General features: G+C 34.7%; 7 protein-coding genes and 1 long non-coding RNA gene across 10 annotated transcripts; 2 read left to right on the top strand and 6 right to left on the bottom strand.

Annotated features, from left to right (window-relative positions):
- Window positions 1-281: 281 nt before the first annotated feature.
- On the bottom strand, window positions 282-3,972 carry LOC119067945 (protein abnormal spindle-like). The gene is made up of 4 exons (XM_037171263.1): window positions 1,048-3,972; window positions 804-985; window positions 626-745; window positions 282-569 (listed from the first exon to the last, which is right to left on the bottom strand). Exons 1-4 carry the CDS (start codon window positions 3,866-3,868, stop codon window positions 306-308), a joined length of 3,387 nt encoding a protein of 1,128 aa, XP_037027158.1. The 5' UTR covers window positions 3,869-3,972; the 3' UTR covers window positions 282-305.
- A 1,882-nt stretch (window positions 3,973-5,854) lies between these two features.
- LOC119067944 (protein abnormal spindle) lies at window positions 5,855-14,205 on the bottom strand. Its single transcript, XM_037171261.1, has 8 exons — window positions 13,869-14,205; window positions 13,287-13,466; window positions 11,612-13,223; window positions 10,504-11,544; window positions 6,739-10,440; window positions 6,488-6,669; window positions 6,307-6,426; window positions 5,855-6,234 (listed from the first exon to the last, which is right to left on the bottom strand). Exons 1-8 carry the CDS (start codon window positions 13,881-13,883, stop codon window positions 5,971-5,973), a joined length of 7,116 nt encoding a protein of 2,371 aa, XP_037027156.1. The 5' UTR covers window positions 13,884-14,205; the 3' UTR covers window positions 5,855-5,970.
- Window positions 14,206-16,050: 1,845 nt separating this feature from the next.
- LOC119067942 (U3 small nucleolar RNA-associated protein 18 homolog) lies at window positions 16,051-17,615 on the top strand. Its single transcript, XM_037171259.1, has one exon. The coding sequence runs from the start codon at window positions 16,148-16,150 to the stop codon at window positions 17,576-17,578; it is 1,431 nt and encodes a 476-aa protein (XP_037027154.1). The 5' UTR covers window positions 16,051-16,147; the 3' UTR covers window positions 17,579-17,615.
- Window positions 17,616-17,640: 25 nt separating this feature from the next.
- Window positions 17,641-18,909, bottom strand: LOC119067943 (phosphoglycerate mutase 2). The gene is made up of 4 exons (XM_037171260.1): window positions 18,688-18,909; window positions 18,542-18,603; window positions 18,275-18,485; window positions 17,641-18,215 (listed from the first exon to the last, which is right to left on the bottom strand). Exons 1-4 carry the CDS (start codon window positions 18,788-18,790, stop codon window positions 17,824-17,826), a joined length of 768 nt encoding a protein of 255 aa, XP_037027155.1. The 5' UTR covers window positions 18,791-18,909; the 3' UTR covers window positions 17,641-17,823.
- Window positions 18,910-20,435: 1,526 nt separating this feature from the next.
- Window positions 20,436-38,336, bottom strand: LOC119067963. The gene is made up of 3 exons (XR_005086068.1): window positions 38,322-38,336; window positions 27,833-27,836; window positions 20,436-20,505 (listed from the first exon to the last, which is right to left on the bottom strand). It is a non-coding gene; the product is annotated as an uncharacterized LOC119067963 (long non-coding RNA).
- LOC119067962 (leishmanolysin-like peptidase) lies at window positions 20,633-140,773 on the top strand. Of its 2 annotated transcripts, XM_037171292.1 has the most exons (11): window positions 20,633-20,880; window positions 29,224-29,738; window positions 106,650-106,750; window positions 116,061-116,091; window positions 116,168-116,250; window positions 116,362-117,085; window positions 117,151-117,338; window positions 117,501-117,533; window positions 131,776-132,068; window positions 133,141-133,307; window positions 140,161-140,773. In XM_037171292.1, exons 2-11 carry the CDS (start codon window positions 29,586-29,588, stop codon window positions 140,434-140,436), a joined length of 2,049 nt encoding a protein of 682 aa, XP_037027187.1. In that variant the 5' UTR covers window positions 20,633-20,880; window positions 29,224-29,585; the 3' UTR covers window positions 140,437-140,773. The 2 variants fall into 2 exon arrangements, with proteins under 2 accessions (XP_037027187.1, XP_037027188.1); XM_037171293.1 differs by lacking the exon at window positions 117,501-117,533 and having other exon boundaries at window positions 20,746-20,880.
- Window positions 140,774-155,542: 14,769 nt separating this feature from the next.
- LOC119067965 lies at window positions 155,543-159,098 on the bottom strand. Of its 2 annotated transcripts, XM_037171298.1 has the most exons (3): window positions 158,888-159,098; window positions 155,952-156,351; window positions 155,543-155,839 (listed from the first exon to the last, which is right to left on the bottom strand). In XM_037171298.1, the coding sequence occupies exons 1-3, from the start codon at window positions 158,996-158,998 to the stop codon at window positions 155,751-155,753; spliced, it is 600 nt and encodes a 199-aa protein (XP_037027193.1). In that variant the 5' UTR covers window positions 158,999-159,098; the 3' UTR covers window positions 155,543-155,750. The 2 variants fall into 2 exon arrangements, with proteins under 2 accessions (XP_037027193.1, XP_037027192.1); XM_037171297.1 differs by having other exon boundaries at window positions 155,543-156,351.
- Window positions 159,099-191,898: 32,800 nt separating this feature from the next.
- On the bottom strand, window positions 191,899-230,371 carry LOC119067940 (protein hedgehog). Its single transcript, XM_037171256.1, has 3 exons — window positions 229,762-230,371; window positions 205,559-205,820; window positions 191,899-193,239 (listed from the first exon to the last, which is right to left on the bottom strand). Exons 1-3 carry the CDS (start codon window positions 230,047-230,049, stop codon window positions 192,584-192,586), a joined length of 1,206 nt encoding a protein of 401 aa, XP_037027151.1. The 5' UTR covers window positions 230,050-230,371; the 3' UTR covers window positions 191,899-192,583.
- Between the last annotated feature and the right edge of the window lie 2,679 nt (window positions 230,372-233,050).

Here is a 233,050-nt window from a genome sequence, read left to right as displayed (position 1 = left end):
TATATTAATTGTTTTTAACTCCTTTTATGAATTTCATATCTCCAACTGTGAATTTTTTATCTCCAAAAATATTTCCCTTTTTGATTTTTTTATCTCCCGGTTTAATATAATCCCATCGAAATTCTACCAGCAAAAGCTTGTCTTGTACATACCCATAAATCCAGAACATTCAAGGAGCGTAATTATTCAGAAACATATTCTTTAGACCAACTCGTAACTTGAGAATAGTATCATTTAACAAATCGTTGCTAATCAGCTTTGAATCATCCAAACAAAGTACAAAATTTAAGGAATATTTATTCGACTTAAAATTCCCGCACAACAGTATTGTAAGCGAAAATTGATGAAGAGAAAATGTAAGGTCTTCGCGATCCAACCGATAACATACCAAAATCCGACTTTTCACTTGGCAACTCATTCAGTGGCTGTACTTTAAGAGCAACCAAATTACGATGTGACACTGACTTTTCCATTTTGTGCCTTGTCATATTGTCCTTTCTAACAATTCGTCGCTTCATTTCGTCGAACATAAAAACCGCTTGAGAAGTTTTCATGAAAATTTGAATTTGCTGAAAATTTAATTTGAATGAGCCAGTGGTGATCGTCGTTGATGAATTGGTGATACCTCATTGAACCGTGGGGTCAGACTGAATATGTACATTACAGTGCACAGGGTGTTGAAAATTTCGCTGTCCTTATCACACCAACGTAACAGCACTTGAGCAATCGTATTCAAGTTTTTAAACTGAAAATGATCTGAAGAGTGATGATGCAATTGATGTGGAAGGCAACTTTTGTCGTACTTGGAATGAATGTTTTTTAGTTACGTTGCATCTGGCCATATTCAAAATGATCGAACTACACTGCTCTATCAGCAATTTGTCTGATTCTGATCGGCCAGCTTGCAACATTTTTGCATAGCAAAAATTCGATATGAACAACGAATGTTTGGCGAGAGCATTTGGTACAGTTCGTGATGTTTGAGCTATGTGCGAAATGGAAATGTGTTTAGCGTTGGAAGTTTTGAATTTCACAGAAAAGACTCACCGACAGCACGGAGTACATTAAGTAATCCCGCTGAATTGTTTTTCTTCTTTAATATAGCTACCTGCTCTCGCAAAACATTTTCCAGAATTTTCTCTTCCCTAACATGTTTGCTAATTCGTCCGACTTTTCGTCGGATTTTTCGTAAAATTAATGATCGTTCGGTTTTTCGATTTCGGACAGACCAACCTCGCCAGATTGCTTGTATCTTAGTTGCACACATATTTCGCTTCCTTTCAGTTACCCGTTGATGTGCTTTCTGAATTCGCTGGAACTCATTTTGTTCCGTAAGCATTAGTTTGTGACCTCTGAATTTTTGTTGGATAAAAATTACGTCCCGTCGAGCCTGTAAAAACTTCTGTCGTTCCGCATGCATAGCTTTTGTAGCACGCCATCGCTGTGCTATGATTAATGCCGCTCTCTTCATTTGCAAGTAATCTAAACGTTGACACTGACCAAGTTTTTTAGCACGAAAACGTCTCTGCAACAGTATACAACAGTCCCGTAGCGTTATATAGGATTTTCGGTCCAATTTCATGGATCGCTTTGCTTGGAATTTACGCTGAATGATAATAGCTGCTTGCTTTAACTTCAAATACTTGAGTCGGGTACTGTTTGCACGAAATTTCGCTTGAACGAGAATTGTGGCGTTCCTCAGACACTTATATTCCAGGAGTTCCATTCTCATTTTTATTGTTGCTCGGAAGTGTGCTTGAATAACGGAAACCGATTTCTTGTAACGATAAAATTGCTCTCGGTCAGCGACCATTGACCTATTTGCTCGATAACGTCTTTGAACGGAAATAATTGCCTTCTCTAGCGTCACATAGTTCAAGCGCTCCTTTTTCATCAATACATTGGCTCGCGAACGCCTCTGCAAACATGTAGTGACCTCTCTTAGCCGAAGATATTTGTGGCGTTCGAGTACCATTTTCTTTGTTGCTCTAAAACGAGATTGAATGACCAAAACCGCTGTCTTGTTTCGTTGAAATTGTTCTCGAACGGTGATCATTTCTCTCTTTGCCCGGTATCGTCTTTGTACCGACATAACTGCTCGTCGTAGTCTTAGATAATCCAAATGTTGTTTCTTCATCACCGTATTGGCTCGAACACGCCTCTGAATAAAGATAGTAACATTGATTAGATGCAGGTAATTCTGACGATCCTTTCGCATTTCCTTTGTTGCTCTAAAGCGAGTTTGAATGACCAAAATCGCTTTCTTATGTCGTTGAAATTGATCCCGCACAACAACCATTAATTTCTTCGCCCGATACCATCTTTGTACCGATACAATTTCTTGCCGTAGTTTAACATAATTCGAACGTTGCTTTATCATGAGTGCATTGGCCCTAAAACACCTTTGAATAAAGATAGTGGCCTTGCTTAGACGCAGGTATTTCTGACGTTCTTTTCGCATTTCAATTGTTGCTCGAAAACGAGATTGAATTACCAAAGCGGCTCGAATGCGTCTTTGTAATAGGTGACGATCAGCAACTAATGTTCTCTTTGCCCGGTATCGTCTTTGTACCAATATAATTGCTTGGCGTAATTTTACATAGTCGGAACGCTGTTTCTTCGTCAATGCATTGGCCCGGTAACGTTTCTGCAAAAATATTGTCACATTCCTTCGATGGAGGTATTTTTGGCGTTCTAATCTCATTTCTCTTGTTGCTCGAAAACGAGGTTGAATGACCAAAACCGCTTTCTTGTATCGTTGGAATTGGTCTCGAACAGCAATCATTGCTCGCTTAGCTCGATACCGTCTTTGTACCGATACAATTGATATCCGCAGTTTCACATAATCCGAACGTTGCTTCAACATGAGCACATTTGCCCTGAACCGCCTCTGAATAAAGAGAGTGGACTTCCTTAGGCACAGGTATTCCTGAAGTTCCTTTCGAAATTTGATTGTTGCTCGAAAACGAGATTGAATTACCAAAGCCGCTCGAGTGTGTCTTTGTAATTGGTGATGATCAGCATCTACTGTTTTCTTTGCTCGGTATCGTCGTTGTACCGATATAATTGCTTGCCGCAGTTTCACGTAATCCGAACGTGGTTGTCTCATCAAGGCATTGGCCCGATAACGTCTTTGCAAAAATATTGTCACGTTCCTTAGATGGAGGTATTTTTGGCGTTCTAATCTCATTCCCATTGTTGCTCGAAAACGAGGTTGAATGACTAAAACAGCTTTTACGTATCGTTGGAATTGGTCTCGAGCAGCGATCATTGCTCGCTTTGCTCGATACCGTCTTTGTACCGATATAATTGATTTCCGCAGTTCCACATAAGCGGAACGTTGCTGTCTCATCAAGGCATTGGCCCGATAACGTCTTTGCAAAAATATTGTCACGTTCCTTAGATGGAGGTATTTTTGGCGGTCGAGTCTCATTGACATTGTTGCTCTAAAGCGAGCTTGAATAGAGATGGTGGCAATTTTTAAACTCAGAAAGTTTTGGCGAGCAATTTTGCTTTGTTGGTTCCGCCGAATTTTTTTTTGTGAAAATAGAGTGGCATTCCGCAGAGCTACATATTTCCTACGTTCAATACGCATGGTCACAGAGTTTTTGTATCGTTTCTGCATCAAAATTGTGAATTTCTTCAAGTCAAGAAATTTCTTTCGTTCTATTCTCATTTTTCTCGTTGCCCGGAAGCGTCGTTGAATTTTTACAGCAGCATTTCGAAGTTTCACAAAAGATGTTCGTGAAGCCTTCATCAACTTATACGACCGGTAGTACTGCTGAATTGATCTGATTGACTTTTCGTTAACTTTACCTCTGTACTTTTGCATTAGATCGAATTCATTTTCGATATCGGTCGAGTACATTTTAGTTGGATCTACTTGCTTAATGAGGCAGCAATTTGACGTGTATTTAAATTCGACTCAACAAAATTAAAATTAATTTTCAAATTTGAATTTTATGCGTCCAAATATTGTAAAAATGAAAGTCAAATTGGATTCATGGCGGGCAACTTAGTATGTTTTAATTTGTATATTTTGATGCTGAAACTAATTCCGGAAAAATATTTTTAAATTCGGTAAAAATGGGGATTACTTACCACTTACTTACTTAGGCGGAAACCTACTATCTGTTTTGGCCAGCAATCTTCTCCAATCGGACCTATTCCGCGCCAACGTTCTCCAGTCACTCACTCTTACTACTTTCAGATCAGACTCGATTGCATATTTCCATCTCGCAGTTTTCAGTGGTATTGTATCGGTATTGTCAATTGCCGTTTACATTGATACCTCCAAAAATTGATTGAAGAATTCTTCTTTCAAAAACCAAAAGTGTCTGTTCATCACTTTGTGTCATTCACCAAGCTGGCCATATGCTGGTCTAATCAGCGATCTGTACAATTCACACTTAAGGTTGCGGTTGAGTGTTTTGGACGGAGGAGTTTTTGAAGACTGTAGTAACTCATGTTACCAAGCGTTACCCTTCTACGTATTTCCTTTCCGATGCTATTATCACTGTTGACCGGCGACCCAAGGTAAATAAAGCTGTCGACAGTCTCGAAGTGTTTTCCATTCACCTCCAGCGTTGGTCTGCCATCAGACGATGAAGTTGTCATGTACTTGGTTTTTCTCTCACTGACCCTTAAGCCGCACTTCTCTTTAACGATGTCAACGTTCCGTCCAATTAAGTCTAACTCGTCAGCATATCCCACTAACTGTCTCAAGTTTCTAAAGAAGTACCGCTGGTTTCCACGTCGCTATCTCGTATCACCTTCTCGATAACAGTGTTGAAGAATAAAGCTGCCAGTCCATCGTCTTGCCTATTAGGTATTTCAGCATTTTCTATAGGGTCTTATAGTATAGCCACTTCGATGCAAACTTATCATCAACGCAGTTATTACGTGGTAAACACATGGTAAAACCCTATAAACATGCATAACCAGATTTGTTTGTATGAGTGAGTGAACCATCTGAAAATCAGTTGAAGAAAATTTCGTCTGAAATTTGATTGCCAGTTTCTGTACTACTACTCGTCACTTAAAAATGGCATGTTTCATAGCGCTGCATTAAAATTCGTATGTCACACGAAGAAAGCGTGACTCCCATCTGTATGATAGAAATGCAAAGCTCATTCTGATACCATCAGCCTCCAAATATTTTCTATGTTAATGCTAGGAGCAGTGCTATGCATGTTTGGTACCACGACAATGTTTAGATTTCTGGTTAAACTGTTGTGCGTGCTATTCGCCCTTGATTCCGATCAGTCTTACAATGTGTTAACCGCTTTTAAGGTCGAACGGTTTTCAGGTATTCTTCAAATGTGCTATTTGCCCTATTTCATCAACTATTTGCCCTGAGAGGCAAAAATGAAAATTCGGTAGAGTCGACGAAATATTGTACTCGGGTGAAAAATTCAACAAATTCAAACATCCTAAATAAGGGCGAATAGCAGATTTCCCCCTTTAAGCGCGGTTAATCACTCTTGTAACGAAATCGGTTGAAAATTGTAAAAAAAAATTCTCAGCCGCTTTATCAAAACAACAAAAAATTTCACCTTTCTCCGGGATTCGAATGCGTCGTGGCATAAACGTGATAGTAAGCCCATGAGACCCATATAGCGAAAATACGATCATTAATGTAAAGACTTATTCTGCTTCGGTGTGAACAGCACTCGTCATTGTAAATGCGTCGATTCCTTCATTAACAAATTGAATAGATTTTCGTTCGTTGCGCAGTACCAACAAAAAAGTACGGTGCAGCTAGAGCATTCTGTTGAATCAGTTTGTGTCACTGCTATTGGTTTGATGACGACAATTCTGCTTGTGCTTGTGGTGCATATTGTTTGATTAAAAATCGGAAATTACAAATCGGTCGACCAAAATTTTATTTTTATTTTCGTCATAAAGTCTTGAAACAAAAGCAAAACTAACAAAAAAGAAAAACTAAATTATAAATCAAAAAAATTAAATTTAAATGTTCGTAATGTCCAACTTCTTTAAAATTGTATCAAAAGCGAACGCTGAACTTTCAAAGATGTATGGCTTTGTCGAATTCATACCAAAGTCTGGCTTCAGCATGGGCAATTGGCTACGTTGTCGTGCGTTGAGTCGAGACGGTGTCGAAGACAATTGCGTCTTATTTTGTCGCATGTTATCCTTTCGCTTTACAAGTCGTTTGATCTGATGCAGAGTAAATAGTTCAGCATCGTATGATGTCATGAACTTGCGAATTTCCTGTGGAGCAATTTTTGAAATTTGAAAATATTTGTTGTCACTACACAGCAGAGTGATCAATGTGGAACTAACCTTCGTCAATTCCGCGCTTTGACAAAATACGTAGACTAGGGAACACAAGGTGTTGAAAATATCACAGTCCTTGTCACACCATCGCAGCAACATTTGAGCGATGGTAGTAAGACCGCGCAGCTGGATAAACAAGAGGTTGATAATAAGCTTTTGTTTTGATATCAATTAGTCAAGCACTTACTTGAAACACATTAGCTTTGGTGAGCTCGTACCGCGCCAAATTTAAAATGATGAAACTGCACTGCTCTATGATCAATTTGTCTAATTCAGAACGAATCGCTTGCGACATGATTCCATAACAAAAGGTCACAACGAAATACGAATCACCAACGAGGAGATGTGGTACCATGCGCGATATCTTTGCTGCAAAGGGAATGAAGACAAAGGGTTAAATCCTTGACATGTTTGAATGAAGCTAAACAGAGGACTCACCTAGATGCAACAGTACATTTAGTATCTCGACCGTATTGCCTCTGCCACCTTTCTTCTTCAGCACATCAATATTATTGAACACCACGTGCTTGATTCTCTTATCCGCTCTGACATCTTTCGAGATTTTTTGAACTTTTTCACGGATCTTCTTCAAAGCCACCGCATTAGTCATCTTTCTCTTACGCACGTTCCAACCTCGCCAGAAAGCTTGAATTTTGACCGCACACTTGGACTGTCGCACAAACAACTTGAATTCGGGTGTCAACTTCTTCTGCAACTCTCGGCGTGCCAAAAATCCGCGTATGTTCGCCTGAAGACCAACTACGGTCGATCGTGTTTTGTGCCAAGCATTTCGATCCACAATCATCCGCTGTCGAGCTCGGTATTTTTGCTGTATCACAATTGTGGCTGCGCGCAACTCTGTGAAATGCTTACGGTCCATTTTCATAGCCATTTTGGCTCGGAAACGTTGTTGAATGCATACCACCAAACATCTGATCAGTTTGTACTGATTCGATAGAACTTTCATGCGCATTGTGGCTCGGAACCATCGCTGGATCACTATGGTACTGCGTTTCAGTGTGTTAAATTCGGTACGCTGCGTTCTCATCAGCACATTAGCTCGGTACTGTGTCTGTACTCGAACAACAGCCGATCGCAGTTGTTTGTAGGCGACACGATTCTCATTCATGACTAAATATCCTCGGTATCTAGTCTGAATGATGATTGCCGCATTTCGCATATGCTGATAGTGAGCTCGTTGTTCACGCATCAATTTGAACGCAACAAATCGTTGCTGAATAACCAATGCAGCACTTCGAATTCGCAGATACTGAGCACGTTGCATTCTTCCAGCCAAAATTGCTCTGAAATGATGTTGTAGGACGAGGCAGCTGGTTTTCTGTCGCAGAAACAATTTACGTTGCATCTGCATGGCTTTGTTAGCGCGGTATTTTTGCTGAATGAACACTGTGGCTTGGATGAGCCGTAAATATTCGGATCGTTGATTTTTCGCTAAAATGTTCGATCGAAAACGACGTTGGATGAAGACCGTGGATTTCTTTAGCTGTTCGAATGCAGCTCGCTCCGATCGCATCTGAAGCGTGGCACGGTACTGTCTTTGGACGAGTAACACCTTTGCTTTGTAGATGAGGAAAGAGCAACGTTGCTGTAACATCATGAGATTAGCTCTGAATTGTCGTTGACAATAGACGACGCTGTTCCTTAAGATCGAATACTTGCAACGTTCCGCTTTCATTAGTTGCGTAGCGCGGTAATAGTTTTGAATTGTTAGAGCGGCTAATCGTTTTTCTTGATAGATTTCGCGTTGTCGTCTCATCAGAATATTCGCTCTGTGGATGGTTTGTATTGTTGTGACGGCATTTCGAAGTTTCACATAATGGGCGTTTTCCGTTCTCATCAACTTGTTAGCTCTGTACATTCGTTGCACGAATATTGTCGATTCTTTCAACTCCAAAAAGTCCTTCCGAACAATTTGCGTCAGTCGATATGATCGAACGTATTGCTGAATTTTGATGGTTGCGCAACGAATTGTGAAAAATCTTTCACGTTCCATTTTCGCTAGTTTGTATTCTCTGAACCGTGTCTGGATCAACTTGACCGATCTGACGATCGTTCGATATTCCGTAATTTGTTTCTTGCTTTCAATTTTGGCTCTGTATCGACGTTGAATGACAATAGCTGCATTTCTTGTACGTTGAAATTCAATCTGCTGTTGACGCATTACACACTTAGCTCGGTATAGACGTTGAACGTATAAAGTGGCCCATTGCAACAATTTGTAGTTCGACCGGTCTTCTTGTGCTTGCAATTTCGCTCGATATCGCAACTGGACGTTGATGACACTCTGGCGATACGACAAATACTGCTGCCGGTCATGTCGCAACAGTTTCACTGATCTAATCCATCGTTGGATGGTTATTGCACTGGACTTCTGTTCGAGATACTCGATCCGTTGGCGTTTCATTTGCATTTGTGCTCTGTACCGGTCCTGGATGACAGTAGCGCTCCATTTGAGATGCTTGAAATGGGCCAAGTCAGTTTCCATCGCTTTTTTTGCTCGATACATACGTTGAACGAAAACGGTCATCTTAATTAAATGCAAGTAGTGCTGTCGCTCCGATCGCATTTCCAATTTAGCACGGAACATGGTCTGGATGCGTATGACGGTTTCTTTAAGTTGTAAATAGGCTTTCCGTTCAGATTTCATTAGCTGGTTGGCACGGAAGCGACTTTGGACGCGGATTACGTGATTCTTTAGGTGTTGATATTCAGCCTGTTGAATGTTTGCGATTTTGTTAGCTCTGAAACGTTGTTGAACAAATCGACAAGCCCAAAGCAACTGCTGATATCTGGACTGGTCTTCTCGCATCATTTGCAATGATCGATATCGCGTTTGGATGGAAATAGCCGCTTTCTTCAGTGCGACAAAGTTCGTTCGTTGTTTCAGCATTTCTCTATTAGCAATTACTCGTCGTTGAATAGAAACTGTCGCCTTGCGTATCTCAACATAATCAGCACGTTGTTTCCGCATCAAAAGTGTCGCTCTCCATCTTAGTTGGATCTGTTGTGCGGCCAATTTGGTTCGTAAATATTCATCTCGTTGCTGGCGCATTTCCACAATTGAACGATAGCGAGTCTGTATGACGATGACTGCTTTCCGTTTGATTTGAAACATTTTCGATTCTTCCAACATCTTCAATCGGGCTCGATAGCGTTGCTGAACGACAATCGCTGATCGTTTCATCGTCTGGTATTCATTTACTGCTTTCAACATTTCCAGGCGAGCTCGATAGCGGATCTGTAAGGTTTGTGCAGCTTGCTTAAATGTCAAATATTCCGTGCGGACTCGTCTTGCTTCAACCGTTGCTCGGAAATATTTTTGAATGCACAGAGCGGCCTGCTTCTTTGATTGAAATCCGCTTCGCATCTGTTTGCTCTGTAAATTGGCTCTGAACTTTCTTTGGATGGTAACAATCACACTGCGAACTCGTTGATACTCAGTTCGGTCCTGCTTCATCAGCAGGAACGAACGAAACCGTTGTTGAATGACAATTGCTGATGATCGCATCTTCAAATAGTTACGTCTTTCCAATCTCATTAGGCAAGTTGCTCGGTAACGGGTTTGCAGGATCATCGCACATCGATTCTGTAGCGCAGCTTCCTTCCGCAGCGATATAATTACCGGCACTAGAGATTCGATTTTCTTGGCCAGTCGCACTCTTCGATACCATTGCTGGATTATGATAATAGAATTTCGTTGATGCAAATAGTGGTTCCGTTGTCGATTATACAGACAGGTGCGCTGGTACCAGTGCTCGATGTATTTGGCTGCAGTCGATTGGCGTTTGAAGTGTTTTTGGGCTAGGTAACGACGTATGTGTGACTGCAAAATGATCGCTGCACTGGTTCTCTTTGCGTGCCACATTTTCGTCCATTTCCTGGACAAATGGCCTCGATACGCGGCCTGTATACGAGTGGCTGCAGATATTTTCGCTTTCAGCAATTTTGCTCGGATACGTTGCTTAATGACCACCCTCAGCCATGATCGACGCCACCATAACTGGATCGAAATTGCTGCTTCAATGAATTTAGGTGCACGGAATTTGTAAATAATTTGCCATAAAAGTGACAACGTCTTCTCGCGATGACCGTCAGCAATGTCTGCGGCTACGATGCCACCTGAAACCATTTTTGTTTCAAATTTAATTCAATTTCTCGCAGAAAATTACCGTTAAATCTTACCGGAAATGGTGAAATCAGCACTCCTCAGTGCATTCAATGCCAAATCAACGTTGTACACTTTCTGCAATCTCGAAATAGCCGGCACGCGCAATTGATTGACCATATCATCTCTGAGCAGAATGATTTCCATCACTTTGGTCAAACGGATGCCATCACGCAGGTCCACAGCCAGATTTCGGAATGCGTAATCAAATTCCTCGATGTACGTCTGTTTATGGCTCAGCACAATACCGATCCGCTTCAGATCTCGCTGAATATCACCCATGTTGCCCAGTATCAACGACGAGAATCTGCAAAGGATTTCCTTCGTTTCCTTGAACGGCGAACTCTTCACGAACAAGCAGGGATTGTACGTAATGATTTTGTTCTGTTTGGCATTGTCCAAGTATATGAGCAGCATGAACAGCTTCTTCAGCGTAAATTTCTTCAATGGGTCCGTTTTCTGCGACGAATATTTGCTAACTTTTTGCTCCAAATGTTTATTCCGGAACAATCGATTCACGATGAAACGGCTGAGCGACATGATGTCGAAATTGTGGCTCATGTTGATGATTTCCCCGTAGATGACCTCAAGACTAATTCTAAGCCACAATGGATTGAAGTTCAACAGCAACTGAAGAATTTCGCGCTGCAAAACAATGTCCAAATGCAATTCAAGTCCATCACGCATCTTCAACTGCCCACGTTCGATCAAGACACACAGCTTCTGTAGCATTGCAGTCATTTTATCGCTCATGTACAGAGTGGTTGCCGTTTTTCGCAAACTTTCCATACGGTGTTTTGTTAGGTAGTGCGACGACACCTGCTCTTTCGTCTCTGCCGTATTCACATCCTTGCCACGGACGTCATTGAACAATTTTCCAAAATCGACTTGTTGCTGTTTATCACTGTCAATTTCCCATGGTATAGCGACCAGAGCGTTCAACCACTTCTTAAAATTGATTTCATGCTTTTCGATGCACTCCTCGTCCAGGTACATCGACACACAAAGAAATGGATCGTTGGTTGTGGTTGCAGCAAACACGTCGGGATTTATGACCGCTGCAAAAGAGAAATAATTAAAATTGAAGGAGCTGCCGCCCGCTCTCATATTGCAATGTAAACTTACACTTAAAATGGGTTTCCGCGTCGAAAAAGACCACTCTTTCCTCCTCCGGTTTCTGTCTAATTAAATTCAACTTCGGAATGGCATAGGGAAACTTTTTCGGCTTAACACCACCCCAATTCGATGTACGCCGACTGATCGACTGACTGCTTGAACAAATGCTACTGTTCGAAGTGGAATCCAATTTGGATCTTTTCGGTGGAGACCACTTTGGCGCTGGTTTGCGCTTGTGATGCTCATTATCGACGGTTCGTTTCATAGCATAATTATCGACTGGTTGTGGCACTGCAAATTCGCGTCGGCTCACATCGCCCATCATGCCATGTGACTTGTCTAGGTCGAAGCGACTCGATTGGGCCAGAAAATCTTGTTCCTTAAAGCTCATCACACTACAGCCGAAGACACTGCTCGCACTCGATTGGTTTCGCTTTGCGTTCGCCTGGAAACCATTCTCAACGTTCTGGTAAAAGTATCGGTTGTTTTCAATTGCATGCACCTCCAAGTCGTCCGTTAAATTTGGCATGGAGCCCAGATTGTCTCTAAGCAATTTTTGTTTGTTAGAAATGTCGTCAAGATTTCGCATGGACTGAAACTTTTTGTGCAACGTATCCATGCCGTGTTGACTGCTCCGATCCATTACCGAATTATCATTGGTCGGCACGGCTGGCAATTTCGTTGGTAATTGAAATGTATTTTGCATTGAAATCGACTCGTCCGCTTCTTCTTTTATGTTGGACAGACTCGATGCTGGCACAATTGTGTGAGTTACGTTGAATATTGGCGCGGTCGATGTGGGTAGTGTTCCATTTTCGACGCATATCGACTGTGTCATATCAAATAACTTCCGTCGAGGATCTGCCTCAGCGAGTAATTGTTTCGGCTCCAACGAATTTGTTATCCTATCGACTGTGGAGGCAATGTTCGGTTCAAATGACGTAATTTCCATGGTGTCTGACGGATTTCGTACTGCATAAGTCGAGTTGTATGTTGGTTTTGTAACAGGCGTTGGCAACGAGGCCATATATTCGATGTCATCAACATCGGCAGGTTTGTCGCTCTTTCGATTGACCGGAGTGAATTGAATATCATCAAATAAGGTTGTCGCAGAAAACGTTGGTGAACGTGGCGGACTTCTGTTCTCCTTTCCATGATTCGGCTGCAATTTATTGTGATGACCAAAAACATTCAGTTCGCTTAATGGCAATTGACCAGCTGCATGCAGTGGTGTTGCTTTTGACCCTGTCACTGCCGTAGAATCCTTCACCGACACCTTGGCCTTGTGTTTATTCGACTGTATTGCTTGTCTCAAAAGACCGTGCGGAGGTGACGGTGATTTGATTTTCAGTTTTCCGGTAACAATCTTGGCCGTTTTCGTTGAGGCAGACGGTTTCGTTGGCTTAGCGTTCGTTGTGCTCGAATCAATTGACTTAAAGATCAGTGCCACATCCTTCTTAAAGTGTCTGTCATCGACTATGGTAATCGTATCCTTCGTTTTGACTTCAACCTTTGGTGTCCAAACGATTTCCATGGTGGTGCAGCCATTTGCTGGAACTCTGCTCGTGGTCCATTCAAAGGTTACACCAAACGACGTATCGATTGACGACTTCAAAGTTATCTGAACAACAAACCAGATTGTTTTATTGAATTCACATACAATTTACTATAGTTGTCCCCTTACCTCCAAGTCATCGTCGCACGGGTTTGTTATATTTAAAAACCGCCTTGCAGTCTTTGTCACGGGAATATCTTCAAATGTAACAACAGATTTGGCGGAAAATGGTGCTAGAACAACAGCGGTTGGTTCTCTAGCTGCATTCTTACGCCGTGCATTTTTAACGCGAGTGGGTGTGACGACAACCTGCAAAACGTAAAATTTAATTATCGAATTTTGTCCGAAAAAAACCGAAATTTCTCCGGTTATTTGAGTAAAAATTTTGCTCTGCTTAGATCGGAATCATTTATTCCGTTGTGTTGGAATGTCACCATTTCAGCTGTACTGAAATCCTTCACACAATACACTAACGGACGACCAACAAAATTGCATCACGGACATTTTTGATTGCATCTAACAAAATCGTGTTTCCCACTTGTAAAAAAAAATGTTTTACAAATTCAGACCACCTCAGTGGCTCAGTGAGCACCCAATTGTTTTTCGAAGAAGTTCCGATAATCAAAAAAAGGGTTTGTGTAACTGTTAAAGTCAAACCGTTGTGTCAGAAAACAATGGGACAATTTTCGCTTGCTTTACGCAATTGCTTACCTCAAATGCACTCATTTTTGATTGTGCGACCACATAAAACAACAAACAGAAATTATAAACGCGTCAAATAAAGTGAATTAACAAATTAATGTTCAATGAAACAAATATAATTTTTACGATTTTCAAAACAACAGACGTTTGACGATGCGCATTCAACGACGTTATTTTAATCACTGTATTGAAACTGTATTTTGTATACGCTAGATGGCAAAGACGTCGGCTATTAATTTTTTTTTTTTAATACTTTTAAAGCAATCAATCCTTTTTTCTCTTTTAAATCATTGTCTTATGTCTTACTAATTCTGAATAGATCAGTTCAACATAGTTATTATCAATCAACGCGTAATATACTTGAGATTTTATAATTTTGTTATTATTTTAGACGTCACAAAAAGGCAGTTAAAGTTCGAAGGAGTTCAATAATTCACTGTAATTGGTCGCTTTTACTAAAGATGGCGCACCGAAATTATTTTCTTCGAAATTTAATCCGAAAAATTGTATGCACCGTCCGTACTGTCCCAATCAATAAATTGTGCATACGAATTTGCTCAGACCGATATGAACAATGCGTAACACCAGTTTCTCAAAAACAACTGATTTTATAAAACTTTATGTTTCTTAGCCGGGCGCGAATAATTTTACGATTTACGTTGTGAAAAAAGTCAGGTCATCACGACCTAATAGATTGACATAATTACTACATTGAAAATTTCAGGTCAAAATTTATCAAAATTTTCAGGAAAATCCCTTTTAGGTAAGTTCAGGTTGAGCTGACCTGGTCCGAGCGTTATTTAGGATCGTTATATATACCCAAATCCGAGACGGAACTCACTGGCCAAAATAATGGCAATTCAATTACTAATTCCTTCAATTACCGGACTCATTTCAAATGTAAAGAAAATGAACAAAAACCATCGAAATTGCAGCAGTTTCTTGTAGTTGCCGGAGCATCCGGTAAATAATAGTAATTGAAGGAAATACTAGAAATTGATGGAATTACAAGGAATTGATTGGAAATAAGAGAAATTGATAGAAGTTGAAAGTAAATTTAAGGAGTAACGGATAAGTAAGATGGACGAAAGAACCAGCACTGTGTTTTCTTTTGATTGTAATTTCAAATACCCAAACCGATGGTCAGATTCTGTTTTGGCGTTGCAAAAATGCTGAACGAGCCAAATCGACAAGATCGCGATTCGCGAAACGTGCAGCGAGAGCGTAGGGTAATCTGGCGCACAGCACTAAGACACCACACTTTTCAAGTACGTAAAAGATGAACTCGCACAAAATTTCCTGTTACCAAAATTTCGTAAAAGGGAGCATTAAGTTGATGACAGGGCTAACAAATATTCGTAGCATTAAATGTCAGTTTTTTGTTTCATGTTTGAAATTCCCAGATGATGCAGTGAGTGAAAGAACAAGATTTTTTTGCATTGGCTGCTTCTTTTGATGATCATACTCATCTGTATTTCCTCTCAATTACTTTCAATTTCTAACAATTTCTCTTATTTTCAGTTAATTCCTTGTAATTCCTTGTAATTGAGTCGTTTCTCCCTCGCCCAAATCATGTCTTGTTGACGTAAACAACGAAACTTTCCATAATAAACATCCACCGGATTTTTTTTACTCTGAGATCTTTTTTCGAAGGGGTTTTTAAATTTTGGTTTTCTTATATCAGGCGATCGGAGCTTCTAATGTTTAGAAAATTAAATTGATCTAGAGACTGGAGTTTACCATTTGGGTCCACACTGACGTAAGTTTTCTGAATAGAAAACAAACGTTAGAGCTCTGACCTCCGAGAACTTACTCCGTTTACGTGACAGTTCTCACAAGCAATAGAAAAGGCACGGAGCTATCATTGCTAGAGAGTCAACTGTTAAGCCTGATTTATTCATAGAGCAAAAATTAAAATTTGACAGAAAATATATGGACGCTGTGTCTTTGATTTGGTGTGACCGGAAAAATTGACAGTATGACCATACATTTTCTGTCAAATTTTTATTTTCACTCGAAGCTTTACGGTTTAAATGGTTTACAGCTAAAACGGAGTAAGATAAAATCTGTGCCATCGGCGCTTTAATTGTTAAGGATGTTAAGGATGTTAAGTGACAATAGATTTTGACAATAGAAGTCGCCACCAAAAATTATTATTTTTGCTGGGAGTATGTAGCTGTCACAGCAGCATGCCTACTGTCATTTTCGATACAGTGTGTGTGTATTAACCAACGTGCGCCATTTGGTCAGTTCTTTTTTTTTAATTTGAATCAATATTAAATGCAAAAATGAGTAGTGACGATGATGACCGCGAATTGTTACAAATCCAGCAACCCGATGCTGCCCTGAACAATGAGAAAGAGGACAGTGCCAACGAACACATTGTGTCTGAAAGAGGAAAGGAACTCGCATACAAAGTTTTCGGTAATAAAGAACAACTTCTGTCGAACCTATCCAAAGCTGTAAATGAAACTGGCTCAAAGAAACGAAAGAAACGACAACCGCTGTGGCATGACTCGGATGATGAGCACTTGGAAGCTGATGATGTTATTGATTACGGCAAGAAAGGCGCTCCAACGGTCAGAAAAATTGGCAAGTACAAGGCTCACTTGGAGAACACATTTCAGAACGTTCTTGGGGCACCGAAATGGGCCGACTTAGATAGGAAAAAAGAAAGTGATTCGGATGACGACGATGCAGTCATTAGCCGTACAGTTGGTCTAATCAAACCGCACACATCAGATAAACTGCCGTCAACAGTTCTACAATTTAAGAGATTAAAAGATGTGAACAGAGCTACGTATGCAGAGGGACCTGGAATAACGTCGACCGTCTTTCATCCAACATCAACTGCGGCTATTGTGACTGGATACTCTGGTGTTGCGACAATTTATGCCATTGACGGGAAGAAGAATGAGAAACTGCACAGCATTACATTTGAGAACTTTCCCATCAAACAGTGTAGCCTTACGAATTCCGGCAATCAGGCGATAATCGGTGGCAGCAAAAAGTACTTTTACACATTCGATCTTCTCACCGGTTCGGCACAACGAGTCTTTCTACCGAAAAACATTACCAAAATGACACAATTTCAATTGTCTCCGTGTGGAACCTATCTGGCAGTCGTCGGCCGTTTCGGTGAGGTGCACATTTTGAGTGCCACCACAAAGGAGAAACTCTTCACACTGAAACAAGAGCATCCATGCGTGGCGCTGGCATTTTCAACCGATTCAACCAAACTGTTCTCACACAGTTCGGATGCTGAAGTAACCGTATTCGATATGAAAAGTCGCCTTGTCGAGCATCGATTTTGGGACGATGGATGCATTAACGGTTCCACCATAGCAATAAGCCCAAGCGGAGAACTACTGGCTACCGGTAGTAGGCAAGGAGTGGTGAACGTGTACGATTTGCGGCATAGTCTAACAACCAAGACACCGACACCACTGAAAGCTGTTATGAATCTGACCACAGCCATTTCATCGATCAAATTCAACTCGACATCGGAAATATTGGCAATGTCGTCGAATTGTATTGCTGATGCTGTCAGAATGGTACATTTTCCGTCTGGTACTGTGTTCAATAACTTCCCGGGCGTTTTATCCAAATTGGACAAACCAACCGTTTTGTCATTTTCACCGCAAAGTGGATATTTTGCGATCGGCTGTATGGCTAAGCAGGTGTCCTTGTACCGGTTGAAGCATTACAATAACTATTAGGGTCTGAGAATTGTGACGGTTCACTGTACAAATGAAACAAAACAGCAAAAAAAAAGAAGGAATCGAATGAACTTATCGCTTCGGATTTTATTTTAATTTTGGTTCTCTATTAACATTTTTGTCGGACCTTACGAACGAAATAAATAATTTTGCAACCGCTATATGCTCGGTTGGATAAAATATGTGTTTTTGGATTCACTTTTTTCCCTCTCTCATCAAACTACTCACGATAAAAACGTTCCCGCTTACTTAGCTTTGCCTTGGGCAGCCACACTTTCGATAGCCTTTCGAACGGTTTCTTCGTCGCCCAAAAATTGCATCGACACGACTGGTTTGAAATTCTCATCCAATTCATAGACGAATGGAATACCAGTTGGCAAGTTCAACAACATGATAGCATCGTCAGACAAATTGTCCAAATGCTTGACAATACCGCGCAGACTGTTACCATGGGCGGCAATGATGATTTTCTTGCCTTCTTTCATTTGTGGTATGATGGTGTTGTTCCAGTACGGTAAGGTTCGCGCGATGGTCAATTTCAACGATTCGAACATTGGAAATTCCTCAGGTTTTGGATCGTTGGCATACCGTGTATCCTTAACGATGGTGTTGTAGTAGGCATGATCCGGTTCCATTGCTACGAACCAGTCAACGGTTAATCGAAATTTGATTTTGTCAAAAGAATTTGGATGTTACCTGGTGGTGGCGTGTCGTAACTACGACGCCAGATTTGTACTTGTTCTTCGCCGTACTTGGCAGCAGTTTCCGATTTGTTCAATCCAGTCAGACCACCATAATGACGTTCATTCAATCGCCAAGTTTTCTCAATTGGAATACCAGTTTGACCGGATTCGGTCAAAATGGAATTCAATGTGACCTGGGCACGGGTCAGAACCGATGTATGGGCCTGACAAAAATGAAAATGTTAAACCCTTTGAACCCGAGTTCATTTGACCGACATACCACATCGAACTTAAGACCAGCATCTTTGACCGCTTTACCAGCAGCTAAAGCCTCCTCTTTGCCTGTAAATGGACAAATCACATTAATTGATCGTAAGACAAGTGAAAAACAATCGTCAAATAGGCGAAAAAAGAATATGAACGAACCTTTTTCGCTCAAATTTGCGTCGAACCAGCCGCAGAATAGATTTTTCTGATTCCATTCCGACTCGCCATGACGGACCATCACAATTTTATATTTTCCGGCCATTTTCAGTGCTCGCTTAATTTTTGTAAATGGTCTAAAACTGAGTGAAATAGTATTGGATTTCTCGTTGCGATGTCAGTCCGTCTTTTGATAATATGACCTTCTTACGTCATAATTTCACTGAAAGGTCATTGGTGGACAGTGTTTCTAAACTGTTGAGAAAAAGTGCTAGATTGTCGATTGTATGTCCAGGGCACGTTTTTCGAATGGTTAAGATTGTGATGTTGGATTGCAGTGGAAGTGTGAAACTAGGTCTAATGTCCAATGAAAGTATACTCTATAGGTATGGTCTAATGTCAAAATTTGTATGGAGCGGAGGAAATAGCGATTTCATATATGAAATCGCTATGTCCTCCGATTTGTATGATACCTGGTTTGTACATTCATTGAAAATTACTTCACTGGTATAGTAATGTACTATTATATTACTATACTAAGGCTGAAAAGTCCAGTTTTCGTATGAATTTTGACAAGAATCACACAAAAACGTGACAATTCAATTTTATACCGAACTTTGTGATGGATTTTACATACTGTGAATATCTAAACCAACTGTCTGATGTTCCCCACTGGGAGCCGATTCTCTAAACATTCGTAACTTTAAGAATTCGTTACTTGACAGTTCTTGTGAGATTTTATAGAAGCAACTGTCAAGTTACGAATATTATGGACTACGAAAATACGAGAATCGTCGCCCTGATCCCTAACAAGCCACTGTCGACCCTATTGAACTTAAAATCATGTAAAACATTTTTACATAAATTCTGAGTGCCTGCGTTGAAGATAAGTCGGCCAATCAGCCATGTGGCGAACTCAATTTCAAGACTGTACTTTTTGGGGATGTCAGATACAGATACTGTATGTGCTAAACTTTTTGTAAACGCAGCGTTAAATCGTCCTTTTCTCAACATAGCATAAGTTGCTATGTATTGCCTCGAGTAAAGCAGTAAAATAAGTTGACGAGTTTATCTAATGTAAGAGACGTTTGTTAAGGTCTGAGGCATGTGACATGTTTTATCTGATCCACAGATCAGTTACATTTATCATACTCGCGCCATGATTGGATATCGATATATGAGAGGCAATCTCGGCAAGCCTCGATTGTCCGTCTCATCTTATATTAATTGGCTTTCGCTCAAAGTTTATAAGGGCTTATATACTTTGATTTTTGCGTTCCGCAAAAAAATGGAATAGGAAAATGAATTTGTTTGCAAAACCTGTATTTGTTTTGCATCTATTCCATACTTTCACTTTGATAGGAAACTTTCAGTAAGAACATTTCGATGAACATCAATTTGTTGAAACATAACTACGCAATCTAAAATCATCAGAGAAATGATAAGTTGGTACGCCTGTGGCAAGATAAAAGGAACATGCGAATGACAGTTGATTTCTATGTGAGAGAATAGGTTTGTTCCAAGTTTCAATGTCATTTTGAAATGTCAAATTTCATCCAAAGAAGGCAACTTAACCTCAACTTTCAGATTGACGAACATTTTAAAGACGTTTTGGCTATGTGGATGAAATCGTCGTCGTTCGTGTTGTCAAAGTTTGCGTTTACAGTTATTTGAATAAAAAGCTATGGAGCCAATTTTGTATGTAATTCTCTCACATTCTATCCCATAGTAGCCAATTGCCATTCATATGTTCCCATAGGAGCCATCTGTCATTCATATGTTCCTTTTATCTCGCCACAGGCGTACCAACTTATCATTTCTCTGAAATTCATATAATTAATAATTATACCCGAGCGGAAAGGTGACGCCTCCCTTCAGAAAGATTTTGGTATATGAACAGTGACCGACTGCATCTAGGTACTTTTATAAGAGAATATCTTACAACACTGCAACTGTCAAATATTTTATTTTGTTTTGTAAATTGTACTTTCAATCGGACTTGGAAGAGTGTGTTTTGTTACCGAGTTCCCCAAAAGAGTGTAATGTAAATGCCATTATAAATAATTATAAATGAAAATAAATTAAAATGCCGCGAAAATTCTACGAGATCGATTGCACTTGGCTTATTGGACATGGAAATGATATAAATAATTTGGTGACTGTGGACGATACAACCGATAATGCATTGCCGAAAAGGTGAGTCAATATTTTAATCGGAATGTTTTTGTGTTCAGTGAACTCTTGTTGAAATAACAAACAAAAAACATGTTTGGCTAGATTTGTGTAACCGAGTTTTACATTGAATAAATTATACATTCTGTAGAGCTATGCGTGATTTTGCCTGTATCATGTTGAAAGTTAATGGGTTTTCGGTTAAAGGTGTAATTATGTCGTATAGTTATGCGACAGGTTGGACTAAAATTTCTACAAATAAAAGAAACTCTAAATTAATTCAAATTTATAAGATCTCTTCCTGGTGTAATCATTTCGGATGCTGAGACCAAAACCAATCGTATTTGTAATCTGGTAGAAAAAAAAAACAACCAATTTCACATTAGCAAACCAAATGCAGTCGGAAATTCGTTTTTTATTAATCGATTTACCGTTACGTATCTCTTGCATTTCTTTGTACAGAGATAAGCAGAAAATACGCAGACGGTGTCACATCTTCATTCATTGAACTTTGTTCCAATAAATGATTTGGTCTCAGCATCTAAACGAATCATTCAATAGCATTGTACGTAAAAGTCGATCGGCTGTAGGCCATTAGGCTAGAATAAATCAATAACCGAACAATTATGAAAACAGTTGTCATTTTATCCCGAAAGTGCATCGTCTGTCGTGCATTTGCGGGTAACTTTTTAATCTATGCTCGTTGCATATCCAATGAAAATTTGTATAGTAAAATCGCAAAGAATATTGATTCGACCGTTCGGTTATTTTGTGCATGCAATGGGAGACAAGGACTAGGTGATGTACTTTGAATACTTGAAGAATTACTTTGAACATCGAACTTACTAATTCCAATTCTGATAAAGGTGAGGAAAGTGCCTAAGTCTTTTCGGCTATACTAAAATGCTACTCTTTCGGCCTTGCTAAAAATGCTACCGTCGTAAACTAGCAGCATAACATAAACTGTCGATCAATCACCGGTCCAATAAACCAATAACATTCATTGAAACTCACCTCTAACTAACCGCTTAGTAACGTAAATCATCGATTAAGTGTGCGAATGTTCGACGAATCTTCTCAAGCAAATAATTTAATCCCACCCGTCTTACAGTATTAACATAGACGATATAACCGGCACGGACCGAGCGGTATTGTTCATCAGAAATGCCCAGACTGCGACCGATCAAGACGACGATTGTCAATTGAAAATAAATGCTGGCCCGAGAAACGCATTGACACAGATCACAATTGTCTGTGACTGCGATGTAATTGAATTATTTACGGGATCCTATGAAGAATACAATCAAACGTATCGAGGCGAACTATTGGACGAATTTGACGGGATTAAAAGTTACTTGTTTGAGATCAAATTAAAAAAGGACACAAATTGCGTTTGCCTGAAGGTAATTTCTATTGGACCGTGAACCCTCAATGGGTATAATGTCGCTAAATTGAATTTGCGCTATGTTTTAGTTTATAACGCTGGTCGACCAACTGTGGATATATGGCGTCCATATGTACGTAACGGAAAAACCGATCAATATCTTTCAACCGTCGGTTAACATTGGCAATGTGTCCGAATATTTATCCGATTCGAATCGCGATTTATCCGAGAGTGCAAGTAAATGCAAAGAATTCATACAAATGCACATGAGTGCGAACAAATCGTCCGGTCCACCGAATATGGCAGCATTGATGTCCTTCATCAACGGAAAGGTGGAAGATAAATTTTCCGGCATCGAAGCCGTACAATCGGAGGAACCTTTCGTGCCGAAGAAAGTCGAAAATGGAGAGAAAAGTGAACAGAAGAAAAGTGCCAATCCCAGTTCGTTGCCATTAGGTTTTGAGAGTAGCATTGACCTCGTGAAAACCTATTTCGACGGTAAATTTCGCGACATTGAAGTGAAATTAATGAATAGAATTGACGAAAGATTCACGGAATTGCTGCAGAAACAAGACGAAAAATTGAATCAGATATTAGCATTGTTACAGAAATAGTTACGCTTAGACATTATGTATCACTAAAAACTTGTTGTTTATGTTAAATCAATATACAAAAATTTATTTACCCGAAAAACTCGCGTCTATTTAGTCGTTTCTTTTACACTGCGCGTATAATGCACTACCCGGTTCTGGTTTTGAAGAATTTGATCTCTTTATCTAAGCCGCATTTTGAAAACTTTGAGATTGGTCTGATAAGTGAAACACATTTGTTCTACGTATATCATTTCTAAATGCCTCTACGTCATTCATTAATTCGAAAACTACCCTGCTGAAGTAACAAACTGATAACTAGGGAATGCAGACCGGTACCGAATTCAGAAATTACGGTTTCGGTTTTTAGCCCCGTACGAAGTACGAAGGGGCTTATAGGATTACGATGCCGTGTGTAATTGATGGAATTCGAAGCAGACGGTAAGGGCAAAGTGTTTGCCTATGTTCATAGATGACGAATCCGCAATAAAAATTTGGGCCGTCTGTCCGTCTGTCCGTCACGTCGATATCTTGAGTAAATCAAATCTGATTTCAAAAATTTTTTTTTCCCTGAAAGATAGTCAAAATAGTGAGGCTAAGTTCGAAGATGGGCATATTCGGGTCGGCCCTTCGTGAGTTAGGGCCACCTAAGTGATTTAAGGTCTTTTGGTGATATTTATGGCAAAATAAACGATGGAAATGTAAATGACACGGCAAATGATAGGTATTGTCAATACCAATCCAGAAAAAAAAAGATTTTTAAAATCGGGTGAGTGGACCGTGAGTTAGGGCCTTAGAAGTGAAAAGCTACTAGGGCCCTATGTGTATTTTACATATAACTCGAGTAAATTTCATTCGTTTTTCGTAATTTTTGTTTCATTTGGAAGGTAATCGAACACCGAATAGAATGTTGTTGAAAAAAAAATTAAATTTGGGTCCTTGGACTAAGGCCGCTACTAGGGCCCTATGTGTATTTTACATATAACTCGAGCAAATTTCATCCGTTTTTCGTAATTTTTGTTTCATTTGGAAGGTAATCAAAGGCCGAATAGAATGTTGTTGAAAAAAAATTAAATTTGGGTCCTCGGACAAAGGCCGCTACTAGGGCCCTATGTGTATTTTACATACAACTCGAGTAAATTTCATTCGTTTTTCGTAATTTTTGTGTCATTTGGAAGGTAATCGAACGCCGAATAGAAAGTTGTTGAAAAAAAAATTAAATTTGGGTCCTTGGACTAAGGCCACTACTAGGGCCCTATGTGTATTTTACATAGAACTCGAGTAAATTTCATTCGTTTTTCGTAATTTTTGTGTCATTTGGAAGGTAATCAAAGGCCGAATAGAATGTTGTTGAAAAAAATTAAATTTGGGTCCTCGGACTAAGGCCGCTACTAGGGCCCTATGTGTACTTTACATACAACTCGAGTAAATTTCATCCGTTTTTCGTAATTTTTGTTTCATTTGAAAGATAATCGAACACCGAATAGAATGTTGTTGAAAAAAAAATTAAATTTGGGTCCTTGGACTAAGGCCGTTACTAGGGCCCTATGTGTATTTTACATATAACTCGAGCAAATTTCATCCGTTTTTCGTAATTTTTGTTTCATTTGGAAGGTAATCAAAGGCCGAATAGAATGTAGTTGAAAAAAAAAAAAAATTTGGATCCTCGGACTGAGGCCGATACTAGGCCTATGTGTATTTATACTCAATAAATTAAAATTTTAGGGCTATTTGAAAGTTTTGTTTTATTTGAAAGGAACGTCGTACGGGGCTTCGTAATTGCGCTATGCGCAATTTCTAAGATGTACACATTACATAATAATTTTTACTTTAACTACTTTAACCGGCGCATAGGCTTACGGTCAAAGTAGGGTGACAGACGCACTAGGGTCACGTACGCAATAGATATACGGGTTTGTACGGGGCTCAGTCGCAGCAAACGCTCCGACTGTTCTGATGGCTCGTTTCTTATTCACAAACCGCGGTTAATCGGATGGATTTCAAAATCACTGAACTTAGGAGTTTTTTGCGTTGAAATGTATTCTCTGATGGTTTAGGCCAGTGTTATTGTGCCCAGAGATGTCTGAGGAATAATTTCAGCTAACTCTTCGATTTTCATTTTAAATTTGTCCTGGTAAGCACCGTTTTATTTATGGAATCGAAGTCATAGCAAAGGTAGAAAAATTTCACTAACATTCCCGAGAACGATGCTATTAAGGGCCAAGGCATCACAGCAGAACTAGACTATACAGTTGTACAAATTAAGCGAAATTGGTGTGAAGTCGGCAACTTTCAAAAAGTTTACTGTTGTCATTTACCGATTCAGTCTCTTATTTCGACATTTCGAAAATCTTGATTCCTGCTCGACCACTAATTGATCACTTTAATGAACAGAGAATCATCGAGTTGTATCCTGCTGCAACTACAGCTAGATCATCTCATCTCACAACATTTCTAATTGTAGCAAAACATACTAATTCCAGAGGTGGCGTTATCTAATATGCAGGACAAACACCAAAACAGACAAACAGAACATAATTACTCTTCCCTTTCCCATGAATCGCGTGAAGCGAAAGTGGAGATAAAATGCTGTTTCGACCTCCGGATACAGTGGCGGTCAGAGGTTAGCGTGGTCTAACCATCTTTAGTCGTTTCCACTGGTCCGTTACACGTGATGGCAGTAAATTTTCTGACACTGACACTAACAAAACTAATCACTAGTCACTGATCCAAAAAGAAGAAAACCTGACGCAACGAAAAACCAAAATAGAAAAACGAAAACCGAAAGACGAACGAGAAAAGAAAAATTTCATTTGTCAACGTACTGATCCTGTTAATCAGAAAAGCGTTTTACCAATCTATCATAGTGATCACAGTGATATTGCGAAATCTTCGAATCTTCGGATCTTCAATCGGCTAGCCATGCCATCCGGATTTTTGACTCGTATGGTAACCATCGAATCCTTGCTTCATTACGAGTTCGACGAGGTATATCTCGCCTCTCTCGGAATTGTCGTTTTCGTGGTTTGAAAAATCGGTGTTTTTCAGGTCAGGTGGAAATGTTGTCATCCTGATTATATCGGGTAATAAGGGGTCGATTTCATTTACATTTTAGGGGATTAAAGTGCTAAACTTGTCCGATCACATAAGCTTTCAAATACGTCGGGCTGTTGACTGTACTGGCTTCAGTGACTGTATTAAGCAAAATTTTCTCTCACTAAGAACGCCTGCGCGCATCAGCAAACCTGACGGTTTAGGGTTCCATAGGAAGGCTGGGGCTCGGTTCTTCCTAAAAATATAAAAACTTGCGCTGGAGGGTCTATTGGGAATAAGAGATAGGGCAATTTCTAAAATGTCGCTTCAAAAATATAGATACGTTCAATTTGTCCTCCATACAAATTTTTCGAAGATTTCGCAATACCACTCAAATAGATTCATTGAAGATGAAGAAATATAATTGACTAAAAAACCACAGTTTTTTCAAGCCCAACCAGCGGTTAACCTATTCGACTCAAATCGGTTTGCATTCTCTACCCCTAACAGTATTTTTTGAACAACTTGCTTCGGTAGCTTTGGCAAGTTTAGTTGTACACCTCGCCTTCGGCTCAGACTGTACACTTACCAAACAGACAGTTACAGAAGGTTGTTGCTCATTATAATGAATAACGTTCGCAGCATCCAATGTAATCTACTATTTTTCACCAAAATGTACTATTGTCTGAGATGGTAAATACATCGCTTTTGGGAGGGTAAGTCTTGTTTTAGGTAAACGGAAAGAAGAACATATTAAGCAGTACTATCAGTAATATGAAAATTGAAGGTGAAAACTCAAAACTCTTCCAAACACTGTACAAACGAGTCTTGGTAATATTTTTCTGTATTTTAAAAAGTGAATGTGTATGATGAATGTGTACCAATTTCTTGAATGATGATGAAAATGCTAGCTTGGCGATTTTAGCTTAATTCTATTCAAACCAATCGACCCATAATGGACTATGGAGGACTCGTGTTGGTTTCTAAGATTGTCTTACTGGAATTAAAATTCTTTACCAAGTTTGAGTAAGGCTAATATAGAAAGGTTGAGAGTAGATATTTTTCACTAAGTACAATATTATGCACCAAAATGTTTGTGTTTACGAAAAATGGCTGGCTGATATGAGGTAGGATTCATTCGAATGAATATCCGAAGTTTTTTTTTTAAAACTATTCTTTAGGACTTAGAGTTCAACTTAATCTATTTGTCACAGAAAATATTTTCAACTCAAACTTATCGGCAGCTTATGCATTCCATTCAGTATAGAAAGCTTATTGAACGCGTAGAAATTAATTGAAATGTTTCAGAACTTAATTTAATTAAATTAAGCCATCGCCGTCATACGAAATCCACGAAATCCCATAAAACGTAATTGTCGGAATAAATATTTTTCCGAAATACTTTTTGCGATAATTTTGAATAAATTGCATAATTTAGTCAGAAAATTATTCGAATGTATTTCACTCACATGATCAATTCAATGCAAACATTTGTCTTGGAACAATAACACGGAATTCGTTAAAAATGCATCATACTCTTCACAATGATGCTAATGTATGAAATTTATGCAGAGTAAATTCATAAAAATGCAGCAATTTGAATAATTTTTAACAGATTTACTGGTTCCGAAATTATACAAGGAATTTGGAGCTATGTTTTCGAATAACAAATTTAAACCGTTTTCGGCGAATGGCAAAATATTATAAATCGGCCGCTAACAGGTTGAAGCTCTACAAATTTTTAGCGTTCGCTATATTACCTTTGATTTTCGTTGAACATCATCTCGAAATGGCAGTTACGGGTTAATGCTTAGTTTCCTCTTACCAAAAAAGTACTCCGTGTGAGACAAAATTGATTTTTTGCAATTTTTCCTTTGTTTATTTGACAGCTCGCTCTCTCACGGCTCTCTCACGGAGTACTTTTTGTTGAGTGGAATGGACACCTAAGCCTACGAATTTGTCATAATACTTAACTCTAATTGGGTCTCGATTTCATCGTTCAATTCATCCTCTTTAATAAATACAGTGAGCGTCATTCAATTTTGTGTCGTCGCTTGCAGATGACTAGTATTTCTTCATTTTTATTTTTTTGAATTTTTAGGTATAACAGTCCACAATAAAATTGTCCAAGGGTCCTTTAACCTTTAAAGTAGAATCAAATTTTACGACTCACATTTAAGTCTTCATGCTTGGAGCTAGAGTAATAGAAGCAGAAGAAGTGTGATCAGAGAGAGAGCGTCAACAAAACGACATCTTCTCACCGAATTTGAGTGAAGAAAGTCAGGTTATTCACGCCGCACGGATGAAAACATTGTTCTGGTCTGTGGTGCCTGATTATAGTACGTTGCTTAGACGGTTGCTAGGAATCTCGCGCCGCGTCATTCACAATAATTCACATTTTGACACATTTTGTATAAGGAAAATGTCACTTTGTGAGTATTTGTGAATGACGCGGCGCGAGATTCCTCAACACCTGCTTAGACACAAAAATGAGTGATAGTGTAGTTGATATTGATAGGGACCATTTTTGTGAGAACGTTTGCAACCAAAAAATCATTTGGCTCCATCCCCAGAATATTCTTTAGACATTTTATAAAAGCCTTGGACCAAGAAAAGGATGAAAAATTTATGGTTAGGCAGGTAGACAAACGTGTTTATGGTTGTAGACCTTGTAGAGTAGACGTTCTGTTAAAAGTGGACCTAATCAACCACTGCAACCACTCCATAAAAAAAATGACACAAGTGGAAGTGGTATTTATGTAATTACTCGATGGATGATTAGTCGGCACTTCAGCATACTTCAGACATGATTTTCTAAGATACCACCTTTGTTTATGTTAAACCGCAGACAAGACCGCAGAACATTTTTTCTATTTACAAATTCAACGAAATGTTTTACTACTTTACGACTTGTGCGTACAATGTAGTGATGGATTCATCACAAATTCCAGAAATTCGATATTAAAACAGATCTTATTTGAAATTCATAAGTTTCGTGTAGGGTTCTGTTGATTTATTCGATAATGTTTTAAACATATAGTCCGAATAAAATTGAACCGGCCGCAGCAGCAGTTTTATTCAAATTGTTGATAACAGGTGTAAATGAACTCAACAGTAATTTCGAGTAGTCAAGTAGTCAGGATGGTTTCATCAGATCAAAATTCATAAATATTTTTACTATTAAGCATACGGAGACGTGAAGGCACGATCGATCAATCGATAATCTGACCTCATTATTATTTCATTTCGATTTGTAAACACTGTAATAAACAAAACATCGAAATTGTTTACGAATCTCTTCAAAAAAAAAACATCAATTTTAACACATCATTAACAGTCAACTTTTCTTTTCTTTTCAAGAATTTGACTAGCGGATCAATTAAAATTCGAATACCGTATAATGGAACTCAGCTAACGAAAGACGAAACAATAACAAAATTCTACACCAACAATAAGCACTAGACTAACAAAAACATCGTGGGGTATATAAACACATACTATTCAGCTCATGCGCTCAACTGTTGAGAATGCAATTGAACTCTCTTTCAATAAAACGTGCCAAACAAATCAGCTGGTTTGTCGAGATTGTCAGTATGCAGACGGTGTTGGTTGCGTTTAGTTTGTTAAAGTTTTAATTCGACATAGTACATTCAGTCGAGATATCGTCGCCGGCGAATAATGACCGAGTGTTTGAATACAAAACCAGAGTGATATTTTGAAAAATGGCGTACGGATGTAAACAAAGAGAACAATCGTTTGTGTTTGTTTTAAATTATTTAATATCGATACTGATTGTGCTGAGTGTGACTTGTTTTATTGAAGGATATAGTCATAGTGATCATCATTGCAACCATCAACATCCGAAGGCTGATGAGGTACGTTCATATTTTTTATTTTCAAATATACGATAAAAACATTCAATGTGGAAACAATAGAGGTTTCTTCTAATAGACGACTTATCATAACAGAAAAAAAATTGGGTCGTCGCCTCTCTCTTCTCTGTTTATCATTTTTTTAAATAACACGACTAGAATAAAATGCAACATGATTTTCGTATAATATAACTTATAAATGCAGTCATGCAGTTATAACTTAACGTTAAATGAATTTTTATACGAACGAAAATTTTTATTTGAATTTTATGAAAATGGATGAGTGTTACCGAATAATTTAACGAAAAAAAAAATTTGGTGGGCTAGGTAGATACCTACCTACATATATGGGCACAAATGCAGTAACAGTGTTATGTATAATAAATGATGTGGTCAGTGTGTTTTTCAATGCTTACATACCCATTAAAATACTCAATTATCTCTACTTTCTTTTTTAAATTTTTTTTTTCTCCTTTAATATCAATTTTGCTTTCGTTCATTTCATAATGTTTTTCTTATTACAATTTAAGACCAATTGAACTCGACCAAAATTTAAATATATGAACATGAGGATTGGGTGATTTCGTTGATGAATGAGTTGACTTTACATTTATGTTCCTACTTGAACTTTTTTTTTTCTTCTCTTCTCGTCTTTCTTAACCGTAAAATATGACTCTGTGACTGAGTAATAGTCGCGGCTGTAATATGTTATATGATTTTGAATGGGAAAATTTGTTTTTTGATGGAATGATAATGGTTTTGTTGTATGTAAATTTTGTCACTGGCCGCAGACTGTTAATCATTTCAATGAAGAAAAAAAAGTCCGCGGTTAAATTATTTAAATAAATTTAGACATTCGTAAATATCGTAATTATCAAATAGAAAATATATTTGTGATGTACTCATAATCACATAATATTGGAAGTGACAAGTGTAGGGAATTGTAAAACATCGTTGGTTAGGTCTGGAGAAAAAAAAACATGTTTCATTTCAAAAAAACATGAAAGCACACTGTGTGTGTATGTTGTAGAAATAGTAAGAAATTTTTATTAATTAATGCCGTTAATGTGCTCTAAAACATTTCAATTAAATAACGTCGATATGTGTGCAGCATAGATGTTGTTTCTAGTTTCATCTGGATGCCTACACTCTTCACAACTAACACAAAGCCACTTTCGATAATCGAAAATAAAAATGAAATTTATCGTTTTTTTCTTCTTTGATAATTAAATTAATGTGGAACAAATAATACAACTTTGAAACGTTGTGCCGGTTCTTTTCGTTATAAATTTAATAAAAATTCCTTCGTTTATTTTGCACAGATTTCTGTGGAACTTTGCGGAATAGGATGTTTTACATTTGCTGTGGCTTCGTTTAATTTCAATTAATTGTTGTAAACTCGATAAGACGTGTTTTTTTTCGTGATTTTTTATTGGATTTAGTTTCTTTTGCCACAATATGTGGTATGTCAGGTGACTTCCGGTGATGTAACGTTTTAAAAGGAAAATGGATTTCCTTTTTCCATTCTAATGGGCCCTGGAAATAAATACCCGATTTTCTATTAGCCCTTCACAAATTTTCGTAGCTCCATGGTGTGAAGTAGAGTACTGCAAAAACAACTGCCACGATACTCAGCTATGGTAAAAAAAAGTCCCACGAACCATAATTAAATATTTGAACTTCTAAAAAATCCTACGCTCATTGTACTTATCCCAAAGTTTTTAGGTAAGTACTATTTGTGCCAGCAGTTTTAAATCTGATAACTCGAGAACAAGTCGTGTTTACACAACGTAGGCAAGAAAATAGCTATTTTCTCCCCGCCATTGAAACTTCGGGTGCCTTTGTTGTGGAAAACGTTGCGTTTACTTCGGGTGACAACACCCTCTATCGAAATCACAAATATTTTGTAAAAGAGTTTAGCTAATGTCATGGAATATAATGTATACTTACTGGCCAAGGTGTCCTCGACTCAGCAGCACCGGCTGCACTGGCTTCGAGAGCTACGTAGCCACTCCTAAAAATTTAATTCAAAAATGTTAAAAAAGTGGTTTCAGGTGAATTACCTGCCGGGACATGGCAAGTATACTGGTAGTGCTCAACCTCCCCTGCCACCTCATACCACATGCTAAACATAATCATTTGTCTTTCAGGAAATATAAGTCAAAAACCAATTAGTCAAATTTTCGATGTTAGGCAATCTTAGCAGTGGCACCTTTTGGACCATCGGTTTCTTCAGTTTCTTTTTGTAGAGTTTTCAAAGCTCTACGTTCCGGTAGAACATTGATCTCAAAAATACTCTCAACTTTCCGAGTTATAACCATCGGAAACGTAAAGTCCTCCGGGGAAACTTCTTCCCGGGCTCCATTGGATCCATCAACCACATGCCTGGACACATTTTTCGATGATCTACGTTTTCCGCACCCAGGCTATCGCGGACCTTAAAATTTGCGAAATTCGATACGCCCTAATCCTCATATGCGATTAAAATCCCCATAATGCTACTTAAAATCAATCCACTTCTCTTACATTGTGCGAATAGCAAAGAATCTCTCTATAATACTTTGGCTATTCGCAATTTTCCGGCTCGTCACTTTATAATACTTTGGCACAATGTGCGAATACCCAAAGTATTGTAAAGTGGTACAATGCGAATAGCATTTGATTTTCGATTTTTTTTATTATTTCGCCACAGATCAAAATTCAGATTATAGATTCATTTAAAATGCAAGTATTTTGTGACCTCAAAAATCTCACTTTTAAGTGACTGCATCTCTATTGTTGTTCTCTTCGAAAAAAAATGCTAATTGCAACAATCTTATACTTATACGATACATCGCGATGATGAGAACGGATCTCGCATTTCAATGTCAACAATTATTTTCCCTAATATTCTGTACAAAGGATGTCTAATTAGAACGCATTTAAACGATAAAGAATGGTACAGTATTGATACGATGAAGTACAGAAGAGACGCGAGTGCTTGCACGAGTGTTGGTATTCCTACAAGTTACAATATTTACGGATAAAATGCTTGCAAATTCACTACTATATCTCTCTGTAAAATTGTTTTGAGGATAAAACTTAGTTTGAACGTTTTATTAACAATAACTTATTTGTTGAACAAAATAACACAAATTTCAGCCAGAGTGAAGAGTTACAGCAATTCACTCAAAACGTATTTTGCTCCCAGGCAAAGTCTTTCACGTTTCATGAATGTGATCTTGGATGTATGTGAAGAAAACATAGCAATATCAGCAGCAATACATGCTACGTCATGCTGTTTATATTGAGAAAACGGCAAAAATTCAGAACTGACGATATACGATGTATACCACAATGCATTTAGCATGTGAAGCAGCCAAAACGCGTGCACGCCTTTTCAACTGAACCTATGCTGTTACAAACTTTAAAATTAACAAACAAAACTTTTCGTTAGGAAACAAAGGTTAGTTTGGGAGAAACATTAAAAATTACAATGTTTTGAATAACAGGTTCCTTTCCGACCTATAACGACGAGAGGGTAACAGAAATTCGGTTCATTCGCTTTGTAAAAAATATTTTTTTTTTTAAACATTAACAAGGAAAATAGCTTAGCATAAAGTTTTTAAAATTCCTTTGTTGTGGTATTAAAAGGTTTCCCGGTTTAAGGAAATATAACGTTTCTGCAATTCAACTTCGTTTTCTCGATTTTATCCAACGAAGGATTTTCATTCTGTGTCACATTACTGCCAAGCAAAAGCTTTAGTATAACATTTTGTATGCATGTCGTACAATATACAGCGATGTACTAAATTCTCTGGAAATGATTTGAAGTAAAAAGGTAGCCAAACAAAAACACAAATCTGTGAAAGAGCGATTTAACACAAATCTTTTGTTCGTTTCAAATGTTTATCGATACATCGTATCGATACGATATAACTCTAAACTCTTATAGATATATCAGTTCGTTCATCTTCATTATCAAATTATGTAGACTCTTAAGCCGATCAGAAAGTCGATGATGCTTGTAAATATTGTTGACGAGTATATTTATGGGAGTGCTAAAAGTCTGAAGGCTTTTGTAATTTAATTAACCTATATAGATAAATTGTCTAATTATGATAATTGAACGAGCACCTTTCCTTGACATTTAAATAAAAATCCAATAAACGAATCAATCGAAATATACATAAAAGACATCGATACGATTTTATTAGTGCGATTCACAGCTCCACATAATCATTTCATTTCTTTAATTGCAATTTTGTGATTCTTTTCAAATCAGAAGGTATGAACTTTAAACCGTTCTACCAATGACAACCTTCTATCAAAACGGTTTCTATCGACCGATATCTGAAACTCGTCTAAAGAACTAAACCGAACTGTATGGTGACTGTGTACAGAAATGTTTATTTTATTAAATTTTGTTCTTTATTCTACACAAACGTAATGTGGAAATTGTATCAGTTTTGATCCGTTCCTCTAAAGTAATCAGATTTTATTGTTTGAAATGGACTGTTCGCCCTCTGGGGGGCAAGTATAGTGGATGTGTTCTTGTTGATGCTATTCGCCTCCGATATAAGCTTGACTTTTCTAAGAACAAATGTAATTGTAAACCGGGGCTATTTTGAGAAATTGAATTCTTCAATGTGTTGCAAACGTAGAAACGTGGAGGCAGGACAATATCTATAAAGTAGTTTATGTGCTGATTACAGTAATTTGGTCTAACAAATGAAGAGCTAGATTGTTCTACCGTCACAACTATAACAAAACAGATACTAAGTACCCGCTAGAATAAGTGATTCGAAGTGACGTTTATTTTCGTTTTTTTTTTCGTTCATAGCCATAAACGTCAATCGTCATAAGCATTCTATCTAGTTTTGAAACGCTAGGTAAAGACGCTCACAAAGGCTGGACACAAAATCTGAACAGTGGATTTATTCATACAAACTTTTGTGTACACAAAACGTCGTCTTCTAAGTTAATTGAGGAGATAATCGAAAATTTTTGCTGCCCCTAACTTCGTGGTCAACTCAAATGTTTATCACAACTCTGATTTAGGTTGAAGACTTGTGATCTCGCTGAGATATCAATTCAAGACTTCATTTGTCCAAATTTAGACAAACAATTCGTTCTCCAATCGAATTATCAATTGGTTTGAGAATCGACTCCTCGTGGTGCGTTGAATGAATTCTTTAGCACCAAAAAAGCTTCGGAACTGTTCTTACCAGTTGCTCCGCTAGTTTCTATCCGATTTCATTTATCAATTTCTTCGCAAAAAGGAAACGATCATTCAATGCAAAGTACTTGACCTCTTCGTGATGTCACTCGCTCAGTCTCTCTTAACCAAGCCAAACTCTACGGAGGTTCGAGACTATAATTTACAGAGTACAATCGTCCGTTGCCCCTTTTGGTTTATTTCCATCGATCGAAACAGTCGATTATTTAGACTAGTTGAATCAAATTTCCAACAATACTGTGACAGTTCCCCACTACACCAGGAGTTTATTGTTTGTGAATTTTTCTGAAAATTTAAGTACTCCGGTTTTGTCTTTTCAAAGTTCGCTGATCTGTAGGAAATTTATTGCTCCCATGCTCACATATAATTGGCAATAAAATTTTTTTAGATGCGTTTCACGTTTAATGAAAAACTATAGTGGATATTTACGTGATAAACGATCAGACTGTTACATTGTGATGTAAAAATATAAAAGATTTTATTTTTATGTTATCGCTGAATTCTTTGAAGGAGCAAAAAAAATGAAATCAGATTTTTTTTCAACTGATGAGCCGATAGGCAGTATAATATCTTTTCTATCCATCCAACCAGCCATCATCAAAAATCAAAACAATACCATTTTTAATAAAATTGTCCTTTCAATTTCTTGGATACGAATAACTCGTCGATAAACTTTTTGTTTTTATGAAACGGACATGTTGTATGTACGCTCGACTGAGTGGGTGGAAATATGTGCGGGAATAAAATCTAGAATTTATTTATTTTCGCTCTGTCTGAAAGATAAATTCGTAAATTGTTAGAAAGAATTTGACTTCATCATTTATGGAGATATTGAATTTTTAAGGTCTGTCCTCAGGATGGCTCCGAATTGCCATATCCCCATATAGGCATTCATTTTTCATTATTTATATGGTTTATGATTTAAAGGTTAAGATTTCATTTACTACTTTAAGAGTCAACGTCTATCTAAACTCAATTGTAAACCATTTAACCATTTTTCATAATGCATTTTACACACATTATTTATCCCTGCTGGATGTGTTGCTTCTTTTACGTAAAACGGATTTTATTCTCCAATTTTAATGGTAGTTTGCATAAAACGCTCTGTGTTTCAAAAAAGGGTTAGTTTTGTTGCTAATGATCGTCTGGGTGCTGGATGAGTAATATTCTTCTTCATTTAAATTCACGTCAACTAAAATTGTTTATCTCAAGTTAATTAATTTTTTTTGTTCACCCATTGTTGTACATGATGTATCGCTCTTATTTTCATAATTGTTGAATAAATGAGCAACAGTTTATATCTGACGGCTATATAGTGTTGATAGTACATATATGATGTGACTTTTATCGCATTTATCAACAGTATCGAATGGATTCGGTAGTATGGTAATGTTAGTTAAAGCTTTATAACGTACAGAACACATCTGATGAAATTCACAATTTCTGTTGACGACAAATTTGTATTTAAAATGAAATGTTATGAATCATTTTGATCAACCCATTAACTTATGAATTTAGATGTGATTTCCATTTAGTCTCTATATGGGACTTGATTGGTAGAGTGCGAACGGATCGATAAAAATGTAAAAATTAAAGGAAATCGTTTAGTGTACAGCACAAATGAGTTATGCAACTTACGGGCGATGTGTATTGGACCCTACAAAATGACACACAAAAATGCGGTTTTATCATAGTATGTAGTGTACATGCCACGGCTGGGTCGTTATAGTTATTTTCGAATCTGTGATGGACGGTAGATTTTAGGCAATTTCGCGAGTTGTAGCTCGAAAGTAGTGAGGTCGACAGATGAAAGTTCCTAAAATCTACCGTCCATCACAGATGCGTATACAACTTTTCATGCCAGAGCACAGCACTGAACCAAACACTAGAACAGATTTTTTTAACGGAAATTTGGTCTCTCTAATATGATCTGCCACAAAATAATTAAAATTTTCGGTATTTTTATCGTTACAATCGTAGCAACTGTCTATTACAGTAGATATGAGGAAAGTCTTCAAATGTGCGAAATTCTGAGTGTTAAGATGTAAATTTGGAATGTATAGTGATTTTGAATGTGCAATTTGAAATGAAAAATTGGTGCTAGGGTGGGAGACGAACCCAGAATCTTCACCATTCCATAGTAGGGTTGCATACGCATACGATTAGAAAATCTGTTCTACTGCTTGATTCAGATGCTATGGCCAGAGGGCTAAATTTAATTACGGGAAAATTACGAAATTTATGCACAGGGTATGAAATAGTTAGTTCCTAACGCATGCAATAGTATTTTACATGACTAGGGATAAAAAGGAGAAAAGTATAGTTTTCGTGTGAATTTTGTTAATCCGAGGCGAAGCCGTGGTCAATAAACACACGAAAACGAGACTTTTCGTTTTTATCACGAGCTATGTAATGGATTTTACATGTTGAGCGCGTCGAAAGTAGTGCGTTGAAACATGAAAAGTACGGTTTTCGATGCATGTAAAATAGTTAGTTATTTATGCATCTCGAGATCATAATGTTCGAAAACTGCTATTTTCAGATCGCTCTGTTGCATAAATCGTATGTAGATATATTATCGCACTAGATGTCAGAGTGTTAATCCGAGGCGAAGCCGAGGTATGTAAGACATCGTTTGTGATTCGTGTTGCATACAACGCTTTATGCAATGAAAATCGAATAAATATCGAAGATAAGCTTAGTGTGACTTCAGTAACACTGGTGCGATAAAACCCCTTGTAAATCCTTTATCGCACTAGTGCGATAAAATACGTTCATACGACCGCGGCATTGCACACTGGCGGAATTAGTTGCAACTTTCATCATTGAATTGTGTAAAAGCTTTTTAGTGAATAGGAGGTTTCCAGCACGAAATCGCGATATTTTAACACTAGTTAGGAAAAACCTGGGGGAGTTAAAAAGTATACTTTTTGTATGTTCCAAGACGAAGCTGAGGATGATAATTTGACGGAATTCTGAACATCTTCTATCCCGCGTTATGTACACAGATTCACACAGAAATGTTGAGTGTATGATGATGTGCTTTCATCGATTTAGATGCTACAACTTCCATTATCCTTGAAACTGTTTTCATTTCACCGATTCTACCTCTTTCTTCTGAACTGAACAATATTGATTTGTAAGTCGGTTTTACGGTTATTCCTATTGTTCCCTTAAAACTCTAATAGTAGTCAAACATTTTTTATGCAAACAAATGTAGTTTGTACGTTCAGAGATGTGTACGAAATTCATTATAGCAAAATTATTGAGTGTCGTTTAGCAGAACATTCAATTTATGTTGACTGTTTGTGACAATTTTTCTTTTATTTTCAGTTCGTTCAATTTTTTAAATCCGAAGCATAATAGACATGTCATGTTTTAAATGAATTAACGATTTTTTTTTTATTTAATTGGAATGGTAAATGTTTATCGAAAATGCGCACGTACAAAATGCGGTTATATCGCTTGATAAATGTAAAACATTTCGATAAAATCAAAAATTTAAAAGCGAAAATGTGAAGATGTGAAAATGTTGATTATATTGAAATGATTCACAATTAATTTGTACGCGCGAGTTTGATTTAATTGGAACAAACGAAACTAATGACGAACTTGCGAAAATAACGGTCATGTTCGTTGAGAAAAATAAAAAATGTCGCGAATTTGAGGAATTTGTTGTTAAAGTCAGACAATTTGTTCGTTTGTTTCGATTTCTTATTCAAAAATTCCTATCTCGCATTTTGATTTTGTCAATCACAATAATGCTCACGACATAAATCGAAGCGCTATGTCGACACACAACATTTTTTTCTCTCTCCTCCAAATCTCTTCTTTATGCACAAAAAAAATGTGTGTACTGCAAATGGAACGAAAGCATTCCGTACAAATGGCTGTAATGGCTTAAAATTACTTTTATTTCATTTGACAAGGACTTACTACAAACGTCATGATGATTCATCTGCACTCTGACTCCTTTCAATTTTTCATCTCTATTCGAGTGTTAAAAGTGCAAAAAGGTCACATTGATAAAGAAGTTTGAAAAGATTTTTTTATTTGCACTTTCGTAGAATTACGCTATTCTCCGGTGGACGCATGTGATATTTCAATGAGCTTTTACAGCATCATAGCAACCGCTTCGGTTTACTTTTTATCAGTAGTTTCCAGTTCTTTCAAATCATTTCAATTATGCATGGTAAACTCCCATATCTGCCAACAATAAAATCATCAAAATGAATTTGAAATTCTCTCCAATGTACTTGATACTGGTATGCATACTATCTCTGAAGTACTTGGTCGTAATTGTATTAAATTTAAACGAATTAATGATCCCGTTAATGTCATTCTACCGTACCTTTGACATTGACATGACACCGCAATATTTAAAATTGGCTGGAAAGAAAATGTGTACGTTCGTGCCCTTAACACACGACAAATTTTAGTGGTCGTTAAGATGTCAGATACCGTGAATTTAAATACAAAAAACTTTAATAAATTTCAGTTTTTTTATTAACGTGGCTGAAGCTCATATTTTACCTGCTTTTTAACGCGAATAATTCGGCTGGGAAAAGTTCTACTCGGGTGTGACCGTATAACTAGTTACTAATTAGATTTGTGGCGTTTAATAATAATGCGATATACCAAAATTCAACGGTATCTTTTCTATCTGTACAACAATAAAAAGAGAAATTTCGTCGATCGATCACTTTTGAAATAACGTGAAACGACAATGCCAATAATGTCTTTAATATACAAAATAGCAATTTCATCTTTGTTCTCGGTCTAACATTTTTTTAGCATTCTGATGTCAAAGACGCGTGCACGAAAATTTATTCTCCCATTAATTTGAAGTCAAACTTACAAAAGTTTGCTCGTATAATTTTGCTAATCATCATGAACAAAGAAGTAGTTTTTTTCCTCCAAGACATTCAATTGCTCATTATAATTTGTATGATGATTTAAAGACAGCATAGGTATTTAGACTCATTTAGACAGTGAAAACATTGATGCCTTTGTAGGTCTGCAATGGTTACAAAATTGTTAAATAACCGGGATTATTACGTTGGAACAAACAACAAAAATACCATCCGCCCGGTTTCTTTTTTGTTATTTATTTGCCATCTAATTTCTTATGAAAACAAAGCATCGCAAAATATACAGACCAGACGAAAAAAACCGAGTTCCTAATGTGACAGTGACACTTGCCTACGGAACTTTCCTTTTTTCTTGCAAATTAGCAACTTTTCCGTTCACAAAGAATAATTTTGATTCAGAGAATAGCATAAAAGGGGCTCGTTATATTAACAATAACTCAATTTCGTTTTCATTTCCTTTGTAATACAATCGGATATTTCGGCTACTTAATAGCGAACTGTGTTTTAATTTCAACTTAACTCTCAGGCATAGAAATTAGGCGTGAGCTCACAAACAAGATTCTCGGGGTTTTTTTTGGCTGAAAATATTTGTTTTCGGATTTTTAGTCTTCGCCGAACCAGCGCTTATTATTGGGAATTTTCATTATGGAAAACTTCCGAAAAACTCCGGAAAAAAATTTCCGCATTTTTTTTGGAATTCTGTAAGAGTTCTTCGAAATTTTTCCGAAATAAAATTCGCAATAATAAGGCCTGCACTGCCTTCAACAAACCACGGGAAAATGTGTGTGCCTGAAGTCAATTTTCTCGGGAAATTTCGTCTGACTTTAATTCGTTCTAAAACTAATTTTCTCTCTCTCTCTCTCTCTGTGAGCACTGCCGTTTTAAATTAAACCGCCTCAAGGTATTTCCTTTGTGAAATTATTAAAAAATCGAAATTTTTCTGAGAAATTTTAACTTTGAACGGCAGAATAATAGTGCAAGATGCACTTTGATTTAATGTTTATCTCCTCGATTTTTTGCATAAAAAATAAAATTCACACACCACTCATCACATTGTCAAGAAGTGGGAATAGAACCTGTAGAACACACACTGTGTGTCACACAGCATGTTTTTATTGCACCCATTTCGTTCAAATTTAACGAGAAGGGTAAACACTTGCATTTTTGTTATTAATTGACCACTGGTAATGTTTGCATTGTTTGCATAGCGATAAACACATTATGTAAACGCACAACATCCAGCTACACTATTTAATAGTTATTCGTTTAACGAGGGAAGAAAAATTGGAAATTCCATTTCGGTGGGATGTTTCTGGCCAGTGCGTAACGACGGCCATAAGTCACACGAGAAAATTCGATTTCCATATTTTTTCTGAGGTAAATACAACGTTTTCACAACAAATTCTTCTGAAGTTTCACCGACGGGGAGAAAATTGCAATTTTCTCGCCTGCGTTGTGAAATTTATCGCGTAGGGTGGGTGAGTATGTATAATTTGAGTAAACAAAATTTTGTCCTTGTTATAATAACAATTGCAAGCAAATTCATATACCTAGTTACCCAGTTTGTATACAACTGCGATAAAATACCTCTCATCGCTTCGTACTATCCGAGTCCACATTCCATATAAAGTACGATGAGTGGCAGAAATAGTTTTAAAGTAGAAATCATGTCTACAGATGCAACTGAAAAGATAACTTTTCAGTGAAATACGATTCTCGTGGTAATTCGAAGACTGCAAGGGATTCAATAAAACTTCCTCTATAATGTGGGACATAAAAATGTCTTCATAAATATTAAACCGTTTCGATCTGAGAGGCGATTAGTTGCATATGCTCTGCATGTTACAGTGCACTTCAAAAATACCGTATCTCATCAGGCCATGGCAACATTCAGTGACATCAGTTCAATTTTGCATGGCCACATTCAGCGAATCATTGAAACGAAAACGAAAGTAAACTTTCATATCATTTCATCACCAAACATGTAATAATATGCGGGAGTGTGCTATATGGTATCACAAAACTGGTTTTTACCCAACGAAGTACATGTGGAAGAACATATGAAGTATGACAACTTCATATAATGCTTACACAAGTGTTTGGTTCCGACATAAGGACATCGAAATGATTCGGTTAACAAAAGGTGTTGACTTAACCACACGCTCCACAAAAAGTGTTGACTGAGCCAAGTAATAAGTGTGTATAACACTATGCCCAAAATTTTCGAAGAATTAAACCTATGTGCCATTGAACAAACATACTGCTGCTAAATTCATATCGAATGGTTTCTGCTGCGGCACTGTTTCGATCTAAGGTCATTTTAAAGTTGCGTAGTACACAATCAATTCTTGTTAAAACAATGTGAACAGAATATAACATTTCTACCGATTTCTATCGAGTAGTTAAACGGAGGAAATAAGAAGCTATCAAAGCTATGTTTTTCCATTATTCTGTTCTCTCTAGTGTTCAATTTTCTGATTGAACATTGTATTCGGATTTGTGTTGCTGAAATTCTCTTAATTTAATTGAATTCTAGTTACATGTATTGAAGAGCGAAGAACGAAATTTCATAGAAAGTTTGATGGAATGTCTTCACATTATTAAAATCGGTTTATTTGACTTTCGAAGAACGTCTTCATCCAAGGTGTGATGTTCAGAACGATTACTTAAATATACGTGAGTTCATTAAAATGAAACATCTTTTCGTTCGGTTTAACTTGAAAACTTGTGTTAACAACCCGAGGATATACCCTTTTAAAGGTAGGGATGGTGCATTTTCCAAGCGTTAATTTAGCTGTATGTGAAAAACAATAAAATGAATTTCAAAACCTGGATGCACTTCGTTATTGATAAACGAAGTGCTGCAATTTCTCTCAATCAAATTTTCAATTCAAATTCAAATTTCGATACGAGTGTTGCACAAAAAATATCGTTTTCGTTCTTTCCAATCAACAATAGGGTATCGTGAACATGAAACGTACATTTAAGTTTAACTTTAACTTTAACAAAATAACTTGGAAAATTGAAGCAATCAAATGTATTTTCAAATTTATTTGATAGTTATTTCAGAAGCGATTCTTTTTCTAGCTTCGTTCGTTCTATACCAACTTGGATTGTTTATTGATCTTGGAAAAGTTGCGGGATAAAATTGCATATCGAGAAATCCGTTCGTTGATTGAATGTTCTTTTATTGAAGTAGTGAAGCACTGATTTAGTACTCGTTCAAAGAATGTGATAATAACCATCCGCGTTTTCTTGTGCGATGGTAATACCTCTGTGTAGAAAGAGTGTTCTTCTTCGTAGACTACTCAAAGATCAAAGGAAGATTATTTTTTGTTGTCTAAAATTTATTTTTTTAAGTTTATTTCATGAACACCCAGCTTTCTGTACTTTTCATTTTTCACGTGCCAACAGTCTTAAATAGAAAATATTTTGAGTTAATTCCAGACTCCCAGCTCAAATGGTTAAATGTGTTGGGCTCTTCTCCTTAATACCTCGTTGCAGTCTTATTAATGATGGCAGAAATATAATTAATTACTAAAGAAAATGTTGACGACACAAGTACGCTGTACGCATTTCGTTCTTGTTTCAACATTTTATTCAATTAAGCGAACATAATTGTAATTAATTCAATAACCTTGGCTGCCGTTTCGCAGGACCTATTTGGAAATCAGAAGGTTGCATTTACGTCTTGTGAACAAATACCTTACGCTGAGCCGAAGAGCTATATGGTCGGTTTTCATTTATATAAATTTTCAATGAACTGAAATATTGAGTGAAAGAAAAACATAAAGGAAAACGATTCTTTACCATCGTCTGGCTATAAAACTAAACGCACAGAATATGCCGGAATCACTTCTCTTTTGTGGATCATATTTGTTCGCCGAAAAATTGTTTAAGTAAACACTCTGAAGCATAAAAGTTTACCTTTCCAAATTCTTTACACGATATGGCATATATGAAGTCATTTGAACAATGTAGAAGAAGGGAACCACGTTGAATGCTTACTTGACAAATTGACATTATTTTTCATTCCAAGTTTATTGGGCAACTTTTATATTATTTTTTTCCTTTTTTTTGTGTGTTACCTCGATTCTGTTATGAATTTATATTTTTGGATGGCTTCCGTTCCATTAGATGTATTATCGTAATAAGCTTTGTGGGAATATCTTGTAAGCTTCTTCACAAATATATACCAAATAGGTTTACATGGCTACACCAGCGCTATATATTTTCTAATCAAAACTCAACCAAATGAATCCCCCGAGTTAACACAACAACAACAACGAAAAAGAATCGCTGGCAAACTGTATTTTATGCATTGTTCCATGCTTAGATGGTATTGATACATATTTCATGTGTTATTTACTTACTTGCTTACTTACCATTCCGTATAAATTGTTCTCACATATAACCACCACACCATGCAAGACCCCACGCATGTATGCCTCAAATTGGGGTTAGTTTAACCAGAATCTTCTGGTGATTTGGGTACTTATTGCCTTTGATGTTTTCTACGTTTCCAACTAAGAACACGTAATTTAATGAAATTTCTGTCAATAAACTGTGTAACATAAACTGTCTAACTTTTCAAATGACAGAAGTCTTCGCAGAACCGCTTTCTTCTTTGGAGAATGATTTGAGCCTTTTTTATCATGAAATTTCAATAGACAGAAATTCAAATAATTTTAATTCCACTGAATACGCATTTATGTACAAATGGATATGTACCAGCATCAGCACGAGCAACGAGCACATATTTTACACAACAAATGTTTTCCCCCAAAAAAAATTTATTTTGGCGCCAAACGATCCCAGTTAAATGTTTTTTTCCCGCTGCTGTGCGAAACATATATGTTCATTTCCAAGAGTTATGTTATAGGAATGAGATTTCTATGTTCAACGTACCGGAAGAACATTTTTATTAAATTGCACATCATCTGATAAGACGTCAGATAGAAATGAAACATATTTTACATGTTTAAACTTGAAGAAAAGAAGGGGAAAGAAAAACCCGGCTCAAAAGCAAAGTTTTACAAGCTTTGCCTAACAACCATATACGATTATACACTTGTACTACTTAAAAAGGTGGAATGTCTGTTGATGAAATCTTTTTATTTATTCTCACCGCAAAAGTAATAACCGAAAGTTTATTCAAATATTTCGAAAGCCGAAAATTCCGAAAATTTCCGGCAGTGGTTCTTGGTTTCTTCTTTTTTTTTTTCTAAACTCAAGCGATTGAATGAATGACGACAGAACCCAAATGAACGAACGACAAAGATGCGACAAACTTTCGGCTCGAAAAGTTTGTCATGTAAAGTGTGGTTAGAGATTTTGTGAATGAAAAGGGATGGACATGGAGTAACAAAGTTGAAAAATGAATGTATCCGTTTCCTGACAAAAGCGTTACGACATCAATATTGTACACAATGGGTATGGACTGTGGACGTTTTCAGGGAAATTAATTAGTCTTTTGGTTAGTTATGTCTTCGATAGCATTAGTGTTAATGTTGTAGAGTATCAATCAATTTAGCAGCTGTCAGTACACGTGTATCCATATACTAATCAATCGTTTTATTATGGGTCACAAATATGAAAATTTAATTCTTGATGTTGAAAACGATTTTCTGAATGAAAATCTTTCCGAAACACGACTGCGTTAAAGTTAAAGTTGAAAGTCAAATGGAAGGCAAAATGTTGAACTATAATTTCGTGTTACAAAAGTCTTTTACAGATACGGTCGACCGAGAACAAAACTTTTTTTTTTATCATCTTACCGACTTTCGGTCCACAGCAATTTTCTGATTAAATTGTTTTATGCTTTTCGAAATATAAATTTGAAAATTTATGGCAACTGAATTGTAAAGCACTGAATGAATTATTGTTCTATACCTGTTCAAATTAAATATAAAAAAAAAACATTTTGCTGTAGGATAACCGTATTGTTGTACGAAAAACTTTTATCGAAGTGACACAATAAGGTAAATTACAATAATTTTTTATGGCCTAATGCATTAAACTGAGAACAAGACTTTTTGTTCCTTAATAGCCCATCCGTACTGATTTATATCAACGATAAACCGAGACACAAGAACCCTATATCACAGCCCATTCAGTTTTGATTGTATGTGGGAAAATGTAATGGTTAATTTGTGGAAATCTGACGTCAACCGACGATATAAGTTAAATAGATCACGAAAACACAATCAAAATGCTTTGTAAACGGCGAATGTTACATCGTTAATTGCACACATCTGATATCAATTGAACATTCAGTCTAAAACAAAATAACGAAAAAAGTTACTAACAATCTTATTAACACTTCGCAGTGTTTCTTAATTGGACAATATTTTATCTATTTTATGTTCGTGGAAATTAATGTTACCAATTCAAATAAAATATCGTCATCGTACAAAGCATAAATATTAATAATAAAAAACGATTTATAGACCGCAATTATTAGAACAAGAAGAAAGATAAAATACAGGCCATGCATACTGTGTGATGATTTAAATGCTTCGAAATTTTTGCTGAAAATTATTTAGAATTTAAATAATAATACACAAAAAAGCTACAAAAAATAATAGCTGCTAGCATTGCGCAGTTTGGCCTGACAACAGTAATTCATTTTTGTATGCGGTTTGGATGATCAATTATTCAGTAATATCATTACTTTCATTTTAATAAATAAATTCGGATTCGCAGAAAGGAATTTTGCGAACATTTGGTAAAAAAAGATATTTTCATAAAAAAAAATCAAGTCAACATCACAATTGTTACACAATTATAGTAATGGTGGTCGCTTTTTTCATACAATAGTTATTTTCATCATAAGTGGGATACGAATTCACACACATACTGTGATTGAGTGTGTTCTCTCCATATGATGAACACAATTTTATACGCTTTATGATACGAAAAAAAAAAAACAAAAAACAAAAAGAGCAAAAGAAAGTGAGAGAGTTAGCTCCGACTTCGTATGCATCAATTCAAAACAGGTCGCATGCGAGTAAAACATCATCTATATCCCTAGACCTGTTTACAAGGTCTGCTCAGAGAGAACTAAAAAACTATGGTTTCCGATAACTTTCGGTGCGTGATTTCGTCTGTTTTCGTATCAGGAAGCGTGTAAAATATTAATAAAAGCACGATTACATTAATTATGAACTCTTTTTCAAAAAAAAACAATTGAAAATAGGAAAATAATGCGGATGAGCTCTATAATGTGGATGTGCTCTATAATGTGGATGAGCTTTATCGAACCAACTTGTTTTTTATTCCGTTTATTATCAGTCCCGCTTTACTGTGTTGAATACAATTGAATGATTTAATCGCTACATTGACGAATGATTTTCAATTCGATAAATTAATTTTATTTTAAAACAATTTCATGTTGGGATGGCATTTAGTTGCGGGGGCTTATAACATTAACTCGGAACGAAATAATTAAAATACGAGGTACAGATCAATTTCACCAAGCGTCAGGTGACAGGCATGAATTAAGTTAGTTTGGAAGTTTTTCTGCGTATTTGTAGCTTTCATAAATGCAGAAAATAACGAACGAGGTAAACACAATTGCAACGAGAAACAATATTTGAAATTTAAAACGGAAACTTTCGGGATTCTGAAAACAAAAACGAAACAAAAATAGACCAGAAAGCCAATGACTGTTTTTTTTTAATATTACCATTAACATTACTTACTCATTAGACCAGCGTTACAATAGTACCACTCTTTTAGTTCCAGTTTCTTCGTAAAAGGAAAAAGTGGAACTATCTTCACGCCACATATATGCAATAGTTACAATAGTTTCACTTTTTTAGTTCCACTTTCCTTATACAAGTGGAACTATTGTAACGTTGCATATATGCAGCGTTACAATAGTTCCACTTTTTCCCTTTTACGGAAAAAAGTGGAACTAAAAGAGTGGTACTATTGTAACGCTGGTCTCATTTGACGATTCCCGATTTATTCCGTTGAAATTGTTGTTATTATGCAATTAATTGTTAAAGGTATAGATGAAAGTCTGAACCGTCAACTTCCTAGAACTTATATTAAGTCTTGATTTCCACTTACGAAAAAAGCACTCCGTTTTCTCCGAGACAAAACGGAGTTGCTGACTGGCGTCGAATTCATCGTGTCACCTTTGTCATTTTAAATTCAAAATTAAATTAAAAAAAATAACTTGTTTATACCGTCATTTCTAATTTACGTACGCACCCCCCTGTCCATAAACATATTTCTACAAATTTACTTTTAAATTTATTATTTTGGCATAGCGACGCGTCATTAGCTAGAATATTAGAATAAAATGTTTGGCATTACTTTGTCCGCTTTGCTTCAATAAAATATTCAAAATAAAAACATCACAAAAAGGTAAGAAGCCAATACTATCATGTCAAGAGATTTTACTTTGATGTTTCTTTTCTATTTACTACAATCTCCTTAGATAGATTAGATATGAAAGAAAAGTTGAAAGGTAATTTACCAAGTTTCTTATATTATATTTCTTAGAAAATTCCAGTAACTAATACACTTGGTAGCACATCAAGGGGAATGATTTTCGATTTTTTTTCCTTCATAAATTGTTGCGTTCATTGCAGACAAGTGGATCGATGTATTTCGCTACAATACGAGAGTTTAGGTTGTACATACCCAAGATACTTCAAAAGCCAGCGGTACCTGATAACCATCCCTGAACCGACAAATATATTTTAACTTTCCTAAAGACTCTACTTGAGGTCGAACGATATTATTACACAAGGGAAGATTGATAAAAAGCAATTTTTGTTTACGTGTTACGACGGCATGCTTCATTTCCATTGCCTAATCACGTAAAGCATTGTACTTACGAGGTATACTATTAATAGGGAAAGTGCAATTTTCACTTATAATTATTACAGGTGGACATAAAACTCATGATTTGTAAGTTGATTCGCCTGTACAATACTTTTTGAAGAGGTTACTTACCATTTCCAAGTTTTACGCGTCGATTTATAATTATAATTAAAAATCGTAATTTCCCTAACAGGGAAAAGTAATTTGTGAACAATCCCTTTGTGTAATCTTTTCAAGTAACGGAAAAACATTACCTGTAGACAGACATTACATGTGTCTGCCGTTGACTTATTCGTCAGGTATATCAAAACTGACTGGAAAAATATTGTACGTAACTTTTGAATGGTCGCGTTCATACATTATGAATCTTATGCGATACAAATTTACACAACAACAAAGAAACATTAAAAAACGAATTTACTTTTCCCAAAAAAAAAGCATTCCACCACGGAAAATGATTGACGGAAAACCACGTAAAAAAGGGAAATGAACATCTTTTGTTTCTTTATGCCTTCAACACAATTTGACGGATTTTACGTATAATGCCTGTACTTACTTAAATCTACTTCCTAACACTTTTTTATTTGAAAATTCTTTACCCTTAAATTTAAATATTCCCAAAACAGAAAGCCGAACGTACTAACTTTTTGTTGTCTATTTTGTTTGCATCATCTTTTTAAGTAGGCACTTTGTACTTGTATTGAAATATTTCGAGCAAATTAAATTGAAGGAAAAAATATATAAAAAAAAGAAAGGAAAAAAAATAATAAAATGTTTTGTGAATTCGCTTGACTTTTGTATTTATCTAAAGTTTTATTGCATGGAAAAATAGGATTGACTTTAGTTAAGATAGAATGGAAAAGATGTGTTTTATATTACGAACGAGGCCAATGTGAAATATACTTTTTTACCTACTTAAAGTTTATTCAATTTTGCTTCGTTATACGTGTATAACGAATATATACAAATCTGATTCGCGTACGAATTTCCTTCTAAATACGTTTTGTTTATCGTCTCAAAGGTAAGCTAATTTTTTACTGAAATGAACACACAATACAATAATCTCGATGAAAGTAACAATCCTCCAATCCTAAACATAAAACAAATGTTTACGGCAAAGGGAAATTAATAACGTTTAATATTTCATGCACAAATTACACAACAAACATTGTTACGGTCGTACTGTTTATGGTCACTTTCATGAATTCCTTTGACGTAATTCCCTTTTTTTCTAACGTGCAAAATGTTACGAAGCACGATAAAAAATTAATTAAAAATTTTGTGGCTAGTCGCGACAATTGTTTTAAAACCTAACATTTTGTTGGAAAACTTTATTCGTAAAGTATGCCCACGAAATGAAAATTTTCATATCGAAAGTTGTATATTTATGTTGAACTGGTGTTTCGGATAAAAAGTAATTTTTCCCATCTTCCCCTATTATATAATGTGATTCGTAATTGCCAAGTTAACACAAACCCTTTTCGTGTGTAGAAGTATAAGCTGCTACTGCATGTAAACGGGATAATATTGTCAATGGGAATTTCCAAAAAAAAAAAAACTAAAAAGTATTGTTCTATGATTCACTTGTGGTAAATGAGCTGCAAAAAACTCAGGGCTGCCTCTTAGTGCAGGAATTCAGAAGTTTTTCCATTAACATTTTATAAACACTCAGAAAGCTTTTGTTATAGTTAATTTCAAAAAGATATTCAATGTACGATCGGTATACTCTATAATTATGCCGGTCGGAGTTTCAATGGAATGTCTGGTGTAAGGTGTCACTTGGTGGCATCGGTCAAAGCTTTACGTTTCAAAGAGTTCGTTAGGTGCAGCGAAAAAAAAAACTTTCAAACAGTTAGAATAGTTGTTTTGCTTCCATTAATAAAGATTCAAAAATTTTGGGCGTCTTTGGCGAGCTTTTGAAATGTTAGAATTTTAAGGAGCTTTTTAGGAGTAGTGGCACCCCCGATGAACTATATTCTTACTATATGAACTATAGTTTACCAATACAGATTTGATATTTTAAATTATGCCCGTCATCGGATAACGTAGATTGTGACGATGTCGTTTGAGAGCAATATGAGCATAAACAATTTATCAAAGAAGTTTTGGTTTCTTAACACAGTTTCGTAGAAAATATTTCTCTACACTCACTCAGGTTGCCATGTAACCGTGTACGTGCTAACTCAAGTGTAACAAAAATTTGTGAAATTGCATGACCTTTTTTTTGCTGATATGGCACACTTAAAAGAACCTGACATCAAGGTATCAACTTCGTAGTAAAACTCTGGAATTACAGAACAACATAATTTTTGAGTTCCGAGAACTGTGCTAAATTGACTCATATTTTCCTGTTTGCAGGCAAATAATGATTTCCTATTCAAATATCAGCTAATGTTAATCAATCTATGTTCTGCTATTTTCAAACTTTTATTTCTCTGACCGTCTATTTACACAACTCTCTACGCGGAATGATTTACCCTGATTATTGACATGCATATTTTAATCCTCTGGCCAAATGACAAAACGGATAGTTTTAATCAATGACGAATGTCCATAAAACGAATAAACAATCAAACGATGTTTCCCTTTAAACATCGACCGAATCACTTTATTACTGCACAGATAAATAATAAAAAAAGAATACCACCGCTGTCCTCGCGTGTAAATAAAATATATTTGGACTCTGTATACCATGGCTAAAAGGGGTTGTTATATATTAATTTTATGAAGATTGGGTGTCCAATTATTTCCGGGAAAAGCTGTATAAAATGTTTCACACCGTAAAGTATTCTTTTTCCCCATGAAACGTACAAACTTCATCTTGTATCTCAGTCATATATCTAAACAAAAAGCCAATTACATTTAATTCATTACATCACAAAATGTTCACATTATCGTGGCTCCTAATCTTAAACACATTTTTTATATGAGTTATTAAGCCTGGATGCAGAGAGACGTAGGTTTTTTCTTCTTTGCTTGTTTCATTTGATGACACCAACAACACAAACCCATTCACATTTAATATTTTCTGCTAATCATAATCGCATTACCATTTTCATAAAAAGTTGCATGAATAAAATAATTCTGTGCAATATGTATAATCGTGTTGGATTTTGTGTGCACACACTCGCAGACCCATCACGTTGCATTTTATGACTCACCTTTTAGTCGTGGTATAAATTTCTATAAGTGTTGTATCGGTTCTCCGTGCAATCCGTACAATGATTTCATGATAATTTTATCCGGTCTTGAAATGTTTTCATTTTCTCGACTCATACGACGTAGTCGGGCCTAATAGATTTTACCACGCTCTGTTTATTGCACTTATATTTGTGTGATGATTAATCAATTATTATGTTAGCATGTTTAGCAATTGTTCCGTATAGAAATTGGTTCAATTGTTAACGAACTCGGTAGTAATGAAATAATCGACCATCCGGGTGAGTGGTTGATTCAAACGATTTTTTATCCATATAATACGTTTGATAAATGAGGAATGGGTTAGGGTTGCTTCCTTGAATAAACGGTAAAAGAAGCTCAAATGTTAACTATTTCAGGCATCCAATGCGTGATACATAGAACATGTCATAGTATGGGTCATACAATTACTTTGGCTCTTTCAGTTTATCTAATTTGTTGTACAAATACGATTAGGTTGGCGTGCAAAATACAATATGAAAGTTACCGACTAGATATATCTAACAACCAGAAAAAGCAAACTGATTTTTTCCTCTTGTAATTGCTTAGGCTGATGCCGTTTTTATGTGTACTATTATAAACCGTTTGTGAATAAAAAAAAAATTGTTCGTATATGCAAAGAGGAAGGTGATAATGGCATTGAGTATGAGTAATAAATTAAAAAGTAATTATTCGAAGAAAGTATGCGATTATGAGATGAGAAACTATCAGATGATGAAAAAATGTATTGGCTTTTTTCTACCGATTTTATTTATGAATGTTATGAGCTATGAAATGGTGTCGTTTTCACATGACTTTGGCAGTAGAAATTATGTTCCATGATCTTTACGCAGATGTGTACGTTTCCGAAAATTCACTGCGATGCACTGAAAGTAGAAACCAGTGGGAGCATGATCATACGATATTTAACAGATCCATCCTCATATTTTGTCATAGTAATTTCATTGAAAGCATTAGTCTAACAAACTAATCTACTCCGTGTGGGTAATTACTTTCATATTATCAATCTATTATTTGCTTAATGCAGTTTGTTCGTATAAATAAACGGCAAAGGTAGTTTGAATTTCGTTCTGAAGACTCGACATAACTATTATTCAAAGACCTTCAAATGCAAATACTTCTTCTAAATACTAGTTCTCTCATTGGGTATCATTAACAAGATTTCCTCTCACTGTTTCATATACAACCAGCGATGTAATTTACTGATCAAGACGATCAACCGAGGTGCAAGTTCTACTGCCAGTTCTATTTACCTGAACCGTTTTTTATTTCGAGAAAAGAGCGAACATATTAGAATTCAGATGCATAAACTAAAGTTCCAATTTTCCGGTGCAATCAATTGTTGCTTGGTTGCATCATGTTTGTTGCATTCAGAACCTTCAGAATAACATAAAACTTCCTGTTAAACAACGAAGTATAAAAAGTAAATTACCTCGTAAAAGTGTAACAATTTATAGTTGATAATACAAGGTTCATTGAATTTAAACGAGTAACTGTTAAAAAATTCATGACAAAAATTGCAGTTTTTGTGCACTCTCAAATTATTTCTGTAACTTTCAATAGGTATAACAGTAAAATAACGTCGTAAAGGTGAATTATAAATGCGATAACATCTTGTTCTGTAGAAGTTGGATGAATACAGCCCGTTGCTGGCAAAATGTTATTGGGCGTTATGGGTAAATGGTAAGGAGTAAATAGAAACCTAACCTGTGCAAAAATGTTCATAATGCTAGAAAACTTAATTTGTGAAGCATTTGTAGTACCAAGTTTATTTTCCTCGTAAAAATTGAGAAGTCAGACGACGAGTACAGCAAACAACCGGTCTTCAAAATCAAACAATTATTAATCCGTTCCACAATCTCTTCACACAAAAAAAAAATGTTTCACCTTCTTATGACCCAATCTACTCCAACCACACCAAAACTATTTCATGTGCCTAATCACTTTTGCACTCGAATGACCCATATCTATTAATCAAAGAAGTGAAATTTTTGAGATGATGTTAGCCTTTTCAACCGACACATTGCTTCAGGCACTAGGGCAAAACTATAGGGAGACCATTGTAGCGATGCAAACTTCTAAACTATAAAAAAAATCGATCACCTCAAAACTGTATTTATAGCAACGACTGTGATGCTCATAAGACGCACAGTGAAATATAATGATTACTGTTTTTCATTCGCTTCGTTAGAAACACCAATGTGACTATTATATAAGGGAAAACTTGCGTACATAACAAATTTTCTCTTAATTGTTTGGTTGTGACACACTTCATATGTAATAAGTATTAACGAGATCATTAAGTTCTGTTTGTTATCAAAATACTTGTAGCGTAGATATGTGTAATCACACACGATATTTACCATATATAACTGACAAAAGCTTTAAAGTTTTGAGTAAATCGAAGCTGTTGAGGACGTTTAATGAAATTTAATTCGAATAATAGGTTCTCGTTCTGTTAAATTTGTTTTCAATTGTCGTTGCTCATAATTAAGATGACAAATGGGATTTAGGTCACGAATAATGAGTGTTGTAACTCCTTGCTTGAAAATATGTTACTTCTATTCGATTTATTCGATTCCAAAGCTTACAGGTAAGCAAAGCAATTAGAAAAAGAGATTCAATTAAAATTAATAGACTCTGAGAGCATGTCAATACGAAAAACCTATTTGAATTGTTATCCTGTCAGGCAGGCAAGACCTGCCATGAAAAATTTTATTTTTCAAAGAGCTATGAGGACCATTTGTCATTTCATGAAAATTCAATGCATCAAGATGTGTCTCAATAGGAAACGTCATATAGTTTGAACCATGGTTTATAGCGGTTTATAGCATTATGGATTTGTGAATATCAAAACGTAACTCATCCTCCGTTGCCTCACACAATAACCCATGCATTTGTCATTCAAGATTTATTTAATGCGATGGTCCTTCTACAGGATGCTCAATCTGTCGTACATTATATTACCTTCATTTAGAAAATATTTTTAAATCTCCGTAATATAAGATGATATTCCTTTGTCACAAAGCGGTGCCTCTTGCTGGATAGAGTATTATTCGCATACAAGTGATCAAAGCTCCTATAATATCGTAAATATGAATTATTGTACAAAGCTGTGAAAGTACATGCTACAGCTATATAATTCACGTAAATGGTTTCCGACGTTGGTATGTATGACTTGACTCCTTTTACAAAAAAAAAAAATTATGCGATTCCTTTTGTGTAACCTGAAAAACATTTCTGAAAGAATGGCAGTACCATGAGCAGTACAGTAATAGCGTTGATTGAAATTGCAAAGTCTCATGTGGGTTGATGGGCTATTATCGTCATTTCATTGAAATGTGATATATAATACAGGTTTCCCATTCAAATCTGTCAAAAGGTAAACCTTGACCATTTTCATGTTGCCACTTCAGACAATAACAAATATTTCTAACGCTTGCCACTTAGTAAATTACTTTCGATGGATTAATGTATATCGTCTATGACTCTTCTCCAATCTTCTTTTTAGTACTCTTTCACTCAGGTCTTCCACCCACCCGGTTGGTGATTAAGCAATGACATTTTCTCAGACTAATAATTGTTCAATTACGAAAGTGTACATCGGAAAACTGTTAACATTTTGTTTTTTAATCTTAATTATATCATAACAACTCATCGTCGTTACATCTTAACGTTATATGACTTTTGTTTTGATTGTAACAAGCATACTTACGATTCACGTTAACTAACATGAATTTGAACTTTTCCTTACTCAAATTCAGGGAACCACTTCATTAGACTCTACATACACGTATGGATGACTTGTCATATTTGTTTTCTCATCATTTTATCAAGTTCAAGGCTGTAACCGCCAATCCTATTATACGCTTGAAATAATAATAAAAAATTGCTTCTAGTATCTTCTACCTGTACAGGTATGCTTATAACACACCGAATATTATGTGCGATTCAAAATCTCTCAATATTAAACGTTTTGCTCAACCATCCAAGACTAATAATAACGTCAACATCCAAATAATTTGTAATTGTAATTAAATCTCTTTTGAATTCAATTTTAAATTTCATTAGGTTGCTAATTTATTCTATACGATTCCATCAGGAATCAGCATTTTTAGGTAGTGTAAAATTGGATAGCATATTTGTGTGTCTAGTCTTTGTATACAGGCGCATATCAGATCTTCGAAGGTTCTTTTTTTTCGGTCGGTATTTTTCTCGACGATAAATATAAAAATAAGATTTGTATCTAAATGCTCGTGAGTGCATAATGTTCACAGCTACTTTACGGATCGTTGACACACCTAGTATATATAATATATGCCAAAAGGTTTTTATACTAAAATAATATAAATTTCGAGCTGTGAGAGGTAATATCATACAACAATGCGAATGACGCCATTCAGGGGATGAACATTTTCAATTTCAATTCCATTTCACTCACATTCTGTTAGGAGAGCTTTTTATCTTAAGCGCACAACGTTTCTTTGGAAAGCAGACTAGCGATTTTTCATGTACACCTATAACAGCTGCTATTGTTACGGCAAATGTTGATGTAATAACGTCACGGTGAAAAGTGGAAGACATTTCTAACGAACTGATAAAAGAAATCATTTTACACGAATTTTATTTTAACTTTGATAAGGTTAAAACTCTCTATTTACTAGATAGTAGGTTAGTGTATGGTACATAAATTCAAGCAAATAAACGAACATAATAAACAATATTACTCGCATTCCCAGAAAATCACCGAATACCTTTATCCGAACACCTTATTATTTTACGTTCTACGGGTTATTTTTGGGACATTACGACACATCAGTTACTTATTATGAGCAAAGGTAAACAAATTAAATACCTTAAAAGCCCCATAAAATTGCGTATATAAATTTAAGTATCCGTTTCTAACATGACCATTTAGAATTCACATTTTGTATACAAATTAACATTTCGTTACAAACTCATTATTATGGATGTATACCATTTTATATGACTGCTATAATGTGAATACACACAAGTGTTTAATGTAACTATTAAAAAAAAACAACAACAGAATGTCAAATATAAGAATGATTCTCTTCTTCTCGCTGCATTTTATTCATTGCATTCAAATTTGCATTCGATATATATTTATCCTTGGCTCTTTTGTTTTTATCTTTTTTTATTAGAAATCTGCAAACTGTCGAAGATTATTGAATTGAACAATTTACTTCATTAATTATCGGGTGTGGCAATTTAATATTACCAGTAATTTAAAACCATTGTTCTATGAATGAGGTTTTATATTCAAATAATCACGCAGTTACACACTCGACAGTCATTATGTACACATATGTGATATTTGATAACATTTATTTCTATTTGACTAAGAGCGGGAAAGAAAGTACGGGAAGGGTAAAGTTTTACTATCATACTACGGTCATTACGTCAAGGATAATTGGGAAATTGGAGCTTTTTATAGCTTAATTGATATAAGAAAGTCAATAATATGGGTACGTACAGTACACCTTTATGTATCACATACACCTTTTGTTGTGAATGAATAAAGAAAACTCTAGACTTGTAGCGATGTTATCATATTATCTTTATTACCACTTTAGACATGTAGCGGATATTATGTATTTTGGTACAAAGAGTGGGAAAACAGTGTTGCTATTGGATATGATACGAAACTGTCGACTAATGCGTACAGTTTAATTCAATAAAAATGATTTCGACAAGTGTCTTTCATGTTCTTCAATTTAAGCAAATTCTAAAACATTCAATCGTCATTCGTTAGCTTCTTTAGCTTTGCCGAGAATATTTCGTTCATGAGCGTACACCGAAATTATTCGCAAAATGTTTGTTCTACAGCTAATATTGACTGAAAATTCTTTGATTATAAATGAAGTTACGCAAATGAAATGCAAATTTTGACGGCAGATACTACATGACGACTTTCTCAATAAATCGTTTCACAATTTATGAAAACAAGTTGAAGTCAAATAATGTGGTTTGTTTGCTTGTGTATGCACTTCATAGTGATTACACATACAATTTGATATTTACTTGGTTGTAAAGATTACAAACGATGGAATTCTATTAATAGTGCGCGCGTATCCCGTTTCTTTACCTTGTAGTTATCTTAATACTTTAGATCGCAAATCTGAATTCAGTTGTCAGAATTATTCAGTAGCGGTAGCTACTTTATCGGAATGGTGAGGGTATCTGTTGTTCGCTTTTCTGAAGTCACTGTTCTGGCACCTTTGAAGTAGAACCTTTCAGGGCTCTTTTGGAATCCAAAATTTGGATTGTTAAAGTCAAGCTAAAGTTACGCTGATCATGTTGAATAGTATTTTTCATGCTACATGCGTCGAAAGCCGTACTTTTCATGTTTCAAGCACTTCTTTCGACGCCATCAGCATGTAAAATCCATTACATAACGCGGGATAAAAATTGAAAAGTCTCGTTTTCGTGTGTTTATTGACCTCGGCTTCGCCTCAGATGAACAAACGTCACACGAAAACTCTACTTTTCATCTTTATTTTTTTATTTTTATCGTTTACCGACCAACTAACAGGCCGAGGCCCAATGACAAGTCAGTCCATATCCCTACTCATGTTAAATACTATTAATTAAGATGAAATAAATGAAGGCCTATTTCATTCCTAAAAATTCCTAAATTGAATTTGTAAAATGATGAAAAGCAGATATTTCGTGTGTCTTTTATTGATCCGTGGCGAGGCCTAGGCTTTTCATTTTTGATTTTTGTTCCGAGTTATGCCATGGATTGTACATGTTTTTGAGCTTCAGAGGTTCTGAGTCTTCAGTTTTGGTACACACCAAATACTATGTTGCCATCTCGTTTCATTCGAGAGAAACGCTTGTGATTATTCTTAATATCATTGTGGTTATCCTTAATGACGATAGAAATTTACTAAATGTGAAACCAGATTCGCGAAAATCGTGAGGTCCAAATTAAGTATTCGTGACGTGAGTTTATGTGTTCATGCCTTGGTCTGGCAGATTTATGTACCTAAATATAGTCCATTTTTCTTCCGTTTTTGGTAGTGTGTCTAAGCTGAACGCTCGAAGCCCCTTAAAGTAAATTTACTTTTCATCCCCCAGGGTCACGTCTTCATCTTTCTCTGCTTTGTCTGTCCAAAGTAACACCGCTATGCAAAGTAACGAGATTTTCTTTTCCATTGTTTCGATTGTACACCTAAAATAGTTTCAATTTCTGACGTCCACCTAATTCGATTTATTTAAATTTTTTCCATCATTATCTGAATTTGGCTATCGTTACACGGAATTTATACCCATCACGATGTATATAGCGTTGAGCTCGGCTTTGTTGGAATATAATTTTATAATATTAGACGGTTGACTATAATTCGCAGTGTTACATCATGTTATTGTTCATTAAATTGTACTTCACCATCAACACTCAAGTAACAATAATATTTATTAGCGCACCGTATTAAATTATTTACTTTTGTACAATTTATACACGGCATATTCTACTAATGAAAGTGAATTTTGTATTTATTTATGTATAAAACCTTTTAACGAAACCGGTTTAAATGCACAAAGTACGTCGATCGACATAATAAACTTCCACGTGATATTCGTATTGTGATCTTGATAGAGAGAGAGATACATTAAATCTTAAACAAGCAAATAAGGAAATTGAAATCGGAGCATTTCTTATACAGTTTACGACTACTCTTTTTTTGTGTGTGTCTTTCCTCCCAAATGGAAATCATGCTGTAATTCACAGTCATATTTTTGTCTTTCGAATAGCGAAAATGATTGGATACACCATTGGTTTCTCTTTCAACAATAAAAGCACTGGCACTTTAAAATTAACTGTAAGCGGGCTCAGGACGGTATTAATTGCTATAAATTAATCTCCCCCTAATTTCGGTAGCAACAACAGGAAAAATATTAACTCTCAACAAGAACACACAAACGTTAGTAACCACCAGTAACCAGTGTTCGTAAACGGAATTTTCAATAAATAGAATAGGCGAAAAAGGCTACATCTTGTCAGAGTAATAATTTCGCGACTATATTCGTTATATGGCTGGAACCGCTATTCCATTCATTTTCTTTTTTGTTTAACTTTTTCATTTTTCTTTTCTTTATTCTTTTTCTCTTTTATGAAGAAAATCATCAATCACAGACCCTCCTAAATGTATTTACACAATAATATTGTTTTAAATGTTTGCCAAACATATTTCTTTTGATTTGAAGGTTTGATTTGAGATATGAATACAATAACATTCAGTTATAATAGGGTATCGTAATCATAAAATGTGTACGCATCGCACAAAGTGGTTGAAAAATTTTCAGCTGATACCAGGAATTACCTCCTGGGAAATTAATATTATCTCTGTGTGTGTGTTGTTCTCCCGTATGTACTACGTTTTACAACAAAATATACGCAAAATATTGTCGAAATGGAAAATTTACCAATTCAAGATTAAATTCCAACACCTTTTTTTGTGTGTTTGTCGTAGACAGGTTGACGCTATTACATCCTGCTCGACTAGCTGTCCTCAGCGTGCTATATACATATTTCGTTCAGCGTTGAGCGTCAAGCAATGTAGGGTTACTTTAACATCAATGCCATATTTCGCTGGCTGGATTATTGCATTAATATTTAGCATAAATGAAAATTAATGTTTTCGTTCGTTCTATACGGCTTTTTGCTCAAATGAAATATTATACATCAACATGATTATGAATTATATAAATCCATTAAAATGATAAAATGAAGTACTCGACTGATATATATAATATTACCTTCAGTGCTATACGCTGCATCGCTAAATTATCAATTTTTGTCGGCTTTAAATACCGGCAAATAAAAAAAATTTCAATCTATTTTATCCAGTACAACATTCACACAAAATCAGTTCATTGAGATGGTGGCTAACAGGAGGTTACACGAAAGAGATTTTGATGTTTGTTGAAGATTAGGAAAAGCTCGTGATTTCCTTTAAATTTTGCTTTTAATAGTACCACGCTCATGCGTATGACCATGAAACCCGTCTAAACAGTAATAATTGCTTTGTGTTTGATTCCCACCGTTGATTGAACTCACTTGATTCACACTTGTTAAGCGGTGTTTTTGTGAATGCTCAGGTCTAGGGTTTATTTTTGGGAATTTAAATTCTGATAAACTGAACTCAAAATAAGATTTCATATTACGTGTGGTTTAAGAGTTTTTCTTGTTCCACACGACCCACAGCGCTTTCAAAGCTAAAATACAATACGTATGTCCTGCTGCCCTCTCATTCAATTTAGTCGAAGCTATCAAATTCATTTGAGACAATACATACACATTTTTCAGTTGAATAATTACTGTACCAACTACAGTCTAGTCGATAAGGGCAAACGTTTACCAAAATCAATTGCTCAAACAGCACTTTAAATTCTTCTAAACTTTTTCTAACAAGAAGAGACCTCAAACAGCACTTTAAATTCTTCTAAACTTTTTCTAACAAGAAGAGACAAAAAATTTATGTCTCTTCTTGTTACAATACTTTTAGAAGTGTTTTAAGTGCTGTTTGAGCAACTGATTTTGGTAAACGTTTGCCCTTATCGACTAGACTACTTATTGTATTAGCTTTGAAAGCACTGTGGGTTGTGTAGAACAAGAAACTCTTAAACCACACCGAATATGAAATCTTATTTTGAGTTCAGTTTAATTCTGAGTTTTTCTGAATTTTTCGAATTAAACATCCCTGACCAGGGCAGGTAAAACAGAAAATCTGGACACAAATTTGGTTGACATTCACCGTCAAAAATGTTTAGAGAGAAACTTTTCTATTTTCGACGCAAAAATTTAAAAAAAAAGATTAATTTCAACGCCAGAAAAATATATTTTTAACAAGAAAAGTTCTACATTCATAAAAATGAATTGATTGCAAAATACTTAACTTCAGAGCTTATGCCGAATGCTAATGCATTTTTGTGATAAGCACTTCCTGATTCGGGCAAAGCCGGGGTACTTACAAGTCATTAAATATTTGTTAATTATCTCTTGTTCGTTAATTCATTCATTCAACATTCACGGCTTAAAAATTAAATTTTACCTATTTTTTGTGTAACGGATTAATCAATTATATTTTTGCTCGAAATAGAAACGAGCTAGTGGGTTGAAATCAATCCATTTAGCAATATATAATGTAATCCCTCATCAAGACTAAATCTTAAACACATCTTGATATTTGCGAGCTTTTATACAGCGAGTGTCCAGTTTCAGTTATTTTTCTGTCGACTAAATTCAGCTGAAAAAATCAGCTGATACGTTTTATTATACAACGGCACGTGCTTACATTATTTTATCGCTAACTCTCGCGTGCGTATGACTAGACTATACGACCCTATAGCAAGAAGGTGTAGGAAAACGTACATCGGTGCATGCAAACCTCGTCATAAAATCGAATTATCACGAATTGTTTTCCTTCTTAATATAAATGAGCAAAATGAGATTAGACAATCGACACAGTAGACGGAAAGAATGCGAAATTCCATTCTGCAATCCACCAATTGCCGGTAATCACGTAAATTTCACAACAAAAACGAATTTAACAAAATTACGGTTACGAGTGAGTTGTAAAGACAATATTTTCCTAAGAACACAAGACTTATTAAAATTTCATCAAATCGCTTTCACTCGATAACGACTTGATTTGATGATGCAAACTTATTAATACATATAATGCCGACAATCATGGGATGATACTATTCCAGTCGGACTAAATGGAAAGGAGAAAAAGGTTAAATCGTTCGTTGGGCAAAACTAGCGTCGTGTGTGTAAGTATATTATCTACAAGTCCTATAATGCACACAAAAGACGAACCTTTCGTTCTGAAAAAGGCAAAATTTGTAAACTGCTTCAATAACTCTTTCCATTTCGAAAACGTTTGCATCTATAACCATTCCTGTGGTAATTCGGTTTTATAAAAGACTGATGTATATAAACCAAGTTTTAAAATTCACATATTCCCCAACGGAATGTATTAAACTAGTCGACTAAGTCGAGAAAGTAAAAAAAAAATGGGATCCTTGTACACATGCACAATGTACATGTACACAAGGATCCTACATTGTGCACGTACATGCTGCATAGTCACAAACATAATAATAACAACCATATAACCGATGTATAACACATCCTATTATTTTGCAAAGCTTTAATGGAAATTTTCTTTCAAATAAACAAACTGTTGTTTGCCTTAATAACACAAACACCAACCAGTCGAAGAAATTCCGAGAAGACCATTGTTGTTCCTTTGCTCTATGAATAAGGTTTTACTACTAGTACAAAGCGAGTTAACAAGGTTTAATGCAATACAATTATTATCATATCGAATTGAGTATGATTATACATGTAAAACTGCAATATCATATCAAAGAAAGGACATCAGCACTATTCTCTGCACTGAGTGTGCACTTTGCTTGGCACTTGGTGAACTATTTATTTTAAATAGCTAAGTAAGACAGCGACGTCAGCCCCATGCGAACCTAACTTTTGGGAAATTCTGACATTCTTTTTCGGAGTTTCTCGGAATTTGTTTAAAAAATTTTCGAAATTAATAATTGAGTGATAATGCAACCAATGCTTGCGTAAGTATATAAACACTGAAGGTAACGTAAATCCGCAAGAACACACGGACCGGGTGAATATAGTTTATATAATGTTGGACTAGAGTCAAATTTACCTTATTAGGTTGCAACACATGCCAACACTCAATACTCGGTGCTCAATACTGCTCAATACTCGGTGCACAACCTCGAACTTTGAACTACGTTTCAGGTATTCAAATTACTTAAGTTATGCTCTTTAAGGTCAGACGAAGGATAATTTTCTTTTGTAGATTTACCGTCTCTAGCCATAAGCGAAAATGTTCCTTTATTCCTCACTCAGAATTCTCACACGTTAAACCTAATACTTTTCGTACATAAGATTATTTGTCTTATGTAGGTTCGTGAACTTATTGGTCAAATTGTTTCAGCTAAAACCGCTAGAGCCCTTAATTAATTGACAATTCAAGGTTTCAAAGAAAAATGAAAAATTTACATAGTAGGAATGCGTTAATCATTTAACAATAAATATGTATTTGAGTGTTGCCGAGCGGAAAGCCTTCTACCTTTAATTTGCGTACTGATTAATTATACGGTAAATTTAAATAAAGCAGGTCGCAATAATCATTACGATCTTATCAAAGAAAGTCGTTTTCGTATGGCACTTATTTTATAAACAATAATGTCGCTATTTGTCGTATATTATACAGCTTCCATCGTACCAGTGCATGCCTTAGTTTTCGTCTAAAGTTTTAATTTATTGAAATGGAAACAACTCTTTTATAGTCATTACAATTATTAGCTTCCTCGTGCGCATTTTACACATATAATCATAACAACTTGATTCGACGAGTCGGCTTTTTATCCATGACAGTAATAAATCTCGAAAACTTACAACACACTAGCGCTAATTCACCAAGTTTATTTGTCTACAATTCCTTGACAATTATAATAATTGATGAAATGTTTGTCTATGAATGAATAGTCTGACGCATATGTATGATACATTAGAGCGCATAAGAAACTTTTTGAATCCGCAATTCAATTGCTACGTAACACATAAATTAACGAGAGAATTTAATTAAGTTTCTCTTAAAAAAAAGATTGGTTTTTATTGAAATGCCGCAATATAAATTACATGTGAGAAATTGATTAGAGAAAGAAAAAAAGCAGTGAACAACCGAACACATCTCAACGTGATAGACGTTTAGTAATTTGATTTTCTTTTCCGTAAAAATTCTTCGCATCTCAATTGTTAAACTCAATCGGCAATTTACAACAAACGAGAAACAATCATCGAAGCGAAGAAAAACAACATAACATTGACGATGAATCGAGTTATTAGTTTTTCTGAAAAAGAAAAAAAAAATCTCAGATGCAAAATGCAACTCTACTTTTCTCGTATAAGAAATTTGATGTCGTTGTATCTAATATTCATGCAACCAAAAAGCTAAAGTTACTATATGCAACAATGAACGTAATATCAAAATTTCCTTTATTCGTAAAATATGGCATGGAACATGGGTATAATACATATTCATAAATATTTTAATGTGGCACAGAATTACTCATTACACTCATTACTAAAAATCAATATACCCTGCAACAAACATGCTTTCAGTATTGTTCGCAAATTTCTCTCCATCACATTTTCAATAAAAATTTCGAGTTCCAAATGAGCCACATCTTTTCGCTGAATTCTAACTAACTTTGTAATCAGTTTAAAATCTGAACAATGTGAAAACAGTAGGTAAAATTGGCTGGGTTGTACATGGTTGAAGCAATATAGGTTGCCTATAGGTGTACTGGATTAATGCTTACTCTTGACACGTTTCGTAATAAGAAAATGAGTGAAAACCGCGATTTCGGTATACATTTATGAAGTCAAATATGCATGAACTAACATGTAAATGATACTCATTATTATGTTAAATTTCATGGTAGGCAAATTCATGATAAAACATAAAGAGTGCAAATACACCGAAAAAAAAATAATAATTTACATGTTACCATCCATTCGACGCAAGTATGTTATCCAACATGTATGATCTTTTGGTAAAATAATTTCGGTTATTATAATTCTTCTTTTTTAAATAAATTATATTTTAACCAAATTGTACAACATTTTGTGGGTAGATTACATTGATATATGCAAATAATTCAACATATATATAAACATCATGTACCACTTGATATACACGAGCAGTTTTTAATTTAACTTGTGTTAATTACTAAGCATCAAAAACACATATTATACAGACATCGTCTTTTGAGGTCACAATTATGATCGGTGATGGTTACAACTCATTTTTATGCTTCACAGTTTTCACACATTAAACAGTTTTTAAACGTCGCACTTTCATTTTCAATTTTCACGTCGTCGTCAAACGTGTCTGGTTCGTTTCATTGGAGACTAATAGAAAAATGATAGTTTTTAGAAAAGTTTTTTTTTTTTCTTGACAAATTGGATACCACTAAAAACCAGGAACGTCACAGACATAATCAGTAAATATTATTAATTAATTTGTTCCACATACTTTTATCATCAGGGTACGCAGACCGCTTCAACATTCAATCTCTCATCAATGGAGCAATCTGCGTAACCTCTCTATGTATAACAACTTATTTTGTTAATGCATTTCTGGCACCGTATTCGTCCAAACGATCAAAACAAGAACGAATTCCTTCATTTGTAGAGTAGGTGGAAGATAAATTTTGACTGAAACGAAATACAGAGTCAGAGTATTGTTTCAAGCCTGAGTTATCTAACATCTATATCGTACAGTTAATCACATAATTTTTAAATAGATTAAAAAGGTCAATGTACGACACTCTCGTATAATATTCTTTAAGATTTTTCTAAATGTCAAGACTAATAATCTTGAAGCCAACGATCAACATTTACCTGTAGACTAACAATCAATCAATGGAATCGATAAACATACACTCCAATTATCTCGTTACAATTGTTACAGCCGACGTTAAAAGTCCTCAGCACCCACTCATCCGACTCAGAGGATAAAGGAAGACTTATTTTTGTCACTATTGTATCTATTGTTTGAAAGAGAATGTGTTGCTTTCATATCAGCATTATGTTGATGGAATCCCTATTTCTCTGAAATAATTTGTCTTCGCACAAACGGCAGCTATAGCAACATGAACTCCTATTCAAAAATGTTTTTGTCAATTTTTCGTGTGAAGAGCTAGGCTAAAAGTTAGGATATGGAATCGGTATTGCAAATCTTATAATAAATGCTTTAAAGAGGAATTTTCCGAGATTTAAAGAAATATCAGGTAATTCAGTTCCTGCAACTTCTTCAAGTCAACATTGTGGACTTTCGTTTTCGGGCTAGGTGCTTGAAATGAATAACTCAAAGTGAAAGTGAATCGAAATTGCATTTAATTTTAAAATGGAAAACAACCTTACGTAATATCTGATGGGACAACAAGAGACATTGGATTGCTAGTTGAGTGCTCAAGCCAATCGTCACCAGATCGTATGACTTCTTCATCATCAAATCATATTTTTGTAGAACATTACTCTAGCCAGTCATACGAACATCAGGTCTATCTTGTTTTTCTCCTTTTTCCCGCACCAAATCGATACGAACAAGCGAAAGTTTGACGTGAAGGAATGTAAAACATTGTAGGATCCACTCTTATCAAAATACTGACCGTCAGAACGTCTTTATCATTGGTATTTATCATTGGCTGAAAATGTAACGTTTACCGGTAAATTTTATAAAAGTTTTTACCGGCTACCATCTCACCCAATCTGAACTTAAAGCTTTAACCGAACGAATACTGCTAGTATCATCTATTTTTAGAACAAAAGAAGAAGAATTTTGATACGTCGCGGCGTATCGATTGGGTTAGATGCCATTTGAAATAAAAACTGAAATAATTCTAATACTAATCATTAAGTTTGACCGAAAATTCTTGCTTCATCCTTACTGTTGCACCATCGTATTGCTCAGTCTATTACTGTCTGCAACAGATGTATACGTCATCCATTATGCATGTGAACAATCTTCACGAGAATGCAGAATGAATTTTTCATAACACCACCCCTTCATTGTCTAGACGTATCTTCGAGAGTAAATTAGTCTTCATGTGTGCTAAACTTTATAGTGTTTATGATATTTTGTATAAATAAGAAATTGTGGTTATAAATGGTTAAAAGTAGCGAAGATATTATGGTTAGTGATTAAAACCCACACAGGAAAGATTTAAGTTTATAAAATTTCCTTTAGAATTTTTTTCAGTTGATCGACTTCAGACCGCACCGGAATGAAATACTATGATAGAGTTTATGTGTATTTATTAGAACTTCAGGTGAATACATTGTCAGTTACAAGCAACAATAGTTATGTAAATATTAAGGCACAGTCACAGGAATGGAATTTCATCATCAATTTGATTCAGCTAACCAGTCAGGAGCGGTTCATTTTCGAAACGTCAAATAAGAGACCTAATACACTGTATGAAAATGAACTCATATGAACGCTGACATAAATTGAAAAATTTTATTCGCGAAGGGCTACTAGATTATTCAGGTCCGTAGGCAAATCAGCGCTCCTGCCTGGTTAACTTTACTCTGTCGTGCTCGAAAGTATTTTGTTTTTTAAGTCCTGCGGGTAGGTTCGATACAGAATGGTCACCTGATCACGAAAATACCAAATAAAAATGTTTGAAGTATGAAGCTCCCATGCGCAACTCTGAAAACCGACTTTTTGGTCCCAAAGCCATAGTGAGATCAGTTCTGGCGACTGTGAGGAAAAAAATTTGTTAAGTGTATATGATAATTATACTCGTAGAGACTGCGGCTGAGACTGCCACACAGTTGTTATTTTCGTGATCAGGGGACCATTCTGCATCAAACCTACCCGCAGGCCTTAAAAAACAAAATACTTTCGTCAAAACGCTAGACCCTAATACGCACGTATTGCATATTCCTAGAACCTAGCACATTATAACAACACTACGCTGAGAAACCTACGTTGTTGGGCCGTTCCGTATTATATTTTATATGACATTTTTTTACCAGAATCTTTTTCGCAAAATAAAAGCCGCAATAACGACCATAAATGTGTTACCCTTCAATAAAACACAGATTTGCATGTAGCAGTTTGAAACCTGCTGACATAGAGCTGGTCAAACTGCCACAAACAAATCTATTTCTTATTGAAGCAAGCATCCATTGCTCTTAAGTGCTTCGATCAAGTAGTCAGAATTTCAATATCATCAGTAATTTGTGAAGCTGAGAAGAAATGAACTTCACATCGAAAAATCAATATTTTTCTACTTTAGAAAAGCGTCATCCGTAAATATAAGAGTAGAAAGGTTTAATGTACAGTCAATTTCATGTTTATTGCAGGTATGAGTTACTTCCCATATACATATATATTTATCATCGATGTGGACACCCACAGTTGCGTATACTTTTCATAAAAGTATTATACCTCTAATTGTTCGGGTAACCGCAGCATACTAACAACAATTAATGATTTCCATTGTCCATTTTACCACCATTATCCGCAGAACGAATGCATTCGAATGAAAAGCATTCTGCTACAACAAAAGCGAAACAGTAACATGAAATTAAAAAAAAAGCTGATGCTGCAGAAATATTAGTAGAATGCAGAAAAAAAAATAATCCCCCCGTCCGAATGACCGACTTTATGTTTCATTCATATTTTGTGTACGCAGAAAATGAAATATTCATCATAAACAACTCTTACCGAATTCTCCATTATGTACAAATTAAAATATTTATTCATGTACTCTAAAAACAATGCTCAAGCATCAAATGGATTTTAATAATTTATATTTTTGCTTTCAGGTAAGCATTCCCAGCAGTTTTTCATTCACTCCACAGAACTGCATGCAATGGCATTATCCAAAAGTTATGTAAGCTCTCTATGTTGTGTATTACCTAAACCATTTTTTTTCTCATTAGTTTTAGTTAGCAAAATGCTTTTTTTTTCTGGTAAAAAAAAAATCGAAATCAAAATTAGATCTTGTAATAATATTGGTTATTCATTGGTTGTATGTTGTGTTTATCTGTAGCCTTTCAGCGGTTATTTTTTCTTCTATTATTTCTAATTCGACATGATCAATGATTGTGATTCAACCCGCGCCAAATAAAATGTTACACCGCAATATAATATCGAACACACCTCATTTTGAAATACAAGAACAAGATTCAGTATACAATCAAAGTTAATTCAGGAAAATATTGAACGTAATGTCGAAATTTAATTCCATATGTTGAACAGAACTTATTATCAAAATGCGATGTACGATTTCGATTTCCGTGTAATGGCAATGGAACCCGGATTTCAATTTCAGTTACCATATTCAATCTGAAAGAGTAGAATATTCATTTATCAGATCTAGGTACATGAAAATCAATTTCAAAAGTCGAAAATGGTTTAGTAATAAGACGGGAATATATATCGATTTGCATATATATTGCACACCGTCAACAATAAACAATTTTCTCACTGTAAATATTTGTCGCAAGCAAGAAAATTAAGAAAAGATTTCATGTGAATTAAGTTATTATTACGGTACAATTGTGCTCGTGGATGTGAACATTCATGACAAAACTTTATTTTCCGAGTTATTATCGAAATGCATGCGTTCCGAATCGATCAATCAATTTGTTGGCTTATGTCAACGGAATGCTAACAAAACCTTGCATAAATGTTAAGATGAGCATAACATTATTAAATTTACACGCACTAAAAATTACCGTCATCAATCAATTACCCGAAAAATTACAATCGGAGGAAAGCAAACACAGGCACAATTACTGTAATGTGATTTATGTGTGGATTGCTTATCAAATGAAAAGCCAGTTTTTTCTTTTCTGGGCTTCTGATGCGATCCTGCGATTAGCGTTTAAAATCTAGTATTCATCTGTTAACCCGAATGCCTAGTCCTATTAATAAGACTATTTTTGTGAAAATTTTCTTCCCATATTTTACTATGTTTTTCCATAATTTTCTACATAATTTTTTCATGTCTAGTTTGATTAGATTCATTGATATATGTTTGCAAAAATTTGCAAGAAAAATTTTCAAAATCTGTGTGAACTTTAGACAGGTCTGGGCTGGTACTGATGACGCTTAATGTGAACCTAACATGCTGGTCGTAACATACATTGTCTATGCTTTCCGTTGATACCTCATTTGCAGTGCTGGTGATTGCCGACATAACAGAATTTTATGTTAGTACAACCGCTACTCGTAAAACTCGCCAGCAATCACCAGCACTGCAAATGAGGTATTTATGGAAAGCTTAGATAATGTACGTTACAACTAGCATGTTAGGTTCACAATAACTGTCATCAGTACCAACCCAGACCCGTCTAAAGTTCACACAGATTTTGAAAATATTTCTTGCAAATTTTTGAAAACATATATCAATGAATCTAATCAAACTAGGCATGGCCCGAAATTACTTAAGCTTAGCTTTCCAACGAGCCCACTCTCACCCGAAACAATCATTTATAACGGCCAAAAAATTCGGATAAAAAAACACTATTTTTCAAACTTCGGAGATCTTCCACCAGCAACCAGGTGTGCCTCGAGACTGTGTGAGAACTAAGAAGTTTCTAGCTTTAATAAATTTTGACAGGTCCGTCATTCTGAAAAAAAAATGTTGTGGAAACTGTTGGTATAGAAACAAACACAGAACCCAGTCATTTCCGGTACTTCAGCTTCCATCGAATTAAACACTTAGGCTTACATACTGAAACATCTTTGTCGTCTGAAGAAGCTCATAATCGAGGTATACGCTGAAGAAATATGTTGCTAAAAATACTCCAGATTTTCTGATCAATACGGATTTCTTTTACATTCTTCAATAAATATTACAACATACAGCATTCGATATAAAACATAGCTAACGCCGACCCGTACGAAACACCTATTCGTATCAAAAGCCTTTAATGTGAAACTCTTCATTTCTCTTACTTCATTTTCTTCTCTGCTGAAAAACTATTCTCCCTTTAAAATCACTTACATTATCCACTCTTTGCCTTGTTATCATATACAACTAAATTGCCGGAGGCAATATAGACAGCCCCGTACGAAGACAAATTTCATAAATTCCTATTTAAACAGCTATATACCGCTATATTTAACTATATTTCACTATAAATAAACATTTCACAGATAAATATATGCTATTATATAGCTCTATATGCCTGTATATAGCTGTATATAGGTATATATAGATGTCCGTATATGGAATCCCTGAAACCCCACACACATAACAAATTATTTCCATGTTAACAGAAACTCTCTAAGTATCATTTTTCCCAAGATATTTCTATTTTACTAAAATCCAATATGGCCGCCGGCAGCCATTTTGTTAGGAGACCGGAAATAGTACCGACGCTTTACATTCGTTAATACCTTTCAAACAAAAAAAAATTCATGAAATTCGGTCAAAATTTACTCGAGATATTGTCAAAATACACCACGTTCACTGTACTTCCGAGTAGCCAGATAAGAACTCACTCCAAGAGACCTAGCTCACGCTCCGGAGAACATAATTTCATTAAATTTTTTTCCCTGATTGGTACGGTCAATACCTATCTAAAAAAGCTAAAACAGACGAAATATGTTCAAATGTGGCCGACCTACAACACCAAGGGGTCTAACTCACGAGTCGGTCATCCGATTTCCATAAACTTTTTTTTTGTCGATCGGTATTGTAAATACCTTTTATTTGACGTATCACTTACAAGTTTAACGTTTAAATGTCCGGAGATATCTTCGAAAAACCGTAAAGCACTTATTGGGCCACAGCTCGGGAGGGGTCGATCCAAAATCACTCATCTTCGAACTTAGCCTGTCTTTTGACATTACCAAACGGGAAAAAAAAGAATTTTCAAAATCGGATGCGTTTTACTCAAGTTATCGTGCAGACAGACGGACAGACGGACAGACGGACATTTTTTTTTTCGCGGATTTGGCATCTCTAGACAACCACAATAGGTTTCCCCTTACTCAGGGAGTCCAATTCGACGTGTTACAAACGTATGCGTAAACCCATAAGACCCCAGTACTTCGTACGGGTCTAAAAAGAAAAATCTGATTGTTGTTGACAGTTTACGTAGACGGAATGAAAAAAAGATTACTTGAACTTCAAGCACATACTGTTAGTGAATAAATATGAATATGTATAGCTCAACCTCTGTGTAACACCAATATTGTACAATGTACACACAGAGGGAAAAAAAACTTTTCCTTTTTTTTCTTACCGTAAATTATTATCAAATTCATGAAACAATATGTAATACTCATCACTTCGGATTGCAAATGATCGTATCGTGACTAATGGGATGTATTTCTTGTTTCATTTATTTTTTTCATCCGATTAACCAATCTTTCAACTTCTTTTTTACAATCGAATTTCGACGAACTTATTCCCAAGTTGTTGGGTGCTTTTTTTCCCCACTTCTTCTTCTTCTCTCCTCTCGGATCCGTTAAATGAGCTTACATTGTTGTTTGCTGATGGATTAAATATGACTTAGATTCAATTAGGATAAGAATAATATATAGTGAATAAATTGTGGCCTTGAACACAAAATTTTAAACGGAGATAAAATTGAGTTCGCATGAGAGATGTTTTGCAGAGGTATGGATTTTGTTGGTGATAAGCTGAAAATTACTTTTAATTTATGAGTCTTTGTCTGGCTAGTTGTCGTCGAACACATAAAGCTCCTGATTATAATCCAAATTTGAACATTTTATTCATTTTTCATTCTAAAATTAATTTTGCAATATTAACCGGTTTAATATTAAGTACCCTCAATACTCTCAGGACACCAACTATCCAATCAATACCTACACAGAATTAGTGCGTCGTCTCACGACTTTTATACTTAGGTATGATCATAATGGTAATAGAAAATGTAGTATGAAATTGACTGTGTACTCACTAGCCCAAAAACGCATTACAAACCACTTTCCTTAACATTTTTATTTTATAAAAAAATTTCTGAATAGATAAGACAGCTTCATATAATGATCCAACGCCCACTCTCCAATAATGTTGTGTCTTTCGATTAGCTGTTATGCACTAAATCCTAAATTATTTTCTGCATAATTTAACAGACTCATGTTTGTCAATGTCAATGCTTAATTCTCTTTTCTTACTTAATGATGTGGAGAGTTTCAATTTCCCAACAATAATTCCATACGAAGATATACACGCTGATCGTCTATCTAAATTACAACAAGAAGATTGTTATTTTGCTGATTTTAATTCAGTCAGATTTTGTGTAATGGCTGCGTGATAACAGTGAACATAATTAGCAAATTTATTTACAAAGGCACAGTGGTCGTTCCAGAAAATCTTGTGACTGTGGCGTTCGATTGCATTCGAAGAAATAAGGATATGCTGTTAAACAAAGAAGCTGTGAAATCCATCACAACTATTAGACTGAGAGCTTGTCTGTTCCTATATTTTAACATTACCCGACACGAAAGGCGCTAGAGGGGCTTTAACGAGGGTATATTGGTGTCAGATTCAAATGTTAGCGATGATGAATATTTTCGTTGGCAGTTCTTGTACCTGCCAAGTTCAAATTTCATAAATTTGAATTGTCAGGCACGCCAACTTTTCCAACGATTTTTTTTTCAATTGCATTTGTAATTTCAATTGCTCTAATACTTTCAATCTGACACCAATTTGAATTTTCTGCTGTGTGTGGCGGTTGACATATACACTAGGGTTATCGGAAGACTGACATGCACTCAGGCCTTCAGTCTATTGTTTTGTATAGTATGTGTATGATTGGAGTAAATGTCCGTTTTTACCGGCGGGAAGTTCAAAAAACGTATTCAGAAATGAGCACTGATTCATTCCGTCCTCTACCATTACATCCAATTAAACGTGTTATCATCACAAACATGGACGTAAAAGTTTCAATTTATAAAGAATTTCACAGAAAATGTCAAAATTCTGTTTCAAATGAAAACGAAAAAATCGTACTCGTGAAACGTTCAACAGAACGGCTTTCTTTTCTCGGAATCTTGATTCGACATCGTAACCCCAATACATAAAATCGAGAAGAAGAAAAAACAACACCGGACATTTGTACATATTAGATTCACTCGTCGTAACACCATGTTGATCGTATAACATAAAACTCAAACTCAATAAACATAAATAAATTCAAAAACCGAAAATTTGTCCACAAAAATTCGTTCTCCATACCACACGTATTGTATTGATATGTATAACACCATACATGTAACGTACGTATGATATAGAACCTGTCGAAAAATAAACAACTCCATTGAACGAAACTACTCAACCGTATTCTCCGATCGACATTAAAATTTAATTCATGAAATTGGCAAATATAATTTCACTTTCATTTACACACCTGCAGTAGGTAGTACTCAACAAAATATAAATAAAACATATCTCGTCAGTTATATCACTTTTTTGTTGTTTTTTTTTTCTCTTTTATTTATTTTGTTTTCGTTGTTTTTTACCTGATCCATGTTAATTTAACGTTACGTAAAAGTTATACTTAAATCGGATAAAAAAAAGGTATTACCTATTTGTGATGAGAATATTAAAATGTATTGCGAATCTTTGATAGATGATGTATTTTGAGTTCGGTATCACGATACGTGTTGAAATTATAGAGAAAAAAGAAATTATTCGTGGTCTGATTATTAATAATACATTTTGCGATAACCTTTTGATTTTCGGGATAAAATTTATGCAACGTTTCGGTTGTAACAAAGTTTCGGCTGGAAAAGTTTGTCAAATATGCTCCCCTACATGAATATCTTAATCGTGTAGCTTATACCTACTCAAACATGCACTTTAATCCTGTGTAAATTGCACTTATGAAGAGATAATCGAGATTTCGGTCACTCGTTCCGTTGTTGTTATCCCAGTTTCGAATTCATTTTAAGGAAGTTACTTAGTACACAACAAAGTAAAATGTTTCGACTTGTCACCACTATAATATCGTTAAACACATCGACCGTTCATTTAAAGCATTGATAAAGTTTCACTAAAACTTAACAGCTATGCTGGGGTTTCATGTGTTGCTAGCGAACCGGAACCCTTCTTCCCATCTACGTTTTATGTGCAAAGTTTCGAGACCATTTGGTATGTGTTACAGCTACATTTCATCAGTACCACTTTTTGAAGCGTGCTCGCACATTAATAACCGTTGTATCATAAAGCGTCATTTACTAGTCGAGTGTTTGACTGGCTAGACATTTCACCTACACTAACCACCCCCTTCCCATTAATCCGGCACAGAGTTGAAAATTTCATGCGAAATAAATACTCATCCCATTTGCACAGGGAATGAAACAGTCGAATTCGTATTTGGAAGGTCCGTAACACTAACACTCAATCGGTGTAATCCGATTTGTTTTATTCTCACCATGTGCATGTTGGTAACGGGTCGAAGGAAAGAAATTATTTTCCTTTGAATGGATTTTCGATGTAAGTCCACTCCAGCTGTTACTCGGAATCTTTTGGATTCAATGTTTGAAAGATATTTCACGTTTATTTGTTGCATGTAAATTAGCCGACATGTTAATCCTTTTAACATAGATAACTCTAATGGTTGAAACTGAGGTGTAATCTTTCCTTCGTCAAAGTTTAGGTTGCTATGGGATCAATATAAAAGTAAATCGCAAGTACGGAGATTCACAGAATCAATATTTATCAGATCCTCTTCAAATATTAAGACAAACACAAACTTAACATCTTCTGGGACTCACGACTGTAAAGTTTGTTTCTTTGTTGGAAACAATGCAAATCTTAGATACTTGGACCACAAGTAACATGTCTTATAACTTTGCACCCAAGACGATAAGAAATTGCTTCATTTTATCGACTTTTCATTGCTTTAATGTTGAAGTCTCTTTAAGCTCTCGCTAATTTCTTTTTAAAGCGAAAATTATGAGAACCTTCGATTATAAAGGGACTACCGCAAAATGTGTATGATCTACTCCGAAATGTCAACAAACATTAATTGCAAAACCATTTATGTTCAACGAAAGAAAAACATCAACAGTGACGAGAAAATTTCCTCGTTACCACGATTATAATTGAAATGTATGAAACCAGTCTGAAGCTCTAACATTACCATCGTTCTTTATTGCATATTAACAGTGTAATATGACATCGATAAAAGGAAATATTTCATATGGTTGAGTGGTAGGAAGGAGCTAATCCTCTAACTTTGAATTTAAGTGAAACCATAAAAGAGGCTCATATAAAATTGATAAATAAGACAGATATGCTTTCACGATGATGGTATCCCATACATTGTTTCTTTGGCTAAAAGTTATAACCATACCCGCTATGATATCATAAACATAAAAATATGATATTGGCAAATGTATTTTTAGTTTCAATATATATGAATACGAAGTGTATGTGCGGAGAGAAAGTGTAAGGGTTTCTTTTGAGACACTATATAAATAGGGTAACCCTCTTTATCGCTGAATATGTTCCGATAAAAATGAATCAACGTATTCTGCCACTTTGTTTTCACCATTCTGATTTTGCACAGTTCTCTCTTCTTCGTTTTGTGGAAAACGTTAAATAAATAACCTTTCCGTTTATCGGATGCAGATAGATTCTTTCCACTCACGTCATAACACTTCATATTACATGTAGCGCAGCCTAAGCCGACCGAAACGATTTTTATAGTTATTCGGAGTATGTGCTGCGAGGCAATTAGAAATCAGAATGTTATGAAATGGGAGGTGGCAGGGTGTGCTAAGCGTATAACTGGTAATTTTGGTCATTTATTTGTAATAGACACGCGTTTATTCAAATAAAAGTCCTGAATGTCATAAGTAGTTGGAATGTTGAAACATGACAATATCGACAATATCGAAAAACATTTGATCAAAAAAGTCGAAGGTGTATCGATAGTTTACTGAACAAACTGTTTGTGGCAAGGAAGGGTATTTACAGCAGTATCGAATTTCTTAATTGAATATTCAAAGTCAATTGTACATCACACAATTCATTGATCAAGGAAAGACTCATAAGAACCATTGTTGTCGAAAAGTATTATCGTAGTTTGCTACAATGACTCTTAACATTAGGACGTCGAATGCCAATTTGATTCATATTTGATTTCAATTCTAATGCTTTTATCAGAACAAGTTAAGTTTGATTTCGTTGGATTCTTTATTGATGGTTTCTGGTATCTCTAGTAAAGGAGTACATGTCAAACAATTGGCTGTACAGTTAAATTTTTGCGTGTTTTTCTTAGAGCTTCACCCTTTCTTATTTCAATACTTTTCTGAATAAACGCTTTGCGTCGCTTCTTCCTCTTTTACAATGTTTTGTGTGCCTAAACAATCACTGCATGTATTTCTGTACCAGTTCGCTTCTTTCGGTAAAAATGATTTATTCGACCAAAGATAATTTATTATTTGAAAATATTATAACTCACTCAACATTCATCTACGTGCTTGCAAATGAAATACGTATTTTCATAAGCAACAGAAGATAGAACTTTTTTTTTAAGAAAAGAAAATTTCTCTTGTTTTGATGAATGTTTCATTATTTCTGATGCAAAAAGATTCCTTTCGACCATGCACCATTTGAAAACCATTTACACAAATGAAACTGCGAAAAAGTGGAAAATCATTTGTTAAATAAACACGAACATTCATCATGATTATAGTGAGTGGAGGAACGTAATCCAGAAATTAAAGTTTTTAAATTGAAAGTGCAGTTTAGTAATCATCACGCTTTTGAACGGACACAAGGTCCGGAGATAGTAGCGGTTATTGCTTAAGGCAAACCGGGCAAACCACTCGATTTGAAACTCATTTGCAACTAAAGAAAAGATCGATTTTTTACTGGCTGCGCCACTGGGAGCAGTCTTTCGCTTGTCAATAAAGAACAGTTAACCAGTGAAAAAAAAAATCGCAACTCCCTTTTTTAACGTGCAGTTCTTTGCAACAATGTTTTTCTGTGCAACGCTTTAACAAAAAATCATTTGTGCATCCGACAACTGAAATACGACCTATTTTGCCATGATTTTTCATTAAAAATGTCAGTTTTTCCCGAACGTGCGGGAAAAAACTTCATTTCTTTACGATTTATAGTGCGGGAAAAGAATTATATGCATTTTTCTATGACTATACGATTGAATTAATTTAATATGGTGAATGTGAAGTGTGTATGTTTTCAAGTAAATTGATGTGTTTTGTCTATTTCAGTTGTCCGATGCACAAAACGTTGTTCGTACCTCGACAGGAAATGGATTTTTTCAGCACACGTCCTAATTTTCAATTTTCAAATCGTCATTTCCTGGCTTGGTACGAAAAATACTATTGCCACTCTTTTCGTAGCTCGTTTGTTCTTCTAAAAATCAACACAATTTTATTGTCAAAGTTTATTGTCATTCCAACCGCTTTTAATTTCATTCCAACCGTATTGAACTTCATTGGAATTTTGAGAAAAAAATTAAAATTTACCGATAAAGAAATACGAAACTACCGATATCGATGTTCCTGAGTGTCGATAAAAGCTTTCTACCGATAAATGGGTAGGTCACTGATTTCATAGATGTAGATTAAAAAAACTATGAGTTAGAAGCAAAATTTAGCATGTCTAGCTTTTGTCAAATTTGACGGATCGAAGCCTACAAGCCTACTGAAACTGGACAGTGTAACACACAAGTTTTGGCACTGTGACAGCTGTCACTCGAAGCACTTTTTCTGGAAGTGCATTGGTTTGCTCAAAGATTGTAATGAAGTGGTTAACTGTTCACTATTTGAAGTCATCTGTTGGTTAGTTCGGGTAACTGCTTGAAAAACATTAGATTTCGTTTCTTTCCTGTGTAACTCTTTCGAGTGGTTTGCCCCTCGGGTTATTGGCTGATTTTGATTGTAAATGAGACCACAAAATTCCGAGTAAGGAACTGTGGTTTTCCTTATTTCCTTTTGGCAATGTTCGATGTCGTTCCAAGCCCAATGAATCATAAATTATTTCGAAAATATTGTGTGTTCTCTTGCTACCTCTGCGCACACCTGGTTACGGTTGTGTTTGATTTGTCATTTCCAAACAATAAATTGAATATGAGTCGCAATTTGATATTAAAAACAACTTTTCAATCAATAACGTTCATCAACATGACTATTCCATTTTGTGCATTAAATGGTTGTGAACCCTATTTTGTATGTGTTTATTTTGAGAAATCAATCTCATTTGCATAATACTGTCTGACAACAATTTTTTTTTCTTCTTTTCATTCGTTGAATCGCAATAATATCAAAATACGTTCATTAAACTCAGCTATAGAGTCTGGCCTTCGTGTTGTCGTTGAAATTATGCTTTGTACATTAATTTTCACAAACAAAAAATCGAAACAAAATGAAAACGAATTGAAAAATATTTTGAATTCAAATCGTTTGCATTTCAAAGTTGGTGTTTTACGTATACATGCAAATTGTGTGTCAATATCGAACATGGTATCGAGATGTTTGCATATGGTTTTGTCAATAAAGTTTTTCTTTCCTCGATATAAACGGAAAACTTGAAAGTTTATTTTGAATTAATTTTTTTCCGGAACTATTGGCATATTATACTGTATTTTCTAGTTTTGCAGAGTGAGTTGGGCTAGGATGCTAGGAATTATGATAAAATTTTGTGACAAATTATTGTTAAATAAAACGGCAATTATTTTTTTAAGCTTAAGAGTCAATTCGCCAAAACTTCAACCAAGTTGTATGAAACACGAAAACAAGCCATCAGCGATTTTCGGCGGGTACACAGTAATCGATTCAGGTGATCCTCCTGAGTCATTTGCAACAAAAAAAAAATCCTCGAAATAATTATGTTTTCACGCCAGAAATCATGAAAAAATGTACTGCGTGAGGGTGACCAAAATAGTTTTTGTTGCATATCACCAAGAATACGTAACGCATTTATCTGAAATTATGGTCATTGGTAGAGGTGTTGACGCCGCATAAGCTGGCCTTTAAAACATTTCGAAATTTTTCGTGTATGTGGTGCAGTAGCTATTTTAGGGGAAAAAAATTCCAACTTTTGCAGAGTGTTTTCAAAAAGTTACAACGATAGACTTCGAAGATATGGGTGTCGTTGGGTAGGTAGTGACCTCTACTATCCATGACACCATGAACCTACCGCGGCACGACTTTCGTTGAGCTTCAATTTTGATTGAAGTGTACTAACACAAAAATTCTCTAGAATTCTAATTTTCTTCGCGTCTATTTCAATTTTTCTGACGTATTTGACAATTTTAAATCAGGGCTGCAGTTACTGGCACCTTACGCTTCGGGAAATTTCGTTTAGGGCCTATAAAATTTGAAACAAAACCAACTGATTCAATTGTGCCATATGTTCCTCGGGTATCTCCAGACTTCCTAGTATGGCCAGTGCGGCACTGTATCAAGTGTTTACTAGCATATTAGAATCATATTTTGTACTTTAGCCACTTACCGGAAGGATTTGGAAATATGTCGAATTTTTCGTATTCGTACATTTGTGAAAATTTTCCAAATCCTTCCGGTAAGTGGCTAAAGTACAAAATATGATTCTAATATGCTAGTAAACACTTGATACAGTGCCGCACTGGCCATACTAGGAAGTCTGGAGATACCCGAGGAACATATGGCACAATTGAATCAGTTGGTTTTGTTTCAAATTTTATAGGCCCTAAACGAAATTTCCCGAAGCGTAAGGTGCCAGTAACTGTAGCCCTGATTTAAAATTGTCACATACGTCAGAAAAATTGAAATAGACGCGAAGAAAATTAGAATTCTAGAGAATTTTTGTGTTAGTACACTTCAATCAAAATTGAAGCTCAACGAAAGTCGTGCCGCGGTAGGTTCATGGTGTCATGGATAGTAGAGGTCACTACCTACCCAACGACACCCATATCTTCGAAGTCTATCGTTGTAACTTTTTGAAAACACTCTGCAAAAGTTGGAATTTTTTCCCCTAAAATAGCTACTGCACCACATACACGAAAAATTTCGAAATGTTTTAAAGGCCAGCTTATGCGGCGTCAACACCTCTACCAATGACCATAATTTCAGATAAATGCGTTACGTATTCTTGGTGATATGCAACAAAAACTATTTTGGTCACCCTCGCGCAGTACATTTTTTCATGATTTCTGGCGTGAAAACATAATTATTTCGAGGATTTTGTTTTGTTGCAAATGACTCAGGAGGATCACCTGAATCGATTACTGTGTACCCGCCGAAAATCGCTGATGGCTTGTTTTTAAGTTGTTCGAAGTTTTGGCGAATTGACTCTTAAGATTTGATTCTCTCTTTGTACAATTCCTTTTTTTCCAAATATGAAAAAGTTCCTCTTTTGTGGTTTATGTTTCTGAAGAAGAGGTTTAATATTAGGATGAGTTTGGCGTTGCTTTGGACAGTCGACTGAATCTACTAGATTCGGTTTGTATACATGGTACATCTGGAACAAAGTGTCACATACTATTTCACTTCCCGTGAATTTTAAAGGTCGCTATGTAGGCTTCAGGGATTCCACGAAGTAAAAAAGTGGAAAAGTGAGTTTTTAGGAATCTTTGACCCTGTTTTACGCGAGGTGAGACGTTATTCCAAATTTACGTTGAAGATAAATCGGTAGCTAGAATTGACTGCTTAACAGTGCTTTAACAGTACCAAAATAAGTAGTTGTAGTACGTAAAAATTTCTGTCCAACATTAGTAGAAAAATTATTTGCTTTACGGGAGAAGTTAGGTCGATGGATTTTTGTTTCAACGTTTAAGTAAACAGTTAAAAAATTTAAATTCAATTTTTACGTGTCAAGAACTTTTTAAGGATCATACCTCTCGGATTGGTTTTTTCTGTAATTTTTTTTTTTTTTTCAATTCAATTCAATGAAGTTAGCACGCTTTCAAAGCACTTTGGGATGCTGACTGCAAACTACAGCCTTCAATTACTACAGGTCGATATATACTGAAGACTTAGGTTCTTTAGGTTAAATAGAAGTATTGCGCAAATGGCTTGGGGTGGAACATAATATACGTTATAAGTCAGGAGCTTGGAAGATATAAGTCAGAAAATATTCAGAAATATTTTTTAAACTCTTGATTTGGTGCCTGAACTCCTAATTTAATATTCATTTGAGTTTTGTCAAACTTTATTCAGTCTGACAAGACCTAAAAGATTGTATGGATTTTTAGTCAACCTGTAACTTGGCCTGACGGGTTTGAGGTCAGATTCTTTTTACTAGAACAACCTATGCAGACTTAAAATTTCAGGTCGAACTACATTTTAGCCGATCTACCTATTCTGAGCTTCTTTTTTGCGAATTTGAGTAAAAGCCACCCAAAACAAAAAAAAGTCCAAACCATTGTTAAAAATAGGCTATTGATAAACAATTTTCCAAGGGTGCAAATTCTTAGTGGACGTATATGTTCATCTCATATCTCTACTAAAGTGTACAAACAAACATTTTAATAGATTGGGGGCCGATGCAAAGTTTCTGTGTACTCAAGAGTGTATTGTTATTGTAAGGTACTAAACAATAGAAAAAAGGATGGTTTCAAGCGCCGCAGGCGAAATTTTATAATTTGAATGTGATTTCCAATCTATTTCCATTGATTTTAAAAAAAGTGAGTGGAAGGTCAAAAAATAGTTGAAAAAAGTGAGAAATCGAGCGAATAGTTCATCACTTTTTCATATGTTGAAAATAGTTGGAAAAAGTGAGAAAAGTGAGTGCGTGGAATCCAGGTAGTTATAGTTATGATGCAATGAGAATGAGTACGATGTTTTTTTGTCATTAATGGAAAAAGGAGAGCCTATTTTTGGAATTAAAATCTGAAAAATTCCATAAAAGTTTTGGAAAAGCCAATATTTGATTTCAGGAAATTGTGTAATTTTTAAGAACGTAATTCCAACAACACGCTAAGCATAATATTCATCAACATGGGTGAAGTCAGTAACCCATTCCGATAAGCAAAACAAAACAAAAAGAAATTAAATTCATATTTTCGGTAGGTACATTTACTACAAAAAATATAAATTACTCTCGAATAACTACGAATTTCAAATGACAAAAATAATTTAAAACTAATTAACTATGTAAAAAGTGATATTTCTAGGACGATAATATCCATCCAATTCAGAAATAAAACACGTTTCCCATTTAAACCCCATAACTTTTTTCCGGCGACCGCAAAACCTAGCGGAAACCTTATCTTCATTGTATTGATAAAACGAAAAATTAGAATTTCCTAAATAGATTTAACTGGGTCAAATGAAAATCACGATATTTCTCCTAATTGACTCCCGGTGTCTGTGAAACTGATAACGAGTTTCCGTTTTTTGTTTTTATTTAAAATAATTTTTGATATCAAATCTTAGATGTTGGTATTTTAGAAATTTATATTTGGTCAAATGACGCTGATTCGAAAAAGATTCTGCGTTAAAATAATGTTGTTTCAGGTTTTTTATTTCCATCAATGAGACCTAAAAACACAAAAAAAGTATAAAAAGTTTTACTTTCGATGTTTATGTTATCCACGGGGAGAAATTATATTTAAAAGATTCAAAGGCACTGGTCGTCTAGCAAGCGAAATATATACAATTTAACGACTTTAACGAAATTCGTCCTTTTTCAATCGCTAATTATGGTAACTAAACTATCGTAACTAACCTACGAGCCCCGGTTTAGATGCTAGCCGCCTTTCTTTTTTCTTTCTTCATTCGAGGGTTCGTCACTAACCTCTTTACCCTATATTGTCAGTTAAATCATTTTTGATACACTTTTTCATTAAATCTAAAATTACAAAAATTACGATAACTGAAAGCTGCAGATATCCTGAAAAAAGAAAAACGCTTTGATTGCTTCGTTTTTAATTTGATCTCCATCAAAATACAGTCGTAAATACCTTATTGTGTGATGTCAAATCAATATAAATGGAATTAAATGAAGTTAATATACCTTTACACAGTCGTATGGTTTTTCCAAGAAAGATGAAATATTTTTTTATGCTTCGTAAGCACTAATTTTGTGCTGTAAAATACATCTCCAAAGTGCCAATATAAAAAAAATATATTTTGGAATTAGGACTGTAATCCAATTTCAAATATTAAACTAAATTATACTGTCATCCCCTACTTGTTATGTGGAAATCCGAATAAAAGTTCGAATAAAAAGAAAACAATAAAGAAAAGTTGTCTCTCTGTTTCGTAAATTAATCGTAAATATTATTAACTTCGAATAAATATCCATGCCTGAATCGTGTTCAATTGGGCTGCGTATCTTTATGACAGTAAAGTGAAAACATTTACATATCCAAATTTTGTTGTTGTTGTTCCATCCGTTGTCTATTACAAAGAATAAAACAAAATTTTTATTTTCTTGTTGCAATAAAATCTTTATCGCAAACCGACGAAGCAGTGATAAAAATTACAATATATTAGGTCCCACCTTTTGGGCGGGTCAGTCCCTTGACTGACACTTTTCTAAATGTATTTTTGACGTATTCATAAAAACTTGTCACATTTAATACATAATATATTTACTATATTAATGACTCCACGCAAATGACAGTAAAATTTGACAATTTTTTCTTCTTGGAAACCATCGGTAAGGTGGAATTATTTTTGACCACTTTTTGAGCTCTCAATTTTCTTAAAAATTTTCAATTTTCAAGATTTTCAATCAACCTCAAATCATAAATAAAATATGACTCGTGTAGATTACCACTCGTATGAGCTGTCTATTATTCTGTTTGATTGTCTTTTTGTTACATCAGAGAAGATGCGAAGCTTGTTTTGTGAATGTGGAACGAGGACTTTTTCACAAAATAAAAAAATGCGACAGATGTTCTTCTCTTACACTTTTGCTTAAAAAAAGGAAGTTCCCCGGTACTTAATATACCTTCACATGGTGACATGGTAATAAATGAACTTAATTAGTTTTTGGTTCATCGTTAAAAATAACTCAGTTTCCAATATTTTCGGTAAATTAGTACCACTCTATAATGGTAAAGGGATTAAAAATATTTGTAAAAGGAGAAATTTATTGGTAGACCGAGAAAAAATAATCCCTCGATTTCCCATCCACAAAACCTTCAATCGTGAATAAAATGTCACGACTCGTGTGAATTACGGCCCTCGCTTCGCTCTGGCCGCAAACTTCACACTCGTAAAATTTTTACAATATTCTCTTTGATTCATTTAATTCCATGTATTTAAAAAAATCTTCAAAAATTAGTTGAGATAATTCATCTTATATTACCTGCAAAAATTTAACTTTTTTATTAAAATTTCTTACACTTTTTAATCAAAGTGTGCTAATTTGATAACAGACATTTTGCTGGCGTAAGATGTGGTTGTAAAGGGAGTAAAAAACTACCTACTTGATAAATGACAAACAACTTGATAGTCAACTATCAAATTTGATAGTCAACTTGACTAACAACTTGATAGTTGACTATCAAGTTGTTAGTCATTTATCAAATTTGTTAGTCAACTATGAAGTTGTTAGTCAACTATCAAATTTGATAGTCAACTATCAAGTTGTTAGTCAACTATCAAGTTGTTAGTCAACTATCAAGTTGTTAGTCAACTATCAAGTTGTTAGTCAACTATCAAATTTGTTAGTCAACTATCAAATTTGTTAGTCAACTATCAAATTTGTTAGTCAACTATCAAGTTGTTAGTCAACTATCAAGTTGTTAGTCAACTATCAAGTTGTTAGTCAACTATCAAGTTGTTAGTCAACTATCAAGTTGTTAGTCAACTATCAAGTTGTTAGTCATTTATCAAATTTGTCAGTCAACTATCAAATTTGATAGTCAACTATCAAGTTGTTAGTCAACTATCAAATTTGATAGTCAACTATCAAGTTGTTAGTCAACTATCAAATTTGATAGCAAGAGATGTTTACACGTTAGAAGATGGGCATCGAATGATTAAATTATTCTTCCTACTAGTTTCATGCACGTCGAAAACAAACTTATATGATTTACCCACACTTCCAAACAAAATCAAATTTCATCAAAGTAATTTTTTTTAATTGAAGCTATGATCAACAGTATAAAATCCCGTTTTTCTCGGATAGCTTCCAGATCCTTAGTCCTACATGGCCCATCCTCGAACTTAGCCTCGGGATTTTAATTCCACGTATTTAAAAAAAAGAATCATCCAAATTGGTTCAGAATTACTCAAGTTATCGTGCCCTCAACGATTTTTTGTTACCCACATTTAACGTTTTTCATTGCATTTCATACATTTTCAATCACAGTGAACCTTTTTGTTACCCACATTTTTCGGTATTTTCTGGTGTAAGACCCTCACTTTCAGTCAAGGGAATTATATACATCATCATATGTGTCATTATTTCGTATCATATGCGTCGTTTTGCATTACGTATCGAACTCTGTTGTAGTTTAGTCGATTGTTTATCGTCATACATTGACCTCAAGAAATCACGAATTTGTGATAAAAGAATTATTTTATTGAGTTTCGTTCAGTTTTGATTGTCTTTAATGTGTCTGTTACGTTTTTTTTTATTTGTGTGTGCACATGTACCTGTTTATTCAGCGATAATATACCGATAATATAAAGGAATAATCTAAAAATTATACACAAATTCACAAAGAGCTCTTCCAGGAACCAATTTCGATACAATTTTCCTTTATCCATGGTGTGTAGCAGTTGTGTAGATAGCTATAAGTATTCTTTGAACTTGATAAGCAACTCGAACCAACACGTACGTCTTTGGATTTCTTTGACTTAATTGGTTTCCTTTTTTACCAATTTTTTTTGTCGTCTTTCAATAATTTGAATAATTCTCCCTAATGTTTAAATCGATAATTTTTTTGTGTCTCTGATCGCTTTCTTTCTAGCTAATCCAAAATCCTACACATTTTCTAATTTTGAATAGAATTTCAAGAGAGAAGAGATACATTGCTCTAAAAATATCAAATGATCTTATCGATTACACCCTTTACTTTCACCGGAGGCAATGATAACGAAAAGTTGCTAAAATTACACTTTATAAACTGTAAACTGTCTTCGGGACTATTTTTAGACTACCTTAACCTTATGTAGATTTTAATTGTTAGAAATGTGAGATGATTATTGAATAAATATTCGTTCGAAATGATAACATTATATACTTTTCGGGGATGTGTTTTGAAAATAAAGTTTGATTCTCGGTATCAATTCAGTACAAATTCTGTTTAGGATTTTTCTTCACTTGCATTGAAGTAACGTTTCTAAGCCCATCCAAGATTCATAATCTGTGTAGTTCTGTTTACAAATATCTGAGTCTAACTTAAGGCGGAAAAAATATTCAACGCCAGAAGAAATCCTAAATGGAGCTAACCTATAGGAGTGGTTTGGAATTCATGTTAAGACGAATCTACACATGGCTAAATTGTTGCCTACATTTCGGGGCAAAATTATTATTATTTTAATGATAATTTTGGACTCACATCCTCTTTCGAAAAAGTACGACTATCCTTTGGTGTTAAACTGTGTTAGTTTTCAGCAAAAGTTTAAATGTTTGTGGTGATATAACCTTAATCCGATAAAACTCAAAATATGTATCAATATCCGTGAAATATTGAGTTTTCTGAGGTGACATCACCACAATCGTTCAAATTTTTACTGAAAGCTAACACGTTTTAACACCAAACGATGGTCGTACTTTTTCCAAAAAGAATGCTAGTCCAATATTATCATCAAAATAATAATAATTTTGCACCGAAATGTAGGCAACAATTTAGCCAAGTGTAGATTCCTCTTAAGAGCATGTGGTCCAACAAACATGTTATGGTTACTCACACAAATGCCCTACTGATGTATCTACAAGTTGTGACATACAGCATAACCTGCCTTGTATCGGGAGGCGGAAGATGTGTCGTATATGTATGTATGCTGTCGATGAGGGTTCACTAAGTATACCGCATACATGGGTGAGAATTTTTTAATAGAAACCGATTTACCTCAGTTGATATGTGAGAATAGACATGTTTTGGCGGTGTATCATTGACAGCACACAGCACGAGGTTCATTCGGCATACTGTTGCGTGATCCGAAGTAGATTTGGAAGTCTAACTAAGTATAAGGTCGTGAATTGCATTATTATGTGTAAGAATGATGGACGCATGTTGAGCGAAAGCGAAAGCACAATGGAGGTCACAGGTTGGTTTGACTGTGTAACGAGAGAACTATAAATTTCGTTTGAGTATGTTATACAAAATCTATTACTTCAATATTTTTATGGTATGCTACGTAAGAAACACTCATCGCCCATTGTTGTTGTGGCGTTAGCCAATGACGAGCCGTTTCGATAAGGTTAATTTTGTGTTATTGTTTTGATGTGGAAATCCTGCAATGTTGAAACTGAACTCATTCTAATGAAGAGTGATATCGCCAAAACTTGAATTTTTGGTGAAAATGAATACCATGGTTCGGCGATCCGGGCAAGCTTTAGCTCGTTTGAATCGTCTTTCAATTCTGAGAAATAGGGATCTTTTACTTTTTCTGTTAGTTTCCCATTTTCGGAGTGAACTCGTGAAAGTAATAGCATGTCAATGGGTCGTGAAAACAGTTTTTCGGTGATAGCTCGAGATAGAAATCTTTCTAAAATGTGAAATGTTGTAGGAATATAGGCCTCTGGCAGACCTTCAAAACGAGTATAATCATCGGTAAGGATAGCCACCCGTTCTGGACTTATGACTCAAAAAATGGTGAATGTTTGGACAGTGCTGCTGGCTTGCAACAGAACTTTTCCGCTGAACTGACTATAGGGTGTTGTAGCTGGACTTACCCTCTTTCGTTCCACGTATAATACACCCCAGAAAAATTGTGTTGCAAGCCACAAAGTTAGTCGAAGTAAAATGTCGCTCCAGTAGACCCATATTTTTCAGTGTTTTCAACTTGTTTTTGGTCTTCAAACAGACTGGAGCGATGGGAATGAAATAAACTAAATCAAAATTACATGTTCAGCTCGAAATTGTCCTGAACCGAGTGATCATTGGCCTTGAAAATGTTGCTTTCCTCCTACTTCGTAGTAGGTGGAAAACCTCATTTCTTTGACTTCACAAAATGAACAGAAACTCAATTGTTTGCACCGAATATGGGCTTATTGTAAAGCAGAGATGCGCATCGTTCATTTACAGTCAATAAATGGTCACCCAAGATGTAATTTGTACTTCACAAGAGGTCACGACCGTTCCCAGCTATGGAAAATGTGTCAAAAATCCAGTCACTCTTAAGCACCATAAAGATTTAGAATGTAACTGCTGATTTCAATTTTACAAACAGTAATGTTCAATTGAGAAGTTTCTTCTCGTCCGTTTAAGTGTAATGCGTGATTGGTAACATTGGATATTACCAGAGATCGTATCAAATCCGGGCAAAAAAAAAACAATCGATTTCTTTTCAGCATACAGTGCAATCTCACATTAGGAGTCAATTTCCATTTCAAATCAATTCATCAGAAACATTTAATTAAAAAAAATGGAGATAATGCAACATGTTCAAGGTTAATAAAGTAAAAAGTAAATCCAATCGAATTTTTACACCCGAAATTGTATTTCATTAACAATCAATGGGAAATAATCAATACACAACCGAAAGCAATGATGCAAATGATCTGATTTAGTTTGTAATTCCAGTTTTAAGGCCACCGCAACGCAATTCGATTCGATTCGATTAGTTTGTTGGGTACATGCAGTTCTTTGTTGGTATTGATTTATGGTAATAACTGTTGAAAAACCCTTTGACCCATGAAAAAGCAAATACCTTGAAAATTTAAGTCTAGCTTCGGCAGTAGACGATTAACATCAAGTTTAAATTGTGTGCCGGATCCACAATTAGGTAGCTGTATTTATTGATGTGATTGTGATGATTCATTATACTCACAAAGGGGGTGATCTGTTTCTTTATCCCCAGCTCGTTACATTCACTTGTTGACTTACTTTTGGAATCATAAGCATTTTTTTATCGCACGAAAGGAAAAGTTCTTCCAACTTACACCTACGTCATTCTAACGATGTTAAATATTCGTTATTGTGTTCTGACGAAAATAATAAAAAAAAATGAAATGAAACAATTCGGCAATGAAATACGAAATTTTTCCTGTGGGAACTACTTTTCTCCGCTCCCTTATTGTCTATGTATAAATACAGCTGTATAAATTTACATTTTTGGTTTTAAGAAGAAAAAAAAAACTTCGTTCCATCAACTTTTTTCTTCTTCTCCATGTAATCGTTCGCAGTTTGCATACGCATACTTCATTGTTGACAACAATTTTCTATCACGTACACAGAGCTTGATGCGAAATATTGTTAACATATTCCTAACAGAAACCAGCCCCAATTCAAATAACTTTGTAAAAATTCTCTTTAACTGTTATGTATTTCAAATGGAAAATAAATTAAAAATTACGATGGAACTCCTATCAAGGAAAAAGAAACATAGAGCCAAGCGTTTGACGTGCTTGTTCCGATTCCAAGATTGAAAATAATAACATCCAAAGACATTTTCATTACACTTTGTTTGAATTTGAATGTGAAGTAGTTACACAGCTGCATAAGTGGTGAATGCATTGAATATTTAGTTAGCTTTTATCTCAGCTTGTATTCTGAAAAATCTCAGGGAAATAAAAAATGGAATAATAAATTTCTCCTCAACATAACTGCAAAGGTTGATGGAAACATATCCATAGGGAGCGTTTCTCTTCTGCTTTCGTGATGTTTATGTTCCATAAATATAGTTATACGTTCTGTATGCTGCGCTGCATGTTGGCTAGCATATTTCAACTAAGTTCAAAGTACATTTAATAGTCAAATATTCATTCACTTTAAAATATTCAACATTTCGGTTCGTCCGAAATTGCTGCACCAATTAAGGTATAAATTTAACAATATTACATTAAATTTTATCGTTAGGTGTACCATCAATGTTGATTATCAATGATAATTTATCATTTGTGAACAATAGTTTCCGTTGTGGTAAAGCATTTCCACAAATCATTCCAAAATTAACAAAATTGTCCATCATTCTTTAGTGAATTCTGAAGGTGATGAGTTGTCAGAAACGTATCAAATACTTTACAGCCCTAGGGTTCCAATAATATTTTTCCTAACTATGGTAAAATATCGCAACTTCATCGCTTGCTTCTAAGAGTAATTATACCTAGAGAGGAAATTTCGAACAAAATTACGTAAAATATGTGGTCCCAACATGAAATACGAAATGTTTATTGGTATATGTGTTTGCCCTCTTAATTAAGAGGGCAAATTGAAATATCAAAAACGAAAAACGTCAACGCATGCATGTATTGTTGTAAAACTATACGAAATGTGTATCTTATACGAACTGATGTTGGGACCACATTTCGTCGTACAAATTTCCTCTCTAGGTGTAATTACTCTAATAAGGCTTACTTCTCATGTTGTTTAGGAAAAACGTTGTTTCCAACGTCGATTCCGGCACTCGCTTCCGGCTTTCATTCGCTAAAAAAGCATTTTAGCATGCGTTAGGAAAATAACTATTACTAGGTATAAAGAGATATAAAGTCGAGTTTTCGTGTGAATTTTGTTGATCTGAGGCGTATCCGAGGTCAATAAACACTAAACACACAAAAACGAGACTTCTCATTTTTTTGTTGATACGAGGCGAAGCTGAGACCCATAAATACACGAAAACTTGATGTTAAGGCAGCATTCAAGAAAGGTCATGAAATTCGATGAAAAGATCGATTGGCGTTGTAGCATATATTTGTGAATGACACATTTTCGTGCGCACAACTAAATCTTTGTGATTTGGCATTTGATGTAACGATAACGCAAAATATCGATATCTAGGTCATCATTATCGTTGAACGATATTTGCACATCCTTGAGCAACCCCTAAATCGATTCGGATCGAGTCTCGGCCCCAAAGTATTTCAAGAAATTGTTTTTTTTTAATACATTGAAACCCCAGTAGCCATCAACTTAATCTGGTACATTTTTCTATCTATGCGAAGACACCACGTGCGTTACTTATTAGGACATTACTATATGAGAAAATTATACTTTTACCCATCGTGATACGAGACATCAAATTATTTCCCGAGTGTAGTATAGTGCTTTCCCTTCACTTTACCTTCCTAGTAAGGTAAACATGGAACTATTTGATGCTTCCGAATTTCTCTATCTGTGTCAAATTAAATTTGAACAATTAAATAATTCGTAGAAGCATATAATTTCTGTCCTTTGATTTGCTTAATTTTCATTCAATAATTGCCATTGTGTTCTTGACGTACATACATACCATGCTGATTATAATTTCACTACAAAATTAAGTGAAATGCTCTTCTCAACGTATACCAATGCAAAAATCGTTGATTTTCTCTGAATTTTTTGTTACGTATCCTTTGACAACAGACTCTATGTATCTTTGCAAAAATTGAAGTATCGTTCAATCAACCGAAAGTATCAGATTACATTGGGTTCGAACACATGCCTCAACTTGTCTAAATTTTCAGACAATTTAAGTCTCGATCAAAAGTTTGATAGCATTGACAAAATGACTAGTAGATCACACTGATGATAGGGACATTCGAACCGATTCTGTTAAACTGCTCGCATTGATGTTAAGTACTTCGTGTCCTTTTCTGAAAAATATTTTCACAATCAGACGGGAGAAAATATGAAAATAAAATGGGATGAGTTGGTGGACCCCTAGTCTGTGATATAGAAAGAGTTCATTGTGTAAGAGAAACCGTTTCAAGTACTGATTAAATTAGTAAAAATGGTCTAGCACTTGAAAAAGAAACCCAAATTTACTTTTCGAAACTTTCATTATTCGTTATCGGTAAGGTTTAACGTTACAGAGAAGGAATCGATTACAATACGTCTAAATTTCTCAAACGCTCTGACGATACCTCTACAACAGCGATGCTTGCAATTTCTTTGAAAAGAATCGAACATTTGAATTGATTCAATAGAACGCGTATTACATCCATTGAAAACGTCGTTCAAGTTCAAGGCGATAGTAATCTGAACTTGGACGACATTCCTCTCGTTATACCGTTGTCGAAATAAAACCACAAATAAAATAGTTGTACGTATGAAGGATAACAAAAACTGTTAAACTTTCTTCGATAAAATAATTGATGTAAGAGGAAAATCCGTCGAAGCATTTTGATAACAAAGTTGTAAATAAATTCAAAACAAAATAGTGTTTTAGGGGCGTGTAATATAGCCGGGCTCGTAAATTCATTGATTTCTATAATGGATTCGTATTTACATAAAATAAAATGAAATGTGGTATTAAGTCTGAAAGCTTCAAGTTTGCGTGGGTTGCGCAACAGGCCTATAAGAGATACCTAAACTTACATACAATTTTGACGCTTTGGTTCAATGCGTCGATCGGCATACGCATACGAGCTATCAGACGATTACCATTTAAGAGGCATCGGTGCTTTGCTGAAAAGCATACATTAGGGCGATTTTTAAATACTGGATTTTAGTTTACTTTTGATGATATCTTTCCATCAGAATCCTTTTTGGAAAATGAACAACCGCAATTCCGACCACGAATGTGGTAGCTTTCAACAGAAAATACATTTGGTTTCCTTTTTATTCGAATTCGGCTAATAATTATCCAGGGAAAGGTCCGCACATTAAGAGTTCATTGCCGGAAATCGAATTTTCATGAGTGTTCGTGTTTTAGTATTCTAAAATTTGGTTAGCTCGGGTTTCAATATCTTCGCTCTTAGTTTTATAACATTTTTTGTTGATAAGTCCCGGGTCGGGTTGCCTTCAGATCTATTTCTACCGGTAGATCAATTCAATTTGCAAACATAAACCTAAACAAATTGTCACCCTTATCAATCACTTACTCGATTTTCCAAAAAAAAAAGGTTTTCATCGAAAAATTAAAGGATTTTTTATTTAAACAAAAAATGTTCCGCTCTTATTGAAGGTTCTTTTTTTCATAAATTTCGACATTATTATTGTTCACGTAATACAACGAGGAAGTAAAAAATAATTTAAAAATGTACAAGGCCTTTAAAATGATAGGAAAAAAAATTGAGTTCCAGTATGCACGGATTGTAATATGGGCTAAAAACATGGAAACCCTTTTCAATTGATAAAATTAACAGCCATAATAAAACATTAAAAATGAAATTTACGATTAACCATTACCCTGTACCAACAAGGTACACAAGAAATAAAAAGAAATTAAATTTCGTGTTATTGTCCCACCCATCTAACCATAGTCCGTATAAATAAAGTCCGTCGGGGAACAAAAGCTCTAAATTATTTTATTTATTGACATCAAAAGGTGTCAGGGAGTGTTCCTTTTTTTGGTTAGGCTTTGACGGTGAAACCACATCAATAAATTTTATAATATTTTTCTTGTTGAAAAGAGCTCATAACTCAAGAGTTATGTTTAGAGTGAGGATTTGATGTTGGGAGCATGAATTCAACTAAAATATTTGCGTTGGTGTCTTATAAATCTGATGTACGAGAATATCTATTTATTGACGGAAAGAAAGCATTTATTAGATTTGTGTTTTTAGGGCTTTAAACAAAAACGGTGAAGTAAATATATCATGAACGAAAGGTAGAACGGCCGAACATACGATTTTTTTTTGTTTAGAAGAAAGCTTTCCCTTTTTGAAGATTGGAGTTTTATATTTAGAAAATTGAAAATTGATATTGCGTAGAAATATGATTTTTTTATGATGTTTATTCGATATTCATGGAACTGGAGCATTGATAAAATTGATGCTATTCCGAAAATTGTGCTATTAGTGGAATTGGTTTCGTGAATTTCTAATGTTAGCATTGAAAGCGGAATTATCTGATTGGAAACCAATTCAATTAGGTTCTCCTTGATTCAAAACTATATGCGGTGCGTTGGTTGTGCCAACTAAAATTTTTATTTAAACGACAAGTTAAATCAAATAATTATTAAGTACGACACTCACCTTAATACTGTGCTGCAGGTTAATTGAATTTGTGCCTGAGTTTATGGTGTCGCTTGCTATCAGTTGTATAATTTGTGCTGCTCTCGTGCCATAGCACATATTTAGGGAATGTAACCGGGAAATTAAAAACCGGGAAAAACCGGCTAACCGGATTATAATTTCCCGGGAAATTTTTTCGTCATTTACCTGTTCACCGACCTTCGAAAATTGAATGATTTTTTCATTTTTTCTTTGCATAATACCTTGAATGGAATTATTCTTCTAGTTGCATTAGGCTGAAAACAGCAATTTCAGTTGCGTTGCTGAGGTGGAAAACTATTGTAATCGAATTTTCACCACAGGATTAACAAAATAAAATGCAGCATTGTTTTCGATCTGAGCAACGCAAAATTGATCATTTGTTCTTAGCCTTAAGTTTGCAACTCCGAAATCGCTGTTAAAATTTACAGAATTCGAAGTGGAGAAGATCGTGTAACTACATCTTCCACTAAACCAAATGAAACGATGTCCGTCAAAAATTCAAGAAGACAGTACAATAGAAATTTCGAAAGTAGCTCACGCTATCGATTTCCAATATTTCTGTTGAACTGTGTAGATATAGAATTCTTTTTCATCCTGAAAAGTCGCAAATAAAGAAACGGTAAACTCGTTTCTGCAGGGCTTCGCGAGTACAATAAGCCACTAAGTTGTTTAGTCATTGATCTCTCCACTTGTAGCATAAAAGCATTTGCCATTGGTGCGAGTTACAAAATCGCAACTCATCAAAAAACAAATGTCTAAACGATTACATAATGTCCCGGGAAATGTTTTCTCTTTTACCGTTTTCCCGTTTCCCGATTTTTCAAAATCGACATATTATTTCAAAATTGTTTTCGTCATTTTTGTATGTGAACCCTCTTCATAGAGTACGTGTCAATAATGCAGCACTAATTTAATTAATGCTTAATTTGTGCTGCCGATTGATACCAATCTTCCTACTGTCGAATGCAAATGCTTTTTTAAAGTTTCTAATGCCCTAATAAGAAGTGCTTAGTCACAACAGGCCAAAATCTAACGGCTAGAAGCTAGAACAGTTAAAAACAGTTTTTTCTAATCATTTTCCCGTACCCCCCAATTTTTTTAAAGTTTTGTTTCTAACACATCTAGTGTCTAAAAAAGCGTTTATCTACTGTAAGTTGAAAAAATTCATAATTTTCAGCATGAAGCTAGTTAGCAAAGACATTCAATTTACACACTAAAATTTCCGTGCGCATAAGTTTATATATTTAGTTATATGCTTTATGCAGGCCTTTTAAAATAAAAACAAAATGAAAATACGACCCACCCTAATGCATATAACCAATATAGCAACTTATGTGCACGCAATTGATAGAATTCTACTACGATCATGTGTAGCAAGATTTTGTGATGATGTGTTTTGCTTGAAAATTATGAATATTTCAACTAACAGTATATAAAATCTGGTTGCTAACACGTTAGTAAATGGGGTTTTGCGCACACGATGTGTTGCAGAACTCGCTCCGCTCGTATCGGCAAACTCAACGTTTTTCACAATAACGGCTGCAAAAGCTTTACTTTTCGTAGCTCAGTGTTGAGAAAATTAGTATTTCGGTGTCGTCCAGATTCAAAAACATTAATTTGTTTTCAAAATGTCCGAGATTCTGTCCGTGTTTGTCATTATGCAATTAAAGTAGCAATCAAACGCAAAGAAAATGTTCACGTAAGTGTAACTACTGGAATCCTTAGGATTTGCTGCTTTCATTTGATAATAGCAGCTATTAACCCTCCGACCCATCAGCTTGAAAACATCCAATGCTTGTCAGAATTCTAAAATTACTTCTTATCTCGTTAGTTAAACAATTGTCGTCGTTGTATTATCTGTTTCAAAAACACTCATCTGCATTGTTTGCAATACGCACGTAAGTAAATAAGAGAAAAATAAAACAAAAGAATTGAAGCACAAATTCAAATCTCCGCTTGTTATATCTAATAGTATGACTATTCTACACTGTATTGTTGTACGTTACATTAGATTATGTTAATGCTATTACGATATAAGGTAAGATAATTGACAGATTAAAGTAGATTTTTTTGAAAGGGATGTATTTCGAGCTGCTTTTAAGAGCTAACATATTACAGTGAAAATCATAAATTTACATTTATAGCAAAGAGCTTTACGTTTTACGCACTTTTATGATGCTAACGAATTTACATAATTTCTTTAAATTTAAATTATCTAACAGCCAGCGGATGTAGGAATGAAAATTTTGCGTAAAAAAAAACCTGATGATAATCTTGGTGTTAATGTTCATTGAATGGATCCGATGGATACCTTCTGCTAAATGTTTTTGACCCTAAATCCGCAAGACAGCCAGTCAATTTTATTCAAAGGAAATTAGATTTTTCTTTCAACAGACGTACCATCTCTAAAGTTAGATGGCATTGGCCAGAAGCTGTTGATAGCGAACTGTCCAACGCAATTTTTTTTTCTCAAATTCATTTATTTCTAACATGTAAATCAAAGATAATTGATTGCGTCGATAGATCTCAGCATAGAACTCTCGATAGTGTCTCTGAGACTACGGAAGTTGTTGGTGAATCTTTCACTCCAATTCTTGCAAGATAGATGTAACAGATCATGCCCCGTTTGTTTTCTGAAGTTGGCTTCGTAAATATTTCGACTTACTGATCGGATAGATTGTGGTTTTACGTCCTGCCGTGTTTTACCATTAGAATCATTTTGCTGTTACAATTAAGTTCCAAACAATTTTTTTTTAAATTTTTTATCGATGGAGAACCTAATTATAAGACACTTTGTCTCGTATCATATGCCAAAAAAAGTTAACACTTTTTTTATAAATCATTTTGAAAGTCACTAAAAACACGAAAATTCGAATAGAAATACAGTATGTCATCAAAAATTTTTGTATTTCGATTCGAATTTTCGTGTTTTCAGTGACTTTCAAAATGATTTATAAAAAAGTTTTAATTTTTTTTGGCATACAGTGAACGACATCTCAAATGTCTCACTGTCATTTTTTTCAGAGAATGTCATTGTGAATTTGCAATGACACAATAAAATTCTCAGAAAAATTTGACAGTGAGACATTTGAGATGTCGTTCACTGTATGATACGAGACTAAGTGTCTTATAATTAGGTTCTCCATCGATAAAAAATATACAATTTTTTTGTTTGGAACTCAATTGTGGTTCTTTTTTAATCGTTTGAGAATTTCTTTATGTAACACAACTTTCGTACTTTTTCGTTTTGTGGTAGCGAGGATTTATACGAAAGTGCACGTACTCGGTGGACAAAAGATGTTTTAGGTTTGAAGCGGTTTTCGACACAATTGTAGTTTTTCCAAATACTGTTCTCAATTTACGTTCATACATTTTTAACGATTTCTCTTGAATAATTGAGTGGTTGGATCCCGGTGGACATCTCCATCGCCATTATCGGTGTCGCAATATAGTTGTTTATACAATTCAGTGAGGCGAATTCGATACTGACGCCATCTGTGTGAAAAAATGGGTAAAAAGCTTTATTTCATCAAAATATGAGTGTGAAATAGTCATTTTTCTGACGCATGCTTAAATGCTTTTTTCAGTACTACGACTCGAGTAAGAAACCTCTTATTCGCTAAAACAGCCTTTTAGCATAAGTTTTTCCTAAACGACGTAAAAAATAGCCGGCACGTGTCCCAATGTTGATTTTTTCAGCACTAGACCCAAGTTTTCCATACGAGCGGAGCGAATCCCAATGTTGATTTTTTCAGCACTCGCTCCGCTCGTATGGAAAACTTGGGTCTAGTGCTGAAAAAATCAACACTACAATACTAGCAACACAACATAGTATTGTATACATAAAATTAGTGCAAAAAGCGTTCGCAACCAAAATACAACAACCATCAACCAGTCATGTATTCATACATTCATATACAAGTGAGCGAAGCGCATGTAAATCGAGATTTACAATCGACATCAAGTGCGGTTTTTTTTAGTATTTTTGTAGTGAATGCTGTTGAAGTAGCATTATGCAGAGCTTTATATTGAGAATCAGTTGCAGATATATATTGGATGAGCCAGCTTTTTTTTAATTAGTTGTCGGACTATGGATATTTTTAATTAATGCTAGCTAACCATGTATCAAATATTAAATTCATTTATTATATCGTATGTCGGACGGTGTACGTTTTTTTTTGTTTTATATTAATTACTTCAAATTCGCAGAATTCATCAGTTAAAATTCTGTTGAATGTACGTTGAATTAACATTACATACATTCACGGTAACGACGAAGTTTTACCAAGGATTTTAGGTATGACACTTCAGTAATTGTGATGTAACACGATGCAATCGCATGTAATTTAATTAAAATTAAATTAATCTGAAATTCCGACAAATTTCAAATTTCGCGTACGTGTCAAAGACCATTCAAGACTTCTTGAACGAACCATTAAATAATTAATTTTATTTACTGTAGCATCATTCAAAAACTTTACGCCTTGTGTTGAAAGATAAATAATAAAATTTTCAATTCTCATCACAACGTTGCGTCAACCGCAGTTTCCCCTTTGTTAGGAGTTTCCTTATCTACAATTAAAATTTAAATATCAAAGCGGAAAATTAATTGCTATTTAGGAAGAGCGAATGTAAAGATAATATTTTTTAACTTCTGCATGCCCAAAATTGGCCATGATAATAATGGAAATTTTCTTATACCATCAGAAAAATTGATTTCCGCGTCCTGTCATCGTTTTAACAATCACATGATCATAATTCACTCGTATAGCATTCGAGAGACAGAATAAACTTTTATTTGGCATTGAAAACAAAATCTGAATTTCATACCAGAGTTCATCGCCATGATTTGATTCGGATAAAACCGCTAAGCTCACTCCCATATTATATAATATTCCACAAGCAAAGCGTTTCTATTAGCTTACTATAGGTCGACGAAACGTAATCTTATTAACGCATTATAATAGACTTCCGCTAATGGAATGGAGAGAGCTCAAATGAAACATTCGAGAAACTAACATCATACACTCAACCATCGTAAAAGATAAATTCATCCTTGTCATGTGCTAGAAAAAAGAAAGATCGAATTCGGCAAATGCGTGCAAAAATGAATTATTAAAACCGTATGAGAATGCCATATCTTACACTTTGTGAATAAAATTCTATACAACAAAGGGGAACTGCTGTTTCCTGACCAAAAGAGTTTCAGCGTATTTTTCAGGATGGATTGTGTGGTCAGTGAACGACCCTCGAATCGGAAAAATATGATATATTTGCACAACAAAAAGCTTTCGTGTTAATGGACGATATATCTAGTGCCATTCGGTTAACACATAAAGTGTGTGTCCAACTTTATAACTATTATAAGTGTTATCGTTATTTATCGAGTGGATGAATATTTGTAATTTAAAAATATAATAATTCCGGGTCGTATCCGAACATTTAAATAACATATTGTGTGACACACAAACAACCTTCGATAAATATATTTATTCAACCAACCTTTTCGCAATCCAGGGATTGTTATTTATTGACTGTTTAATTTCATTCGAATGTATGGTCATGACCAATATTCGAATATCAAGAAAAAGATTTTGTTAGAACGTTTTGCACGTTTCACATTCACCATGGTGAATCGATCTCTATATTGTTCATTATTTAAATATACTTTTCACCGAAAATGTAACAAATAAATATTGATGCAACCCTTGTCCCACCCCGTGTAACAGCCGGTAATTTATCATTAATATTCGGTTTGTTCAGATTAAAAATGAATTATGATAGAAAGACCAGTAAGGTCATATAATGAAAGACCTTTTATATGATAGTTAATCCCGGCAAAAACTCTTTCAGAGCAAAGTTGGACGCAGTCTACAGTCTATATGTGTGATAACTTCTAAAACAAGTGATATCGCTAGAGGTGACGCTGTCAGCGTCGTTACGCAAAATTGAATTTCACAGCCAATTAATTGAAATTAGCTGATCTAGTTTTCCAAACCATTCGCCAATTTTTTTTTCAGAAAAAATTTTAACCAACAGAATTTTGACTGAAAAATTTTCAACAAAAAATTCTGCGTCGCATGTGGCAGATTAAATGTTCTCGTAGGTTTGTCCGTGAGCATCTGCCACTTTGCGACGCAGAATTTTTTGTTGAAAAATTTTCAGTCAAAATTCTGTTGGTTAAAATTTTTTCTGAAAAAAAAAAAATTGGCGAATGGTTTGGAAAACTAGATCAGCTAATTTCAATTAATTGGCTGTGAAATTCAATTTTGCGTAACGACGCTGACAGCGTCACCTCTAGCGATATCACTTGTTTTAGAAGTTATCACACATATAGACTGTAGACTGCGTCCAACTTTGCTCTGAAAGAGTTTTTGCCGGGATATCAGTCGTTTTAGAAGTTAAGTCGGAAGTTGACGAAAATTAGAGGTGTGTGCCGGTTTTAAAATAGTCGGCGGCGGTGCGCCGACTGGTAAGGGATCGGCGGCGGCTAAATTATTTCAGAACGGCACATTGACTTAGTGTCAAACTTCGAAAGAACTCAGCTGATAACATTGTGATGCTGAGTTGCATAAAGTTGCTTTAGTAACACGCTAATACGTACCAATGATGAAATGGTCCATAATTGTGAACAAAAATAGTGTTGATAATCAAGGCTCCACATTTTGTCTCTTTTTATACACTTTAGGATATGCAAAAATTTCAAAAGTCTTTTTGTTACGCTAATTTTGCACATCTTTGATTTGAAATGTTTCAAGTATGTGCATGTTGTCAAAATTCGCAATAGTAAAGTCTACCTCTACACAGTAATCTTTGCATAAAATGCGTAATGTGCAGTGCCGCATCTAGTATACTCATACTCAGTGCTCCGGACCATTCTTACCTAGCGCACTTACGATCTATATCCATAGGATACCAATATTAGTTGTAAGACGCCGCTCAATGAAACCATATTTTACTTTGAAGTAAAAAAGTTGGTGCAATATTACGTCTTCTTGTGAAGATGTGACACTGTTAATTTTTTAAGTTATGGACTATGTATGCAAATGATTTTATTCTGCCGCTATTTTGAGCATAAAAATGTTTATACTAATTATGCAAAAATAAAAGATATCAATAAATATCGTTTCATCTATAAATTTATTCATTACTTCATATGAAACCTTGAAATATGTTTATGAACATTGTAAGAGTAACATTTGAAGTCGTATTCCAAATTTTTATTAAAATCGTTGTAAATGTTGCACACATTACAAATGCAAATAATATGAAAACCTAAATTCTATATAACTTAACGTGTAGAAACGCTTTCATAGAAGAGAACCTGAAAATTTGACGAAATTCGAAAATTTGACGAAATTTTAAAATTTAACGAAAATCGAAAATTTGAAGAAAATCGAAACTTTGACGAAAATCGAAAATTTGACGAAAATCGAAAATTTGATGAAAATCGAAAATTTGACGTAAATCGAAAATTTGACGAAAATTGAAAATTTGACAAAAATTGAAAATTTGACGAAATTTGAAAATTTGACGAAATTTGAAAATTTAACGAAAATCGAAAATTTGAAGAAAATCGAAAATTTGACGAAAATCGAAAATTTGACGAAAATCGAAAATTTGACGAAAATCGAAAATTTGACGAAATTTGACGAAATTCGAAAATTTGACGAAATTTGACGAAATTCGAAAATTTGACGAAAATCGAAAATTTGACGAAATTCAAAAATTTGACGAAATTCGAAAATTTGACGAAATTTGACGAAATTCGAAAATTTGACGAAAATCGAAAATTTGACGAAATTTGAAAATTTGACGAAATTTGACGAAATTTGAAAATTTGACGAAATTTAACGAAAATCGAAAATTTGACGAAATTCGAAAATTTGACGAAGAAAGTAATTCTCTATCTGCCACCATTCAAGAAATATCTCCAAAACCCCAATTGACCCACCCATTTCCAACTTTCGACATTTTTCGCAAATGCCCTTCTTTTCTACTCGTAAAACTCTGAGACTTTGCCGAAGAAAGTAACTCTCTATCTGCCACCATTCAAGAAATACCTCTAAAAACATAATTGACCCACCCATTTCCAACTTTCGACATTTTTCACATATGCCAATGTGTTCTACTCGTAAAACTCTGAGACTTTGCCGAAGAAAGTAAATCTCTATCTCTCATAAGCCAAAAAATATTAGTCCTTTCATCCTACGCTCGAGTAGCTCAAAATTTGGTCACTCTGACCACTCTAGCTCAACCAAATCTGCACCAATTTTTCTAATTATTTTTTTGTTCGATTCGTGTGGCGAATACCTTTCATTTGATGGGTCACACGCCCCTGCAGGTTTCAATACAGCTGAGCTACAGCTGAAAACGCGTTCCCGACCCTCGAAAACCACACTCAGAAACCACTTCGAGGCCAATAAAACAAAATTCTGGTTTTTCCTGGGGTAGTGGCGTAGCACATTTTCATTTTTATGCCCACCCTGAGGTTCCTGCAAAATTTCATGGAGATTGGCTGACTAGTTTCCGAGATCGACCGTCGATAGATAGACAGATAGACAGATAGGCAGATAGACAGATAGGCAGATAGGCAGATAGACAGATAGACAGATAGACAGATAGAAACATACAGAGTAAGTTGAAAGATTTTGATTGTTTGGAAAACGTTAATTTGGTGCATTTTCTATCAAAATGACCAACTTCAAAACGATGTATCTCCGGCAATTTAAAAGTTACATAGTCGAGTGATAGCTCGTTTTGCTCGTATTTGAAGCGCGAATAAGATAGAATAGGATTTGTGGTGATACAGGCCAAAGGAAAGAAACTTAAATTCTCGCCTATATATAGTTGCCGCGTCTCAAAAAATTTTCTTCGTTCTTTTTTTGGAAGTTAGACTGCGTCAAGTCCTCCGCTATCGCTCCGGACATGATTACGTATGTGACTTGGACGGTTAATTTTAGGCAATATTTTCTATTGTAGGACGAGTGGAGCGAGAGCATTATACGGTAAATTTTCATGTATTTTAATGTAGTGCTGCGATTTTTATTAGCGTGACATATTCGCCTCAAGACTAAAACTTATAGCATGGTTCTGATTCCACTGGACATGATAAATTAAATACAATTAATTTGTGCAAGAACTTTAGATTATTAGCGTTTGCCTGTAGATGATGTCTTAAACATAAACACCATTAAAGAGAGCAGCAACCTGATCGCTTATTTTTGTCGTCGTTATCGACAACGGATGACTATACATTTCTAAGAACTTAAGAAATATTCCTAAAATACAACTTATGATGAATAAAATATTATTTTCCAGGTGACAATGTTTTCAGAAATCTATTAAGGAACTTTTAGACTTAGATAATAGATATGTCACGTTGAAGAATTTATGCCCACCACCTTCGATTCTTTTTTTTGTCCTTGTCCTAAGTGGTAAACATCGTATATGTGTCGTCGTTTATTATTGTCAGAAAAAACGCCTTACCGTTGGTTGCTTAAATATTTATTCGCTCGCATGTCTTTCCAAATATTTCGAATGTGAATAAAAATGTTGCGATCGCAATGTGATGAATTCGTTTATTTTTGTGATACATTGAATGAAGAATTTAACGAAGCGCATTTCAACCGAACATTGAACTTAAGGCTCAGATCAGGTTCGGGTTGATCTGTTTGAATTTATTTTCACCCGCACCCGATTTCAACTCAAACTTGATCCCTGATATAAGAACTTGACCTGAGCCTGAAATTTTCAGGACAGGTTTGGGTACAGGTTCAAGTCAGGGTCAGATTCGGGTCGAACCAATTCAGGTTCTCGTTTTTTTTTTATTATTCCATAAATGCAATGTTGAAGACGATAAATCATTCAAAACTTGTTAAACTGATCAAACAAACACCTTCGATAAGAATTTTAATTTTTCGAACCACTCGATTTCCTAATAAAAATCTTACCTTTTCTTGGTTGAATTTAGGGCTTTTGGATTTTTGATTGCGAGTCATGCAAAATCGAACGCATACACTTTCTCCACGGATGTCTGACACCCTAATATTCAAATCATGATGGAGTGACAAAACGTTTCGTTCATAAGCTATAACTTCTTGAACATTTTTTCCCTACTTAATCGCTCATTACGTGGAAGTTATCAGAGTTCAACTACCGCTTAAATGCCACATAAATTCGATATTTTCACCTACATTGAATTAAAAGTAATTTTACTCTACAGGTTAGTCTCCGAATATCAATGAACAACGTGTTCTCTTCCATTATAAAATATCACTTTAATAAACATACAGTGCGCTCTATGCACGTACAACACATATTTAACTTACGAGTATTTTGATGTAGGTATTATCCGATATAATAAAATCACGTTTCGATACGGGGTACATTCGAACCGAACGATGCGTAAGGATTGAATCATGATTTCGGAATAAGTCGTTATAAATTAATGGAAGTCAAACCAACAGGCAGGCAAAATTGGAAAGAGTTTTTGAATTTAGAAAAAAAAAATATCAGAAAGCCAGAGACGGTCTACAATATGCTGTGGATAATTTTGAGCTAATGGAATTTAGGATTATTATATAGTGGGCCTACGGGTCTACTTTGCTCAGTCAAGCCTTATTTTTGAATTATCGCATTAATTTACAAACGCTGATGATATTACACTTAGATTAACAATTCGCGAACAATAAACACAATCGGCATGTTTTGCTTTGTGTACCGTCGTTCTGTCTACTTCAAACATTTTTGCTAGCGTCACCGAAGAGAAATGACCCAGCCACACGAAATGACAAACTCTATTGTGTAATATATGGCGTTCTATGTACCGGTGTGTTTTCTGTGTGTATATACGAACTTAAATTCCCATGAATTACCAGCCGACAATTTAATTTTACTTTCGCTGAAATCTTGAATTATGTTTCGTGCGCTTTATTTTTTGCCATATCTTTGGGTTCAACTCTTATCTCAGAACGAAATGTGGTACCCATCTAAAACAAAACTTTTCACCGAAAAGTCTAAACACAACTCATTAACGTTTTCGCTTCATTTTCATGATAATTTATGTTTTTCCTCCACTAAAAGATTATATTCTCTTGATTTGAAACGTTAGTCAAGGGGAACGTAAAATCCATTCCGAAAAACAATAAGGCAAAAGTTGTTATTAAATAAGTTTGATAATTTATTGTTTTCTTACTTCTTTTTTCGTAGGTTATACATGGCGTTCACTTGGGCCCTGCACACATAATTAGAAGACGAAGTATCACTAATCCTTTAAGGATCTTACTCTACTACGATGAGTCGGTTTACAGGTAAATTTTTTTTCCCTATGATTTTCTCTTCAAATTTTTCCAAATTGTTTTCAAAAAGGGTGCTGATTAATATACGTGCTGCTGTAAATGTTAGACATTTTCAAGGATATTTTTCTTTTCAACGAATATTAAAGGTTTATCGATTATCTCTATTACATTTCGAATTTTTTCTTTGAAATTAAACTGATTTTGTTAAGCTCTCGTTTGGGACGAGTATTCCTCATAAAATTGCCTAAAATCATTGATTTTGCCAGTGGTATGTCTGCCATTTTTTCCTCTCCCTCAAATCATCTTTTTCTTTCCTTAGCTTGGGTTATTATCATCTTGTATTTATGAGAAAAGAGTCTAAGGCGTAAAACACTTCAATTAATTAGATATTTATTGACCTATAGAATCTGTCTAGTCGCATTATGGTTTCAATAAATTTGAACAGATGTTAGATGTTTTGCTAGCAACGGCAATTTAATTATAGATGAACGGAATCCAGATTACAATAATTTCGATAAAAGCCAAACATTTTCCCGTTTCTCTCGAGATTTCTTGCCATTTCACCTTACGCCAGTGAATATCCGTCGATCTGCTTTTTTATGTCTTTTTATTTATGGTCAATGAAATCGAACAATTAAATAGATATCAAAGGCGACTTAGCGTCACTTATAGGTTCATCAGATGTCAAAGTGACATCAGATTTCAGTTCCACGTTCATTGACTTTTTTCCATCATCATGAGATATTCACCTTCGTCCTCCACCTTCGTTTTATTCGTACGTATTGCTCACAATCACAAGTAAAATCTTTCACACTTCGAAGAAGTCATCAATTTTACCGAGCGAAAATGATTTGATTAAATTAAACAAATTTGGAACACCTAGGCATTTCATCCAATTTCCAATTATTTCGTTTTCGAACAATAGGCAAAGCATAGAGATAAACATAAATATGAATTTGTACGTTTCGAAATCAGCAAATATTCTGCCACAGACCATTCATATTATATTATACTGAACACAGAGTGCTTTCAATGTTGAAAGGTGGAAGTATTTAAAACCGTTTTCTACATTGAAATGAAGATTTATGATTTTTATGAAAAATGGATGAATGGAAAAAGAGTTGAAAGTGGTACACTTTACCATAAAATGTTGTTGAGTAAATCAATATTATGATTAATGGTTAATTTGCTAGAACGACAACCGCAAGTGGGTATTTAGAGGACGGTTGGCACTATTCTTTGGTCTGGCGAAAATTATGTGCAGTGGTTAGGAGAGCCTATTTATATCAAATAGGTTCAGTTAATGTCTGCGTCGCTAGATTTCCGTGATTTATGAAGGCAAAAAGGATATTTTTATGATGAAATAGTCTTAGAAATTCACTACTTACCACACTGTGTCAATAAAGAGTGAGTGGGTAAATTGACAATATTTTTATCTCCTTCTGGTGCGGGTAGTATATTTTGCCTATCCAAAATCTAGAAGTTATCTCATTCAACGTATAGGTATCGAAATTCAAGGCTATATTGCAGCCTGCATAACAGGGACGTTAATTATGTCAAATGCATATGCAATGGATGGGATTTTCTTTGTTCTTTAAATGTAGAACCAAATTTGTCAATTAAATTCCTGTTAGAGAAGAATTTTTAATTCCCTACCTGAGTTCTGCAGGGATTATTAATTATGATTGGAGAAAAAGAAGTTTAAGGATTACGACTTCCCATATACGCAAAGAGCTGACCTAAATATTATTCCCTTTTCTCCAAAGGTACCACAAGGCCTGTTAATGAGAATTTTTATTCGAAAAATTCCGAATAATTCTGGAAAAAAAAATTTTAAAAAATATTTCAAAAATTTTCCATAATTTTCAGAGAACTAAGATTCCCAAAACCGGCCCTGCAATACAAACAATCTGTGGGAGAATAGTTTAGAAAATTAGAAATTTATCCATAAATAAGAGCCTGTCTTTTTGTAAGGAAAATGTAACAATAACATTGAATGGCATTGCGGTCATCGTCATTATTTTAATAGAAAAGGGAAAACAACACCTACCATTAATTTATCTATGGAATTAATTTTTGTTTGTTTGTTTTGACTTCATGATTACGATTAGTCATGTAAAATGATTAAAACCAACGAAACGAATTCACTTTTCAAAATAAATTGTTAAAACATGAAAAAACGATTAGAACATTATGTCTGTTATTTTCCGAATGACTGTAAAGATAACAGTTGAACATATCGTTCACATCGATGATAAATTGATTATGCTTTGCCAATCAGAACGAATACATTTCCTTTTAAAGTAACAACAGCGTATAGCACGACTCTGGATAGTTTGTCATTAATATATAGGCGAAACCAGCAATAAAGGTCACAGTTCAATTACGCATTCGCTTTCTTTCGCTTTCTCAAATCTTATTGCAATGAGATGAGGCTATCAAAATAACGAATTGCTGTAATCTATCTCCATATATTTTCGGCGCGCATTTATGAAATTGATTCATAAAATTTTGATTTATATTAGGGTGTGCTTCATAGATGAATATCCGAAATTTGTTTATAATACATGAGGAATTACACCTATACCTTAGGAATTTATTATGATTAAAATGGAACAATGTCGATTATTTGTTGGGAATTTGTGTGTGTGTGTGTGTGTGTTACTCGGCTTTTAACAGGATACCACGATAATAAATGTCGTATTAAATTCAAATTTATTTCAAAAATTATTATTCATTCCTCTCTACCGAATGGAAAGCAGATCAGAAATTTACTTATTTTTACTTGAATTCATTGCGGCTGTGTATTGATATTCCATGTTTCATACATACATACACATTCAGACATTGTAATGAAGAGAAAATTAATGAACAGCATTTTCCTAGATTCCATTCGTTTCTTTGATCTTTTCCGTTTATGCCAGAAGCTTTTTTAAGCACATGATTACTCTTTACTGTTTTAATGTACTAAAAAATGTTTCCTTTTTACCATATCGCTTATTTACTTCATGCAGAGGGATGATAGGGAGGCTGGGAAACCGACGGTTATAAACTGTATGAATTCGTGCGAGTTCACCACACCATACAGATTTGTAGTTGTGTGTTGCTGGGTCGACCTGTTGGGTTCAGGTCGGTTCGTGACCTAATTGGAACCTGAACCCAGCCTAAAACCTTAAAAGCTTAGTCATGTCGACCTGTTAAGATCGGGTTTCAGGTTTGATTTATGGTCTAAGAAAATTTTAACTTAAATGAGGCAACCTAATTTTATGATGATGAGAAATGGTATTTTTGAACTGCATATTAATGCAACAAGTCGAAGGACATATTTAAGTTTCTCACAGATCGAAACAGTGGTCAAACGTACCTCGAATTCAACAAAACTTTGATTCAGGTCGACCCAAACCTGAACCATATTCGATGAATTATTTTTCTATGGAAAAGATATCCAATAAAATGGCAGTTCCCGTGACCTCCACAAGCTTTGGGGTAGTCTTTAATTTTCATTTTTGCGACAGATAAGCAGCTATGATGCATTTGCACAACATTTCTATTTTATACTCCGAACATAGTATAACATAATGACCACCCTGATCACCACAGGAAGTTCCGGAAAAACAACAATTTTCTGGTATAATCTTTACATAGTCTTTGCATTTGGTTTGTGTTAATATTGCGGAAAATGTATGGTGTTCCAGTTAAAGTTAGTGGTAGTTTTAATCGGTTCTGTTGAAGTGTTGAGTCAATTAGCTACGAAAATTCTTTTACATCTTTTACTACATTCTCTGTACAAAACTAAATAGTTCTGCGTCGATCTTGGAAAGAAAACCCCGAGTATAACATTGTAATTAGCTAATTTTGTAACAAGTACCGAAATGGCTGGTTCCCCAATTATGCTCGTGCGCTCTCAAAATTATTTACGCCAGCAATGATACTTCACATGAAAACATCTATTTTTCACATAAATAGCAATACAAAATAGTTATTTATGACATCTAGTGCGAAGTACTTTATTAGGCTCTAGATGTGTCATAATACACATCGTGAGCCTAATAAAATACTAAAAGTACAACGTTTTATGCAACAAAGGCATCTACAGATCGCAGATTTTAATGATTTTATCATGCTGCGTTGCATTAGGATTTTTTGTCGTTGCTTTTCTAAAATTCAGCTTGCATTTGGTCAATACTAGCATCTCTAAGAATAATAGATCACTGGACACTTCAACATTCTTGTAACAATACTGATACAGTCGACAACTTTGAAACAACTGGACGCATTTTGTTTCGGCTGTTTTTCAGCTGATCATTCACAGAAACATAAATGAAATGCGTGTACTTTTTTAATATAAACGGACCAAATTGTTATAACCGTTTAAAGACATATTTTATTGTGTGAGCGGCTAAAAAGCAGCTCTGTAACGAAATGCGTCAATTATTTCAAAGTTGCAGACTGAATAAGAATCGGACAAATGGTAACGAATATACCTCGAAGAAAAGAATTTTTTTCTCTGATAAAATTTGTCAATTTCGTCTACGAGGCATATCATATGTAATGATCTGGCATTACGAGCTGACCCTTAATTTTAACATGACATTTGTTTAGCTAAATGTAAATATTTCCGACATGTCACGTCACGCGCTGCCATATAGGTCATTTTTTGTGTAAATTTTCTTCTGGCGCACTAAGTATGTGAATTCCCAAGCCAAATGACTAACAGCTGCAGCAAATGTACGAAACCATTACTTAGTTTATCTGTCATGGGTGAATGTTGATGATGTAAAAAGAAAAATTGTTATTACGCGTGCCTCGAAAATGAATTTTTTTATGTGTCTGAAAGACGAAACAAAAACTTTCGGCAAAATTCAATTCAATTTCTTTTCGAATTGTTATTTAATGTTAGAACAATTAACCAGGAAACCATTTTTTTTTACTTCTCTATATTCTGAAAGACAGCAATTTGACAAACAGAAAAATGTAGTTTTGGTTTGTGTGAAATCAGTCGACCTGCAATGTATCTGCACTCATTAAATAACATCCGAGAATAGTGGAAATGATTACTAGTCGTATTAGGGTGAATATATATTTCCACTAACTTTTGCTATTCTCTAAGCAATATTTTTCTAAGTACTTATACACAACTTATAGAATTGGCTATTCGTACGTGAATAAGAGTTAATTCTTGCCAGTATATTCATTAAGCCGAAAATTTGGTTTCGGTTTACAGAAATGAAAATCATCACACATCACTATCACTTAAGTTCAGTAAAGTTTATGAAACTTTACTTTTCAAAGCACAAATTTCGTTTAATTAAGTATCACGAGGTTTACATGTGATTCAAGCTAGGTTATATAAGAGGTTATAGAGTAAGACGTGATTTAATTTCTACTATAATAGAGCAGACGTGTAACTTTTAACTTTTTTGCACACAGCAAACTCATTTTCATACAGAGTCATTAAAACCGTTAATTATCGTATATCGTGTCTCCACAGAATCACGTCAGCAGTTTCAGACCACCTCTACCCTAGTATAGAATCCAATTTTTTACACTAGTTTTACACTAGAGTCGTATTCGTATTTAGTACAGACGTAGTCTCCCGTTTAGAAAGTATCAACTTTTCAACGAAACAAAATCATTTACAAATTTTTGTTCGTGTTGAAAGGGAAGCAAATTAATTTTTTATATAATCGACAAAGGGAAAGAGCTTTAGTATAAAATTGCTGTTAGTGTCTACATGATTCACATGTTGTATGAGCGATCGTCGGAGCACCAATACTAATAAAAAAATATTGTTTACTGAAAGGAGCTATGCACTGTTGGGTTTTATGAATATTGGTCATGTTCGGAAGCATTCATTCATCATTAAGACATTCAGCAACTAATTGTACATATACTTAAGGTCAAAGTTCAAACATACAATCCAATAATAAAATTCAAATATTATTCATCTAATTATTCAAAAAATATTGAACAGATAGGGTAAAATCAGTGAAATTGCAAATATTTGTATGGCTTGGTGGCATCGGCTTTCCGTCTTTTTATACGAATTAATTTTTATCGTTTCACATTTGATGATTTCGCATTCAGGAAATATCAATTAATTTGATTATTCCCTTGACTGAAAGTCAAATGTTTGTCACACAATGATCACTACTATCATTGAAAATGCATGAATGTATGACCAAAAACCTTAAATACAGAAAATGTTTGTCACACATTGATGATTCGTTGATAACACGATAACTTGAGTAATTTTCAACAGATTTTCAAAAACTTTTTTTTAATCGACGGGGAATTGAATTGATGAGGTTAAGTTCGAAGATGGACTATAACAGACGGGTGATCTTAGAGATATTCCCAAAAGAATTTTTGTCTCGTCCCTTGATTCCACGATAACTCGAGTAGTTTTCGACGGATTTCCAAAAACGTTTTTTTGTTTGACGGGGAATTGAATTCCTCAGGTTAAGTTCGAAGATGGACTATAACAGACGGGTGATCTTAGAGATATTCTTAAGAGAATTTTTGTCTGGTCGCTTGATTCCACGATAACTCGAGTAGTTTTCGACGGATTTCCAAAAACTTTTTTTTTATCGACGGGGAATTGAATTGCTGAGGCTAAGTTCAAAGTTGGGCTATGACGGTCGGGGGATCTTAGATATATTCCCAAAAGAATTTTTGTCTCGTTCCTTAATAACACGATAACTTGACGTAATCCTCAACGGATTTCCAAAAACCTTTTTTTTTAATCGACAGGGAATAAAATTACGAAGGCTACGTTCGAAGATGGGTCGTAACGGGCTGGTGATCTTAGAGATATTCCCAAAAGAATTTTTGTCTCGTTCCTAGATAACACGATAGCTTGACGTAATCCTCAACGGATTTCCAAAAACCTTTTTTTATTCGACGGGGAATTCCAATCCCGAGGATAAGTTCAAAGTTGGGCTATGACGGTCGGGGGATCTCAGAGATATTCCTAAAAGAATTTTTGTATCGTCCCGTGATATTATCGTGTTATTAGTTGAGTAATTCTTAATGGACCACAAAAGACATTTTTGGGTTAAGCTCGTTAATGGAATATACTGGAGTACTATTCTAGGTTTTATTCCAAAATTGATGATAAGAAAAAAATTAAAGTTTGGACGAGTGTGAACTTTGCGGCCAGAGCGAAGCGAGGGCCGTAATCACACGAGTTTCATTTTTATTCAATATGTAAGCAAGAAATTCGCCTCTTTCCAGGGTCTGCTAGAAGACAATAAAACTTAAGAGACATCGGTGCTTAGCTAAAATTGTAGCCTACATTTGTGTATCTCGTGCTGCCTTTTTGATGGTATCTTTTCATCAGAATCCTTTTTTCAAAACACACGACCGCAATAACGGCCACGAATGTATTAGCTTTCAACAGAAAGTAGATTTGGTTGTAGTTACTTGACCAGTTCTGAAAAAAGTGACCAGTGTACCGAAATTTTCATAAACTGCTCAGTTTTCTGGTTTTCTCAGGGTCAAACTCGATCAAACTTGATCAAACTGCTACAACCAAATCTATTTTATGTTGAAAGCTAACACATTCGTGGTCGGTTTTGCGGTCGTACATACTTGAAAAATGATTCTGGTGGAAATATATCATCAAAAGACATTATTTAAAAATCACCCAAATGTATACTTTTAAGCAAATCATCGATGCCTCTTAAGTACTGAAAATACGTATGAGCCAGTATATGATCAAGTGTTGGAATTTCTCATATACGTGTTTTGTATCGAAAGTAGGGTACGCATACCCTGGTATACTTTTATATACTTTAAGAGTGATTTTTTTTTGCTCGGATTACAAAAATCTTCTTGAGAAAAGTAGTCAGTCAGTCAAGGGATCTGACCCATCCAAAAGATGGGGCCTAGTTTTACTGGCATCAAGAAGATACAATGAAATATGAATCTTGAAATTCGACCAGGGACTACTTATAGGAAATCAATTTCCAATATTATCCAAAAGGGTATGCTTTAAAAAATTGGAACTTAAAAGCGTCCGAACGACCTCCGCTATCAACCTTTTTGTAACGGGCGGAAACTGATTTGCTCTACAGTTTTCCCGCTTCGAAAGTTTTGGTTGTCCTCCAACATAACTCGGCGGTTCGCTCGTGGTAAATTTTCAAGATCTGTAAAATCGTCTATCAGCGGACACCTGAGTTTCTATGGTGAACGAATAAAACTTGCTGGAGACGATATAGCGTAAAAAACTACGGAACAAATCCGTTATTGGCAAAGAAAAAAATTTGATGGCGGAGATCGCCGTTTGAAAATGCAGACCTCCGCCAATTGCAATAGTTTTGTATGACCAGTTACCTCAGTTCAAATTGAGTCTAATGACTGAAACTGCGATTTTTTCTTGAAACTAGAGTTTTCAATCTTAAAAATTGTAATGCAACAGAACGTTATTCAAGAAAATTCAAGAAAATGTAAAAAAAAAATTCTTAAAATAGTCCCTGAATGAAATGCAAGTTTGGACAAGGCTGTAAATATTCAATTCACCAAGCAATACAATTTAGAAGAGTATTGGTTAAGAAACGGCGATACAGCAAGAAAAAATCAAGACTGTAAACTTTGGAGAGGTCATGCAGATACAGATACAAAAATTCACCTCATGTGTCAATTCGAGTTGCCGTGAGGATGTGGTGAATCTTTTCCCCAAAGTTTACCATTTTGTTCTAAAGGCTATTCGGAAGACCTATGCACTTTCGAATGGAAGAAGCCTATTGATAGGTTTCTCCATAATAATAAAGATGATATTGGTTGCAAAAATCGTAACGACTACTGAGGCACTGCAGTGTTTGTGTTTATATGTTTAAAACTTAAAACAAAGACAGACGTATCGTAATGTAGTCCTTAAATCTCTCACGTATGTTGTTTAAAGTATCGGCTTATGATTCATACAAAATCTTGTACCTCATTCGCTGCATTTGACCACATTTAGAGCAGGTCATTATTTCTTGCGTTGCCATCGATAACAAAATGAAAGGGTAATGAATCAGATGAATTCATATCAATATCATCCACAATCGGAGATTTCATAACGACGGTTTTTATGCGCTTTGTAGGGCAGTTTATACGCAGGTTACTGTCAATGGTCAATCCTCTCCTTTAGGTTAGACTGTGTTGAAATAAGTAGCATCAAAGAGTTACTTATAAACAAATGTTTTAATTACAATACGGTACTCTTAAGAAGCAAACAATGCATTCGTCATGTACATTTTCCTGTACTGTTGATCGATTATATTCAGAATTTACTGATTTATTGCCATTTTAATATTGAAAATGTTTTCCATTTCAGATTGGACGAAGATAAATTTGCATTAATTAATGTAAGTGTATAAAATCGGAAAGATTCCTAAAAGCTTTAGCAAAAACAATACAAAAACTCGTATTTTTTTCGTATAGAATACAATTTTGCCGGAAGCCGTTCACTTTTGGGAGCAAGCTTTAATGGTTAGAGAAACAAAAGAAATTATTAGATTAAATAGGTCAGTATATATATATGACGACAAAATAATGAAATATGAATGAAATGTTTGTGTATAATTTGAATAACAATGGCCGTCCAATTTTCATTTTTTTTTTATTGTTATTTTCAGAAAATGTGAAAGTAGTCAAGTGTTTGTTAAAAACTCATTAACCCACTGTATAGACTCTTGTAAAGCAGTTACAATGTGCGGTGAAGTGCAAGTACCTGAAAAACACTTGGACGTTTGTAGAACATGCAATGCCACCGGGCAAGATTGCAAAAATGACGTCAATTCTGTGATGGGTGATGGCATCGAAAATGCTGATTTCATTTTTTACGTATCAGCACGGCAAACGGATCGGTGTGACAAGGGTTTAACGGTTGCCTATGCAGCTCATTGTCAACAGGAATCTGCTTTGGATCGACCGATAGCAGGACATGCGAATCTGTGTCCAAGCAGCATCAGCGTTAAACCGCAAGAATTGCAAACTCTATTATCAACGGTGAAACATGAAATCTTACATGCACTCGGATTTTCCGTCAGCTTGTACGCATTCTTTCGCGATGAAAATGGCAATCCGCGGACGCCACGTAAACCAGACACGGGAAAACCGTATTTGGACGAAAAATTGCAAATCCATAAATGGAGCAATGAGACCATACGAAAAGTGGTTCGACGTCGTTGGGCGGTTCGGGGTGGTTACATAAATCGGACCGTTGATATGATGGTAACGCCGAGGGTTGTAGAAGAAGCAAGACGACATTTTAAGTGTGCCGAATTAGAAGGAGCAGAACTTGAAGATCAAGGTGGTGAAGGGACTGCATTGACACATTGGGAAAAAAGGATTTTAGAGGTGAAGCGATTTTCTTTCTTTTTTATTACTCCATGAGAACGAATTTTTCTTATTTATTTATTTAGAATGAAGCAATGACCGGCACGCATACCCAATCGCCTGTATTCTCTCGTATTACACTGGCACTGATGGAAGACTCCGGTTGGTATAAAGCAAACTATAATATGGCATCACCGTTGAGCTGGGGTAAAGGACTCGGCTGTTCATTCGCAATGCAAAGCTGCAAGGATTGGATATATGCGCTAAGTTCGAAGTAAGTGCACGTTTAACATACTGTATTTCCGGTACACTTTAACATGTTACGGTTCAAGGGATTTACGTTTTGGTTTGAGTCATTTTTGTTTCTTTTTACTAAATTTTTTAGTTCCTATTCAGAACCATAAATCGTATGTTCATTTTACAAAATTTTTTGCAGTGATGTTACGGAAAGTGATATTGATTCATCGGGGTAGGTATTGAGTGTGTTAAATGTGTGTTGGTGTGTGTGTCTGTGGGGTAGTTTATGTATCAAAAATGTAAATGTGTCTATAAGTACGATCTACCGTAGTGGGGCTACTCTAACTGTCGTCTAATTGTCGTTGATATTGTAAATTTAGATGGAAAATACGTTACATGTAATTGAGCATGCAATTGTAGAAAAGATAGTAACGAATTACATGTTGTGTGAACCTACGACCTGTCAACAATTTTTTATCACGAATTCTTAACCGAATTGAATTTTGAAATTAAATTACGTCTTTCCAAACGTTGAAGCATTAGCCAATGCATCTGCTAGAATTTTCATTAATTGTTTGATTGAATAATAGGATTTAGATGTTCATTAAAGATGTAAGCGGCAAACGTGTTGTCACATGAAGATTCAATCTGGTACTTCGAAGTCTTGTACTTCATTAGTTCAGCTAAACGTTTTGCTGTATAAAAGTATCCTACGTAGAGACCATTCGCTCTTGACGTCAGATGATTAGCCGTTTATAAAAGCCTAATAATGTAAAATGTTAATCTTAAAACATCTAACACTATAATTTCGTTACAAGGTAATAAGCCCTTTAACGGCAATAGAAGCGCAACGGTGAAACTTTCAAAATCCAGCATCAAATGGAAGTAAAGTGCAATCAACCTACAAAAACACAAATGTTTTTCCCATCATACTCTTTAAAAATGCTGCTACATTGAGGTGTGCTGTTGCTCTTTCGGCTACGAATATAATCCGAACCAAAGCAGCAGAAATTTACGTTTGGCTAGTAAACAAGACTCATAATAAGTCCCATCTTTCATCGCACTAACTAACGTATACATGATATTAATGTATGTACACTGTGTCTCGAGTCACGTATGTTTGGGTCGTCGGGTGTAGGTAGACGGAAAAAAGGATGTTGTTGCTGCTGTGTGTGGTTTTTTTTTGTCGCCATGCCACCATGCAGAAAGTCCGCATAAACATAAAATGCTTATATGGTAGATTGGTTTCGTGTGTATTAAATACAATGTGTCTATAAATATTATACCCTCAATGGTAGGTTGATATTTTGTCCACAAGATACTGGTGACTTAACTCAATCACATCCTTCTTCTTGCCACTGTTTTTATTCAATTTTTACTTTCACACTCTTTTCCAAATATATATACCATGGTAACCGTAATGCCCGTTCACGGATTATTGATCCTTCAATCAATCAATTATTCACGTTGTCGAAACACTGTAGTAAATGTTGGCATGTTCATTGCTTGAATGCAAAAAAAAGGAAAAGAGAGTAGGAAAGAAGAAAAACAACGGAAAATGGTTGATTACTAACAGAGGGATGTTGAAGTTTGACGATAGTTTATTAGAGTAGGTAGAATGCATTGAGTGGCTTTCGCAGAGTCACCGTTTTCTACTTATATTAACTTAATTGAATGCTCCATTTATCAATTACTTTTGATAGACTCATTGTTACTTTAGATAATACATCGTAAGTTCGAGGGCCATTTATTGTAGGATCCACTTTGACTGTGAGGAGCCACATTCGAATTGCATAACTTATGACGTGCAATTAAAAAAGTTTATCAAAAACTAGGCTACCATGACTTCTACAATAAGCAGAATTAAAGAGTATGTATTTCTGAGGAAGAAGGTCTTAGTGGCATGCCCAAATTAAGAGTGTTGGAGATGAGGGGTCTTGTGAAAAGCCGGAGACATGGGTTGTTAATGTAGCTAAAGGAGAAATAGTGAAAACATTTGGAGTATAAGAGACACGATGTCGAGTGAAAGGATAGTGATCATCAAGTATTATCTCTGTTAAATCTATTTCAATAGACAATTTGTGATCTGAGACTATTCGTTTTGCCATTTGTGATTTTTATTTTCCTTCGGGCTTACAATGTACAATCATCCTACGTGTTTTTCTCGTCTATCTATTTTAGGTTTATACTGCTTTGTACCAGTTAAACATAAAATAATTCCTGATACTCTTCAATTTAATTGCAAGACGACGTTCTGTCTACGTACCACTGAAAGAAAAATCTATGCTGAACAATTGAATTAAATTTAAGCTCGAAATCAGACGCACTCCTCTGGTTTTTATCGTTATTCATTTACCCGTTTAATGATATTGTCAATGGAATTATAAAATGAGACGTAATCCTGTTGAAGGTTCAACAAAAACCTTTGAACATATCTTTTTATACATTCAGTTTAAATGCCCAACTACCAACACCCATTTAGGATACAGCACTTGAACGCTTACGACCGACGCGGCAAAATTCGTATTTTTCACAAACGTTCGTATGTATATTGCGAATCAATTGAATTCTGTAGCGAAAACCTGAGAATAAATGGAATGGAATTCAATTTGAAGCCGTACCTAACCTACTCGAACATTAAGTCTTAGAAAAATATTGTTTCACCTTCACCGTGAATGTTTCGCATAGAAAGTTTTCTTTATTTGTATCGGTTAATATTATTGGAGTACCTTTTTTTTCGCCGTAGACGCATATATAATGTAATAACTAACTGTGTATGGAATGTACATAAAGAAAATTCTGTTTCATCAAAATAAAAGTTTAGCTAAGGCGATTCATAGGGTTGTGATGATAAACATCAATTTTATTTGCTTCTTTTTTTTTCTTCTCCGAGTTTGAGGGTAAGATAAAAACAACAAAATGTGTAACAAAATAACTAAGAAAATATTTGGTTAACTTAGGTTCCATATACATGTGTATTAATAACACCCCGATAACATGAAGAAAAACAGCACATAATCGAAGCTCTATCACACTTAACATGGATTCTGTAAATAATGGAAAATAAAAAGCTTAGCATTCCTTTGATGAAATTCGCAACAAATACAGTTATTGATATATACAATAAAAACAAATAAAACGAAGAAGAAGAAGAAGAAAAAATCTCTTTTCCATAATACTTATTTATCGCATACGATTGGTACAATCTACCTTTGAGGCTTTTAATTCAGCAAAGTGTGTTTCATCTTCTTTGAACTTTTCATTCGTTATAACATGGTACATCATTGGAACAGTTCAGGTGGGTGTATTTACGTTCAGGGTATACTCTTATTTTGAACCTGAACCTAATTTAGTATATTCGGCCTGACCTTATATGACCAAGAAACATATCAGGTTCAATTCAGCTTTGCTGAAAAGAAGCATGAACATGACCTGCTTCGAGACCTAATCGACCTAATGCAAATCAAGTTCATAAAAGACGTCTCTTTTCTTTGTAATTTTTGCATTGGGTTTTCATCAACATTTTACTTTCCACTTTCATTTTCAATGTCAAAAGAGTCCGTTCAATATTGATTGAAAGCTAGTAGGAATCTGGTGGGACATCAAAAATAACTTTGCCAGCCACCCTTACCAGCATAACTGAATTGCACGAACTGTGGGCTTATTTTACTTACATTATGTCAGAAAGAACTGCAAAGTGAAATGTGGACTTCATTCACCTTTCTAGATTTAATCAGTTAGGGTGATCATATCTGATCAATGCACACAGATCATAGGATCCTTTGTGCTACCCTGTCATCATTATAATCTTGAAGCCCACTTTAGGACCTCATCTCTCTCTCAATCTATTGCCTTACGCTCTACATGAACCACTCAAGGCGAGCAAACTGATCCCTATGATTAGTTACCAAAATGATAATCTAATCTTTCGGGCAGAAATCAAAGAGTGACTGGCGTCAACATCGCTTCATTACACTGTAATTGCCAGAGAACCACTGTGTCGACAGCTGTGTCTCACCTCTTAGGCCTTACAATAATGATATCGAGTAAGGCAACATTGTCGCCCGAATGGTGTTAAGTAATCTCGCGCCGCGTCATTCACAATAATTCAAAAAGTGACATCTTCCTTATACAAAATGTGTCAAAATGTGAATAATTGTGAATGACGCGGCGCGAGATTCCTAGCTACCGCCCGAATCACAGTAATTGTCATTGAGATTGACAAGGCCTGTGATTTACATTCCGCTCGATATTTCATAAAACTAACCCGTTCGAACGTAAGGTTTATCTGCAGTGGGTCCGGGAAAAACTGGCATCTCTCAGCGGCATAACACCACCAATCCATCCGTCGACGTTGTCCACTCTATAGCATATAAGCTTAAGCTCTATGAATAGTCTGGATCATTTTACTCATACAAAGGATCTAGCCACATCAGTGAGTAAACTTTCAGACCATAAACCAGCCGAGGGGTAAATCTGGCAAAGCAACTAAGAGTCCTGGTAATGACACACCATTAAGAAGAGTACCAAGAGTACCTTCCTAATGTCACCTCGCAAAGAAATTCCGCTTAGAGCCCAAAAATTCACTAAAACATGTTCTCAAAATATTCGTTGTGAACTTCTGGTGGTTCCAACTGTCACCTTACATTCACCTTACAGAATTGATACTACAGAACTACTGCTAATGGCATAGGATAGATCTAATGTGCGTGTCGGCAACTGAACAATTAGACATTACCTTACCTGGTTGGGAGATTTTTTATTTTAGTGTGACATTTCCTACTCGAGACGAAGTTGAGACATGCACTCACATAAATCAATACAACAAAGTCTAAGCCATTACGGGTCGTTGATAAATTATGTAAAGCAAGAGGGGGAGGGAATCTAAGACTTATGTGACAGTACGTATAGAGATATTTTTAGGTCTCATACATTTTATGTGACAAAAGAGGTTGGGTCGCGAGATTTTAGGTATTAGCGCAACGCCCCCTTACTTAGTAGATTTTTCTCCCATGTGACACTAGCGTTATGGTGAAGGAAAACAAATTTGCGGAGCTTGCAGCGAGCAAAGTAAAGACACATCTTTTTTGTACATTTTACTTTGACTAGCTGGAATTTCAGACAGACGTTATTCTGAAGTATCGATTAGGTATATAAGAAATGAATAGAATCGCTTCATAATATATATTATGAAGTAAGATAAGATTGACACCATCTCCACTCCAATTATAATTTCAATTAGTGAAATATAATGTACATAATACATCGGGTATAATGCTATTGGATTCTTGAATAGCAGCATATAACAACAGGATGCACCATCTTTTCGTTATTTGCATTATTTTCATTAATTAAGTCGCATGATATCTGCAATGTTCGTACACTCAAACTAAATTATTCACAAATTGAAGATGTCATACCACATGAATAATATCCTTGGAGGAATCTACAGGTTAATGATTTGGTTTTATATTCTGGAACAGTTTCTCTGGGTGACTAATATTAAACATAAAATGAAAATTAAACGACCATTTAATTGAAGTGTAGGTACCGTGAAAATGGAAGTCACTACACGTAATCATTTGCTTCAAGAGTTCTATTTCAAGGATTTCATGTATTTATGATCCATCGGCATTGCCGCAGATTCTCGTCTTTTTAATTCTTACCGGCCATTCAACACTTACTCACGATAATGATCAGATGACAACGGAACAAATTTTCATTTCTACAAGTTTTACAAAGACTTTAAATTCTTTCCATTACGATCCCAGAAAGAATCCTTTTTTTCATTCAAATAAATTATTTGGTGATTTTACATGTCAAAATTAAAGAGTTAGTAAAGACAGAGTGTGATATGGGTACAAAACATTTGCTTAAAACTGTGATATATATCCATTGCAAGACATTTGAACATTTCTAACTTTACACTTCAATAAAAACTCTAGAAAAAAGAAAGTTTTTGATTGATTTACGGCCAAATATTTTTTGTTTCTAAATGGCAGAGTTAACATTCTCGATGTCTGAGATGTAAACAAGTAGTTGTTGCGTGTGAAAAATGGACGATTCAAATAGTATGAGCATCACACTTACTTTAAAAAAATCGAGTGTTCTTCCCAATTTGTCTGTACCTGAGTTTAAGCAATTTTCTGAAGCTCGCATTGCAAAAAGTCGTCAGAAACTTCAGGTGTGATAATGGATAATAAACAAGGTGCATCTTTCGTTCTTAAAAGTGTTTGTACTCGTAAAATAGGAATACAGCGAATTCAATTAAAATAGCAGTTATGAGGAAGACATGAAGCTTTTTGTGTGTAAATTCTGTATTCTCTACAGTTGAGATGAATATTTTTGTCGATTTTTTTACGGGATAATGAAAACAAATGTTTTTCAATCAACTGAATTAATTGCATGCAGCGTAAGTATTATGTGAGGGGATTCTCTGTTAGGTTAACAGTTAACATGTAAACACACATTGTCCATGTATTTGGCTCGAAAATACGAATTGAATAGCGTCGTTTGATTGAAATCAAAGACCCTGCAATCGAACATCCACCCGAAAGGAATCTCTTCTGCACACAATACGAAATTGTTTACCTTTTCGAATATGAGCTTCAGGGAAATGAAACTGTTGGTGAAAATGAAATATACGATAAATGGACTCAGTTCCTCGACATCGTATGAAAATACGTATCCAAACATACAATTGTGCATTACCATAAGGTGTGATACCTTTTCCACGCCATCAGTTAAATTTAAAATATTCCACCGCAGTAAATTCATTCCGAAAATTGCTAACAACGCTCTCCTATGATAATCAAATATATTTCAAAATTGGTTTTTTGTGTAAATTTTCATTTTTATTTTGAAAATATGAATTTTTCATGTTACAGATGCGTCTGTTTCGATCCCTATTGTGTGTGTTTGTGTACGAGAGACTGGTTTCATTTTTGCATTTCTGTTTGTTACTTTTTTTTTTCTTCTTCTTTATTTTCAACACCAAGTGTGAAGCTCATTTCGTTACGGTAGGTAAATTAAATTTTGAGAGAAAACAGCATTGTCGTCTAAAATTACTATCAAGTTGTATAAGTTAATATAACTTTACGAACATATTTAATCCCCCCATGAAGTTGAACGACAGTCCGACCGTGGTTTCTATTTCATTTTATGATACTTTTCGCAGACCGAAATTTAAGTTTTTCTGGCTGCATTTAAATAGCAAAAAATTTGCCTCCTCACCATCTATTTATTTTGTAAATGGACATGGACACTTGGCTTTGTGGGGAGTAACACTTTTAGATGGGTCTCGAAAAGAACGTGAAAAGCTCGGTGAAAAGCCAAATTAAATTAATTTTTTATTATGTCAAACAATATTTCATCGTGACGTACGTCTAAAGTTAAACTTTCCGTGCATTCGAATAAGTAGTCGAAAACTTTTTAGTAACGGCCATTCATCAAAAATAATTGCGAGACACAAATAAATTGAATAAAAAAACATTCAGAGCTACCAGTCAACTAATAAAAAATATTGAAAATTAACAAACTCATATCAGTTTAATGAAAATGGAAAATTCATTTACATATATCCGTTGGTTGGTGCTACCTAAACCGTAAATTTCAATGAAACAAGACTTACCCCATATAAAATTAAATCGTAATTATGTCGTTGTATAATGGAACAACTGCGTTCTTTATTAATAGAATACTTAAATTTGATGTTGGTTGTTGGGGACTGAGTGTAAAATTTGTAGCTCAAATTACGAAATCAGCTGAACGTCGATAAATTTCCATTTACGTAAGTGAGGATAAAACGTTGAACCGTTTACGTTTGAATTTTTTTTATCCGAGGCGAAGCTGAACGGTCAATAAAACCATATGGAAACACTGCCTTTACACACTGAAAGATTGTCAAAAGCAGTGCTTCAATAAGGAGACGTAAGTGTGAGCTTTACGGAACGAGCCGAAGGCGTGTGAAGTAATCACAAAAACCAAAACAATAACTTGCGAGTAATTACGTAGGTCGTTTTACATGTTTGTGCACTGTTAGTGCATTTTCGTTGTCACAAACAGTGACTTGTGGCTTTGATGAATTTATTTTCATGTTAGACTACTAACCTTTCACAGTTTCGCGTACAGCTCAAGTTCTTCACAATAAATCGTAAGAATTACATCAAAGAATTCATACAAGGGACAATCTCGAGATTCTTCTTTCAATAAAAAAATTGGCTTTCCTAACAAAGTCAACATTATCCCCGGATTTTTTCTCTCTCAAGTGATTCGAGCTTGTAATGATATTCTTCCAAAAACATTTATGTGCCGCCTTTATTTCCTATTCCCAAAATTGAAGCGTATATAGGATAGTCGATTTATTCAAGATAACATTTATGGCGACGCATCGGTGTCTTTTTTTCCTCCTTCGTTCTTTCGTGTTTTTCTCGATTTCTTTGTTTGGTCTCGACTTTCATTTATTGGTACCCTCGTAGTAAAATATAAAGTTATGCGAAACCTCTGTTAACATGACAGTATATAATTACGGATGAATGAGCGGCACAGAACATCTTGTCATTTAGGATACTTCAAACTTACAATTTATATTTTGTCTTTGCGAATCCGACCAAAAACTTTTGTGTGTATGGATGAGTATGTGTGTCTTGTTACAATAAATTTTAAGTATGATATAGATAAAACAGTTTGTTTTCCTTCATTATACCTATATATATAGGTTATAGTGAATGGTGCTTTACGTTCAATGGCTTTCATAAGCTTTTGTTTGATTTTGGTCGGCGGTTTTTAAGCTTCTATGCAATTTGTTATGATTACAGAATGAAAAGACTGGATATTGATTAACAAGAATGTTACATAGGAGAATATGTGATAGGTGTAAAGCGACGAACTGTTGATGAAAAACTATTCATTTACAATGCCCGAATCAAACTATGAACTGTACTCACATGCCCGCTGAAACGTAAACGCTGACTGTAGGCTTGAATGGCTAAGCCTTCAAGGACGTCAAAACGCCAAAAATAAAAATTTATTGATTATAGATTAGTAACTTTTTGTTGCATACCACCCAATATGGATAGTTGACCTATTTGTTAGTTTACACCATATTAACGGCCCATTACCCTTAAACATTGACATAATGGTTAATGACCTGTCTTGGACAGAACATTTATGAATGAAACAAAGCAACTCTTTGCACGTTTTCAGAAGCAACCTCATCATACATGTAAACATTGTCTTTATTTGACAACATACGGTACAAAGATGAAACATCCTTTTGATAATCACAAAAATATAAAACCGAAAATTCCATCAAGTGGAAAAATAGACTGCCATTCCAATTTTCCATAAACCGTGCACTTATTTAAGTTACTAAGTGTTGTAGGTGGAGTAGGTATGCCAACTTTTCGTTCACGCAAAATGCTGTGAATCCTTAAATTATATGGCAAAGCATGAAATATCTTTCACTAATGTGGAAAAGGAAAGTATTCGATGGTGGGTGGTTGTATATTTGTTTAGATTATATTATGAAGGTCTTGCGATTTCTTCTTCTTCATTTTTTGAAGAATTCGGTTTCGATAATCAAATTTATGCTCATGAAATTGTGTTCAACCCAGAAATTAAACGGAACGGAATAAATAAAATCTTCGAAATTCTGTTTGTGTACTTTGGTAGCGGTTACTTTTACGATGCAAAATTCAATTCTAAAATTTGTTCAACCTATTTAATTGGCAAATATTTTCAAGTGGCTAGGTATTATTGAGATTTCCCAATGAGGATGAAGTCAGTCCGACGATTGAAAGTGTAGGAATTTCATACTATTAATAGCTAGAAATTCTTGACTAGTGTTTGAAGCTGCTTTTGATGGTATAATTGTATTAAGTTTTAAGTGAATTAAATTCATAATTGACTAAAAATACAATTAATAATTCACCTCAACAACTCATGAAGGAGTCAAAGGCAAGATCAATATATCACTTGTTTCCATTTCACATTTTTGCTATCACACGATCCAATGAATAGTATTTTCATACAACCTTGAACTTATATCGATTTTGCCACTCCCCAACCTGGCGCCTCCGTTGAGGCCCATTAGCGTATGGACAGGACATTAACAATAGTGTATCCCAATAACCAAGCCACACAACTAATTTCCATACTTCGGATTTATGTATGTACGACCACATTTTGCAAATGTTCACACAATCGACACTGATTGTAGAACGACCAATCAAATTTACTATTGGCGTCAAAATTCCAAATATTTTAACAATGACCATTGTCAACAAAATTAATTTAAAATGGCTGACAAACTACCATTTACGTTGACCAACAAAATGAACTTAAAATCGTCGACCAACAAATGTTTGAACATTGACCAACAAAATGTTCGTATTGAAAGTGTCCATCCAACCAAACTATCAATGACACATCGAACAGTAGCGTACCACAGCTAAAACTGTGCTAAATGAAGTAAAATACTCTATTTACTTCGTACTGAGCATTTCGATAATTCAGTATTGAATGGATTCAGGATTCAATATTGTTTGACATGTCTGCAGCTGGGATCGTATCTGACGTTCGGACGTTTGGATCTATGAGCCAAGTCATAGCAGCTGCAACCAAGCAGTAGAGCAGATTTTCCAATAGTGTGGTGCATTTGCAACCCTACTGTGTTGTCATTATGAAATATGAGAGTTGCTGGTGTACTATATTTTGGACACACAAAGTGAACTAAAAATTTTGGGTCACTTTAGACAGAGAGTTACACTTGAGAGATGGCATGGTGGCGCTGTCATTTTTAAACATGTCTGGGTGTCCATGTAATTTTTGGGTGCCGATTAGCATCAGCGCCACGATGCCACCTCTCGAGTGTCACTCTATGACTTTAGATGTTGTTTATTTCGTGGCAGATCATATTAGAGACGCTAATGCTCAAAACAAACGAGGCATTGAAAACGTGTTTTTCATGACGAAATTTTCGAAACTGTCAAATGAAGTTAGAACTTTTTCTATTCAAAATTGTGACTGCTGATCTGTCAATGAAAACTAGGACCAAAACACGTTGTCAATGCCTCGTTTGTTTTCAGAATTAATATCCATTAAAAAAAAATCTGTTCTAGTGCTCGGTTCAGTGCAATGGACAATTGCAAATAACAGGAAATTTCTCTAATGTAAGGCAAATACTATCATCTGATTGGCTCAAACTCAATACGACAAATGGCGTTGTTCGATTGGATTGCTTATTCTCTTTTGCTCTCTGCATTTTCCTTATACTCTTTCCAAATTTGATTTTTTTTCAGTCGGTCTGCGTATAAATTTGGCTGTCAAAGAAACAATAATTTCAACTGACTCAACAGCTTGTTTAATTTTTACTTCGAAAATGCTATAGCGGCGCAATTCTAACGCCCATTAGCTGTCGTTTTTTATTAGATACTTCCTATTACATTTTCGTAGCTATAAATTTCGTTGCAGACGTTTGAAAGAAAAAGTGGCGGAACTGCAGATACCATTAATCGTAGTTGAGATTCTGTGGAACTTTCCTAAACATAACCCGAAAAAAAATTCAATCTGCTTGTTCGAAAGAACATTTTGTACGTTTGAAAATGAAATACCGATTTTGGTGTTGCTAAGCGTAATTTATGTACAATCGTTTCAGCCCTTCGAAAATGTACATAAAATACAGATATATCATTTGTTAAACAATTTTAAGTGCAATTTTATGTTTAAAAAGAAACATTTTTTTCGAAAGAGATTGAGAGAGAGAGAGAAGAAGTCCTAGTTTAAATATTCCAAACTGGTACAATTTGCGAATCGAATTTATCCAACATAACAGAGTCAAGTTATCCCTTTTCACATTCCGTATTCCATTTCGCAATAAATAATCATATTTGTTTCTACGGTCATGCAAACATGTGCTTCACCATGAATTCTAAATTATGCTAAATTTCGTACGAGTTTTATGTTTTGCATATCAATCAATTTATGTTTAATTCGGTTACGAATCCTCTATAATGTATGAGACGGCCACGTACATTCAAACATAATTTATCCTATTTCCATGAAATATTGTCTGTTAAATACACGGTTATTGGTGTGGTTACCACATCATTGCGGTATCAAAACGAGAGTGAGTGAGGTGTTATTGGTATTGAGTAATCTGATTAATATAATCTCGTCAAACACTTTCCTATGTATATACCTGTCGACATTATTCAACCATGATTGCATCAATTCACCTTTTCTTAAATTCCACTCAAGCTAACAAACAAACACAAAAAAAGTTTTTATTTACCTTTGTCATAACGGAAGGATTATTTTAGTAATCTTACCAAGGCATTTCCTTAATAGTTTAATGCTGTTGTTAAGGACGTTTCGTAATTTGGCATTAATAATTTGGTTAGCTTTACGTCCCAAAACGTTGTTGACGAAATTCAATAAATTTTTAAAATATTTAACTCGAGATTTACACACTACATACATCCAGTATTGTGTTCTGCCTTATGGCACAGTGATACTGAATTTCGACGAGAAACTATATTCTTCGTCGGTCATTCTCACTTTAAAGTGAAACTGATGAAAATGTCTGCGGAGAAATATATTCTTTCACCGAATGTTACGGACAAAATAGTTGTTTTCAGAAAATAAAGTTATTTTCTGACAACGGTGGTACGAATAGAACAAATTCAATCCCGCTGTAAGATAAATTATCATTTTAGTGGGAAAACTTTCTTTTGGCTGCTTCGATGCTTCCATCCATAACTTTGAATATTATAGTCAATGCAACATAAATTGCAATTCTAATTTCGTTTCATCTGTTAATCCAGCTGGTCAAAGGGAGAAATTCGACTGGCAGAAGAGTGAGTTTTACTCAGATATAAAGTTAAGATTTTTCCAAATGTTTTTTTGGAAGGGTTGACTTAATATCTTAAAATACACTTGAATTCATAATGTAAGTTTGGAGAAAGAACAAGAAATGAGTGATAGTATTTGCTCCTACCAGCTGGCTTAAAATTAGAATTATTTAGACTGTTTTTGAAAATGAGTAGATTTACGAATATTTCGATCATTCATAACGAAATGGTCTCCAAAGATGTAATAGTTATTTGCTTACCGATGGGACAAAATATGGAATTAGAACAAGAGCGAATTTCGCTCGAGTTGGAATTTCCTATTTCTCCCAGGGGTAAACACGACGTTTTTCATGCGTACATGTTGTGCTTTGGGGTTTTTCTCTACGAAACGAAACTATCGAATCGTCATGCTATTTTTGAAAACATAAACAAAGTGACAGTTGGAATGAGAAATGTTCTATTTTCTCCACACTGGAAAGAAAGTGCTGCACTAGAAATGTCATTTGACCAGTCGTCATGAAAACGCCATTTTCTCATGGCCTATTGAGGGAAAAAAAAGGGAAAACACAAAATTAAGCAACCGTACGCTGGGCGTTCATTAAAAAAAAATCGAAAATGTGTCACGCGGGTATTGATTTGAGTATTGAAATTCTCTATGCTACGCTACACGCATCATACGTTTATATACGTATCGTGCGGTCTATTTTGGCTTCAGCGTTTTCGCTAGGTAAATCCACAGTAATCTCAATAACGAACAAGCGTCTGTAACGGCACTTCTATTGCGAAACGTTTAGGTTCCACCACATTTGCGTTTCCGACATTCTGTTATACATTCATGCCCATTTTTAAGTGCTTAATTGCGGTATGTCAATAAAATTCAACACATCTATTCATCCGTATAAATATTTGTTAATTGAAGGATTTGTATATTGAAGTCAAGTGAATTATGCAAATTGATTGATAAAACAGGAATTAATCCGGTTCGTTTAGAATCTAAGTTCTCTAGCGGTTAAAATGTATGCGTGCATAAACAGCACTATTGCTCCGCTTGGGATCTAGATAATGTTGTGGTTCATGAAATAAAAAATTTCCATTTTCAAAAATATTTTTTCCATATTTTCGTAACGGATCGAATTCTTGGTATAAGTAAAAGCTAATTACGAGTAAATGACATATGGCACAATTTCGTCTTGTTATTTACCACTTGAGCAATTACAGTATGTGACATTTTTCTTACCAATTTTTCTTTGTAAATTTTCGTCAAAGCTAGGGATCAATAGTATCACGTGTAGATAATGAATGGATTGCTGTTTCAATACTTGTTGCTACAGACGGCGAACGTTCTTCCCGGTAATTTAATCTCTGCACAAAGGTTACTTTGTATGCATCAGTGCGGAATCATTCACCATTGATTTTCCGGTCTATTAACGTATTGACTTCAAAGTACATCATGTAATATCTCTGTGTATAGTACAATTAGTAAAATGTATACCTTGGATTAGAAATAATTATTTGCCATGGTCTTGTATACACTTGTTTTGATGTGGTATTATCGACTAGCATTTACATATTTACGAACGGGAAATTTAGCCTGATGTATAATTTCTGGTGTTAAAATTTCAGAGGCAGATCGATTCATCCATTTTGTTCGAAAGTCAAACGAGACCCATTACAAACGGAATGTACGGACGATAGAAATTCGGTTGCTCTATGCAATTTAATTCGGCATGACAAACCGTTGCCAAAGGAATACCAAAACTTCGACAGTATTTTGCATGTGCCCAGCGGTGAAGAGGAGTATTATGGCGGTTCCGTATCGTTAGCTGACCACTGTCCGTATATACAGGAGTTTACCTGGCGCAGCAAAAATGTGGTTGTACGTGGATCTCAATGTCAATTTGAAGATAACAATCCGAGTAAGTTATAGATAAACGTGTGCGGTGTGTGTGGTTGGGCAGATATTAGCTGTAATTTTGATGGAAATACTTGTGGTTAAGCAAATTTATTATTTGTTGTGCCAAGTTTTTTTTGAGTTTTTTTTAGAGGTTTTAAGGTCATCGATGCTCCACACCCCCCCTGAACAAAAATAAAGTTTTACCGAAAATGCACCCAAAAATTGATTGCTGTTCTAAATAGAGGGACCCTAGAGGAGTTCAAAACGATGGTCCGTTAAGCTGGACCAGATGCTTCCCCAGCCCATACAATTTTTTCCTTAGTTGTATGGGTGTGGGGAAGCATCTTTACTTGAAAACGCACGCATAGAAACGCATGGCATTTTTGATTGCGTTGCGCGACTTAGAAACAATTCTTTGTCAATTAAGATGTTCTAGAGAATTGTTTAGTGCCCGATAATGAAACGAAATCGACATTCCTCCGAAGGATCTGAACAAATTTTTTTTAACGTGAGTAGGGCTATTGTACATGGTGGAGTGCCGGCAGACAGATGAACTTTTTTTTTCGCTGAATCGGCATCTCGGGGCAACCATAATAAGTTCCACTTACTCAGGGAGTCGAAGACGACCTGTTACAAATGCAGGCGTAAACGTATGTATAAGACCCCTGCACTTCGTACGGGTTTAAAAATCGTGGTGCATTTCTTTCATGAAAATTATGACAGAGATGTGCAACGACTAGTATGACATCAGCAAGGAAATGGACCGATGCTTTTATGATAGGACGTTTTAATAACAGCTTAAATATGGAATTTTTTCCTCTTCAAATAGAAATATTTAATTAAAATTCTTAGAAAAAAATCTGTCGCTTACTTTCCTTACGTATTTGTATTTTGAACGTCATTGGAATCAAAATAAGTGGCCCAAACTTCCAGTTCAGTCAGTTCACTTTTTCATTAGCAACAATTTCCTCTTAATTATTTTTACCTTCGTTATTATCAAACCTTTTTTTCTAATTACAAGTGCATATCTAGTGATTCTCAAAAACATTCAATGAAACGAAAGGTCAAATTTTCTTTTTTTTTCAAATTCACAGAGCCAGAGAAAAATTTTGCACTAGAATCATATGGTGCTAATTCAAAATGTTTCGATCACACGGAAAGTATGTGGGAGGAAAGGTCATGCCGACAAACTAGAGAATGGCAGCATTGGGGATCTGGTTGCTACAAATACAAATGCGAAAATCGTCGACTACATATCCTTGTAAGTTTATTTCAATTAATTGGGTCGAATATTTAACCTACAATAAGTAATCGAAATTCTTGTGCAGAATTAGCAACAGCTGCTTATACTTGTGTTTATCTACCAGTTGGTGCACAAACCACGATATTTACATATTTTTGCTAATCTATCGAACAATAATGGGTATTTTAAAATGTCTTCTCGACTGTCCGGAACCCGCACCAACTGGTAGATCAACAGCTAATTCTGCACAAGAAATTCACTTACTGAGTGTACTAACCACATTATTGAATTTCAATTATTTACAGCGATAGTTTGTCTCCTTATCAATGACATAATAGTGGGATAACCCACTATTATGTCATTGCTCCTTATTGTTCACTTTGAATAGATTTCACCTTTTTTGTTAATTGAACGCAAAAGAATTGAACTAGCCGTTGTATTTATATAAGAAAATGACCTAAATCCTATTATTCCGTTGAATGATTGCGTAGGTAACACAATTTTGTTCTGATATTTCATTGAGAGTTTTTGGACGGTGTTCCTTTCATCTTATGGTTCTTAATTTAACGGCTTTGAGTTCAATTTTTCATTTAATTTGTCGATTTTGTGTTAATAATTTCATCTTCGACATTTTGCAAAAGAAAATCGCAAAACATATTTTTACAGACAAGGCGTAACGAGCCAATTAATTCTTTTCTTAGTATCAATGAACTATCTATCGAAAAAAGCTTCAGTTTTTGCTGAATTATGTTTTTTTCTTCCACGTTGAATTGGATGACTTTCCCACGAGTATTGACAATTTGATAAAAAATGAAACGATTCGAAGAGAAATATGATCTTAAAATGAACCGCCTACATCTCCATCCGTCTTAATGTAAAAATTGTTCAAGTGGAATTCACCGTACACGAATATAATACAGAAGAAGAAATAAAGGCAGTGCAATAAGCTATGCATAAATGCTTGTTAGTAAAATATAAAAACGAATCTCGACAATCGAATTTTTACAAAAAAAAAAATCTTACTTTTATCAACATTCCGACAATTTTATTCACCTGGAAGTTAAACTTGTCAGAAAAGTTAAGCTGTACTTCCTTAAAGTTTTCGTTTACCACAAACATCTACCACCAGCATAATATTGTGACCTGGTCTCAGATTACACATTTGCATAAAAAACTGATTTAACTGTTGGTATAAATCTTTCTGGTATAACAGTGAATTATCGTTAACACACACAGATGAGATACAACCAAGCATTATTCGAATTATGTCAATTGAATTCATTCTCAAATTTAAATGAATAACATCTTGAGACTTGTACTTAGTCACAGGCTAGCTGAATAAGGACCGAAGCCGAACGTTTACCCCGCAGATACTCGCAGTTGAGAATGTAAAAAATGAAGATCCTGCATATGGATCCATAACATTCTACTCCACACTATCCCCTGGCGCTCCTTCTAAAACATCTAAAAAAAACATTTTCCGATTCTATAACCATACTCAACAATACACAGTCGGAACTTCACCGCTTTCCGACACATTAACCAATTACTACACACACACGAAAATATGATTTCCCCGGTGACTTCCGGGTGCCACCGTAGCAAGAGTGTTTAAAACGGTCTGTGTGTATGCAAAACAATAATGGAATTTTGTGTATTCGTCAATTTTACCTTACACTTTACCGTACCATTTCACAATGATACAATAAAATTGAATGAAATTTAAATGAGGTACTAACACACCTGCAAAACCAGCCACCGATTTACACGTTTGTGCGTTCGTTTAAATATATTTCAATTTCGGTTCTGTCTCGAGCTCGTGAAATATCTCTATTGGGCTTGTCAATTTTGTGTCTCGGTTAATTTCGAATTGCTCATTTTCGTATTTCCTATAAGCTTGTTCCGTTAATTATAAGGAAATGAGTTCAAACCCGACGACAGTTTGGAAAATTGTCGAAATTATGATTCAAGTAATTTTGATTTATTCATTTATTGAAAATTATACCCGAGACATTGCTCCAATAAATTGTTCCATCCGATTCGATTTTTCTCGGTACAACCTTTAAACCGATTTTTTTTTCCCTAACCGTGCTGCTTTTGATAGAGAAATGAAAATTAAATTACAAATTGACGGATGATTTGTTGCTTGCCTTTGTCAGAGCAAAATTTGGTTTCTGTTAACGTAAGAATGAAAAAGGTGTCGTGCTCATTTTTGCTGTATTACGGTTAAGAAACGGTATAATTTACGGTGAACTTCGAACTTTGACAATATGCAAATGATTCTCGAGAGTATTTTAAAGAAAATTTCAAATTTGGTACAAACTGTACTCAAAGCGTCATTATGTGACATCATGCATTCGCTTTCAAATACTATAAATTAATCAAATGTCTGAACAGTTTTAAAACAATTTGAACCGCACAACTTTTATTTTTCGAGATAAATGTGGACCATTCTCGTAAAATTTTTAAGGCTTGGACTCTGAACTTCCTAGTTTTTAATTGAAACAAATTATCCAGAAAAACCGAATATGTGGCGAAATGTAAGATTACTCAGATGTAAGGTAGGTCATGTTAGTGCGCTCGCATGTTAGGTTACCGATATGTCATAGGTTTAAGCATATACGAGGGCGGAGAGCGAGGTTCGAGAGCATGAGGGCAACTTCAAACACTTAACAAAAGAAAATTTCTCTTATTTTGACAGTGTTGACAACCTCGAACACCGTTTGTCACCGTTTAGTATACACAGTCTTCTCTCTTCATTTCAAAATTCACTGGCCTTTGTTTAGCTGTCGTGTAAACGGATAAACCGATTCCTAAGAAGAGTCTAATACAATCCATGCTTAAACCTTAATCCGCAAAGATAATCTTGAATGTTCTTAGTGCTTAGGTCCAAAACATGCTAACCTGTTTATCTAATAAAAAATTCTTTAGCACAAAATAACATTCTTACTGAAGTGTCCGATTTAATAAGAAAGAGTAAACCTCAATTTAAAAACTGTCGTTGCTGACTTCGCCTCGAGCCATATTTCCTTTATAATTCTTGTAGCATAAGCTACTATTTAATCAACTTACAGCAACATTCAAATACCAATACAACCATCAACTTGAGAGTTGAACTGTGAATTATTCCTTCTGATTTTCTTCTCATTTCTAACATTTGTTTAAAAGCTTAATGAGCATTATGTTGTTCAGCGGTCATAGTTTCTGTGGAACTATTTTACAAGAACAATTTTCTGATCATTGAGTGATTTACTAAATGCACGGAGCCGTATTATATTGAATCAATTGTTCTGTTGTTCTCTTCTAAATTTCACCCGTCTATTATTCGACATTGCACCTCAACTCGGGGTAATAGTGGAGTCGCCAATGTAGTTTTCAGATCTCTTGTAAACGAGTCTAAACGAGTCTTATAGTAGCTCTTTTGAATTGTTAGTGCAAACTAGAGTTACGCAGGTCATGTAAACATAATTTTTTTAAGATGAAACAAATGAAATGAAATGAGTCAATCGCTTGACTCTCTCTGTAAAAGTTAAGATAAATCAGGTCAGAAATCATGTATATCTGACGTTTTATAAGGATACATAAGATCTGACCTGATTTGAACATTTGCTGATCTTAAGATTTCAGGTAAATTCAGGCCGGGTCAGGTTCAGATTAAAATATACTAAAATTGCCCTAAAATTCAGATCAAGAGAGGGATACCTAACCTGTTCCGAATCTTCAACCAGTAGATCTAATACATAATTTATGTATTGTACCAAGACGAGGCAGATGGCAGAAGCTTTCGGACTCAATCCTTTTTGTTAGAACCAAGGTTAGAACACATGTGTACTGAAACGATTGATTCTTGTCTGATGTTATCGTCTTGACTATAATATTTGTGAACACAGTCGGTTTGAGATTGCATATATGATGTCTGTGAAGTACCTGCGAACTTGAACCTGCGAATTCTACATTATAGTCCGGTCGTTACGACGATCATTTTACATGACTTTTTAGTGATTTTAGGAATTGCAAAAAATTCGCAGGTTAGAAACTGCGAAATAAAAAATTCGCAGGTTTGAAACAGCGAAATAAAATTCGCAGTTTTGAACCTACTATAAACCATAGTGAAATTGGGAGTTTTGGATAAAAATTCATACGTTCCAAATTCGCAGGTTTGAGCCTGCGAAAAAATCGCTCATTCAAATCTAAGAAAAACAAAAACACAAAATTTGCAGGTTCAAACCTGCGAAAAAAAAACCAACTCAACTCAATTCCTAACTTTCTTCTCCCCGCAAAAGCGTGTTGTTGGTTCCCAGGGAATTCATAATTTAACGAAATGTAACGTAATGGAGTTTAGTTCGACCACACAGAAGTCACCTTTTTACGAAATGAATGCCAATTCTCCAATTGTCTAATAATTAGTCTGTGTCATTTTTTTATGTCAAATTTAAATTTACGGAACCAAATTATAGACGGCAACTGAATTCACCCTTCACGGAAAATCCGTGGATTTGGATAAAGGCTGTGTAACTTATAATGTGGCTGTTTTTTTTTTATAATATAGCTACAAGACTTATAAAAATTTAGCTACTACACAGCTACATTACGCACCGAGAAAACATGTTATAGCTAGGATTTGCATATTGTGGCTGTGTACTCTATATCATAGCTGTGTAACGCATATTTGACGTATGAAAAATATAGCTGTGGGCTGCATATCAGAAAATGTATTGGACCATAAAGTAAAAACGCACCAAAAACTGGTTCATCATCAGGTGAATGCATCTTCAATAGTCAAAATAAGTAGAAACACAGACGAATGAAAATATCAGAAATTTCGCTACATTGGAAAGGAATTAATTAATTTGCTCCTAAAAAATCAAAATAGTCATTTTACACAAAATAATTGCATTGGCGATTCGACACGTAGATTCATGTTCTTTCTGCTTAGCAATAAGAACGTGTTAAAGCACGAGCAAATTAGCACATCAGCAGCATAGGCGTCGGCCGGTTTCTCGGATTAAGCATCAACCGGCACGGTTAGTACTTGGGTGGGTGACCGCTGTTTTAACTACAGTCTTAACTACAATATGCATTACACAGCTATATGCCAAAAAATGGGGGTGCTAGGTCCACTTATAAATTTCTGTGTTCAATAAATTGTATTAGGAAGGGTTCTGGAGAAATTATAACTAGAAATGGAAAAAATGAATGGAGTGGAAATTTTTTATCTCCGCTTCTCAATTATTATTCAACAATTTCACTATTTTTTATCTCCGTTTTTCAATTTTTTATCTGCCGTTTATTGCGAACCCTTCCGAAAGAACAGGTGATCACAAAGTTACGATTTTAAAAGAGAACATTCTGTGTATTAAACATTTTGTACCACTGAACTTGTTAAATTTTTGTGACGGCTACCTTCATGAGTATCTTAACATGTCCTCTCTGGACCTCGAATTATGTAGCAATGAAGCTACCAACAAACTCTCCTTTTGGTCTTGCGATTTTTTTTTTCGCAGGTTCAAACCTACGAATTTTATTTTTCGTAGGTTTTACCTGCGAATTCTTTCAAATGTGTGAACACGTACGAATTTTTTCCGAAGGTTTCAACCTGCGATTTTTCAACCAAACCTCCCAATTTCCATTTTTAACCTGCGATTTTTTAACTATACCTTCCAACTTCCCTTTTGGTCTTGCGATGGTTTTTTGGCAGATTTGAAGCTGCGAATTTAAACCTGCGAATTTTTTTCCGCAGGTTGAAACCTACGAATTTTATTTTTCGCAGGTTTGAACCCGCGAATTTTTTTTTGGCAGGTTTGAACCTGCGAATTCTTAGAACTTTCATCAGTAGAAAGCATATAAAATGATCGTCACAACAACTGGACTATAATGTAGAATTCGCAGGTTCAAGTTCGCAGGTACTTCACAGACATGCATATATGGACATGAGAATTCATCAATTCGTCTCTGTACACCGGTTATCGTTTCAATTAAGACATTCCTCTTTGTCTCAATTAGATGATGTAAATGGAAATTTAGCATTCCCCTGGAGCTATAATGTTTGGATGTCGGAAGCACGCTGAGACGCTGCAAACCACATTAGAATTATTCTCTTGAACGTTTTTGGATATGAATACTGCTCGTATTCGAGTGAATGCGAGTCAAAAAAAAAACTTATTCTTCAAAGCTTGCAGATCATTTCCATAGAAAGTTTTTCCATACCGATTATGCCTGCTATTTTAAATCCAATCTAATTTACGATTCATTCCACTAAACGTTTCCTATATGGTTAATGTTTTTAAACTCACAATGGAAAGATTGCGACCTTTTTATCTACTGATAGGTAAAAGTTCCCATAAAATAGGTAAAGTCCTTACGTTCGTGTAAGATATATGGAAATATTAATAAAAAGTTTTGAAGGGACCCAGAGATATAAATCGCAATTTCTCTAAAATCGAATGCCAAATGGTAATATCGTACCGGATTTTTGAGCGGACATGGGTTAGTATTTGCTATTTAAACTTAAAAATTCGGTGGTATATTTACATTTGGCAAGAATGTCAGCATTCGTTTAGAATGTAAATTCTGAATAATAAGCCCTGTAGTAGACTAGTTGTACATAGTATGGATCGATGGGAAAATGAGGGGCTTCGCACGATTCTTTGATTTTATACAGAGCTGAGGACAATGTTTGTGGCTTACCGTAGGGATAAATCTCCGGAGTCTTCTACCCCTCGCAATAGATACACATTCCGTACATGCCATTAATATAACCGCTACGTGATCTCCATTTAATTTTCCAGGAATTTGATATCCATTCATGTGGCCATTCGTATTCACATCAAATTAAAACAATTTTTCTTCTTCTTTTGTTGTTTCAAATTAGGTCTCCAATTATTCATACCCATGCTACTATCCCGGCCAGGAGCTAAGTATTCGCGTTATGTCCGGCGGTTGGTTGCACCGTGGCTCCATCGTTTGTCCATCGTGTAACGAAATATGCGGCGATTACTTTGAGCAACAGGGTTTGGAGTGTCGGATACGCGAAGAGGCTCCACCATCGAATAAGTATCCGCGAGACGATTTACAGTGCAATGCGAGAAATTGGCATATTAGTTCAGTGTTGTTGTTGATGTGTCTGTGTGTATCATTTATAAGATAAGTGCTTTTCTGAGACAATAACTGTTTTAGATTTATATATTTGATGATGTGATAATAATTTTTAATTTAATCGAAATGGAGACGGAGAAAAAAAATTATTGATAAAACTAAGTGGTTATGATTGAACGGAAGAGAAAAGAAGACGTGGAATGAAATACGGAATGGAATATTATTAGGATTATGAAGATGAAGTTAACTCTATATTTCCCGAGTATATTGGTGTTTTATGTTGATAACAAAAAAATTGAAAAAGAAAGAAAAAAAAGTGTTCAGTTTATAAGAGACGTATTTTAGAAAAAAAAAAGATTTAACAAAGAATGAAACATTATGATCCCGACGAAATCGATATATGAGTCAAGTGTAAAATTCTATCAAATTTGGTGTGTTATTTAACATAAAATTGTTTCTACAATTTTGATTTTCCAGTACGAAATCGAACCAGCAAACATCACGTTTCAGATGGAAACACTTTCTTTGTATATGTATATTTAATAGATAAAGCAACCCTTCTGAATGAAAATTGTTTCACGATAGACGCTTCCATTCCAAATTATTTTCTATCGATCGCTGCCAGCAACAACAGAAATATTTTTTAATCCTTCCGACTTCGGATTAACATAATCCTGAGCTTCCCATTCGTTATTTGTTTACCTATAGAAGAAAATAGGAATTTCGAACAAGATTGAAGTTTTGCCAGAGCGGAGCGAAGGAAGTGAATAGCTCTAGTTGGAATTTCCGATTTTCTTCCAGTGGTGAAATCCATTTGTGCACCGGACAACTGAAATACGACATATTTTGCCATGACTTTTGGTTATGAAATGTCAGGTTTTCCCGAACGATGTAATCAATAAAATAGTACATTTCGTACCTAGGACGCCTTCGCCTTCGGCTCTGTCTGGAAACTTCTCACACGCTAAAAAAAACTTTTAGTGCGTGGTACGAATAGCTGTCCGGTGCACAAAACATTGATCGTACCAAGCCAGGAAATGTCGATTTTTTCAGCACCAGTAGTACATAGAAATAGTACATTTCGTACCTAGGACTAAAAGTCTTTTTTAGCGTGTGAGAAGTTTCCAGACAGAGTCGAAGGCGAGGTCTGCAATCGAATGCGCTAAAAAAGACTTTTAGTCCGTGGTACGAATAGTATTTTTCATATCGGGTCCTAGGTATGAAAAATCCATTTCCTGCCAAAAATATTATCATCGAGTTGCATACAACGTTTTTCTCAATAAGATCAGTGAAAGTTTCACATTTCGACACTGAGTTGAGAAAACATCAATTTGTCAGACCATTTTTCAAAACAAAAGTGACAGTTCGGGGAAGAATATTTCAATTTTCTTTTCTGTAGAGAAAATAGAACTGTCATCAGGCAAAGAGTCAACAAAAATCGTTATTTTCTCATGGCCTTTTTGAGTGGAGAAAATATGGTTAATTACACAGCAAATATGAAATAGTGACTTGTTTACGGAGAAAAAAAAATCGGAAGGTCACAATTCACCTTGAAAAATGAAATAGACAAACAGCCCGAACACATTACAGATGAGCGATTGTAAAAAGTCTCCGAGCCAGTCCAAATCTTAAAAATTTATTTAATAAAAATACCCAGTCGTTCGAGCAATTTCTCTATTCGCTCGATTCACTTCCCCCTCCTACAGAGAAAGAAAAAAGCAACTTTAAAATCTCTTTACATTTTTTTGTGGGAGCTGTAGTTTCTTTACCCAGTGCGCTGAAAAGGATATTTCGGCACTGTCGATAGACTTAGTATTCCAACCTTTTGCAAATCTATTTTCGGAGTTGGTTTTAGTTCATGCCAAGCCAAAGGTCAGCGAGTTATTTCTGAAAAATGATAGGCAGAGATAACCGGTTTCACATTCGCATTAATTACAGTGTGCAAGAACGGACTATTTCCATCCAGTTTGATGTTAATCATTCAACATGAGACATCGACAGTGAAACATATTCAAATTACGTATGAATATTGAATAATAATGTGGATATAGCATGTGAGACAAGTTGGTTGAATACCGTTGAAAATTTCACCTCCTTTATATCTCACACTGTGCAATCCAAGATTATATTTTCTTAGAAAATGACTAAGAAAATTTAATATTAGTAGGAAAATTAGAAAGGCGGAGGATGAATCGCCACGACGTAAACGTATTATACGTTACGTGTACCTATAGAAATATGTTATAAGTTGTACAGACGATTCATAACATATTTCTCTACGCATAATAAATATGACGATTTTCCAAACCCTTTTTACATAATTCCATTAATTCTCTCGCTCAGAGTCTCCTGAATTAAGTATCTTCGTTTCTATTGGCAGAGCGGGTAATTTTAATGTAACAAAATGTTCAGTTTATTCTTCATCGAATTTATAACTAGATTCTGCTGCATTGCCTGTAGCGGAAAATGATAAAATAGAAATGTGTTTGGAGTGAAAGAATTTCTATCTCAGAAGATCTAATTCATAAGATTAAAAACAATTGGTTTCGTACTAACATAAACCATAAGTTTCGACAAAATAAAAATGGATGAGAAAAACAAAACTAGCAGAAGTTTTGCATGTTGAATCCTCAATTGAACCGAGGTTTATAATACCTTTCAATTCAGTGGAATAGATGCTTTGCCGAAATCTGTGCGCAGTGCGCACGTATCTGTGCGTAATTTCTTTTTAATTTTTGATATTTTTTAGCAAAAATGAGTGGACCATCTGAAAAACAACTGAAGCAAATTCCTATCTAAATTTAACTGATGTCTACTATATTTGGAAAACGCCCAAATGTGGGCTTTTCAGTGAAGCATCACTCAACCAAAATGTTTATCACGAATTATGACAAATATGCTATGTTTTGGTTCTAAGTGTTAATGTATCCCTATAATGTTCACCTGACTGGCTATACATTATCAAAATAACCGAATTTGCAGTAAACATTTTTCTATTTCCGTTGAAATTTGTATTTCGTTTCGATTGAAAATTAAAAGTAAAATTAGATGTGTGGGTCGCCCAAATTATCGACGGTTAAATTTTCATTCCTCTACGTTCGTTTTCGTTTAGACAAAAAGCAAAACGCATGTAATTTATTTGTATCCTTTTAGGACAGTAGATTTTAATTCATAATTCCAATATTGTTCTTCAAATAAATTAGAAATTTGTAAATATAATCAAAGATGAATAAATATTTGTTTGTAAGTACTTAACGCAACTCTGTTTTATTTACCTCTCAATTACGTGGACACAAGTGTCCTGAATGAAGCTGAACTATAGGTTTGTTCCAAGGCCATATGAATTGTCAAATTTCATCCAAAGAATCATAACCTCAATAATATTTCTGTGTAAATCGCGTAGGCGACGTTGCTCGATTTATATGAAATATCACTTAAGCAACGTTGCCGTGGATGAAATTGTCGTTGTTCGGGTTGTCAAAGTTCGTGTTTACAGTTACTTGTAACAAACCTATAAAAGTAGAAATTGCAAATATTATGGACAATACATCGGTTAGTCATGGAGAAAAAACCAACTGCATCGAAAGGTAGTTCCAATTCGTATCACAAGATTTGCCAGTTTATGTAGGTCAACTGTACGTTACGTAGATTTTACTGAGACCAAGATTTCGGGACAATGACAACATTTAAGAACGAAAGTTTTACTTTTCGTCACCGAGGTGAGTAATAGTTATTTATGTAGGTTTTCCACTTATTCCGAAGGAAAACTCGTACGTTTAGAAAAATGATCTTTACATGCTACATGCGTCGAAAACCGTACTTTTCATGTTTCAATCACTTCTTTCGACGCCCTTAGCATGTAAAATCCATTTCATAACTCGGGATAAAAATGAAAAGTCTCGTTTTTGTGTGTTTATTGACCTCGGCTTCGCCTCGGATCAACAAAATTCACACGAAAACTCTACTTTTCATCTTTCTATCTCTAGTCATGTACATAACTATTAATGGAGAAGACTTACAAAAATAGTAAATCGTTCACTATGACCAAACATTAATTGAATTATAACACGTTAACTAGATGTAATTCATGGAATCCAAAAATTTATGCAACAGAGTGATAAATGCTTTTTTAGGGACTAGATGTGTAGATTGTCACTCGAGGTAGGAGGCCGATCATCACATAAACTCGGCGATAAAGAGTTAAATCAAACGTTGTTCTCAAAAAATGCTACCAAAGTTTCACTTTTCGTCGCAGAGTCGAGAAAATAAGTATTATTGAATCGATGTCCTACTCATTAAATTAAACACAAAACAAAAAAAATTCAATTTTCTTTGGACAGCTGTGAACTGCTAAAACATAATTTGCTATTTGCTTCTCGTCGTGCAATGACCCATCTTGTTCCATAGGGACACATTTCATTAATGAGGAGCAAAGTAAATAGGACACTGAGTGAATTTACAGTATTTTTACAGTACTGTTTTGCACATGTTTCTCTGTTTCTCTGATTTTTCTCAAATTGTAAGTTATTTTAAGCAGCAGATGTGAGAGATCGGGAAAACGGAGAAGTACAGGGAGAAGCGCAAGAACAGTTTAGATACGGAAGTGGTACTTTTTACGTGTGCGAGACAGTAGTAATGAAGCTAACATCAATGCAATAAAACATCATATAAAATTCCAACAAATTTATCGTTGAAGCACACGATTTTAAAGAAGTTCTTGTCCATAAATACACTCATTAATAGGTTATATTGATAGCCGCTGTGAAAAATGCCATAAATTTGTGAGAAAGAAGTAAACACGCGCTAGGGACCCAGGTGTATACAATACATAACGGAAGAATATATTAGTGATATTAGTGCTCTGTTTGAAAACGTTGCACGTTAATTCGAACAGTTAATTTACTTCTAACTGTTATAAATTAAAAGCGCTTTTCTTCCATTTTTTATTTGAAATTATGTCTTTAAGATGTAAATTTTCCCGCTACGACACTGTACTCGTGCCTATTATATCACTTATCCCAGCCCAAATCTTTGCCGAGGTGGAAAACATTGACTTGTCTTTGCTTCTAAATTTCCGTTTTCTTGCCATTTATGTTGTATAGCAGGGGGAAGAGGAAAATAGTACGGAGAATTTTTTAAAACAATCCGTGTGCAATACCCGAGCGTAAAATATCATCAAATATGAGAATAGAAATGGGTAGAAACCAATAACGTTTATGTAAATCGATTCCTGAACTGTAAAGCGAAGTGCAGGAATTGCAGAAAGTATACAAGTAACATTATTTATCGACACAGATGCATAAACATGTGAATTTTGTTTTATTATATACAGTGGCTATGACTGACATCTTAAAACCAGCAAATGGAAATTTAATTTTTAGATGTTTTTGGGTTTTCCCAGTGTTGTAAATTTTTTTTTTTTTTTTTTTTTTTTTCAAAAACACCTTTATTGGTATGAACAGTACAATCTTAACTATTTGTTAATTTATTACTAGGGTTGAGTTGTACTATCTTCCTTTTACTTGCGTAATTAGAAGAAAGTAAGACTTGTGTGGGTTTTACGACCCAATGGTCGAGTCCCTATGCGGTGTGCTGTTTTCATCCTTCATGTCAGTTCGTGGGGTTTAACACGTTTCAGCCTCCTTATTTCATTTGTTATATCTAGTAATAAGATGGCTTCTACGTTGGTGTGGTGAAGCAGTCTTTTTTCGTGTTTGATGGCGTTTTCCCGAATTACATCGGCAACCCATTGTATTTTTAAATCTTTGTGAATTTCTTTGTTTGTCACGTAACGATATGCGTTGGTGATCATGCGAAGAAAGTTGTTTTGACTTGTTTGGATGATATCTGTGTTTGATTTTTTAACACAGCCCCAAAGAGTAGAGCCGTACATCCAGATAGGTGCGAAAATTGATTTGTAAATCAATCTTTTACAATACAGGTTAAGTTTAGAGTTGTATCCGACTAACCAGTACATTTGTCTCGTTTTGTGTTTGATTTGCTCAGCTTTTTGCTTCACATGATGTTTCCAGTTTAGTTTGTTGTCCAGGTTTAATCCTAGATATTTAGCTGACTCTGCCTGCGGAATAGGAATCCCATTGAGGTAAATGCGGAGATTGCTGTTTATGTGACGCAATGCGAAGGTGACGTGATTAGATTTTGACTCATTGAGTTTTATTTTCCAATCGATGGTCCACTGATTTATTTTATCCAAAGCATTTTGTAAATGTTTAACTGCCTCCGACTGCGATGTATCTGTTGCCATGATCGCTGTGTCGTCTGCGAAGGTTCCAATGAAAGAGTTTGTGGTTACAGGTATGTCAGCAGTATATATAGTGTATAAGAAAGGTGCCAATACACTTCCTTGTGGTACTCCTGCTAGTATTGGATAGAAGTTTGAATAGGTTTCTTCGTCTTTTACTCTGAACGTTCTCTCCGATAGGTATGATTCAAGCAGTTGACAGTAGTTGCCTGGAAAGAGTGTACTCATTTTATATGTGAGTCCTTTGTGCCACACTTTATCAAATGCCTGTGATACATCCAGGAATGCTGCCGGGCAGTACTCCTTTTTTTCGAATGCACTCTCAATTTTAGTAGTGAGTCTATGAATTTGTTCAATTGTTGAATGGTTGTTTCTAAAACCGAATTGAAAATCGGGGATTTTCACCAAAGGTTTTAGTCGTTTTATCAGCAACTTCTCGAATATTTTTGAGATTGTGGGTAGCAGTGAGATCGGCCTGTACGAGGTTACTTTTTCTGGCGGTTTATCTGGTTTTCTTAGCATAATTACTTGCGCAATTTTGAAGCTTTTTGGTACATATTTGAATTTAAGGCATGCATTGAACAGATATGTAATCATGTACACCGCATGTGCTGGCAGTTCTTTCAATACTCCTGGTGCTAATTCATCTATACCTGGAGCCTTTTTCTTGTTTAGTTTATCTATTTCTGTTGCAATTTCATATGGAGTGAATTTTTTGAACTTTTTGTCAGGTTGGTAGGTTGGTGTTGTATCTACATTTGATTGTATGTCATTGTGAGGTTGAAAGACTTCTGCAAGATGTTTTGCAAAGAATTCCGTTTTTTCAGTATCCCTTCGTAACCAAATACCTCTGGAGTCTTTTATGGGAGGGATTTGGACGCATGGGCGTTTGAATCGTCTCGTCGCTTTCCATAGAGAGTAGTCTCTATCTTTACTCGAACTTAAATTACTTAGGTAGTTTTCAAAACTTTCTTGTCTATACTGCTTTGTAACTTTATTAACTCTGTTACTAATATTGTTGAAGATTCTTTTGTCACTTTGGTTTCTGCTCCTATGCCAAAGTCTTCTCGCTTTTCTCCTTTCCTTGATAAGCTCTCTTATTTCGGCTGGATAATTGATTTCGTGAATAAGTTTTTCTTTTGGTTCCGGAGTTGCTGTTCTTGCCGCAATTTGCAGAAGATTGATAAAATTTTCCGTTTGTAGATCAAGCTCCTGTTTTGATTTCAGGCTAGCGTTGAGGTTGATTGACTCTTCAACTAAATTTCTGAAGAGTTCCCAGTCGGTGCATTTGTTAGTTAGATTTTCTTTTTTCTTTTTTAGTATGACTGTAGCATTGAGATTAAGAATCACTGGTGTATGATCTGATGTCAGGTCCACCATGTTTACTACTTCCATGTTGTTGTGTGATATTCCTCTTGAAATGAAGAAATCCAATAGATCTGGTACCTTTTTCTGGTCTGTAGGCCAGTACGTTGGCTTACGGCCGGAGTGGTAACTACAGTTTTCTTTTTTGATTGCGTTTAGAAGACCGTTGCCTTTAACCGGAGTTATCAGCCTCGCTCCCCATGCTGTGTGTTTCGTGTTGAAGTCACCTCCAATGATGAACCTTTGGCCCAATATTCCGAAGATTTCCATCCATTCTGAATATATTGGAGTAGATTTTGGTGGGCAATATGCGGCAGCTATATTTACATCTTGATTGTTGAACTGAATTGTAATTACAGTCGCTTGTATAAACTCTTTCTGTATGCTGTTTTGTGTATGATATTTTATATTTTTTTTAATGATTATCGCTGAGCCTCCCCTGGCTCTTTCGTTCGGATGATTTGTCCAGTGGACTTCAAAACCTTTAATTGTTATGTGACTTTTGTCGGTGAAATGTGTTTCAGATATAAAAGCAATATCTATGTTGTTTATTCTTAGGAAAATTTCCAACTCTTGAGCCCTAGCGTTGAGCCCATTTGCGTTCCAGTTCATGATGCGCAGGAACTTGCTTATCATTTTTTGTTTTTGTTGACTTTAGTTTTTTGGGCAGTCGGTTTGTTTTCCAACTTTGCCAATCGGTTTGACAAAAGTCCAATACTTAGGTCAATATTGGTTTTTAGTTGTGTGAGCAATGACAGTATATCTGCGTTTGACGGCTCGTTCGTTTCAGAGTTTTCAATTTTGTTTGATATTTTATTTTCTTTATTTTCCAAATTTTTTGTGACCTGCGCGAAAGTTAGTCCTTTTTTGACTTCCTTGTATTTTGTTGTAACTTCTAAGTTTTTTTCACTGAGCCGGTTTACTACCGACTTGGTTTGGTTTTGATTTTTGATTTTTTTCTGATATGTTGGACAACCTTTATAATTTGCTGTGTGTCCTTCATTTTGGCAAAGGACACATTTCGGAGTTACGTTTGGTCTCTTCGTACAGGCGCTTGTAGCATGTTTTCCGGCACATTTGACGCAAACTGGATTTCTCGTACAAAAATTTTTTGTATGTCCTAGTTGCTGGCAGTTTATGCACTGAGGGATGGATTTTATTTGTTTGGGAGGTTCTACTGTTATCTTACAGTGTAGAATGTTTTTAACAGCAAAAATCTCTTTATTGTTTTCTTTTTGTTTCAATTCAATTAGGAATAGAGGAAATTTTTTTTCCTCTGTAGTTCCGTCTTTGCCTTTGGTTTTTTTAACTATGTTTGTGATTTTAGTAGGCTCGTGGCCTAACTCAATTAAATCATCTGTTATTTCTTTTACATCACACGATGGATGTAATCCTCTAATGACTGCACGAAAGCTTTTTTCACTTTTTAACTGGTATGTATAATATTCAATACCTTTGAATTCACTTTCTTCGGAACTTTGATTCTCAATGAATTTTTTGACTTTCCTGTAGTCTTCTTCGTTTTGCAGAGTGACTTTTACGTCATTGCTGGCGACTGATTTGAACTGTGCTGTTGTAGCCATTTCCAAAATTTTTTTGCTGAATTTGTTAAAATCGGTTACATTGCTTACATTAAAAGGTGGCGGCAATGGCGGGTTTGGATTTTTCTGGTTTGATTCCGTTAATTTCGGTGATTTTTCTTTGGTGGATGAATTTTTTTGGTTGTTGTTTTTACGTCTTCTTTTAACTGATTGAGTTTTAAATGGATCAATTTCTTTTTCCAAATCACTTTCATCTGTGGTATAGACGATTTGTTTTCCGTCATCTCCAGATTTTAAATGATCCGTTATAGCTTTTTGTAGTGAATTTTCTAGCTCAGCTATCTTTTTCTTTAGCTCGTCATTTTCAGCACAAAGTTTTTGAGCTAAATTATTGTTTTGTATTAGCAGATCATATTCTGATTGCTTAATTTTAACACTGGGTTCATTTTTTGGCGATGAGCCAAACATTTTAATTTAATTATTTATGATTCACAATGTTATTGACACTAAACTATGTTGCATATGAACACTATTTATTGCGCAGTGTTGTAAATGTTAAATGTCATGTGGCAATGACAGACGTATTAAATTAATGTTATTTGTCAACATTTTTAAAGCGAAAATTTTGTCGAAAAACTCAAATTTCTTATTCCGGCTGGTTTCAGAGTGTTAGTTACTGTAAATTGGAAACTAAGAGCCTATAGAGAAGTAAGAGCCTATAGTTGAGAAACAAGGTTTTCAAAAGCTTCATCATCTCGTGGTAGCCGCTCTGTCAGCTAGGAATATTGTTTAGTCTCAATCTATCAAGTATATAGTCATAAATGAAAGGAAGCATAAGGTGAGTGGGCCAGTATTAGTCGTTGCATACTCTGTCAGTATTAGTCGTTGCAACATCTGCTTGTATCAGTCGGTGTACCTAATGCAAGTCGAGACTGATGCACGTGTTTTATTGCACGAGGTTTTACTTTGGAGGTAGTTCAGGTCCCTTAACTGACAAATTTCAGTTGGTTTCATTTTTCGATGGAATTTCGGACGAACACAAAAGTATAATCGGAAGAAATCTTTGCAATGATCTTGATACATCACTGCCATATGTTTCATTGTCACTGTTAGACATTTGAAATATTCCGAGAAAACCTAAGTATTCATTTAAAGCTACTGTTCGTGATCTTAGTTTAAATAATGAAGAAAATATTGAGCATTTCGTTTCTAGCGTTCTTATGGCGTTTGGTGACTGCGAAAACTGAACTTTTTCATGGGTGATTTGGGTGGCGATAGAAGGGTCTCTGTTTTTCTATATATTACGTTTTGTAACTAGTGGTGAAATGGGTTTACTTTTCACCACTACTTCTGAACCATTAACCCTAAAAAAGATTCGCTTCGCTCCTTTGATAACATCGCATCTAGTGCCAAAAACTTACGCTTTTCGCACAAAGTTGCATGAATTACTATTAAGAATTAACAAGATTTTTTTAAAACAAATACAACTTTCCTCGCCGATATAAAATCTTTTCTTCAAACTTCAACAATTATTTTCTACAAAGAAATATAAACATGCGACATTTACTGGAAATTATCAGAGAAAGATGAACATTCTGCAACTGGCATTCCCGTTTCTCTCTTTCGAAAGTCTCCCAAATTACAAGTGCATCGTCGAAGACCTCCGGTGATAATAGAACTGATCGTATTTGTGGTGATGGTTCCGGAAATGTATCAGCCTATGAATCAAAAATGGAAACGTCTAGTTGTGCTGCTCCTGTTTTGAACCAGATTGACGAGTAGCCGTGAAGAAGTATTGTTATTTCGAACATTGGGAAAGACGTTTCGGCTGAGCCACGGCAGAGTAAAATAAACCAGGCAGGAGCGGTTCATTTTCGAAACGTCAAATAAGGAACTTATACAATGTATGAAAATGAAGGCAAATGAACACTGACCTAAATTGAAATAGCTTCTTCAGCTATTGTGTTGATGATACCGAATTGGAACGTGTGTCTAATATGACGGATCTGGGTGTAGTATTGGATCCCCATCTTGACTTTAGAGCCCACATCGACAATAAGATAGCGAAAGCCTACTCTATGCTTGGTTTTCTGAGAAGGATCTGCGCGGATTTTGTTAACTTGAAGTGCCTGACATCCATTTACAGCGCTCACGTCAGGTCTCATCTCGAGTACGCGTCTGTGGTTTGGAGCCCCGCGTCTGTGTCACTTAGCAACTCAATCGAATCGATCCAGAAACAGTTCGTCATGTTTGCACTCCGGCGGTCGGTCAGAAGGGATTCTAACTTTCGGCTCCCACCATACGACGAGAGACGTAAAGTTTTGGGACTTGACCGTCTTTCTGATAGACGCATTCTGAGTCGTGTGGTTTTTTTGTATGACGTTTTAAAGGGAAGGGTTAGTGCACCTGATCTTTGCGCCCAGTTTGACTCTTACCGTAATGCGCCATCTCATTCCTACGGACTTCGTGTGATTGATATGTTTCGCCCACCCCAGCACAGGACCGATTATGGCTTCAATGAGCCAATAACTGCGAGTTGCAGAGAATTCGAACCTTTCAAAGCAATTTATGAGAACAGTTATACTCGCCAAGATTTTCGTTCCAGGGCAAGATCGCTGATCACATCATCTACTTGACTCGTCCTGCACAAACTTTTCGTTTCTCACCACGATTATTGCAATGGTCACGCTGTTGGACATGAAAATAGTCTTGCGGTATGGCTCATTTGGCACATAGTGTACTACATAAAGCAGAGGGTGGTTACGACTCCGACGGGTCGACTGGGTCGTTGCCGCTTCCGCGTTGCTGGTTTCGTTTCGGCTCACATGCTAATTCGTTTTAACTTACACGCATTGTCAGCATAGCTTCGTTATTGACTAAATTTTGTAAATTTGTATTCTTTATGAGGCCGTTTGATAATAAACTGTTCAAAATAAAATAAATAAACATTTTATTCGCAAAAAATGTAGGGCTACTAGATTATTCTAACTTTACTCTGTCGTGGCTGAGCACTTGAAAAAATATTTATCGAACAAGTTGAAGATTGCAAAAGATAAATTGAGTGTGTCCCTATTGTTGCCGTCTAACAGGTCCATTGATAATTTGAGCTTTTTTCAATACAAAGTAAAGATACCCGAAGCCGTTTACAGCAGGGCCTACTTTTTGGAAACTAATTTCTTGAATTTCTTGAAATTTCTCGAATTTCTCGAATTTCTTAAAATTTCTCGAATTCGAGAAATTCGAGAAACTTCAAGAAACTCGAGAAATTAGTTTCTTGAAATTTCTTGAATTTCTCGAAGTTTCCCGAATTTCTTGAATTTTCTGGAATTTCTTGAAATTTCTCGAATTCGAGAAATTCAAGAAACTTTGAGAAATTCAAGAAATATTTCTCGAAATTTCTTGAATTTCTCGAAGTTTCTTGAATTTCTCAAAGTTTCTTGAATTTCTCGATTTTCTCTAAAAGTTTCTAAAAAGTAGGCCCTGGTTTACAGTGTTTCCAAAATTTTGGCCTGCCAATGTTTATGTGCGGGATTTTGTTTTAAAGAAGCGTAAGACTCAGAGTGTGACAAAAAAATATTTTTTGGATTCGTTGTAATGTAGACGCTTTTTAGCAGAATGATTTGGACCGCATCGTTTCATTTGATTCCTGATTTCTTTGGATTGTAATTGAATTTTTGCTTTAAATTGTTCTCATTGCATTTTGTCTTATATTTTTGGAAATTTTTCTTTTGTGTTAGTACTGATTTTTTGATGCGTAATTCGTTTTTTTCGAAAAAATTGCTGTTCTTTACTATAATCGTGTATTTGTAAGAACTACTGATGTCGTCAGTTAGCATTTAAGTGCCGTTGACGGAAAATAAATAAATAAATAAAAGATAATACCATAAAAACCCTTCAAAAACAGGAGAAAATATTTTAATGTTACCTTGTTTCTCAGAACAAAATGTGATGCAATAACAATATACCATCCCATCGTATTGCATTTTATAATAATATGTTTGTAATGAGCAACTACCTAAGCCCTATAACATCGAATCGAATTGAAACAAACAACAATATTTCTTTTCTAAACTCAGTGACGAAAATTAAAACTTTCGTTGCCTTTTTTGACGAAAACGTTGCATGTTTTTTGCTGTGATAACTGTTTTTTTAGGTACACGATGTTAATTGCATCACTCGGCCTGCGACCTCGAGTGAATATCTACACAGTTATTGCCTAAAATAGCATAAATTTATCACTCGGCTACATAAATAACTAATAAATGTATCCAATTTCCTGGCAGTCACGGTATTTATTTCCGGTTTTTATAACAAGCACAGTGAATTTATATAAATATTTTCCGTTTAATGGAAAATACAATATTTCGTCAGTTGGGTCCGGGAATCACTGAAAAATTCCCATAATTTGATTTAAATGTAAAACATGTACTATAAGAATAAAAATGCACAAAACCATTAAAGGGGTTTAGGTTACACATTCGAATGGGACCTGGCGGGCAGCACTGAGTTGTGTTTTAATAAATTTACCTCAGTGTTGCCATTATATAAATAAATATCTAATGTGTAATGTCTAGTTTCCTCTTACCAAAAAAGTAAGTGAGAGAGCAAGCTGTCAAATAAACAAAGGAAAAATTGAAAAAAATTCAATTTTGTCTCCATTTACATGACAGTTGTAAAATAGAACAAAAGAACTGTCACGCAAACGGAGTGGAAATTGAATTTATTTCAATTTTTTACTTCGTTTACGTGACAGTTCCTTTGTTCTATTTTACAACTGTCAGGTAAACGGAGGCTAAACGGAGTGCTCTTTTTAAGTGGAAACTATACTTAAGTATTATATATTCACAAACGTCTTCGCCAATTTAATAATTGTAGTTTTTTTGCTAGATTTGTCTGCTCGTGTCTGGTTTACTATATTATGTCGTTGAGTTTTTCCAAGTTTCGATAAACACGATCTTTGACAACACGAACACAGGCTATTTAATGCATCAATACTCTCTCAAACAAACAACTACAATTTATTAAGGTGGCAAAGACGTTTGTGAAGCAGAATTTTTCATACCAAGGCAGCTTTCTGAGAGCTGCCTTGCTCAAGCTTGTTTTGCCCCTAATTCGATTTTTTCTGCATCCATTTATCTACATAATCTGCATGCCCTACCCAAAGTCTAACCCAAACCCAAACTCTAACGAAATTGATTCTCAAAAATGTAAGAAATGTACCTAGTGTCGAGAATTACATGGCTCGTTGTTAGGACAAATCAAGAAGGCGGGTGGAATGAAATCAATCGAAGAAAACAGAGAAAAATGTTAGTCACAAATTGCATAAAGAAGGAATACATCAGATTGTTGAACAAGAGGTTCAGGGGACAGCATCCCCAAGTGCATTGTTTCATTTTGTATAATCCTAAATTCGTAGATTTATTGACAAAGGGAACAAGGGCAGGAAGGATGGCTATTTCGGTGAAATAGTTTTAGATGTGAAACAGTTAAAATGGATGTGAAAAATGTTGAATTACGTCATAAAATAGAAAACACCAAAAATGACTGGAGTCAACGCACTGTCTAGCACCAAAGCTGACCTTGACGTCACTCAAATATAGGGCTGAAACGATCAAAGTTGGCTATTCTTTTTCATACAATGGTTATCAAAAAATTAAAAAAAAAAAGGCAACAGGTGTGTTCTTGGCCTTTTAATTGAGTGATGTCAAAGTCAGCTTCGGTGCAATAATCGTCACAAAAAAGCGTAATATTTTCCTTGCAAAGTTAAATAATTAGGCCAATTCTCTCGTAGATTCCGTCACAGTGTGCTGATTAATTTGCCGCTTTATCTTGCCCCGATTGAAACTTATTAAATGCCTATTACAAGCTGCACCCCCTGGAAACTCAATGCCGAGTCTTGACTTGTGTGATGTGGGGCTGCGTAATTATACGTAATTATGGAAGTGGGTGAAATAAAAATGTTGAATTCAAACAGAAAACCAAATCTCTTCACTCTTTTTTATATTTCGTTCAGATTACATTTTTAGAAAAGGCTGAAAGCCAAATTTTTTTTGGAATATTCTCTCGTCCCTCGAACTCGTTAATTTTTTTAATTGATCGTAGAAGCTACTTTCAGAGTCCCAATAGATTCATCGACACTTACAACCTTTGATTTGGTGCAGCATCTGTGCTTATTGAAGTGAGGCTTCGTTAAAAACATCAGCAAGCATTTGTTGCATTTAATTCGGTTCTCTCTTTCGATATGTCGCATTCGATGAGCTTTGATATGGCCCTTCGTTTTGAACCATCTATAACACACGTCACATTTGAATGGTTTCGTGCCACGACCATAGTGGCATTTGTATATTTTATTTAAAACGGCTTGCGGCAATAACCGATAAATCTCGTCACTGTCATTACCTGTGCTAGAGTGGTCCGCCGCCTCATATTGTGTCTCATCGGTACTCTCATCTGAAGTCAACCTCCCCACATCAGATGGTCGTAAATCATCCATCAATGAAAGTAATTGTGGTGAGACTTTAACTTTACTGTCCTCAACAGTTATTTCCTCCGTAACAGTGAAACAATTCATCTCCGGGTAGTTAAAATTCATTGTTTCATGTGGTTTAATGTCAGGTACATCTTCAGTCATGGTGCTGCTGCTTTCACTTGTCGTGAATTCTTCTTTTTCGATTGGATCCGACATCTGACGCACAAATTTGACTATTGAATCTTCATACTTTCTTTTAAATGCATATGCAATGTCCAGCTGTCCAGAGCATGGCTCACAAATGTACTTTGGCAGTTGATGTTCCAGGTTCTAATTGAAGACACGGAAAAAATATTATTTTACTAATAGATCAGTGTCAAATAACGGCTTTTCTCTCAAAATAGTGTCAAATTAGTTGTCAATTTCACAAAGCTAACCTCAAACAATGACAGCTCCATATAAATTTTTCTAACATTGTGGTTAGCTTTGTGAAAATGACAGCTCATTTGACATCTCAAACGACATTGACAATTGACTTTTGACTATTGACTGAAGCAAAGGCTCTATACCAGGCAAAAGTTGACCGATTGCGTTTTCAAAAGTTTCGCGCACAATAAAAATCCATATGACGATCATTCATTTGTTGTCTATATAAGCGGCGGATGTAAGGAATGAATCCGACGTTTAACAATCGGTCAACTTTTGCCTGGTATAGAGCCTTTGACTGAAGTAAACATTGTATGGGCTATTTTTGAAAGTGGACTTGGTCGCGTCTTAGCTATACATTCAACCGAATATGTCCTTTGACCTGAAATTTTATATTCGCAAGTTGTCTAGTGGTGAAGGTGGTTTTTTCTGCAAAATTGACGTTGTTATAGTCGATGGAAATTTTATGTTCAATGTCTTGTAATAACACAAGGAAGATGGTCGAATTACCAATAAACTGAATTTCGTGTAAAATTAATTGTTCGTCGTTTTATAATTCGAAGCTCTACAGTAATCGACGTTGACATTAATGGTCCTTCGAGCAGGATGGATTAACGGATTAACGGATTTACAACCCGAAAAACGAAAAATTGGTGAAGAATAGCTGAAACTACGTCAAATTTGGTGTGGTACCTGTTGCTCAAAAGATCATCGAACAAATTGTTACCATCATCTGATCTGGGGAATCAATTGCATTGTTGGTTTTAAGCGAGACAATTTTCCATTGATGGTTGTTCGTGATTTTAACGAAAAGCAGTTGTTAGGTTCGCACAATTGAGGTTATGTCGTAATGGATGTGGTGTGATCCGGTGTCGATGTTCATTGTTCAATGTGGTTATTTCATCATCTGTGTGCAGAGTGAATCGTTAAAATGAACAAATTGCTTAATCATCGTGCATCACATCAACGCTCAATTTATCGCTTGGAAACATTGTCAACGGTTTTCGACGAGAATTCAACAGTGGGAGCGTTAAAGTTGAATTTAGAATTGCTGGAAGATTATTGGATCAAGTTCCAATCCGTACAGCTGACCATTGAAGACAAAACAGCTGACGATCAAATAAAGGAAGCTGTACAAGTAATGATTGAAGACAATGGAATTGACAACCAGCAGTATCCGAATCGAAGTGACAATGTGAAATTGGACCCAAATTGGAAGTGCCTAAATTTGATGGATCTTTCGCTAATTGGTTGACGTTTCGAGATCTATTCACCTCGATGGTTCTCAACCAGGCTACATGAATGGAAAAAAACTTCAATATTTGAAGCCAAATGTAAAAGGCGAAGCTGAGGATATCGTCAGCGAATATAAGATTACTGATGCCAACTTCGAAGCTGCTTGGACAGCTTCGGGAGAAAGATACGATAACAAACGTTTTCAAGTCAAAGCACATTTATCAAACCTCTTCGATCAAGAGGCTATGGCGTGTGAAAGTGCAGAAGCGTTACGGTTGTTGTTACGAACGACACAAAAGTGTTTGCACTCGTTGAATTCGTTGGGTGGATCAACAGATACTTGGGATTGGTTATTGGTTCATCTGACAACTTCAAAATTGGATCCGAAGACAAGACGTTATTGGGAACTCAAATATACGTCGAAGGAAGTGCCAACATGGCAAGAATTGATTGCAGCGCTTGAAATTCGCTGTAACGCTGCTCGAGTCTGAGGAGAGCAATTGACGGTCATTGTTCATTTCAATTTGTTGAACCAAGGTGAGGAGTATGTAGGGAATAATATGGACAAAACGACTGGGACAGAATTTGTTTTTATGTCAATTGACAGACGATGAAGGAAATAGAAATTTTATGTTCAATGTCTTGTAATAACTCAAGGAAGACGGTCGAATTACCAATATACAGAATTTCATGTAAAATGAATTGTTCGTCGTTTTATAATTCGAACCTGCAGTAATCGACGTCGACACCACATGCTACACTAGTCACTAGTGGTACACTAAGGGTATCTTTTATTGGTATGTCATGGACAGTGTCACTCTAGATCTACTCTAAACAAACATTGATTATTTGTAAATCGATAAGTTATTATGTTTTTAATGTATGTATACAACGCACTACAAGCGTACACTTTCAATCCGAGGTAACAGAAACTTTATTTCCAAATTTCAATTTTATTTCTCACCTACATTCTTCATTAGCAAATTTCAAACGTTTTTTTTATTTTGCATCACTCAAAACTTATTGCCATATGGGCTTACCGTTTACGAGAAATATTCGTAGAGATCAAAAAAGAAGATCGTTAAGTTGTTTCTCTTTTTTATTGCATGATCAATTCTCTCAGCGAATCGCGCCATTCTCTGTATTATTTATGTTCTGTAACTGTCTGATATCGGCCAAGAAATTTTATTTTTGAATTACTTACAATTATTGTGAACTCCTTCAACATATGAACTATGGGCAATGCTTCAATGTTATCCGATTGCAGTGGAATCAATTGCTCGCTGTTATCCAAACACACACGACAAATGATCATTTTAACTAAATATTGTGACGGTTCAATGTTTGAACATATTTGCAAAACTGTCTAATATTTTGTTCGTTTTGTTCTCTACTCGGTCCGTGTTTATACTTTACTGCATCGTAATCACTTTTCTTATTTCTCTACGAGTGGTTCACACAATAGTATGTTGTGTTACAAGTATTGTAATGTTGATTTTTTCAGCACTAGACCCAAGTTTTCCTTACGAGCGGAGCGAGTAAGGAAAATTGGGTCGTGTGCTGAAAAAATCTCATTACAATACGTGTAACACATCATGCTTTGTGCCAACCGAGAATTGAAATAGACAAATGCACAAAAATTCAGAATTTTCATTGTAAACAATCACTCTTCGAATTTGATCGATCACGTTGCTTTGCATTTTTTTAAAACGAATGCTGTAATAACTCATACGAATTTCATTTCAACACTGGTTTGAGTGTTGTAATAAGCCATGAAAACGGGTGTTGTAATTTTGGACATTTCAATCTAGTTATCGATATTGAAATCCGTCGTATTTCAATTCTCGGTGGCACAAATTTGTTTTTAAAAGTGGCAATTGTTAGTCAGGAGTATTGCGAAGAATAATATTCAAGTTTTTAAAGTTATAAATCGAGTTTGTTTGGAATTCTGACACTAATAGGGGTAAACCATTACGGTTCGTAAAATTAGTGAGTATCGCAATTTCGTGAACTTTTGACATTTATTTCATACAGCATTCAATGCAACTTTTTCTAAATGCAAAAAGAATTGAATACAGACGATTCATGGATTACTTCGGGGGAAGAAACAATTTTGAGATCTCGAAAACAAAAGTAAAATTGACAAATTTATCAACCTCAAAAATATGTTGTCGATTTATATGCATTTTTTATGCATAGCCAAAGAAGACAGGAACAAGCAACGTAATATATGTCTTACAAGAAAGTTGAACTTTTATGTGAGACAAAATATTAAGTTGCTTGATCCTGTCTTCTTTTGCTATGCATAAAAAATGCATGAGAATCGACGACATATTTTTGTGGTCGGCAATTTTGTCAATTTTTATCTATATTTTTGCATGACAAAATTAGGTTTTTTTTTCACCGATGTTATTATAAAGATGAACATATTTGTATAAAATGATAAACATTTGGTGTGATAAAAAAGTATTTCACCGAATGTTCGTTTTTAAATGCATTTGCGGCATTCGATATAGTTTCTTTTTTTGCTGGGATTGGGTTTTTACTACTGGGAGAGAAAACGTACTAAAACGTAAAAAGCTGTCAAAAGACAGAAGGATTAGCTAAATATACTGAAATCAAACATTTTAGAGATTTACTCACTGTATATTTTCTGTCAAAACTATGAAATTATCATAGTCACGAACTTTACGAACCATAATGCTTTACCCCTAATACTTAGTTTGTGCATTGTTTGACACAATGCCATAGCACTGCACCTAGCATTAACATTCGGATGTCAGACGTTAAATGCCTTCAAATCTTGATACAGGTGTGCGTGTACACTTGCATGTGTAGTGTGTTTTAACTCACACGAAGAAAGCAAGAATAAGGTCTGTACTAAAGATATATAAAGCCTGTTCTCATTCCATCAGCCTCAAAATATTTAGTATGGTAATGTTGATGCTAGGGCAGTGCTATCAATGAACGTCAACACAAGGTATGGTCGAATGTCAAACTTTGTAAGGAGCATAGGCACGGCAGAGTAAAATAAACCAGGCAGGAGCGGTTTTTTCGAAACGTCAAATAAGGGACCTAATACACTGGATGAAAATGAACTCAAATGAACACTGACATAAATTGAAAAATTTTGTTCGCAAAAAATGTAGGGCTACTAGATTATTCAGGTCCCTAGTCAAACAAGCGCTCCTGCCTGGTTAACTTTACTCTGTCGTGAGCGTAGGACATAGCGATTTCATATAAACAAACTCACCTCTCATGAGAGGTGAGTTTCTTTATCAGAGAGATGCTAAGATAACGGCTGGGACGCCGTTTCGACGGATAGAGGGAATTTGTCAGCCTTTTTCATATAACGAATGAAATGTCAAAAATGGCTGACTTTTTCCAAAATTGGTCGGTTGTTTACAAAATAATTAATTTTTGACTACAATGATTCGAGAAGCAGAATATGGATATATACGTTTGCATCGGTGTCAAAATTAACGTAAAGGGTTTTATTTGCAAGGTACTTTCGTATTATCTGAGATATACGCGTTCAAAAATTGGTCTCCAAAATTGTTTCAATTTATTTCATTAAAATTGGTGATGCTGGAAGTATTAAAAAAAATCTGTGGTTATGTCTTTTTCAATTTGACAGCTGGTCGCATACGGTTCAATTTTTTTCAGAAATGATGGACAAATTCCCTCTATCCGTCGAAGGGGCGTCCCAGCCGTCATATTAGCATCTCTCTGCTGTTCTTTATATATAATCGCTATGTCCTCCGGTTTGTATGAATAGACCATACCTGCTGTGATCTTAAATTGTATTTTTGTAAATTGTAAATTATATATATATAATGCTAATGCTGAATAAATTTTCTACCTATTTATACTTTCATAGGTTTATGACATTGTTACATTTACTTTCCCTAAACTCGGTGCAACAGTAAAACTACATCAAGCGCCAGACTAGACAGTAATTTAGACATATTCAGTTATGCACTATTCACATTCATAAAAAGAAATTTTTTATGAGCTAAAGGGATCGACAACGCAAAACATATGTTGTTAGAAGTGTCCCTTTCGTACATAATATATCGGCATTTTGATAATTTTTGAATTTTTCTGTAGGTTTTGCTTGAATATTATCTATATTTGTATAATCCCAATATCTCACTTAGACATACCGCTAAATTGTTTATGAGCTGAAACTGTCTTGAAGAGTAAAAATAACAACGTTAATCATAACATTTCACATTTTGAGGATTCATAAATTAAGGGCTGTGTGTACAAATGACGTACGGCTTTCTGGGGAATAAGTGATGTCAAATATTCTTTACGGAACTTATTTGCTTTAAAATCGGTCATCTGTGTGGGTTGCGTCTAAAATTACTTTAAAGAAGCGTACGTCATTTGTATACAGCCCCTTCGTCTTGTTCTGGAATGTATTCAAGTGGATTTTTTTGAACCACACAATTTAATTCACAAATGGTTGTCATTTAATAAGTTTTCAGAAAAATATACTATTTGTATGGGAAGGGTTGATGTACAACATATACATATGATACAGATTTTCATGTCAGCTTTCTGTTATACCATGAAGCATGAAGCATCACCATTAACAGGTGCTCGCTGGGGTGAAATAAAGAAATCAACATACAAAATATCGCTGCAAACGAGCCATCAGAACAGTCGGAGCGTTTGCTGCGACTGAGCCCCGTACGAACCTGTATATCTATTGTAGTTAAAGTGAAATTATTATGAAATGTGTACATCTTAGAAATTGCGCATAGCGCAATTACGAAGCCCCGTATGACGTTCCTTTCAAATGTAACAAAAATTTCAAATAGCCTTAATAATACATTACTATACAAGTGAAGTAATTTGATATCTCGTATCCTGATGAGTAAAAGTATCCGAGGGCTTCAGCCCGAGGTCCTTTTACTCATCGTGATCCGAGATATCAAATTATTTCACGTGTAAAGTATGGCGTTTTACTTTACGAGCGAGGGAAAGGGTCTTCACTAGTGAGGGAATGGCCATATTACCTCACTAGTAAAGTAAAATTTTAAATTATTATAGTAGTCCGAGAACCCAAATTAATTTGTTTTTTCAACAATATTCTATGGCCTTCGATTACCTTTCAAATCAAACAAAAATTACGAAAAACGAATGAAATTTACTCGAGCTATATGCAAAATACACATAGGGCCGAGTAACCTTTCACTTCTAAGGCCCTAACTCACGGTCCACTTACCCGATTTTGAAAAACTTTTTTTTCCTGGATTGGTATTGAGAATACCTATCATTTGTCATTACTATTTTCATCGTCTATTTTTCCATAGACATCACTAAAAGACATTAAATCACTTAGGTGGCCCTAACTCACGAAGGGCCGACCCGAATATGCCCATCTTCGAACTTAGCCTCACTATTTCGAATATCTTTTAAAATTTGAAGCCGGATTTGATTTACTCAAGATATCGACGTGACAGACAGACGGAGAGACAAAATTTTTATTGCGGATTCGTCATCTATGAACATAGGCAAACACTTTGCCCTTACCGTCTGCTTCGAATTCCATCAATTACACACGACATCGTAATCCTATGAGCCCCTTTGTACTTTGTACGGGGCTAAAAAACCCAGATAACAAATGTTGTCGTTAATTTTTGTTCTATTTATTCGGTTTTGTTTACGAGGCAAAGTCATATAACAAGAAAAATACTATTGAAATAGATACAAAAATGATACAAAAATTCTGTTAGCAGCATCAGCTTGTTCGTTAGACCAACATAATCTATCTTGGAACCTAACCTCAGGAATTAATTCCATTCTCCACGAAACAATTTTTTAAAAAAATCGGTTGAGAATTACTCCAGTTGTTGTGTTAACAAAGAGCAGAAAATGCTCCTTTCGAGAACTACTCCCAGATAGTTGAACCGATGCCACCCATTTTCGAACTTGACCTGAGGATTTCAATCGAATAAAAAAAAGTTTTTGAGAATCGGTTGAGCTTTGTTCTAGTTAACGTGTTAACAAAGAGCAGAAAAGGCTTCTTTCGAGAACTACTTCCAGATTATTGAACCGATACCACCCATTTTCGAACTTGACCTGATGATTTCAATACAACTTCGTCGAATAAAAAAAAATCTGAAACTCCGTTGTGATTTACTCAAGTTATCGTGTTAACAAGGAGCAGAAAATTGTTACATTTAACGTTTTTAAATCACATTTCCATACATTTTTTTATCATAGTGAACGTGTTATGTACGGTGTATTTTCTTTTGTAAAGCCCATGACTTACAGTCAACGGAATAAATTGATTTAGAAAAGTGACCGAATAGTGAAAAAAACCAACTCTAAATCGTCAATTTGAAGCACATACTTTCACTTTCTAGTAAGAAAAAGAAACGTAAACGTTAGCCCTTGTTGGAAACGTGACGGGGGATTAAAAATCTTGAAAAAGGAACACGAAATTGGTGTATGATTTATTGATTACTTAGAGACAAAGCTATGACAAAGTGTTATTTCGTAACGTCGGTATTTTTACTCATGACTACTCCTGGAAACTGTCATTGGCGTAAAACGAGTGTTTGGTGGATTATAGCGAGTAAAGATTATTTTCCCCTCTCTTTTTTGAACAGGATTCCTCGAACGATTGCTTTTTAAATTGTGATTCTTAGAAGGGAACATCATTTTACACTTTTAGTTTGCTCATCCTATGGGCATTTGAAATCCGTAGAGATTTTTTTGGTAGAATATAAGCTTGCAAATATTATGAAAACTTGCGAGCAACCGTAGGTATAGCTGTATTCTAGGACCAGTAAAAAAACCCTGCAGATACTTCTGCAAAGGTTACATTCTGCACACACTCTAGAGGTCGCCATACGTCATTCAAACGATAAAAAAATTGAAAAAATGTTAAGATGTGGTTTTAGTGTGACGTCAATTTTCGCCAAGGTCTGATTTTTCAGATTGTTTGAAACGAACAAATCTTCTCAATGGGCCTAATCAGTTCCAAAGCGTGCATTCCAAAAATAAAGCGAAATTACGAGAATTATTGATTACAGAACTCTGTCCAAAAAGCTCATTTTTACTGTGTTTCGATTTTAAATGTGTTTTTTATTACTAACAATTGAATTTTGAATTTATGTCGAACAAATCGCATCAGCTTGTGGTTTCCAGGAGAGATTTTCTCAATTCCAGCAAATGGGCTATATTTTTGGACGTTGCAAATACAAAAACTTATAATAATTTGAATTTCTGCTTCCAATGCTTTCTTTACTGCACAGGGATTCTCGAAAATCGGACCTCGGAGAAACTTGACGTTATACCTTAACATCTTAACATTCAATAATATCAAACACGACATCTTTGCAAATTTTTTGACGTTCTTTTTTAATAAATATTAAGTTGGAATAAGAAATTGTTCCGATTATCTATAGTTTTGTCCAAAATAGTTGGAAATAGTGAGAAAAGTAAAAAAATCAAGAAAAAGTAAGTCGCTTTCGCTTCTTTCAAAAAAAAAAAGCTAGATATAGTGAGAAAAGTAAGTCACATGCCGCCCTATTTATTAAAATAGTTATTTTCCTGACACATACCAGTGAAGTAGTTTCATATCTCGTATCCAGATGAGTCAAAGTATCCGAGGGCTTCAGCCCGATGTACTTTTACTCATCGTGATACGAGATATCAAATTATTTCACGTGTAAAGTAAAACGTTTTACTTTACAAGCGATTGAAAAGTTTTTCACTAGTGAATAGCCACATTACCTCACTAGTAAAGTAATATATATTACACACTTGTCACGAAGAAGTCGAGGCTTGCCGAGACTGATAGTGACAAGTGTGTACTCTATTTTATCACATAAGCGAAAATGAGACAACAACATAGAACTAAAGTGTAATTTTTGAATTATTCTTCTAGTTAAGTATTTTGACAGCCGAACATCGCGCGTATGTGATAATAGTACATTTTCTACCTTGGTGTATATTTCGAGAATAACTTCGTATGTACAATTGTATATAACGAGCGCCAGCGAGTGTATATACAATTGTACATAAGAAGTTATTCTCGAAATATACACCAAGGTAGAACAATGTTTTATCTCCTGCAAGCTGATATTTCATACATTAGCGAAATAACCACAAAAATTTGGATTTAAAATTAATTAATTAAGCATGTTGTTTTAAAACGCATTCACAACAAAAAAAACATCATACAGAGAATCCTTTATTTACTTACTCACACACATATACTATCCACCTCAACATTTCGTTCAAATCACATCATTCCGACTACTCTGATTATTTGATCGATGTAGAAGTGACTAACGAACCACTACCGACACAAATTGCATCGCATTATGTGATTTGTTGGCGTAGTGGTCAGCATGTTTGGTTGATATGCTGCTGGTCCCGTGTTCGCTTCCGCCGTTCGGCGATTTTTTTTTTCAAATAAGTAGATGGAATAGTATATTTCAACATACCCCAATACACACAAGATGTGTGTGCACGCGCGGGCGAAGCCCAAGCAAAACACACATCGAGTGGGTATTGGGGTATTTTGAAAGTTATTTTTCTGTAATAGTGAGAGTGTGTTGGTGCATTCCTTCCCAACCGTTACTTTCCTTCTCGACCGTTTACTTTCCCTACCAACCGATTCATATCATAGCTCACCAATACACTCTCACGTATACAGAAAAGTAAATTTACCCTAGGTGGGTTATGTGTGAATTATCCAATCGTATAGGCTGTGGTTATGTATGTGTTTGTGTTTATATGCAGAAACGCGTAATGTATGAAATATCAGCTTGCAGGAGATAATAGTATATTACATACCAAGGATCAAAAAGGTGTGTTTTAGACCCAGGTGGTGAAAACGTCCAGGGATGGAGCGACGCGAAGCGGAGCGGAGACCAAGGACGTTTTCACCACCGTGGTCTAAAACACACCTTTTTGATCCGTGGTATGTATACTATTTTTCTTCCTGGAGTACCAAAGTCACATTCCGAACAAAACAACATACAAAAATTTAATGTCGTTGTTTACATTTGTTGACCGTACAGCATTTTTCGTTCAGCGCGTAGCAATACCAATTAATGCATACGCGCGTAGCATTATCATTTAGTGCATTCTTTATAACAAGAAAATCATATTTAATACTCTTCGAAATTCGAAATGTAGTGAAGCAACGCTTAATATTAATACAGAATGAATATTGAACATAAATTAGTGTATGTTATTGCAGTTCACACAATAAATTGCTGGATTTGAGTTTAAATTGACTTCATTATATCACATGACACATTTGGGAAAGAATAAAGATAGGATCGAAAATGACATAAGCGGGAATGAAAATTGAGAGAAAAAAGTGTCGGAGAATGTAGCTCTTTCGGTACTAAATTTGGTGAGTGAATGTGACGGTTTTGGTACTTCAGGAAGAAAAATACTATTTCGTCACGGCAACGATTGTTGGCAAGAAAAATTGAAATGGTTGTGTCTATGTTGTTGTGGTTGTGTTGTTGTGGTTGTCCCTGCTCGGCCTCGCGTCGTTAGGACAAGCTAATCCTAGTCCTGAAAAATTCCACTTTTCATCTCTCGTAACAAAAAAATACTCGAGCTTCCAAGAGTGTTGAGCGGTTGAGTCGACTTTGTGTTAACCGGGACGATTATGACGTATTACCTTCTTTTTATTGCACTTTTTGCAGCAATGTTTTTCAATGTATACGTTATTTTCTGAGTATTGTGATTTTTTTTAAAAACAAATTTCCTTAAAAGATGTCATTGTTACGAGAGGGTTTCACCCGTGGATCTGTCTTTCGCTTTTTCATTTCGCTTCTTCGTCATGACAGCATTTAGCCAAGTGAAAAATCAATCGTTTTGATGTTTAATTCTATTTATTGGCGAAATATATCAACAACGTCTATTGTAATTTCGATGAAGGCACTCGTGTTCAGTCAGACAGTCAGAGTCAGATGCACACTATTGTGAAACACACGGTTTTGCACAAAGTAGATAAGTATCAAGTTGCACAACTGTATGACTTTGTCGTGCGTGTAGCAGAGAGAAATGACCTCAATCAAAAAAAGGTTTGGTTATAGGAAGGGAAAGAAACGTCCATTAATAATTAAATCAGAGATTAGACCTGGTACAGCGTGGAAATGTGAGGATTCGAATGCTGAAAGATATACTCATCCCGCATATTGTACAAAGTATATACTTCAGCAACCACAGGTGAGCCATCTAACACAGGACCAATTTGTATAATTTATGACCAAAATTGTCAGCGACATAAACGTAGAAAACGAAATTACCTGCCACCTGCATACTTGTACACGGTGAGCTTGAAATAACTTTAAATAGAGTCGCCAGACCACCTCCGATTTTTTTTGTATATTCTGGTAGAGGGACTCGAGTACTGTACAAAACCACATTTAGTTTCCCGATCTGTCCAGCCGTTTTTGAGAACGGGCACTACCCTCGTCCAGAACCACCAGAAGAGTGAGAACCTACGGTTGATACTGGAATTGGTAGAGGGACAAATTCTAAGATCTAACATGGAAAAATAGTCGCTTCTGCTCACTCAGTCAGGGAGCAATAGCAGATGAAAGTCAAAATTTGGCGATCTTCAATGGGTGACATCTCCTTGATGAAGTAACAGAGAAACCCTGTAATTGGCGATTCTAGACGAGGTTAACATGCCCTTTCGAATGGCAGCAAAACAATTTTGAAACTGTTCTTCTACGGTACATTTTCAGTATAGTCACTTTTTTCGCTCCCCTCGGCGAACTTTGGCCGCTTGTATACCTTGTCAGTAGACGGATTTCTGAACAATTTTATAGCAATGTTTTAGCTTGACGTCTAAGCTTTACAACGACACCAAACATGACATGATTGAGCAACAACAAGAATTGTTGATGATAGAGTTTTTGCATCGAGGTCACTCTACTCGCAAATCTAGAGCCCCTAGAAAACAAAATTGTCTATTTTTAAGATTTTTTTGCAAAAATAAGCTTCCTTAAATGCTCATTTAAATAAACAAATTGATTTCATTGATTCATTGTAATATTATACTGAAAATAGATAATTTCGTTTTCTACGGGCTCTAGATTTGCGAGTAGAGCGACCTCGATGCAAAAACTCTATCATCAACAATTCTTGTTGTTGCTCAATCATGTCATGTTTGGTGTCGTTGTAAAGCTTAAAATGCCATAAAATTGTTCAGAAATCCGTCTACTGACAAGGTATACAAGCGGCCAAAGTTCGCCGAGGGTAGCGAAAAAAGTGACTATACTGAAAATGTACCGTAGAAGAACAGTTTCAAAATTGTTTTGCTGCCATTCGAAAGGGCATGTTAACCTCGTCTAGAATCGCCAATTACAGGGTTTCTCTGTTACTTCATCAAGGAAATATCACCCATTGAAGATCGCCAAATTTTGACTTTCATCTGCTATTGCTCCCTGACTGAGTGAGCAGGAGCGACTATTTTTCCATGATAGATCTTAGAATTTGTCCATCTACCAATTCCAGTATCAACCGTAGGTTCTCACTCTTCTGGTGGTTCTGGACGAGGGTAGTGCCCGTTCTCAAAAACGGCTGGACAGATCGGGAAACTAAATGTGGTTTTGTACAACTCTCGAGTCCCTCTCCCAGAATATACAAAAAAATCGGAGGTGGTCTGGCGACTCTATTTAAAGTTATTTCAAGCTCACCGTGTGTAATATGTAAGGACATTCTTCACAAAACAATTGTTCTTCCATGACAACACTGTGTTCTTGGTACATTATGCACGACTGTTGAATTGTATAATAATCTCTAATGCCACGTAATCTTTTCATTTCGAAGATTATATTCATCTCTGATGATATATAGAGTATTATAAATATACTAGCCAAACATCCTTGTGGCCTGACGGGGTTGACGGGAAAGAGTAACGTTTTTTTTTGTTATTTTTAACAATTTTCCTTCGCGTAGAAAATTTATTATTTTCGTTGAGTTTCTTTTTATAAATATTTATGTACCCCCATTTACCCATTAACCTAACCCATTTACGTAATTGCTGACTTTTAACAAACTTTCAACGAAGATAAATTAATGATTTTCAATTTGATATTTTTTTTGTCTTCCTCTCACACAGTTTTCCAATAATTACATTGAAATTAACTTAAAATTAATGCCATAGAATATTGCGTCGTCGACATGAGTTTCAAATTGAATTATTTAAGTAAAAAATAATAAATGAAAATGGCAAAAGAAAAAAACAAAAAAAATTGTAAATACAATTCCACATTTTCCACATCATGAACGTGATCTATCTGCAATCTGTGGTGGTTGGCAAAAATTGCTTATTATATCATTATAATAATAACTAATCTAAACAGATAGAGACATTCCAGCCAGTGTTGCTATCGAACATGTTTTGTGGAAAACTTTTGTCATTAGACATAGTTAGTTTAAATGAAGAGAAGTTTAATTTAAATCTTCAACATGAATTTTTGTTTCAGACATTAATTACATATTTGACTTTGAAAATAACTTTCAGGCAAATATTTTATGATTTTAAATGATGGCATCTTGTGGTCTGCATATCGCATGGCGGCTATATCGCTTATCAAAGGATACGATCTGAAACGTTGGTTTTTCACCAAATTTCCTAAAATTAAATGGCAAGGCAGGGCCTAATATTCAGAAGTAATGTTACACATACAGTGGACATCAGTGAATAGCCATGCATTTGCTTCCGCTGTTTTCACCTGGCCCACTAATTCAAACGAAACTGCTACAAAAAAATACGTCCTCACACACACCACATCTAACTATTTCACCCGTTAAGCAAGTATGAGAACTTTTCGCTGTATGAACAAGTAAAACAGCTGAAGCAAATTCATAACTAAATTTCACTGACGTTCACTGTATGAAAATTAAGCATTAATTCGTAAAATCTATGAAAATTTTGAAATGAATGATTAGAAGTGACAGTGTCAATGACTTGTTGCACACGCTTCTATTGCTGAACTATTATAGATACCACTAGCAGGCAATACTGCCTGCAAGTTGTATATATGTAAGAATTTTCATTCTACTTTGACTATTTACAGCCGTATGTGCATTTCGTTAAAATTAGGCCCTGGTGCCATTCTCTTTCATTTGCGTTTTGCTTGAGATAGACATGTCAGTGTATTCAAAATGCTTTGGTTGCATTAGATTAAATCGGCGTTTCATATACAATTTGCACATACATGTTCACTGAATATTAGAATTTCGGGTTCCTCAAGCAAAAGCTCTATTTTTCCCCCTTCGTTGTTTCGTAACTTTAAAAACATGAAGCCGTATATTCCTTCTAACAGCCAATAATTGTCGGCTCTCTCGTCTGAACAGAGCATTGTCCTTTGGAACGCAATTTTGAAACGTAAAATTTTGATAAAACAAAAAAGGATTTTGTTCAACGATATTTTGCCTGGAGCCGGGAGACCAAAACTTTTATTTTCTGATTGAGAAAAACTTCATATGTGTGTATCAAATGGGTAAATTTGTTTCCGAAAACCATTCAAACAAAATCGGTAGCAATAAGGAGTTATGCTAATACAATCTGAACTCGTCGAACAGTTTAACATTTTAAATTCGGAATGGTTTTATTGGCTGTGATGTGATATTAGCTTGCAACTTAAGGTAGAAAGATTTCTCGATATTCGGTCATTAATATGCAGGAGGCCTTGTTGGTGGTACACAAATTCACAAATGAATCCACTGTAGAACTTTTCTAATTCATTTATTATCGTCCTTTCACCTAGGATGTAATTGAACGTTGATTGATTTGCATTAAATGACGGAAAAACTCGTTGATTTATCTAATGTATTCAGAAAAAAAATCATATTTCCATCCCAATTGTTTCGTTAAAAGACGAGATGCTGATTCTTTCGGAGAATTAATACTAGGCCCCACCTTTTGGGCGGGTCTGGTCCTTTGACTGACAATTTTATGATTATATTTTGATTCAATTTAATTTTATTTTTCGTTGTTAAACTTCCGAAACAAATCACCGAAGCATCATAAAAACCTTTGCCTGAGTCCAAATTCTTTGGAGAAGTACTTTTTGCATTCTCAATTTCAATCAGCCTGCATGGGGTAATCTCGCACACGGTGCTAAAACAACGGATTGTGTAACTACATAAAATGTGAACTCACACACGATTTTTCGATAGCAACATTTTGTAAAAGGAGTCATTAAGTCGATGACAAGGCTGATAAGCATTTGCAGCATTATTCTTACGCGTGTCAAGAGTTTACGTAGTTCAAGAGTGCGTCCTTTTTTCACCGTGTGCCAGATTCCCCGAAGCATCACAGAAACCTTTGTCTGAGTCCAAATTCTTTGGAAGGGTACTTTTTGTATTCTCAATTTCAATCAACCATAAATCATAAAGTAAATACAGCGACTAGTATGAATTACGGCCCTCGCTCCGCTCTGGTCACAAACTTCCCACTCGTATGAGTTGTCGATTATTCTGTTTCATCGTCTTATCGTTAACGTTAATCAGAAGTAAGTGATGCGAATGTAGGACGACTAGAGGACTCTTTCACTTTGGTACAAAATAAAAAGTACGATATGGTGTTCTTCTCTTACACTTATGTACCAAAAGGAAGTCCATCAATCAAAAAACCACCAATCAAGAATAAAATATCACGAACCGTGGGAATTACGGCCCTCGCTTCGCTTTGGACGCAAACTTCTAACTCCTTCGAGTCTTAAAGTTTTCTGTTTGATTGCTCTTTAATGTCCTTGAATAACGATTCAAAAATTGGTTTTTCATAAAATTTTGTAAAACCTTGATAGTTGACTATCATGCGTAGTGACTATCACGACTAACCGACAAAATCAAATTTCATCTAAGTAATCTTTTTCGATTGATTGAATGTAAAATACTGTTTTTCTGGAATAACTTCCAGATCCTTAATCGCACATAGCCCATCTTCGAACTTAAAACTTCAGGAATTGAATCCTGCGTCGATTAAGAAAAAATAATTAGTAATTGGTTGATAACTATCAAGTTATCGTTTTTACAAGCAAAAAATTGGGACAAACAATTCCGAACATTTCATACAACCTTTGGGACAAACATCTTAGGGTATTTTCCGGCATAAGACCCTGACTTACAGTCAAGGGAATTAAATGCAACGAACCAGAGTGTTCAATAAGCATATCCAGATGTGATTACATTGTTTTCATATGTGCGAGGTGTGATAACCCGTGTTTCTCCGCGAAACGAAAACCTCAACTTTTTACACCATTTTTCAAAACAAAGAAAATTTCAATATCCTGTCAAAACATGAGCAGAAGAAAATAGACAATTTCTCCCCCGAACTGCTGTCAGAAAAAGCGTCATATTCTCATAACGTTTTGAGTGGAGAAAATAAGGTTAGTAACGCAAATATGAAAAAGAAGTTGGAAACATCATTTCAAGGCTGTTGGTCACTACGCTGTGGCCCTAAGTCACTCGAGAAAAAAAAACTTTCTTTTTTCCGAGGTAAACAAAACGTTTTTTTTTCAACAAAGGCTAAAGTCAGGGCAGGCAAAGGCTATTTCGTTTCCAGGCCTGAGCATGCCAATATTCGAGAATTTTTTCAGCGCATCCATTTGTTTTATGAATTCTGTTTCTGAGCGCTAGGCGATTTTCCAACTTGCGTTTACAATGGTAATTTCCTCTATAGTTTTTAATTGATAGCCATACCACATTAAAATACTGTATCATTCGTTTGGGAATCAATTTGATTAACCCCAGATGAATGAATTCATTCACTGGAAATATACAGATTTATCAAAATGTAATGAACAAATAACTATTCGTTTGATATTGTGTAGCTTGTTTTCAAATCTGTCATAGCAGAGTTGTGAATCTCTCAAAAAACTCTCAAATGGAAAAAACGATAAAAATAACTTCGTTTCTTTTGAGTGATATAAATGATTGAAATGAAAGAAAAATCGTGCATAATGCATAATGAACAGTCACATTTATGGTACGTGATGAAATTGTAGATTTTCATAATTTTGTTTAAAAAGAATTGATTTCAACATTATGTTTGCATTGATGACATCCTTTATATGGATATATTATGAAAACAGTTTTCTCATCCCTATGTGAGCCGGCCGGTTCTCGTTACAGTATTTTTTTTATATTTTTTTTAATATACTTGTTAGTAAACTTCTTCATCCTTAATTAAATTGGCGACCAACGGATGCTTAGCCAAGGAGATGATATCCACTTTAAACTGGTTTAATTATAACAAGCCCAGAATTTAAGTTCATTGGAAATACTACCACATCTTGAAATCCGTGAACAAAAGTTCATGTAACGATATTTCAAAATAAATGTTCGAGTTTTCTGTATTTGCACCAGCACCATACTTAGTGCCACCCGGACTTGCGATTCCTTATTGCAAAAACGTTTTTGATATAGGCCGAAATGCAATTCTTTGCTCCGATAGCTTAATTTGATGTTTGTAGCTCGAAAATTTTGCAAGAGAAATCGCGAACAAGACGTGTAAAACGGACGTACATTAGAATTATGCTCGCAATTATGTAACAGAAAATCCTTACATCTAGTTGATTCGCGTATGACAGATATGATTTTAATGATAAGAAACTTATTTCAGACAAGTCTGTCTTCTACCAATAACTACCAATGACTATGTAGTTAAATGAGAAAATCTTTTTCCCATGACAAGCGAAATTGAATGACCACGGCGCGGCAGAGTAAAGTAAACCGCTATATTTTACTAGGGGTGTGAGATGGTTCGGAGATCGGGACGGAAGGGGTCCACAAAAAATAATTTTACTCTGCCGTGTTATGACCAGTGGAGTCAAACGAGAATGCGGGACAATTGAATATGTCGTACTACTCCCTCGGTCACGATACAAGTCATTTTTTAATCCAATTTGATTTTCTTAACTTTATTTTCTGAAATAACATTGAATTATTATTTAATATCGAATGGGTTCTGCCCCTTGATCTAAGACCTGATTATTTTCTTTGCATTTTAAGAGATACCCGACATTTTATCAGTTAGTCATTTCTTTTCGCACACGTACACATTTAGCAAATCATGAACAAAAATTTCACATCGCTTCATATCAACAAACATGTTAATGTGGATTGTGGTGAAACTACCACAAAGCTGGTTTAACCCAACAAAATACAGGTACTAGTGTTGTGAAAGAACAAGTAAAGTACGACATCTACATATGCCCACCTACATATGTTACGTATATAAGTGTCTACTATAAATGGTGACTCTTTCCAGTAATACAGTATAAGAATATGAAGGTGTTCTTGTTGGGTTAATTGTTACTTATTTCATAAGTCAATTGCAATACAACGTACACTCCGAAACCTTTTCCGTGTTTTTCAGTAAATACTACGTAAGTTAACGGTGCTGAGATTACTTTTTTCTATCCAAAGACAATTCAATAACGTAGAGCTTGAACCGTACAACCAAATTGAAATGTCACAATGAATCGAACATTCTCCTAGTTACGCACATAAAAGTTTACTATAATGGCCAATGCTTTTTCATCTTGCCAAACACCATATAGATTTCAACGAAACGTGTGCGTGTGCAGGTGAACAATAGCATGAAACAAGAATATACCGAACGTAATACATGATATTATGCAATTTTCGTAAAATTTATTGAATTTTTCTTTTCCTGTGCGTTCGTTGTTGGTTCCACACCAAAACCAGACCCAATTCAAAATCGAAATCTGTTGAAATATGTCATGCTTACAGAGAGAAAGGAACGCACAAAGAATATCTAAAATCCATACCCTCATTTTATATATTAGAATTTTTATACGTCCTCGTAAGTTGTAAGATATATATTATAGCAAAAAGGGAAAATGTCAAATATAACCTGGAAAATATTTCGAATAAAATGCAAGCAAAGGGATCCTTTACAAGATACTATTATGTTAATAGAGAAACCATTTCTTTTATATATTTGATTTGGAAAATGGACAAAACTGTTAAAGAGCGTCTTAACGGTATCATATTGAACATTGTACTGATGAAATCAGAGCCTACGGGCATGAATTCCGAATTAAGTATATAAATAGGCGCCTTTCTATTTTTCGACATGCTTAAAGAGAAAAAAGGAAAAAAAACGAGCTACCAACAAATATTTGATTTTATATGGTGGTGTATAGATTTGAGCATGGTTTATTCCAGTTAGATAGGAATATATATATGTTTAAGGTGCTCTGTAACCCTTTTTCCATGAAAAATAAACGGAGCCAAGAGACTGCTACTTCGTAACTTTCATATTATAAATGAACCGAAATGAAAGAATAAAAAAAAAAACAATCGACGTGAAACAGTTGGTTCCAAAAACAATGAATATTTCTCGTAATTTACTCCTCATCGATGCAAATACAAATAGTATAGGTGGCACAGATACGTTGGACACTGGCAATAAATTAAATGTGCTGTGAGGGATGTATAATTTTCGATGTTACTCATGGCACATAAAAAGTGTGCGGAAACGAAAAAGTTATGATGCCACAAGCTTAGTTTTTTCCAGCTACACAAGCTGGATTTTAGAGCTGGAAAACTCGACCCACCCTGGTGTGTAGGAATAGGCAAAATTAAGCTTTTTAGTAATTTTGGGTGACTGCACTTTTCCTAGATAGATCCATATCCAATCCTATAAAATCAACCACCACTAATTACCTAGTGTAAGAGTATGCTAAGACGTTAGAGCACTGCGCCGTTCAGTCACGCCGAGGCCGCCGCCGAAAAAGCACATCAGCCGGAACCGCCGCCGATACCCTTCTCAGCCGCCTCAGCCGTGTTAAAAATCGGCGGCGGAAGTTGGCTTGCGAAAGTTTTGGTTTTAACACAGTTTGGGAGAACTTTGCAGCAATTTTTTTCGTTGGCTTACAAAATTGTGTACGCACCTGTCGACTGGTAGAGAGCAGTACAATAAAGTCACGAATGTACTACATGTGAAATGGTAAATCGTGCGCGTGTTTTAGTTGTAGTACGAGTGAGATCAGCTTAAACAGCTAAAGCCTTTGTTGAATGTTTGATTCCTTTTTTGAATGGAAGCGGTTTCGTCTAATCCATATGAAACAAATATCTCTGTAACTGACTTCTGACTTGCGTACTTCTATGAGATTTGATTCGATTGTAGCAATACAGGAGAACAAAAGTGAATATCGTCAGGTATTTTGATTTGGGACTCATTGTGGATTTCAAATGATTCCACACAAAATGTGTTTAACAAAGGACCTAGATTAATTTCATTTCAGCTGGCGATCGCGTGCCTACCAAAAATTCCGAATGTGAAATATTAGTCCTTTATTGGTTAAACAAATTTTGTGTGGAATCATTTGAAATCCAAAACTAGTCCCAAATCAGTAAACCTAACGGTATTCACTTTTCTTCTACTGTATTTTAATTATGTTATTCAGCCGGCTGAGCCGGCTAGCCGCCATAAATATCATACTAGCCGGCCGCCGAAGGGTGTCGGCTACGTTTTAGCCGCCAACTGTCCATCGGCTGAACGGCGCAGTGCTCTATAAGACGTGAGTTTAATTTTGCTAGATACTACTTTGCACGTAGTAAATCAAATGATGTTACAAGAAGTAGAGACTTCCCAGCAATCGCTGTTGTTCATACAATCAATTACCCATATAAAGCGGAAAACACACGAGCAATTTTGCTTAGATGGTATCGACAATTATGCTGCGTTTTTCATTGTACACTGGCAGAATTTTGAAAACTGACACATTTTCTGTTTCTGTGTTTAACTTGAGTTTTTGATTTCTCCATATAAAAATACATGCAAAATTCACAAAAAACCAGTAAAACACAGAACGGAAAATGTGTCGGTTTTCAAAATTCCGTGAGTGTAATTCGATATTCACCACAGGCTAAACAATATACAAAACGCAACTTAATTGTCGATCCCATCTACGCAAAATCGCTCATATGCTTTTGTCTTATAAATATGGTACAGCCGAAGAAAAATAAGAAACTGGCAATACAATCCAATCAATGCTATTTATCCCACATGCATTACCAATGTTACAATATTTACGTATGTATATGTATTATAACTTGTAAATCGCATGTGGTTTAAATAACATCGTTTGGATTGTATTTGTTGAAAAAACCGAAATCTATTTTTCTTCGACTGTAGATGGTCACTTTATAATACTTTGACTATTCACACATTGTGCGAATAGACAAAAAAAGATGAATTCAGTTGATCAAAGGAAAGTGGCTACTCATACAATTTGTAAAATTATGAATTCAGTAGGAACAAATGAACTCCTTTCTTACACAGTTAGTAGAAGGATGAATTCAGTAGGAACAAACCAAACTCCTTCCTTACACAGTTTGTAGAAGGAACATTTTAGTAGGAAAAAACCAAACTCCTTCCTTGCACAGTTTGTAGTAGGATGAATTCAGTAGGAGCAAACCCAACTCCTTCCTTACACAGTTTGTAGAAGGATGAATTCAGTAGGAACAAAGGTATCGGGGAATCTGGCACACGGTGCAAAAGAACGCACTTTTAAACTACGTAAAAGGTGAACTCGCACACGCAAGTTTATTGCTGCAAATACTATTTAGCCATGTCATCGATGACTCCTTTACAAAATTTTGGTATCGAAAAATCGTGTGCGAGTTCACCTTTTACGTAGTTGAAAAAAGCGTTGATTTAGCACCGTTTGCCAAATTACCCCACGCCCACAGTATGTAGAAGGATGAATTCAGTAGGAACAAACCTAACTCCTTCCTTACACAGTTTGTAGAAGGATGAATTATAGTTGAAACAAACCAAACTCTTTCCTTACAAAGTTTGTAGAAGGATGAATTCAGTTGAAACACAACCAAACTCCTTCCTTACACAGTTTGTAGAAGGATGAATTCAGTAGAAACAAGCCAAACTCCTTCCTTACACAAATTGTTTTCAAATTGAATTCAATAGAAAGATGAATTTAGTTGTATAAGACACAATGTGCGAATAGTCTCTTCTTCGTAAATCATAAGTCAAAAAACCTTTTTAAAATCCTAAAATAGTAAGATTTTTGAAGTTTGGAAGGCCTGAGATTATAATGATTAAATAATTTTGGTGTGTCGATCTGGCAACAGCTGCTTTTGAATCAGCTGGTGTCTATTTCATTGTTAGTACGATCTGCATTATCCGTCATACAGATACGCATATAAAGAGAACAGCAAGATAAACATAAAGCAAACAATCGTTACAATGTTCACCAGCTGATACAAAACCATCGGTTACTAGAACGGCACACCGAAATTATTTAATCATTGTAGGACGCTATAAGTGGGATAATAAACGGTTTTTGGAACCGGAAAATTTCTACCCTGAGCGTACTGATCTGAAATTATTGGTTTAAAATACATTAATGTGAAACGAAACTATACAATCGACCGCATGGATTAGGGGATAATGCCACAGTGAGTGGGAAAACATCCAAAACAGTCAGTTCTTTAACCCCGCAGTGAAACTGAAATTTCTACATTACGCCTAGTGATGTAGAGTTATTCGCTTGAAATACAAAGGCCCAAACGCAAAGAAGTTTCATACGGGAAATTCTAGGGAGACGATTTAAACACTGAATACAAAGCTGAATGCTGTAAAAATGCCACTTTATGGAAAAGGGACATTGCAACGGAAACTATTATTTTTCTGGGTAATGGTACAGAAAGTTACTGCGGACGCCTGTAGTTCAGCAGGAACAATTTTTTATATAGAATTGAAAAGAAAAACCATGCAAAAACAAACTCCCACAACTCCATTTTAGGTTTCGGGTGCAGCATATTTGTATTCTGTTGATTAATGTTTCTACTGGCGATAGGGAAACGATGTGGAAGCTGTGCGACAAAGTGTACGTAACATAAATCAACAAAATAAAAACACTGCAGCTAAATTACCTGATCCTAAAATAATTTTATTCGGTCGCTGTCGTTCCACAAAAATATTTTACGTGAAAAGATAAAAATATTACTCGGACAGAAAGGAATGATTTTGTTGTTGTTGATAAATCAATGGAAATCATAGCGAACTATTTCGTGCAGAAATGCGATATATTACTGAAAGCGGTTGGAGTCCACCCCATTCGGGATAACCATTATTTTCATTATACGCATCATATCTAACCGAAATCTTTGAATTATTGGCACATACATTGCAAAGAGTTTATACGTTCACGTAAATCTTATAACGCTTTATTACCGGATACCAAACCAATTTTTGTCGAATCCAGAACCAACCTATACTATATATGCAATCGTGTGTGTCGTTTTGATATCATATAGAGCACACAGATTCACAGTTCATCGACTGAACCTTAAGCATTAAACAAGCACATCCATCATCTCTATTTTATATATTCTTCCGGGGTATGGTTTCTGATTGGCACAGAAAAAGAAGAAGCGTTTTATGACAATTTGGTATAATAACAATCAGTGTTTGTTCTGCACAGAATTATGGACACAAAATGAAAATGAGTTGAAGATTAGATATTTTAACGATGTACACTATCTCTCTGGCATAATGGCGACTATTCCGCTACAAATTATGACAACGTTTCTTGGAACGAGTTCAATTCGAATGCATTTGTATGGATAATGACCACTTGTGGAATGGGATAGGCGATGTGATGGAGATTTACGTTTTGACAGCATTTTGCCCGCAGATTAACTGGTCTACTCTAATGGAATGGAACACTCTGTACCCTCTCGTTTATTTTTTATTCGAGACAAAATTGTGTGGGTCAGTATTCGCTTCGGTATAATGTGGAACGTACAAAATGTGCTGCATGCATTTATGGTAACTTTATCCACATAGAGAGTATCAAAACAAAAGTTTCATTTCTCATAAAGACGAACATAAACACAGGTTTATATGCCCTTCGGTGGGATAAAATAAATTTTGGCTGCCGCTGTTTCCAGAAAGCTTTTGATAAATTTCTACTTCGTGATTGACATACAAGATTATGCCATGCATGTGACAAATGTTGATATAAAAGTGTATTATCTTCTGTGTTATGTGGAGAAAGAGGCGCGAAAGCATATAAATATGACAATAAACTTGTTTGGGAATGGATAAGGGTTATCCGGTTTCGTAGATGTAAATAATTTTCAAATTTGAATTGAAAATGTATATAGTAGAACAATGGTTGGCGTTGCGTTTACTATTGATGAATGGTTAGTTACAGAATCGAAATCAATTCCATTTGGGATTTTCATTGAATAATATGCCGCTGTCGAAATAATCTGATTGAGCTCTACAGCTAACTGTTGCCATTGTTATTCCTTTGTTATTGCATAGAGTTTTGGGAGCCTTTTCAGCTTCAAGCACTAATCTCAAGTTAATCTGAGAGTTGGTAGTTTTAGTAGTCAAACAAAAGCGACTGCTCATAAATGACCTTAATGAAAAAAACTCGCGGCATTTGACCCATTCGTGTACTACTGTTCATGTTCAAGTACGCTCAGTTAACTGGAGAGTTGATTGGTAATTCCTACAGAATTTGTAATTAAAATTCGTGATGGACCGAAGACCAACGAAGGTTCAGGAGCTGGGAATATTCTCCGCAGACTGAAGAAGGTACCTCGGAGAGCTTGCTAGCGTTTTTCATGCGGAAACTTTCGCTGTTCTCCTAGGATGAAGTGAAGAACAAGGACAAGAAATTTATGTCTGTTCGGCCAGTGAATGTATGATCAAGGTGGTATCTAAAAGAATTGTGGCTCGAAGAAATCAGATCACACTCTGGTAACTCTATGGAAGGTAACGAAAGAGCCGACGAAACTGCGAGGGTTGGCTAATCAATGATAAAAAACATGATCAAAACGCATTCTCGATGTCGCCATTTCTACATTTTATGTGGTTTCAATATTATTGTTGATCACGCTCAGTGGTCTAAATCAATTTTCACTTTGTTCTTTGAAAATTCGTGGCGCTGTGTTATATATATAGTGATGCGAATGTTTTCTGATGCTCTATATGTTTGACAAATCATTTGATTTGAAACACTGCCAACCAACATTGAGACAACTTTGATTGAACAAATTTTTTGTTAATAAAAGAAACGGAACTCATTTCTCTAACTATTATCATTCCTGTATCTACGCAAGGTCACAGATGTATACTCCTTAGAACTAAACATTCATGGTTTTATATTCCAATATGTAATCCAGCTATCGCATAATATAATCCAATAAAGACAACACGGTCGTCGACATCTTTCATTATGCTTATGGTCCACTGATAGTTTTCTCCGAATACACTTGGTACCATAAAATCTTTGACATAATTTCTGCTTAAAGTGGTGTGCTTGGCTGCTTAGCAGATGGAAATGGTGCGATATAAAGTTTATGAAATGTGTGTATGCTATGACAACAACAACAACAAAAATTACATTATTCTGATGTCGGAAGCTGGACCGAAAGTTTCGTTATAATCATCTTGTGGTGGTTATCTCTAAGAGATTTTTTTTTATATAATTAGCGTTGAGCGGTACATACATTAGCTACTACATGAAGGAATGATAATGAGGAAAGACAATTTCAACTCAAATAAAGCTTCATTTGTATCCAGGGTGTCGTATAAGTATGTTGTATAGCACCCTGGAAATATGGTGTAAGCTGACATCGAACTAAATGCCACAATTGACTATTTTTGAGAAAGTCTTTGAGGAATTCTTGGGAAATTTGAGAAATAATTTTGGAGGAATTTTAGAAATTTTTGAAAAAATTGGGAAATTTACAGATAGAGGCAGTGAAATTTCAGCATGATCCAAACATCCAATCAAAGCTTTATTTTATGTAAATTCCATCCTTTAAATCCTTTAATTTCCGCAAGAATTCTCAAAATAGTCCCTGGATCATAAATTGTGATAAGAAGTTGTTGAACAGCGAAGCTTTGATTATAGATTGATCAGACAAAAACCTCTTAAAAGAGGAAGGGTGACACAAGTTCTTTACTTACAAAAGTATTGATATCAGAAAGGGTTACGCTCAAGGCCCTACGCAAAAATTTAACTTTAACACCAATTCTTTAAATTAAAAAAATTGCGTCACAAATGGCAGATGATTTCGGTTCTATTTCTGAAGTAATTCAACTTTCGACACTACGAGAATTCAGTTTTCTCTTTTTTTATTTCCACTTATTTAGTTTATTTTCGTTATTTTTTTAAATTAAAATTAAAATTATAAAGATTGAAGTTAAGAGTCGTGGGAGGTCAAGGGGGAAAAGTCAAAAATTTGCTGTATATATGTCCTAAAATTTTTTTAAAAATTTTTTGTAGTGTGGACTTGCGTCACGCCTGCTTACTAACGTGCAGGCATGATTTTCGCATTTGATAAAACCTATGTATGTTGACAACGGCATTTTCTACAACAAAAAGAAATCGTATATTGAAAGTGATTTATTTATATCCACCGCAAATTGGTATCAACGTCGTCGTTCACATAATTACAATTAAGCGAAATTTTGCAGACGCGTCATCGTAATGACATGCTTAACTGAAGCATTTTAAAATGTAATTCAAAAAGTATTAACCAACATTACCATAATTTGTTATATCCAAACCGCGTCTTACATCGTGTCCTATCACTTATCCTATTTACGTTTTCCTCTTTTCAGTTCATCTCCATTATTATCCCCAACTAAATTCTCTCTTCGAAAAACCGTAATAAACGTGCACCTTATAAAAATTATTGCTTAACTTAACGGTACAAATAAATCGTCTGTAAATAAAAGCACTTTCGACATTTAGTTATCTTTAAAATTAGATTTATATTTCCCAACTAGGACAAAAGAGCGATGAAAAGTTCTCTCGTTTGATTAATTTTGTGAAAAAATTTATCTAATATTTTTTCCCCGTCTATTTGCAAAGGAAAAACTTTTTTTGTACTTTCCACAGAACAGAGAAAAAATTCGTCGTCTCCGGTCGTGAAACATTTTTTCTTCTTCTGTAAGTATACAATTTTCTCTGTAACGCAGCAGGTAAATCATGCCTGCGCGTTAGTAAGCAGGCGTGACGCAAGTCCACACTACAAAAAATTAAAAAAAAGGAACATATATACAGCAACTTTTTGACTTTTCCCCCTTGGCTCCCATGACTCTTAAAGTATGATAATCGTATTCTGGGCGTCAATACGAGTTCAACGAGCTGTCGCATGTCTCATAAGGTTCAAAATTGGCCGAGATATTGCATTTCAAAATCTAGCTTTTTGTATGGGAAATGATGAATTTTACCAACCTTTTCTTGTTTGTTTGTTTGTTTGCTTGTGGAATCTATCTCGAGAACGGCACCTACGATTTTGATGAAATTTTGTTTGGGAGTAGCTTCTGGGCATGGTTCTAAGACTTTTAGCAAAAAAAATTTGGGTCGACATGATCTCGTTTAGGAGCTAGGACTTTCGGAAGTTCCCATACAAGCCCCATATATTTACATGTAAAATGAACGTTTTATGTGTGTGTATGTGTTTCTCTTGATATGAAGGCTGTTTGGAGATGAAATTGGAATGTTTTTACTTTCAGTTTTGGGAATAGAAAAATTTGGTCACTATCAGTTTTTAGATTTATCTCCGGATTTATGGCAGATGGAACATTCGTTTCTTCGGCAAAGTCTCAGAGTTTTGAGAGTAGAATACGGGCGAAATGACCAAAACTGGAAAAGTGATCCAATTTTATGTTTTTGGACTTTTTTCGAAATGTGTGGCAGAGTAGAAAACGGGCGAAATGACCAAAACTGGAAAAGTGTTTCAATTTTAAGGTTGGTGCCTTCTACAAAATATCAGTGTTTTAGAAGCAGAAAACAGTGGCAAATATGAAAATTGTCGGGTAGTTGGATTTTCCTGTTTCAAATGTGGTTTTGGTATTATCTTTTGTGTTACGGGACATATAAAACTGCTTTCTTCGTCTCTAAATAAAAACTTTTGATATGTTGTAACTGGCGCTTTAACCTTAAAACTTACAAAAGTACTGATATCAGACAAAAACCTCTTAAAAGAGGAAGGGTGACGCACGCAAGTCCTTTACTTACAAAAGTATTGATATCAGAAAGGGTGACGCTCAAGGCTCCGATACGCAAAAATTTAACTTTAACACCAATTATTTATATTAAAAAAATTGCGTCACAAATGGCAGATGATTTCGGTTCTATTTCTGAAGTAATTCTACTTTCGACTATACGAGAATTCAGTTTTCTATTTTTTTAATTCTACTTATTTAGTTTATTTTCATTCGTTTTTGTTTTTTTTTTAATTAAAATAAAATTATAAAGATTGAAGCTAGACATGTTTAAGAAACCTCTATGGATATTAAAAATGTTTGCTCTGAAGAGGTATTACTTCGGATTGCACCTGTGTAAGCTTAGTTTCTTGTATGTTTAAAATTTACATTTACGAAACATACTTGACCGAAATAGTTGTAATAGTGCCACGACAACTATTCACTCAGTTAAGAGGACGACAAATATAATTTTTAATAATTTTTAATTGATTCTGAGATTAAAAAGTTTACAGAAGGCATTCTAGATGCAATGAGTTCTTCAGTCCCAAAGCGGACTTATAAAAGCCAGTACCTCAAGCTTACCCCGCTGATAAAAGCTTTGATTAGACGTAAAAATGATGTCAGAAGACAGTACCAGCGTACTCGAAATGCGAACGCGCTTTCCAACCACAGGACGTAAACGAGACAAGTAAACTTTGAAATAAAACTTCTTAGAAACAGAGCGTTCAATTCAAAATTGCAATCTTTTGATTTCGCTTCCAAACAATTTTGGAAATTCACCAAGTTAATAAAGAACAAGAAAACGAACCTTCCTCCCCTTAAATCCGGTTCGAACGAGCTCGTTTACACAAACAGTGAAAAAGCTCAACTGATTGCCCGGACGATTTACAAATCTCACATGTTAACGCAACAGTTCAATCATCAGCCCACGACAACTCGAGTAGATCGATCTAACGCGAGAGTTGACAGTGCTAGCCCTACTATTGAAAGTGTAGCACCGCTCCTTACCACTCCTTCAGAAGTGAGAACATTGATCAAGAAACTCAAAAACAGAAAAGCACCTGGTGAGGATCGTGTTCAGAATTTTGTTCTTAAACGACTCCCGCACAGAGCTATAGTGATGGTTGTAAGGATAATAAATGCTTGCCTTCTACAGTCCTATTTTCCTACTGATTGGAAAATCGCAAAAATTATTGCAATTCAAAAACAAGGAAAAGATCCAACGGATCCAACTAGTTTCAGACCTATAAGTTTACTAAGTTGTCTTAGTAAACTGCTTGAGAGAGTATTGTTAAAAAGGATCAACATGCATATTGACAACCATAAGCTTATCCCAGTTATTACCAATTTGGATTTAGACGATGTCATTCTACGACACATCAACTCTATAGAGTGACAAAACTAATCAGAAACGGTTTTCGAAGGCTTAAGTCAACTGGAATGATTACCATCGATATAGAAAAAGCGTATGACACTACGTGGCATGATGGACTAATTCACAAAATGTTGAAATCCCTATTTCCACTTCCGATAATCAAAATTGTCAAGTCGTTTCTTTCAGACCGCTACTATTTTGTCCAAATTTTTGGTGAAAATTCAGAAAAAATCTTAATACCAGCTGGACTTCCACAAGGAAGCTCAATGAGCCCTAGTCTCTATACGAAATGCAACCACGAAACGCAATACCGAATTATCCGAAGGGAAAGCATGGTCGATGATCAACCCGAAAATTGTGCGGTCGAATGTTAGGCAGACGTATGTTGCAAATTTTCGAAAACTAACGGGACACGATCTGCTTTACAAACATTTACATCGAAAGAAATTGGTGCCCACCTCACTTTGCAAGTTCTGTGAAAAAGAAGACCAAACATCAGAACATATCATGCAATACCCTGGACTGAAGAGAGAAATCGAAGACTTAAAAAAAAAATCTGTCCGGACGAAGAAGAATTATTTTCGAAACTATATTGGCACGTTCGAGGAAAACAATGAATTGAATTTATGATAAAATGAAAACAAAATAAAATGATTGAGTCTGGGTTTTTGACAATTGAAATTCAATTGTCAAAAACCAGACTCGATCATTTTATTTTGCTTTTACCTAATATTCGAAAAATAAATGAGCATTAGATACACAAAAAAAATTACAGCTGTTAGCATCTGTGGGTCGTCTAGAAATATGGGGGATCTTATTCCTTATTTAATCACAATGTGCTACCATAATGTGCACGCTGCTTGCAACGAACTAAAACACCAAATCTAAATTTTCGCTTGATGTACTAAGTTTACATGGTAAAACAAGTACAAAGCCCAACCAATTTAAAATCAGAAAATATGTCCGACTTCACTATTCCGCTACTGTACAATAGTTATTTGTTATCTGTTTTGGACGATTGTTTTTAGGCAATTTCGCAAGTTGGAGTCCGAACGAAGTGAGGTCTACATGCGAAAGTGCCAAAAAATTTTCATGTAAGGGGTCGAAAACCAGAGAAAAATCTCAAAACTCCCTCATTTTCGACCCCGACACATGAAAAATATTTTTTTTTATTCTGGAAGATACAGTAAATAAACTTTAAGAAAGGCGAAAAATTCAAGCTACAAGTAGACATACGAATAGGTATTACATATATGTGTTCATCCAGGTGGTCAAAAAAGTGCCACCTACTCGCCAAGAAAGTGTCCAACCTAGCTCAATATTTTATACAATTAATGTGAAATATTGAAGTTCGCAAAGTTGCCAAAATTGATTAGATGCAAAATTGGTAAAAATAAAATGTTTTTTGCAACAACTTTTGTATTGAAAAATGTATTCATTAAAAATAGCATAAAAGAAGTATTGATCAGTATGAGATTTTTTAGTGTTATGTCTTCGGGACTGGTACCCATCATCAGCCCAAAAATAGCTCCAAATTATAAATGAACTGGACAGTCATTGATTTGCAGGTTTTACTAAACAGCTATAGATTTGCAACGAATATTCATTGCCACGACATCTTTTTCACTCATAGAACATCATCCGGCGGGTATGAGTTTGAAACAAATAAACAAGCAAAGTCGAATGGAGATGCCACATAGCTGTTTGCTTACAAAAATAAAATCATTCGTATACTTGCAAAGATTATACCAGATGTCGGTTGCTTCGAAAATTTTTTGCGCCTTTCAACCACTCCAAAGAAATCAAATAGCTGTAATGCGAGTATGGTTCATGTGCTTGATATAAGAAGGTGTGCCATCTGAATAATTTTGATGTAACTAATGAGGTAAAATATACGAGCATCAAATAGTTTCAGCTGTTTGGCGCCGAGGTGGCGTTTCGAAATTGTCGCTTTCGTTTTTGGTCAAGCTTTCCGACATCTCGGGCATCTCCATTTGTTTAATTACGCGTTTCTTTGTAAGAAAACACGGCAATATGAACTATAAATGCTATAAATGGAATGTCTTGATTTTACATTAACTAACAAGATTATTGTATAAACATTGCACGTAATTTAAGTTTATATTTCTGTTTCACTAGAACGAAACAAAATATTAACAAATGGATAAATTAAGGAGATGACAGTGAAGCTTGATTCAATGTTTGGAATGTGCATGCATATACTTCTAGTATGAAGTGAATACACAAATTAGGCTAAATAGTATAGGTCGTCACATCAGAGATGTGTTGACACCACAAAGTTATGCATGTTAAGATGTTCCAATTGCGGAACGATTCGTTGCAAGTGGACGGAATAAAATGTAAATATTCGTTATCATACTAGGTTGAAAGTTCAAGGATTTAGGTCAGTACGAATTTCACCTGTCTTATACGGCTATTCAACTGTTAGCGATAACGAACGACTACAAAAATAATGACAAGCTCTGGGTAATATGGTCCTTTATATAGAAAAATTCATGTTAAAAAAATTGAAAGACAAGATTTAAAATCAACCGATTAAAAATACTTTGATCGATGGAAGTTATAGACCCGATAGTAATACTGGTCAGCAAGCATACCGTCTGTATCAGGCTAAGAGTCCATTAAGGTTATCCGTCTTTTGAAAAAAAAAAAAAATGGTAAACAGAAAATTGCATACATTAGTTGTAGGAAATGCAATTTTAGGTAAGAATTCATTCTCTCTAACACTAAGGTTTATTATGCTCCTCGACTTGGTAGTGATTTGTTAGTTGTTCCCACAAAAAGTTTCGTCTAACAATTAAAAGTATGTACTTCAGTATTTCGTTGACAGTCGCGTTTCTTGTGGAAACAATGACAACCCACAACAGCTAATAAATCAGAAAGCAATTCACTTAACTTCTTGTAACGAGTTATTCGAATACTACTAGATCCCACCTAGTGCTGCAGTAACGTGTGATAGCTTATTGAACTCATATGGATTCCTAGATTCCAGACATCCTAGTTTGGGAGCGATTGGAGCCGAAGGAAAGAAGTCAAAAAGTTGCTCTAAATATGCTTCGCCGTCCCCAAAAAATTTTTTAAAACTTTTTTGGTAGTGGACCTGCGTCACGCCCCCGCTTACTAACGTGCGGGCATGATTACACTACACTATTATGCAACAGTTGATCATGTCAGTTTTTTTTCGACTTTTCAATCTCTTTTTACTGTATGAAAATTCGAAAGATAATCTGACTGATGGTTGTCGTTTCGGAATCAGTGTCTCCCACCATTTGCTCGTATTCTAAAAAATAATAATTTTGTGCCTTGAGTGAAATATTGTTGCTGTTTGTGTCACATACTTTCCGAGTAATGTTCTTTTCGCCGAGTGTTGTTACTGACGCCTATGAATCAAATTAGAACACACATCGTCAATGCTATTCCGAAAAAAATCCGAATGATGTAAAGACCGTTTTATTGTGAGTGTAGAATCCGGCCTACGTGGAATTTGTAAACAACAGTTTGATTCATGTCCTGGAACAGGGTAAGGTCCGTAGTGCTGCAAACGTATTGAGAAAAGTGAAATGCATCTGCTTCCACCCTTCGGTTAAATTGCGTAAGTTCGTTCATTTCAAAGTAAGCTGACTCATAATTACCCAAGTCGCTGGACGCCATTCTGGTGAACTAAATGAAATAGACTCTGTCCGATCTTTTGAAAAATATTTATTGTATTTTCTCAAATAAATTTTTATTTTTTATTTTTTTATTCTGATAATTATCGAGTTTAAATTGTCCGTTCTCTTAAGTGATAAAGCAAGATTCAAATAAAAATTATTAAGGAAATAATTAATAAATATATTAATATATATTACAAAAGAAAGCGTTGCATATTAACAAAGATCATTTGTTTTGAATGTTTTTTGTGTGTGAATCGTGTTTCTTCATTCATTTTCGATGTGTTAAATTAATTAATTTTTTTTTTCATTTCATTTTCATTTTTAAATCTTCATTGGCAATTTATTTATTTATTTTTTAAATCAATGTTTCAAAACACTTCTCTCTCTTTCTCTCTCCATATTCATCTCAAAAATTAAATTCAATGTCTGGAAAAAGTAGAAACTTTTTGTTAAAACAATTTATGCAACAAAACATTCCTTGTCTCGTTGATAGGATTATTAAATATCTTAATTCCTCAAACAAATGCTGGCATTACAAAACACCACATATACTCGACGTGTTCACAATTATTTACATTAAATTTTGTTTCGTTTTCCTCACTCTGCATTGGAAATGATTTTTTTTTTCTTAAAAATTTAAATTTCATTACCAAAGTCAACTAATCAAAACTATACCAAAAAAGTTTGCTCTACGTTTGTTTGACGAATTAAAGACATTGGAAACACAAATAGAAAATCATTTTAACAGAAAGTTTCTATTTTTATTTGGAATCGATAGTTCCTTTCGTTTTGATTCTTTTGAGAAGAACGGAATGTTCGTTTTTCTTTAAACATCAGCCGAATTTCGTTTAGTTTGGTGTCCATTTCCTCGTAAAGAAAAAGTAAAAAGGTTGTTCACCGATATCGCGGGAAGGTACTAATTCACTTGCTCAAATTTGCACCCATACTCTTGTTCGCGCCGTAAGTGCGCTTTACAATTTGAATTGGTGAATCAGTGGATGGTTTGGTTTTCCGTTGAAATTCATTTTTCGGCCCATCTGTTCATCCACTCGTTCACCGAAAATTCAAATTCTAAGGCGCGCTTAAGACGTCAACAGAATGTACGATGAACTGGGAAAACAGCAGAAAATGTGTCAACTTTGTTTTTAAACTATGTTACAATCTCACACGAGAAAAGAAACACTTTAACGCAACCACCCATCTTCTCACCGCATTTGAGTGGACAAAAAGACAATTTTTGCACCACACACATAAAATAGATATTTGTTAACTTAGGGAAAAAAGTTGGAAATTCATATGGAGGGTGTTGTTGTTAGAGCGTAGCGAGGGCTACTGGGAAAAAAATTAAATTTCCTACTTTTTTTCCCAAGGTCAACACAACGTTTTTCACAACAAAGACTGTTGAAGTTTTATCTTGTAGTGGCAGTACACATCATCGTGTGCCTAAAAGATCATTTATCACCGAGTTGCATACAACATTTGTTCTCAAAAAAGACAATTGAAGTTTCGTCACTGGGTTGAGAGAATAGTTATTTTCTCGCCTGCGCTGTGAAAAAATGTTTTAATGATTGCGTTGACAAAACTCGTGTTTTCTCTTCTCTCCGCATTTGAGACGAGAAAATAAAAATGAATATTTTCCCATCATCACAAATTGTTGCAATTTCGTTGCCGGCATAAAAATGGTGTTGAGGAATTTCGCGCCGCGTCATTCACAATAGCCCACAAAGTGACATTTTCCTTATACAAAATATGTCATTTTGTCAATTATTGTGAATGACGCGGCTCAAAATTCCTAGCAGCCATAAAAATGTTAAGCTTTAACAGTCGGTCGTAAGCAATTCGATTTTAGCTTTAGTTACACACAGCGACACGAAAGAGATCTAATTCAAATGTTTCGTTTGGTATACTGTCAGATTTGACAGTAATAACTTAAAGAAATTTGAAGTAGGTCTTGTTCGCGTCGCTATCTCTCTTTCAATATCCGTTTCGTGCAGGGAGCGAGAGTGAATGTTTCTAATGCTTAATTTCCTCTTACCAAAAAAGTACTCAGTGTGAGAGTCAAAATTGCATTTTTTTCAATTTTTGCTTTGTTTATTTGACAGCTTACTCTCTCACAGAATAATTTTTTGCTCTTTGGACCACTAAGTCCCAAACTAAAATTAGGCTGAACTATACATTTAACAAAATAAAATTACTGAACTCGATACTCCCGCTGTGTAATCAGAAGAGTGCTTCCTTTACTATTTACAATTGGAAATTTTGTTAATTTTAGAATTTTAATTTATTTTTTTTTCGTGTTTTTACAAATTTATTAAATTAAATATTTTAAGTTAAATAAGGAGTTACATTATTTTAAAATAATAAAAATCATAATTAAAAATATTTATAAATTACATATCACTTTTTGTAGTTAGGTTTTCATTCATTTATTTTTTTACTTTTTCATATACTTCCGCGCTTTGATCATCAAATTTACTTTTAATTTCTAATTTTTTATTTTAAATTTTTGTTTTCAAATTTAATTTTTTTCTCGATTTAGTTTCCGCATTTTATTATGGTCACTGGCCGACATGTTGAATATCTCTTTTGTCATCGTCGTTTTCTTTTCTTCGATGTTTTGTTTCTTTCTTTTAGTTTTTGAAAAAAGTTCACTAAATTTTAAACGTTAAAAAAAGAAAATAATTTAATTTAATTTAAAAAAATTTGTTTTGTCCTACTTAAAACTAGTTAATTGCTTTAATACCTATAAAAGTCCATTAAATCGTACAAAAAAACTTAATAAGTCAAAAAAAAAATTAATTAATTAAAATTGGCATACAGTTATTCCTACGTCTGATATATCCAATCCGATGGTAATAAATAGTCTTTGATTGTATATAATGTTTTGGCGTACCAGTGTACACCATTCTGTATGGACGCTGTTTTCGCCGATGTTTTGCCATCATCGACAATATAATGTTTGACTAAATTATAAGCTCTGACTGGCATAAAGCTCCAATGAGCTATTGATTGACTATCGACTAGAGCATAGCATGATGCTGTAATTGAATTTACAATAATTGTTCCTTCGCGCGTCAACGGTGCATAGACACCTTTGCTCATCACCGACGACACTTTGGTGACGCGTCGCGGTTCCAGTGTACCATTTATGTTCACCAGCACGAAATCGTCCTCTTCGACCTGTTCAGCGAATATGAATTTCGTTTGATTCAACGATGTCTTCCATACCATCAGCAAGTGGGCAGGAGTTACGGACACCGTTGCACCGCCATCGGTGGCTATTTTGACGAACTCTCTGGTTTCGTGTTCGTTCCGATCCAAAAACATTAGCACTTCACTGTACACAGCATTGCCTTGTTTGTCCATGCTGAGCACCTTTTCGCCAACAGTAAGTTCATCAAGACGTTTCACGTCACCGGTTGATGTTGTTACAGTACTGTTGCCAGTGAAACAACCACTGGAATGTGATGATTGGGATGAGTCTGGAAGAAAATAAAATTGATTTCGGTTAGAAACGGTTTCACGTTACAAGTTACAAGGGTCTGACTGCTTAAATAAGAACAAAAGAAAAAAAAAACTGTAATTGGTCTCGACATACTCTCAATCGATGTTACATTTTAGGTGCACAACACGGTACGCTCTATAAATATTTTATCACTCCGGAAAAGATTTTCAATATGATTGGTATTTATATGGCTGGATATATTATAAATGTACAATGGTCATACGGTCGACATATAATAATATGCGCGCATGATATATACCGTGTGTACCGAATGCGAGCACATTTATATGTGCAATTTCACATTTTTCTTTTTTTTTCATTTGCGTGCCTTCAAAATGCGAAAATTATGGTTGTAAAGATTGATTGAAAAATTGTTTTGTTACCTGGGAGGCTATTGATTTTTTGGTTTGAAAAATTTGCCATGGATGTTGAAAATGAAATTACATTTGGATCCGCATACCTTTAACATCAAATGATTTATCGCTCTTCGTTTGATATGTTTAAAATTTTGATCACAAATTAGCTGGGATGGAGAATGTGTGCCGTTTGAGATTTAAGGGTTGACGTAAAGGCGGACGTATTAAAAAGACTAAAGAGTTGTATCAATATCATCAATTGATAAAACATCAAGTCAATACACATTTTACTCACTAAGCCTCCGGTAAATGAGCCATTATTTCATTGACATGAACGTAAAAACTCATTTACCGGAGGCTTAGTATATAATAGTACATTACGTCCGAGGTTCCAAGTTTTTATTTTGACGAGTGGGGATGCAGTGCTTTACGTGCTTCTGGTCGGTAAAAGCGAAAAATATACTCGAAAAATGTACTCGAAAAATTGCATTTACCGATCAAAAGCAAGTAAAATAACTTACGTCCTTGTTTGAAACTTTGTACTTTGCGTTGCGTGGTTGCAGCTCGAGCCCAAGGTGACACACTTGACAAAATAGAAAGTTCCAATGTCAGCAAGTGTAAATTATTTCGGGCATGATCTTAGGTCTGTGCATGCCCTCTGATCGGAACACAGACTTGAGACTCGGAACTTGAATTTAATTAATTTGTGGTACTTCTGCGAATAACCAAAGTAATTGAAGCAACGGTCACTCTACATAGAATTTCAAAAGAAGCGAAAAATATTTTCGATTTATTTGGAACGAAGAACCGAGCATCATCGAATGATGCATTTTTCCATAAGACACATTCATTTTAGGGTTCCATTTTTCTGACATATTTGTTACAATGATTTTTATCGCCCAGATAGGATTCATTTAAACTGCAATGGATGCCAAAAAAATATATATATTTCGGCATGCCTATTCCATCTATGTATTTTGTATTTACAGTCTTTTTTTATGCCTTCCTTCCTATTCAACCAATGAACTTACGTTTAATAACATAAGAAAATGACGTTCGATTTGAACCAATTGAAAACCGATTTCTGTAGGTATGATCCAAAAAGAAACCATTCTTCTTTTCTTCTTCTTTTTTATATATAATAAATTCAAACCTTTTCTTTTCAATATATCATTTTGTGAGGGCAATATTGTATTGTATGTGGTTCCTTGATGCGTTTCTTTATCTCTCTTTGTGTATAGTACCATTTTACCGCCAACAATTACGGTCAAAAAAATGAGTTCCTGTCTTTCAATACGAAAAATACCGAACATAATGTACAGAATGATGAATAGATTTTACCGCAGAAGAAGATCATTTTGCGTAAAAAAAAGATTTTGCAACCTTTATATAAGAAACGAAATTTTTTGGGTCTTTCATTCGATTCGAGCAAGAACTAATACTTGGTCTACACAAAGATCCCTGTACATTTTGTGGATTTTCACCATCACCAATAAAAAGACATATAATCTAGTACTTCTCTTGTTGAACATAAAGTTATAATTCGAAAACTTTTACTTCATTAGTTTAAGCTAACGTTTTGCTATCGTTGATTTTGGTTATCTCTATCTCTCTCTCTCTCGAGAACATGTCATCCGGTCTTCTTCCCTGAATGATTCTTTGAAACAGTGCTAATTATAATCGTGCACCGCTTGACCTATCATATCAAAAGTAGAGCAGTTACGATGTGCAATGAAATAATTTTTAATGATGAAAAGAGCATATTTTCAGAAATAAATAGTCATTTAAAAAACAACGGATAAAGAGATGAAAAGTCGAATTTTTCTGTGATGCCGAAGTCGAGGTCAATAAACACACATAAATTTAACTAGTCTCTTTTATCCCAAGTTTTGTAATGGATTTTTATGTAAGGACCTTCGAAAGTTGATGGAAATCGAAAGAAAAAACGATTTTTGACTCGCAAGCATGTAAAGCACAAAATTTCAACCGAACAACATCGAGCATGAACCAGTAAAATTATGATCCAACATGACTGGTTTCAATTAAACAAAATTCTATACACTCTGAAACCCACACTTTTTCGCATATTTAAGTAAAGTTAAAACATTTTAATATTTCAATCCTTCCCATCGTTTTGGTTACAGCAAAATTTGTTATTCAGGTAAGACAGCAAGTAATGCCTTCTTTGTGCAAAAAAAAAATCAAATAAATAATAAATGGGCAAACAAAGTAAAACAGATGAAGAATCACAAGATTATCCTTTAGCCAGATATTTCTTCTTGACTTATTTACATTTGACGGAAACTCCCATGTTTATTTAAAAAAAAAATTATAATTTTTCATATAATAAAATAACATTCTCGGATATTGTTATTTGCCAGCTTAAGTCTTACCTCATCAAAAGAACTTAAAAAAAAGAAGAAAAAACGGCGCGCATTACAAGAAAAAAAGATTTGCATTATGTGGAAAAAGTAAATGAAATTTTAATTTACTAAATTAGATTAACCTGGTAATCTTATCTCTTCTTCATTTTTTTTCTCTCGTTCAAGGTTCGGTACTTGTGAAGACTTTTATTTGAAAAATGTATTCGAGTTCTTAAGAACTATCCCAACATAACGGGTAAGTCAGTTAGGATTTGGGTGTATTAAGATTTTGTTATGATTTATTGCCAATTTTCAAATTTGTCTAACCGAGAAAAGATAGATGTCGGGATGTAGGTAAGAATTGCTTTAATTTTCTTTGGACATGTAATCTATACACCTAACAATCGAAATTTAAAAAAAAGAGAAGTTTGGGAATGAAACGATATTTACCGACATTTTCCATACCCTATGCAAGCGTAACAGATAGGACGATTCGACTATGGTAAAGGTGGTTTTGTTTTTCAGGATCAGTTACATTTATTCAGAGAATTAATTGGATTAATAACGAATGTACCAATGTACGGTTCCACTGAAATAATCATTTTCAACGCTCCGTTAACCCAAGTTCAAATCAATAATACGCCAAACAGAGTGGTAAAGGTGAAGTCAATGCAAATATATTTATGAGAACCATGAACTAGCACCGAGTCAACGAATTGACCCTTTCGAATGCGTTAACTTGAAATCGTCTTTGCAATATGAAAATCATACCGCCAAATAATAATAAAAAAATCTCGTAAATAACATACCTATGCGAGATAAACGGTTTCATTTCATCACCAACAAGATGAAAAAAAAGTGACTCCAATTTGCAAAGAGCCTGCAGGGATTTCAGGCAAATTGAAAATTTCGTGTTAGCCTTTAATTAAATTCTCCGTGACGGAACCGTTTTCATATTCATACACGTTAAAAGTCACTGCGAAACGAAACACATATGACTGATGGCTACAGTATTTTATGTATATACGTTCAACATTAAACAATATAAAGAATATAATACCGAACGTAACGTGTTCTAATAGATGATTGATATAACGAGGCGAAAGCATTTTTTTTTGTTGCAATGAAACAACGAAAATTCATTTTTGCAACGGACAACTAAAATATGCGCAATTTTGCCATCATTTGTGCAACATCGTTCTATTGTCGCATCTTCCAGGCCGTGAGTAGACGGCCTGCCAAAAGGCTCAGCGGGTGATGCAGCCGAATCAAGAGACCCGAAAAGTTGAAACTTTTAAACAATAATTGTAACCGAAAAGCCCCATATGGGAAGTGCGGGCATAGACGTGAGTAAAGTATCTCCGTACCAAGCTAGAAGTCGGGAAGAAGTCATTGTGTTCAAATAAGAAAAGTATTTCTTATTCGCTGTGCGCTTAAGCTTTTATTTTTCTATCTCCATCTCTCTGTCAATGCCGACCGAAATGCTCGTCATTGGCATTAGAACAACACTTTACCGAAAAAGAAAACCTGTGTGTTTGTTACACACTCGGACAATAAATGACAAATTTTCAGTTTTGTTGTAATGCATCACCTACGGACCGAGGCGGAAGACCCCACAACGCTTTGTCCGAAAGAGAAAAATAGATAGAATGCTGGAAAGCTGAACAATGTAATCAAATAGGGATACCAACCGAGCGTTTTGGAAAACAAGAACCATTTACAATAGAAAACATCAATAAATCAATCTAGTACTGTTGTTTAACCACCACAGCAAGGCGCCGCGGCACTTTTCATCATTTTATTTATTTCGATTTTTTTTTTCGAAAATATTTTGTTTTAGTTTTGCGCTAAAAAAATCCGAATGGAGTATCAAGTAAGAATGCCCGCAGGTAACATATTACATTGAAGAGACCTCAAAAAATAAAAGAAAAGAAAAGATAACACACATTATAATGGGGACAATCCCACAAAAGACAAGTAACACACAAAAAAAAGATAAATTTTATTCAAGGATTATTATAATAAATGTGTAGAAGCGCACACGCATACACATTTGATTCAAATGATACATGAATGTTGTGACCATTTAACTTCATATTGCGATAAGATCTTTCTTGATTTTTTTTCTCTCTGTATTTTGTGGTCATTAAACGGTTTTCCAAGTTATATGTCACCAAAGGCATTCATTTATATGGAATTTATTAGGTAGAGAAAAAAATGAACAGATTTTTTTTTGTTGGTTTCTTTGGTTTCGTCCACACAGAAAAAGATATTGGAATTAAAATACGAAACTGGAAAAATAAATGTAAACTTTTTGTCGACACTAATTTTTAATTTAGAAGATAAGATAAATTCTTGCATTAATTTTTATGGTAGCGCATTAAAATTTTGTTGAATAATTTAGTAGCTTAAACAACAACAACAACAACAAAAAACAAGCCGAGCGACAGTATCACCGCGAAAAATAAAGAAAAATATTGATGCAATCGTAATGTATAGATGTTGATTAAAGAATCTACACTTTCGTGAATGTGAAAGTGGTGATAAGTCATTCATTCGGTGTGACATGATGAACACCGTTTAACACGGTCTTTTGCGCAGATCACTCTGGACCAGGTCTAGTGAAAGATTTGTACAAGAAGTTATGTGGGATTTACTATGATCAGGTCTTATTTTTGGGAATTTAGATCCTAAAAAATTCCCAAAAATTGTAAAAAAAATTTCAGAAGAATTCAGAATAAATTCTACAGAAAATGTCAGAATTTTTTAGGAATTCTTCAGAAATCCAAAAATTAAGCCTTGAAGATGATGGAGAGGCAGAAAATGAGTTGTATTAGTAAATAACGGGGTTTCGAGTAACAATTGCAGAATGACTTTAAAGTAATAACTACTGATTTCTCACGTACTGTCTCTGATATCCCATTTTATCCGAATCTATGGAACTTGATACTCTTTCCAAGCCATTCATTTCATCAGTTCATTCATTCGAAGAGTTCAGCCTATTAGGAACGGATAATCATCTGTTGTAGACAAAGACTATGACTACCAGTTATGACTGGTTTTCTTATATGTAACAAAAATAAATGTTAAAACAAATGAAGTAGTAGACACAAGTTGACACCTTCATCATATGAAGTAATAGATTTAAAGATTATATAGCAGCACACTAGCCGACTCTGAATATTTTAATAAAATCCGAGAGAGCTGCATATATTATTATTAATTTCTACTTACAGTTTGAGAATAAAAAGAGCTGGAAGTTTCAATTAATATCCACGTTGCTCTACATACCCATAAGTACGTAACGTAATTTGGTTCAGCATGTGGAATGAATAGGATGGGAGAGAACAAGATTATAATTTTTTGATAGGGTCCCATTCACAAGTCCATACAGAATGGCCTATTGCCATTGAAAATACGTGAGGAAAAAACCTTGTCTCTCATTCCGCAAGAAATATGGTCGCGAACAAGCTTTCCAACAAAAAATAAACAACGAATAAAAAGTGAAAAGCGTGATGAAGTGAGCGCAATATAATTTTCAATAATAAAATATCGCATGATGGGAATAACCTTCTACACATTTTATAATTACCTAGCATGTAACCAACACCTTTTTCTCAATCAAAAAAAAAAAATAGTTAAACGAAGGAACATTGTAAAGATGTGTATCACATCTTATATACCATCCATATATACGAGATTCATAGTTCCTAAAAATTCTTTTTACACATTCCCTCAAAATAAAATGCATGAAGTGTATTTCATCTTCTTCTTGTTTTTTTTTTGTTCTTCATTTTTAATTCATTTACAGCGTAAAGAAGGCATCTTATGCATACACTGGATATATGTATCGAAGAACATTCATACCTATTTAATAACAACGAATGAAAAATAACCATTTCAAAATAACACAAAAAGAACACAGGCGGAACCAGCATGTTTTGACGTGTTTAGGCTGAGCCTGTCAAATTAAACTAATTGATGATACGACACCCAAAGTGATTCTCATGACCGTGTGTATCAAAACTGGTTTTGTGTTTCGTTTAATTTTTAAAGAATCTTTTTAATGTTTCAGTAAGTTTTAATGTTTCCTTTTCTTAAATATTATTAAAATAACAAAACAAAAAACAAAATATTTTTTGTATTAATATTTCGAAACACAAAAATTGCAAATTTCTCTTTCTACATACTCGCACAGCGTAATAAATCCAGGAAATTATGATTTATGAAGAACGAATTTTATGCATAGTAGTAAATCTGATTGATTATTGTCAATTAATCCGATATTATTTGTTTTGTTGACTAAGCAGACAACTAGGATGTTTTAGCTGATATCTCATTTCTCTGGCACTGCTGCGTAGGTTTCTTATGATGACACAACATGACATTACCAACAAATCATCTTTGACACTTATAGTGATTGAATCATAATATTTTCTACGAATAGGATTCGGCACTGTTTTGCACATGCAAAAACTACCTGTCATTCTCCGTTTCTCCGATGTCATTTTAGACGGCAAATGAGAGAAGGGAGATAACAGCTTAGATAAGAAAGTAGCACCTTCTATATATGCAAATATAGACTAAAATCGCTTTAAGAAAAGTTAGCAAACGAAAAATAGTTAAACTAAACATTTTAGCTTGAAAGGATTCATTTCCTTCTATTTGCCTTCATTTCCGCACCAATTCAAAAATTTACTTTCATTTTCGTTTTTTGCTTATGATTCAGCAAATGTGCACATGTACAAAATAACTTTCTAGAGATGGAATGAGATCCAGTATTTTTACTTGAGGCAGATATTTGTATATCGTTGACAAAGGATTTTCAAAAAGAAAATCATCTGAGGAATTTCTACGATTTAAACGGTCTATCATTACCGTTTTTCCTGGATTTTTATCAAATTTCAAGGATTTTCTATTTATTTACTTTTGTTTTGAGGATTTTCTGGAATTTCCCAGAACTTTTCAGTTTTTAAAAATATTTTCTTCGATTTTGAGAATTTTCTAGTTTTCAAAATTTGTCAAAGGCCATTTCTTGACAAAGGGTTTTCTAGTTTATTCGCCCATCGTATTTTTGAACTGCATTATAAAAATGCAAAGCATCGAAAAGTGCATCTTTCACAACAAAACAGTGGCAGAGAAACCATTCGCAATTGTTTTTTTTACTAATCTGCGCTGCGTTGCTTTATTATTCATCTTGTTATTCATGCTTCCTTCGAATACCTGCGTTTGATCCAAAGAACACTTAAATCACGCAAATTATGTGCAATCTATCTTTATAACAATATTGATGGCATATATTTACGTTCGAACTCAACGTGAAGTGATTTCAAAATTTATCATTGAAAAGGAAATTGCATCCGTAATTGATGGTACCGTTGTCGTAAAAGCAAACTCGAATGCCCATTGTTTACATAGGTTGTAATTTATTTTTATTCTATGAATGGGAAGCGAAAAAAAAACCAAAAAAAAACTTGTTCCCTAAAACTGCATCCATATCTTTGTAATACGGGGATGTCATAAACTCATCACACCAGCAATTATTGTCCTTAGTATTTATTCTTGTTGTTTATTTTCGTCTAAGGATGAACTTTAGTGGAGTGAGAGGAAAAAAAAGAAAAGAAAAAACGAAGGTGAGATGTGAGGTGTTAATTGAACAGGAAATGACAACGAAGAGCGTATTTTCTGTACCGTATCCGGCTATATGCGAATCATAAATCGATAAAACGTGGTTAAAATAACACTTTGCACTTATTTTTTTACAATTTTGTAAAAATAATAGTAAAACACCTTAAGCTGTTAGGTCTACTAGGTTGTATAAATACATTCACGTCGCACAAGCATACCTTTTTTCGGAAATCAATGAGTATTGTTTTCCTTTCTGTTTTATGTTCAATTCTCACTTCTCTCATGCTTATTGTGAGTGTCCAGTACCTGCGTACTAACCGAGACCGTCTGTTTCGAAGGATTGGATAATTAAATTATATCGAGTCGCATCAAAACGCTGACAAAAAAGAATCTCACCTATTTTGGGTAACTTTATTTGTTAAAGTCACTTCTCTGCATACAAAAACTTATTAATGTGATTTAAAATAGGGCTACAGTTGGCGAATTAAAAAACAAATTTTTGAGCATCATTGCATATTCGCAGTGCCACTCAAATTTTTCGCAATAATCAATTAAATTTTACCCAAAAAAAACCTATGCCTGGCACACACAAGTATTTCAGTCAGTCGGTAATAAAGAGGTGTTGTTGTTATGAAACGCATATATATTTATGGCCATTTAATTTAATTATTTTCCATAAAACATTTTTTATATATGGAACGAATTCAGCAACATTTTCAATTATGCTTTGACTATAATAAAAGCGGGCTTTCTCTCTGCGGAAGACTGAAAGAATGAATTAGAGTTTTCTGAACGTGAACATTCTTACATTGTTTGGCACAAGAGAATGTGATGAGAACACAGTTCAAAAATGTGAAGGCTCACGTAGTATGTATACAATAAGTGGATGAATATTAAACTGCCGCATACGATAGTTCGTTAACGAAGCCAATTATAAAATACCTATAGGTGTTGACTTGATTTGACTGTCTAGTTAACCTCTTGTAAAATTAATAATCGCCATCACAGTTGTTGCTGCCATGCAGAACGGTTTCGTCGCTACATCAATGTGCACACGTATTGCTAGAGTCAAAATATCAGTACCCGAAAACGGATCAAACAAAAACCATTTCCACATATTATTTCCTTGCAACCATCAACCAGCACGAGTTTGCTTTACATCTGAATCATAGCCAATATTGGCACTTGCGTTGTAGAAAAGGCACACCGGAGTGCATAAAAAAAAATAAACTCAATTTAAATTGCTTAGATAAGGATATTATAAACTGACTGTAAGCAAATAAGTTGGTTCTGAATTGAATGAATGAATGTACGATCAGTCGCACCATTGCCATAGATGTTAATTTTATCAAATAATATAAAATGTTTCTCGGTAACAATAATAATAAAACAAACGACTACATTGCCTGTATATAATATGTTGCCGATTGCACTACGAGGCCGATTTTTTTTGTATCGAATTTTCATTCAGAAATTTTCTGGAGACTTATTTAAAAGCTTTTAATAATGACGTCCACATTTGTGGTGGTGAGAGGTATAGCGCAAAGAATTTTTTTTGTTTTTCAATTCAATGATTGTGTTGGTTAATTTCATGTTTGTTATATTACACAATTAGGTAGAGAAATTTCAGCAAGAATTTTCTTCAGCTGTTATTTACCACGTGCGTGTATAGCAGCTTCAACCGTATAAACAAGTATAAACAGTTTTGATTCTATGTATGGATCAGCTGAAAAACAGTTGAGACAAATTTATGCTGGAATTTCACTGCCCTCTGACTGAATCATATGAACAATAGTAAATACTTTTCTTCTGTTTTTGGTAAGCCTGTAAGACTACGCAGAATAAAGCGAATCCAGTTCAATAATCAAGTTTCAGGAATTATCTATTTAAGAGGAGTCCAAACTTTCCAACTTGGAACTAACCTGATTCCTATAAACCGCGAACAGAGAGAGAGGCGATCGTGGAACAAAGATTAATATTAAGCAATACTTTCCCAAATGACACCAGTCTCTCTCTTTCACTTATAAACGTATGAATTTGCCCAAGAAAACCTGGTTGAACCTGAACCCGAAAGTTTTATTTCACGTTTGGTAACTGTAGGTCAGGTTCAGGCAAATTTCCATGCTGATCTGAATCTGAAATGATTAAACCTGATTCAAATCAGGTCAAACTAATCGGAGCCTTAGTCAACAGAGCGGTGTAACGTTAAGACTTTATCTGAGACGTTAGGAACTAAAAAAATGCACAACGCTACCTCTGAATTATCAAAAATATTCCGGACGCTTATAAGCAATTTACATGTTCCGACAACGAATATTTTCCAAAATAGCTAATTGTGAGCCATGAAAATCGTTGAGAACATTTATTGTCCGATTCGACCGAAAAACACTCGAACCGCCTTTTTTAACAAAAAGGGTGACTCTATGTTCCCATTGTAAATGTGCATTTCGTATACACAATGTCTATACGAATGGATACCATATCATAATTTACAGCATGCAACATGCAACACAAATCAAATAAATTTAAATTGAAAATCACGATACCCATAATACATATAAAAAAAATGTAAAAATTTAGCTTCTTATCTTTCCTTTCAAATAATCCACTTAAATAATGCCCTGTAGGACTTAATAACATTAGTGGTAATATAATTCTTGTTAAATTTTCGCACCAAATCAATGAACCTACACTCTCTGGCTTTGAATATATATATTCATTATCATTTTCGTCGTCATACGCGATGATGATATATATGATGATGATGATGATGACGACGACAACGTATGTACACTGACGTTACCGATACACACAATATGGTATAGGAAAATTCATTCACAAAAATGTGATTCAGGTATAAACAACAATCATGCGACAAATGAGAACTCTGTATAAAATCGTGCATTTAGAGAAAATTGAAATTCAATATTATTCACAGAATTTTTTTTTACTCTCTCGTTCATATCAATTGTGTAATACAATAGCTTAACATCCAACCAACAGGTAATATGTTAAGCGAATGTGGTACGAGACTATTGATATTCTTGTGTTTAGTTATCGATCCCTAAGTAGATATACATACACATATATTGTGTCTGCTCACTTGTTACTTTATCAGAAAACTGGAATTGAAAACCACACCAATGTTTTTGTACCGTCGATTGACGAAAACAAAACAACAAAAAAAAACATTTCTTTGGGTAAAAAATTCGACTTTGGAAAAGAGTCCAAAATAAATTTCTTATACGAAATTTAATGTTCATCACTTTTAAATGGTGTAGATGGTGTACTATAGTGGAAAAAAAAAGTGATTCAATTGTATGGCGAAAAAGATAGTCGTCAAACTTCATTTTATACACATTATTTAAGTGCTCGCACTAAAAATCGGCTATACGTCGTCGATATATATACATATGCATTTAACACTCCTCTTGCCAATATATAAATATACGCAGAGCCATTCGGTTGCAGCATTATTTTTTTTATATATATAGTGGCGTGAGACGTGAAACGATTTCGAATTTGCAATGAAAATTAAATTAAAAATCTTTGTTACGAACGAAATTACGGTAAGCTTGAGAATTAACAAGTTTCTTGTTAGCAACACATTTTTTTTTAATTCTTATGTTTTAAATCATGGTACGAGCATATATATCAAACACAACATGGAATCATCGCCTTTGCGATTTAAAAAAAAAAAATCGAAATAAGAAAATTGCATCACGAACTGAAAAGGTCATTTTGTCAGTTATTAAGTATCTGAATTATGGATGGGTAGAGACTTTTCGGAACAAAAACAAAATGGTATGTCGCCTGGAATATTTTCTATTTTTTCTTTGGCTAGTTCCAGAAAAATTTCAAAAACTCTTGAAAATATCAAAATCACGAAATAATCGCATCTGACAGACACCTTCTACAGACACTGTATAAAATTGGCCCAAGTTCTTACCTGATTTCACCGAACAGTGTACATGCGCCCGACTTTCATAATACACCCAGTCGAATCCAGCCTCTACCGCTAACCGTGCCAGCATTCCGTTTTTCCCTCGATCTCGATCTGATGTCGTTATGTCCACTGCTCTGCCTTCATAATGCAACGAATCGATCCCGTGATGACCATCTTCGTCCCAGCCCTCAGTAACACGTAAATGAACACCCGGCCATGTATTCATCACCGACACGGATAAGGTATTTAGCTTTTCTTTGCAACGCTAAAATGGAAACGAACAAAACAAAAAATGAATTATTTTCTTGATGTATCAACTGTGTTGTGCGGCTGTTCTATCTCCCTCACGGTTACACGAGATACAAACATTAAGTCAAATAATTTTAAATTAATTGCACTAATCTGTCAACATGTCACTTATGATCTGATAAAATTATGTCTGTGTTACTACCATAAAAAGTAGTGGTATATTATCGTTATTAATGTGGTACAAGAACGATTAGATGTAAAATGTAAATTACCCATTACACATTGCGATTATTGTGCATTTGGATGCTGTTTAATATTACAGAAAATTATCGCTAATTTCTATAATCAAAGAGTTCAACGTTTGTTAGATTTAATCACATTAAACAAAACGTGTCTAGCTATATGCATGCACTGCCTGTATCACCGGTTGTACGGTAAAATATGTAACTCTCTTATGTAGGTAGGCAAATATTTGGTTTTTGCATAATTTTATTCAGCATGCGGTAACTTGAGATTGGTAAGATGTCCTGCTTGTAAAGAAAAGAACGAACCGCTGATGCATTCATAGCAAGTAAATATTAACGTTTCCCACCCACATGTTCGTTATACACCATCGTATAAATCCCTGTATTTATTTTGTAATTCACAGTGCAGTTAACCGATCAACAGAAACGTAAAAAGTTTTGGTTGAGTAATAATTCTTATTTGAAAACCAGCCGCCAATAACCAAGGATTTCAAATAACTCATATGGGTTCTGATTGCACAATTTTCGTGCAACAGATCGCTGGAAAGTGGAAGTCACAAAAATGTCACAATGTTTTGAGAAGCTGCCAGCTATCCATTATTGACAACGGGGATCAGAATTGGCGTTTAGGACTGATACTGAAAAATTCTGTTCAAAATGATGGTATTCAAGGTTGCAATTTATCTAGTATATCGAATCGAGTATCCAAAATATGTCGTATAGAATTGACGGACCTTAGAGTGAGGTTGGACCTTCAGATCTGGTATTTGCATTTGCAAGGTTAACGACATGTAGCTCGATAACTCATTTATTCTGAATTAAGCTTTAATGACTCTGGTCAACTGGGCAGCATCTTTAATGATAAAAGATAAATCGGCATCCTTAGTCATAGGGTTATGTGTGCTCCAGAGGGAGAAAGATAACCCACGAGAAGCACGTAGCTAGCGACAATATATTTTCCGTAACGAATCAAGCTCAATTGAAGACGAAACTCCGTTGACAAAGAATTTTCCGGAATAACATTTTTTATGATTTTCAATTATTTTACGAGGGCTTTCTTTCCACATTTTCACCGATTTTAGCCCCGTACGAAGTACAAAGGGGCTTATAGGATTACGATGTCATGTGTAATTGATTGAATTCGAAGCAGACGGTAAGGGCAAAGTGTTTGCCTATGTTCATAGATGACGAATCTGCAATAAAAATGTTGTCTGTCCGTCTGTCCGTCTGTCCGTCACGTCGATATCTTGAGTAAATCAAATCCGATTTCAAAAATTTTTCCCTGAAAGATAGTCGAAATAGTGAGGCTAAGTTCGAAGATGGGTATATTCGGGTCGGCCCTTCGTGAGTTAGGGCCACCTAAGTGATTTAAGGTCTTTTGGTGATATTTATGGCAAAATAAACGATGGAAATGTAAATGACACGGCAAATGATAGGTATTGTCAATACCATTCCAGGAAAAAATCGGGTGAGTGGACCGTGAGTTAGGGCCTTAGAAGTGAAATGCTACAAGGGCCCTATGTGTATTTTACATAGAACTCGAGTAAATTTCATCCGTTTTTCGTAATTTTTGTTTCATTTGGAAGGTAATCAAAGGCCGAATAGAATGTAGTTGAAAAAAAATTTAAATTTGGGTCCTCGGACTGGAGCCGATACTAGGCCCTTCAAAAAAATAAAATTTTTAGGGCGATTTGAAATTTTTGTTTCATTTGAAAGGAACGTCGTACGGGGCTTCGTACACATTACATAATAATTTTACTTTAACTACATTAACCGGCGCAATAGGCTTACGGTCAAAGTAGGGTGACAGACGCACTAGGGTCACGTACGCAATAGATATACGGGTTTGTACGGGGCTCAGTCGCAGCAAACGCTCCGACTGTTCTGATGGCTCGTTTTTTTTAGAATGTCCTTGCATTTTCATGGACTTTTTTTTAGTTTTCCGACGATTTTCTTCGATTTTGAGGGTTTTATGATCAAATGATTTTGTAGCATTCAAAAACCTTCAAACGTTCTGTTAATAAGTGATCCCCACGTTTGTCTGCCTCTCCGACGAAATAAATTTTCCAGCTGACGTAGCTTTAAAAACAACACATTTATAGGTTCGAATGAATGGACAACCAAAAATGCTTTAATGAAGTAATAGATTTTCTAAAAAACGTTTAAACAAATTTATCACAAATTCATTGCGATAATTGATTATTTTTTGATGGTGATACTAGAGTTACACAGATCTTTAATGCGCTTTAGGCTTTTAACAGTTAAACTCAAATTAAACCTCCTCAACTACAAACCAGAGATCAGAAGAACAAAAATTTAATTCATCTACCTATATGTAGCTAGCGTATCCATTAAACAACAACAAAATTATTATTCATCGCCATTCGGTTACACTCTGATTCAATGAAATTATAATTAAATTACACCATTGCACATGATAAAAATTCATTCAGAAAATTTCTTTCATAAAATCTTATTCAAATTTTTTTACTACACATACCTACTACACGTAATAATCGTGTATATAGATGGAATGGATGGTTGGATAGATGCGTACATTAGTGAAAGAATCAAATTACATTCATGTTTTTCCACACCGGTTGAATTGGAAAAGGTGAAATCTTCTTTTGAGTCAGTTTGTAGAGAGACAAAACAAATGTATTCTTAATAAGAGGTTCCTCGAACATCATTCACATATGTTTTATAGTAATTTTTGAATTTTATAAAAGCTTTGATGGTATTTAACGTTATGTTTAACACATAAAGATGAAAATATATAAATAACAAAAAAATAAAAATTAACAAGCAGAAGTGTAAGAAATATTGATGAACATAGAATAGAAGATGACTCCACCTTGATGAATTGTGGGCGTGGTAAAATGTTCGTGTTAAAACATTTTTCTTTAACTCAATGATGCAGGAATAAATTTAACTGATTTTGATATTTCGTTTTTTTTTCGTTAAGTTTTATTAATGATTTAATGGAAGCATAATGTTATCTACGTGAATCTATGAATGCTTCGGATAGACTTTGTGAATGAATTTTGTAATAAATGAAAAAAAAAAAAACAACCAAAATATTTACAGAGAGAAAAAAACTACTTACATCAAGCATGTAAATAGTAGATTACATAGAAATAGTGAGAGATTTGCAGTTCGAGCCGATGGCGGGAGATGCAAACACACAAGGCAAAATATAAACTTCCAAACAATTACGTAAGTTATTTTACGTGTTACGGCATGTTTCATTTTCATTTACATTGCCTAATCACGTAAAGCATTGTACTTACGAGGTTCCAAGTTGTTATTCCCCTTGGGGTCGGTTACTATTACTTACTAAGTCCACGGGAAATGAGTTTTAATGTTCATGTCAATGAAGTAATAACTCTTTTTCCGGGGGCTTAGTAAGTAAACGCTCTTTACAGCGTACACATATTACCAGCATCTTTGCATTCATTAAAAATTACGGATGTAATTCTTCTATTTAAAAAAGAAAAACTTGCAGTCAAGGACCAATTTGTGATGGCTTTCAAATAAACATTTTATGCCAAAATCTTCTTAGAATCGGAACTATTATTTATTTACTTTTTATTTATATTTCTCTTAGTTCCTTTATTGTACTAAAACATTTATTTTGTACACATGAAATATTCTTTTGGGCTACCGTAACATCGATTGCCATTCAATTTGATACGGCGTCTAAATATTTTGAAGGTAACAATGACATATTTTAGGTTCATTTATTTAAAAAAAAAAAACGAAGCAAAGGAGGAGGAAAAATAAAACTCACAAATTTAAAAATTTAACTTATGGGTATAATGTGCAAAGGCATATCGTATAATAGCATTGTAATTCTCGTAAATTGAACGTGGAAGATATATTAGTTTTAAACTGTGAAGTGTGACATTTCTTAGAATAATATTAATAAAATGAACAGATTTTTTTTTCGTTCTGTGATTATATGTGTCAAAGAGTGGCAATGAATGGTTTTTTTATGAAAAAGGTTAAATTGTGATCCACTAAATGATCGTAAAATTTTTGATCGGTCTTCGTGAGGCAGTATGGATATAGTTTTTTTTGTTCTTTACTGTAGATCGTTTTTGGTGATCGTTGAAACGGTATATGTTAGACAATATTTTATTCAAATCATTCGTCTAAAATTAAAGATTTGCGTTTAAAAAAAAACAGTCTGACATTTTGCTTTGTTTACCTTCGTCAAATGCCAGACTCAGACTGTACAATTTAAATATCTTTAGTTGTTGGTATCTATTTCATTGAACTTTTGATACATAATCTTACCGTACCATTTTACACATGTGGCAACTTTTCTCCGGCAAGAACATAAATAGAAAAATTATACCAATTAGCAGCGGCATAAATCTTACAATGGAATTTATCATAATATACACACACATATATATGGACTGGGGGACCACGTGTCACACAACCAGGGCCAATTATTGGGAAATTTCCAAATTTTAACAAAATTTACTGAAAATTATCAGAGATCGGTAAATCCAGTACATTTTCAGTAAAATTTGGTAAACTTCATATAAATGTGAAGGAATTATGAAGTGGATGTATCAGAATCCAGGGGTGATTGGGATCAATAAAGTATTGTTTCATATTCAGAGCACTGAGCCCTATCTAACCCAATAAACTACCTCTAGTAATTATTCCAAAAGTTTACCATTGTTGTCTAGTGTAACGTATGATGACACAGTGGTACTATAAAGAAGAAAAGAACTTTTACCCTGATACAAATGGCTGTCATCTGTTATCGACAACGACAACAATAATAAACGACAAACTCAGACTAATTCGGTTTCATATAGCAAAAACATGTTGAAAACAAATGAAGTAAAATATTTCTGAAAACAATCTCTGAAAATCTTCGATCAAATGAAGTAATAGATCAGATAGTAAAACTGTTAATATGCTTGCCGTCTGTGGCAGGTTAAATTCTTCGTATACCTTCAATGACACACCAGACGACCAAGGTGTATCTTGCATCGCCATCGCTCAAAACGTTGCAAAACAAAAGGTTTTTCCGAGCGAAATGTATCAGTATTAGACTCTACCAGACCCTGGGCCAATATATATTTTCACGCATATTTTGTCCATTTTATCGCGAAAATCGTAAAATTCGTGAAGACATAAAAATAACTGAATTTCCAAACTGAAAACCAAATCTATCAACAAACTTTCCACAAAGTTCTAATCAAAAATCTATCGCATCACCGGACAAACTATATTAATGTTTTGTATACGTTGTAATGTAATATCAAAATTTGTTTTTAACTTAGTAAAACATAGAACCGACCAACTTCTGACAAACAAACATATCCCATAGTTTTGTTATTATGCATTTTAAAAGCGCGGCACATTTTATACTCAAATGCATATGGAAACCATAACCAAAACCGATATTTAACAACAAAAACATAATTTAATATATTATTGAAAAGATGATGAAGAAGAAGAAAAAGAAGAGGAAGATGCTGGAAAAAAAAATCTTTCTTTAAATCATCACACAATTCTTGTGTGGTAAAATGTTTACTTTCCATTTGCCGGTAAAATGCCTGAGAAGGAAAAGTACACACATTATAATTTGTATACACTTGTTTAAAAACATTTTTCTTTAACAACACACAGCTTAGCGCTCGGTATAAAAAGATAAATAATAAAAAAAATATTCAAAATAAAATTATTATTAAAAAGAGCGTATGTGTATTCACACCTAATAATGGACGAGAAAAAAAAACTGTTTTGTTTCTTAATACCTCTCTCTGCTCACTTTAAAATTCAAAATGAAATGAAGGAAAATGTGTAATGCTATTTTCACAAGTAAATATGAAAATTGAATATTCAGTAAATACATTTTTTTTGTTCCTCTTCGTCTTTCCATACACTAAAATTAGAGAAAAATGTTATTGGTTTATTACCTGATCTTATGATTTTATTGTTTGCCTTTGTATATTAAAATTAAATGGTTGATCGAGGCGAGGTGTTGAACGACGGTGATTGTTGCGTCTATTATTTGTTAAGTAGAGATGATAAATATTTTTATTGTTATTGCATCTCATCTCATCATAGAAAAGAGTTTCATATGCGACCGATGGTTAAACGTTTCTTTCTTTCTTTTTTTGGTAGGAACATCGTAAACTTGATGTGTGGGTCACGTTTTATTGTATTTAGAAAGAATTTTCGCAAATATCAATGATTGACTTGAAGGAAATTGTTATCAACTTTGAACAATTAACAATTCGGTAAACTTTAGGTAAATACCACCTGCAGCTCAACGCATGTAAATTGACGCACTATTTCTAAAATAATTGTCATCAGTTTAGTAATATCTTTCGGTGGAGTCATTGTCGTGAGGCAATCTTTTGCACTGACACTGACTATATCACGACAATGACTCTAGAAATTTACTAAGACTGATGACATGTGTATTAGAGATGGTGCGTTAATTTACATACACGTGCTATTTACCGAAAATTTACCAAAGGTTTGTAAACAATAATTTTCGAGTACAGTTTATTAATTAATTAAATCTGCGATAAAGCCTTTACAGACCTCACATCTACATGCTGATATTTTAACAGTCATTCTGTCCCTGCCATCTTGGCCATGTTAACACCTCATTCTTAACATTAACGACCTTCAAAACCTTCAAAACCTCAAAAAAAGTTCGAAACATTTACAAATGTTAAATTTGCTCTGACTAGGATTTCTGTTCCAGACATTTTAGACTTCTGAATGAATTTGGAATAACATTCTCGTTATACGAAGCATAAGCGATCGTAATTATATTCAAATAAAACGAAAGACATCAACGAAACGAGGAAAGCACCATATATAAATATCATTCGGTTTCGGTCGGACAACCTAATGATACACTATTAATATATTGGCTTGATATTGATTTCCTTCCATCAATATAATATGAAATGAAAAAATCGATCAAGATTACATGAAAGCTGATAAATCGATGAATCTTAAAAAATAATTATTTAAAATCTAGACAAGAATATTGAATTACCATTATAACCTTAACCTATCCAACCATTGAAAGATCTAAATTTGTCTTATTTTTGTGTTGTTCACTTCTTTTTCTTGTTTCGTTTCGTTGTTGTTGTTTTTTTTTTTGTTTTCTTAAATATTTATTATTTTATGCCAGGGTGTCAGACGTAACATCAAATTCTTTCTAAATTGTTCAATGTCTGATACACAATCAGTGTGTGTACTGAAAAAGGTACAATATTTATATCAGATAAGTATCGGATTACATAAAAAAAAATTCAGTTGATTCAGAGATGTTTCAAGTGACCGGATGATCGATTGTTTTTGTGGCTATAAATCTCGTGGTAAATTATGGAAAAAGGATGCGGTTTTAATCGCATTCCTTTTGAGTGTATTCACACAGATTAAACAAAATCATTTTTTATTTTTCTCAACTAAACAAATAATAAATGTGACAATGAGTAGGCAAGAGACGTGCGATGATGGTGTTTATGGTCATATACAATACAATATCCATATATATCCATACACGAATGAGTAAGCCTAAAAATCATTCTAAAAATAAATTGCTATTATTTTGTGTCATACCCATGCATACTATACAATCAGGTAGCTCTTTTATTCATATAATATAAATACGTACGCATGACAAAACAATTATTTAATATCACCAATTGTATATAAGTATGCAACGTGTCACTGTGTGTCAAATTAAATTTAAAATTAATTTGTTTCATTCATGTTCAACGTTCTTTTTTCTGTTGTTGTTGTTGGTATACAATACAAGACTCTAATTTGTCTTATTTAAATATTTATGCGCGTACTCAAAACCGTAGGTAGAGTACCTCTCCGATATACTTCCTTGCATATCAGTTAATTTTATGCACCGAAATTGTAAGTCTCTTCGACACTGAAAAACATCAGTTTTAACTTCTTACTGTTGTTGGGCTTTTTTTTTCTTCTTCTGTTTTCTTTTACATTTTATCGAATTTGAATGGATATATAATATAAATGTTAATTAATTGTGCTGTTACACATTAATCAACTCCAGCTGAATAAATCATACGGTTCAGTTGTAATTTAATGTGACGACTGAGCAGCAGAAATAAGAAGAAAAAATCGTGTGTATTTTGAAGAGAAAAAAAAAATCAAAGTGAAATGTGATAAGTTCTAGATGTCGAGTGGCTTTAGAATATAAACGTTATTGAACCGGAAGAATTGTGTGTCTTGTTTTGTGAGATAAATGAATTTATCGATTGTGTTTCGGTTTTCATTGTTACCGATTGTTAGAAAAGGCTGTCAAGCATTCACCAACGAAATGTTTTAAACGTTTTGTGGTGTTTTGGCTAGCTACTTATCCTAGAATGGACAAATTGTTGTATCCATTGACATTCCATTGTGTAAATCTGTGAATTTAAAGTATATAAAATTCGTAAAGGGATTCTGGCTTGGAACCGGAAGTTGAAGGAGATCATCGTATGGAGGAAAATCTTCCATGCTTAATAATTTTGTAACAGGAAAATACTTCTTTGTTGTCAGGATTGCCATTACAGGAATTCCTGGCCAATCTTTCAATTTTAGTTATATTGTACAATGAATCGAATTTTCTTTTTCCTGCGATCAATTCTTGTTTTTCTGCGATCGACTCCTCTTTTTCTTGTCAGAAATTTCCTTTTAAGAATTCTCAGTTTGAATACCTAATTGTCCGCAATTTTTGGGAAGAATTTCGTCACAGCTGCAGTAAAATCAGCGAGGCTCTGATGGGCGGGACCTGTGGCTAGGATGAATGATGAATGACCGAACTGCCAAGAAAGCCCTCGATAGGAAATTCGTAGTACGTAGACCAAAAGGCCGACCACGGAATAGATGGATCGATGGATAGACTGTGTGGTCGTTATACTAGATCATTGGGGGTCGCGTATTGTAGAAATTTGGCCGAGGACAGGAACGAGTGGAGGAAATTTAGTAGAGTCAGACGCTTGGGTTGACAAGTGCTGCTAAGTAAGTAAGTAAGTTTGAACACTGACATCTGTTATCGACAATGACTACGAAAATGGTAACGAAGTACAAGATTTCGGGTCAAACACTGCGCGATACTTTTTCAACAAAAGACTTAAAAGATCTGATGATTACAAAGACTGAAGACTAAAGACTGATTTATTATCTCGCATACGGGGCGATTGCCAGTGACGAATACAGAAAATTCACTGTCCCAGAATGTCTCGGAATGGAATAGAACTCTAACCCAAACAATATTTTTGATCCTGTTCTTTTAGCTAAGGTATAAAATGCAACAACACACACAAAGAGCAGCAATTCTTGCGTCTCCTGACTGCGGAGATTTTTCTTCAAGAAAATTACACTAAACGGAAAAACCAGTAAAGCTCTCATAAACATGAAGTACTAACGAAGTTGCTTATCAAAATTGTCATTTTTTTTTACATTTCTAAGAACGAAATACCTGCTATATTAAACGAACGTTGACGTGACAGATGAGTATTGCATTAATATTATGACCCCGCAAAACAATCCATTTGAATTTATGGATGGGTTCGCCCATAGAATTATCACAACTGAAGTATACTAAACTCAAAGAATTCTTTTTATTTAAAATTAATGACATAGCGCAGGTCTACCATTTTTCAATGAATGAATTATACGAAAAAATACAAAAAATGACTTATAAATCGGGTGTGTAATTGTGCATCCAAAGACCATTAAATCCTTTTTTTCCTCTCTATCTCTATACGCACAAAGTCAAGAAGATAAATATTGGGCATACGTTTTATTCATATGTGTGTTATTCGTACACACATCATATCGATACAAATACCTAATTCTATAAAGTTAACCTCTCTTTATAGCATTCATTTGATCCTTTTATTTTCTTCTATTGTTATGTGAACAGTGCGTATGGATAAACAACCATATTTATTGAAGAAAAAAAAGGATCTATTTTTTATTTACTCTGCTTGTCTATAGGCACACCAAGCATTCCACACACAAGTTAGAAAAAGTATAATAAATAAATAAATAAATAAAATAAAAACTTTTTTCTCCTTCATTCTTTGAACATTTACCGAGCTATTTTAACAACACAGAGAGACGAAGAAAAAAAGAATAAAAAGAATATCATACAAATTGATGGCATTTGGCTGGTTAAATAAACCAATTGTGCAAAATGTTTATTTATCATTTTAAACAGCAAACCCCAAGTATAATACACAACGCAAAATACAAATAGAAATTTTATATATAGAAGAAGAATGTGCAAAAAAAAATTGTAAATTGTATTGAATCGTCTTACACATTTTTCCGTATAAGTAATTCACATGGGGCGTGCGTCAAAATGCAACCCAATATACACAACCATTTGAGAGGTTTTTCTTTTCACTACGGTGAAAAAAATTTGGTTTTCGACTTACACATATGACTTCGATTGAAGGCTGTAAGGACTTTTTTTTATAAATGATACTCACTGGGTAGAAACCACATCCTAAACCGAAGCTCCAGGTGTTGTCATTCATGATTCTTTTGTTGTTGTTGTTTGTTATTAGAAATTCCCAATGGGCTTGCATTCAATACATTATTATTTATAGGCTACTGATTGTCACATATATATGAAACAAGGTTATGAAGAGGAGAGCAAACACGATTTTTTTTGCGATGAATATGAGCATGAATACACAACAAGTTTATTGATTTAGTGTTGATGATTTTCTTTTTACGAAAAAAAAGGTTCATTTTTAGGGTCACATTTTAACTGAACATTTTTGAGCTATATTCGGCAAACGATTATTTTAGGCTTGTCCGTCTAATTCACTTAAACATATTGTCCAGTTTGGGTATATTTGCTCCAAATATTATACAATTAAAACTTCTTTACCTTTAACTTCTTAGAAACGGCAGGCCATTAACAATTACAAAAAATTTCATGAGTAGTGTTGAAACATTGCGACGTTGTCTCGTATTTCCACCGTAGTTTTGGGAAGGTTTCCTTCATGAGCCGGAGGTCTGGAATCGGATTCGCTAAAAAAGCCCTTTTAGCATGCATTGGGAAAATAACTATAAATACACTGGCCTCTTGCCTGTACTATTCTACTTTTGTTAAAAGTATCGCCGAGTGTTTGACACAAAATCTACTACACATAACACATAAATCTTACTATATAAGACCGTAGGTCATTGCTTAGTTTTGTCGTTATTGTTGGTAACAGATGACTGCAGCCGTTTCAACAACTTACTTGGGAAGTGTTTCGGCCTCCCGGGGACGGAGGATACAATGAAAGTTTGATCTTATCTATATAGAAAACTCAGAAAAGTGGAAAGCTTCTAGCACGACATAGCAAAATAAACTAGGCAGTAGTGATTTTCATCGAAATGTCAAATGAGTGACCTAATATACTGTATGAAAATGAGCTCAAATGAACACTGACATTAATTGAATAATTTTATTCGCAAAAAAAGGCTGCTAGATAATTCAGATCTTTAGTCAAATTAAGTGCTCTTGCCTGGTTTACTCTACTCTGTAGTGTTTCTAGACATGATAGAGTTTATTGGGAATTATATAATTACAAAGCACTGTCTCTCAGATCGAAACAGTGGAAGGAGCCATTCCGCTAATTAATAATATTTCGCATTTCCATACGTGTAAGCTTCGATTTTTACAGTAAGAGGCTGTGAAATTTCAGTAGAATTTTCTTCAGCTGTTTTTCAGCTGATCCACACAAACAATCAAAACTACTTATACATCTTTGTACAGTTTTGCCACTACCACGCGCCTGCAGCACGAATAAACAAGTACAAATAGTTTTGATTGTTTGTGTGGATCAGCTGAAAAACAGCTGAAGCAATTTTATGCTGAAGTTTCACTGCCTCTGACTGAGTATAACTTTATATATCAGGAAGAAAATATATACTTTCTTAACTAATGACCCCATGGCGACACAAAGAACCACTAGGAAAAATAAAATTAATGAAAAAAATGATAACGCGATTCAATGTATTAAAACTAAAAAAAAAATATTTGTTTGCAAATTACTCTGCCTGTTTACGTTTTATTCAATTCGACCAATTCAACTAATTGACAATATAATCCCGCACAATTAGCATTTCACACTGAAAATCAAACAACATTAGCACATTGTGCCTTATTTATATAATATTTGAATATAAATATTGCTAATTATCACAGCTTTTTATCTCCAAAAATAAATAAACAAAGTGTCGGTTACACATTACTAAAACTCATTCGATATTGTGATTCAATTAGATATATATTCAACATCATCTCTCGTTTTTTTTCATTCTCTTTTTTTTCATACCTTTTTGTCGTGATCAGTATTAATATCAATCAATTACTGTTAGTATTTCTGCACAAAACTGTTTTCAAAATTAATTGCAAACGACAGTTTGGAGATTTATAAAGTTCAATATATATACAATACATATATGTATATCATCCTACCAGCCATGGGCTGCAGGTTATACACTGATTTGTTTTTTGTTTATTATTAATTTTTTTTATCGGGCTGTGTATAAAATATTTTTATATTTTTTTTATATATAAGAATAATGCAGAATGCAGACGGTGTTATATGTCAGGATATTACTTCTGTCTATTTATTTTTTATTATTGATGTCTATCAAATGATCGGTTGTGGAATGTGACATTTTTGTGGTTGTAACAGTATCCAGATTGTTTAAATATTTTTTCAAATAAAAAAAAAATGATTTTAAGGTTGCTCCCCATATAATATGCGCAAGAGACATGATCGTATGATCGTTGAGACGAATGTTGTATTGTTGAAGAGCATGTGACTATAAAAAAAAATGTTTTTTTTTATGTGAAAGATGTTTGGGCTGCCATACGACCGAGAAAAAAAAAACGTTTTTGCCTATCATACTCTGTAGACTGAATTTTCCTTTTTTTTAATATTTTTTACCCTCTAATTTATGACTTGTTAGAAACTTATCACAACGTAAACCTTTTACAGCATATTATAAACATTAAAATAACAAACGGTAATAAAATGCAAGACAATGTCCAGTCATCAATAATATAAAAGTTAAATTAGCTAACTGACATTTGCGTGACCACAAGAAAAGAATTCAGCCGACCGAACTTAATCACAATATTGTTACCCAATTTAATCATAATATAAATACATCCACCGACGAAAGCGGCAAAACTATAAAATGCAAATTTGCTCACCAAATTGAATTAAATCATAATTGGTGAACAATAAATTTCGTTTAAATCGAGAAAAAAAAGGAACCTTAAAGTGCAAAAACATCAGAGAGGATGATGCGCGTTAAATGAATGTTTTCAGTCGATTTTATTTAGATAACTTGTTAGCGTTATAAACTGGACACCACATCGTAACCGAAAATGTTTTTTCTTCAAAAAAAAAAAATAAAGAAGAAGAAAGAATGCCAGCCAATCCATTATTTTGAATTCAATATTCAGATGTGGATTAGCAAAAATAAAAACAGCAACAACAACAACAAAGACAACTCGAACAAAATATGGTTATTTATCGCATATCACGATTTCGTATTGAAAAGTATTTTAAAATTACATTAACATAAGCACATTTAGCAGCGAAGAGACAAGAAAAAATAATAACATTAAAGCCCAGATTACTTTACAAAACTCGCACCATTCAATTCTGGTCAGTGTCAGTTAAAGGATTAAATATTCGAGAGAGAGAGAAAAAAAAAGAAGTTTTACTGATAAGAACATCGAATTTCATATGTAATATATCATAACAAAAGTCATTTATTATGTCCAAACATATATGGCATAATCATATACGAAAAAAATTCTTTTTTTTTTCATATTTCATCATATTTCTATACACAAAATAAATATTATTCACCATATTACAGTATATACATATACCAGTCACACACTGGATAGGTTGCTGAAAATGAAATATAATATTGAATGATGACAAATTTACTTAAAAGATAAATTTATTTAATTCGAATTTCGGTAATAAATCAGATAAAACTAATCAATAATCCGTCCGCGACTACATCAGTGTCACCGTGTGTAATTTCGTATTGGTTATATGGGTACAGTAATATGTTATGTGTTGTATATGACCTGAGCACTAATTTTATGAATCAAAACTTCACACAGGAAAAAAACAACATATTTTTGATTTATTATCATAATCAACCATTTAACACTTCGACGCTCCTATTTACTACTTATTTTAAAAAAAAAAAACAAATTGAAGATATATTCGATGAATCGGTTCCAACGAAGTCACATACATGTTAACACATTTTTATCGTCATCTGCGAACAATTGACTCATTTCCGAAATGTCGTAGGAACGTTGTCGTCCAATGCATATTCGGGGAGCAATTGGCAATCACTTCCCGTATCTTGCCGGACTTCCTTAGAACAATTTTCTATTGTTTGAATGAATGCTTTTCATTCAAAAATCAAATTCAGGTGGTCAATATACACATATCAGTAAAGAAAACTTGGTTACCCAAAGCTAGATATTTCCGAAATAGAAAAGGATGCGGTTTGAAAAAGAGTTTAAGGATTCTGTGATGATCGTTGAGCTAGTTGGACTCATCAAGCGCTAACAGTTATCAACAGTGAAAAAATAAAATTAAGCGGTGTCCTTTAGTTAAATTAGTTCTTACGTAGCAAAATGTCTTTTCAAACTGTTGAAGTACAAGACTATCTGTTTCTATAAACCAGCTGATATACATCCGTCAAAAGGACAGAGTTGATGAATCAGTGAACTATGGATTTTTCAAATGAAACTTTTCGTTGCTGTATGAAACTCAATCGCTGAGACGAAAACAAAACAAAGAACACTGCGAAGGACGCTAACGTTGAGCACGTGAGAACCATTCGTTTTAAAATCCGAAAACCTTTTACGCTCAAAGTTTGACATCAAATATTTGTTAATGAAAATGGATATCAATGCAACAGTTTAAATATTTGTCGTGAAATTTCACAAGTAAAACATGTGTAATATTAAGGCTAAGGTGGTAACACTAAATAAAGTTATTTACACTTACTATAACGAACAGGGCTATTACGTCGCGAAATCTGTTACAAGAAGCTGCGTACGGTTGTAAAATTTAAATTTTACCTGATCAATACCTGCGGTCATCAGGCAAGTCATTAGATCGTTTTTTTTAATGTTGTCCTAGAAATAGGCACTGCTAAAGTGTATTGAAAAAATTGAGACATAACCATGTTAAAGTCAAGTTACAAGAAAAATTTAACATCAAGTGTATCAGTGTGAAGCGTATCGAGGTAAAATTGTTAAATCTGGTACTTCATCTGTTTAAACTATCGACCAATTTATGACACAACATCTTTTACTTCATTTGTTTAACCATCCATTTTGGTATACACAAGATGATTCGTAGATCATCGTTTACTAGTTGATAACAAATGTTTAACAGTGCATCGAACACGCAAAAGAAAATTTCCTTTAAAATGGAAAGATCTTCATGTGGTAGTAGTTGTAGACGGAAAAAACCGAATGTGGTGTGGTGTAAAGAAATGGGAAGGTATTTTCGGCTGAATATAACGATCAAAATGATTTATAGTTTATAATCCTGATTCTCAGAGGAAGAGCGCACGAATTAAAACTTGGCAACAGCTCACTATCTGTCTGGAACCATTTGAATTATTATCGATTGTTGTTTTATGCAGAAGGTATAAATGTAAAAGAAAAATAATATAAAAAATAATTTTTTTCTTCGTTTTTTTTTTTGAAAAAAACATGGTGAAGGTAAAAGGAACATACCTATTACCACGAAGAGATGGATGGTATGCACAAGAACAAGAAGACTATTATATACCACGGAGGAATCGATGAGCCAGTTTTTGTTTTCTGTCTCTAAACATATTGGAAAAAAGATAAAAGTAGAGATGTACAAAATGTACATAAAACGCGGCTGTACATATATATATAAATGTGTACATAAGTGGCGGCGGCATAACAGGTTTTTTTTTCTTCTTTTCTGTACGGCATACACATTACAGATTTTTTATATGTTATCACATCCGCCGTTAGTTTGCGCACAGCGCTCATCCAACATTAATTTTATATACTTTTTTACTGTGCGTATAAAATTTTTTAAACTGTAGAAGAAGAAGAAGATGAAAAAAGCAACGAAGTAGAGAGATATTGTTACCTAAGTCAGCCATTTTGTATTAAAGCTTATATATTATAATAAATATAAAGATAATAATTTTTCGTTTTCGTTAAAAAAAAACACAACCATTCAACGAGGCATCTATAACACGTTCGATTAAAAATAATAGTCTCCGCTGAAACTCTGATAAATTGCAATTATCAATGAATTTAAATTCCACTCCAGTACATTACTAGGATGGGCAGAAAATAAAGCACTGCTCCATTACGAAACTTTATCGAAAAGTTCGTTCTGTTAAATATTGTCTAATGTCAATAACTTACAATTTCATTGAATAATTACTATTACGTCGATAGGCGAATGGTTTGGATTTAATAAATCGATTTTTTAAGTTTGCCAACAGAATAAATAGTACGGTAAAATTGACATTTAATGTACCTAATCGTACTTTAACGTCTACCATTAAATACGAAAACAAATATTTTGCTAGGTTTTTTTTGGCACCAAAAAAAAAAATCTTTATTTAACGCGACTAAACAAAGATGTTGGTATTTGGTAAATCAATTAAATTGCATTTAATTGAATGTGTTTACGTCTGTACCAACAATATGTTTGGCTCGTCTGGAGAAATTTGGTCATTTGAAAATTTTTTTGTTTGGTCCCGGGAAAAGTAAACTTCGTCAGACTTGGTGGTTTTGGAACTTGTTGTGGTTTAATATTTGTAATTCAGAAATTGCGTTAAACAAAAAAAATAGATTATTATGATTGGTGTTTCGTACCGGGTTGTACTTATCAAAAAAAAATCAGAAAGTGCAAATCTAGTTCTTCATTTGTTTAATGAAGTTATTAGAATTTCAAATGCAAACCGCAACTCGCAACTCTGGATCATGAGATGGTATATATGACTTTATCTGACATAACACCAACAGACCAAGAACGAAAGGATACAAGGTACGTGGGTTATGTAAATATTTAACTGTGCATATTTGCAAATCGGTTAAATCTATAAAACTGGATTGCTAGACAAACAATAGTCAATTTTAAAATAAATCCAAATTCTAAAATGATCGAAATAATTTCCAAAACATTTTGCACACAATCCATTCATCCCAGACAGTCAGTCTGCTTACATGATTGGACTACAGATGATCATGCATGCAAGAAATTGTGTAACTGATTGAGTTGATTGTTCCGTTCATTTTTCTCATTCCGTTTTGCTAATTGTTTATTATTCAGTATCGACGTCGATTTCACGTTTGTGTTTATTGCTCGACTCTTCAACAATTTTTTATGAAATGTAAACACATTTTCATTCAAACAAAATCTTTTTCAAAGAGTCTCTCAAATACGTAAAATATTCATCAGTTTACTCAGTATATGGTGTAAACTAGCCACGACTTATCGATTTTATTGTACTACTAAAGCCATTTCCAATCTGTGCCTTTTTTTGTTTAAAGTGTTTTCACAGTGCTTTTAAATCCAAATATTTTACTGCATTCGTACATTCGTACTATATAAGATTACTTATTTTTATCCGATCACTTATTTTTATCGTTGCTGTCGATAACAGATGATTAGCATTAGTTTCTGATTCGTCTGATCTACTGTGTTATGGCTTACTTGTCTATATATCCATTTCAATGTAATCGAATTTTTTGTCTTCAATTTAAAATTTTATTTACATTAAATCAATAATAACAACAATATTTATCGCCTTAGTTTGCTATTTTGTTTTGCAAACAATAATAAATAATAAAAACATTTTATTGGAGTAATTTATCTTTAGAAAAAGTTTTGTATACAAAATATGTGAGAGTAGTGTGTCTGCCTATCTATTAATAAATTGTAATAAATATACCAAGCCATATTGCAACATTTATATAGATACGTTGATAAACTATATAATCGAAATAGATTACTACACAAATTTGAAACGGAAATTAAAGAAATTCCTTTTCTTTTAGACCACTCTACTGTCTCTATCGCTCACTTTCTCTCTTTCTCCCTCTGGTATCTATCTGGTGGTGTATATGTGGTATACTTCTTAGTGTATTAAAGCTAATGAAAAACTCATTGAGAAACATATAACATGGTAAGTATAGTAATAATGGAATACCGGTTCTTTATAATAAACAGAAAAAAATATTTATTTTTTTTATAATTGTTTCGATGAAAGAATTCATTTTTTCCAATTCTCATGAATTAAAATTTACGATTAGTGTCAAAGGTTAAAGAAGGTAGAAAAGGTAGGATGATAGAAAAGTCACGTGATAATGAGTGGTAAACGACTGTTCAATGATCGGAAAAACTTTAATCCACGAAGAATGCACTATCGTTGATGACACCAGCTAAATCTGGGTGGAAGACTGCTTGAAACAATTGGTTCAATACCATTTTACCATAAAACTTAAAAAGAAAATAGAAGTTGTCTAACAATGTAAAGTAAGAAGCTTAAAATGGATCAGAGTAAGGAGTTTCATATGTTAGTTTCACCACAAACCGGCAATGAGTTAGCAAATTTGGTAATGAGTTGAAATTTCATTTCAATTATGATTCGCTAGACTTGTCCATGATCAAATTGATTAATTGGTGATGTTCTTAGAACATTGTATCAATGCAAATACCACTGCCTGATGCGAAATGGTATTTTTGAACTGCATGTTAATGCAAAACGTCAAGAGTCGTATTTAATTTTCTCCCAGATCGAAACAGTGGTCGAATGTCTTGCTTATACATGGATCGTTTCCATTAAAAATGATATTATGACGAGACAATATTTCAAAAACTTGAGACTCTAACCACGAGTCTGCACCGAAACGTTCAATGAAAAACGTAGAAATCTTTATGAATTGCATTCGGTCTTGAAATGATGCCTTTCAACAATGACTAGCAATGATTAATCCCGACATTCAAGCATCATTATTGTCCGTGCACCATTCGATACACATTATCGGAATGTACATTCGAAAAATGTGCATACGTACACCAATCCACTCGATAAATCCTTAATTACACTACATTTTTGAATGTATAATATTTCTTCGAATCCGAAACGCACATCCCATTCATTTTTATCTAAATCCATTATATGTGTACTTTTGAATGAAATGTTACAAACATTAATGTGAAAAACAAGTGTTTGTAATCAACTTACAACTCAAAATGTTAAAATCTCTTTGTCAAGTGTTAAAATTTTAAGAGAAAATTTGAATAATCTGTGTTTAAACTTGATGTTTGTTATGGTAATTGTATTTGATCTTGATGCATTATATATACACACATTTCATACAAGTAACGAATCATTCATGTTTGTAAATAATTTTAATGATTTAAGTGACACAGTGGTAGGTAAAGTTATTTGGATGCGATGCGAACACGGTACTTTAGTAGAGGAAAAAAAAAAAAATTTGTGTGCATTACTGAACGCTATCCTTGATGGCCGATGATACCTATTCTTCTTTTGTTATCAATCCTTCAGCTCTGTGTGAATGATGACAACAAGAATAAGCAATGAGGTCTGGCTAATGTCACTAGAATGTCTCAGTAAACTATTGAAGTAAAAGATTTACAATAAATTTTTCGAATGGTGACATACATACTTTTTGAGCTGAAGGGACTAAATCGCATAGCAATAAATGGGATAAATAAATAAGGGGCTCACATACGATTTAGTCCATTAAATCCAAGAAGTGCAGCATCCCCGCAATTTACTGACCTAGAGTCTAGGTCGTAGATCAACAAGCGACCTGATTTCTGCAGTGGTGAAATGATTTTGGTTTGTGAATGACGACTATAAGGAGATAGAACACTGATGGTATGCATATTCGAAATTAATTGTCATCATCCGTAGTTTATACTACGTTGAGCGTACTTCGAACTGTGGAGTACCATGGTCATTAATTTGCGATTGCTGATTTAACGTACATTTTTGCCAGCTTTTCGATCAGCAAAATAAAGGATCCAAAATCTTGATATAAAAAAAACCTTTCAAACTGGGAAAGCAAATGGGTTTTTGTTTGAATGCGCGTTGCACGTGTTCACTTAATTTTCGATTTTTGCACAGATACAACAAAAAAAACCGTAAATCGTTCATCTTATTTCCTTCCTGTTAAGATAGGACTAATTGAAAGCACACACACACACACAGAGAATAACATTGTAAACCGATAAGATCAACTCCCTGGGTCGTCGCCGTGTGAAATATTTATTATTACCACATTATTACAATTTAAAACAATTCCACTTTACACATTTTTTTTTCTCTTTTTTCTTTCAAAATTCATTATCTGCTTTGAAGTGCGGCATATATCAACTACCTTACACCTATCATATTTCTATAAATGTGACATAAGTGGCAAGGCTTTGCCTTTTTAACGATAAAATCTACATAACAATAATAGTTTCGAATTACATACCTACTTGTTCACAGTTTTTACATGTGTTTGTGTGATGGATTTGCATAATTTTTTTTCTTTATTATTATTTTGTTGAGGTATGTTATAGTAATAATAACAATAATGCGTTGTAGGAATGCGCTTTTCGATAACACAAAAATTATAAAACCACCATGCACTTTTCATGTATCGATACGGACATTTTACTAGGAATTTATTCCACGGTTTTTATATGGATTATTTCTGTTGGGATTGTTTCGTTTTTCTCACATACAACTTACTGATATATTTTAATATAAAAAATGCCGTTGTCGAAAAGAGGCAAATTAATTTAATAAAAAAAATAATAATAATTTCAGACATCTTGTTTTTCAAGATTAAAATCTTTATATGAAAATGTCACACATTTTAATCTTTGTTTAAAACTGCAGAAACATTAAATGAAATGACGAACTTGCTTAATTTCTGACGAAATTTACATGTTATTTGCATCTTGCCACCTCTACGTATCACAGACCCCGTTTTGTTATAACAAGTGCCTGTGACGATTTTCGTTTTTTTTTTTAACTGCGCGATTTTCTTCTTTTTCCTTTATTACGAAGAGGTTAGAAAAACAATTAAAAAAACATTTTTTTTTGTTTATACTGAAATTAATGTTACGCTTGAAATGCATGGACACCTTGAAATGTGTCCCAAAAAATCACAATTTTTTTTTCTCGTCTTAATGACCAAAACGAGCATGTTCATTTATTTATTTTTGTATTTTTTTCAGTTTTGCATTATTCAAAAACTTGTTTATTATTATGTTTGAGATGTTTTAATGGTTTTATGCGTTTATTACGAATAGTTAAACAGTTTTGTCAGTCAGTAAAGTTTCAGTAGTTTTTCAGCACCCGACTTATGTGTGTAAATGTTTTCGGTATTATGGTATATATATGGGATTCGTTTTTTTTAAGAATCGATTCTCATAAATTATGACACTTCTAGCATGTAGAATCATCATTTCGTCCAATAAAAGTCAATGGGACACCTAATGGGTACTCGTACCCTCTAGGAAGTAGATGATAAAATTACCATTCATATAGTTCGGATAAACTGACTTTTTAAATACAATAATGCCTTTACCCATAAATCATGTTTGTGTCAGCAAGGAACAGTTATTATTTCGATAAATATACCATAAGCATGTAAACATAATAAAAACTAGCAGCGATAATCAGATTCAAAAATTCCGATTTAATTTCGAAAGAGACAAACGTCATGTATACTGACTCAGTCAACGTCTAATCATCTGCTATCGACAGCAATAACAAATATTAAATGAGACCCTACCGTCAATGTGGTCTTGCATATTAAAACAAATGAAGTAAAAGATTCTGTATCAGGCTATAGGCTGTTAGAACTCTTCAAACAAAAAAGTAACAGATTCAATCGACCATTTCTAAATGGATTTAAGGGCAGAAGAGTTCTAACAAATATTGTAATTTCCATTCATTTTTATCTGATAATTAACTGATTAACTGATAGCTTAATATGTAACCAAAAATGGAAAAGACAAAAAACCATATTTTCATTCTCGCTAGTCAATTTCGAAAAACTATCAACGATCGTTGAGTTCAATAGTCATTCGAAAAAATAATGTGAGCATACCGGATGTGTTCCGACGGATCTGTTTATCGTCCTAAGTGAACTTGAACTTTTAGTAAACAAATCAGCACTTGCAACCTTCCACAATGCTCATCTGTTTCTATCCATACCAATGCTGTACGAGAAGCAGCATAAATTTTATAGAGTACATGCTTGGATGAGATTTGAACATTTTGTCGCTATGCCCGCTCATCCAACTCACGTATATCGTGAAGCAACAGATTACGCGTCGGTAAAATGATAAAATTTTTATGAAATATTAAAAAGTTTCAACCAAAAAGACAGTGAAAAAAAATCTCACATGGAACAAAAAAGACAAGGCTCGTTTAACTGATATAAGATGAACATGCTGTGCGCTTATATCTTGAAGAGTATCATCTGTCTGATGATTAAAAATCAAATCAATCACGAACCGAATCAATCAACATTTTTGTTGAAAGTTGAAGCTCGCGAAGCCTTAAAACTGATTAATTTGATAATAAGGTACTCTGTATCTATAATAACAAGGTATTGGAAATGTTCATGAAATTGTGTGATATACTACGAAAAAAATATGGTAGAGCTACGTTCAGTGATTTTCACCACTTACCATGTGAATATATATAAAATCTGAAGTACTTAAGTAACTTACTTGAATCCACATATAATATTGTATACTACACTCGTGTATACAGAGACAGAATATCAATATTTATTTTGAAAATCTGATTTAAATAAACATTTTATCAGATACGATAAGTTCTGTTCTTTAACTAAACATTTAAATGCTTTCGATTAGATACCTTCAATTTTGTTTATCGTTCAATAAAATTTGATTGAATGAAATAAGAAACGTGAATCAATGAGAAGCAGGGCATACTTTATGCGGACACATTCCATTCCACAGATCATTCCTAAACATTGTAATGATTTCACATTTCCAGACGATTGTGGATTTATCATTTGTTCTGTATTCAGGGAGAGATGATACCGGCAGCTCATATGCCGATTCTGCAGAGTTTGCGCGTGAGCTGCCGTTTTTATTTCTATTGACTTTGATTGATTTGAATTGAAAATCGATGATTGACTCACTATGATAATTGATTACACACCCCAGAAGGAATTTACGATAAAAGAGGAAAAGAACAGAGGCAACAAGAGACATGTACAAGTAATCCGTTCCACAATATTCTGGCCAGGGGAAATCCACAAAGGACAGCTTATCGAGCTTTTAATACATGTTAGGAACTCAAATTTCTTCAAATAATCCTAATCCCTGACAACTAAACTCAATAATGAAATAATTAGAAATATTCATAGAATGATTTCTGGATTAATTAAAATGGAAAAGGCTCTTAAAACATAACATTTCTTGCAAATTAAACTTCAAACTAGCGTCGAAGGTCGCTTACGTATGATTTAATAAATGAAAATGAGCACAAAAATCAAATTGTAAGTTCGGTTTAAGTTTAACAAAATTATTGAGAAAGAGAAAACAAAAAATGAAATTTAATCCGACTCACCTGTGTCATCAGCCGATCCGCACCGGAACCTTCTTCATCTTTGAATATAATATCCTGATTATAATTTGGCACTAAATCCCGAAATTTCGGATCATGTCTGGTTATTTTTCCTTCATTCTTTCCCGAAGCACCTATTGTATTTTCACTCACATTCGGAACATGTTGCTTAAACACTAACGGCGACACCTGTCGACTTCTTCGCGGTCCGCCGATACCTCTACCAGGACCGCACGATTCGACCGTTACAATTGTACAAAATATTATTATCAATACAAACAGCGACGGCATTTTATTATTTTATCAATTTTCAAAAACAATAATATTTGAAGTTAGGAATTTTAAAAACTAAATTAAAATAATAAAAAAAAATCTGGAAGTTTATGAAGTGGAATTCTTTAGGAAGAACTTTGTTCACTTTGGAATTGAAAAGTCATATTATTTGATGGGGATACCACAACTAGTATTTTTCTTTAAACAAAATGTTTTATGTTCAATTACGGACGGTACGTTATTTTCGATAAAACCAAAACTTTTCTTTTTCTGATTATAATTTTTTTTTACCAAATAAATGTGAATTGCATTTTCATATCGATCATCATTCAGTGGTCACATATTATCCAATTCAGTGTATCCAATTTCGTATTCAATCTCACCCATTTAATGTTTGATCAGGCACTTGTGCACAAAAACAACAAAATTCAATAAAATGCGGTGTGATATAAAAATAATGATTCGGTTATCCATGTACTTAATTGCTCAATAAAAATTAATTAAATTCATTAATTAGTTGTATACCGGTTAAAAGACTCACTTTCAAAAAAATCAAATGCGTTTTGTGTAACGTTCTTAAGAACTCTCTGCGTGCTTATTCCGACCGTTTTTTTGATTCCAACCGTTATGGAAAGAGACTTGCAAGTAATTCGGTTTAAACTAAACTAAACGATCTATGCAGTAATTTTCAGAAGAGAAAAAAAAAACAACAACAACCAATTCGACGACAAATACTCATACAATATTGAGTATAGATAAAAATTGAACGAAACTCATGATGATGCAGGTAATAAATTTTCCTTTTTCCACATTGTACGTATACGGTCGAGTTTATTTTTATTATTATTTTGTAAAACTGTATGCAACGTTACACACCACATCCAAACACATTTTACATACTGTTAAACTCTTGTGGCTTAAAGTTAAGTTGAGTTCGTTTGCGCAGTTCAAAATTACATCAATCTACAAGTTCCTTCTTTTTCGCATAAATCTTAATCCCCTCTCTCTATGTTCGAAATTCGGCCGTAAACCTACCGATCGATTATATTGCTCTGTGTATTTGAGGGGCGGAGTCATTGTCGGTTTATGTGTGTACATATCTATACTTATATACACTTCTCTAAGCCTCACTCTAAGCCGTTTGTTTGATAATGTTAAATCGATGGTTGATGGTTTTATGCTGAAGATGACCATTTGTTCCATACGATTTTACATGTTTTCTTATTGATTTTTCTTACAAGATCAGGAGAAGTGCTAGTGTTGTGCTTCACAACAAATTTTATAACTTTATGACTCTTGCCATTGCGTAGAATATACGGATTTCTATTTTTTTGTGTATATAAAATGCAAGTTTATTAATAATATTAAAGAAAGAACAGAAAAAAAAGTTTTATATATAAACGGAACGATGTTGAGCCGAGGTGCATAGTTGCCTAATATTTTATGTATTAAAAATCAAAGTTATGTATAAAGGTTCTTACATTTTGTGAATCTTTTTTTTATGGAAAAGAAATTGTTGTATACAACATGAAGAATTGTAGGTGTTGGTAGACTGATATAAAAGCTAATAACTTTACAGAGGCATCATCATCATCATCATCACATCAAAATATTTAACTGCCAAACAAAAACTTGTTTTCAACATAGGTATTGGAGAATGCGTTTTTTCCTTTGTTTTATAGATTCGAAAAATATTTTACCATTAATTCAACGATGTTGTTACTATACTATGTATGGATATGATAGTAACACTTCGCAGGAGAAGTATTCACATTTTTCGATACATTGGAATATATCAACGTACTTTGACCCAGGTCACATTACGACCAAATCGATTGTAATCTGTTCGTTTTAAATAGACTATGCAGATGAAAGTCCATTACGAAAGGTTATTAGGACACTTCACTATTTGCAAATTCAATGAGATTGAATAATAAAGCTTCACTGACTGGTTACGAGATCAAAGCTATGTTAGCAATAAGAGCAATAAGACCTGGTTCATTCTCGACCGAATTCAGATAACATTTTCTTTTGTGATCTTATGATCTGAAATGGAGAGTAAACTCGGGTAAAAATATTGGAAGATAAATATTGGCGTCCTTTAACTTAATTCCAGATAAAGTAAGTTGACCAAAAACCGAAAGTGGACGCCTTAACCCTTCCCATTGAGAAAGATATCCATAACAAAATTCAGGGTCAGATTCAACTATAACCCTTTACAAAAAGCTAGTCATCATGGTAAGGCAATGAAGTTGAAAGCAAGTGATCGGATCCATCTTGGTCTCTTTTTTATAAAATCTCGAAATGAAGTAAACGATTTTGCAACAAACACTTAACGAAACCAAACAAATAACAGAACTGATGTATACCGATATGCTCGTTGTTTGTAAAAGTACAAGGAAAGTCCAATTTTCGAAAGAATTCTATTAAACCACAACCCTGAGACGAAAAGAATTTGTGAGGACGTCGACTGAATTGCTTGTAACATGGAAACTACGACTTTCGATGCATGTGGTTGCTTTAAATTAAGTAACATTGAAATTCTGGAGGGAGCCTAGAACACCTGAATAATTTCGTGAAACACTTTTGTTTATATGGAGCGGGTCGAGAATTTTCGAAACTCCATCCGGTCCGAATAATGAAAAAAGAAATTCGACATCAGAGCGAACGAACAAAGAAAACAAGTGTGAATCAAACATTAGGCGACACTTTAAGCGGAAGGAGTAAAATATTAATATGACAGTACGTTGTGTTACATAGTTTTTAAATCTTTCAAAAGTGGACTTTTGTCGAAGTATAAAATCTGCTACTGCTTGAAGGCAATCGACTCCAGACGATCGACTCCTTCATTGAACAAGGAAGTCACATGTTCTCAGTCATTAAAACATTCAAGACTATTTACCATCGTAATGTTCACCGAAATGGCTGTTGTGTTCGGATTGATTAGCGTGTCGCTCAAAATCGAATAACTTTTCTCGTTCACTGAGTTCGACTGGCTGTCGTTTCTGCTCTGCCAGTT

This window comes from Bradysia coprophila (assembly GCF_014529535.1).
Source record: "Bradysia coprophila strain Holo2 chromosome X unlocalized genomic scaffold, BU_Bcop_v1 contig_130, whole genome shotgun sequence".
Lineage (NCBI taxonomy): Eukaryota > Metazoa > Arthropoda > Insecta > Diptera > Sciaridae > Bradysia > Bradysia coprophila.
This window is presented reverse-complemented; position numbering and strand designations above follow the sequence as displayed.

Coding starts and splice junctions, on each gene's coding strand:
- LOC119067943 (XM_037171260.1), bottom strand. CDS start 18,790: ATGGCCGGAAAATATAAAATTGTGATGGTCCGTCATGGCGAGTCGGAA. Junction 18,604..18,687: donor CGCAAATTTGAGCGAAAAAG/GTTCGTTCATAT, acceptor GTCCATTTACAG/GCAAAGAGGAGGCTTTAGCT. Junction 18,486..18,541: donor CTGGTCTTAAGTTCGATGTG/GTATGTCGGTCA, acceptor CATTTTTGTCAG/GCCCATACATCGGTTCTGAC.
- LOC119067962 (XM_037171292.1), top strand. CDS start 29,586: ATGGCGTACGGATGTAAACAAAGAGAACAATCGTTTGTGTTTGTTTTA. Junction 117,086..117,150: donor GGGAAAAAAGGATTTTAGAG/GTGAAGCGATTT, acceptor TTATTTATTTAG/AATGAAGCAATGACCGGCAC. Junction 132,069..133,140: donor ATTTGAAGATAACAATCCGA/GTAAGTTATAGA, acceptor TCAAATTCACAG/AGCCAGAGAAAAATTTTGCA.
- LOC119067945 (XM_037171263.1), bottom strand. CDS start 3,868: ATGTACTCGACCGATATCGAAAATGAATTCGATCTAATGCAAAAGTAC. Junction 746..803: donor CTAAAAAACATTCATTCCAA/GTACGACAAAAG, acceptor GATCATTTTCAG/TTTAAAAACTTGAATACGAT. Junction 570..625: donor TGACCCCACGGTTCAATGAG/GTATCACCAATT, acceptor TTAAATTTTCAG/CAAATTCAAATTTTCATGAA.
- LOC119067965 (XM_037171297.1), bottom strand. CDS start 158,998: ATGATCATTTGTCGTGTGTGTTTGGATAACAGCGAGCAATTGATTCCA. Junction 156,352..158,887: donor TGAAGGAGTTCACAATAATT/GTAAGTAATTCA, acceptor GTCTTCAATTAG/AACCTGGAACATCAACTGCC.
- LOC119067944 (XM_037171261.1), bottom strand. Junction 10,441..10,503: donor TGCTGATTTCACCATTTCCG/GTAAGATTTAAC, acceptor AAATGGTTTCAG/GTGGCATCGTAGCCGCAGAC. Junction 6,235..6,306: donor AAAGCGCGGAATTGACGAAG/GTTAGTTCCACA, acceptor ATTGCTCCACAG/GAAATTCGCAAGTTCATGAC.
- LOC119067940 (XM_037171256.1), bottom strand. CDS start 230,049: ATGCCGTCGCTGTTTGTATTGATAATAATATTTTGTACAATTGTAACG. Junction 205,821..229,761: donor CGGATCGGCTGATGACACAG/GTGAGTCGGATT, acceptor TTTCCATTTTAG/CGTTGCAAAGAAAAGCTAAA. Junction 193,240..205,558: donor ACACTGTTCGGTGAAATCAG/GTAAGAACTTGG, acceptor ATTTTCTTCCAG/ACTCATCCCAATCATCACAT.
- LOC119067942 (XM_037171259.1), top strand. CDS start 16,148: ATGAGTAGTGACGATGATGACCGCGAATTGTTACAAATCCAGCAACCC.